Source organism: Meriones unguiculatus, chromosome 21 (assembly GCF_030254825.1).
Source record: "Meriones unguiculatus strain TT.TT164.6M chromosome 21, Bangor_MerUng_6.1, whole genome shotgun sequence".
Lineage (NCBI taxonomy): Eukaryota > Metazoa > Chordata > Mammalia > Rodentia > Muridae > Meriones > Meriones unguiculatus.
In genome coordinates, this window is record NC_083368.1 from 12,497,225 (window position 1) to 12,785,582 (window position 288,358).

Below are 288,358 nucleotides of genomic sequence, written 5' to 3' on the forward strand. Positions count from 1 at the left end.
TGTGTCTTGTGTACCACCTGGATGCAAGGTGTCCTGAGAGCTCAGAAGAGGGCCTTGGATCCCCTGGAACTGGAGTTACAGAAGGCTGTGAGCTGCCAGGTGGGTGTTGGGACCCAGACCTCAGGTCCTCAGCAAGAGCAGCCAGTGCACTTGACAGGTGAGCCTTCTCCTGACCCTCTTCCAGCCTTCTGCAAAAGAGCACTACCTGACTCAGTGGATGCGCAGTCAGTCCCCGAGTCGGCCTCTGATTCGGCCTCTGATTCGGCCTGAATGCACTTTTCCTCTGCACTTTAGAAGAGGCTGTGACTGACCAATGGGACACTGGCCCATACAATCCAACCAGAGTCATGACTGTCGCTCTGCTTACTGCTCGTGGTAGCCAGTCAGCATGGGGAGAGGCTGGCTAGAGACAATCCTCCCAAGATGTCAGCAAATGATAGCAGTCATAATCGTTAGTCTAGATAAACAATTATGGAAAGAGTTTAAGCCCCTCCTTGGGCTGCAGTACCCAGAAGCTCCTTGATAGAGTGAGGACCTTTTTGGCACTGCTTGTATTTGCTAGCCAAGCCTTCATGATGTGTCACTGAGTTCCGGCCTGACTACAGTTCCCTAGACTTATTATCAAGCAGTATCTATCCAGTAACAGTATTTATCCAGACAGAATACATACACTCTGAGTCCAGCAGGCTGGAATCTCCTAAGAAGCAGGGTGGGCTTCAGCCCCTAAGGAAGAGGTCTGCAAAGCCGTCCTCCTTGGTGTAAAGGCACTGTCTGGCACTGTTACTTGGCTGCGTGAGTTAAAAGACCCTGTCTGAGACATGTCAGTATTAGGTTGGCCCAAATGACAGGGATGCCGGGTAACTGGTAACAGACAGAAGCTTCTCTCTAGCCCATGTGAACAGGCTGTCCAGGACCGCACTCACTGATGTACACAGGGAGTATGGCCTCATACTGGTGACCAGACTCTTTCACCTGGTGACATTCCCTCCCTGGCCCCATAGCCCAGCTAGTAAGGCAGTGTGGATATGTTTAGTTACTTTTCAAATGGCTGGGACCAAATACCTGACAAAAAGTAACTTACAGGAGGAAGGACTTATTTGGGTTTACGGTTTGAGAGGGTGTTATCCAGGTGGGCCTAGTGGCACATGCCTTTAATCCTAGCACTTGGGAAGCAGAGGCAGGCGGATCTCTGGGTTCTAAGTTCTGGTCTACAGAGTGAGTTCCAGGACAGCCAGGGCTACACAGAGCAACCTTGTTTCAAAAAAGAAAAGGGCGTGTGTGTGTGTGTGTGGGGGGGGGGGTGTTTATCCATCCTGGTAGGAAGGCATGGTGGGGCTTGGTGGCTTGTAGTTAGAAAGCAGAGCAACGAATGCTGATGTTCAGTGACCAGAACATCAAAAGGGGAGCCTTTTCGTTCAGTCTGGGCCCTGTGGGATGTTGTCTCTCACTGTCAGGGTGTCCTTCTTCTTAGCTACACCTGTTTGGAAATGACTGCACAGACATATCCGAGGGGTACGTCCCAGGTAATTTTAAATGTAATCTAGTTGACAGCGACAATTAACCATCACAGGAGATAAGAACCGATGAGTGGCTCCTCAGGACCTCAGTGATGAATCTTCTCCCCATCCTACTGGCTGAAATTCAACACACGCCCACTCAGAACCTTGGTGGGTGGGGGGAGACAAGAAAGGAGTTTCCACTGTTGGTTCACCACGGACCTGGCTGAACTGTGCAGCTTGTACGGTAGGATAAGAAGACATTGAGAAACAATAAATTCTGTCACAGATAATTGATCCAAATCTTTTGTTATTGTTGTAAAATTTACATATATTTGCCTTTTCCTGTACATAGTACTGTATGGCATCCCTACTCTCTGTACTTCAACTTTCCAAACATCCCTGGGATCTGCAACTCATGCTCTGAGCAGCCAGGTGCCCTCTGCCCTACTCCTGCACTACTGCCTGTTTCAGGAGCTTAGTTCTTAAAAAAAAAAAAAAAAATTTTTTTTAATTTGTAAAATTTTCTGGCTTTTTGAGACACAGGTTTTCGTGTGTAGCTCTGGCTGTTCTGAAACTTTCACCCCTGGCGGAGCTTGGGTTTTTGTTTGCTTGTTTCTTGGCTCTTCAAGACAGGGTCTTTCTGTGTAGTCCTGGCTGCCTTGCAATTCACTCTGCAGAGCAGGCTGACCTCAAACTACAGACATCCGCCTGCTTCTACCTTCTCAGTGCTGGGATTAAAGGCGTGCACCATCACTACCTGGCTTTTGTTTTTTTGTTTTTTAATATCTCAGTTTGAGTGTGTGTGTGTGCATGTGTGTGTGTGTGTGTAAGTATTCATGCCATAGCACACGTGTGGAGGTTGGAGAACAGATTTGTGGAGTCAGTTTTCTCTTTCCACTTTTTGTTTTGTTTTGATACAGGGTCTTACTATGTAGCCCTGATTGACCTGGAACTCCTTATGTAGACCTCAAACTCACAAGGGGGTGCTGCCTCTGTCTCCTGAGTGCAAGGATTAAAGGTATGTCCACCACACCTGGCTGTCCTTCAGCTTCATGTGGGTGGGTTCTGCGGACTGAACAGAGGCCATCAGCCTTGCACAAAAAAGTGTCTTTAAACTCTGCTGACCCATCTCATTGGCCCTCTGCTTCTTTCTGTTAAAACTACTCTGAGGACCAGAAAAGTAGGCCTCCGAAACTCTCCTCTTTGTTCCTGCAGGTATAGAAAACATCACATCCTCAAGCAGCATACTTTTGATGTTTTTGATCTTTCTGAAAAAGCTTGAGATACTGGGGGTCTCAGAAATCCCAGGGGAAACTCTCCTGACCCCCGGCTGCAGGTGGCTGTGTCATTGCCAAGTCCTAGCTCAGCACCCAGTGCCCCAGTTGCCGCTCTTCCCTTCTATGGTTTCCCCACAGTCCACATCTAGAGTTTCAGACGCCTTCTCCTCTCTATCTTCATAAAACAAGGTAATTTGCTTTTAATGACTGCTGGTGTTTTCTTTCTCAGTTCTATTGGAGCAGATAATGTCTGTAGCCTTCCCTGCAGGTTAAACCACCATGACCTTCATAATCAGAGAACAAAAATAAATTATACTGCTCATATAAGTTACTCTGTCTCAGGGCCTGGCTGCCTTCTAATCGCAGAGGGTGTGATAGTGTTTTGCTTTTATCAGGCCTCTCCCTCGCAGGTAACAAAGCATTTTATTATGCCATTAAGAGGGAGGGGGAAGTGCTCAGCCAATGGTTCCCACTATGACTACAGTGACATTTGGACTTGCTACGCTGGGACTCTCTCACGGTAATGCCAGGAGAGGGTCAGCAGAGCTTACAAAGTATCCAGGTCATGAGAGACATAAAGCCTTCAGAACTGGGTGACATGGACTTGGACTTGAAAGGAACAGGAGTTAATGGGGAAGTCTGCCTCCTGGACTCCAAGCTGAACCGTGGTGCTAGGACCAACTCCAGCTATGTCCCAGATGCCCTTTGGCTGAGCTGCATTTCTGCTTGGGAGCAGGAAGCTGTTCATGAGCCTACACTTGTTAGGTTCTGTTCCTTACCCGCCTCAGGGGCGATAGGCCATGAAGGGTGTGGAGGGCAGGGTCCTGGGAGGCCACTGGACCCTTCGTTTCTGGGTAAAACAGTTCCTAGCAGGCCTGAGGGTGCTGTGTAGCTCTGTTGAGATGTTCCAAATGGTGCCAAATGGCACCATAACTCCAGGACTCTCTAAGGATGTGTCCGGGTCCTAAGGCAGCCTTCTAGAACCTTCTGGATGAACACTTCTGCCATCCTGGCAGACTATTTTTGCACCTTTTTGAGGGAGCAGAGGGGACCTCAAATGTTCATACACAAGTGACACCTGTGGTGCAGCATGTCCCAGTTTGTGGCACGTGAACCATGGTGCCACATGCCCCAGGTTAGGCAGGGGGAGGCAGATCTCTGCACCTTTCCCCAGGCCCGGCTTCCTGCTCTACTGTGATGCCGGCACCTATCCACAGATTAGTTTACCAGCAAGTTCTGCTGCTGCTGCTTAAGTGGAAATGTAGGCCTGTCCCTTGCTAGGCATCACCAGAAGACAGAGGGTGACCCCTGACCACAATGGAGTGTCATTCACTAGCGACAGATCAACTGATCAGAAGGCGGTGGGCAAGGACAAAATAAACTACAAATAACCACACTGTGTTTTTGATGAGTTGATTGAGTGTTTTCAGACCCAAGCATAAGCCATTTGCTTTTCTATAGCTTCAGGCTCTGGATAAGTACTTGCAGAAAGTCTGATTTGCCTTTGCTGGCTTCTATATCCTGTTTGATAATTATGCCTTTGGGCACAGCTGCTTGGGTTGGTTGTTTCTAGGAAATGGGTGTTTTGGCCAACACTATGCAAAATTAAACAATAATAGTATTAATGGTTTTGGTACCAGCTTTGTAATGTGCCGTGTCAGAGCCTGTTCACTGAGATGCTGGATGCCAGGCTCACATGGGTTCTTTGGGTCTTACCACAAATGTTTGAGAGCATATCCAGCTTTGCCTTGCTCTTCCCCCGAGACAGGGTTTCTCTGAAGAAATTCTGCAGACCAGGCTGGCCCAGAACTCAGAGATGTGTCTGCCTCTGCGTCCAGAGCACTGGAATTAAAGGCATGCACCACTACCACCCAGTTTGCCTTACTCTTATTGGGAATTATTTTCCTGGGGTGAGGAACAAGTGTCCTGTGCTGCCCTTCAGCTTTTAAGGATTATAAAATAGATGCTAGCTTTATGACAGTAGCTTGTTTGCAGTGCTCACATTTGATACTGGGTTTAATTCTCAGCACTGCATAAAGCTGGCATGGTGGTATATGCCCAGAACCCAGCACTTGGGACGTGGAGGCAGGAGGGTCAGAAGTTCAAGATTATCCTCATTTACCCATCTAAAATAAGAAGAGGAGGAAGAGGAAGAAAGAAAAAAAAAAAAGAAAAGAAAAATACAAACAGATACTAACAGACTCTTAAAATCACAGTCATGACAAATCAGGTAGAGGAGCCGGGGTGGCTTAGCAGATAACATAGCAAGCATGAGGGCTTGTTCAATCCCCCCATCAGCCACATAAAAAGCCAGGAGTGACTGTATAGTCATATACAATCAATCCTAGGACTAAGGAGGCAGAAACAGAAGGATCTGGGGCTTGCTGGCCAGCTAGCTTAACTGATTCAGTGAGTGATCCTGTCTCAAAAACTAAGTAGGGCAGTGACACAAAGAGGAACCACTGAGGACAGAGGCCACACGGCCACAGCGGCGGTGCGCACAGCGCGGCACGGTTTGCTCCTGTTCTGCTGTGGTTCCCATCTCGCACCTTCTCCACCCAGACGTCACTAGCTCTCCCTCTGTGCCAAGATGACCAATCACCTGGTTGGTGGAACTTTCTCATATTCGGAGACAACCTCCCCTAGCCACGGACAAACCAGGACTGGTGGTCACCTTCCCAGCACCGCTGTGACAGGAACTGTGATGGTGAAGACCAGCAGAAAGAACCAAGAACAGCACCTTGGCTAATCTTACAGTGGAGGGCAATATCCCTGGGGACCTCAGCCTGCTGAATGGTAGGGAGCATGAGAGATGAAGGGCCAAACAGGCCAGTCAATTCAGGGACTCTGTGGCCTTGAACTGGGCCTTTGATCAGTACAGCCTGGGTATGATGTCTTTGGTCCCTCCCAGCCTTACCAATCTCCTGTGGTCCACAGATTGTCATCACCTGACTGCAGGGGCACCACACAAGTGCGAGGCTTCTCTTTGTAGTTACTTTTTAAATAGCTCCTGGATAACGGAAGGCCGTTTTACTAATAGCGTGCAAGATTGCACGCTCCAAACATGGGCCTTGGGCTGCAGAAGGTAGTGTTAGGGCTTCAAGGTGGTGATGGTGGTTGTGAGAGGAAGGCAAACTCCATGTAGCCTTTCCCCCACATGGCCTTAAACTCTGCATGCAAGAGACCAAGCCACATTGGAAGGGAAGCCAGGAGGTCAGTTCCCGTCCAGGTCTCTTCTGGTTATGTCCTCATCCCTTGTGTGATTGCATTATTTGAGCTTGGTCCTTGCTGGGAGACAGCGGGCGTATCTTTGTGTGTGCTATCTTTGTGTGCTATCTTTGTGTGTGCACACATGTATTTGTATGAATGAGGGTGGACATACGTGTAGAGGTTTGAGGACAACCTTGGGAGTTAGTCTGTATCCTCTACCACATTTGAAACAGGCTCTTTTGTTGTTTAGCTTATTCCAGACTAGCCGGCCTATGAGCTTCCGGGATTCTCCTGTCTTTTCCTGCCTCCCATCCTGCTACAGAGAACTACAACTTCAGACGTGAGCCACCACACCCAGCTTTACTGGGTTCCGGGGATTCCAGCTCAGGTCCTAACATTTCACTGCACCATCTCCCCGACCCATGACTTACAGTTCAAGCTAATAGGGGAGGAGGAATGACAGATGAAAGACAGCTGTTCTAAGACCCTGGTAACAGTAGACACTGATGCGGTATCTACAGAACCGGGCAAGCTGGAAGGCAACTGGATGGTTACATGTTCTCCCACAGGGTTTTCCTTGCCTCTTGCAAATGAATTCCCTTCGGCCGCACTCCAGGTGAGAATTGACCTTAACTGCCCTGTCGGCTTAGGTTTACTTTGAGGGGCTGCAGGAGCCCAGAATGTGAAGCACTTAGAATTTCTCGGTAGCAGCCTTTCTCAACATGTTTAGTTCAAAACCAGCCAGACACCCAGGAGGAAGGGCATTTGAATCACAGGTGGTCAGGGAGAAACTCCCAGGAATCTATGAGGGTGACCCTGGCAAAGACTCCTAGCAATAGAAGGATATGAAACCTGAAATGGCCATGTCCAGTAACCAAACAAGACTTCCAATGGAGGGATGGTGAAAACAACCCACCCACAAATCCTTCAATCCAAAATTTGTCCTTCCTATAAGAGGCACAGGAATAAAGATGGAGCAGAAATTGAAGGAGCGACCAAGCAATGACAGGACCAGCTTGAGACCCATCTCATGAGAGAGACCAGCCTCTGACACTATTAATGATGGAGCATGCGTGGGATGGACTTAGGCCCCCTACACGTATGTCACAGATGTGCAGCTTGTTCTTCATGTGTTTCTCCTAACAACTGAAGCAGGGGCTGTCTCTGACTCTGCTGCCTGCCTAACTAGGCTGCCTTGTACAGCCTCAATAGAAGATGTGCTTAGGACTACTGCAACTTGCTATACCAAAGTGGATTGATATCCACGAGAGGCCTCCCCTTCTCTGAGGAGAAAGGGAGGGGTGAATGGGGAGAGGGAGGGGGAGGGCAGAGGGAGGAACTAAGAAGAAAGGAGGGGAAGTTGCAATTAAGATGTAAAGCAAAAAAAAAAAAATTAAAAAAAGATGTAAAGCAAATAAATAATGAAATGAAAAAAGGTCACATGTATCTATGTCATTAATATGAAATTTAAAAAAAAACAAACAATAATAATGGAAAAAAAGATTCCCAGTGTGGGGGCTGGAGAGATGATGGCTCAGTGCCTGAGCACTTGTTCCTTTTGCATAGGACCTGGATTTGATTCAGCACCCACTGGTTGGAGCCTGCAGCTCCATTTCCAGGGGATCCAACGCCTTCTTCTGACCTCTGCATGGTCTCATACATATATACACACAGGCAAAACACTGATACATATAAAATAAATGTATCTTCTTTAAAAAGATTCCCAGGATCATAGGAGAATTTAAAATGTGGGGAGGGGTGTTCTATATCAAAGAGAAATAAGAAGTAAACATGACATTCACAACCCATTTGCTCTTTTTTAGGGAAAGCAGCTATAGAAACAGGCCGGCCAAGAACAGCATGCCTGGCAGTCCATTCGACACGTAGTGCTCCAGCGCATTGCCTCAGGGGCTGTGGCAGTGCTGAGGTATAGAAATCTTCATCCACGGAAGGGGCAGGCAGAAGTTTGGGAGTGAAGATCGGTGACATCTGCTCATTCAGGAAATAGCATCACAATAAATAAAAGCCTGCATATGTAACTGTGTATGTAACTTGCAGATGTACCTGGATCCAATGTCCCCTCTCATCGTCTCATGCAAACCAGTTTTCATTGTTATCCTGCTCTACTCCAGATAACTGCCCCCTTCCCATGAGTTCTACCTCGAAACAGCCCTCCTACCACTGTACCTCTTCTCAGGACAGCCCACGACACAAGACATAAAGGTGAGGAAAGGCAAAGTGGCCCTGTCCTGTCAAGGCTGCCTTCCCGTGGTCACATGAACCACGCCCAAGCATTCCAACAGACAGGGGTTTTTCCTGGGCAGGGTGTGGACGAGGCTCTGGTGAGTACCTAGCAGAGTCCTCTCATTCTAGAACCTGTACGTGCACCTTGTGTCTGACTTGACCGGACAACTTTGGGTGTATGTCCAGAGGTCCATTTACTCTTCCCTCCCAACTTTACTCTCCTCCAGGGATCCTAGATGCTGGAGGGCATCTAGGATCCCTGGAAAGGTGAGTAGTGCTTGGCCCTGAGTGCCACAGATTCCTCAGGTATCAGAAAACACAGTGTGACTCATATCTAAATAGCCTTTCTCCACACCCCTCCCCTTCTCAGCCTCCAAATTCTGAGCAGTATCCATTACTGCAGTAGCGTGGTTTGTTTCCAAAGGTTTGTGTGCTGGGAGCTGGGCCCCGCGGTGGCAGTGGCGCATTTAAAAGAGAGGCTCATGGGAAGTGATCAAGTCACAGGGTGCTGCCCTGGGAAGGAAATGGCACTGCTCTCCTGCATTGGCCTCTTTGTGAACGGGGTGCTAGGAGACTATGTTCTCATCCCCTTTTCTAATCCTCTGCCCTGTTGTGATGCAGCCATGGACGCAGAGCAGAGATCCTTCCATCAGCACTGGGAGTCCGAATGTTAAGCAGAGCCACTCACCCCAAACCCTAATCTTGCCTTCTGTCCCTTTGGGAGCTCTGTGACTTCAGCCTAGCCATCCAGCTGGAGAGCACGCTGCAGCAGAGGAGGCTGGAGGCATCTTCATCAGCGTCATCATATCTTCAGGGCTGACCTGCAGAATGACTCTGGATGGTTCCAATGGCCAGGCTGTTGTGTTGAGAAGGAACTACCAACCTCAGAAGAGATGCAAGGGTGTGCGAGAGCAGCAGGCAGCCCACGCTCCCATATCTGCCTTCACAGGTTTGAGCCAGACACAGGACCTATCACAGAACTCTGGTGTGTCTGATCTTGATGCCAGGTGGGGCAATGATGAGCAAGCATGTCTACTCCACCTCCTAGCTGTGCTCACGCAGGTGTCCAGGCTTGCAGCTCTCATTGCACCTGGAGCCGTTAGAGACAGGAGAACCTGGAGGGTGAGATGGAGCTGGCATACCCAGGCACCCACAACTCGCAGACTGACTTACCAGCTACCACCAGCAGATGAGTTCTGCATTGTCTTGGCATCCTGTTCCACAGTCACTACCTTGTTCAATGTCTCTTTGCATAGTTCCTGCCATGCAGCCTTCCTTTCAACCCATCCTCTAGAACACTTGACTGGCTCTATGAGACATGGCCTCATTAGATGCCCTGGCTGGTGGAATTCTGGAAGCCTGAAGTTGGGTGCCTTGGGATCCATTCTGACCCAGCCCAGTTAGCTGTGACAGGCCAGAGAATGGAAGCAAGCTGCCCATATAATGACTGTAGATAGTCAAGGTTGTGGGAGTATCAGGAGTGTCAGGAGATGCTTGCACAGAGTGTAGAATGGTGGTATCAGAAGAAGGGGAAACTGGAAGACTGGGGTCCTGCATCTCAGCCAAGCCAGGCAAAGTCTTAATGTGGTTTCTCATGATAAACCAAGAGAACAATGAGGAAAAACAGGAAGACTCCAGAGCATACACACCTCACACCATCTTTGCTACTGAGATAGCAAAGAGGCAGGCCTGCATGCAAGGTGAGGTGAGGGCTCCTCTGAGAGCCACAGCCAGCTGGCTTGAACCCACAACTCCTGGCACATGTTATCTTCATGTAATCAGAACCACAAAAAGCCACACGGCTGCTGCCACTGGCAATAAGCCATACGTTCACAGCTGTGGCACACCAGAGCCCCACATCTGGTTTACTGATAAACAGGAAGATCTGGAATTTCAAAGGTTTCTTGTTCTGGAATATGTCAGAAGGACACAGCACACAGTAAAACTTCATGAATATAATGGTTTGTTAAAAGCAGTTTACAATCCATAAATCAAAAGGATGGAGAGCAGGCTCAAGTGAAATACAAACAGAAACAGTGGTGTTGTATCTACATTTCAGACCATGGAAATGAGAACCAATCCTCCCAACATCAGGTGCTTTGGCTCTGCTCCCTCAGCGCTAAGCTCAGAGGACTCAGAACCACATCTTGAACTAATCAAAAGCTCTCTACAGTCTTTCGGTTGGCCAACCTAAGGCCACTTTGTGCACTACGAGACTGAGCAAGTAAGTCCATGTTTGTCACAGAACGCTGTAGATATGGAGTGTGTAGACTGCTGAAGGGTTGGGTGGGCACTTGCGTCATCTCTGTGAATCATACAGAAATGTTATGTGTATAACATAACGGTTTACATACGATATTCACAGGATTCCCTCCCTGTTCAGTAAAAGGGATAGGAAAGAACCCTGCTATCTCAGAAGTGAGTGGCACACTCTGCCTCTAAAAGATGGTGCTGTAGCCGGCCTGCCTCTTTGCCTTCCAAAGCTGTAAGGAAACCTACAATCAAATGTTTTCTTTCTTTAAGTTGCCTTGGTCACGTCTCTTCCCAGCAATAGAAAAATAACTAGGCCAAGCTACTCTTCTGCTTTGAGACAGAGTCTCACTGCGCAGCCATGGCTGGTCTGGGATTCACTGTGTTGATTGTGCTGGCCTGCAACACACAGAGATCCACCTGCCTCTGCCTTGTGAGTGCTGGGACTGAAGGCATGTGCACCATGACCTGTTTTTTTACTCTTGATGTCATTACCTTCTCTCACACCAATTCTAAAGACTTAGTTACTATATTTTATGTGTATATGTGTGTTCTTGAGTGTATGCATATGTACCATGTATGCACAAGTGCCTGTGGAAGCCAGAAGAGGGCACTGAATTTCCTGGAAGCAGAGTTACAGGTTAGCTGTACAATGTGGATGCTGGGAATTGAGGGGTAGCAAGTACTCTTAACTGCTCATTTCTGCAGAACTTATTTCTTGGTTTATAAACATCATTTCCACTCCAAGTGGACAAGGCTCAGAGATGACGAGGCTCACAGAAAAAAATGGCAGACAAAGTGTGGAAATCTATAAAATTTCCTGTCAGAAAATAGGCAAATGCTAAACAGCATTGCACATACATGGAAAAAGCTGACTGAAGGGTTTCCCTCCGACCAAAGCCAGACAACATAAGCACAGAAGTATTCATTGGGAGGGCTAAGATGGCAGAATAGGGGGTTCCAGCCCTAACCCCCAACAGGATACTGATTTTTGTAGCTACCCACTGACAAGAGCACTTTGTGGAAAGTCCCAGGACTGGGCAGAAGAAAACATCCAGAAACACACATACAAGAGGGTAAGGACAACATTTTACAAGTGTCATGCCTCCTCAAAGAGCCCCGAGTTGTGATTTCACTCAAAGGGAGGTAGGTTCCCCAATATTGCAGGGCTTTGCAAGGGGCGCATTCTGCCTCACCCTAGAACTCAGAGAGACTAGTTAGAGGAGAGGAATGTGCAGTATGAATGCCAGATCTCAGTAGCTGTGTGCTGCAATGACCAGCATGGACAGAGCCTCCAGGACAGCTCACTTGCAGATCAGAACCCCCTCAGGGGAAGTACATCCCAGTGTGCTGTGATGGTGACCATCTCAATAGCAGGTATGTATCATAGCTGAAGTTCCACTCTGCTGGGCTAGCAGAAGGTAGAAGAGTGCGGGCACCACCCCAGGGAAAAGAAATAGGAAGCTCATTAAAGCAAACCTGCTTCGCAGGACGGAAACTAGGCTTACAGTTCCAAGAGTTCCTCCAAAAAGAAACAGGTGTGTCCAGAGGTCTGGGAGTCTCTCTGGGGCCTGGCTGCGATGGCTAAAGCCTTTCCAAGTCAGGTTAGTAAAGTCAGAAGGCAACCGCTTCTTAGGATACAAGGCTTGAGAGAACACTTGACAAAGGCACAAGGTTGAGCTCCAGAGGCTGAGCTCAGAGACATAACCCAAGGAATGGAGAGCTACAGATAGCCAGACAAGGCATTAAAAGAATCTTAAAGGAGCTCAGTGAGCTGCAAGAGAACACAGCAGACAACTGACCAGCCCATCCCAACACCTCCCTCAGCAACGAACTGCTGGCACTCAAGAAGGGGTTGGTCTTACAGATCCAAAGCTGCAGGATCTCCATGACAAAGGGCAACAACAGGGTATCTGAGAGAAGTCCCGGTGAGGGTTCAGTATTGACAATACAGGAGAAGCCAGACCTCAAACCAGACCAATGACTCACGGCAATAAACATTTGCAAGAAAAGCTGTTTGGGCAAAAAGGTATACTGTGTAACACCCTGAAGCTTCCAGGTCAAGATTTTTGTTTTGTGGGGGAGGTTCTAAGGGTGGAGGGTGGCTAAGGAGGGGTGCGGAAATGAGTGTGATTGGAGTGTATGATGTGAAATTCACAAAGAATCAGTAAGTTAAAAACAAAATAAAAACTGACAAAAAACAAAAACCCAAAACAGCAACAGAGAAGAAAGGACCAGGGTCCCTAAAGCAGAAGACAACCAACAAGACAGCAGGAGCCTTACACAGGAAATATTAACTTATTTTTCATTATTTTTGCAGTGCTGGTAACTGAAACCTGAGCTGAATGCAAGTGATTTGTTATCTAGAAAATCCTGCACATCCCGTATCCCTAGCCCCAATAATATGAAAAGCTTAACTTCTCTACCAAAAAAAAAAAAAAAAAAAACAAAAAAACCCATGTGGGTGGATAAGAACAATCCTTCTTCCCAGCTTCCCCATGATCTGACAATCGCTGCACCCAGGACTCACTTTAAAGTTAAGGACAAAAGTGGAAAGAGAAAGAATGGGAAAGTCAGTCCACATAAATGGTAATAGAAAAGAAATTAGGTGAACACACATCAAAATAAAAGGCTCAGGCTGGAGAGATGGCTCAGTGGTTAAAAGCACTGTCTGCTCTTCCAGAAGTCCTGAGTTCAATTCCCAGCAACCACATGGTGGCTCACAACCATCTATAATGAGATGTGATACCTTCTTCTGGCATGTAGGGATACATGGAGACAGAGCACTCATATACATAAAATAAATAAATAAATCTTAAAAAAAAAGATAAAAGGCTTTGTCCTAAACTATCTCAAGCACCACATTCCCACCACCCCTCAGTGCAATCTCTATCAAAATCCAATGCCATTTTCTTCCCACAGAAATAAAAAAAGCAAAAACCCAAAAAATTCATTTATAGCACAAAAGACCATAAAGAGCCAAGTGATCTTGAAAAAAACAAAGCAAGGGTTTTACCTTCCTGATTTCAGACTTGTCACAATGACAGTCATCAGAGCAGAACGGTCCTAACACAACAAACACACAAGAGGATCAAAGCAGGACCAATTCATACTTACACAGGGTGTAAAGAACAGACTAAGGGGAAAGCATTGAGTCTTCAACAAGCAGTACTGGGAAAACTGGGTATCTACATGCTAAGACACTAAAATTAGACTCTAAGCCACACATAAAAACCAACTCCCAGTGGATCAAAGACTTAAAGTAATCCTGACACTGTGCGTTTGGAAAACACAAGGAAAGGCTGTTTGACTCCGGTCTTGGCAATAGCTTTGGAATGAACCCCAAAGCACAGATAACAAATGAAAAAGTAAGTGGGATAACATGGAGCTAATAAGATTCCACAAGGAAACAATAACATAGTAAAACAGCCTTCAGGGGCTGGCAAGATAGCTTAATGCTTGCTGCCAAGGTCAGCTGAGTTCAATCCCCAGTACCTACCTACATGGCAGAAGGGGGAACTGACTCCTTTGAGTTGTCCTCCGACCACCACTGCTATGGCACATGTATACCTCAAATAATAAAATGTAATAAGGGAGCTTTCAGGATGGGTTAAGGCATTTGCAAATCCTGTATCGTATAAGGGGTTATTATCCAAAATACTGAACTCATACAACTAAACAAAGAACAAACATCAACCCCCCAAACTTTGTAAAAAGTGAGCAAAGGATCTAAATAAGCACAAGTATGCAAAGGTTCCACAAAGCTACTCATGAGGGGCATGCAAATCCAAATCATAATGAGGTATCACCTCACACTTGTCTACACAGCTACTGCTAAAACAGCAGAACATCACAAGTGATAGAGGGTGTGAACAAAAGGGAGCCCTTGTACTGTGTGGGTGGGATGAAAATTGATACAGCCATCATGCAAAACAGTGGGGAAGTTCCTCAAAAAGCTAACAATAGGAATGCCAAGTACAATAAGCCCACTGCTGGAACTGAGGCTGGAGTGCCAGAGACGTGGCACTGTCATGTTCACTGCAGAGCACCCACAAAGGCCTGAGTGCCCACAGATGGGCAAAATGGATACAGAACATGATCCAAATGCATGCTGAGCCTTCTCAAACAGTCTTGCCATTTGTGACCACACGGATGAGATGGCACCATATTGAGAGAAGCCAGATACAGACACAGTAGACCTCACCTTTCCATGAGCTCAAAACCAAACTCAACAGCAGAGTAGGATGGTGCTTGTCAAGGGCTGGGGACGTTGAGGTTCACAGCTAACAGCGTGCCATTTACTTAAACACACCTGACATTAAGTGACGAGTAATAAGAGGTGGGAATGGACTTTGGAATATAGAAAATATGTACATGATCTTGATGGTGGCTGCATACTTTTCCCCAAACTCATCAAACCGTACATACTGAAACTCTATAGCTGTCTCAAGGTCAATCAGTGTTAAAATAAGATGGAAAGATGGCTAAGCAGTTCAAGAACACAGCTGCTCTTCCAGATGACCCAGGTTTATGGCAGCAGCTCACAACATATACACAAGCAAAACACTATATGCATAAATAAAACAGGCCATAGTTCCTAGGCCTATACTATGGTAGAATGGGGATCTAGGAGTTCATAGTGATATCAAGTGGAGAAAAGGGTGCTGCCTCTTAATGTAGGTAAGGCTAAACACAAAATAGAAAATTTTCCTCTGTCCAATCTAGAGTCATCACAGAAGGCTAACCTATGTAGCTATTTCCTTCATTTGGACATAACATTTGGCCTTCTTGTATTCAACATGCTTTGTTATTTCAGGAAAGTTCACATGATAAAGGGAAGAGTCTGGTGATGAACCAACCAATTATGAACAATCTCATACAGCCCTGTGCCAGCAGCTTCAATGATAGACCCAAGCCAACTCCCCACAGAGAGACTCAGGTCAGCCTCAGAACTCAGTGGTGGTGACATACTACAGAAAATAGCTTAAAAGATGTTTATTTTTAAATAAAATTTACATCTTTATTTTACAGATGAAATTCACCATATGATTGTTGTTGTTTGAGACAGGGTTTCTTTATGTAGCCCTGGCTGTTGTGCAACTCCTTATGAGGACCAGGCTGGCTGAGAACTCAGCCTCTACATCCAGAATGCTGGAATAAAAGGTGTGTGCCACCATGCCTAATCTATACTTAACTTGCTCTGTAGACAGGCTGTCCTCAAACTAGTGATCTGCCTGCCTCTGCCTCGAGTACTGGAATCAAAGGCGTGAGCAACCTCTGCCCCGCATACATACATACATACCATACACACATTCAGACACAGACAGATAGAGACACACACTTAGAATTGCTTGTCTGAGTCCCTTGCAGTACTTTTCAAATGGAGGTATAACACATTTTTTAAAGCACTTATTTTGTGGGGCCTGGCATGGTGATAGATACCTTTAATTCCACTGGGGGAGGGTGCACAGGTGGAGCTCTTGAGTTAGAGGTTAGCCTAATCTACATATTGAATCCCAGGACAGCTAGGGTCACATACACATAGAGATACTTTGTCCTGGGAGGGTGGGGGGTGAGGTAGGAATGGGGTGAGGGGAGTACAAAAAGACATACCAGGGGCTGGAGATCTAGCTTAGTGGTTGAGAGTGCTTGCTGTTCTTCTAAGAGGACCTCAGTTTGGTTCCCAGCACCCAAATTCGGCAGCTCACAACCACCTGGAACTCCAGCTCCAGGGCAGACCTCTTCTGGCCTCCAAAGGCATTCACACATGTCCATACACTCACACATACAATTTAGAAAATGTAAGTAAAAAAATAAACTTTTTTTTATAGTTTATAAAAAATAGATAGTCCTTTGAATTCATAAATTTTGTGTGTGTGTGAAACTGAGGAGCCCAGGGTTCAAGCAGTGTTCTACTACAACTTAGGATCCAGAATCATCTAGAAGGCAAACCTCTGGGAGGCACCATCCCATGGGCTGCTCTTGGACTTAAAAAGGAGGAAGTGGGCTGAGCACCTGCTCCATCTCTCTGTCTCCTGACTGCAGATGCCTCAAGCTCTTGCTGTAGGATAGCCCACTCTGATGTGCCAACACAGTATGAGCCCCAGGAAACCCTTCCTTATGCTCCTCTTGTCAGCTATCTGTCATAGCACAAAAATAGTAGCAGGCACTGCTGGCCCACCTCAGGCTCAGTCCTCAGGGACCTGCATGGAGACCTGACCGATCTGTTCATCTGAACACACCATACAGTGACATGCTGTTCAAAGCTAAAACAGAAGGAACAATTCACGCAGAACATCCCTCATATGTGCCTATCTGCCTGAAATGAGCACTCTGCACGGACACTGTTGGGCATAAAAGCTCTGATTTAAAACCTTTCTACTTCTGTTTAGTTGCTTTTTCAATAACAGAAGGTCAGGGTTAATCAAGTCTAGCATTTGAGAGAGAGAGAGAGAGAGAGAGAGCAAACATATTTAAGGCTGTAAAATAAGGAAGACTCCAAGGAAGCATGCCTCCAAGGCTATTTCTTTTCTTCCAGACTTCTGCGGGCACTAATCCTTACTAAACACAATCATTTTATCTCTGTTCTTATCTCTCCCTTCTTCCTAACAAGTACTCAATACCTATCTGAAATTAGTGGGACTGCTGAGCAGAAGACATCAGAGTCTAAGCACCAGTTAGTTTTTTTTTTTTTTGAAGACAGGGTCTCTATTTGCTGTCTATCCTAGAACTCACTATGGAGACCAGGCTGGACTCAAACTCAGAGACTGACTGCCTCTGTCTTCCAAGTGCTGAGATTAAAGGTATGTAGAACCATTCCTCACCCAGCTTTTGATCTTTTAACCAAAATTTAGAACATAAAAAAGCCATTAATTTATGATCTTGACCTTCCCCTCATGCCTTAATACCCCATTTTCTCTCCCCCTTTCCTTTGATCTGCTGTATATATACATATACATTTAAAATACACAATATAACCTTGCTCCAAAAACACTGGAAAATTATAGTATTTAAATCACAACAGAGCATGGCACAATTCCTCCTGCTCTTAGAGGCAGGATAGTCCTTTGAATTCATAAATTACATCTCTTGGTCAAATGTTCCCTATCCTTTGGCTACATTCTCAGGATGGCTTTGCCCTGTAAAGACTTGGATGCAAGGCCTGCCCTTTCTCTCAGCAGACTGGCTTCCTCAGCACTCTGGTGAGCCTGGGTGTGCTTCAGTAAAAAGTGGCTAATGAAGAGCTTCAGGCCTTCTCGCAACATTCCAAGCTTTGGGTTGTCAGACACTCTGAAAGAGAATTGGAGACACAGTCAGGGAGGGGCTTGTCTTCCAGATCTCAGTGCCTGGTACCTCAAGAAGCAAACATCTACTTGTAGGCATTCGGTTTTAGATGATGGGAAAAAGCTCAAGGTCTTGCATACGATAGGGTAAGTGCTCTGCTACTGAGACACCCCACCAGTGCCCTTTAGTTAAGAAAATCTCTGTATTTTTAGGCAGAGACTTGCGATTCTGTCTAAGCACCAAACTCCTAGACTCCAAGAATCTTCCTTGGCTCAACCTCGAGAAAAGCTGTCACCTCAGGAATGTGTTACACCTAGCTTCTTTTTTTAAGGGGAGCCCAGAGTGGCCTCAAATTTGCAACCCTATTGCCTTGGTTTCTGAGGTGCTAGGATTACTGGCACATGTTGCCATAAATGGTCACAGCCAGCCTATTTATCTAATTTATCTATCTCTCTACCCATTTACTTATTTATCTACCTATCTATTTATTTATTTGTGGGATTGGTTTGTTTTGTTTTTCCAACCTTGAGATAGGGTTTCTCTGAGTCCTAGCTGTTTTGGAACTTGCTCTGTGGACCAGGCTGGCCTCAAACTCAAGAGAATCACTTGCTTATGCCTCTCAAGGGCTAGGATTAAAGGTGTGTGCCACCACAGTTTAGAAAATTGAACTACAACGCCCAGCTTCCACCTAAGAACTTCCTGAAGACCAGGGAGGAGGCTTATTGGTAGAAGAAGCACACACTTAGCTTGGGCTCAAGTCCCAGCACTTCATTCGAAGAAAATGAAATGGCCCAAGAAACGACTCAATATGTCTACTTATTGTAAATCATTGTTCTGTATTAGGTAAGTCTTAACAGTTCTTCAATCTAGTACATGGATACTATAACTTAGATTAGGACTAAAACTGTATACTAGGCATAAACCTGGCTTTCTGAACTAACAGCAGTGAGATGGGAGTAACCCCCAGGCTGGCTCCCATGGCAATCTCTGCCTTTTCCAATGTCTACTCAGGGAACACCGGCACATACCTTGAAAAAATCAAACCCAGGTCTTCTTCTTCTGTTTCCATCAGCAGTGCAGTCAACACTCTCCGTAGAAAGAGGACTCTGGGTTTATCCAGCTCACTGAATTCAACTACCTAAGGGTCAGGAGATAGGAAAACATCATCATGATGATATTTTACCATGATTTATGACCCTTCCTGCTCTCTGCAACATTGGCTGTCAGGAGCCTACTGCTGGCTGGCTCCCAGACTGTGAACTACATGGTGATGGGGACCATAGCTACAGGGGATACACACTTCTAGTCTGTAGAGGAGAAACACTTTGGGCTTTTCTTCCAAAATTTTGGGCATCTTTCTCTAAAACCTCCATCTGTTTTGACTTGTGTCTGACCTCCATGACCTCTTAAATGGCATGATCACTTTTCCTTCTCTCCTATAGGCACCTGCTGAGTTTTTACAAAATGCTAATAAAATTGCTCTTGATCTAAAAAAAAAAGCTTTCAGAAGACAGGGTATGGTAACAAGGTACTGTCCAGATAAGCTTGAGCTATGCCCACAGTCTGCTTGCAGATACAGGCAAAGGATATAAAAAAAAGCCTGGGAACAAGGATAAACACCACATTAAAGAGTGGCTCACAACAACCATCTGTAATGGGATCTGATGCCCCCTTCTGGCATGCAGACAGACACACATGAAAATACAGTACTCATAATACATAAAATATGTAAGTAAATAAGTCTCAAAAAAAAAAAAGTGGCTCAGGGCTGGAGATGTTCCTCCAGTGGTTCTGAGTTCAATTCCCAGCAACCACACGGTGGTTCACAACCATCTAAAATCTGATGCCCTCTTCTGGCATGCAGGCGTACATGCAGACAGAGCACTCATATATAAAATAAATAAAATCTTAAATGAAAAAGAATGGCTCCTCCTCCCTGGCTTGGTGTCACATGCCTGTAAACCCAGCACATGGGAAGGCAGAAGTAGGTGAATCTCTGCAAGCTGAAGGCCAGCCTGGTCTTCAAAGTGAGTCCAGCACAGCCAAGGCTACATCTAGAATTAACTAAAATTCTGAAATGGAGGGCACACCTGTGAGGGATTTTTTTTTTTTGCATAATTTGAAGTAGAAAGATGTACTTCTCATCAGGATGCTGACTATACATTTTTTGGAAGCCTATATAGAACAAGGAAGAAGGAAGCTTTTGCTCTTTGCCCATTTACCCTACCTTGCTGGCAAGCCCATTCCTTCACTGGCACTGGAATCTACTTCTTCCATATTCAGTGTATATGAAAGACCAGCTGAGACATCCAGTCTCACGGACTGAGTAACTACTGGTTTCTTGAACTTTCTATTCAGCTAGTCAGTCTTAGATTAGCAAGGCTACAACTTAGACTCCTTCCTCCTCCTCATATATATGTATATATATGTATGTATATATGTATATATATATGCATATTTTTCATTCTGTAAGTTATTACTCTAGAGAACCCTGACTAATACAAGCCCTATCTCCCACAACTGGCTCCTGCCCCACTTCTTATACTCATAAGGAAGTTGTGAGCAGATACTTTGATGAAAAGCATGAAGGACAAATACACACAGGACATATGAGGCTGCACTGAAGACCAGCAATGTCACAGAAGGACTCTGAACTTAGCATCCTGACTCTCTGCTGTTTACCTCTTTTAGTCTAGTCAAAACCTCAGGATCTCTTAGGATACTGGCACACCCACCTTGAATCCTACCTACTGTGCCTAGACTTCACTGTCTTCTAAAGGCTTTGAAGGCTCCAAGTACAATGGTGGGGAACTACAATCCTATGGTATTTTGCAATGAAGATCTACAATTGCATCTTTACAAGGAGGAAAGTTTGTCCTAGCTAGTTTTATGTCAACATGACAAAACCTAGAGTCATCAGAGAGAAGGGAACCTCAATTAAGAAAATGTCTCCATAAAATGGGCTGCAGTGATTGCTGTAGCTCAGCTCATGGTGGGTGGGGCCATCTCTGGGCTGGTTGTCTTGGGTTCTATAAGAACACAGACTATGTTCCTCTAAGGCCTCTGTACCATCTCTCGCCTCCAGCTTCCTGCCCTGACTTCCCCTGGTAGACAGACTTACCTAGAAGTGTAAGTGAAACAAACCCTTCATCCCCAAGTTGCTTTTCGCCATTCTGTTTTCACTACAGCAAGAGTAACCCTGAAGCCAGAGTCCGACTTTGCTCTATGTTCCCAGTGAGCTATGAGCAGTTCAGCACTGTATAACCAGGACCAGGACATTAACCCCACTTAATTATCAAAGACCTGTAACTGGGGCTGATGAGATGGCTTAGTAGGTAAAGGCACTTGCCTCCAAACCTGATGGCCTGAGTTGCTCCTCAGAACCCATGTGGTGGAGACAGACAACCAATCCCTGCTAGCTGTCTTGATGTTGGCACATGCAAGTCTACACACGTAACACAAACATATACATACACACACACAAAAATAAATTTAAAGCAGAAAAAAAAATCCAAACTCTGTAACTGGACACTAACTCTCCAAGTAAATTTACATCATGTGTTGACTGATATTTTCTGTGATGGCTATGATAATAAAAACACTTCATAGATTGCGATGGATGGGTGTGTGTATGGGTGTGTGTGTGTGTACGCACATTTTTAATCCCAGCACTCAGAAGGCAGAGGATGGTGGGGCTCTGTGCTCAAGGTCACTCTGGTCTACAGAGTTCTAGGACAGCCAGGGCTACACAGAGAAACCCAGTCTTGAAAACCAAAAACAAACAAACACTTCAGAAAATGCACTTAAAAAAATACACCAAATGAAAAGAATTATACTTTTGGGGCTAGGGAGCTGGCTCAGTGGTTAAGAGTACTGGATGCTCTTTCACAGGATCAAAGTTCAATTTCCAGCACTGACATAGCAGCTCACAACTATCTGTAGCTCTAGTTCCAGGGGACCTGACACCCTTACACAAGACAAATGCAGGCAAAACACCAATGCAAATAAAATTAAAAAAAAAAAAAGAAGTTTTTACTAATTTCTTGTATTACACAAACCTTTAGGACAGAAAGTGGAAGTGATTTTGTCTTCAACAAGTGTGCCAGCAGATGAACCAGGTTTGAGAACTTAGTGCCTGGCAAATTTTCTAAGTCCCGAAATTTGTCCCAGATGCTGAACTGGAAAGTCATCTAGATAACATTAAAGAAGAAAAAAGTTAAAATTCAAGAAACCACTGGAGAGCTCATCTGGATGGTATTTTAAAGGTTCTCTAATTCTTAGTCACCTGTTGTCGATAAAGCAAACCAGGACTAAGAACAACTTCACTGTCCCTTCCCGACACCACCACAGTAGTCCCTTTTGGTTGTAGTTTTGTCCCACATGTCAACAAATGGCTTTGAAGAACGGCTGTTAGCAACCTACAGAAAAGACCAGTGCCCTGAAACACTGCAGAGGCACCCAGCCAGCTTGGCCAGTCTTTCCAGCTGTGACAGACAGGATGCCTTGGGCTGGACCCTTGTCACCTTGTCCCACTAGTGCATCTTTTCTCCAATGTAGGCAGACACACTGGCGGTCTTTTAAATTACCTGGAATCTTCTTTCATAGCTGCAGAACTTGCTAGCCAGGAAAGCGTAGAAAGGGTTGTAGGTTTTCTCTTGCAGGCAGCAATCCATGAGGATATGGACGATCTCTCTCTCCTGCTGGTCCTTCAGCCCAAGCCTGTAGACAGCAAGCTAGAATAAGAACATATTCTTCCAATTGCTTTTTTTTAACTTTTTGTTTATTCTTTGTGAATTTCACATCATGAACCCCAATCCCACTCATCTCCCCATCCCTTTGTACCTGCCCTCCACCCTTGCAACCTCTCCCGCAAAAGAAAATAAAGAGAATTAAAAAAAAAAAAAGTGGTAGAAGCTGTAGTGTGTCACAGTGTGTCCTAGAGTATACCCTTTTGTCTACATATCTTTACCTACAAATGTTCATTGCAATGAGTCACTGGTCTGGTTCAAGGCCTCTGGCTTTTGCCACACTGTCAATATTGAATCCTCATGAGGACTCCTCTTAGCTATCCTGCTGTTGCCCTGTGTCATGGAGATCCTACAGCTTTGGATCGGCCCTTTCACACGCTCCAGCAGATCATAGATGGGGTGGGCCAACTCAAAAGCCTGGGCCTGGGAGGTAGCTGAGTTGGTCAGCCTGCCAGGTCTCCCGTGTCCATACCACCTAGGTGAGCTTTCCAGTACTGCCCTGGCTAGCTCATCCAATGCAGCAGCTGGCAAGGTTCAGCAGGGCCAATTCTTCTGCCCTCATGTCCTCAGGGTGGGCTCACTTGTGCCTTAGCCACCAGGGTCAGGTCTACTATGCTGAGTCTGGTGAAGGACAGGAGCAGCTCTCCCACCTGCCACAGGAGTGTGGCGTGAAGGAGGTCTGCTTCAATTTTTATGGCAAAATCAATTCTTCCCTGCTGAGGAGTCTAGTGGAAAGGACTGAGTCCCCAAGCAGCACTGACTAGGGGACTCAGTGCTATCTACATTCAGCAAATGGTAAAGCCTCAGAAACATATGAAAGTTCAAGGCTTCCCTATCAACAAGGTCCAGTTCAGAAAAACCCAATCATCAGACTCGTGTTTGTTTCTAAGTTTGAACCAGATAAAGGAAGGAGTTAACATTCAATTGTTTAGAAACACTTTGTAAAATTTATAGCTAATTACAGAAACTATATTGTAAGATTTATATTAAGAGTCAGGAAAAGGGGGCTTGGGAGATGGCTCAGAGGTTAAGAATACTCGCTGTTCTTCCGAAGGTCCTGAGTTCAATTCCCAGTCAACCACATGGTGGCTCAGAACCATCTATAGTAAGATCTGATGTGCAGACAGAATGTTGTATAAATAATAAATAAATCTTTAAAAAAAAAAAAAAGAGTCAGGAAAAAAAAAAAGTCAGAAAGACAGATAACAATTCCTGATGACCAACAGCCCTGACAGACTGTCAGGTGGCTGGCTGCCTAACACTGCCAGCCAAGGTCTCAAATCTTGGCACTACACAGTGCTATTTACCAATGACACACTAGTATGGATCAATGTTGTATGAGGGTCACATGGGACTCAGAAGCCCAGGTCAGAGGACAATAACAGGACTCAGTTACTCAAATTATCCGAAAGCTAAAACCTAAATCAGCTTACTTCTGTTATGTCTATTACATAAAAGATCAAAGTTTTCACACCAATGCTTACTTCAACAGCTTTTCAAAAGCATCCAAGAAGTCCTCACTCGTCATTATAGTGCAGAATATGTTCCTCCTGACATCAGTGTTCATTCTCTGCTTTCTAGCAAGCTCCAGCATCTTGGAGCTAACCTGAAAAGAGAGAGATCAGTGCCCAGACCCTCCATGTCTTGATGGAAGCAGTCTCCTCAGAAACAGGACCTTGTTCTTTAGCATAGCTTGTTTCTAAACTTGAGTTTCCGAAGAGTACCACACACATTTGAGCACAATGTGATTGTAAGTCATATATACATGTATGCACGTAAATGGCATATCTGTATTCTTAGGCAATTCCTGCAAAGGGAGAAAAGCTCAGGGGGAGCCTTCTTGGGAGGTGGATCAGATCTATGCATCAGATGAAGACCAAGTTCATACAAGCTGATGCCAGAGCCTGGGAGCCACAACTACAAAGTGAGATGAGTCCCTCCCTGGACAAGAAGGAAATTGGAGTCACACTTTGAATCCACACTAGGGACTAGAACCTCTACCTCCTGGGAACAGCAGGTAGAGTTCCAACAACAGCTCTTCTCAAACAAGTTTCATTTTCACACCTCTGTCATTCCATTCAATTTCTAGGTTTTGTCTAAACTAAGTTTGGAACTTTAAAAAATTCTTAAGAAGTAGAGTAACAGAATTAATCACAGGCTGACATGAGCTACTTCTATGAAGCCTCATGCTAAGAATTAACAGGGAGCAACTTCAGCAGAACTTCAGCAGAACAGACTTCTGACACAGTAGGTGCCCATGGCCAGGCAGCCAACAGGGATCTTCATACCGTTCCTGCAAGTGGCTTCTGTAGGTGTGTGTGATGACTGTTGTCAATCATTGGGGTTCCACTCCATGCAGACCCCACAATCCACCAGCGACCAGTCTGTTCTGCATTCAAGATGCCATCCCAGGAGATTCGAAGCTGAGTCTCAGAACCGGAGCCAGCACTGCGTACCTGATTTAAAAAAAAAAAAAGGGCGTTGTGAGGTGCTTTAGCTGGCTCACACTTCCCACTTCTGTCATGCTTTGTTGGACAATGGCAGGTTTGGTATATGACTACAGCAATGAATCATGGACAACTGGGACAGTGAGCTTGTTTGGAAAAGTGTCAGAAAGAGCCACAACTCTCAGTGTTCTGTGTGTTAAGTCTGTCAGCCCACAGTCCAAATGTGTGTGACTTGGGCTCTGCATCAATGACTATGTGACTACAGATTCAGAATGATTATGGTGAGCATCTCATGCTGACTGGCAAGACAACAGGTTGGACATCTGAGGAGAGCCACCTGTTTCCAGGTGGGACCTCCTGGCTTTCTGAGTACCCACAGAAGAAGCTATCACATAGCCTGAGTTCAGTACCTTGGGAGACTCATACTGAACAGTCAACCAACCTGATGATTCCTACGCATGAAGGTTCCACAATCTCACTACAAATATACAGGTTTTTTGTTTTTTTTTTTTCTCCTCTCTCTCTCTCAATTTCTCTCTCTTCAAGTCAGGGTTTCTCTGTGTAGCACTGGCTGTCCTGGAACTCACTCTGTAGACCAGGCTGTCCTTGAACTCAGAGATCTGCCTGCCTCTGCCTTCTGAGTACTGGCTTAGAGGTATGCTTCACTGCTTGGCCAATTGTACAGTTTCTAAGATTTATGCTGAATGTAGCCTCATTGTCACAATGAGTGCCTAATGGCAGGGAGGCTCAGGACAAACCAGAATACGATATCACTCACCAGAGCTCTCTGTAACTTCCTTAGTTTCTCCACAGGCTCAGGATCGTAGCCAGGGATTTTACGCATGTCATTGTTCTTTAGAGCCAGCATCGTCTCCAACATAAACCGTACCTTAAGGGAAAAGAAAAACCACCCAAACTCATCATCAGTAGTCACTGATGATTCAACTTGGCAAGAAATACCTCACAGCTGAAGCAGAGGGCCACTACTGAAGAGAACACTCACAGCCTGGAGGCAGTCTGTCCCACCTTCAATACTTCATTCAGTGATGCAGTATTATAAAAACCATCCAGAGGCCTTCCCTCCTCCACCCCACAACCCCAGCCCTGGTATGAGGGTAGCCCAGAACCCTTCCTGGAAAAACCCTTCTTCAAGACTTATCTTGATGCCAACTTGACTATTCAGAAGCAGGCATCCTCCCTTCCAGCCTCAGATCTCCTGCACGTCTCGTAGGGTGATCCTAAACTCCCATCCAAAAGTTGCTCACTTCTGACTGCCAAGGCTACACCACTGCCACCACATTCATACACGCTACTTTTTTTTTTTTCCCCCTCAAGATTCCTGGAGCCTTTTCCCCTGCTCTGGCCACCTTCCATCATTCTACACTGGGGTCAAAGTGGCCACGTAAGTAGAACATCTGCCAATGCACTATCTACTATGATCTCCCTCTATCCCACCCCCCAAAACCCAAACCAAAAAACCCTGTCTCTCTGGGCCCATGTGAGGCTTCAGACCTGTCCTAGCTTCTTTCTGGCCAAGGCCCCAGGCTCCCACACTAGAGCTCTTCAATAGCTCACACTTTGCTTTCTCCCTAAATGAGCTCTCCTAACACCTCAGGTGAGGTGGGACCTGCGAGTCCATTTTACAGATGGAAAATCAGCTGGTTAGACCAAGCCTCTGCTGCTCAGAAGCAGTGCCACACATCTGACCCAGGCTGACACCCAAGCCTGTACACAGCCTCTTGGGAAACAGGTTCTGAAAGGGCAAACAAATTCATTACAATCATAAAATATGAAACAAATTCAAGCAGGAGATGGTGGTAAATATCCATAACTCCAGCACTTGAATGGGATCATGAGGTCAGCCTGGGCTATATAGTGGGATTCCATCTCAAAAATCCAAGGAAACAAAAACAAACCCCTCAAAACCAATGTCAGTTTGAGACTAAAGACAAAGCCACTGTATGTTTTCAGCATATAAGGCAAGAAGAGTACAAAGAGCACTGGGGCTTGGAGGCTACATTGTTCAGCTAGATACTCATTTGTGTTCTGTCACTCTGTGCTTCAGCAGGTCAAGTGGCACTCCTACCCTGTTCTGGTCCTGAAACTTGCTGCCTGCCCCACTGGCCTTGGCCTGGGCTTCTGTGATCAGCTCCTTAAGCGACAAAGCATCATCTTTTCTCAATGAAAAGCCCACATTTTTCAGCATCAACAGGATCAGCTCAATGTCTTTTTCCGTAAAAGTTCCAACAAGCTTCTTCAAAATGTCAAAGATGAGGAGAGACTGTACCACGTGGAAGTTGTACAAATGGGCAATCATGGTAAAGAGGTTGTCCAGTTCTTTCCCCTCACCTCCATCTCTATAGACATCATCAAACTTCTTTACCACAGCCTCAAGGAAGCAAGCACCAACCTGAAGGAGATGGAAAAAATGTCATCACGTCACTCTGGGATCCTGCCTGTCAACCCGCATGAATACCTGCAAAGCGCAACGCGAAGACAGGTGGGGTAAGAATTCCAACAGGGGAGGTGGGGACTAAGAATGCAGGCTTCAGGAGATCGGGCTTCCATATGGATGAGAAGAGTCTAAATAACAAACAGTGCTGAGTGCTAGCCTTGGCATACAAATCTCTCTAAAGATACTCTCATTACTTTAGAATCAACAACAAAGTGTTTTTCAGCCAGATGTTGGGGCTCCCTGGAAAATTTTCTTTTAAAAAATGTGCCAGTGCCTGCTTCCCACCTGGTGATCTAAGTTTGATGCCAGAATCCACATAAAGATGATAGTACCAGGCCAAGAACGAGCAGAAGCCTGAAGAAGCTGGGCAAGATGACTATGACACTGTCCCCTTGCTGTTTTGAAACATTCTATTTACAATCCCTAAGTGTGTTTTGGGGAGGAGGAAGGGCAGGACCTGAACCTACGGTGGTTCTGAACAACAGCAATGAAACCCGAAGGCAGAAATAATAGTGGCTGAGCCTCCTGCTGGTGCCACTATCCTGTGACTATTTCTCTTGCAGGACATCCAGCTGGGAGATGAGTAAGGTAACTGTGATAGATGGAAAGAAAGGGCAGGGGTCACTAGGTGTGACTCCCCGCATATGGTCTAGGTCTCCACGAACTAGGCAAGGGTAAGCAGGTGTGGCAGCCAGTCAAAATCTGGGTCAATGTCAGTGGATTTAAGCTAAAATTCATATTAGGTTTGACATACAGACACAGGAGGACTGATGAAATCCAAAGACAGCTCAGAGTATAATGAGCAAGTACACATGATTGCTACATTGCAAAATGAAGCTGAAGAATCCAGAAAGACACAACAGACTGGCAATAGTAATTTCTGGAAGCCAAAACTAAAGGCCTGAGGCTGAGTCCCAGTTTAAGTTTTCTCACTTTAGAGATACCTAATATCACCCTCTGCTCGGAGGACATCATCTTATGCTCATGTACAATGTTAACACAGTCAGGATGCTTCAGAGCAAGAAACACTAAGATGCCAACTCAGGTATGTTTTCAGCACATAGACAGGTCCAAAGATGAAACAGGCCAAAGTTTAAATTCTATTACATCTTTAAAATTAAACATACTAGTATAACTTAGAGATATAAGTAAAAATCATGTTATTAACACGGATTTCAGTACAAATCTGCAAAGGCCTGAATGTTAAGTGACTGACAAAAGGCACACAGTAGCTTAGAACACCTTTAACATTTTTTTCTTCCGTGAGTTCCTGGGAGGGTTTCTCAGCAGAGTTTAATGGAAACCAGCATCCTGAGAGCGTAGTGTTTCTGGCACAAGCTTTAGTGGATGCCATTAGCTAAAGTACTATAATGACTTCCCCTTGAACAAGTCATTTCACTGTCCTTCATGCTATTAGCAAAGGTTTAAATGGGAAGTAGGACCAATAATTTCAGGTTTTCAAATCAAGTAAATTCCTGATATGCTGTGGTGGTCACATCTATGACTTTTAAAATAACTCACTGAAATGCTGTTTGCACTAAAATCACTTTGATTAAGTCTGCTGAACTGTCTCAGTGTGCTCTAGGATGGGGGAGGCGCCACAGCAGCCACAGAACAGTGTCAATTACTGTGATTATGGGGCACCAGGAAAGCTGTCTAGGGCACCCATTACGCTTTGTAATGGCAAGAAAATGAACTCAAGACATTCACATGTGAAAATAAGCATAGTCCTTGTGTGGATGGGGAACACCAAAGAAACACAAGTCCTAAGAAAGCAAGGGCAGACCTTGCACAGCAGGGCTTCTGAGGTAGTTAGGTCACTCTCTCCTCTGTCCTTAGCTTCCCAAGGCCTTTCACTTCTCAACCTCACTGACTCCATGATGGAGTATCATTCCAGATGACAAAGTTAGGGTGAAAAAAGGCACAGATGTACCTCTATTCCAACTGTGTGGTGAAGGATGCTGACTAAGAGGACATGCTCCATCATCAGCCTGCTGGGCATGGCTGAGGAAGTGACACAGGCATCCATGAGGGTAGTTGTCAGGGTGTCATTCATGTGCTTCCTGCTGTGGGCCATGTATAGCTCCTCTAGCTGTCCACTTATAGAAGCCATGTTTGGCTCACTCAACCTGCAATAGAGGATGAGCAGAGTGTTACTGATAAATTCTATTTCATGTAGATTTCTGACCCAGAAACCATCCTGACTTTGCCACAAAAACCTGCTCATAACACACTCTAGAATCCTGAAGTAATATAACTGTCTTTTAGCTGAGCCCAGCCACTGAAACATACCCTGGGATCCTCTCTAAGTGTGTGCATATGCCCATAGGTAGCCTGATTGAATATCCCCACCCCCACCCCACCCCCGAGACAGCGATCATTCCCAGGTGGTTAAGTTAAGAAAAAAAAATGAAGCTAGGCCCGGTGGCCCACGCCTGTAGGTCCAGTACTTTGGGGAGGCAGAGGCAGGCAGATCTCTGTGTGATTAAGGTCAGCCTGGTCTACAAATCGTATCCAGGACAGCCAAGGCTACACAAAGAAAACTCGTCTTCAAACAAACAAACAAACAAACAAACAAACAAAAAACCCAACAAAACAAATAAGCAAACAAAAGAAAAAACATGAAATTATTCATCTCTTAGATGACACAAACACATTCAGTTCCTATGTACCTGTGCTTAATACTGAATCTGCTGTAAAACAACAGGTAAAAGTCAAATTACAGGATGTTATGGGCTTTAATAAAAAAAATTAAAAATCACAGCAGAGGAAAGAGGAGGTGTGACAGGGCTGGCCTGAGAGCTTGTATGACAGAACAGCCATGCTCCTTTGATAGTGGTAGCAGTCACCCAAATCTTCATGCAACAAAACTGCATAGAATCAGTCTCAATCTCTATTGTAAAAATGATGAGACCTGAAAAAATTGTGGGCACTATGTGCCAGTTTCCTTTGAGAAACAGTATAATGTATCCAAAACTGGTCTCAAACTCTCTATGTAGGAAAGGATGATCTTGAACTTCTGATCCTTCTACATCTACCTTCTGGGAACTTGGATTACAGGGATTATAGGCAAGTATCACCGTTCCTGGTTTATGTAGTCTGGTAAGATAGGGAGGACTTCAGGCTTTGTGTATGTTAGATTAGTACTCTACCAACTTAGCCACATCTGCAGCTCTCTCTCTGTTTTGTTTTTTAACTGTAGTCTAGCCTGGGAATGATCCCTTTAAGGACCTCCCCACATTGTCTTTATAACAATAAATGATCTATAATAACAAGTTAAGCAATGAAAGAACAACACATATTTGAAATATGACAAAATCAGATGAGGTGCAGGACAGTGGCATCTTAATAGGGCTTGGAAGAGAGATCTAAATGAGGGACATGAAAGAAGTGGAGAGGGCTTTAGATAAGTGATTCCAACTTATTCGTTAAGACTAAAGTGCCTGGGCTGGAGATAGGTCAGCAGTTAAGAGCAGAGTTTTCAAACATGGTAAGGGCAGTATCAAACAGCTGAACACCCTACCTCTTCAAGGTCAGGTCCAGTTATCTCACATTAAGAACAAGGATCCCAAACCTGGTCTAGCCCTAGCACCCATCGTTTGCTCTTCAGATAGTTTCTATAGTTAAGTGATAGTGTGCATAATTCTGCAAGGTTACCTGTTAATTAGGCCTTTAACATGTTTCTTCAGTCGTTCGAGCTCTTCCTTCTTGTGGACATCCACTGTCTCCTCACCCCTCAACCGAGGTGGGATGTACTTTTCATCACTTTCAACACAGTGCCTCTCCTTGAAGACAGGAAAAAAATTGCAAAACAAAAACTACAGTGGCAAAAAAAACAGTATTTTTCTTCATTATTTACTCCAAATACAAACCTCATGCAAACTTGAGACAGCAATCTTTTTTTTTTTTTTTTTTTTTTGGCGAGGCAGCCCTCACAGAGTGCTGGGATTACAGTTGTGCGCCACTGTGCCCGGCTTGGGGTGGCTATCATTACGGGAGATTGCTATTTAACGAAGTGAAGCTCTATGAATGCCTAGAATGGCCTCGGTTGGCCTGTCGCTCAGCAGGCTGTGGCTGCCAATGTGTGTCAGTGCTAATACTGTTCTGTGCCCTGCCTCCTCAACCCATTCGGAATGACAACCCAGGGACCCTACAAATTATTTCATACCTGATGTTCTGCGTCATCTTCCGAAGAACTTTCGCTCTTCTCCACGACTTCTGCAAAGCGTACTCTCTTCTTCTCTTTACTTTCTCTTGTCCCACCTTCTGCTTCTTCTTCCCTTTCTGAGTTTACATCCTCCTGATCCTCCCGCTGCGCTTGCGAGTCCGAGTCCTCTTCATTTTCCTCGGAACTGCTCTCTAGGTCACTCTCCAAGAGTGTCTGTCCAGTTTCTACCTTCTCTTCCTCCTCTTCCTCGCTGCTTTCGTACAGGCCGCCGCTTTTCCCACATTCCAGAGCCCCCAGGATGTAGTCCAGCCCGTCGCGAGCGAAGCTGAGCGGCACAGAGCTACCATCGCCCTTCTTCTTGCGCTTGTTCAGGCCGAGACATCGCTCCAGCTTTCGGATCTCTCGGTCCTCCTCCTCGTTGGCCGCTAGGAGGGCCCGCTTCCGGGAGGCGGCGGTAGCAGGACCGGGCTTTCCGGGAGCACCTTTTGCTTTGGCTTGAGTTGAAGTCGCCGTGGCCTTGGAAGAGGAAGACTTGGCCTCAGCCTGGGTCGCCGAGGCTTCGATGTTAGAGGAGGAAGCCTTGGCTTTGGCGGGGGTCGCGGTGGCCTTGGCGGAGGTCGGTCGCTTCTCAGTGGGCAGCGGACGGCCACCGTTAACGGCACTTCCCTCTTGGCCCCCTGACCCAGAGCCCACGGTCCTCTGGAGGCGCCGCGCTTTCCTCAGGTGTCGCTTCTCTTTACGAAGCTCTTTGCGGCTCTTTCGCCCACCTGGCCGGGAGCGCGCCACAGCGCCGCGGCCTTCACCGGCATCGCTCTCGGAGGTAGTCCGCACGAAGTCCTCCACCGCAAGCCGCAACCGTTTCAGCGGCCCCTGCCCGCCGCCCGGACCGCGGTGGCTGTTGGCACGCTTCGTGTGAGCCATGCGCCGGAGCGATCCGCCGCGGCCGGCAGCCCCCATGCTTGCAGATGCCGCTAACTTCCGGGATGTTCTCTGCATCACTTCCGTCAGGGGCGGGACTTCCGGACGAGTGTTTAGGAGGAGATGCCCTCTGCTGGTCGGAGGGCCGAAGTCACAGACGCTTTGAAAGCTGAGTCCTTTGAAAGCTGAAGCCTTGTACTTTGTGTTGGGGTGCGCTGCGGAAGTCACCTAGGTATGGCTGTAACATAACTGCCCTTTGCACACATCCTTTCCGTGCATGCATGTGTACCAAAGGAAGGGAGTAAATGCTGTTTCTCAGTGTATCTTTTTTTCTTTCCCCCTTCGAGGCAGTTTCTCAGTCTGTAGCTCAGGCTGAACTTGAACTGTTGGGTTCTAGGACTCCCAAGCTGAGTCTCTCGAGTAGCTAGGACTCCAGGCCCACAGCATTGCACCTGACTAGTTATTTCCAACATTTTTCTATTAGAAATGATACTGTAATAAATATCTTTGAATATATAGTATTTTATATTTTGAGGAGCAGAACCTGAGGGCCACATTCTAAGAAGAGTGATTTCTCAGGTAAAGAGTATGTCTTTTTTTTGTAGCCTGCTGTTTGAGACAAAGTTGCAGCCATCTTTGTATTCAGCTTCCACCTTATTTCTAAGGTGAAATTAAGTTCAGAAATTTAAACTTTTCAACGTTGCTTCCTGAAAGCAGTTGTTCATAGCTGAATTTATAATCCAATAGTGTCATAACTCATAGTTTGTTATCTATTCACTTGGCTACACTCTGGTTTCACCCTTCTTATTTACACACGTGGCTATACTTTGGATGTACTCTAGAAGACCCTGAGCCCTGCCTCCCTTACCTCACTTAGGACCAATCAGTTTAAAGGATAGCTTATAATACTTTGTTTAGTTAGCCAAAAAACTCAATATTGCTTAGTACAGTTAGCCAAAATGTGTTACTGCCCCCCCCATTTCCTTTGCATTTGGTTCTTTCTATAGAAACCCTGCTATGAGAACTTGTAGATGCCACAGTTATGCTCCCAATTCCTTGCTGTGGCCATGATTGATCAGCTTGGAAAAAGCATTCCAATAAACCATCCATCTCTAACTGAGGCTGGAGTCTGAGCGGTTTGTGTGGCTATTTTTACACTACAACACTTTTGTAAGATGATTGTGATGGCACTGCTAACCTTAAAAGGGTGAATGAAGATTAGATGAGATAATAGGTGCAGAGAGCTTAGAACAATGCTTGGCCCATGCTGCATACATGTCTATAGAGCCGTGAGCAGACTAGGTCATTACTGTTAGCAGTGGTGCAGCTCCGGTTTGAGTTGCACAGTTGGTGAATATAGAGACGATGCAGCCTCAGTGTCTTCACCAGTGTTGTCAAGGAAGGAAGGAAGTCCTGTAGAATTCCATGGGATCCCAAGAGAATGTCTTGAAGGGAGATGGGGAAAGGGTGCTGACTAGAGCAGGAGGATAGCACCCCTCTGGGAAAGGATGCAGTGCCTGTGTGATGGTTGCTACACTGGTTGACTTTTTGTAAACTTGACACAAGCCAGGGTCATCTGGGTAGAGGGAACCTCAGTTGAGAACGTCTTCATCAGACTGGCCTGTAGACAAAGCTTTGAGGCATTTTCTTGGTTAATTATTGGTGTAGGAAGGTTCAGCCCACTGTGAGTGGTGCCACTCCAGCCCAAGTAACCAGAGGGAGGTATAGAAAGTACAGGTGTTGTGGAGTTTGTGACTCCTGGATTCAATCAAATATATATAATTAAAAGATTTCTTGATTAGCTGCTAGCAGGATGACCAATCGCTGAGCCAAATTTGAGGTTGCCATGAAGAAGGAGTGTGGGGAGAGTTTTTTTAAAGTTGAAAGCCACAAGAAGACCCTCAGTATCTATGTAAGTAAGCAAAAAACAAAACAACAACAACAAAAAAAAACCTGGTCTGTTCTGTCAAGTTAAGTGGTTAAGGCAACTCAAAATTGTCTTTGTGTATCTGTGTAAGCAAATTACAGAAGTAAAAAAACAAAAACAAAAACAAAACAAAAAAAAACCCAAAAAAACAAAACCAGTCATATCATAACAAATAGATGGTCATAGCTATACATTTTTTTGGGTGGGTGTATGTGAGGGGGTTACTGAGTCAGTTACTGAAAACTTATCTTCCAGGGACTGGAGTCAGAGACAAATAGCTAGTGTATGCCAAGATGGATGCCTGGAATAAAATGGAGTTTCTTTAGCCATCACATAGAAATGGTAATTGAACAAAGCCTGGGCGAGATCTAACAAACATTGTTCCTCTACTGTTTCTGCTTCAGTTCCTACCTTCAGGTTCCTGATTTGAGTTCTTGCCCTGATTTTCCTCAAAGATGGACTTGATGTGAAAGTGTAAGCCAAATAAGCCCTTTCCTCCCCAACTGCTTTTTGGTCATGGTGTTCATCACAGTTACAGAAAGCAAACTATGATGGTTACTCTTCAGTGTCAACCTGACTCGGTTTACAATCACCTGAGGCACTGAGGCTCCTTTTTTGTTTGTCTTTTGGGGAATATCCAGAGGCTTAAGAGAGGAAAATACCCATCCCAGATGTGGTTTACATTATCTCATGGGCAGGGTCCAGATGTAAGGAAAAGGAAAAGGAGAAAACCAGGGAACACTGGAATTGTCCTCTCTGCTGCCCGGGCAGCTGCCATGTGAACACTCTACAATGCATGTTCATATTGACATCATCTGAGCCAACCTTTCAGGGCTTTCCTGCCACGATGGACAGAGACCCTCTGGATGATCCAAAATAAGTGTGTTCTCTACAACTTCCTTCTGTCAGGCATTCTGCCATAGAGACACAACAACCGTGAATAAAGCCCGTTGAGAGACAGATGGAGGGTCTGTCTAAAAGAGATGTCCTGGCTAGTTTTCTGTCAACTTGATTGATACAAGCCAGAGTCATCTGAAAGGAGGGAACCTTAACTAAAAAACTGCCTCCATAAGATCCAGCTGTGGGGTTTTTGCTTTTCCCTTCCTTCCTTCCTTCCTTCCTTCCTTCCTTCCTTCCTTCCTTCCTTTCTTCCTTCCTTCCTTCCTTCCTTGGACACAGGGTTTCTCTGTGTAGCCTTGGCTGTCCTGAACTCACTTTATAGACAAGGCTGGCCTCGAACTCACAGTCATCCATCTGCCTATACCTCACGGATTATGGGTTTACATGTATGTGCCAATGTGCCCAGCTGGGTATTTTCTTAATTAGTGGTTGATGGGTCCAGTCCATTGTGGGTGGTGGTATTCCTGGGCTGGTTCTGTAAGAAAGCAGGTTAAGCAAGCCAGGAAGAGTGTGCCAGGAAGCAGCCTTTCCCCATGGCCTCTGCATCAGCTCCTGCCTCCAAGTTCCAGCCCTGCTTGAATTCTGTCCTGACTTTCTTCAGTGGTGGACTATTAGGATGTGGAAAGTGGACTCCTGTGGTTATGAGTCTCCCAGGAGGCCTGGATGCTGCCAGGTTGGAAATGCTCACTTCTCCCTCAGGGAAGTTCAAGGGCCATTGGCTTCCAGTCGGGAAAAGGGTAAAGTGCAGGGTCAAAGGTTCTACCTCTCCCAGGAATCCTAGACTCTGGGCTGAGAAGGATGGGACACAGACCCGAGATCCATGCCAGAAGATCTCTGGTTCAGCCTGAAATGCATGAGAAAAGATTTTTCTTCAGTAAGTGTTACTGCTCTTTTTACCGGCTGCCGGCACCAGGCCAGGTGGCAGAGGGGAGTTCAGGACTCAGAAGTCCAAGCAGGCAGCAATGAGGGCCCAGCCTGACTCTAGCGAGTCTGTGGCTGCTTTGGGAACAGCTGGCCACTTGCTCCAGCACATGGGCACTGTAGGTAGTAGGTAGAGCATCTCGAAAAAAATAGTGGCCTGCTCACAGCTCTAGCAGTGACCAAGACATTCTTTGTTGAAGAGGGGAGCCCTTTTTTTCCCCAGAATAAATGACAAGTGGATGGTACTAGCTGGTTTATTTCATATGAAACAGGGGCTTATAAGCTTTGAGCAGTGGGAAGGGTTTTGAGGATGAATGTGTGTGATTGGGACTAGGATGCTGCAATGCTGTATTTGCGTGGGGAAAGAACACGAGACAAGCTCGTGACAAGACCTGTAACGCCAAGTGGCCACCTGTAACCATGGGGGCCGTATCATATGATCCTGAGGCAGGCACAGAAAACAGTGAGAGAGCTTTGTCCCGCACCATTTGTTCTCAGGATAAGATTTTAAGTCTGAAATGTGAGACTTCTGGTGTTTGAACATGCTCCAATCTTGCCAGTCCCATGCCAATTCCTCTGTAGGCATGGTGCATGAGCCCACCAGATTCCAAATAATTCTTTTTCTTCCCAACTTGCTTTTGGTCATGGTATTTCATCACAGCAATAGTAACCCTAACTAAGACAAGGGGCATGGGGCCCCCATCTGAAGAAATTACATGAGGGCATGTTCAGAGGAGTTAGATGGAAGTTCTGTATAAAGGATAGTGGCTCTGCTTGGAGAAGTGAGATGGAGGACTTTCCTGTGATGAGGACCACAGTTGTGGTGAGGCCCATAGGGAATGGAGAGTGAAGTCTTAGCGACTCCAAAGGCTCCTGACACACTGCACAGCGTTGAGTCTTAGCACACTAGTGAAGTCTCAAAATCTAAGGCTAGCATTGTGACTGTCTCCCCCTTCTTTACAGGTGTCTTCTAAGATGACCTTGCCCCCCACCCCCCACATTTCCCTATAGTTGTACCAACTTGATTGATTATTATTGGTGCTTGAAGCTAGCATGGATGGTTTGATTGGCCTTTCAGTCGTTTAAAGGCTTTTACATTGGACAATAAAGTTAGCTCTGCACCTTGAGTCCGTTCTCTGGAGTCTGATTCCCGGGATTCTGCATGGCTCTGTTGCCCCTCACCCCCTCTTCCCAGTCCCTGATCCCCACACAGTGATGGGCATTCTGGTTCCAGTGTCTTTGCATCATGGGGTATCACTTTAAACATTGCTCTTCCTTATGGGGTCGAGCTAGCTATGTGGTGCCGCACTGGCTTCTTGGAGGAGGAGGATGGAAGGTTCATCTGGAGAAGGGTGTAGAGAATAACGGAGAAGGCTGGAACATTCTTCTGCAAAGGACAGATATAGGCCAGTTCTGGAAGAGGTTTTCCCGACACCTTAAGGTGTTGAGAGGATTTCCATGGACAATGTGTTGGGTTAGCTTTGTGTCAGGGGACAGTGAGAATCACTTGGCTGCAGTGGAGAGAGGCGGGCACTGGGCAGGAGGAGTACACGACTGGGGCCAGAGCGCCTGTCTCCCTTGGCCACCCCTCTGCTTCAGATCTTTAAGCGCTTAGTCTCTAATCTATAGTATCATGTATAAAGTAGGATTGGCACGAAAGATGAATCCCTTTGAGTCTTGGAGCCCCAGCCTGTGTTGGGCAGGTATGACCAACCTCCGCTTTGCCCATCCTTAGTCCTCCAGGTGCTCCAGGTGGGTGCCTCACTCCATGCCTCCACATGTGTGAAAGATGCTCTACCAGCAGTCCTGATGCTATTCTTTGTGTTGGCTGTCTCCATGCCAGTCTTCAAAGAGGAAAGCTCAGATTCGGTTTTGCTCTACTTCTGCAGTGCAGCCCTCCGACTCCTGGAGCATAAGGGCCGTTCCAATGTTTACTGAGCAAATGAATAATGGAAGGAGAAAGAAAGAAGGAAGGAAGGAAAAGGTAGTGTACTGACTAGTTTTATGTCAACTTGACAAGCTAGAATCATCTTTAAGAGAACTTTAATTGAGAAAATGCCTCCATGAGATGTGGCTGAAAGGCAGTTTCTTAGTAGTGATTGATGCAGAAAGGCCTAGCTCAGGACTCCTAAGCTGGTGGTCCCAAAGTGTTGAGGAGCAAGCCAGTAAGCAGCACATCTCATGGCCTCTGCATCAGCAACTTCCTCCAAGTCCTGCCCTGTGTGTGTTCCTTCTCTCACAGCTTTTGATAATATGAAACTGTGAGAGAAATAAACTCTTTCCCCCTGGTTTTGCTTTGAATGAAAATGTCCGCCATATACTCATAGGAAGTGGCATTATTGAAGGTGTGGTCTGATTGGAGTAGGTGTGGCCCTGTTGGAAGAAGTGTGGGGGATGGGGGGAGTGGGCTTTAAGGTTTCAGAAGCACAAATCAGGCACAGTGTCTTTCTTCCTGCTGCCGATGATCAGGATGTAGAACTCTCAGATACTTCCCCAGCACCGTGTCTGCCTGCTTGTCATAATGCTTCTCGCCATGATGATAAAGGATTAAATCTCCTTTAATCCTTTAAGCCAGCCCCAGTTAAATGTTTTCTTTATAAGAGTTACCATGGTCATGGTGTTTCACCATAGCAATAGTAACCACAACTAAGATAGGAAGGGACGGAGGCAAGGAAGGAAGGAGGAAGGACAGATGAAAGAAAGGTCTTTCTATATTCTTTGGTGCTTTAAGGCAGTGGGGGTGGAGATGAGGTCTCTGAGGCTCCTGACTCTATTTTCTCCTCTTGGAATTAATTATGTAATGGCTCAACTGAAAGTCTAGGGATCCAGTTTCCCTCCCTGAGCCTTGGGCAGCACTTGGAGACACAGTGTGGTCACATTGGCCTTAAAGAGGGACACTGCTGGCCCTGTGGTAGAACTTTGGTGTTCTCACCAAGTTTGTATACAGGGGAATGACCTGTTGTTTATTAAGAGTTAGCTGTAGGCTACTCATCCTTTGACACACTCATCCATTCATCAGATGAGTAAGGAGTTATCCTGGACCAGTGGCCTGGCTGACATCTCTCACATAGTGCAACAGGAAAAACAGCTGAAGTTATATGTATTAGTTTTCAGTATCTTTAGTTTACAAGCCAACTGTTTATCACATTAGGACATGGATCCATAAATAAATTTGAAAGCAGTAAAGTTGAGGTCGCAGACCTCAACTTGAGTCAGTGACTTGTAAATATATTTGTCTGTGTCATTGGTCCCTCTATTATTAATGTCATGGCTTTCACTGTAGTTATCAATCTCACCCAATTACCAAGGTCCTTGAGAAGCCTTTGTTCGCACTGGTCCCCACGGACTAGTCCTTGCCTATCTGCGAAATGGAAGGCTGTATCTGATTCTGACAGGATTTCAGATGCATCATCCCTTTCTGTTAGTGCTTGAATTTTTCCTTTACTTTCCCCCTATTCTCTCTGTGTTTTTCTATTATCAAGCACGCGGGTCCTAAACTGTGGGGCACAAGTCTAAACTGGATTATATAACTGAACGTGGGTGGTATGAAACATTTGGCAATTGTAAAAGGTTTCTGAATGTGCAACAATCAAAACCTAATTTAAAATGAAATACTCCACAAGGGCAGGTGTTTCTGGCCATGCTTACTTGTGCAGTATCCTGTGACCTCACCGCAGTCCTGGTCTGCTGCCCAGTTCTGCTTTGTTTTGTGAGGCAGGGTCTCACTCTGTAATTCCGGCTGGTCTGGAAGGTGCTACCTAGACCAAGATAGACTTTAACTCACAGGTATCTCCTGCGTGTCAGGATTGATTATAGGGATGAGCTACCACACCGCTTGTAGCTCTGGTTCTGAACTCATAACAGAGACACTTTGTATTACACATGCCATCATGCCACACAATACCAACAGACACTGAAACACATGTTATGAATTACAGGGATTTTACTGTACAGTACATGCAAAGTTTTCTGCTCTTACAGAATCTGCAGTTTAATTACAGAACACACTATTCTTCAACATCCAAGAAGCAAATGTGTATATCTTTGAATTATATTATGTTAAAATGCTTAGTTTTAAGAATTTCTGTCTGATGAGGCTGAAGAAGATGGCTCAGTTTTTAAGAGCACTTTCTGCTTGTGTAGAGAACTCAAGTTTGCAAAGATTAGAGTTCATCTTCCAGCACCCATGGTGTGTGGCTCACAAGCATCTGTAACCCCAGCTCCAGGGGAGCGGATAACAGCTTCTTCTCTCTGTTGACACCAGCATGCACAGCACACACAGCACACACAGCACACACACATACATGTAGGTAAAGATAAAATTAAAATATAAAAAGAAAGACATACTCTATACAGCTGCAAAGTCAGAAAAAGGTGTTTTTGTTGTTTCGTTTTAAAGGCGCTCTGGTAAAGTTTTATTGAACTTTCCTGGTTTACTTTTCACCAGTCTGTTCCGGCATGCTTCTAATAATATCAGAATCACCTGGATCAATGTCAGCCAGTGTACACACTCTGCAGTATTTTCCACATGCTCTGCCCAAGTCAATATTATTGCCGCTGTAGCGATGGACACCAGTTTTAGCCAACATGGCATCGTATTCAGATTTCCTCAGAGCTGGGCAGCTGTTGGCCAGAATAACCAATTTCACTTTGCCTTGTCTGATCATCTTCAGAGTCTGTTTGTATCCCAGAACATACTTTCCACTTTTCATACAAGTTGAAGCCTAGAGTTGATGGACTCCAGAGATTTTTTTTGTTTTTGTTTTCTTCGCGGCCACCATCTTCCTGTCTCAGGTGCGGGACAATCTGCAACCAAGATCAGCCGCCCAGAAAAAAGTTTTAATTGCCATTTGAGTTGCTGCAGTAATTATCTGTCTTATTGCTGAGGTAAAATACCCTGACAAAAGCAACTGGAAAGAAAGGGTTTCTTTGTTTTCTTTTTCTTTTTTAATTATTATCATTTATTACAATTTATTCAATTTGTATCCCACTGTGGGCCCCTCCCTCATCTCCTCCCAATCCCACCCTCCTTCCCTCTTCTCCCCCTATGCCCCTCCCCTAGTCCACTGATAGGGGAGGTCCTTCTCCCCTTCTATTTGATCCTAGCCTATCAGGTCTCATCAGGACTGGCTGCATTGTCTTCCTCTGTGAACTGGTAAGGCTGCATCCCTCAGGGGGACCAGAGAGCCAGCCACTGAGTTCATGTCAGAGAGAGTCCCTGCTCCCCTTACTAGGAAACTGAGGTGCCATGGACTACATCTGAGCAGGGGGTTTTAGGTCCTCTCCATGCATTGTCTTTGATTGGGGTATCATTCTCTTTAGGGCCCCCAGGGCTCAGTTTCTATGGCTCTGTTGGTCTTGAAAGGGTTTGTTTTGACTTAACAGGTCAAGGAGACATCTGTTGTGGCTTGGAAGGCATGGCTGCAGGAGTTGGAGGCTGGTCACATTGCATCCATAGAAAGCAGAGAGAAACGTTGGTGCTCAGTTTACTGTGTCCCCCCCCTTTTTTTTTTTTCAGTCCAGGACCATAGCCCTGGAGAATGCTGCTACTCACGTTTAGGGTGGGTCTTCCCACTTCATTTAAGTCTACTTAGTCTCCTACAGACCTGCTCAGAGATTTGTGCCCAAGGTGATTCTAGATTCTGTTATGTTGACAATATAGACCATCAGACTTGATAATTTGAGTTTTATAATATCAAATGATAAGGCTGAAAGATGACTCAGTGGTTAAGAGCACTTGTTAAGAGACCTAGGTTCCCAGCACCCACATAGTGACTCATAAATGTCTGTAACTCTAGTTCCAGGGGATCTAAAGCCCTCTTCTAACTTTTGAGGGCATCAGGCATGTACATGGCATACATACATACATACATGCATATAAGTTGCTCATACAAAACAAATCTAAATTTAAAAGATCATGCAATAAATTTTAGCTTGGGATTAGGACAGAATTTCCAACAATTTCTGAAATATAACTTGGCATACTTTTACCATTTTGTATAGGTAAAAATCAGAATATATACAAAGTATTTTGATCACATTTACCCTCACTTACCCTCCCTTGTCCCTCTCAGCTCCCACTGGCCTCTTCTTTCCTGTGGCTCCTCTTCCACTTTCATGTCTTGTGCTTGTGTACCATCTTGTACCAACATTTAGCATATATTACCAATATTTAGCATTATAAAGAACTTGGATAGAGTTTAACTTCTCTGTGTCAGTCCTAAAAATATCCAATACTGGGGCTGGGGAGATGGTTTACTCGGTAAAGTGCTTGCCACACCGACATGGGTACCTGAATGTGATCCTCAGTGCCCACACAGAAAAGTTGGCTACAGCAGTGTACACTGTAATCACAGCACTGGGGAGGTGGAGACAGGAGGATCCCCTGGGCTCAAGATGAGTTTCAGGTTCAGTGATAATTTGTTCAAAATTTAAGTCAGACAAAACTCAATGGGAAGAAAAAGAAGAAGAAGAAGAAGAAGAAGAAGAAGAAGAAGAAGAAGAAGAAGAAGAAGAAGAAGAAGCAGCAGCAATAATGAGCTAGTGACGGGGGTCTGGGAGGAACTGGAGGAGAGGAGTAGGGCTGGATAAAGCAAAATACATTGTATGAATGCATTAAATTCTCAAAGAATAAATACAAATATTTAAAAAAAAAGCATTAAAACAACAACAAAAATAAGAAGCTGTTCAGCAGGTAAAGCCCTTGTTGCTATGTCTGACCACCTGAGTTTTCTGTGTCCAAGACTCACAGCTAGACAGTTCTTCAAGTTGTCCTCTGACCTCCACATGAACACCACAGCACATGCATGCCTCACCTCCCCCAGTGAACAAATGGCAAGAAAGTTGTAACAAATAATTAGGTGGGGGCTAGAGAGCCGGCCTCAGCAGTTAAGAGCACAGGCTACTCTTCCAGAGGACCCTGTTCAATTCCAGTACCACATGGTGGCCCACAACTGACTGTAACTCCAGTCCCAGGGGTTCAGTGCCCTTTTTGGCCTCCACGGGCACTGCACAAACATAATGGAGCCAAAACACACACATCAAATACAAATAAAGGAAAAATATATATAATAAAATAAAATAGAGAGCAATTGAGAAATGTGGTGTTGACCTCTGTCCTACACAGGCACACACACACACTTTACACACATGTAAACACAGACACACAAGAATAGTCAATGCTTTCTTTTTTATTGTGTGTTTACTATGAGCCAACCATAATCCCAATGTGTGTGTGTGTGTGTGTGTGTGTGTGTGTGTAAAAATTTGACTCAAGCAAAGTCATCTGAGAAGAAAAACTCTCAACTAAGGATTTGCCTCCATCACACTGGTCTGTGGGCAGGTCTATGGGGACATTTTCTTGATTGGTATGAGAATGTCCAGCCCACTGCGAGCAGTGCCATCTCTAGGCCAGACAGTCGTGAGTTCTATATGGAACAAGCTGAGCAAGCCATGAGGAGCAAACCAGTAAGCAGGGTTCCTCCATGGCTTCTGCTGGACTTCTTGTCCTGAATTCCCTTCATGGTGGACCGTGAACTATAAAGTGAAGTAAACACTTTCACTCCCAAATTACTTTTGGCTAGTGTTTATCACAGCAATAAAAAAGCTGACCAGGGCACAAACTCTGGGGTCAGATTTTAACCCTTACAGGCCTGGGGCAGAAGTCTTCAGCGTCTTCAGTCCCGGAGGACTGCCCACTGGTGGCCTTCAGAATTCCATCCTGGAAAACAAGGTGAGTCACTACGCCACTTCTCAATGAATAGTCTCCCCCAATGGTACTTCCGGCAGACCATGCCTTTCACAGCGGGAGTATGGATATGCACCTGTGATTGACAAGTGCTCACCGGAGCGTCACAGAGCAAATGGTATTCCGCCCCAGAACTTTGCAGCCCATTTATTGGCCTATGTCTGGCATGTGAAGCCTCACACAGAAACTATCTATGGGTGGAGATTTACTATTTCTATACAGATTCAAAGCTTAGCACATTTTTTTTTTTTGCTTTTATCATAATGTCAGCAAGAAAGGCAGAGTGAGTGGGAATAGCCTTCTAACATCAAATTATATGCTTAAATGCCTCCACAAGACTCCTTTTACACATCCCAGGCACCTGAAAGTTTCACAATAGTTTTTAGCCAATCTGGTCATATGACCTTCAAAATGAAACAAACAGGAGGCTCCCTCAGCTGGGGACAGAACTATCCCAGAAACCTAGGAAGCCTTGAAGCCTTTGGTCAACTAGCATCAGGAGCCTCAGCAAAGTATCAGCTTGGCTAACAGAAGAAAGTTGCTCTTGTCAGGCTGATTGTGGCATCTGACTGAGACACAGGTATCCCCCTGCCTCTGCAGTGAGTGAGTAGCTGTCAGGACCCCCAGGAATTCCAGCATGTACAATGCCCAAGTCTCTTGGCCACTGTGATGTAGAATGTGCATTTACCTGCGTATTATCTCTCATGTGCTTTAGAGTGCTGCTAGATTGCTGAGCATACCTTAGTGCGCAGTGGAAATCAGTGTTGGATTGTACTGACAGGAGAGCTTTGGTGGTCTCACACACACATGTGTTAAACTAACAAGGTGTTATTCTGATGACAAGTATCTGCAATCCTAGAACTTGGGAGACAGATGCAGGAGCATAACCATGAGTTCAAGTCTGGCCTGGGTTACATAGTGAGACTTTATCTCAAAAACCTTAACATTTCATACAACTGTTTTTAAAAATGTTGAGACTGGAGAGATGGCTCAGTGGTTAAGAGTGCTTGCCACTTTTGCAGAGGATCCTGGTTGGATTCCCAGTACCCACATGGTGGCTTGAAACTCTGTAATCCAGTTCCAGTGGATCTGGTGTCCTCTTCTAACTTCCACAGTCATTCATACACAAAATAAAAATACATAAATCTTTTAAAAATGTCATTTTGATTAAATGATACTTAATTTTTTCAAAGGTACAGCTAGAGTTGCCAAAATGATAAAAACTTTAAAAAGCAGATATGATCAATAATTAAAATTTTTGCCTATATTGGCATATGCCTTTAATCTCAGCACTCTGGAGGCAGCTCTCTTGAGTCTGAGGCTAGTTTGGTCAATCTAGAGAGTTCCAAGCCAATCAGGGCTACATAGTAAGATCCTGTCTAAAAACAAAACAAAACAAAAACATGCCTAGGTATAAATTCTTCAGAATGAAAGAAATTTTAATGATAAGTGTGGGGTTGTGTATTTATTTTTGCAGGGCTGGGGATTCATAAGACCTGACTATTGCAGGTCTTAAGAGGCTACAGCAACCATGAACAAAGCTGCATGAAGAAATTGACACAAAATATCATGGAAAGCTCATGAGGGAATTTTCTATTTTTAACCTACTGCATTGACTGATTGATTGATTGATTGATTGGTTGGTTGGTTCATTGATTGGGGCCATCCCAGGAAGGCAATGAAAAAACCCAGATACAGAGAGCACAAACAAAATAAAAAAATTAAATGGCAGGTGTGAACTGATAGTTTGAACTGATTTTGTGTACTGATAGTTACACAAAATGTGAACAGCTGAAATACACTGTCAAGGACAGAGACCAACAGAGGAGAGTCAAAGAGCATGAGCCAGCCACATGCAGTCAAAGGAACTCACTTCAGCTATCAAAAATGGGTAGCGTGAAAGAAAAAGTCTGCAAAGATGTCTGATGTAACGTTAAAAGAAAGCATTTATGGTTAATATTCGATAAAGTAGACTTAAGAGAGAAGAAAATTATCAGAGACAGAGAGGAACATTATATGGTAACATTATGAAACAGGAAACCCAGCAATCCTAATTATGTACCCTGTTGTACAGCTATTACACAGTGAAACATTTCCTCCTGGAGAGAGGAGTTGACTCATTAGACTAAGAAAGCTCAAAAAGTTTTAAAGCTCCTCCCAAAGTGTGGTAGTGCGCTGGTTCATTTTATGTCAACTCGACACAAGCCATGGCCATCTGAAAGAAGAGAAGCTCAGTTGAGAAAATGCCTCCATCCAGCCAGGCTGTCGGCAGGCCTGTAGGGCATTTTCTTTTCTCTTTTTTCAAAAAAGAGTTATTTATTTATTATGTATACAGTATTCTGCCTGCATGCCAGAAGAGGGTACCAGATCTCATTAGAGTTGCTTATGAACCATCATGTGGCTTCTGGGAATTGAACTCAGGACCTTTGGAAGAGCAGCTGGTGCTCTTAACCTCTTAGTTTCTCCTCAGCCCTGGGCATTTCTTATTTAGTGATTGAGGTGGGAGGGCCCAGCCCATTGTAGGTGGCTCCATCCCTGGTTCGGGTTCTATAAGAAGGCAGGCTGAGCAGGCCGTAATGAGCAAGCCAGTAAGCAGCACATCTCTATGGCCTCTGTATCAGCTCCCCCCTCCAGTTTCCTGCCCTGTTTGAGGTCCTGTCCCAAATTTCTTTGACGATGAACAGTCATGTGGAAACATAAGCCTAATAAACCCTTTCCTCCCCAAGTCGTTTTTGGTCATGGAGTTTGTCACTGCAAAGGTAATTCTAACTAAGAGAAGTCCTTAGGAATACCTCTATCAGATTGGCCTGTGGGCAAGTCTATGGGGCACCTTCTTGATTAATGATTGGTGTGGGAGGGCCCAGCACACTGTGGGTCCTAGGTTGTATAATAAAGTGGGCAGAGCCAAGCCATAAGGAATAAGCACCCCTCTATGATTTTTATTTCAGTTCTCGCCTCCCAGTTCTTGCCTTCATCCTGTCCTGATTTTCCTTCATGAAGGACTGTAAGATGTAAAATGAAATAAACCTTTGCCTCCCCAAGTTGCTTTTGGTTGTAATGTTTACCACAGCAACAGAAAACAAACTAGGACAATGTAAAAACAGAACACACAACAATCCTGTTTATGCAGGCAGTTGTGTTCTGTATGGAAACATTCCCTCTTCAGAATCAGGAAGCTCAGGGCTGGAGAGATGGCTCAGCGGTTAAGAGCACTGGCTGTTCTTTCAGAGGTCCTAAGTTCAATTCCCAGCAACCACATCATGGTGGCTCATAACCATGGAATCTGATTTCCTCTTCTGGTGTGCATGAAAACAGAGCACTCATATGCATACTAAATATAAATCTCAAAAAAAAAAAAAAAAAAAAAAAGAATCCGAGAACTCAAAGCCTCCTCTAAGAGTAACTCAAAGCCTCCTCTAAGAGTCACACAGATTGCTGGGGAGGAAGTGACTTCCACTGGAACTGTCTGTAAGTTGAGCCAGGAGCTCTATGGATCTAGCTCCTGTCTGAAGGCAAAGAAATTAGGGCTCTTAGCAGGGAGAGCCAGGAGTATTGGAGGGCAGACCTCTTACAGCCCCTTGCATCTTGCTTAGTGTTTCAGAACAGAATGCACTCCTGGGATTCAGCCGAACGTATCTTCCATGGTGCAGTATGAATTAACTGGCTGGAGATGGCTCATGGGTGGAGGTGAGACCTGTGTCTTAGGAAGTAGTCTGGCTGGAAGCAAAATCTTCAGCAGGTTGAACTCTGAGCAAGAGGGACTCCCCAGAGAGAGCATCACAGGCAGATGGCCAGACTGCCAGTGCCCCGAGGTTCTGGGAGCCGCAGATGAAGGATGGGGAGCCTGTCCTGGGCAGCCATCCTCATTTCCCTCTGAGACAGTGACACATATGAGGACAAATGTGGCAGCTATTTATTGAAACTTTTCCATGTAGCCAGCAATGGAGAGTTCTCATGTGCTCTTGACAACACCCATGTGAGGAGCATTGGTGCGCTTCTAGACAGATGCGCTACCCTGCACTGTCCCCACGCAGGAGTGGAGCTATCAGCACAGGACCAGGGCCAGGCCGGGCTCCAGTCCTCTCATTCCTGTGCCCAGGTTGGGTGCTCAATTATTCTGGTGAGTACCGGGTTGGAGTACCCAGTTAGGCTGTTATTGATGGCTGGGGTCTGGGCCAGATGTTTTCAGGCCTTTTGTCTCTTATCCAATGAAAGACAAATTGAAATAAAGGCTTACACAGGTTTGCAAAAGTAGCAAAGAAACCTTTCCAAAGCAAAGTGGTAAAAAGATTATACTGCAAGAGAGTAATGGGCCGTGATAGTGAGGTTACTCAAGGATCTTGTTTACTGTTTGAGGCTTTCTTTTATGGGGTTCAAGCTTTTGGCTACTAAGGGTGTAATGAGGATGGTTCTGTTTTAATTGATAGATTAGATCACTTAATCTTATTTCTACTGCTTGTCGCTCTTCCCATAATTTTTCTGATTTTAATCATACTCGTAAGAATAAGAGCATAAATAGGGAATTCTCCTTAAAACTTAACTTGAGTACACATGTAGCTAAAAGCAGTTCAGACTAGATTGGCCTGTATATATTGAGTATGTGTGGTGGTTTGGATAGGTATGGCCCCCATTAATTCATGTGTTTGAATGCTTGGCTCCTTAGGGAGTGGCCCTTTTAGAAGGTATAGAATTGTTGGAGCAGGTGTGACCTTATTAGGGGAAGTGTGTCACTGTGGGGGCTGGTTTTGAGGTCTCCTATGCTCAAGCTATGCCCAGTGTGGTACACAGTCTCCTTCTCCTTGTCTGCAGATCAACATGTAGAATTCTGGGCTCCTCCAGCACCATGTCTGCCTGCATGCTGCCATGTGCCCTGCCATGATAATAGAGGAACAAATCTCTGAAAGGGTAAGCTAGCCTCAATTAACTGTTTTTCTTCATAGAGTTGTCATGGTCATGGTGTCTCTTCACAGCAACAAAACCCTAACTAAGACAGTGTACATTTAAATAGAAAGTGTCCAGGATTGATGGTTGTCAGGGTAGGAGAAACTTATCCCATTGTTCAGAGAGGGATGTATACGTAGCTAACGCAGGTGGGAGTCTGAAGAGCTTAACAGGTACGTAGGTGAGAGAGAGGTATAAGTACACAGCACATTTAGGTAAAAAAGCTAGGCTTCCAGATGTATTTTCAGAAGAAGCTCAATCCAAGCGGAATCCCACTTGCTAAGCTATTCTTCATGTTCTCCTGCCTCACAGCCGTCCTAAAAAATAAGAGCAAAGCCTGATTGTGATGCATGTGGCTTCAGCACAACACTGTGTGAAGCCAGAGCTCAGGTATTTCTATCCGCACACATTGACAAGGTCAACCTGAGTGACTGACCTGGGCTGAATCTGCGAACACTGCCATGAGTGAAGCCTACTGAAACATCTGAGGAAGAGCGTTCTTTCAAGAGTGTAGGGTTACCAGCTGGTGGTGGTGCATGCCTTTAATTTCAGCACTCAGGAGGCAGAGGCAGGTGAATCCCTGAGTTCGAGGTCAGCCTGGTCTACAGAATGAGTTCCAGAACAGCCAGGGCTACACAAAAACACTCTGTCTATAAAAAAAAAAAAAAAAAAAAAAAAAAAAAAAGAGTCTAGGGTCTTATGTACAACAGCTGGGGAGCCAGGCTTCTTGGCCACCACAGTGTGCCTACTTGGGGCCCTTTCTGGGCACTGCTTTGTGTACAGGGTTGCAGAATCTGCTTTGTTGTAGAGGATCGAACCCAGTGGCCTTCCATGGTTGGTTTCCTTCTAAGGCTAGTGATGTGAGGGGCCTGGTACTGTGAGTTATTTGGAAAGAGAGAAGCAGAATCTGGGCGGGATGATATAGTTGTGTTGCTAGGGTGCTTTCCCAGCTTGCCTGAAGTCCAGCATTCACCTCTAGCATACACTGGCCATAGTGGTGAATACCCATAATCCCAGCACTGTTTCCCCAGAATAGAAAGAAAAAAGGGAAAGGAAGCAGAGTCCACAGACATGCTCTGCACACTGGAAGCCCATCTGTTTGTATGACTTTAATATGATACAGCTGGGGACGTTAAGAAGCTACCTTAGGTCTGGTGAGATGGCTCAGTGGTTAGTGGAATCTACGGCAACCCTGACAACCAAGTGTAAGCCCCAGGTCCCAAATGGAGGAAGCAGAGAACCAGCTCACATATATTGTCCTCTGACCACCACACATGAACTGTGGCAGACACACATGTGCACGCACACGCACACACACACACACACACACACACACACACACACAACGTTTTATGATTTTCTTTTAAAGAAGTTCTGAGGAAGCTTTGATGTGTGGTACTTTGGGATGATCAGGCCAGGAGTTGGCCTGGGGAGACCTTGATTCCTGAGTGCTTGACAAATGAGCTTATTATATACATTTTCCTTTTCCCATATAATAATACCTACTAGCCCCTGGTCTTTGGCTTTACAGACCTGCAATGTTTAAAGATGCAAAGATCCTACTACAAGATTCTTTGTTTCTCTGAGACAAGGCTTCACATAGCCTAGGATGGTCTTGACCTTGATATGTAACCCAAACTGGTCTTGAACTCCTGATCCTTTCGTCACCATTTTCCAAGCGCTGGGAGTGTAGGCATGTTCCACCATATGCATGCTTAGGCTCCTGGAGGCCAGAAGAAGGAGCTGAATCCCCTAGAACTGGAGTTAGAGACATTGTCAGTCATTGCGTGGGTGCAGGGATCAAACCAGGGTCTCCAGTAGGAGTAGCCAGAACTCTAAGCTGATGACCTGTCCCTCCAGCCCCACATTAGGAACCTTTTAAACTTGTTCTTCTGGAATAGACCTGAACTTATTATTGTGAGCTGGGATGCAGGGATCTCTCTCTCTGCTGGCTAGCCCTCTTTCTTGGAGTCCGAACACTGGACTTCTCCCTGGAGGCCATCGTTTCAGATGCCTAACGTCTCTGAGCCCTGTGACGTAAACCCGTCAGGAGGAGCTGTCAGTTAGTTTACTGCAAGGGCCTCTTTGAGCCATAGGTTAATATATTAATGAAGACGGTGGCTTCCACCCGCCATTAAATAATGACTATGAGTGACTGGAAGGAAAACATCCCTGTGTCCCTCGGCAGTATGTGAGATTGATGGGAATGGATTGTCCTGCCAGGAGAGAGCAGAAATATGACAACCTTTTATTCCTCTGCAGCCTGGGTGAGGGTGTCTTCATTTCTATGTTATTATTTTACAAAACCTTTTATGATGATTCTGAGCTAAAAACACATTAAATCATATATTTAATTATATTGAAACAGGACCCTGAGATTCTGTCAGTAATCTAGCTTAATCTTGACATCTCCTCTTCCAATATTTTATTTCTGTTCAGGTCATATTAGTCAACTGGGCATAGGCAGCAGTATTTATTTATCTGACTAGTTTATTTTGGTAAAGTAGTAAATTATGGTAAATTATAATAATTCCCCAGTTAATATGCATCTCACAATCACACGCAGATGACATTCTGAAATACGATCTAACTCTGATATTGGCAGCAACACTGCCTTTTCCACCCTTTCAGGACAGCCTAAGTGGTTTGGAATGTTCTAGATTTTTCCCAAACCACTTCTGTTTAGAGATCCCCTGTGGTATTAATTTCATGTGCAAATACAAACAGAGCCATCTATTATGTGACAACAAGTTTTCAAGCTAGAGGAGCAGGTGGGGGTAGGGCTGGGGGTGGTCCTTGAAGGGCAAGGCCCTGGGCTAATCAGAAGTGGTGTCCTGTACCTGGAATTACCCATGGGGGCAAGTGAGGAGTCTCCCTTTATTCTGGCTTCCTCCCAGTCTACCTCTGTGGTTGAGATGTCCTGGAGTCCAATGCTTCCCCCGAGGGCTGCCTGTTCAGAGCCTGGTAGAGCCAACCCCCCCAACACACACACACACACACACACACACGTTGGTTCCATATAAGGCTAGGTTTATCACCCTCTCAGCTTTTTCAAGGTCTGGGCCTGTCCTTAGCTTCACTGATTCGGAATCCAATGCAGTGGAAGCTCCAAAGGTGGTCTCCAGGCTTTCGTACTCATGACCATGAAGGCATCAGGGGGTGGGGTCACAGTCTGCAATGGTTAAAACCAGTGCCCTTGGGTCCCTGTCGCAACCAGCTTCCAGCAGCCTCTGTGTAGGTACAGACAGTAAATGTAAACACCCTGAAGACAACTAGGCCTAAGGCTACAACACCAAAGACCTAGAGGGAAGGAATTCTGGGAAACGAGGAGTTGGCTGTTTGGTGTGCTGGGTGACGCCATGCGAGAGGATGCAGGCTCAGGGCACACAGGTCTTGGCAGGGTGCCACAGAGTCCAAATTGACAGGCGGCAGCAGCTGCCTTGGACTGCAATCTCTCACTTTCCTGATGTTTAAGAAACTTCTTTTAACTGTTCTTTAATGGTAGTTCTGAGACAAATTCTCTCTCTTTTCTTATCTTTAATCATTAATTCATTAATTTTTGATACAGGCCTTACTATGTAAGCCAGACTGGCTTGGAATTTGTCATACTGTCTCTGGAGTGTTGGGGCTACATGTGTGCACCAAGTTTATTTCACTCTTTTTTTTTTTTTTTGAAGGTTCAGAGATTGTTTTAATTTTTTCATGAGGGGCTTATCCTCTAGCCCAGGCTAGCCTAAAACTTGACGCAGTCCTCCTGCCTCAGTCTTCTGACCATTAGGATGGCTTGCATGGGCCATCACATGCACTTTGGGACGTGTGTGTGTGTGTGTGTGTGTGTGTGTGTGTGAGAGAGAGAGAGAGAGAGAGAGAGAGTGCTAATTATTTGAGAATTTCATATAAGCTTGTAATGTATTTTGATCATACTTACCTCCCACTCCCTCCTTTAATTCCTCCCCAAAGCCCCTTCCCAACTTCATGTCCTCTTTTCTATTTTTATTTTCCTATAACCCACGGAGTCCAATTAGTGCTGTTCATATACCCCTGGGTGCGAGGTCCTCCACTGGAGTGTTGTTGAACATCCAGAGACCACACCGTAAAGCTAAGTAACTCTCCTCCCCTACAAATCTGGGAACTGAAGAGCTGCTCCTCCTCCACGCTGGCTTGACCTCAGCACAGGCAACCATAGTTCTCTTCTGTCACATCAAGAAGATACTGTTTCACTTAGGTCCTCCCCCACCTCTGGCTTTTACAGTCTTTCTGCATCCTCTATTGAGATGCTGCTGCGCCTTGGGGAGGAAGCTTCTTCCACTGTGTGATGCCACATGGAAACAGGCTTCTTTTTCACCATGTCTTCCCCACAGGAAAGGTGCTGTGTCTACTCTGAGCTTGAGATGCCCCAGCCTTCCATTTCTGGAGTCGAGTTGCACAGTGTCTTGGTGTGGAATTCTTTGGATTTGTTCTGTTGGGAGGTGCTTTGTGTGTTGAATCTCAAGGTTTATCTTTTTTTACCAAACTAGCACATCTCCTGACATAATTTCCTTGAATATATGTATGTTGTTCTTGGCTGGGACTCTAATGATCTAATGCTGGTTCTTTTGTTACTATCTTGAGCCTCTTGCTCCAAATCTCTCCTCTGTCACAGACACCAAGCCTGGCTAGTAAGTTTTCTGTGCTGGTATTGTATTTTCAGCTTTTTAAATGTTCATTTCTCTTCTTCTTCTTCTTTTTTTAACAACAATCTCATTTTTTTTTTTTTTTACTGGAGTTTCTAGTTTTCACTGTTTCCAGGGAACTTAAAATAAGTCACTGAAACTTGGTTTATTAATTTAGTTTTTAGTTCTATGGGTCAAATTCAGGGCCTCAGATACACTAAGCACATGCTTTACCATGGAACCACACCTCTAGTCTCTAAAACATTTTAATTCATGGCCACTTCAGTTTTTTGTCCAGTAAATCTGAGTCTTGATGGGTCTTGACATTGACACTGTCTGATCCACATTCCCTCTTCAGGCTGTGATTTTACTGGCTCTTGACACAACAGGTCATATTTTTACTTCAACCTGGTCATTTTGACTAAAATATTAGGAAATTGGGAGACTGGGAGGGTTTTGGTGCCTTTGAGGGTCATTTTCTGTCTCTGTCTAAAAACATAGGAATGAGTGAACTGGGCCAGGAGCCCAGACTCACAGCTACATCTACACACCTCCTGGGCCCTCCCAACATGTCAGGCATGCAGCAGGGAACTCCTTGTCTAGACCTGATAGCCCTGAATTGCTTCCTGGTTCAGGCCCTCCACAAAGACTCCACAGTAACTGCTAAATCTCATCACTTTTTCTCCCTTGCCTTTTGAGGGGTGGAAGGTAAAGTGGAAGCAGTTTAAGCTTTCCTCCTTTGCTCTGTAATGAGTGGCCCTGGACCTTCCACAGGGCTAGTGTGTGAGCCGAACACTATTTTAACAAGACAGAAATGAAGACTGAAATTTTACAGCATTATGGTTTCTAAGCCAGCTCAGTTATTGTCTAGGACCAACGCTGCTCCCTGCACCAGTCTAATTTTTAATATTAACAAATACCTAGAAGAAAATATTTGCATTTGAATTTCATTAGAACAGAACACTTATGCTTTCAGAATAAACCTTAGCTCATCTAATACGGAAAATTAACCTGACTTATTCCTATGAGAACTACAGTGCTGTGGAACAAATCTCTCAGAAAAGGAAGGCTGGCTGGTTTTTTTTTAAAGTTTTATTATTTTATGATCCAACTATAAAAACAGATTCGGTGGCTTAGAAGACAACACCCCCACTTGATGTTATGTATTTATTTGCCTGCTTTTAGCAACTCAAATTTCTAATTAAATTTTATTACACTCTTCACCAGGACTCCTATGAGGATAAGTCCATTTGTTAGAATGCATGTTGAAGAGGAGTGGTGTCAGGGAGGACAGCTCAGGTAGTGCAAACGCTAACACCTTTGCCAAGGCTGGCTGTGGAATCTCTTTGGAGGTCCTCAAGAACCCACATATGTGCACACACACTCTAATCTGAAAGCTGAAGGTGGGACAGGTTTTGAGGTCTCAATCTTTAACTCCTTTTCTGTTTGTTTGTTTTGTTTTTAAGACAGGATTTTCTACATAGTCCTGGCTGTCTTGGAACAGGCTGGCCTTGAACTTAACTGCCTGCCTGTGTGGGATTAAAGGTGTTCAATACCACACCCAGCCCTAAATCTTTTACTCCTTAAAACTAGCAAAGAGTCACTGTGGCTCAGATGGTAGAGTGATTGCTTAGCATACGAAAGCTCTGGGTTTAAGGTATGAGATACTTTCACTCAAGCTGTTGGTGAGGGAGTCCCCGAAGACCCCAAACAAGACAGCCTATTGCCATTGTTCTTGATTGTCCACCAGAACTTGATGGTAAGTCTCTACCAATGTGCTGGACACTAGTGTGACTCACCTTGATCCTAGCACTTGGGAGGCAGAGGCAGGCAAATCTCTATGAGTTCAAGGCCAGTCTGCTCTATAGAGCAAGTTCTGGGACATCCAATGTTACACAGAAACCAAAACCAAAAACAAAGACTGTACTTATAAAGATATCACAAACTTTGGTCACAGGCTATGGAAAAATCAAGTTGGTACAACCAAGAAGATTCTATTCTTCTGGACAGCTTTCATAGTGCTGAGGGTGCTATGCAGGCTGCAGGGAAGAAAAAGTCATCAACACTCTTATCCACCTGTGAACGCTATGAGCCACAATATGCTCATAGATGCATTAGTGACACAAATATTATGGAGGTAACCGATTGTCTTCTGATTGGATTTAGGGCCTACTCCACAGGAGAAAATACATGCCTGATACCATAAATCTGGTGAAGAACCTGTGGTCAGGGAGTTCACAGGTCCCAGTGGTGAACTTACTGCCATTATTCTGCTAAACTGACACAGTATCAAACTCCCTCTAGATTCATATCTCTCTACCCATAGATTACTGCAGCTCTCAGACTTGATAAGAGAACTTTCTTTGTGTAGTTGATGGTGGCTGATGCAGAAACTCACAACTGGTCAAATTACAGAGAATAAGAGTCTATAGAGTGCTTAGCCAGAAACGGGACATCTACATCACACCTCCTCCCCAAGGTAGGGGACCATCTTGGTAGAGGGAGCAGAAAGGTTGTAAGTACCAGAGGTCAGGAGGACCTGAGCTAACAGCATCTTGTGGACATGACAGGACTAGTGCACACATGAGTTGGCAGCAGGTAGAGTTGCCTGCACATGATCTGCATATAAGATCTAGCCAGCCAACATTCCAGCATGGGGGTATGGAGAAGCTCATGAACTTCCATCCCTAGCCTAGGAGCCATGAACAGACGACAGCTTCTGGAGAAGGAAGAGTCAGTTTACCTTGAGAGTATGGCCCTAGGTAGGTTGCTCATAGTTCAGTGGATGGGCAGCACAAATTGAATTTGGAGGGTTAAAAAAAAGATGACATAATGCTGGTGTTGTAGTCCAAGAATAGCCACACAAACCACTCAGACAACAATCTCAGTCAGATATTTTATTTTATTGATCACTGATCCTAAGACTGGTCATGACCAGAAACACAATGGACTCGGCCAAACTGTGACATTGACCTGTTCTTAGAGCAGTCTTTTTATAGGGAAACCAAGCATAGAAGATGGGGGAGGGTGCAGTAATACATTGTAACACATTTTGGCCAACTAAGCAAAGTATTATCAGCTAACCTTTGAGCTGATTGGTCCCAAGTGAGGTAAGTGAGGTGGTGGTTAGGGTCTTCCAGAGTACAGACAAGTGCAGAGATAACAAAGAGTGGGACCAGAGAGTAGCCAAGTGTGGAGATAACAGAGCATGAATTATGACACCATCGAGTCATAGTAAAATATAAGGTTAACTTGACCCTCTGGCAGGGTCTGTTAGTGTCAGCTATGGATAACTACTTCTAAGAAGTAAGTTAAAAAGTTTGAACTTCATTTCACCTTGTAAACAAAATGGAAGCTGAGTACAAAAATGGCTGCAAATGTGTCAACTGCCACAAAGAGCAGACCTCAACATCGGGAGATCTGGAGGGTGGATCTAGGAGACTTAGGGGTAAACATGATCGAAATACATTGTATGCATGTATGAAGTTTACAAAGATTTGATCAAAATAATTATATAGCAAATGCTTTTTAGATTTATTTATTTTGTTTTTATGCATATGAGTGTTTTGCTTGAATGTATGTCTGTGCACCATGTGTATGCTTGATGTCTACTGAGGTCAGAAGAAGGTGCTGGATCTCCTGGGGCTGGAGTAACAGATGGTTGTGAGCTGCCATGTGGATGCTGGGAATTGAGCACAGGTTCTCTGAAAAAAAGAAGAAAGAAAAAACAAAAAAACAAATGTTCTTACTAAAAGGCTCTGGGTTTGGTCCTCCACATTGCTTAAAGATGTGGTTAATGTCTGCAATTACAGCACTCAGGAGGGAGAGGCAGAAAGATTAGGGATTCAATGCTATATATAGAGTTCTTGGCCAGCCTTGGTCTTCTGCTGTCTCAAACAAATGAAAAACAGCAAACTCCATACTTAATGATAAAGTATGATATGATAAAGGACAGAAAATGAAGTTATCGCCTGAATTCATACAGTGCAACCAATGTGTATATTGTAACCCCAAATCCACCCTTCATTCTCTATAGCATCTTTCAGAAGAAATTGTTACTTGTCTGTATTGTAACTACACTGCCAGATGACATGGTAAAATACCAATTGTAAGGTAGCAATATAACAGAGCAATTATAATTATGTTGGAAGGGCTCACACCCTCTCTCTCTCTCTCTCTCTCTCACACACACACACACACACACATTCTTTTCTAGCTGTCTAAACAAATGGAGCCAGGTTTCAGCAAGGGAAAGCAGTTGGTACAAATACAGGCTTAGGTCAAGTCTGAGGTTACCATGGATACCAGAACAAAGTTTTTTACATAAGAAACCAAACACAGAACACCTTTGCCTGGGTGACAGAGCCAAACACTTTGAAGATGTTATTAACAAGCATTGTAGGTAAACCAAAATCATGATTACATAAGAGGTTTTCAAATCAGCAGTTTCAGTGCTCAATAAACATCTATCCAGGCTGTCAGCTCAGTGAACACACCTACCTCTATCTTCAGCATACCAAAGCAGGTCCTGGTAGCATTCAAAATTCATAAATTGTGGGGTGGATGTTTTCTCACATGCTGGCTTGATATAATTCATGCAGGGATTACTTCTTGTCCTCAGAGCCCTCCTCTGCCCTGCATATTAGAGGAATGTCAGGCTGAATTTATCTGAGAGGGTCTCGGAGAAGGGGTTATTAATGGCAAGTGTATCTCCAGATTGAGGAAATCATAAGTACTTCTGAAAAAAAAAAGAGAAAGAAAGAAAATCCTTTTTATTTGAAAGGGCTATAAATCTGCAAATAATCTTAATTCACAAGCAAACCTTTAATGCAATAAGTTGATAGCAGATACATTACTGAAGAGACAAATACATAATTATCTTAAAATCTGTCATGGCTGGAAGTGTAGTGTTGCTCTAAATTAGAATTCATTTTATAATAGTAAAAATATACAATAACATTTTTTGCTTTTTTTGAGTTTTAACTTTTATCCTCATATATAGAAAGACAAATACAGACTGTTTATAAATTAGTATCCCAGACTATCCAGGAAATCCTTACATTGTCTAATCATAGAAAAAGCAAACTTTGATGACAAGAAAAAGGAACGTTTGAATCTCCCTTTTAAAATGTTGGCTTGGGCTGGGCATAGTGGCACACACCTGTACTTCCAACACTCAGGAAGGCAGAGGCAGGCAGATCTCTGTGAGTTTGAGGCCAGCCTGATCTACAAAGTGAGACCAGGACATCCAAGGCTATGCAGAGAAACCCTGTCTTGAAAAACAAAACAAACAAACAAAAAACCAAACAAAATGTTGGCTTGGCTAGTCATTGTGGCTTTAATTATGCACCATGTGTGGTAGGGGCAGAGTAAGATAGATGTCTCTGAGTTCAAGGCCAGCCTGGTCTACATAAGGAGGGCCAGGCTACATTGTGAGCCCCTGTCTCAAAATAAACAAACAAAATAAAAACAAATTAAAAAAAAACAAAACAAAAAACATGGGCCCAGCAATCAGCACTCAACTTCACAGATATAATTTCTCCGTTAGGCTATGTATTATATCTCCTAAGCTGAAACTTCCATGGGCTATGTGCACAGGTGTGATCCAGCTATGGATTAGAGTGTTTAGTATGGCTAGCATAAAGGAATATTTGTATCTGTGTCCTTCTTTGTATCAACACCTCAATACAGAACCGTATCTACACCTAAAATAGTAACTATATGTCTGTATAGGTAGTATCTATATCCATAATTATAATTGTGCCTTTTTGCTTCTATCTACACAAATAGCCATGTTTAAGACTGTCTCTATATGTATGTCAATATTATTAACTCTTTCTCTTCTCTCACAGTTTTGTTTTGAAGCTAGTATTTTAAAATTTATTTTATGTATGTAAGTGTCTATCTGTCTGTTCACCAAATGTACTCAGTTTCTGAGGAAGCCAAAAGAAGCAGGCAGATCTGGAAATGGAGTTACAGGTGATTGTAACAAATGGATGCTGGGAACTGAACCCTGGGTCCTTTACAAGTGCTGTAAACCATTGAGACATCTTTCCAGTCCTTCTCACATACAATTTTGTGTTCAGGGTTGTTCTGGTGTTATTTGGCCTGTCTGTCCATCTGCATGGTGGAGCCAGGAGGATAGATGAGAGAGTTACAGGCTCAGCCTGCGATGTACAATGTAGGGAGAATTTTGATTTCTTTAAAAAAACACAGCAATATTTTAAGAATAGCTTTTGTTTTAATAAGAGATATGGGATATGGGATTGCTTCACAGCAGATGACTATGATTTGCCTCGTGCCCTAGCAGAGGTGTGATTTTGCCAGATGCAGATAGTTTCCGTATTGTGTAACATTTGGAACTCTGGGGACCTTTCAGAGGGTGTATAAATGTTAGGGCACTGAACGGTGGGTTATTGGTTGCTGTTTGTTAAGTAGTTGTGTGCAAAGAAGAAACAACAACAAGAAGAAATAGATATCCTGACATCGAACAATCAAACTTGCCTCCAAGGAGCTCAATGTCTCTAATGATAATGTCATCCTCCTCATTACCCCTGACTTTATTCAGGGTTTTCTTTCCTTTCCTCTCTGTTCTTCTTTTCTAAATTATTTAGTGTTAGGGGGTTGAAAGGGTGGAAGAAAAGTGGGGAGAAGGGTGGAAGAAAGAAGAAAAGCAGCAAATGCAGGCTGACAGTGCAGTTTAGAATTGACTCTGTTATTTGTAGCTGTGCATTCTGGGCATCATATTTAACGTCATTGTTTTTTGGTTTCCTCATCCTCATCACAGTCCTTGTTTGCTTGTTGGGTTATTGAGAAATTAAATAATATAGTTGTGGAAATCTGTAAGATACTGTATCTGTATCTGTAAGATACAGAAGCTAAATATGATAACTCACTGAAATTTCTGGATCTAGTTTGGGAGGTAAAATAAGAGGGTGAGGTTTTGTTTTAAAGCACCTTCTGCATAGAACCAGGGGTCCATTATACTGGATCCACACAGGGAGCACCCTTGGCCCAGGAGCAGGAAACTCTAGCCACTGCCCTTGTTGTCCTGCCACTGATTGCACTGAAGACCATCCGCCCACCCCCAAGTTGATTTCAGCTCTAAGGCTGTTTAGGAAGAATTAATTGCAAAGATAAGTATGATAAGTAACATCAACTTTGGTTGAAATTATCCTAATAATCCTTTTTAAATTTATTCATTATTTATTACAATTTATTCACTCTGTGTCCCAGCTGTAGCCCCCTCCCTCGTCTCCTCCCACCATCTCTCCCTCTTCTTCTCCCATGCTCCTTCCCCAGTCCACTGTTAGAGGAGGTCCTTCGCCCCTTCCATCTGACCCTAGCCTATCAGGTCTCATCAGGACTATTTGCATTGTCTCCCTCTGTAGCCTGCCAAGGCTGCACACACACCCCCACCAACGGGGAGGTGATCAAAGAGCAGGCCACTGAGTTCATGTCAGGGACAGTCCTTGCTTCCCTTGCTAGGGAACCCACATGGAGACTGAGCTGCCTATGGGCTACATCTGAGCAGGGGGTCTAGGTCCTTTCCATGCATGGTCCTTGTTTGGAGAGTAGTATCTGTTCTCATCAGTTTAATATCTGATACATCCTCTATCTTAATAATCTCCATTCACGATGGCCGCTTGCTTTGCAAACTTGGAACAGGTTCAGGAAAAGACAGCATGGGTCTCCAAGGATCCCCAGCACTACGTGTGGAGCTCGCGCCTCCTAGTGGCGCTCATGGCCTATAGCACGCTGTCACTGCCCTTAAGCAGCACAAAAGTTGCGCAAAAAGGCTAGACCCTCTCAATTAAGGAATGGAATAGTGGTAAGAAAATTCAGCCAGGTCTTGTTCAGGAGTGAAAGCCACCTTCTGTTACAGCTTCCTAATGTTGCATGTGTGGCTTCACAGACACAGGTTACCAAATCAATCTTTACAAAGGACTTGTTTGGCTAGCTTTTGTATAGATTTTTTTCTTTTATCTTTTAGTTAGGATTTTATGTAGTTCACGTGGGTTTGAACTTGGAAGGTGTAGCCAGGTTTTTTGTCTGCTTATTGGGTTCTTTTATCTACACTTCCCCCATCCCTTCCAAACTCCCAACACTAGGTAGGAGAGAAAGAAGGTTAGAGGGGAAAGGGGGCATTGATATCATTAGATTACTTCCTGTGATTTGGGATGTTGAGTTCCTTGGGGTGAGTTTGATCTTTGGGATATCTCTAACCAGCAACCAGCCAGCAACCAGAAAACAACAAAGAGTAAAGGAAACAGCAACAGCAGCAGGTGGTACAGCAGCTGCAGCCTGTCGGGGCTCTGGCATCTATATACCCCATGAAGAGTCCTCAGAATTACAAATGTAAACTACCTTTAACTGGCAAAATCATGCTCCTACTAGAGCACAAGGCAAATAGTCAGCTGCTGTGGACAATTTGAAGCAGCCCCATATCACACACCTACAGTTAAAACAAAAACATATTCACATACATTTCTATGTTAAAACAAATTCAAGGCTGGCCTTGAATTCCTTTCCTCCTGTTGCCACCTTCTGCTCACACTGTGTTGAATTTTTAAGTGTAGAGTATATGAAGTATTTTGCTTCTTTCAAAGACTTGTTACAGCAATGTACAAATGAACCACTTATTGCTGAGTCCAGTAGAGGTTTTAAATCATGTACCTACTAATGTCAGGCATTTCCTAGGGGCCTCTGTGAGAACTCTGCTGGGCACTGCAAAGAAATTACAGGTTGTGGTCCTTGCCTTGCAAGATTTGAAACTGTCTGTGCAAAACAGAACTCTCATTTCGAAGGAAAAGAGAAAGAACTTTTACTCTAGAGCCAAATATTAGTGGCCATGGCCTGGGTACACAGAAAGACAAGCTCCATTGACTAAGTGGGTACATGAGCTTCTATTAGTTACAGAAAAAGGAAGTTACAATCAAGACATTTACCAAATAACTTGGTGGAGACTGCAGGTAGATGGGTTACAGCAAAGCAGGGGAGATTCTGCTGTAGGTTCAGGTGCTATCTGAAGGCAATCTTAGCTTTTGGGTTGCTGGAAGATAGTGTGGTGTGCTAAAAATGCATTTTAAAGGTTTTGATCATCACAAAGATATTAGGTCAGATATGGGGGTGGCCAATGAATTTAAGGGGCTATTAAAGGGGCTAGAAATAACCCAAGATAAATTTGATCTGCAACATTCTGATTCTCGACAGTCATGAAGCTCTAATCAGTGGGTCTTCAACAGAGGCGTGGCCTTTTCTCTCCCTTTGGAAACTTTGGTTTTTAAAACTATACTAGGAAGATATATTAGTCAGAGTTCTCTAGAGGAACAGAACTTATAGAATGTGTGTGTGTGTGTGTGTGTGTGTGTGTGTATTAGAATGGCTTACAGGCTGTGGTCCAGCTAGTTCAACAATGGTTGTCTACCAAAGGAAGGTCCAAGAATCCAGTAGTTGCTTGTTTAGTTCATGAAGCTGGATGTCTCAGCTGGTCTTCAGTATATTCCAGAATTAAAAAAAAAAAAAGTTGGCTTTAACATTGGTGAAGAAATAGGCTTACCAGCAAGAGTAAGAGCAAGCAGGTGAAGAAACAGCTTTTTTCTTTCATGTCTTTTATATAGATTGTGTCTTTAAAAACTTTTTATTGACTCTTTGTGGATTTCACATCATGCATCCCAATCCCACTCATCTCCTCGCCCCTTTGTATCCACCTTCTACCCTTGCAACCTTCCCCCAAAGGAAAAGAAAAAAATCCAAAAAACAAAACCAAAAGACTCAAGCCTCCCCCCAAAAGAATCCCCCCCAAACAAAACAATACAGCGACAAAACCCTTCTTGTCATGGAAGCTGTGGTGTTCACACATCTTTACTTGCACAATGTTCATTGCAATGAATCTTTAGTCTGGTTCAAGGCCTCTGGCTTCTAATACACTATCAATACAGGATCCTCACCAGGACTTCTCTCAGAGAGCCTGTTGTTGCCCTATGTCATGGAGATCCTGCAGTTTTGGTTCCTTAGAACCAGCCCCTTCACTAACTCTAGCAGTCCATAGATGGGGTAGATGTGGGTGGGCCAATTTAAAGCCCTGAATCTGGACCTGGGTGGTAGCTAAGTTGGTCAGCCTACCAGCGCTCCTGCATTCACACCACCAGGGCCAGCTCTCCAGCACTGCCTTGGCTAGCTCACCCAATACCACAGCCAGCAAGAGGCAGGGCCAGCTCTCTTGTTCTCATGCTCTCAGAGTGGCTTACCTGCATCCATGCCACCAGGTTTAGCTCTACTGTGCTTTCCAGGTGAGGTACACTCTCTCCTGAGTGTTTCAGCTGGTAAGGGGGCAGGGCTGGCTCTCCTGCTCTCATGACCCTGGAGCCAACTCTCTTGGCAATGGAAGGGGACAAGAGGCCTGGGCCAGGGTATCTCGTTAGGGTCCACACCACCTCAGGGCAGATGGGCCAGCCCTCCCAATCTCAAGCCTTCAGGGCTGGCTCACCTGAGGCCCCATCACCAGGGCCAGCTCTACTGTGCTACTGAGGCTTGGTGCAGGGACCAGTCTCTGGAGTGCTGCAATCAGCAAGGGGTGGGGCCAGCTCTCCCAACTGCCCCAGCTAATGAGGGTTGGGGCCAGCTCTGCAAAGCCCTTGGGCATCAACAGTTTCCCAGGTGGCAGCTCAGACCAAGCATGTCCCCATGGTCTTTGGTGGTAATATGAGCTGTGGACATTAACACAGATCCTCTGCTACTACATGGCCACAAACCCAGACATGACCCTCAGTAGCAGCAGGAGGACTTCACCATGGCCTCAAATGGCAGGGCAGAACCAAGTACCATGCATGGAGATAACCTAGAACCCCTGCATGGATGTAGCCCATGGCAGTTCAGTGTCCAAGTGGGTTCCATAGTAATGGGAACAGGGTCTGCCTCTGACATGAACTGATTGGCCTGCTCTTTGATCACCTCCCCCTGAGGGGGGAGCAGCCCTACCAGGACACAGAGGAGGACAATGCAGCCACTTCTGATGAGAACTGATAGACTAGGATCAGAAGGAAGGAAAGGAAGACCTCCTCTATCAGTGGACTTGGAGAGGGGCATGTGTGGAGAAAAGGGAGGAAAGGTGGGATTTGGAGGAGGGAGGGGTTTATGGGGGGATACAAAGTGAATAAAGTATAATTAATAAAAATTAAAATAAAAATATTAAAAAAATAAATAAAACAAAAAAATGGCAGGGAAGGCTACTCACATCAGGCTATTTCTCTCCACTTTCTTGTTTCTGGTTCTACTTCTCTTCACAGTGCTCAAACCATCCTACTTCTCTTCCTCTCCCATCTCTCCATCACATCATACTGGCTTCCACTGATACACACCTGTACCTCAAGACAGGCAGCAGGATGGGTGTCTTCTCTACAGATGTGTCCTAGGGTTTCTATTGTTGTGAAGAGACACTATGACCACCATGAAAATATTTCAGTGAAGCTGGCTTACAGTTTCAGAGGTTTAGTCCATTATCATCATGGCAGGAAACATGGAGGCATTCAGGTAGACATAGTGCTAGAAAAAAAGCTCATAAGTCTACATCTGGATCAGCAGGCATCAGGAAGAGACTGTTATCCTGGGCCTGGCTTGAGCAGTTCAGACCTCAAAGCCCACCCCCAGTGACATACTTCTTCCAACAAGGCCACACCTCCAGTTCCTGTGAGCCTGTGGGGCCATTTCATTCAAACTAACAGGCTGTCAGCAGAATGTAGCTCAGATCAAAGGTGGGTCTTCCCACCTCAGAAGATCTGGATTAAAAGTGGGTCTTACCCCTTCAACTAACTTAATTAAGAAAAAAAGAAAAATCTTCACAGGTGTACCCGCCTCTTGGATTTTCGTTAGTTCCAGATGTAGTCAGACTGACAACCAAGAAGAGCCACCTCGGAAGACAAACCACTTACACTCGGATACAAGCAGGGCCAACAGTCACTCCAGACTGTGCCATCTGTCACAATAAACTGCAAAAAGCCACGGAAGGTTCCCACCCACTGTTCTGCCTGGTTTCACGTGTTTGTTTTCATGTCTTTAAACGGTGTCCAAGAAAGTAAACCCAGTTCTGTCCAGAGTGAATGGTTTTTCTCTATTTTTCTAGTCATAAAAATCTTACCCTGCAGCCTGGAAGTAGTCCTTTATGTCTGCTCCCTGGTGACATTGTGTCCCCGAAACCCCGTGATCTGTAGTCTATTTGCAAATGATGTGTGTGTGAAGCATGTAGGGCTAGTCCAGCAACATCTGACATCTTCCTTTAAAGTCTGTGGCACAGTCCGAGGCTGCCTGAACACAAGGTTGCAGCCCACTTCTTGGAGAAACACATTGGTTTACAGATAGATGCAGGGATGGAGGGCCCAGAGTGGCGGGCTGTGTTGGAATGCCATAGCCTGTGGGCACAAAGGCGACGTGGATCTTTCCATTAAAGTTTGCACGCTGCCTCAGTGAGACTCCCCACCATGCTCTGCAAAGGTGCCTGTGTGGTGCGCAGCTGGGAACTGGCTCTCGGCAATGAACCAGGACTGCGGAGGGAGGGAGGCTGCTGTGCTCTGTGCCCTGACCCTGTGGTAGAGATGACTTCAGAGTGGGGAGAAGCTCCTTCTCAGAGATTTCATCACATGTTTTTGTCTGATGGTTTGGCTAGTAACCTCAGAGCCAAGCGCTGACAAAAAGATATTGGCTCGTTTAAAGACGTCCACCTCTTTGGCTAAAGAAGGCTCAGATGTTGCAACCATGCTATTTTACAGCTCAGTTCCAGTCATGTGTCATCAGGCTTTGGAGACTGGGGCTAAGGGAGAGACAAATGACATCAAGTTGGCCTGGAAAGTAAACAATGAGAACATTCAGGAAACCCCAAGTCTGAAACAGGGAAAGTTTCAGCGATTTGTCCCCCCTTCCTGCTCCCTCCTCCACCTCCCTCAGCTCACTCCTGGGCTAGGTAGGGCTCAGGTCTAGAAGCTCTGGGCAGGCCAACTCCAGACCTGAAACCTCCGGGGTTCAATTTATGTTTTTCTATGTCCTGGGGCATGAGCCTTCTCCTCTCCCTTAGATCAAGGGCCAACTCCAGCTGATTCTGGCCCGCCCAGGTCTCTGACTTCATGCTCATCGGATTCCCCTGGGCTAGGCTCTGAGCTGGCTGTCTTAGCGGAACTGCATGAGGCATGTGTAGTTCTGGGAAAATTCTCTGAGGTTTCTATAGGAAGTGCTTCAATCCACCTCGCCAGTAGCCAGTGAGACTGAAAAAACAAAACAAAACAAAACAAAACAAAACAAAAAAAACACTCATGTCCTACCTGGCTGGTCTGGGGAGGAACCCAGGGGATGCTTCCCTGGTAAGCATTTTCAGAAGCCACCGGGCTATCCAGCCTCATCCCCAGAGACCCTCCAAAGTTTACACAAGTGTATGAAGAGCAGAGTGAAGTATGCTTACAGGCATTGTTTAGTGGGATCAAAGCTGGTAAGAACCAAGAGTAACCCGAGATAAATGCAGCTGCACTAGCCAGAGAACTAGTGATCAATAGTGCGGAAGAATCAGATCTAGGCACTATACATGGGAAAGTTACCAAGGTGTATCATTGAGCAAGCTTGCAATCACAACGGCAAGCTGCAAAATGCTTACGGATGTGCAGGGAATTCCAGACTCTGCACAAAAGTGGCAGACCCAAGGAAGAGGCGGGACAGGCCCAGCACTCACACTCACCTTCCTCGCTGCTTCCAGCCTTCTTCTCAGGAAGTACACTTCAAAAGCTATTGTGAATTGAGACTTCCCTGCCAATCTCACAGCTGTGGCTCTCCTTCCTAGAGCCTTTATGAGCCAACTGTCCAGTTGAAGTGTTTTCCAGCCAGAGAGTTTCAGAATTTGGCTTTGAAGTGCTCATTCCCAAAGCATATGTGAGAACTCTGTGGATGGGTATGCCTGGACTAGCTTTATCCTGTGGGTTCCAGACGGAGGTGGGTTAATCAGACCCTATAGCTCTTCTAATTAAGCCAGCCTGGGTCTGAAGGCCACAGGAAAACATCTGTCCTCTGCTGGACTCTGCCCCTCTGGCCTTGAAGCATCCTGTTTGTCTCCTAGATCATGCACCGAGTTGCCCAGGTTTTTCCTCATCCTGTTAGCTGACTTCCTACCATTCAGTGTGCGCCCCAGGAGCCCAGTCAGCCCTCCCGGTGGTTGGGCTAGATCTCACTGGGTCAGACATTTGGATGTTTGTGCTGTCCAGAGCTGAGAGCTGGATCACTGATGTCTGAACAAGTCTCTTCCCTTAAGTCCAGTGAGGTTTTGCTTTTCCGGAGACCCTGTAATGCACAAGGATCTGAATCATACAGAGGATAATCAGGCAAGGACAGAAAACAGCATAGTAAGATAGTTAGGAATTGATAGATTTAAAAATGTTTATTTTCATTTGAATACATAATTTAAGCATGTAAGTTTATGCAATTTAATTTTTGGGTAATAATTGTGTTTAATAACCAGCTTGTAAAATTCCTAGAAATTAACCACTAGCCCTTAGGAGCCAGTGCCAGAGCCGCTTGAGGTCCTACTGCCTGCTTACCACCTACTGAGTTCAAAAGTCCATTTCTTTGCAGTTTAGTTTTTATACTTGAGCTATGATGTGTCTATTGTTTCTGGCTGAACAGTGTCTGAAGCTTCCCTTCTCATTACGAGATCTCCATCTGGTGTAGTGAGGATTCCCTCCCAGGATGGCAGCTCACAATAAAAGACACTTTCTTTATAGTAGAGGATCCAGGCTCTGCTGAGCAGACACGCTCACCCAAGCCCATCGTGGTAGGCAACAGCTATATTCTGGGTCCAGAAAAATGCAATGGTGACCAATGTCAGAGAAGGTGGCAGAGTTGCGTGGTTTATAGTGGCACTCCTTATTCTTACTGATCTGTAGAGGAATTTTAATTCAGATTATAGCTGCTCTAGCAAGAGATCACATCCAAAGACCTTCTAGGTCTTGATGAGCTGGCTGGAATACAGATATATCTTTAATCCAGGACGCAGAGGCAAGCAGATCTCTAAATTCAAGGCCAGCATGGTATGAAGCAAGTTTCAGGTAAAGAAGAGCTTAGGTCCAGGTGTGGTGGTACACGCTTTTAATCCCAAGTAATGAAGGTAAAGTTAGTTTGTAAAAGGGAGCACCCATGTTTGAAGGTGATGTCTAACTGAGTGGCAGAAAAGGTGACAAATCAGAGAAGATTTGACGGAATAGGATACGTCCAACTCTCACAAGAAGAGAGAGGAGAGGGAAGCTACTTAAGGGACAATGACAGAGAGAGAGGAGGCAGCTTTACTGGGTAGTAATAGAGAAAGAGAGAGAACTCAGGTAAAGACCAAATGAGCCAGAGAATGAGAAGGATCCAGAAGATTATAGCAGATTGCTGGAGTTACTTGGAGGCCAAGCAAAGCAATTCAGGAGCTGAGAAAGAAACCAGACTAAAGAAGTCAGCTGGGAGAGAAGTTTGAGCCAGAACAGGAGTTGAACCAGCCAGCTATGAGCTCAGAAAGAACAAAGAAGGGTGAGTTTATTAAGCAGTAAGTCTCAGAGCCTGAAAACATTCTAGGCCTAGGTTAGATTATAGGGAGGTTGGAAGCTTCTAGGACTAGGTCTAGGCCAGCAGACAGAGGCAATAGGCCTCCCAGACAACAATTGAAGCGGGAGAATAAAAATTCCTTTTAAACTCTGCTTCCCAGAGTCCTGCTGCCCAGGCAGTATTCTAAGCCCCATTTAAAAGATAAACATAACTTTTAGAGTGGTTTCAGATTTATATAATGATTGCAAAGATAGAACAAAAGTGTCCACTTCTGTCACATCCAGTTCCCCTGCTGTTGACATCTGACTACAGTATACATGTCACAGCTAATAACCAATTTAGATACTCTGTTAATCTGAGCCATCTCTGCTCTGGGATAGTTTCTCAGACTTCTCTTTTCAATGACCTTGGCAACGCTGGGAGTCCTGTTCTGCTATCTTGTAGAAGATGCTTTCGTGTATACAGTGTCTGTCTCTTTTCCTGCCTCCGCCTTTTACTCAAACTCTACCCAGCGCTGCATGCAGAAATGTTGGTCATCTGAGAAACATGCTATCCAATACGGCAACACAGGGCACTTGATCTGCTTCCTTGGGCTTTCTCAGCAGCTCAGATACCAACAGTCCTGTCACATGGCCAGGAAATTAATGCAAGATATAAGGCAGATGTATTGCTACAATTCCAGAATGACACTGACTACCCATTAGCCCACCAAGTACCAGTCAGCATTTGTGCCAAATGAAACAAACAAACAAAACATGATTAATGAACTTGAGCCTACTTGTGGTGGTTTGAATAAAAATGACCAAGGGAGTGGCACTATTCGGAGGTGTGGCCTTGTTGGAGGAAGTGTGTCACTGGGGTGGGCATTGAGGTCTCAGAATCTCAAGCCAGGCCCAGTGGCTTACTCTCTTTTCCTACTGCCTGCTGACCTGGGCTGTAGATGTAGAACTCTGGGCTCCTTCTCCAGCATCATGTGTGTCTGCACACTGCCATACTTGCATTGAGGATAATGGACTAAACCTCTGAACCTGTAAGCCAGCCCTAATTAAATGTTTTCCTTATTAAGAGTAGCCATGATCATGGTGTCTCTTCGCAGCAATAGAAACCCTAACAAAGATACTACACCAGAAAAGTCAAGGAAGTCTGCTGTTTCCTTTGCTCAAGTGAGCAGTTGGTCAGCTCTCATCAGTGCTGATTCTCTTTGACTTGAGTCAGCTGGCTCAAGCTGTGGCCCAATAAAAAACCCTTGCCTGTGTACGCTTGCTGCTTGACTGTGTGGCTAGGCCCCATTTCTACTATTTCTATGCCATGGACTCCTGGTGCCTGTTATCAGTGTTAGAAACAAAGATTTGGCTGCTGAGCTTGCTCATTGTTACTGGGAGTCATTGCTTCTGGGCCCTTCTTAGCTGACAGGCAGAGAAGCATGGATACCAGTCCAGATGTACATTCACACATGTGTGAATCTATAGTTGTTTGTAGAGCAACGCAGTTACATCTGTATCAAGAGGAATGTAAGTTCTTATTGAACCCTCTCTGTTGACTGTCTTTTCCTGTCAGTGAGCCAGTGTTTGGTTTGGGGGAAGCTTGACTCATCTTTTGTTGTTTGTTGTTTGTGTGTTAGTTAGTATTTTGGAATTCATCACCTAAACCAGGGTAGTGAAAACATACACAGGATTTCCATCTCCCACAAAGCTTGCTCTTCACACCGAATTTCAGCTTCTTTTCTTGGATACACGCTCTCCAGACTGCTGTGAACCTTTGGATGATTTCCAGTGTGTTGACAATATTGATTCTGACAATGTTTGTCTGTGTTCTAGTTGCTTCAACAGAAGAAGGAAGTTTTGGAAGTCCTTATTTTGCAGACACCATTTTAAGTTAATTGTGAGGAAAAGAAGCGAGAGAACATGCTTTTTTTTTTTTTTTTTTTTTTTTTTTTTCAAGACAGGGTTTCTTCATGTAGCATTGAATGTCCTGAAATTAGCTCTGTGAGTCAGACTGGCCTTGAATTCACAGAGATCTGACTGCCTCTACCTACTGAATGTTGGGGTTAAAGGTGTGTCCCACAATCACTCATTGAGGGAACACTCTTTTAAAAAAGAGATTTATGGGCCCAACAGTGGTAACGCACACCTTTGACCACAACACTCGGAAGGCAGAGGCAGGAAGTTTTAACTAATTAATGAATTAATTAATCAGTCCATTCATTCGTGTATTTATTTAATGTGTGTGTGTCCACAGTGGTCAGGGGCGGGTAGCAGATCTCCGGGAGCTGTAGTTCCAGGCCTCCAGATGTGAGTGCTGATGGAACCTGGGCCCTCTGAGAGAGTGGTGAGCACTTGTCACCACCGGGCTATCGCTCCAGCATCATGTTCTTTTAACAAGTCTCTTTTTTGTTTCAGTTGGTACAAGTCTACTTTTTTTTTTTTTTTTTTTTTTTTTTTTTTTTTTTGCTTGTAATAAAAAACTTCTGATCGAGAAACTCTTGAAGAGTTTCTTTTTCAATGTTTTGTTAGGAGAATTATCTCGACTTTTAAAAAAATTTGTGTGTGTGTGTGTGTGTGTGCGTGCCTGTACATGTATGTGGAAGTCAGGAGGGCATCAGATAGCCTTTCCTATCACTCTCTGCTTCTTTCTTTTGAGGTGGGATCTCCTCCTGAATCTGAAGCTTGTGCTTTTTGTTGTTACAAAAGGCTCGCCACCAGCCAGCCCCAGAAATCCCTGGGGATGTCTCCACCCTCCCTCAGTTCTGGGGTTACAGGCATTAGAGAACTACTCTCAGGGGGTTATATGGGTGCTGGGATCCAAATTATAGTTTTCATGACTTGGGATTTTCCAGCTCACTGTAGGTGGTATGACCCCTGAGTAGGTGGTCCTAGGTTTATAAATAAGCAAGTGCCCTAGACCGCCTTTGCCTTCTTATGGCAAACTGAGCAAGTCATAGGCCCAAGCCAGGAAGCAGCACACTTCCATGGCTTTTGCTTCAGCTCCTGCCTCCAGGTTCCTGCTCTAGTTTCTGTGGGTGATGGACAACAAGCTGTAAGATGAAATAAACCCTTCCCTCCCCAAGATGCTTCTGCTTACGGTGTTTGTCACAGCAATAGAAAGCAACCAGGACATCTGTCATCTATCATGTACGTGTCTTTTATCTTATGCCCACTTAGCTATCATTTATCATCCATCACCTATTACTTTTTACTATTTATAGTTTTATTTATAGCTTACCTCAAATACATGGTTAAAATGAGATAATTAGAGGCTGAGAACTCATAGCCCAGTGGTAGGGTATTAGCCTATCATGTGCAAGACCCTGGGTTTAATCCCTGATACTGCCAAAAAATGAGGTTATATTTTCAGTCTCCGCCAAGAAAGTAAGCAACTGAAACAGCTCATGATCTCAGTGGACTAGATCTCCTTTGCTCCATGGACACTGGGTGGAAGAGGCCTTATGTTTTACTGATAGGAAGTATTGGAACAAGCAAGGTGGGCTTTAGTTATCGTTTCTGTATCTAGTCACTGAGTGTCCTTTTTCTCTGTGCTCAATCTCTACACTTCAGAGAGAGCACAGGTATCCAGGCATGGCTGCATGCCACAGCAACCTGGATGACAGAGCATAGATTCAGGACAGCACCTGGTGAACTGTGAGTGCCCCAGCATATTAGCTGTTTTTGCTAGAGGTGAAAGAAAATCAGGGAGGCCTTAAAGATGGAGGCAGAATGCAAGCAAGGCGTGGCTGAAGCATCGGAGAAACAGAAGCAGGCATGACTGGAGACCGGGTGGGGCATCTGCAGCTCAGGCCACTTCCTTATGAAGGGAATCACTGCTACTCTATGAGGACATGGTCAACAGGGTCAGTTTAGATAAGCTTCCAGTGGAGAGTGAAGCCTGGGTGTTGAAGTGATCCACTGGGGAGAGTGGGCTATGCGTGGGGAGGTGCGAATCTCTACGGAAAAGGCACGCGGCAGGAAGAATGGTGCTGAGTATCTGTGTCATCGCGGTGAGCACTGTTAGAGATAAATTAAATAATGACGACTAGGCATACAACAGATCTTATATGAAAGAGGTTTATTAGATGGAGATGAAGAGAGAGAGAAAGAAGGGAGAGCAGAACACGATGGGGGGGGGAAGTGGGAGGAGGAGCCCTAATAGAGAAAGGGGAGAGGGCAAGAGGGAACAAGAGGCAAGAGACCAAGAGAGGGAGGGACCATACGGCAGGCTGGTCCCTTTAAGGGGGAAGGTAACCATGCATTCCAGGTGTGACCACCTGGCCAGCACACATGATGACATCATAGGTTGCTAGGCAACCCAGGAGCAGGTTTCTAAATACTAACAACCAGCACGAGTCCATTTGAAAGACTGCACTTTTCTCTGAATCTTGGCTGCAGCAAGACTTGGAGGTCTTGTTGGCTTTATACTTTTACCATTCCTCTGGTAGCCCATGGACATTCATATTCTTCTGTTGCATAGATGGCTCATTTAACTGATTATTTCAAATCTCCATCTATTACTCTTTTCCTTCCCATCTTGTTTATTATGAAGTTGGAGAAAAATAGAATTAAGATAAGGAAAGAATATATGAGTTAGCTCATTATGAGTTAATAAAAAAAGAATTCAGGTAACCCACAGCAGACTGCTTAATGCAGGTCTCTCTCTCTCTCTCTCTGTATGTGTATGTGTGTTTTGAGATGATGTCTCATCATGTAGCTCTGGCTGTCCTGGGACTCTATGTAGACTAGGCTGAGACAGAACAAACATTTCTTCTATAGATCACCCAGTGCCAGGCATTGTAGAGTATTAGTGTTGGGCACCATTCATTTAACTGAGGCTCAGATCAACAGCTGATTCTCTGTAGTGCTGGAACCAGACAGTCCTTGGGATAGAGGTGCAAGAGCCCCCAGTGTGGTGCTCTGTTCCACCATGCAGAGCTTCCTGCCTGAATCAGGGCTCTCTGACAGGTGGATGGGAAACTCAAGCCCTGAGGGCAAGGGGGCTTTGGGCGTGGGGTGAGTGGGGGGAGACAAGGACTCTGATTTCACTTGAAAGCTGCACCCTCCCCGCTTTTGACAGCCATAGTCTAACAGCCTACCTAGACAAGGTCTGGAAAGCTGCAGGTAGTGGCCTGTGGAGACTGCTATAGCAACCAGAACTGACAGAAACGTTGTCACCTCATCCCTAATTAGTCTTATTTCTCTGAAAATCTTCTGTAAGGCAAAATAGACCATTTTTCGGACAAAGCAGCAACCTACAGAATGGGAAAGTGGACACATGCCCCCATCCCTAAACCAGAGGCTATCTACTATTGATAGCCACTTGCAAATGAAAATTTAGTTTCCTCCAATGCAGTCTCACTGGGTGAACAAACTACCTTTTTGTTTTCTTTTTTAAAATTATTATCATTTATTACAATTTATTCAATTTGTATCCTGGCTGTGGCTCCCTCACTTGTCTCCTCCCCATCCCACCCTCCCTCCCTCTTTTCCTCCTATGCCTCTCCCCTAGTCCACTGATAGGGGAGGTCCTCCTCCCCTTCTATTTGACCCTAGTCTATCAGGTCTCATCAGGACTGGCTGCATTGTCTTCCTTTGTAGCCTGGCAAGGCTGCATCCCCCCTAGGTGGAGGTGATCAGAGAGCCTGCCATGAATTTTATGCAGAGGAAGTCCCTGCTTTTCTTACTAGGGACCACACTTAGATACTGAGTCTATGGGCTACATCTGAGCCAGGGTTTTAGATGCTCTCCATGCATTGTCCTAGGTTGGGGTATCATTCCCTTCGGGGCCTGCAGTGCTCAGTTTTTTTGTTTTTGTTTTTGTTTTCTTTTTTGGCTCTGTTGGAGCTCCTGTCCCCTTCAGGTCTTTCTATCCCCCCTTCTTTCATAAGATTCCTTGCACTCTGCCCAAAATTTGGCTATGAGTCTCAGCATCTGCTTCGATACCTTGGTCAATAGAGTCTTTCAGAGGCCCTCTCTGGTAGGCTCCTGTCCTGTTCCCTGTTTTCTCCCTCTTCTAATGTCCGTCCCATTTGCCTTTCTGAATGAGGATTGAGCATCTTATCCAGAGTCCTCCTTCTTGCTTAGCTTCTTTAGGTGTACAGATTTTAGTATGTTTATCCTACAATATATGTCTAATATCCACTTATAAGTAAGTATATACCATGTGTGTCTTTCTGCTTCTGAGTTACCTCACTCAAGATGATCTTTTCTAGTTCCCACCATTTGCCTGCAAATTTCATTATTTTCTTGCTTTTAATAGCTGAGTAATATTCCACTGGGTAAATGTACCACAATTTCTGTATCCATGTCTCCGTTGAGGGACAGCTAGGTAGGAAACAAAGTACTCTTAAGGGTAGGCTGCATGCTCAGAAGATGACCAACAGAACGAAAATGAACTCAACACGTCTTTGGAGGTCTCATAATGTGGCAGAACTTTAAACAAATTTATCTTATTTTTATTATATCATATATATATTTTATCTCCCTTTTATGATATGGTATTCTGCATATATATATATGCTTCCAGTTTAATGTTTTTATGGGATTCCTAAGTGTATGAACAAGTGGGTCTCTGTTTCTTGTGCCTTTTTTTGGGCTTCTTTTTCTTTTTGTCTTGAACAATTTTGATGTGATAATTTTTGTCTTATTATATTTTATTATTATTACTTAGAGGTCAGTTTGTTGTCTTTTTAAAAAAACTTTATTTTTAATTATTTAACTTTCTTTTATGTGCATTGGTGTGAAAGTGTCAAATCCTTTGGAACTGGAGTTACAGACAGTTGTGAGCAGCCATGTGGGTGCTGGAAATTGAACCCAGGTCATTTGGAAGAGCAGCCAGTGCTCTTAACCACTGAGCCATCTCTCCAGCCTGTTTATTTTCTTTTCCTCCCTTGCTTTTCTTTCTTTCTTTCTTTCTTTCTTTCTTTCTTTTTTTTTTTTTTTTGAGACAGGGTTTCTCTGTGTAACCACGTTGGTTGTCCTGGATCTCTCTTTGTAGACCAGACTGGTATGAAACCCACTGATCCACCTGCCTCTCTCTACCTCCTGAATGCTGGGATCAAAGGCATGTGCCACCACACCCTGCTGTGAGTGTGTTTTCTAATGAAAGAGAATGGATCTGAATGAGAGGGAATGTGAGGAGGAACAGGGAGGAGTAGAGGGAGGGGACACCATAATCAAGATATATGTGTGAGGGAAAAGTTTTTTTTAATAAAAGGAAAAAAAGAAATTGCTTTGTTAAATATTTAGAAGATACATTCTGTGCTTTATGAATAATGTATATGGTACGAAGAGTAACAATACAACAGAGTAGTAAAAACCCAATGCCAGTTTAAAATATGCAGCATTACCATGAAATCTTTGTAACCATAAAAACCCATCACAGTCTGCTCTGACCCCCATTTCCGAGTTTATCATTCCCTTATTTTCTTCTGGTTCTATTGCACATTTGCCTAATCAAATGATATATTCTTGTTTTGCATTGTTCTGATCTATATAAATGGAGTCATACCTATTTTCCTGTGGCTTTCTTTTGCTCAACACTTTCTTTTAGAGATGAATCTGCATTGTCACTTGTGGCCCTTTGTGATGGCTATTCTTGGTTGTCAACTTGACTATAACTGGATTGATTCAGAAATAGAGGGCACGCCTGTGATCCATATCTTGAGTCTGGAAGACACAGGCTTTTTTTGATCTGGATCTTGAGTGGGGAAGACACACACCTTTAATCCATATTGTGAGGGTGGGAAGACACATCTTTAATCTGGGCCACATTTTTCTTCTGGAAACCTACATAAGGGCAATGGAAGAAGGAAGGTTTTGTTCTTTGTCTGCTTGCTTATTACCACTGGCATTGGAGCCTACTTCTTCGGGATTCCAGCATATACAGAAGACGAGCTGAGACTCCCAAGCCTTGTGGGACTGAGCAGTTAGTAGATTTGTGAATGTTCCATTCACAGCTAGCCATTATTGGATTAGTTGGCCTGCAGCCTGTACATCATTCCAATACATTTCTCTCTCTCTCTCTATATATATATACATATATATATGTATCTGTGTGTGTGTGCATACATATCCATCCTTGAACGTATATATTCATTCCATACATTCTGTGACTCTAGAGAACACTGACTAATACACCCTTGTTCATGGATTTTTGCCCCAGCACATTATAGCTCCATGCACATGTCATTTTTCTACTCCACCGTCGGTGGGCAGCTGGGTTGTGAGAGAACTGTACTCATTCAAGAATTGCAGGTGTAGCTTCTTGTCCATCCCTCCTGGCTCACAGGGACAGGAGCTTCTCTTCATTGGTGGACAGGAGCGCAGTTGCTCACTGATTATTTCCAGCTTTACAAGCAAGGCTACATTATGTTCTGAAGACGCTGTATTGGTTCACGTGGTGCACAGGAGAATTTCTTGAATCCATACATTTTTTACAATATTCCACACTGTCAGACATTTTTATATTTTTTTCACCAGGCATGATGATTTGTATCATTTAGGTTTCAGTGTCTTCCAAGAATTAAGGAAATGGAACATCTTTTACAATAATTGCTGGTCATGCCCTTTTCACAGAAAGCTTAATATACAGTACACACTGGTAGCCAGGAGTATCATTCCCTCATTTTACATAGATTGGTTCACACCTCATCTCCCTTGCTTTACCAAAGTCCTCTCTCCGTAGGTAATACAACTTTATCCCTCTAGGTGTTAGTCTCTCGAGACTGCTTTCTACTCCCAGCCTGTGTGTGGTGGTCTGAGTGAAAATGGCCCCCACAGACTCATAGGGAGTGGCATTATTGGATTTGTAGCCTTGTTGGAGTAGGTGTGGCCTTGTTGAAAGAAGTGTGCTACTGGGGGTGAGCTTTGAGGTTTCAGAAGCTCAAGCCAGGCCCAGTGTCACTCTTCCTTCTTCCTGATCCAGCTGTGGAATTCTCAACTCCTTCTCCAACACTGTGTTTTCCTACATGTTGCCATTCTTCCCATTGTGATAATGGACTAAAACTCTGAACTGTACGCCAGCCTCAATTAAATGTTTTCCTTTATAAGAGCGGTCATGGTGTTCTCCTCACAGCAATAGAAACCCTAACTAAGACACTGTGTGTTAGAGATTCTTGCTACAGACTCTCAACACAAATCTCCCCCACACCTCTGATCACTTGCACTGCTTCTACCTGGATCCAATACATAGGCTCTGAATTATCGCAGTGAGTCTCATGTCTTGATCCTTACTTGCTGTCTAGTCTCCAAATACAGTATGGTCATATGACACCTCCCAGAGAAAAATTTAAAGCCTTTATCCAAATAGACTTATAGTTAGAAATATTATGTTTTTATAATTTTAAAAACTGACATGAACTCAGTGGCTGGCTCTTTGAGCACCTCTCCCTGATGGGGGAGCAACCTTGCCAGGCCACAGAGGAAGACAATGCAGTCAGTCCTGATAGGCTAGGGTAAGATGTAAGGAGGACCTCCCCTAACAGTGGACTGGGGGAGGGGCATGGGAAGAGAAGGGAGGGGCCGAGGGAGGGGGTTATAGCCGGGATACAAAATAAATAAATTATAATGAATAAAAAATAAAAATAAAACCTGGAAAAAAAGGAGCATATTTAGTATCTAAAAGGGCTGTCAGTATGGACAATATGGATGCTTATTCAATCCTCACTTACTTAATGAATTAAATACATTGTTTCATTTGTTTATATAAAGAATTACATTTTTAAAATTGTGTGTGTGTGTGTGTGTACAATCATGTGCCACAAGGCACATGACTGTGAACTGGTTCTCTCCTTTACCACATGATTTCTGGGGATGCAATTCAGGGCATTAGGCTTAGCAACAAATGCCTTTACCTGCTGAACCATCCACTGGCCTAATTAATCATCTTTAATTGGTGTTTATTCATTGTACATCATTATGGGTATCATAAAGGCATTTTTTATACTTTTATTATGTGTACTTCCATGCACTCTTCCTTTCTCCTTCTCTCTGACTAGTTCCCTTTTCCCCCAGATACTCTTGCTTCTATTTACATGTCATATATGTATATGCATATGTGTATATAGTATGTAGGTATCACTATAAAACCCACAGTCCACAAATGAATTAAAAACATGCCAATTATGTCTGTCTCTGACTTATTTTAGCTGAGATTAATCTTGAAGAGGAATATGGGAAAAGGGTGTTGGTTAGAGTAGCAGAAGTCACAGGATGCCTAACTCCAGCTTGCCTGGGGCTTCATTTTACTGGTTCCTGGAGTCACTAGAGACCACAGAAAAGACAAGCTCTAAAGCACAGGCCTTTTCCTAATAGTGTCATAATTTTGACTTTCCTATTGGCTAGAGCAAGTCACGCAATTAGGGCAAGAGTCAAGGGTGACTGCTTCTCACTGGAAGAGAGGAAAAGCCAGAGGGCAGAGGCATGAGCAAGGTGCCTGGCAGGACAGTGATGTCCATTTTTTAATTTGGCCATCCTGGGTTAAGTTTCAAAAGTTCCAAAGACAATGAAACAACTGAATAAAAGGGGTAAGCATCCATGAACATCTCTGTAACAGAAATGTAAAGGTTTAAATGGTTACAGTATCCAATTGGAAAGATGTGAAATACTGTATGCTTTTACTTTCTGGAATACGTGCCCAAGTGCCACGCACCTCAAAAGTGGGTGTGTTTATCCTCTTATTTGGACAGCTTAAACCTAGGGACCATCTAGATCGGTTCAGGTGTGTATTTAACCTAGCTCTCCGAATGTAGCTGTCCAGAAAAAGACACCAGGATACTAGTCTTTTCCTTGTTCTTTAGGGCTGAGACATTTAAAGACATATCAAAGGTGAACTTGTTTGAATCCAACCAGCTGTAAGTTGTCACTGGTTGATCAGCAGGCACACTGGAGCAAGCCTCAGGTACTCCAAGTGTTAGGTTCTGGAATATGTTGAAAGAATAAGCCCAGACTCGAGCAGCATACAAATAACAAGGGCGTTTATATTGCAGAAGTCCATCATGCTGGGGCCACAACCTTTACAACATGGTAGCAACCCTGAGGGGACCTTGAAGGTCCCCTTTTAAAACCAAAAAGGGAATTCCTACGGTGGCTATGTGATCTGGATTGGGATTGGCTGGTGCCCATGGAGGCTATGTGACTCTGGTCAGGATTTAGGTGCTTTTCAAACTGGTAGTTAAGCAACCTTATCTTCCCCAGGCCAGATGTCTTGGCTGTTTCTGATTGGTTACCCCTTTCAATTTTTCCTGTAACTCTTAGGCCTGTTCTGTCTAGCAAGAAAATGAAACCTGTCATGGAGTTGGTCAGGCTTATTTAGCCAGGCTCTCTTAAAAGCTCTCCTACCAAATGAACCCAGAAGGAAATTTGCAAATACTCCTTTAAGGCCAGGGTCTTGGTGGAGGAGACAGAGGCAGGCGGATCTCAGAGTTCGAGGCAGCCTGGTCTACAGAGTGAGTTCCAGGGCAGCCAGGACTACACGGAGAAATCCTGTCTTGAAAACCAAACCAACCAACCAAATACTCCTTTAACTTTCAATTTTAAAACAAAAGTCCATTTGCAGGACTGGGGTCCCCAGAGGCTATCTCTGTCCTCTAAGAAGGGCAGCGGCCCTTATCTCCACAGAGAGGCGGGAACTCGGGCTTGTGCCCATAGTGTTATCCTGCAACTGCTTTCCGTCTTTGTACTCGATTGGGAGAGAAAATTTCTGCAAGTAGACCTAGCTCGCCTCTACCCAGGTCTTCGGGCTGGGCGAGCCTAATGCTGGGCTCAGATTCCAAGAGCAAGGGAGGAGCAAGGTCAATGAACCTGCGGGTCAGCCAAGAGCTTCAGCTAGAAAGGCCCGGGTGCACCTGCGCCTGGATCTCATCTCGTCTCCGAATCCCGCCCCCACCAGGGGTTCCGACCTTTCCCCGGCCTGGAGCCGCCTTTATTCCCAGCCCTGGGCAAATGGATCCGAACACTTCAGACCCAGCTCCTCCACGCTTCAGAGGCCCCTTTCAGTCCTGGACTCTAGAAACTCCGCCCCCACTCCTCCCGCCACTCCCTGTGGCGCCTAGCGACCCTCGCCCAGCGCCCCAGGCGCCGACGCGCGGCGCGTCTCTGACGTAGGGCGCCCTTCGAGTGACGCACAAGCCCCGCCCTAACCTCAAGCCCCGCCCATGCTGTGGCCGTTCTCCGCCTCTCGCGTCCTGAATTGCTTCTTCCCGAACTGAGGCGGCATTTTCCGAGCTCGCTGCGGTCTAGGTGGCGTTCCTGTCCGGCCACGAGAGGCTGTGCAGCCCCGGCGCCCGCGGGCAATGGTGCGGCGGAGCGCGCGGACGCGGGCGGCCCTTCGGCGGGCATGAAGGAGGATGGAAGGGCAGGACGAGGTATCGGCGCGGGAGCAGCACTTCCACAGCCAAGTGCGAGAGTCCACGGTGCGTGGCCGGGCGGTTCCCCTGGTCCTGCGCGGTGCGCTGGACCCGGGAGCCGCAGCGCAGACCTGCACGGTCCCATAGCACGGTCCCGGACCCCCCGCCCACGCCGGCCTTCCAGCGCCCCACCGGGTCTGCTGCAGACCGACTCCGACGCCCCGCGTCGCTGACGTCCTCTGTCACCTGCGACTCGGTCATCTGCTCCCCATCTCCTCACCTATGTCCCTCGCCTGTCACCCCACTACCCTCTCTATTCGTAGGTCTGTCTTCCTTGCTCCACCAGTGCCTCCTCCTCTCTGTCCCCTCTTCACCTATGTCTCCTCCCTTCACCTTCACTTCCTGTCTTCCTCCCGTTACCCCGTCACCCTTATCCCCCTCCCTGTTACATCGGTTTCCTTCTCCCAGTGAGCCCCTCCGGTCACCTCCCCTGTGCTTTCTCCTATCATCTCTGTCCACCTCCAGTCACCTGTGCCCACCTCTTGTCAACTGCGCTCCTCTCCTCTCTCTCATTACTTGCAGCCCTTCCCACCTGTGCCTCTCACCTGTCTCCCCATCACCTACACTTAACCCGTGCCTATTTCTCCTGTGCCCTTCCCACGTGTTCACGCAACTCATCTGCTCCTTTGTCACCTGCTTTACCATCTTCACTTTCTCCTTTACCCGAGTTTATCCCGCATCTCCTTCTGACTCTCAGGGAGTAGGGTGATGGGTAGATGCCTCTTTTCTTGTAGACTGGCGTGGTACCTGGGCTGAGCTAGCTGTGGCTCAGGTGTTGGCAGTGCAGACAGTGCCTGGCGTCCCAAGCTTCTAGCCCTGCAGTGGCTCTGCCCTTCCACCCACATCCCTCCCCTTCTGACCCCTACCCAGGACAGGATTAAAAACTTCCAGAGGAGGGAACACAGGTCTTTCTCCTGGGAAGGGTGAGAGCAGAAGGCAACAGTGCTGTAAAGCAGCAGCTTGGGAAGCCAGGTAGATCTTCATCCTCCTGCTTCTAGCAGGTTAGGAAGTCATCTTGGCTCACTAACGTCTCCTTTGATGAGCACCTTTCAGGATACCCTACAGTATTATAAATGGATTTGTTTGAGTCCTCATAACTCTGTAAAGTATGTCCAAGTTACATGTTTGCATCCACCTCTCTTCTAGCTCACTTTGCCAGTTAGTCACACCCTTGAGGCAAACAAATTCTGGTTCAGAGCAGTCCAGTTTGTGCAGTTGCTGATTCTGAAAATTGAGAATTGGCTTGCCAAATCTTACTGGAGGAAAAAGAAGTGCATAAATCTGAGCTAATAGAGTTTGGCACAGTACATTTGGTTTAATTTTTATTTTTATTACTTTGTTGAGTATTTCATACACTGTATTTTGAGCATATTCACCCTCCCCAACTCCTCCCAGGCTGCTCCCCACCTACTCAACTGTGTGACATTAAAACACACACACACACACACACACACACACACACACACGAATCAAATTTGTGCTGTGCTCTTGGGTGTGTGGGCATTCATTGGAGCATGGCTGACCTATCAGGTAGCACACCCTTAAAGAAAAGCGACTCTCCCTCTTTTAGCAGCTATTATTTGTCAATAAGATAGGGGTGGGACTTTATGCCTACCTTCCCTCTCCATGCTGAGGTTTTTGTCTGTGTTGAGCTTGCCCAGGTTTGTGTGTGTTGTCACAACCTCCCCCAGTTCATTTGTACAACTGCTTCCTTATGGTCATCCACTGCTTCTGGTTCTTATAGTCAATCTTTCTGCCCCGTTTTCCACAATTATTTTAAGCCTTAGGAAGAGGGGAATGATACAGAAGCCCTATTTAGGGGTGAGCATTCATTTTGTAGTTTCTTATTCTCTGCTCCTTGACCAGTTGTGGTTCTCTGTTAACTACCATCTACACAGAGCATCACTGAAGAAGGATGAACAATATAACAATACGTCATTAGAAGTTAGTTTAATATATCCATTTATCAGTACAATAGTAGCAGGTTCTCTCCTAGGACCTGTGAGCTGTCCACCCTCAGGTTCTTGTCTCTAATAACAGTGCCAGATATGGGGTTCTTTTTGTGGAGTGGACCTTAAAGCTAATCAGAAAGTAGTTGATTAGTCTCACAACATTGTGCCATTAGGAAGGAATCTATAATTGTAAGTATGCCCTAGATGCATTCTTTACAAAACATACTTAACTAATCATGATTTCAGATGCAGAAATAGAATTTTGCTACCATGCCAGAGGCCCCACCTTTCCCCCAACAGCTGTAACTTTTATCTCCTCCGAGAGTAACTGCTGCTCTGGCATCTAAGGCCATAGGTTAATTTTTGCTTTATTTAAAAAAAATACTTGTTTATCTTATTTTATATGTATGAATGTGTTGTTTGTATACCATGTATGTGTCTGATGCCCAGGGAGGCCAGAAGAGGGCAATCATCTTTAGAACTGGAGTTACAACTAGTTACAAGTTGTTATGTGGCTATTGGGAGCTGAATTTGGGTCCTCTGCCATTGAAGGGCATTGTCGGCCCAGAGAAATGGCAGGTTCACTCATCCCTCTGTGCCTGGTGCACCTGGTGGTGGACATCGGTTAGTTCCTGAAAGTTCTGTCAGGGTGGATCTGCTCTGGCACAGTCTGAGGCATAGCTGGTACATCAGCACAAGTGTGCCCCTTAAGTTCTGAGAGCTGTTTTTGGGAAATCCTAGTGAGCACAGGATTCCTGGTAATATGCTGGAGTGCCTGTTTTGTGAAACTTATAAATATTGCTTCTTGTTTTGAACGTGGTTAGATGTCTAGTTGGTTCAATAACATACATTATTTTCCTCATTGTATTGTCTTTATGCTTTGTGAAAGATCTGTATTATATGGTTCTGTTTTTTAGCATTCCTATTCTGTTTCATTGGCCAATACTTCATTCATACTATATAGTCTCGACTCTGTAAGCTTTATTTCTACCAAAGTTCTTTGTATTCTTTCTCTCCAGATTGTGTTGCTTATTTTGGGTTTTGTCTCTCCACATAAGCTTTAGAATCAGATTGTTTGTATCTACAGTTACTTGCTTAGGTTTTGATTAGGATTACATTCAGTTTGTAGATCAAATAGGAAGAACATACAGTTTTCTGCTCATGAACATGGGCTATCTCCCATTAAAAGTTATTTTAGATGTCTTTCATTAGAGTTTTATGGTTTTCTTATATATCGTTTAAATATATTTTGTTAGATTCCTAGCTATTCTGTTAACATTAATTCTTTTTTTTCTTTCTTTTTTTTTCTTTCTGTTAACATTAATTCTTTTTTTTTTTTTTTCTAAAAGGTGTGTAGTTTTACTTTCAAATTTCACTTTTTCCTGGGCTGGCTGCACACCATTTTAATCCCAGCATTTCCACAGGTAGAGACAGGCAGATTTGTGTCATTTTAAGGCTACCCTGGTCTATGTGGTGAGGCCAGTCAGGACTATATAGTGAGACCCTGTCTCAAAACAAAAAGCAAACAACACCAACAAAACGGAGACCAAAACAAAAATGTCAGTTGTCCTTTGTTGGCATATAGAAAAGTGATTGGCTTCAGTGATGTGACCTTCACTTTTGCTAGAATTATGTTTTAAGACCTAGGTTTTTCTGTGTGTTCATTCAGGTTTTTTCATATAGACAATACAGGCATCTTTGTACAAAGGCAGTTTTACTTAATAATTTAAATTCTTTTTCTTGTTTTCTTCAATAGGTAGGGTTCCCTAGCAATGTGTTGAAGAATGAGAAAGGGTGCCCTTTCTGGTAATATGCTGGAGTGCCTGATGCCCATGGAGGCCTTGCTGTAGATCTTAAAAAAGCTTTGCATTTCTTATTATTAAGTATGTTAGTTTTTGGTACTTTGTATATAGGTATTTTTTAGCAGTTGAGGAAGAACCTCTAAACTTAGGATGTTTTAAAATTCACATTTTTCTTATTTATTTGGTTTAAGTTTACTTTCTATTTCATGATAAATTAATGTTTCCTAGCTAAAGTTGTGTTTTATTTATCTTTTTAAAAAAGTTAATACATTTAAAAATGATTTATTTATCTTTATTTTTGTGCATTGATATGTTGCCTGCATGTATGTCTGTGTGAAGAAGTCAGATCCCCTGCAATTAGAGTTATAGACAATTGTGAGCTGCCAAGTGGGTGCTGGGAACTAAACCCGGGTCCTCTGAAAGAGCATCCAGTGCTTGTAATCTCTGAGCCGTTTCTCCAGTCCCAAGTTAATACATTTTTATTTAAGGGATTTCACATGTGACCCCTTCATTGTTCATCAAGGTCAGTGAAGTTCAAGATTTCTGAAGATAGCTCTTTTTCAAAGAATAAATGCTTAATTCAGTTGTGCTATCAGCCCATGATTCTTTTTTCTCCCCAAGCATTGAAGACAAATATATTCATGAAAAATTTAAACTTGTCACTGGAGAATCTTTGATATCCATTTCTTCAGACAGTTTACTTTAGGAACCATTTTAGTGTAGGTCTGCCTCTCCCTTGCTGATACCCATGTCTCTTAATGAGTTTAAATCATATTAATTTCTGTCAAATTCATAATACTGTGTATCTGTGTGCAGCATATGCCAGTGTTACATTAAAACAAATATCTATTCATAGGTATCTTCAACTCTAACCTCACTCATATTCAGGAAGAGCCTTCTTTGATATTCACTTGTTCATCTCCTTTCTAGGGCTTTCTATCCTCTGCCCAGTATTTTTGGCCTTAGAAGCTTTTTTAAAGAGAATATAGCCGCTTTCTTGCTCTTTTCTTCTTTTATACTGACATTTCTATTCTTTGGGAATTTCAAATGTATCATGAAATATCGTCTACTAATTTGATAACACATTTATCAGAATCAGGATGTATTCTCTTGTCATCTTTGGTTAATGAACCGTCAGTAGGAGAAACAGGGCCATCATCATACGAGTACTTGTATCTCTGTCGAGATCTTTCTTTACTACGTCTTCACAAGCATGCATTTGCTTCAAGGATTCCTTAAGGCGGTGCCCATGCTTTAGTATTTCAGTGTGGTTAAAAACTGATCTTGCAATCGCCTGCACACACCAGAGCCATGTGCACCACCCTCCTCCTTTACCACTCGAAAAAACTGTCTTACTTCTCTCTACCTATCCAATTAACAGAGTATCTCGGCACTACACTTTTTTGGTACATAATATTTTTTCAGTTATTTCTTCCTTTTGGGTTATATAATTTTAAATAAAGTGCTTTTGTGGCTCTTTTTCATTGTGTGAGAGAGACAGGGTCTCATATAGTCTAGGTTAGCCTTGAACTCTGAAGATGAACTCCTGTTTCTCCTACTTCTATTTTTCAAGTGCTGAGAATATTATAGGTGAATGTCATCATTCATGTTTTAAAATCACAAATATTTAATGATATTAATTATACCAATGATTGGATTTTACTGAGAAATTTCTATGTACTCATATGCCATGATTTGATTGTGTCTTTTCCCTTCTGCTTTTTTTCCCTTCCTGTTTTTTTTTTTTTTTTACTTTTTCTTAATATCCCCTTTTCTACTTTTAGATCTTTAATAAAATCAGTTTTTATCTATAGAAGAAAACATGTAATACTTCTCTTTCTTGTCTATCTTCACTTAATCAATTTCTGTCCACTTCCATGCCAATAACATAGCTTCATCCTCCTTTACAGCTGAATAATTCTACATTGTATACATACGGTGTTTTCTTGGTTCAGGAACCTGTAAATAGACATTTAGGCTATTGTGAATGATAACAATTGTAATAAACACAGGAATGCAGATTTCACTTTCTTTGAGGCTATATCCAGGAGTGCCATAACTGGGTCATACATAGGTTTGTTATTAGTTTTTTTTTTTTTGTTTTTTTTTTTAAAGAAATCTCCATTTCCATAGTGGCTGTCCTGATTCACATGCCTTCCAATGTGTGTAAAAGTTTTTTTTGGTCTACATTTTCATCAGCATTTTGGATACCAACCATTTTGGCTAAGATGAAATGGAGCCTCAGTGGAATCCTGATTTGCATTCCTTAATAGCTAAGGATGTTGAACATTTAAAAAATACATTGAAATATGCAAAATGAATATTGGCCATTTGTATTTATTCTTTTAAAATGAGAAGTATGTTTAGATCATGTATCATTTATTGATTGGATTATTCTTTCTCTGTTAAAGTTTGAGGTAAAATATTCTGGCTATTAACTTTCTTACAGCTGAGTAGCTGACAAAGATTGATTCAACTCTGTGGGTTGACACTTCACACTGTTGTTTCCTTTGCTCCTTAGAAGCCTTTTAGTTTGGTGTAATTTCATTAGTCAGTTCTTGCTTTTATTTCTGCCAGGCAGTGGTTCATCTGTACTTCCCTCTAGTAGTCTAAAGTCTTACATTAAGATCTTTGATCTATTTTTTCAGTTGATTTTTGTGTAGGGTGAGAGATAGGGATCTAGTTTCAACTTTTTACATGTGGATATTCAGTTTTTTGATGCCATTTGTATAAGAGGATGCCTTTTCTTCACTGTCTATTTTTGGAACATTTTTTTAAGAACCATACTGCCGTAGATGCATAGTTTGTTTCTTGGTTCATTATTCCATTTGTTTATATGTTTGTTTTTCTTCTGCATAAGTGCTGATTTTGTTAGTATGGTGCAATAGTGTATTTTGAAGCAAAAAATTGGTACCTCCATATTCTTTTTTTTACTCAGGATTGTTTTGGATATTTGGGGTTTTATGACTCCAACTAATGTTTTGGTTGCTTTTTATAGTTCTGTGGAAAATGTCAGTATTTTGACTGGATGCATTGGATTTATAGATTGCTTCTGGCACATCACTTACCCCTTACCTTTTCTCCCTTCAAGCCTTCCAGTTTATGCTTCCTTGCTCTCTTTCAAATTTATGGCCTCTTTTTTCATTATTTCTTGGGGTGGTTTAAGTGACAGTTGCCCTATAGGCTCACGTATTTGAATGCTTGGTACCTATTTTGGTGGAACTGCTTGGGAAGGATTAGGAGGTGTGCCCTTATTGGGGCAGGTGTGTCCCTAGGGAGTACTTTGAGGTTTCAGAAGCCCATGCTTGTCCCAATTAGCTCTCTCTCTGCCTTGTGTTTGTGGAACAGGATGTAAGTTTTCAGATGCTGTAGTACTATGCCTGAATGCTGCCATGCTTTCTGCCACAATGATTATAGACTCACCCTCTGAAATTATAAGCCCCAATAAACTGTTTCTTCTATAAGCAGCCTTATTGAATTCATGGTTTCTCTTCACAGTAGAAAACTAAGACAAAAGTTGGTACCAGGCAGTGGACTAATGCTGTGACAATGCTCATCATGATATTTTTGAGAGAAATATGTAAGACTTTGGAACTTTGAACTAGGAAAGTAGTTGAATGCTGTAAGTGGGGTATTAATGAACTATCATAGTAGGAGCTTAGAAGATATTATTGCTGAGAGTTATTTGGAAAATTGAATCTCAGCTCCCGAGGTTCATGGGGCACAATACTAGCATCTGAGCTAGAGACCACTTGTGATATTTTGGCAGAGAATGTCACTGCTCTTTTTGCCCTTTTCCTAAATTCTGCCTGAGGCTTAAAATGAAAAGCTTTGGACTAATTTCAATGGCAGAGATTTCAAGGCAGCCTAATTTGACTCAGCTACATGGTTACTAGGGATCACTCCTATATAGGCCTGCAGTGAAAAAGAGCAAGCATTGCAAAAAGAAACACAAAACATAGGTTTTTTTTTCTTTATTTAAACATTTTTATTATTAGTTACATTTTATTAACTTTGTATCCCAGCTGTATCCCGCTCCCTCATTCCCTCCCAATCCCTCCCTCCCAATCCCTCCCTCCCAATCCCTCCCTCCCAATCCCTCCCTCCCAATCCCTCCCTCCCTCCCTCATCTCCTCCCTGCCCCTTTCTAAGTCCACTGATTGGGGAGGACCTCCTCTCCTTTCATCTGACCCTGTTTTATCAGGTATATTCAGGACTGGTTACAAAGACCTCCTCTGTGGCCTACCAGGACTGTTCCTCTCTTGGGGGGTGGGGAGGTCAAAGAGCCTGACATTGAGTTCCTGTCAGAAATAGTGCCTGTTCCCCTTACTAGGGAAAAACCAATTGGTTACTGAGCTACCACGGGCTACATCCGAGCAGAAGTTCTAGGTTATATCCATACATGGTTCTTGGTGGAGTATCAGTCTCAGAAAAGACCCCTGTGCCCAGATATATTTGGTCCTTGTGGAGAAAAAGAGTGCCAGAAATTTAATGTTGGAGTCAAGATTTGTACTGAGATAAGGAGAAATGGAATAAACAGATGGGTGCCCTTATTGTTATAATTCTGCAATTTGTAAAAGGAAAAAGCCTATGAAATTATCTGTTCCTAGAAAGAAGCAACAAAGGAAAGTATATGCAAATATAATTCAAAGAGGGACCTGCTCCATCATAAGCAGACAACAGAACTTGGCAGCACTGGCCATGTATGTGGTTCTGGTCTTAGCGTCATGAAGAATACAGGAGTAAAGTAGTTTCACAATAAGGGCACTGCTCTTCGTTGGAAGTCTCTCTTTCTTTTCTATTTTATGAAATAATTTAAGGGTCTGCTTTGTTTCATTTCTACCTTTTAATTTACTCCATATCTTTTAACTTCAGTTTCATTTGGGAATAAAAATTGAAACTTAATCCCAGCAGTCAGTAGGCAGAGGCAGGTGGCTCTCTGAGTTCAAGGCCAGCCTGGTCTACAGTGAGTTCCAGGACAGCCAGGGCTACAGTGGAGAAACCTTTGTATATTTATTCATCTTTCCATTCATCTGTCCATTCATGTATACGTATGTGGTGCATTAAAACCAGGAGCTCACTGTTTTCGTTAGACTCTTTGGCCAGTCAGCCCCCGCGATCCACTTGTCTAAACTCCGTGTGTAGTTATGGATGTATGCTGCTGAGCCTTGCTTTTATGTGTATTCTGGGGATCTGAACTCATGTTCTCGTGTTTGTATAGCTAGCATTTTACTCACTGAGCTATCTCCCCAGCCCCTGTTTCATCTTTCTGATATATTTTAAAAAATAACTATTTAATTCTTTGTGTCTTTTATTAACCTGGATTTTAAGTTTTCCTTGCCATTGGGGTAATTTCAAAGAAGTACAATTTAATATTGCTTTAACTGGTGGTTGGTTTGTAGCCTTTCAGAATACTTATGTCTATGTTTTGGATTAATGATATTAACATAAATCTGGTTCTTGGTTCTCAGGGTAGATATGTTTCTGGTCCTGCTTGGCATCTTTCACTTTTAGATCTTAAATAAAAACCTCAATAGTAAAATTCTGTTGTAATGCACCAGCTTGAATCTAAGTTCAATGTTATGCCTGGAATTTAAATTATAACTTTTAACAATACATATTAAACTTAACTCACTGAGGACTAGGTCCCTCAGTTCAAAAGAGGAGCAAAAGCATGTGGCTCCCAAGGGCTTGGATTGCCTTCTCCACAGGCTGGATGCCACTGAGAAGTGCTGTGTGTTTTCCTGGGAGGGATGGTAGCATGACTGCTCGTTTCTGGCTACCATGGATAAGCTCATTGTTTTAGAGCTCACGCACCTACTCCTGTCAGCTGTATCTCAGTTTTAGTGGTGAGTTGCTGGAATACATTACTACTTTTTGCTTAGGGATTTGCTGTTGTTTTTCCTGGAGTGCAGGGAGATTAGAGGGTGTCATCGAAGCTTGCTTTGAGTTCAGTTATCCTTAAGAATGTCACTCAAAAGATGTGTTCACTTAGAGGAGAACCTGTGTGCAATCCTTGGGATATTTTCCATCACACAGATTTTCCATCAGTTCTTTGGTTTCTGTCCCAGTCTCACAGATATTTTTTATTTTTATTTTTAAAAAATTTATTAATTATACTTTATTCACTTTGTATCTGCCATAAACCCTTCCCTCCTCCCCTACTAATCCCACCTTCCCTCCCCCTTCTTCACACATGCTCCTCCCCAAGTCCACTGATAGAGGAGGTCCTCCTCTCCTTCCTTCTGATCCTAGTCTATCAGATGTCATCAGGAGTGGCTGCATTCTCATCTTCTGTAGCCCGGTAAGGCTGCTCCCGCCTCAATGGGAGCTGATCAAAGAGTAGGCCAATCAGTTTATGTCAGAGGCAGTCCCTGTTCCTATTACTATGGAACCCATGTGTAGAAAAAAGCAAATAGATCCGTACTTATCACCCTGCACAAAACTAAAGTCCATGTGGATCAAAGACCTCAACATAAAACCAGATGCATTAAATCAGTTAGAAGAAAAAGTGGGGAAGAGCCTTGAACTCATTGGTACAGGAGACAACTTCCTGAACAGAACACCAGCAGCACAGGCTCTAAGAGCAACAATCAATAAATGGGACCACATGAAACTGAAAAACTTCTGTAAAGCAAAAGACACCATCATCAAAACAAAACGACTGCCTACAGATTGGGAAAGAATCTTCACCAACCCTCTATCTGACAGAGGGCTAATATCCAGTATATATAAAGAACTAAAGAAGCTGAGAAGCAATAAATCAAGCAATCCACTTAAAAAATGGGGAATAGAGCTAAACAGAGAATTCTCAATAGAGAATATGAATGGCAGAGAAACACTTAAAGAAATGCTCAACATCATTAGCCATCAGGGAAATGCAAATCAAAACGACAGATGTATTTTTATATTTACACCCAGTAGCTTTTATTCCATGTGAGGAGCATTTATGTTTTTATAATCTGTACCTTTACCTGTACTCCTACATGTATTGTTTCCCCTTGCTTTCCTTCTCTGCATTATGGCTCCTAGGGCCTTTTGTTCATTAACTTTCATTGTTTATCATCTACTTCTGCATGAACTCCTGGAATTTCTTGAATTTTCATATTTTACTTTTAAAAATATCCTAAACATCTTTGGTGAAAACTTCTTAGTTTGGGGGAGTATTGGAGATCTATTTTAGTTTGAATTTTTATTTATTTAATTTTTATTTTTTTATATTAATCACAGGTTATTTACTTTGTATCCCAGCCGTAGCCCCCTTCCATTATTACCTCCCAATCCCACCCTCCCTCCCTTGTTTCCTCCCTGCCCCTTTCCAAGTCCACTGATAGGGGAGGGCCTCCTCCCCTTCCATTTGACCCTAGCTTATCAGGTATCTTCAGGCCTGGCTGCAATGTCCTCTTCTGTGGCCTAGCAAGGCTGCTCCTCCCTTGGTGGGGAGGGGGCTTGAAGAGCTAGCCATTGAGTTCATGTCAGAAATAGTCCCTGTTCCCCTTACTAGGGTACCCACTTGGATACTGAGCTACCATGGACTATAGCCAAGCAGGGGTTCTAGGTTATATCCATACATAGTTCTTGGTTGGAGAAACAGTCTCATGAAAGACCCCTGTGCCCTGATATATTTGGTCTTTGTGGAGCTCCTGTCCTCTCTAGGTCTTACTAACTCCCCCCTTCTTTCATATGATTCCCTGTACTCTGCCGATGGTTTGGTTATGAGTCTTAATGTCTGCTTTGATACACTGCTAGGTAGAGTCTTTCAGAGGCCCTTTGTGGTATGATCCTGTCCTGTTACTTGTTTTCTCCTACATCCAACGTCCATGCCATTTGTCTTTCTAAATGAGGATTAATCATCTTATCCTGGGTCCTCTTTCTTTATCTTCTTTAGGTGTATAGATTTCAGTATATTTATCCTATCTTATAGGTCTATATAAGCGAGTATATACCATGTGTATCTTTCTGCTTTTGGGATACCTCACTCAGGATAATCGTTTCTAGGTCCCACCATTTGCCTGCAAATTTCCTGATTTCCTCATTTTTAATTGCTGAGTAGTATTCCATTGTGTAAAAGTACAACAATTTCTGTATTGAATTTTTTTTTTATTTGAGAATTTTATACATGATACAATGTATTTTGACCCTATTCATCCTCCTGTCATCCCCCTAACTTCTTCCAGATCCACTCCTGGCCAGCTTCCAAGTTTGTCTCCCCTCCTTCCCTTCTTTCTATTTTATTCTTTTCTTTCTTCTCTGTCAAGCCCACAGTTTGTGCTGCCCATGTACTTCTGAATATGGGGCCATTTACTGGAGTGTGGGTGGCCTACCCTCTACCAGTGACATACCCTTAAGGAAAATTGCCTGTCTCTCTCTCAGAAAACTTCAGCTGTCAGTAGCTCCTTAGCTCAGCGTAGATAGAGGCTTGTGAGACTCTCCTCACTTCATGCTGGAATCAGTTTGACTGGCTTGTTCTTATGCAGCTATTGTTCAGACAACCAAAACTGCTATGAGTTCGTGAGTGCAATGATCCTGTCATGTTCAGGAGACACTGTTTTGCTGTGATCCTCCTAAGCCTTTGGCTTTTGCAGTATTTCAGTTTTTTTCCTCAACAAAAATATTTATTTTTCTACTCTCCTTGGTTCTTTCACTGCAGCCAAGTGTCTGCCCTGGCTGTTAGTCCAACCAGGTTCTTCAGCCTTTTTTTAGCTTCTCTGTCTTCCAGTCTTCATGGGTCTCATTTTGTCTTGTATTTTCACAGCTTCTCTAGCTGTGGTCAGAGGCTTCCTGGGGCTGGAGGTTAAACCTGGGGAAATGACAGAGCCATGAAGAACTTGTAGAATGAGACTGCAAGGATGCTCAGCTCAGGAGTCAGAGGAGCACAGCTGGTAAAGCCTGAGGAAAAGGGAAGCCACCTGAGAAGGAAGGACTTTGCTGATAGAGGTTGATGCATAGAGGTCAAGGAACGTTAGGACCTGCAGTTTGGCTGTTGGGTCATCACCTCCACTGCCTGGGTCCAGTCAGATTAGTGAATGAGTGGTGAAAAGGAGAAGCCTGTGGAAGTACAAGCTATAATGTTTGAGAGTTTGACTGTGGAGAATGAGAAAGAGTGTGGCAGATTGGAGGGGTGCAGGAAGAGAAGGGGAGAAGCAGATTAGGGAGAAGGGAGAGAAACTGAAGGTATCTGGGCTGTTAGGGTCATCAAGTTTCTTGGGGACTTGAGCTGCTTCATCTCAGTACTGTAGAATCAAGCATCATGTCTTACGTCATTGTCAGGCCTCAGGTGTTGGGAGTTCTAGCCAGGGTTTGCCTGGAAATTTAAAAACCTTTAATCTCATTTTGTCCCTTTCTTTTGTTATATTTCTCTATTTTTTTATTTGTCCTCTCCTTCCATTTTGCATATAGAATTCTGATTTGATAAATTGCTAACAATTTCAAGGGCATGAGATGCAACCAAAGAGGTAATTTATGTTTTTAGACAAACCTCTTACCCAGCAACTGAATTCAAATATCTGTGCTCAACTTCCCCCTTTTCCTATAAGACTGAGGACATAGACAATAACTAAATTACATGTGTCTAGTGATGCTTGGTGCTTGTTTAGCAAGCATCAACAGCAGAGCCAGCCAGGCAAACACACCTTGTCAAGATGTCATATAAGGACGACTTGTGGATTTGAGTAGGATAGCTCTGGTGTGCTCAAGTGACGGAGCATAGGAGATGAGAGCAGAGATGAGCGGAGCTGCCCTCTTCCTCATCCTTCCCCTCCTTTAGGCCTACTCCTTTCTCTTTCCAGCTCGTCCCAGAATCTACTTCAGCCAGGATTTTGTCTCTCCTTCTTCAGAAAACAAGTCTTATCAAAGTTGCAGTGAGTTCCATGGTGCCTAACCCAATTGTCAGCTGCACCCCATCATCCTTCTGGTCCTTCTCTCCTCATTTTCCCTATCCTCTCACTCCCCACCTCTCAATTCAGAAAGATTTCTGTCAGGCCCTCAGCTTTGCAGTTATTTAAGCATTACTCCGTTTCCCTCTTCTGTTTTTATGATTGCTAGATTATTTATTCTACCTTCTGTAACTTTTCTTACCTTTTAAAAAAGCCTCCTGGCTTTGAATTCCTCTTCATAATTCCTTTGTTCTGTTGTAGCACTAGGAAGGAATCTGCTTGCATTTCTCTTTCCAGCTCTTCCTGGAATCCACTTCAGTCAGGCTTTTGTCTCCTTTACTTCAGAAAAACAACTCTTGTTAAGGTTGCAGTGATTTCCGTGGTACCAAATCCAGTTGTCAGTACTGTGTCTTCATCTTGCTTGGCCTGTCAGCAGTATTTGACACTGTTGCAAATTCCCTTTTCCTCCACGTGGGTCAGGAAATGTACAGGCCTTTGGTGCCCTGCCCTTGGTAACTGCTTGTCTGGCAGCCTCTGCCCTGATACGGAACATCTGAGAGCTGTGCTTTGTTTTTAGACGTACCTTCTCTGCCTGCCTTTGCACTTAGCCTCAGGACACTGTGTGTCATCTGCTGATTGTTCTGGATTTCTCAACTTGTAGTCCAGCCTTTCCCTCTGAACAGTATAGATTTATATACAGACCAACTCACTCAGCTTCTGCCTTTGTAGTGTATACCTCAAATTCAGCAGAGCCCGTTCCTCCGCCAAACCATTCCTTTTGTAATTTTCCCCGACTCAGGACTTGGCAACTTGGTCTTTCCAGTTTCTCAGGACTAGAACTTTGTGTTTATTTTTGCGAGTCCTAGCAGGCCTGCTTTCAAAACACCCACAGCTCAATCATTTCTTACTGCCTCACTCTACAGGTCTGAGTGTTGTCTCTTTTGCCTTGTTTTGTATTTAGTTATCTTCTGGTCTTTTCTTACCTGATATCCCCCTAACTGCCACCTCCCCACTATACACACATACACACACACACACACACACACACACACACACACATGCATATGGATATGTATATATATACACACACAAATATATGGATACATACACATGATACATATGTGTATATACACACATATATATGGGATACACACCACATACACACACACACCACACACACACTCATTCCTAGCAATTGTGGTTCACTGAATCCGATCACGTCATATCTCTGTTCAGAATCTTACATGGATTCCTATCTCCCTCAAGGTCAGAGCCAACTTATTATTTACCATGTGTAAATACCGGCACCTGGAGTAAAGTCCTATGCCCTGGACTCCTATTGATCCCTGTTTCATCTTTTATATTTCTCTTTTGCTTGAATACTCCAGAGCCATCTTGCCTCAGGCTCTTGACATTACTATTATCTCTGCATCACATACTTGCTGGTCTTGTTCCTCTTGTCCTACCATTCTTCCTCAGATGATATTCTGGTGAGATGAGCCCATTGCTGCACTCCCTCTATTCTTAGGCCCATACTAGCATCTTCAAACACACTGCAATTTAGTTATCTGTTATCTATTTGTATTTATTGTTACTTCTCTCTCTGGAATGTGAATGTCAGAAGGGTACACCTTTGCTCATGAGTGTCCCCAGTGTTAGAGTGGGTTCCTGGATGTAGTAAGCCCTGCAGTAAATAACTACTAAAGGAATCAACTCAGGAAGCCTCTGTTAGCCACCTGACATTCTACTTTAGCCCTGTGCTTCATTGCTTGGCGGCCACGGTATGCTTTCCTTGTTCATGGAGCCCAACATTCATTGCATTGTGGACTACTTTTTCTGCATGCTTCTTTACCAACATTTAATTTTCCTTTTGACCTGTGTATCACTGGCACCAAAATAGCGTGGTATGCCTTTCAAAATGCAAAGCAGACTTTTTTCTTCTGTTGGTCTCCTTGTGGAGGTTTTCTGTGCTCCAGAGGATTTCAGGAGGAGGTTGTAACTCTACTAAGATCCTCTTGTTAGCCAGTGTTCCTAGCAGTCTTCAGGCCTCCAGAACAGGTGTTAGGATTATCTCCCATCACTCTCCCACATGTATTATGAGGATGTTGATACTCAGTTTGTAGTGTTCCTTTCCATTTTCAGTATTGTTTTCTATGTGGTATCATTACAGGGGTGACTACCACCCAGGTCCAAAGCCTTTGTTATCATATGTTCACCAACTCATCCTGAGAGGTCCATACTCAGGGTGCTCCCTAGATTTCAGCACTTTGAAAGTCTTCAAGTTTTTTTTTCCACATGCTCCATAAGCTTGAGGGAAGCTTTATTTTTAGCATTTGGTCTTTGATGGATATCCTGTTTCTTGACCTTTTCTGTTTATCCATTTGTTGCCCCATCTCTGACAAAAATAAAGTGCATTGTAAGCATGCGACCTCAGTAAAAATGAGCAAAGGACCTGAGTGGACATTTCCCAAAAGAAGATATACAAATGGTCAGCAGGTGTTTGGAAATGTACTTAGCCTCCTTTGTAATAGAGAAATGGAAAGGATCACCTCATACCTCTTGGAATAGCTGCTTCAAAAGACAAGAGAGAAGTTCTGTTGAGGAGGTAGGGAAAAGGAAGCCTTGTGTATCACTGGCACCAAAATAGCGTGGTGTGCCTTTCAAAATGCAAAGCAGACTTTTTTCTTCTGTTGGTCTCCTTGTGGAGGTCCTGTCCCCTCCAGGTCTTTCTATCTCTACCTTCTTTCATAAGATTCCCTGCACTTTGCCCAAAGTTTGGCTATGAGTTTCAGCATCTGCTTTGATACCCTGCTGGGTAGAGTCTTTCAGAAGCCCTCTGTGGTAGGCTCCTGTCCTGTTCCCTGTTTTCTCCCTCTTCCTATATCTGTCCCATTTGCTTTCTGTGTGAGGATTGAGCAACTTCCCTAGGGTCCTCCTTCTTGTTTAGCTTCTTTAGGAGTATAGATTTTAGTATGTTTTTTATATGACTAATATCCACTTATAAGTGAGTATATACCATGTGTGTCTTTCTGCTTCTGGGATACCTCACTCAGGATCATCTTTTCTAGTTCCTACCATTTGCCAGTAAATTTCATGATTTCCTTGTTTTTAATTGCTGTATAGTATTCCATTGTGTAAATGTTGCACAATTTCTATATCCATTCCTCTGTTGAGGGACATATAGGTCGTTTCTAGATTCTGGTCATTACAAATAAAGCTGCAATGAATAGGGTTGAGCAAATGTCCTTGTTGTATACTTACACATATTTTGGATGTATGCCTAGGAGTGGCATAGCTTTGCAAAGACCGATACTTGTACCAAGGACCATACATGGAGATAACCTAAATCCCTTGCTCAGATCCCTGGCTCAGATCCCTAGCCCATGGCAGCTCAGCCTCCAGGTGGGTACCCTAGTAAGAGGAAGAGGGGCTGACTCTGACATAAACCCAGTGGCTGGCTCTTTGATCATCTCCCCCTGGGGGTGATGGTGAAGCTGTACCAGGCCACAGAGGAAGACAATGCAACCAGTTGTAATGAGACCTGATAGGCTATGATTCAATGGAAGGGGAGGAGGACTTTCGCTATCAATGGGCATGGGAAGAGAAGAGAGAGAAAGGATAGGATTGGGAGGGCATGAGGGAGGGTCCTACAGCTGGTATACAAAGTGAATACACTGTAATAATAATAAAAAAAATAAAACCACAAGGAGAGCAACAGACCAGAAAATTTGAACACAGGGGTCTTCCCACAGACTCATACTCCAACCGAGTACTATGCATGGAGATAACCTAAAACCCCTGCACAGATGTAGCGCATGGCAGTTCAGTGTCCAAGTGGTTTCCATAGTAATGGGAAGAGGGACTGTGCAGTCTCTGACATAAACTGATTGGTCTGCTCTTTGATCACCTCCCCCTGAGGCGGGAGCAGCATTACCAGGCCACAGAAGATGACAATGCAGCCACTCCTGATGAGATCTGATAGACTACGATCAGAAAGAAGGAGAGGGGGGCCTCCCCTATCAGTGGACTTGGGGAGGGGCATGAATGAAGAAAGGGGAGGGAAGGTGGGATTAGTAGGGGAGGAGGAAGGGGTTTATGGGGCGATACAAAGTGAATAAAGTGTAATCAATAAAAGTTAAAAAAGTATAAAAAAATTAAAAAAACCAAAATGCAAAGCAGATATGCCAAGTGGTCCACCAGTTCCATTTGGATCCACATTCAAAGGAAATGAATTAGTTCATGAGAGACACTGTGCTCAGGGTTCACCATGTCAGGTTACAGAGACAATTGACATGTGTGACAGTAGATGAATGAATGGGTAAAGAAAATGTGGTAATCCTGACGTGTACATTCAGCCTTAAGGAAATTGTGCCATCTGGGACAACAAGGGATAACCTGGGGATATTCTGCCAAGTGAAGTCTACATATATAGGAAAACAAGTACTGAATAATCTCATTTGTACATGGGATCTAAACAGTTTAGCTCATAGAAGAAGATAGTAGAATAACCGTTCTGGGACCAGAAAGGGGGCTGCAGGTTGATGTGTGGCCAGTGGATGCCAGAGTTCAGAAGAGTGAATTTAGTAGGCCTGCTTCATGACCCAGTGACTTGGTGAAGAAGAGTACACTGTATGTTAAAATCCTTGAGGGTATATTGTAAGTTGTACTCAGGAATGATGCTAATCTAACGAACTCCTTCCTCCATTAATTAGCACAATGGGGAGAGCACTGCCACGTGTGAGGAGCAGAACCTCAGGTCATATATAGTGATCATGACTTATATATAGTGATCAAGACTTATATCACAGTTGAGTAAAAATTTTAATTTTGATATATGGTATATTTTTTGAACAGTTTTTTTTTTAATCCATAGTGGTCTGTGATGTTTCTTGTAAATCTTCCTGTGATTGAATCTGTCAGGTCGTGGTTCCAGTACACCCTCTACATTATTGAAGCTTTTACCATGCTATGCTTTTCAGGAGGGCAATGTGTACTCATTGACTTCAGTTTTCAGAATTGTCGATGATGGTTTGGCTCTTTACACTTTCACATAACTTTGGAAAACATTTTATCAAGTTATGAAAAGAGAAACTCTTCAGTGGATTTTCTCACCAAAACAGTGTTAAGCTAGAATAAATGACCAGTTCACACATTAATATTTTTTAGCAAAATGGTACATTTGTGAAATGTCCAGAAGTTTTACTTTTCAATAGTTTAGATCTTTCATTTCCTTTAGATACCAAAGATGTAGCTTTTACTGTTTATAAAAGTGACAGGCAAAATGTAAATGACCTGCTAAATTTCTTCATTTCAGATATGTTTTCTTCTTTTTGCCGTTCTCTACATTGTTTCCTACTTCATCATTACAAGATACAAGAGAAAATCAGGCAAGTAAAAACAGTTTTATCGTAGCTTTCATCAGAGCTGGGTGTCTGGGGTAGTATATGGGCTCCAGTAACACACTGTGGTACAGCCATGCCGAATATGCTGATGGCTGAAGTAAACAGTTGTCTGTTACACTAAAAATAACCCCTCGGGAACCTGACTATGCTCAGGGTCACCCTCTTAGGCCAGAGTGTATGCTTATCACAATTCTCATGTCCAACTAAGAATAGTGTTGGCTGTTTAGCACCTGGGAAATTCCAGAGTTTATGAGGGTATTTGGTTCCTTGTGGCTGGTTCTAGCTGAGTGGCCCATTCATCCCAGCCCCCTTCATTTTCTCACTACAGAATTGTCTGTCCTTACTTTCTTCTTTCTCTTTTTTCTTTTTTAAAAGAAAGATGTATTTATTTATTTATTTTTGTTTTGTGTGCATTGTTTTATGGGTGTGACTGCATGTGTCTTTGTGTACTTGTATGCATGCCTCATGTCTGTAGAGGCCAGAAGAAGGTGTTGGATCCCCAGGAACTGGAGTTATAAATGGCTGTTAGCCTCCATTAGTTGCTTGGACTCAAACCTGAGACCTCTGCAAGAGCAGCAAGTGTTTTAAAATGCTGAGCCATCTCTCCAGCCTGTTTTCTTTCTCTAAAGCAATGTAGAATTTAGAATATTTATAATTGTACTGGTATTCAATTATATAGTATCCTTGAATTATTTCATTTTGTCCTGAGTTAATCAGAGGGTTTTTTTCATAGCTTTATTATATTTTTAATGGACTGTATTATTTTTTTTAATGGACTGATCAATTCATACATTTTTTGGGTTAGTGTTTTTTATATATACTCTAGCAGATGCCTAATGCCTTCTGTTAATTCTCAGCTATTGATTTTGAAATCATAGTGTTTTCTATCTGTGATGCTGGGCTGATGATTGACGCTGTATGATACTTAAGGGTTCCATGTATTAAAGATTCTTTGATATAAGATCATCAGTTTAAAACTCTTCAAACTAAAAGAACAGCTTTTGTTGCAGTCTGCTGCTTTAGAGCCGTAACCTGGCTCTGTGACTGTCTGGAAGTGTCCTTGGATCCTGTAATCTGCCAAAGATGTGAAGATCTGCAGGTTTAAGGCAGTACCTCAGCTGTTTTAAAGATGCTTGGTCACATGGCTTCACAGGTTACATACATAGAAGAAAGGAGAGGGTGTGACTGAAAACATAAATGTATTGTTTAAAGAGAAGTAAGGGTGATGCACAGGAAAATGTAGACTTAGATGATCTTTAGGTTAATCCAGTAGTTGTAGGGAATGAGAAAGACTGTGGCCTTGTTGGTGGAATAGAATGGACATTGATAAGGAGATAGGGAACCTTTTCTCCAGACTTGGTGATGGATTAGGTGTGAGGGTAGCAGGATGAAAATTAACCGTGAATGTGATTTTGTGGTGCCTTTGATGGTAAACTTATTTTGGGAAGTCTGCAATTCAGGATAGATATTGCAAAGAATTACCCAAACACCCCATTGACAGTGGGGCAATTAAGCTCCCAGAGGTCCAGAGACTAAAGGAGAACCTCTCAGGACATGAGACAGATGAACTGGAGGGACCGGGAGGTTTTTGAAATCTTTGTGTACTTACAAAGTCTTTTTGGCTGGTAAGTTTATGAGCAAGTATAAAAGAGGTGGTGTCTAGGAAGCCTGAGAGAGGAGAGGGGTTGAGGAAAGGATCCAAATGAGGTCTGCCTGCTACTTAAGAAGATACAGAAAATGACATTTTTCTGTGTGTAACTTGGACAGTGCTTTTGAATTGTTGAGGAGCTGCTATCCAAGGTAGTTTTGGATGGTTTAAGAAAATATTATCATTTCCTTTGCTAAAGAAAATTCAAATTAAAGGAAAGCAGGTAAGTTCTGTTTTATAATAGAAATGTCTGTTGGCCATTAACAACAGAACATTTTATTCATGAGCAGCTTTTCCTGACATTGTCTACCTGCATTTCACAATGTCCTGTGTTTCTAAGTTTTGTTTTCTTGAGACTAGGTGCTTGTAAAATTTTGACTTACATGCATCAGTTAATCATCAATTTTCAAAAAAAAAAATCAACTCACTTTTTATTTATACTCACTCTACATGTTATAATGAGATTTGCATTTGGTCTTTGTTGAAGTCAACAAAATGCTCTTTGAAAGTTTTGGCCATTCAGTAATTGAGTTTTTAAAACTTTATTTTTTTGTATATTTTTAGATAAATTCATTAAACATTTTGTTGGAGATAAAATAGTAATACTATAAACATTTTTTTTTTTACAGATGAACAAGAAGATGAGGATGCTATAGTCAATAGGATATCGTATGTATTCTAAAGTTTAATTGTTTCATTTGTAGTTTTGAAATTAAATTTTGGAGAAATAATTGCTTAAAGTAATAATCCTTATTAATCATATTCTTAAAAAGCACATGTAAGCAAGTACACACAATTAATTTAGAACTGATTGTCTCTTGATAAAATGGGTTTATTCAAGCACATGCCTATAGTGGTAAGGGGTGGTGGTGGGATGATCAGGCGTTCAAGGCTAGCCTCAGCTACATAGTATGGAAGGCCAGCTTAGACTACATGAGACCATATTCCCTTCTCCTGCTAAGTGCTTATTTAAAGAAATATTTTATCTTCAGGAGACTTAATGAGGAAAAGAGCTTAATGGTAGAACAATTGTTAAGACCTTTTTTGGCAGAGTTGGCACAGGCTTGTATTCTTGGCACTATCAAGGTAGAGGCAGGAGGATTAAGAGTTTGAGGATAGCCTGGCTATACAGCAAGACCCTGGGAAAAAGGGACAACAGTCAAGCCGTCAGTTGTCTGTGTCCCGAGCACATAGACTTTCTGGTCAGAGTGACATTTGCCTGCTGAGTGCGCCCAGGGAACTGGTTGCCTTATGTTCCTTATGTGTGAGATATAACATAAATGGACTTTAATTTTTCAAGTATCAAACTGAATGGCAAACAATTAAGTTCTTTCTATTAGATTTTTCCTATTAAAATGTGAAATCTAGGGCTGGAGAGAGAACTCAGTAGTTAAGAGCATAGGCTGTCTTGCAGAGGACCTGGGTTTGGTTCCCATTACCCATATTAACCACCCCTAACTCCAGTTTCAGGATATCTAACAGGGTGGCATGGTGATACACTCTATGAGAGTGTTGATGTCACCATAGGCTGTAGAGGGTGTCCATGTCAAAGGGAGTCTGCCAATGGGCAAAGAGGGTGTCCATGACAATGGGAGCCTACCAAGAGTATTGGGAGCTGAGTTGGGAAGGAACATGTCTGAGTGTCAGGACAGTTTAGTCCAGACAGGAAGATAGGTATCTGTATAGAATTGAATCAGTATGCTAGGAAATTGGTTCCTTGTAATGGTGGAAAGGCTTGATCAAAGTCAATAGGAACCAAAAACTAAGTAAAAAAGAGCAAACAAAAGCGACTATTGAGTTGTTGGTTTGGAGTTGGGGCTGTGTCATTGTGAACACAAGATTTTCAACACCTGCGGGTAGTAGAACTGCAGTATAAAAGCCAGTGTGGCCACGTGTTTGTGCATGCAGAGCGCGCACTATATTCGTCAGCTTTACTGTCTCCTGAGGACGTCTCCAAGTAGCAGGGAATTGATATAATGCCCAGGTAGTGTTTAAATAGAATTTATACTAGGTAGAACCTGGACTCTTTAAAGGCTAATAGGAGGGCTGGATAGGGAAAGGCCCAGGTTAATTTTGTGTTTTACTTGTACAGAATGTAAAGATTATTGGGATATTTTTAAGGAAACAGTCCTCACACAAGTCCTCAAATTAGGACCAAATTAGGACAATTTAAACATCAAAGAATAATTATTGTAATGGATTTGAAGCCACTGCATATAGTAGGGTGATCTTGAGCCCATCCTGATAAACACCAGTAGATGAAGAGTTTGGAAGTGTGACAAGAACAGGTTTCTCTTGTAGTTGCAAACTTATCTTCCCATAAAATACTAACTGAAAGGAAGAGTATCTTAAGAGCAGAACATCCTGGTGGTCACTTCCTTGACCTGGGACACAGCAGACAGGGTCACTAGAGAGACAGCAACCGTAAGTCACTCATGGCCTGCAGAGAAAACCACAGAGAAGCAGCAGCTTGTGACAGTCCTGCTTTGTGGACATCAAACTACACCAGCTTAAGGCTGAAGTCCTTGTTTCCCCATTCAGCTTGCCTTCTGCACATTATGAGAATCTAAGCTTCCACTTTATGCTCCCAGCCTCTCAGCTGCCTTTGACTCCTTTCTCTAGCATCTTGTTGGGAATTGTATTGGTTCTGTCTGTGTTCAGAGCCTGACATTGTCTTTTCAGTTTTCTTTGCTTTTTTTTATTTTCTGTAGTGCCTATCACCTTTAATATATTATGCAGTTACCTAATTAATGTTTTATTGTTTATTGTCTGATGCTCTTGTAGCACTAAGTGGTGCTTTCACTTAGAAGCCCCGTGAAGGCAGAAATGGATGTCTTGTTTGCTGTTCTAACATGCCAGGTACAGTGCTGGCTCAGAATCAGTGTTTGTAAATATCTGGTCAGTGAGTGAGCAGCACCAAGGTCCCTGGATCAGTCTATGCTATGTACATTAGTGGCCCCTTCAGGTAGTCGCTTGTGGGTGATCCTGATGGTAATACATTCTGATGCTCCCACTGGTTAAGAACCACTGATCTGAGTGAGCACTTGGGGCTGAATTCACAAGGCATGCTTTTATTGATTAACCAGATAAAGACTGTGACAGTTACTTTTGTCATCACTGTGACAAAATACCAGTCAGAAGCTAATAAAGGGGGAAAGATTTGTTTTTTGCACAGTTCACAGACCACATTGTTGGCAGTATATGTCAGTGTTTTGTTACTGGCCCACGGATCAGAAAACAGAGCAAGCATACAGGCTGGAACCAGAGGTGGGTGAAACCTAATGACCTATTTTTGCCAGCCAGTCCCCACTTTATGGAAGCATATCAGTTTTCAAATGGTACCACAATGTCTCCTCAAAACATAAGCCTATGGGGACATTTCAGATTCAGACCAAAACACTTAGGATGACATATTGGCACATTTCACAGTTAGAAAGGAGGGAATGCTGAAGTTGTAGAAGAATTTCATGAAGGAAGTGCTTATCCACTTGAAATATCCAAGGTCCAGCATTCGAAGTCCTGACACTTGTTTGCTTCCTGGAAGTGTGTGGCAGGTTTGTTGAAGTAACTTAAAGTGGTTTCACTGCCTTTGTCATCACTTCGTGAAGCTGCTTTACACTATTACCTGTAGATGATGGCTTTCTGAGTTATTGGTAACATTTAGCATCCAAGTGAGCTTTGAACATCCTCCTGCTAAGGAGATAGTCACAAATGGCAGATATTCAAGAAAATATTTTGTTGTGCTGCTGCCATAATCACAAAAGGTCCAATATTCTGCATATATATTTTTACTACCCTATTTTGGAAGGTGACATTTCTGAAAGGGTGTATTTTGTGATTGTACAAGCAATGTCTCTTCTATACTTTTCAGCTCAGGGCCTTATTTTAAGGGCTGTTGTTAGTATTAGCTCTACCACATGAGTGGTGCTGTGTGCACAGCAGAAGTGGCTTTCTGTTCTCTGGGTAGGTCTATCACAGTAACAAAGTCTGGAGTGGAAGCCAGGCATGGTGGTGCACGTCTTTAATTCCAGTACTCAGGGAGGCAGAGGCAGGCGGATCTCTATGAGTTCAAGGCCAGCCTGGTCTACAAAGCCAGTCCAGGATAGCCCAGACTATATAGAGAAACCCTGTTGTGAAACACTAATCCAAACCAGACCAAACCAAACCAACCAACCAACCAAAGAACAAAACTAAAACCCCCACAAAACATAAAACAAACAAACAAACAAACAAACAAACAAACAAAAAACAAACTCAAAACACAGAGTGTGGAATAGAGGCTTCATATCTATTGAAAAACAGAAATATAGTAATACTGACCAAATACAATGGGTTTTCGGGGCCACTCGTGACTTCCTGATTTATCTCTTTGTTTCAAGTGAATTCCTTTTGTCAGGGCATGGGTTCCAGTATTGGATTTGGAAGTTATGTTGCTCTGGTGTGTGGTCAAAGTATTATGGGAGCTAAGAGGAAAGAGAAGCTGATTTTACTGAGAGGAACAAGGTAGGAGTTGAGGGACACATGACAGGCAAATGCCATTTGAGGTCTGTCTTGCCTCATATAGGCACATTTGTCATGTGGAGTGTTGTAGGGACACCCTAGAGTGTGAGAGCAAGCAGCCGTTAGGCAGAGGCCTGGAACCCGTAACATCCATTTGAGGGTTAGGAAGAGGTGGGGGATGAGTGCAGGATGAAATGTGCCTTGCGGAGGTAGTGTTGGGAAAGCTGTGCAGGTCCAGGATGGTGAGTATTTGGATTTGGCCTTGGCTTTGATGTTGACAAGGGTGATGCTGTGGTACTCTGTGGGTTGAGCTGGCCACCCAGCTGTGCAACCTTTCCAGGACATGTGCTCTTCATTCTGCTGGATCAATTTATGATGCTTCTGTGTCTGAGCTGGATTTTGTTTGGAGTGTCCGGTTGATCTATGTTAAATAGTTGGCTGTAGCTTGGGTTTCCAGGGTACTTGTGCCTGTGTAGGCATGCACTTCTGTTTGTCACAGGGTGGCGTTGAGTGCAAGGTTACTTGATTAATGCATTGTAGGGCATTTCCTGCATTTATTTTCACATTCTTTCAACAGTAACTTCAGCGTGATGGATATTCAGGCTTAATCTTTAATGCTAATTAAGTTTTCTTTGCCACTACTGCTGCTCTGTCTTCTGCTTGCCTACTTTCTTCCCCTCTTTCCATCTCTTTTCTCCTGGTTTTCTTTGTTTTCTGAAACAGGATCTCATTATGTTGACCTGGCTGGCCTGGTGCTCTCAATGTAGACCAGGCTGGCCTTGAACTCACAGAAATATACTTCTCTCTGTTTTGCCATTTATTTATTTATTTATTTTTTTTTTTCAAAATTAGGTGTTCATTATAAAAAAACTGAAAACTTTTCAGAAATGTGTACCTGAGAGATGAAAGTCCCTACTGATTGCACTTTGTCCTGTGAGTTGTTATAAATGATGATAGATTTTGAAATAACACATTTTCTTGGTGCCAATTGAGAGCCCACTTTGTATTTATTGTCAGCATTTTTTATTCAGTTTGCTTTGTTGACTTAATTTATTTTAGATTCTTTTTTACATATTGAAGCTGTATTACTTAAGAAGTATTGTAGTTTTTGCAATATTGATTAGCATTATAGTATTTACTACTGCTCTGCTATTTACTACTATAATTTAACCTTGTTTAATGAGTTATCAGGGGCTGGTTCAGTGTGTCAAGGTATTTGCTGTGTGAGCTTAGAGACCCGAGTTCAATATTGGAATCTGTGTAAAAATAGGAGAAAACAGATTGTACATAACTGGCCTCTGAGCTTACATGTATGCCATAGCACCCCTTTCTTCCCTGGCATCATACACACACACACACACACACACACGCATACACATGCACATGCATGAACGCTTGCACACACACACACATGCATGCACACACGCACAAATAGTAATGGTAATTTCTTAAAAAGTGTGCAGCACACTTTAAGAGTATATACATCTTTTAGGGATACTTTTTAGGGATTTTTGCCTGGTTGCACTTTCTGGATCTTAAGCATGCTGTTTGTCCCTCAAGTTGCATATCTGTAATGGGATTCTTACATAATACTCTGGCTGTTGCTTGCATGCTCATTACCTTCCAGACCCCCAGTGATGATGCCTCTTCTCTCTTGCAGGTTGTTTCTGAGCACCTTCACTCTAGCAGTTTCAGCTGGTGCTGTTTTGCTTTTACCCTTCTCAATCATCAGCAATGAAATCCTGCTTGCTTTTCCTCAGAACTACTATATTCAGTGGCTAAATGGCTCCTTGATCCATGGTTAGTATATATTACTTAATAGAATCATGGCTAATGCATCAGGTTTTCTTTTAAAGTACACTGTAAGTTATAGTTTTTTTTTTTTTTTTTTAGTTTCCTTCACAATTTGTAACATCTTCCAGTAAACTATTGTCTTTTTAGGGTTTCTATTGCTGTGATAAAATACTATGGCCAAAAGCAACTTGGGGAGGAAAGGGTTTATTTCAGCTTATACTTTTATATCATAGTTTATCACTGAGGGAAGTTGGGGCAGAAACTTGGAGGCAGGAGTTAATATAGAGACCGTGGAGGGGTGCTGCTTACTGGCTTGCTTCTCAAAGCTTGCCTATCCCGCTTTCTTATATACTCCAGACCACCAGCTTAGTGGTGTCAGAAATACCCCCAGCTGACCTGGAATTAACTATGTAGGCCTTGAACTCATGGTAGTTCTTGTGTTTCAGACTTTGGAGTGTGGAATTATAGACGTGAGCTACTAGCCTGGGTATTTCCTGTGATTTTGATTCATTTAAATATTTTAGGAAAAGACTTTTTGGTTCATCTGGTTAGGTCAGAGGACCCTACTCTCTACAGAAGACTGGATGGAGCAGAGGCTACACTTGCTATTTTGTTTTCTTGGCCATTTTAAAACACAATAGAATAAAAACACGGTCAGGTTAACATCTTCATGTAATTTAAAGAGTACTGATGGTAGCTGGGTATGGTGGCACACACTTTTAATCCCAGCACTGGAGGACAGAGGCATGCACATCTTCGCGAGTTCCGGGATATGCATGGATAGCTTTCTTACTGCTCTTCCTGCTCATACCACTAATAGCTTCTTAGTGTTGGTTTTTGTGGCCGGTGTTGTTAAGTATATCATTACTTCCTGATGTCAAGCTAATTTTATTATGTTTATATAATTTGATAGTTATATGGGAAGTTAGATCACTGTTCATAAACACCAAAGGCAGGTGCAATTCGGATACCTCACTATGAGATATTTTTCTATAGACACAAATAATTTCTCTTATTCCAGTGCAGATTTTATAATAGTGAAGACAGTTTGTGCAACAATATCTTGAACAGTAGTCAGCAACAAGTATTTACTGTTTTTTAAGCTAAAGAATTTTAGATTTTTTTTATGAGCCTTCTTTTGAGTTAATGGTAAAATATCTTCCTTTAACAAAAATTATCTGACTTGCCATTTTACTTAGAAAAACTTGTATCCATTGGGTGGTGGTGGCATATGCCTTTAAGCCCAGCACTCGAGAGGTAAAGGCAGGCAGATCTCTGAGTTTGAGGCCAGCCTTATCTGCAGAGTGAGTTCCAAGACAGTCAAGGCTACACAGAGAAACTCAGTCTTGAAAAACCAAAAGGACAAAAAGGAAAAAAAATAAGGAAAAGTAGCAGCAGCAGCAGCAGCAGCAGTAGTTGTACCTACAGCACCTTGTTTGTATTATAGAATTTGTAGTTCCTCTAATTGGCGACTGAGAGGGGGAGTCCCTTCTCTGTCCAGCATGGCCTTTCCTGATGCTGGCTGCTGGGAAGTCTGGAGAGCTTTGAGATAGAGCTGCCTTTTCAGTTGCTGGTGATGTTTGTGCCGAAGCCGCTAGAGAGTGACGTGAGTCTGAAGTGATCATCAGTGTCATGTAACTGTGAACCAGCAAGGAAGGTATTGTCCAGAAGGACTGTTCTGTGTGACACAGGAGTTAGCTTTACGTCTTTTCTTCTTGTAAAAGTACAGGAGGTGCTATTGCAGAAATGACTCTGAGTGGCAGCTTTAACTCTAGAATGAACAGGAATACTAAAATGAACAAAGCAGAATATGGCATCGCTCTTTTTGTAGTACATGTATTCATCATGGCTTATAGCACATGTAACTTGAATCTTTTCAAGCACTGAATCTGTGTTGACTATCTGTCTACCCATCATATTCTCTGAAAACATTTTTTAGTGCCTGGTCTTCAGAGGTTCCCTTGTTGCTCTCAGGAATGAGACCACTTATTCTGTAGTGACTTCTACTGATATGAGATGGGGGCTGAGTATCCCCAGGCACCAAGCAGCTTTCTGTCCTCTGTGGATGCTTACTTAACTGTTTCCTATTGGGTATCCAGGGGATTTTCACAATGACTTTTGACTTTTTCATAAATTACATAGATAATTTTAATGGAAATTATTAGGCTAATAAATATTGCCAAACTGTTTTCTGAAGTAGGTGCTTCTGACAGGTGGTTCAGGTACCTTAATTTCTAACACAATCCCACCAACATCACACACTTACATCTTTGATATGACTAAGAACTAGTTTTCATGATTATCCTTGGAAAGATTAGTGATCTCTCAATTTTAGTTCATCCATAATATCTAGTACATAAATAATTTGTCATGTTCTTTTCACTCTGTTTTTTTAATATTGAACTACATGGTCTCTTTATATGTAAAACCAGGCCTCTATGTAGTGTTTATTTATAGTTGCTATTTTGTATGCCTTTTGGGGTCTAGAATTTTTGTGTTTTTGCATTGACTGCTCTTTTTCTCTCTTTGGTTTCTCTAATTGTTTTTCTGTGTGGAAGAGTCTCTTCTGCCATGACTGTAACAAGCACTGACTTCTTGTCAGCACTTTGGTTTGTGCTTGATGGTTTTTGTAACCCTCTGGAGTTTACAGAGTGCTCTTTTCCCTCCCCCTCCACAGTTCATGCTTCCAGTGCCACCAGTTTACTAGCTTTCTCTAGTATCTTTAATATGCTGCCTTTTGATTTTCCAAGTTATCCCATGAGGGTGTGTTTCTTGGCTTTGGAGTCGGCTAGACTCAGCTTTGAATTTCAGCTCTATGTAAACTGTTTAAAAAAAATTTTTTTTTTTTGAGACAGGGTTTCTGTGTGTAGCTCTGACTGTCTTATAATCACTTTGTAGACCAGACTGGCCTCAAACTCAACAGAGATCCGCCTCCCTAGTGCTGGGATTGATGGGGTGCACCACTGCCTAACAAACTGTTTAAAATGTTTATGTCTTAGTGTTTTATCTGAAGAATGAGCACAACAAGAACTTTTTGGTTGCCTTTTTATGTGTGGAGAGTGGTGTGTATATAGAATATAAATTATCTGACAAGGCAGATAATTTATATTCTATATAAATTATTATATATATTAATGCCAATATTAATGCCTGTGCCAGAATAAGAGGAAATAAACAGCATGTTTTTATGAGCCCACTGGATGATGACTGGAGCAAGAGGCCCACTGTTAATTTACAGCTACCCCTTTCTTTTTGGGTTATCCTGTCTTCTTTATCCTCTTGACTGTTAATACCTCTTCTGCCAAGGTACCCTTTGATGAGTATTTCCAAATAGATACAGGCATCTTTTTTAAATTTTTGTCCAGAGATGGCTGTAGAGCTGGAGCCTCCCACATACCTATAGAGACCACAAGTGCTATAGACTAAACCAGACCTGGGCCCTTCCCTCAGCCAAGAACAATATACAGAAGGGAGCCTTGAGTATTTAGGCCACGTCTTCATGAAATCACTTTGTTCTTTTTGGGCCTGCTTATGCTGGATCACACATAAATAATTTCTATTTGATGCTACAGTACTTTTGTCCATACCTAGCTTTTTAGATTAGGAACATAAGACATTGCTTTATGATAGGCAGCTCAGTCCTATTATACCTCAATGTCAAACACTTAGTCTTGGTGAAAGTCCGGTATCAGGCCAAAAACTGTTTCTCAAAAGGCAAATAGTTATCCAAAGAGGCCTCCATTGTGATTCTTTGATTCAGCATGCCATACATTTTAAGCTGGAGCAGAGGAGGCAGAAGTGTCAAAGTGGCATAATTGGTATAACTAATATAGGAATAAAACGATAAAGGGTGGATGGAAAAGTTCATTTGCAGTGTTTACTTTTGTGTCTGTTAACAAGTTAGTAGAAAGACGTGGAACTTAGCTTTGCATGTGGATAAGCAGTGGTACAGAATAAAATGTGTTCTGGAGCTAGAGAGAGGCAGTGGTTGTGCAGCATTGTGCCACACACCACTGAAGATCTACTTTTCTGCCGTATTCTTAAAATTAAAGCCAATAATGGCAAATTTTTGAAAGAGGAGAGTGATAGAATTAAATTATATTCTAAAAGTCTGGAAATACTTCTCCAGTTTTGGAGTTCTTTTTCTCTGGTGGTCTGTCCAGTGTTTGCTTCATTTTTATTTGCTGGTGTAGAGGTATACATTGACAACTGAGTATCCAGCTCAGGTTCAGTTGTTAAAATGAACCTCAGTGATCTGGCTGGTCTCTGTGAGGACTGCACTTTATTTTGATTTATCAGGAACAGTGAAAGACCCATCTTTTCTTGCAAAATATTTTTTAAGCTCTAGAGAAGGCCAAACAAGCTTTCAGAGTATCAGCAGTCAAATTTATAAGGAAGAGATATTTACTAATGAATAGTAATTAAAAAATAAACCTTAAATTTTTTTGTTCCACAGTATTATATGCTACTAATAGTTTACGAGAATTGATACTGATAGTTCAGTTTGTTGTCACAGTTTGCATCAGCACAGCGGCTAGACATCGAAATACTGTTTATCATATGAAAAAACAGTCTTGCTGTTCAGAGTAGGAAAATGACTTCGGTTTCCTTAGTTTCCTGGATCCAAACTGTGGATGGTTTGTTGTTCATTATGGATGAGGGTGCCAGGAAATATATCTTGTTAGATAAAGAGGTAGGGGAAAGGATACTTACAGTTCATGGTACCCCTACCCCAGTCTCTTTACTTTGTGTAGTACAAAGGCTCAAATCCAGGGCCTTTGCTCTATCAGATCAGTAGACTCTAACCCTGTCTGAGGTTCTGTCAACATGAGCTGAATTTTGTATTTTGGACTATTTTGTGACACCAGCAGGTGGCAGTAGAAGATAAAGAACCTTATGGAGAGCTGGCAATTCGGTCTTGTATTTGAACCTGCAGCTGAAATGCCTTCTGGAGCTGGGCATTGGCCACTTAACCTTCAGTAGCTTGTTGTGGATACTGACTTTGACAAACCACCGTTCTAGTTTTGTATTCTATTATATTGAAGTGTGTAATTTTAGCCTTTGGAAGCAGAGATTTGATATTTTTTATTTTATAAATTAGTATAAATATATACAATAAAATATGTGTAATGTCGGTAAGCTAATTTTCAATTGTATCAAAACTATAGAATGTGTTTAAGGGAAAGACTATAAATTTATTGAGCTCTGAGAAGTTGACCAGCCACTTTGCAGTGCATGTTGGACACACACACACACACACACACACACACACACACACACACACACTTATTTTCTCCAGAAAGGACTAGCCTTGTACTCATGCCCTTTTGCCTCCACCTCCAAAGTGCTGTAATTACAGGTGAGCCACCACACCTGTCTTTAAACACACTTGTTATGTTTGTATATTAGACAGACTTTTATTGCTGAGTTCAGACTTTCTTATATGTATGACATTTAATAATTAGAGCACTCTAATTCAGTTCATTTTTCTTTCTTCTGATTAATAAATATAATTAAAAATGCATGGCAAAGACATCTAATTTCATCACATGATAGGTTTATCAGTGTGATAGTCTCCTGTGACTTTTTTTTTAACGTGTCCAGAAGATACTGTTTTCTTTTTGTGAGATGGGCTCTTACCACATAGGCCTGTCTTGCTTGCCTGGAACTTGCTGTATCGCCCATGCTGGCTTCAAACTTCGATGGACCTCCTGTTTCTACCTACCTGGCCTTGGGATTACAAGCATGTGCCACTACTCCTGACTCTTCTACATTGTTTTTGGGGATTCAGTTTGGGTCCTAATATTCATGCAGCAAGCACTTCATTGACGAGCTAGCACCATTGCCCTATCTTAGTTTTAAATGAGTGACTTGTTAGAATCATTATCATTATTATTTTTGACCTGTGAGTTTTTGCCTAAGGCAGATTTTACTTTTTTTTTTTTTTTTTTTAATCGAGACACGGTTTTTCTGTATAGCCTTAGCTATCCTGAACTTGCTTTGTAGACCAGCTGGCCTCAAACTCACAGATTTGCTTGCCTCTGCTTCCCCAAGGGCTGGGATTAAAGGCCTGCACTTCCATGCCTTGCTCGAGTTTTACTTTTTTGACTTTTGGCCTGCAGAGAAGAATTTAGATCTCTTTTTCTGGAAATATATGTCTATATAGATCAATAATAAGAATAAAAAGTCTTTTTTTGTGTGCTACAAATGACAGCTTTTTTCTGTTTATGAAAATACAGCAGACATTAGTATTCATATATTTGTATTTGGTAGTTTTTTGGCGGCTGATGCTTGAGTGGTGTGGACAGTGTAGCTAGAAACCGAGAGCCTGGCTTGTGTCTCCAGCTCAGTTTATCCTTGTTGTTTTCTACCTTTTTAATGCATTTTACGGGGGAAACTTAGTCGATACAGAGATATGAGAGTTAAGCATGTCACAAAGGTGTTCAAATATACCCGTCATGATTGTTAGAGTACTTCTGTGCCTTTTATAGAAGATTTAGACTGTGTAGAAAGGTAGAAAGAAAGAGTCCACCAGCCTGCTACATTTATGTTGTCAATAAGTTATATCTCTTTTGGCAATTTTATGCTTAAAGAATACTTGCTTCTTTTTGTATATGTGTGTTATGTGTGTGTTGTGTTGTGCATGTGCCTGGTCACACACATGTGAGATCAGAGCAGGACACAGGATGTCCTCCTTTGTCATCTATCCTCTGTTTTTCTCGAGAAAGGATTTTCCACTGACCTGGGAGTGCGAATTTTGCGTTAGCTGGGCGGGAAGCTCTTGGGGTGAACTGCCTCTGTTCCCCGTGTGGGCTTACAGGCAGGCGCAGCGATGCCTGGCGTCCTGCGTGGGTACTTAGATTCAAACTCAGGTCATGAAGGTGTTCGCCGAGGAAGTGTGCCTACATAGTGAGCTAGTTCCCCAGTCCTGCTTAGTTTTTGTCATCGGCAATCTTGTGTATTTTTAATGTTACGTAACATTTTTTTGGTAGTGTAAGCTTTTTTGAATAAAATTAAGGAAAAGTAATGGCAAGGAATGAAGTGAGCTAATTTTAGCTATAATTTATACCATTTTCTTGTTCCTGCTTTGTCTGAGTGCTGGTGCATTAGAATTTTTCTTTTCTTAACCTTTGTTTAAAAACTGGGTGTTGTTTCTCTTCTGTTCTTGCTAAGAGTAGGGTTGTAACCCATTTAACAGGAGAAAGCCCAGTGGCAGAGCTGAAGTCCTTTCAAGGCCATGACAGTTGAGTGGTCTAAAGTTTGACTGTCAGATGTAAAGTGCTTTTTACTCAGATGACTCCTGTAAAGGCTGTTAAGCCCCTTTAACTCACAGATAGGATGGATACCTACTTTTGACCAGGACAGTATAGTGCACTAGATATATAGGATATATCTAATACGTTGGGTTATTAAAATAGAGTTGGAAAAGCTTTTTACTGTTGTGAGTGCTTGTGTATATTTGTAGGGGGCCGTGTGTGCACATGCATACATGTGGAGGCTAGAGATCAACCTCAGGTGTTACTACTTATGAGACACCCACTTGCTTTTTAAAAACTGGCCAGTAAGCCTGGGAGATCCAGCAAATTCCACCTCCGCAGCTCTGGGATTATAAGCATATCTTACCGTACCTTGATTTTGACATTGGTACTGGGGGCTGAACTCAGCTTCCCATGCTTTTATGAGTGTTCTTTTTCCATGCACACCAGAAGAAGGCATCAGAGATTCCATTACAGATGGTTGTGAGCCACTGTGTGGTTGCTGGGAATTGAACTTAGGATCTCTGGAAGAGCAGTCAGTGCTCTTAACCACTGAGCCATCTCCCCATGCTTGCAAAGTAAGCACTTTACCAAGGGGGTTGTCTTCCCAGCTCCTTGAAATTGAATTTTTAGATTTTTTCCTGTAGTTTGAAGGTGTTTTAAGGAGGCTTTGTGTATGTGTGTGTGCCTGTCATTATACAACTGAAAAGATAACTGAAGTATTGCTTTGTCCTGTTTAATTGGCTTAAACATGGCCTTAGTTACGCACTTCACTTTATGCCAGTAGACACAATTAATGAGCTAATATATTCTGAAAAAAATGTTACAAAGCTGATGTGTTCTTTTGGCAGATAACATAATTCATTTTATGAGGTAGTAAGTTTGAGATGGCATGGGTACTAGAAAGAAACCTGGAGGCAAGTTCCAGGTGTGTCATTGTGAGTTACGGAGTTTGTGTGTGAGAAGAATTTATTGAAACTCTTAAAAAAATAGTTTGCTTTGGACTGAGATACATTTCTACAAAATTCTGTTTTTATGTTATTTTTGGAGTTACTGTGAATATTTTACTTTTTGATTCTTACAAGTAGTTTTTCTATTTTGCATAAGGATTTTATTGAAACAATATCTTTGATTAGTCCATTAGAATCAGGAGAGCTGTTCTTTTAGTTTACAGCATTTCTTTTGTCTTGAGAAGATAGAAAACATGATTCTTTTCTAAGTATTCTTCTTTCTCAAGCATGAATATCAGTAGCAGGCACTGGATGGTCATAGAACTCTGGACCTTTGCAGCCATTGGTTGCTAATGTCTAAAATATTCTTCCTCCTGTTTTCTCTAAAACTCTGCCTCCAGTTGTCATTACACTGGAGAGTAGGGTTCTAGTTTGTGAGTTTATGTTTTAGTTCATGATAATGTTACAAGGCTAGTCCTCCCTCTCATGAATCTATAGATTTAACACAATGCCAGTCAAAATCCCAGTAGGCATTTTTGATGGAAATTGATAAACTTATTTAAAATTCAGTTTAGAATTCAATGAATTTTCAGTGGCCTGGGCAACTTTGAAGAGAATGAGCTTGGAGGACTTTTTACTTCAAAATGGTTTTCTTTTTCTTTTTTTCTTCTTTTTTTTCTTTTTTTCTTTATATTTTTATTTATTACAGTTTATTCACTTTGTTTCCTACCTGTGGCTCCCTCCCTCTTCCCTTCTCAGTTCCATCCTCCCTCCCTCTTCTCCCCATGCCCTCCTCCAGTCCACTGATAGGGGAGGTCTTCCTCCCCTTCCTCCTGATCCTAGTCTATCAGGTCTCATCAGGAATGGCTGCATTGTCTTCCTCTGTGGCCTGGTAAGGCTGCTTCCACCTCAGGGGGAGGTAATCAAAGAGCAGGCCAATCAGTTCATGTCAGAGACAGTCCCTGTTCCATTACTATGGAACCTACTTGGACACTGAACTGCCATGGGCTACATCTTTGCAGGGGTTCTAGGTTATCTCCATGAATGGTCCTTGGTTGGAATATCAGTCTCAGAAAAGACCCCGTGCCCAGGTTTTTTAGTTCTGTTGCTCTTCTTGTGGAGTTCCTGTCCCCTCCAGGTCTTACCCACTTCTTTCATAAGATTCCCTGCACTCTGCCCGAAGTTTGGCTATTAAGTCTCAGCATCTGCTTTGATACCCTGCAGGGTAGAGTCTTTCAGAGGCTCTCTGTAGTAGGCTCCTGTCCTGTTCTCTGTTTTCTCCCTCTTCTGATGTCTATCCTTTTTGCCTTTCTGAATGAGGATTGAGCATCTTACCCAGAGTCCTCCTTCTTGATTAGTTTCTTTAGGTGTACAGATTTTAGTATGTTTGTCCTATATTATATGTCTGATATCCACTTATAAGTGAGTATATACCATGTGTGTCTTTCTGCTTCTGGGATACCTCACTCAGGATGATCTTTTTTAGTTCCCACCATTTGCCTGCAAATTTCATGATTTCCTTGTTTTTAATTGCTGAGTAATATTACATTGTATAAATGTACCACAATTTCTGTATCCATTATTTAACTGAGGGGCATGTGGATTGTTTCCAGCTTCTGGCTATTACAAATAAAGCTGCTACAAATATGGTTCAGCAAATGTCCTTGTTGCATACTTGAGCATCTATTAGATATATGCCTAGGTGTGATATAGCTGGATCTTGAGGTAGCACTATTCCTAATTGTCTGAGAAAGTGCCATATTGATTTCCAAAGTGGTTGTACCAGTTTACATTCCCACCAGTAATGGAGGAGGGTTCCTCTTTCTCCACATCCTCTCCAGTATGTGTTGTCACTTGAGTTTTTGGTCTTAGCCATTCTGATGGGTGTAAGGTGAAATCTCAGGGTCATTTTGATTTGCATTCTCCTGATGAGTAAGGATGTTGAGCATTTTTTGAAGTGTTTCTCTGCCATTCTGTATTCCTCTATTGAGAATTCTCTTTTTAGCTCTGTATCCAATTTTTAAATTGGATTACTTGATTTGTTGCTGTTTAACTTCTTGAGTTCTTATATATTCTGGATATTAGCCCTCTGTCAGATATAGTGTTGTTCCTTTACCAGTGTGTAGACTGTTGTTTTGTTCTGACAACAGTGTCCTTTGCTTTACAGAAGTTTTTCAGTTTCATGAGGTCCCGTTTGTTGATTATTGATCTTAGAGCCTGTGCTGTTGGTGTTTTGTTCAGGAAGTTGTCTCCTGTACCAGTGAGTTCAAGGCTCTTCCCCACTTTTTCTTCTAACAGGTTTAGTGTGTCTGATTTTATATTGAGGTCTTTGATCTACTTGGACTGTAGTTTTGTGCAGGGTGATAAGTGTGATAAATCTATTTGCATTTTTCTACATGTAGACATCCCGTTAGACCAGCACCATTTGTTAAAAATGCTGTCTTTTTTCCATTGAATGGGTTTGGCATCTTTTTAAAAAAAATCAGGTGTACATAAGTGTGTAGGTTTATTTCAGGGTCTTTTATTCGATTCTATTGATCCACCAGTCTGTTTCTATGCCAGTACCATGCAGTTTTTATAATTGCTGTATAGTATAGCTTGAGATCAGGGATGGAGATACCTCCAGAAGATTATTGTAGAGGACTGTTTTAGCAATTCTGAGTTTCTTGTTATTCCATATGAAGTTGAGAATTTTTTTCAAGGTCTGTAAAGAATTGTGTTGGTAATTTGATGGGAATTGCATTGAATCTGTAGATTCCTTTTGGTAAGATGGCCATTTTTACTATGTTAATCCTGCCAACCCATGAGCATGGGAGATCTTTCCATTTGCTGATATCTTCTTCTAATTCTTTCTTAAGAGACTGGAATTTTTTTTTCATACAAGTCTTTGACTTGCTTGGTTAGGGTCACACCAAGGTACTTTATGTCCTTTGTGGCTATTGTGAAGGGTGTTGTTTCCCTAATTTCTTTCTCAGCCCTTTTGTGTTTTGTATACAGGAGGGCTACTGATTTTTTTGAGTTAATTTTGTATCCGGCCACTTTGCTGAAGGTGTTTATCAGCTGTAGGAGTTTCCTGGTAGAGTTTTTGGGGTCACTCAGGTATACTATAATATCATCTGCAAATAGTGATACTTTGACTTTTTCCTTTCCAATTTGTATCCCCTTGATCTCCTTTAGTTGTCTTATTGCTCTAGCAAGGACTTCCAGAACTATGTTGAAGAGATATGGAGAGAGTAGGAAGCCTTGCCTTGTCCCTGATTTCAGTGGGATTGATTTAAGTTTCTCTCCATTTAGTTTGATGTTAGCTATAGGCTTGTTGTATATTGTCTTTACTATGTTTAGGTATGTGCCTTGTATTCCTGATCTCTCCTCAAGATAGTTTTTAGTCTGTAATGATCAAGATAGTGTGGTGGTAGCATAAAGACAGAGCAGTATTCAGTCTATCAGGGTACTGAGTCCAAGGACACATACATATGTCTTGCTGATTGACCTTTGACAAAGGTATAAAGATAACATTTAGCTAGTGAAGGATAACTTTAACAAATAGAATAGAAACAGTTGGATAGTCACAGAAAAAAATCGATCTTTAGTCTGTACCTGGCACCACCTAAAAAAAAGTAGCTTGAATGATCACAGACTCAAATGTAAGTTGTAAAAACACAGAGTGTATAGAGCCAAACAGGACTGTCTCTGTGACATTGGTCCATGCCATCATTCTCAGATAGTATTAAGTTCAGGATCCATGAAATAAAAAGTTTGTGAATTTGGTTTTGTTAAATATGGTGAATTGTTCTTTGATTAGACAAAAAAATCCATGGACTGGGAAAGAGATCTCGTACCTGTTAAGGAGTTGTTTTTAGGGCATGTGAAGAACTTCCCTTTTCTGCTGTGAATAGAAAATACAACCAATTTGGAGATTATCTTTTCAGTTTCTAAAATGTCAACCACACACCTCCCATTCTCTACCATCCTGTGCTGCACACTTACTCAAACTGACCCCCGCGCCCATAGCAGAGCGTGAACATGTGTGCTTAATGACAGCTCAATTTGTAACAGCCCCAAGGTGGGAACAATTCATATGCCATCTCCAGATGAGGCAATTCAGTAAGGCAATCTATGCTGTGGACACAGATCACAGTGACAGAAGCCAGACCAAAACCAACCCAAACTAACCCAAACCAAACAAACTGAACAAAAAAACCGAACTACATGATCCAGTTACACAGAAATTGTAGAGAATCTGTTTTCCTTTCTTTCTTACATTCTTTTTTTTTTTGGGGGGGGGGGTATAGAGTTGCCCTGGACTTGCTTTGTAGTCCAGATCCTCCTGCCTCTGCCTCCCAAGTGCTGGGATTAAAGACGTGCACCATCGCGCCCACCTGCCTGGAAATCTGATTCTTTTGAAGTACAGAATCAGTGGTTGCTTGGGGTGGGTGAGGGTGCAGAGAGAGCAGGAGGCATAGATTCCATTAGTTTGCGGAGATGTCTGGGGCACAGACGTGCCCGTTGTCTGTGGGTGTAGAGCACACTTGCCAGGCTGCGCACCTGTGTTTTAGTGGGCGTCTGTTGCCATGATACCTGAGGCTGGCGCTTCAGAGTGAAATGCTTGTCCTAGAGTTCTGACAGCTCAGGGGTATGGGGCTCCTCATGACCGTCCTGTTCCTGATCCCTGCTCAGGAGAGGAAAAGCTTGCTATGTGCTGAGCAAATGGAGATCATAGAGTGGCTGCTTCTTATACTGACTTTTTCGTCTTTGTTTTTTGACATAGGGTTTCTTTGTATAGCACTCGCTCGCTGTCCTGAAACTCACTCTGAAGACTAGGCTGGCCTCCAACTCAGAGATACACCTGCCTCTGCCTCCCGAGTGCTGGGATTAAAGTTGGGACCACCGTCACTTGGCTTCAATGACTTTCTGTAAGAATGAGGATGTAGTCTCATGAGAAAAGTAGTAATCTTTTTACATTGCTCTCTAGAATCTAATCATATTTCGTGAGGTCCTGCCCCTAAAAGATTCCACCCCTTCAACATTGCTACACTGGACAACAGGCTTCTCTGACTTGGGCATGTGGGGAGGAACATTCAAACTATATCTGAATACAGTAAATTATACAGCACTGTGTATAATTTACTGCTCGGTGGAACTAGTTAGATGAACATGTTTTATATTTTGTACACATTGTGATTTTCTTCATTTTACATTGACAATTAAAATTTAATCCTAAATCTGGAGTTGGGAACTCAAATGAATAATAATAATATGATGCATTGGATGTGGAAAGTTCTTATTATAAAATTGCAGATATATGGAATTACTACTGGAAGTTTAGGAAGTTGAATTTATTTTGCCCAAAGGTACCTCAACAAATTAGGAAGTGCAGTATAGTTTTTTTGTTTTTTGTTTTTTGTTTTTTGGTTTTGTTTTGTTTTGTTTTTTAAATCTGGCTGTAGATCTGACATTTTTCTTTTTTCTTTTGGTTTTGCATTAAAAAATGAACCATTTTATTAATTTTAAACTTTAAACATTAAAGATTATGTATAATTGTTTCATCTTAATGTTTGTACACTATGTTTGTTGTGTCCCTGGTGCCCCTGGAAGCCAGAGAAGGATCTTGGATGTCCTGCAACTGGAGTTACAGTTAGTAGTGAGCTGCCAAGTAGGTGCTGGAAATTGAATTTGGGTTTTCTGGAAGAGCAAGTGCTCTTAAGTGTTGAACCATCTTTCCAGCCCTGATCTGGCATTTTGGAACCTGAGGTTGATTGTAGAGCAAGGCCCTTGTCAGAAGGATCGGATGTCACCCTCTGTTGCTACAGGGGCTCTTAACAGATACAGAGAATTTCTTTTTTTAAACAATGGTTTTCTGAAGGGCTGTGTGCCATCTAATTTCATAAAAACTGTTTCTTCTAAGTTGAGTATGACCCTTGACACAGTGATATCTTCTATATCACCGGTTATTTAAAATTGCTGTTTTCCACCATACCCAAACAAAGCTACATATCAACACTTGATGAAGTGTCTCCAGGATGTAATAATTTACATAATAGGAATTATTGCCTTACTTCATGTATCTGGAAATCCTTAAAGAAAATAATGTTGCACAGTCAAAAGAGGGATGGAAGACCACACAGAAAAGTTTGTGTATTGGACCTAACAGCACAGCTTTGATCCAGGCCCATTTATTTTTTCTTGAGTGTATTTTTTTTCTTTAGTGTATCAGGAACTATATGTTCCTGAAAAGTTGTGTCTTGGACCCTTCACTCAGAGCCATCACTTAGGGATGGGTAGACTGTGGGTGGACACATGAAGATTGCTAGCAAAGAAAACCAGGAGCTTATTCACGTGGTTCGGGGGAGTGGAAAAGAAACAGGAAAGGAAAAGGCAGAAAGTGGTGAGCCTAGCATGCAAGGAGCTTGCAGTCCTGCAAGTTTCCCAGTTGCCGCTGGGGAAGTGATGGTTAACAAAAGCAGAAAAGGATATCATGAAATTTGCAGGTAAATGGTGGGAACTGGAAAAGATCATCCTGAGTGGGCTATCCCAGAAGCAGAAAGACACACATGGTATATACTCACTCATATAGACATATAATATAGGATAAACCTACTAAAATCTGTACATCTAAAGAAACTAATCAAGAGGGAGGACTCTTGCTAAAATGCTCAATTCAGAAAGGCAAAGAGGATAGACATCAGAAGAAGGAGAAAACAGGGAACAAGTCAGGAGCCTGACATAGAGGGCCTCTGAAAGGCTCTGCCCAGCAGACTATCAGAGCAAATGCTGAGACTTATGGCCAAAACTTGGGCAGAGTTCAGGGAATCTTATGAAAGAAGTGGGAAATAGTAGGATCTGGAGAGGACAGGAACTCCACAAGGAGAGCAACAGAACCAAAAAAATCTGAGCACAGGGGTCTTTCCTGAAACTCATGGTCTTTCCTGAGACTCATACTCCAACCAAGGGCCATTCATGGAGATAACCTAGGACCCCTGCACAAGTGTAGCCCATGGCAGTTCAGTGTCCAAGTGGGTTCCATAGTAATGGGAACAGGGACTGTCTCTGACATGAACTGATTGGCCTGTTCTTTGATCACCTCCCCCTGAGGGGGGAGCAGCCTTACCAGGCCACAGAGGAAGACAATGCAGCCACTCCTGATGAGACCTGATAGACTAGGATCAGAAGGAAGGAAAAGAAGACCTCCCCTATCAGTGGACTTGGGGAGGGGCACACATGCAGAAGGGGGAGGAAGGGAGGGAGTTGGGAGGGGAGGAGGTAGGGAACTACAGGGGGGATACAAAGTGAATAAAGTGCAATTAATAAAGAATTAAAAAAATTAAAAAACTAAAAGCAGAAAAGCATAAAGTGCTTGTTCTGTGGAGGCATTGGTCTGGTTGTTGTAAATCAGATGTGGTGGTACAAACTTGGGGTGGAGGCAGGAGGATCAAGAATTCAAGGTTGTCTTGTGCTACATAGAAGAGTTTAAGGTCAGTCTGGGATATATGTGATATAGTCTCAAAAAAGGAAAGAAAAAGATATTAAGACATTGATTTGAGTGTGCGTTACATGCATTAAATGTAGATTTCTAGATAGGAAGCTATGAATTGATGTTATTAATGTTGATATGATCCACTAAATTAAGTGAATGTCTTTAGATAAGTGATACAAGTGTTCAGGAGTTTAGTTCCAGTCTTCCATGTTGTTTTAGGAGCAGGATGTTTGCACACAGGTTAACTCATACCATAGCACACTGCTTGTTGCAAGAGCAGCGTGCTGTGTGTGTCTGACCCCATGTCTTTAAACGCTGTAGGCATGACCTCAAAGGAAGGGTGTGGAAAGAACGGTACTGGTTTTTAAATTTCATGCAGTGCTCGGAATGCATTGTTATAACTTTTAACTTTGACTCCATTTTTAAAGATTACAGCCACCATTTTGAAGTGCAATTTTGAATTTTAGTGTTTTTTTCTACTAAAAAAAGGTGTTGGGCCAAAGGCTCTGCTAATGACACACCTGAAAGTCACTTTCTGAATGTACCTTTATATTCATTACCACTTATTGTGGCATAACTTGGTCAAAAGAAGGAAAGGGGTCTGTGAGCTTGCCCACCTGGGTCACATTTTCTTTCCCACTTGGAATTGTTTGTTAGAACTCCTGTGATGTGGTTTTCAGGATGTTCTGAGCTTGGCAAGCGACAGCCTTCACTGTGGGGTTAGCAGCTCTGCCTCCTCAGGGACTCCTGTGCCTAGAAATGAGTCTCTAGAATGTCTGTCAGGCACGTAGAGCAGTGCTGGGCTTGGGATTCAGGCGGCGTTAGTTTTCTCAGGCTGTCTTCTGAGGCTTAAATGGGCTGTGTGAACGAAATGCTTAGTTTGGACCTGCTATTTACTAACTGATAAGCAGATGCTAGTGGCTCTAATTAGAATATTTCATTGATGATATGTCTAAAGAGCAGTGTTGTTGGATTTCTGCATATATGATAGCTTTAGTTAACTTATGTGGGGGAGTGAGAAAAAGTGGTTTCTTTTTTTTTAAATTTTATTTTATTTTATTAGTTACACTTTATTCACTTTGTATCCCTCCATAAGCCCCTCCCTCGTCCCCTCCTGGTCCCATCCTCCCTCCCCCTTCTTTATACATGCCCCTTCCCAAGTCCACTGATAGGAGAGGTCTTCCTCTCCTTCCTTCTGATCTTAGTCTATCAGATCACATCAGGAGGGGCTGCATTATCATCTTCTGTGGCCTGGTAAAGGCTGCTCCCCCCTCAGGGGGAGGTGATCAAAGAGCAGGCCAATCAGTTCATGTCAGAGGCAGTCCCTCTTCCCATTACTATGTAACCCACTTGGACACTAAACTGCCATGGGCTACATCTGTGCAGGGGTTCTAGGTTATCTCCATGCCTGGTACTTGGTTGCAGTATGAATCTCTGGGAAGACCCTTGTGTTCAAATTTTCTGGTTCTGTTGCTCTCCTTGTGGGGTTCCTGTCCTCTCCAGATCTTACTATTTCCCACTTCTTACATAAGATTCCATGCACTCTGCCCAACAGTTGGCCATGAGTCTCAGCATCTGCTTTGATACCCTGCAGGGCAGAGCCTTTCAGAGGCCTTCTGTGGCAGGTTCCTAAGTTGTTTCCTGTTTTCTTCTTCTTCTGATGTCCATCTTCTTTGCCTTTTGGGATAGGGATTGAGTGTTTTAGTTAGGGTCCTCTCGCTTGATTAGTTTCATTAGGTGTACAGATTTTAGTAGGTTTATCCTATGTTATATGTCTATATGAGTGAGTATATACCGTGTGTATCTTTCTGCTTCTGGGACAGCTCACTCAGGATGATCCTTTCCAGGTCCCACTATTTACCTGAAAATTTCATGATTTCCTTATTTTTCATTGCAGAGTAATACTCCATTTTGTAGATGTACCACAGTTTCTGCATCCATTCTTCAGTTGAGGGGCATCTGGGCTGTTTCCAGCTTCTGGCTATTACAAATAACGCTGCTACAAACATGGTTGAGCAAATGTCCTTATTGTGTACTTGAGCCTCTTTTGGATATATGCCTAGGAGGGGTATGGCTGGATCATGAGGAAACTCTATTCCTAGTTGTCTGAGAAAGCGCCAGATTTGATTTCCTGAGTGGTTGTACAAGTTTACATTCCCACCAGCAGGAGAGGAGGGTTCCCCTTTCTCCACAACCTCTCCAGCATGTGTTGTCACTTGAGTTTTTCATCTTGGCCATTCTGATGGGTGTAAGGTAAAATCTCAGGGTCATTTTGATTTGCATTTCTCTAATTGCTAATGACGTTGAGCATTTCTTTAAGTGTTTCTCTGCCATTCGATATTCCTCTACAGAGAGTTCTCTGTTTAGCTCTGTTCCCCATTTTTTAATTGGATTACTTGGTTTACTGTTTTCAGCTTCTTTAGTTCTTTATATATACTAGATATTAGCCCTCTGTCAGAAAAAGGGTTGGTGAAGATTCTTTCCCAATTTGTAGGCAGTCATTTTGTTTTGATGACGGTGTCCTTTGCTTTACAGAAGCTTTTCAGTTTCATGAGGTCCCATTTATTGATTGTTGCTCTTAGAGTCTGTGCTGTTGGTGTTCTGTTCAGCAAGTTGTGTCCTGTGCCAATGAGTTCAAGGCTCTTCCACACTTTTTCTTCTAACCGATTTAATGTGTCTGGTTTTATGTTGAGGTCTTTGATCCACTTGGACTTTAGTTTTGTGGAGGGTGATAAGTGTGGATCTATTTGCATTTTTCTACATGTAGATATCCAGTTAGACCAGCACCATTTGTTGAAGATGCTATCTTTTTTCCATTGTATGGTTTTGGCATCTTTGTCAAAGATCAGGTGTCCATAAGTGTGTGGGTTTATTTCAGGGTCTTCTGTTCGGTTCCATTGATCCACCATTCTGTTTCTATGCCAGTACCGTGCAGTTTTTAGAACTGTTTCTCTATAGTACAGCTTAAGATCAGGGATGGAGATACCTCCAGAAGATCTTTTATTGTAGAGGATTGTTTTAGCAATTCTGGGTTTCTTGTTATTCCATATGAAGTTGAGAATTTTTCTTTCCAGGTCTGTAAAGAATTGTGTTGGTAATTTGATGGGAATTGCATTGAATCTGTAGATTCCTTTTGGTAAGATGGCCATTTTTACTATGTTAATCCTGCCAACCCATGAGCATGGGAGATCTTTCCATCTTCTGATATCTTCTTTTAATTCTTTCTTAAGAGACTGGAAATTTTTTTCATACAAGTCTTTGACTTGCTTGGTTAGGGTCACACCAAGGTACTTTATGTCTTTTGTGGCTATTGTGAAGGGTGTTGTTTCCCTAATTTCTTTCTCAGCCCTTTTGTGTTTTGTATACAGGAGGGCTACTGATTTTTTTGAGTTAATTTTGTATCCAGCCACTTTGCTGAAGGTGTTTATCAGCTGTAGGAGTTTCCTGGTAGAGTTTTTGGGGTCACTCAGGTATACTATAATATCATCTGCAAATAGTGATACTTTGACTTTTTCCTTTCCAATTTGTATCCCCTTGATCTCCTTTAGTTGTCCTATTGCTCTAGCAAGGACTTCCAGAACTATGTTGAAGAGATATGGAGAGAGTAGGAAGCCTTGCCTTGTCCCTGATTTCAGTGGGATTGATTTAAGTTTCTCTCCATTTAGTTTGATGTTAGCTATAGGCTTGTTGTATATTGTCTTTACTATGTTTAAGTATGTGCCTTGTATCCCTGATCTCTCTAATACTTTAAACATGAATGGATGTTGAATTTTGTCAAATGTTTTTCCAGCATCTAGGGAGATTATCATATGGTTTTTTTTCTTTCAGTTTGTAAATATGGTGGATCATATTGATGGATTTCCATATATTGAACCACCCCTGTACCTGGGATGAAACCTAGTCATCATAGTGGATTATATCTTTGATGTGTTTTTGTGTTCAGTTTGCAAATATTTTGTTGAGTATTTTTGCATCAATATTCATAAGGGAGATTGGCCTGAAATTCTCTTTCTTTGTTGGGTCTTTGTGAGGTTTAGGCACCAAGGTGACTGTGGCTTCATAGAATGAGGTTGGTAATGTTCCTTCTGTTTCTATTTTGTGGAATAGTTTGAAGAGAATTGGAGTTGGCTCTTCTTTGAAGGTCTGGTAGAATTTTGTGCTGAAACCATCTGCTACTGGGCTTTTTTTGGATGGGAGACTTTCAATGATCGCTTCTGTTTCCTTGGGGGATATAGGACTGTTTAATTGATTTACCTGGTCCTGATTCAGCTTTGGTAAGTCGAATCGATCAAGAAAATGGTCCATTTCATTTAGATTCTCAAATTTTGTGGCATATAGACTTTTGAAGTAAGTCCTAATGATTGTTTGGATTTCCTCAGTGTCTGTAGTTATGTCCCCCTTTTCATTTCTGATTTTGCTGATTTGGATGGTGTCTTTCTGCCTTTTTTTTTTTTTGTTTTTTAGCTTGGCTAAGGGTTTGTCTGTCTTGTTGATCTTCTCAAAGAACCAGCTCTTGGTTTCATTGATTCTTTTAATTGTTTTATTTGTTTCTATTTGATTGATTTCAGCCCTGAGTTTTGATTATTTCCAACTGTGTACTCCTTTTTGGTGTGTCTGCTTCTTCTTTTTCTAGGGTTTTTAAGTGAGCCATTAAGTTGCTTGAATGAGCTGTCTCGAATTTCTTCTTGAAGGCACTTAGTGCTATGAACTTTTCTCTTAGCACTGCTTTCATTGTGTCCCACAAGTTTGGGTATGTTGTGTCTTCATTTTCATTGAGTTCTAGGAAGACTTTAATTTCTTCCCTGACCCAGCTGTCATTTAGTAGCAAGTTGTTCAGTTTCCATGTGTGTGTAGGCTTTTTGCTATTTCTGTTGTTGAGGTCCTGCTTTATTCTATAGTGATCAGACAGGATACAAGGGATTATTTCAATCTTCTTGTATCTGTTGAGGCTTGCTTTGTGACCAACTATATGGTCTATTTTGGAGAAGGTGCCATGAGGTGCTGAGAAGAAGGTAAATTCTTTTGTGTTTGGCTATAAGGTTCTATAAATGTCTGTTAGGTCCATTTGATTCATGACCTTTGTCAGAGATATTGTTTCTTTGTTTAATTTCTGTTTTGTTGACCTGTCCTTTGGGTTGAGAGTGGAATGTTGAATTCTCCTACTATTAATGTGTGGGGATCTATATGTGGTTTAAGTTTTATCAATGATCGTTTTACAAATGTGGGTGCCCTTTTATTTGGGGCATAGATGTTAAGGATTGTGATGTCTTTCTGGTGGAATTTTCCCTTGATGAGTATGAAGTGTCCTTCCCCATCTCTTTTGATTAATTTTGGTTGAAAGTCTATTTTATTGGATATTAGAATGGCTACTCCTGCTTGCTTCTTGCATCCATTTGCTTGGAAAGCCATCTTCTAACTCTTTACCCTCAGGTAATGTCTATCTTTGTGCCTTAGGTGTGTTTCTTGTATGCAACAGATTGCTGGGTTTTGTTTACGTATCCATTCTGTAAATCTGTGTCTTTTTATTGGAGAGTTGAGTCCATTGATGTTGAGAGAGATTAATGACCAGTGGCTGTTAGATCCCTTGATTTTGATGTTGGCTGTGGTTATAAGGTTGTATGCTTGGTTGCTTTTTGTTTTACTGTAGTAAGGTTAATTATTTCCTGTGTTTTCTTGAAAGAAGCTAATTTTTTTTGGGTTGTATTTTTCCTTCCAGTAATGCTTCTGTAATGCTGGATTTGTGTGTAGGTATTGTTGAAATTTGTTTTTGTCATTGAATATCTTGTTTTCTCCGTCATGAGGACTGAGAGTTTTGCTGGGTATAGTAGCCTGGGCTGAGATCTGTGTTCTCTTAGGGTCTGCATGATATCCGTCCAGGCCCTCTGGCTTTCATAGTCTCTGTTGAAAAGTCAGGTGTGATTCTAATGGGTTTGCCATTATATGTTACTTGGCCGTTTTCCCTTGAAGCTCTTAGTATTTTTTCTTTGTTCAGTATATTTACTGTTTTTATTATTATGTGGCGGGAGCATTTTCTTTTCTGGTCTAATTTATTGGGTGTTCTATAGGCCTCTTGTATTCTTATTGGCCTCTTCTTTAAGTTGGGGAAATTTTCTTCAGTGATTTTGTTGAAAATATTTTCTGGGCCTTGGAGCAGGGAATCTTCTTTTTCCTCTATTCCTATTATTCTTAGGTTTTGTCTTTTTATGTTGTCTTGAATTTCTTGGATGGTTTGTGTCAGGAATTTTTTGGATTTAACATTTTCTTTGACAGATACATCTATTTCTTCCATTGTATCTTCCACACCTGAGATTCTTTCTTCCATCTCTTATAGTCTATTGGTTATGCTAACCTCTGTAGTTCCTGTTTTCTTCCCTAAGTTCCTTCTCTCCACAATTTCCTCCATTTGTGTTTTCTTTAATTTTTCTAATTCTATCTTCAGATCTTGAGCTGTTTTGTTGATTTCCTTCACCTCTCTGACTGTATTTTCCTGTTTTTCCTTCAATTCCTTCAGCTGTTTGTTTGAAAAATCCTCTTTTTCTTTTATTTCTTTCAGTGATTTAAGCATTTCCTCTCTAAAGGCCATAAACTGTTTGGTTGCAACTTCCTGTATTTCTTTACAGATGGCCATAATTTGTTTCTTTATATCTTCCTCTATTTCTTTATGGATGGCCATAATCTATTTGTTTTTATCTTCCTCTATTTCTTTACGGATGGCCATAATCTGTTTGAGTTTATCTTCCTCTAGGTCTTTACTTATTTTATTTGTTTTCTCTGTTATCCTCTTCATGAGCATAGATGTTAGGTCATCTTCTTGAATTTTAATTATGCTGGGGTGTCCAGTGATACTTGCCCTTGGATAACTGGATTCTGAAGATGCCATATTGCTCTGTGATTTGTTGGTTGAGCTTTTATGCTGGCCTCTACTCATTGGACTATCTTAGGTGTTTGGAGTTAGTTTCTGGTGGTTCCTGGAATCCTTTGGTGGAGAGAATCCCCTTGGCAGGAAGATGGTTTTTCCTGAAGGAAGCCTTCTCAGCTTTTTGGGTATAATCACTGGATGGCTGGTGTTTTTCAGGAGTTGCCGCTGCTCACCTCAGGTGTAGAGATCTGAGTGGTAACTGTGGTCCTTGTTAGTTGTCCTGAAGACAGCTGACCTGCTTCTGGGTTTCTTGCTGAAAAATTTAGTGATCTGCTGCTGTAACCTGTGTGTCCTGTGGTTTGGTCAGTTTTATTAGGGATAACTGGTTGCCCCTTGGAGCAGTATCTGAGGGTTGATCTTGGGGATTCTGGGCTTTTGTAGGTCTGAGGTTGGAGCTCTGTGCCCAAGTACCCAAGTGGTAATCTGTGGCAGGTGGGTACTGCTTTCCTGATAACAGCAGGCTATCTGGTGCACAGCAGGTCCCTGGATTGGGCCCGTCTGCAGGACCTTTTCCAAGGATATACCGGGTGGTCTAAGTCTGTCCCCTTTGCTTCGTTCCCTGTGAGGATTTCTCCCGACAGTGACTCCCAGTCTCTGGTGCCCTGGGGTGCACAGCTCTGTCTGTGCTGGAGAGCTGGGCACACAGCAACTGTCTGTGCTTGCGGTTGCAGCCCAGTTCAAGGATGGCATCTTGTACCCGCTGGTCTTCGAGACTTTTTCCAGGGAAAGACTGGGTGACCCCAGTCAGTGCCATTTCCTTCCTTCCCTGTGGGGTTTTCTCGCAACAGGGACTCCCGGTCTCTGGTGTTTTTGTGCCCACCAATCAGCCTGGGAAGGTGATCAGGACACGTAGGTCTGTGGCTCTGGTCTCGTGACCTAGTGCCTCTGCGACCCGGGATCTCTTCCTGGTTCTGGCTGAGTGACCTGAGAGTGGACCGGACTGATTCCCACGCCTTGGGGGTTTCCTCTCACCTGGGAAACATGATTGCTGTTGTTTTAGGGCCCAGAGTTTAGTCTCTTGATTGCTGTACAATAAATGTTTGAAAATGTTGTCCTGCTCCTCAGACGCAGTATTCTGGCGCCACCATGTTTTCCCCCTACAAGCCAGTAATTGGTTTCTATATCGACTTTCTGTAATGGATACAAATTACAGATAAGAATGTTTAAAGTATGTATGTAATTATTTTCTAATAGCCAAGTTTAGTCATTTCAAATTGTTTTTTATTATTAAAAATATAGATCCTGACAAACATCACAATTTATTGAAATTTGAAATGATATGCCAATATCTAACCTGATTTTCTTATTTTTTCTTATTGTCATCTTTATAGGTCTGTGGAATCTTGCTTCTTTATTTTCCAACCTTTGTTTATTCGTGTTGATGCCCTTTGCCTTTTTCTTTCTGGAATCGGAAGGTTTTGCAGGTCTTAAAAAGGTAAGTAAATTGAGTTTGGATTAAATTTATTAAGTGATGAAGTAAATATCACTCACATTAAACTAGAAGTTGATATAAACAAGTGGCTGAAGTACTAAATAATGATGTTGACACATTATTGATATTAATAATATTGCGCAGTAAGTTATCTTGTAGTGTTTCTTGTGGAACTGACAAGCTGACATCACAACTGTTAGGCCTTTCTAGGAGGCCTCCTTTATTTCAGAGCCCAGTAGGACACACTTACATCTTGATGTAAAAGCTATTCCACATCTAATATTTTCAGGGTGGTAACACATTATGAAATCACATACTCTGGAGTAGATAGGCCCTCACGGTTCTGAGAATGGCTCATCTTGTATGGATGTGGGAGACTTGGGAGGGAGCACGCTGGGAAGCTTTTTGAGAACATCTGAAGACATGCCATGACTGTATAGCAGGGGATGACTGACTCTGACTTTGAATACAGAGTGTCCAGCCATAAACTTTTGGGATATAATGAAAAGACTTAAGTAGTTAATACTTGACAGAGCGAGCTAGTGTTACAATTGAAGCATCTTACACTTTTCTGTTTTGTTTTTGTTTTTACTTGTATTCCTATTGCAATATATGGAGTGAATTAGGCTTATTTATTTAATAAATCTGACATGGGAAGTTGTAAATGTGTGGATTACTGGTTTTTATTTCACATAACTTGTCTTCTTTTTTGTATGTGGCATATGAGCCTTTTGGTGTGTGTGTTTACTTATGTCCTTTCAGGTCCGTGGAAAGGACAGAGATCAAAATCAGGTGTCTTTCTCAGTTCCCTTTCACTGTGTTTTTTTGAGACAGGGTCCTCGATGAATCTAGATCTCATCAGCGTAGCTCAGCTGGCTGACAAGTGAGCTCCAAGGATCTGGTTGTCTCTGCCTCTGTAGCTCTGGAGTTACAGATACACACCCCTGTGCCAGCTTTTACATGAGTGCTAGGGGTTTGAACTCAAGTCCTCATGTTTACATGGCAAAAACTTTACTAACTGAGCCATCACCAGTTCCCTCACATAGCTTTACAAAGTATAGAACGCCTTGTGAATTTGTGTGTCTTCCTTGCCCAGGAATATGCTGGTAACTGTGCTGTTTCAGTTTTAGTTATGATGCCAAAGGAATGCTGTTTATGTGGGGTCGTAGGAGTGAGATTGTTTAATACTTGACAGTCTAAGCATCACAGGGGAAGGGCCACTGAGAGTCAGCTATTTTTGTGGACTGATCTTGTTACTTCAGATATGAACACTGCTGCTGAAAGCTGTCAGCTAACTTCTTACTTAATAAATGAACTGAGATGAGAATGGATTGTATTTTGCTTTCAAGCATTGAAAAACATTGAGAAAACTGGCTTTTGTATGTTTGAATTATTTTCTGTTCTTATATATTAAGAGTGACAATTAAAATTATATAATAGAAAAGAATTACTTTGTTTTAATTTAGAAACCTGCTATAGGTTGGCATGGTAGTGTATACCCTTAGTTCCATCACTTGGAAGGCAAGAGGCAGGTGTGTCTCTGAGGTTGGAGCCAGCCTGGTTTAGTTTCAGGACAGGCAGGGATACACAGAGAAATCATGTCTTGGAAAAAACAAATCAAGACCTATAAGATAGGATAAACATACTGAAATCTGTACACCTAAAGAAGATAAACAAGAAAGAGGACCCTAGGTAAGAAGATCAACCCTCACTTAGAAAGACAAATGGGATGGACATTGGATGTAGGAGAAAACAGGTAACAGGACAAGAGCCTATCGCAGAGGGCCTCTGAAAGTCTCTACCTAGCAGTGTATCAAAGCAGATACTGAGACTCATTATCAAACCTTTGGCAGAGTATAGGGAATCATATGAAAGAAGGGGGAATTAGTAAGACCTGGAGAGGACAGGAGCTCCACAAGGACCAAATATATCTGGACACAGGGGTCTTTTGTGAGACTCTGTCTCCAACCAAGGACCATGTATAGATATAACCTAGAACCCTTGCTCGGATGTAGCCCAAGGTAGCTCAGTAGCCAAGTGGGTACCCTAGTAAGGGGAACAGGGACTATTTCTGACATGAAATCAATGGCTGGCCATTTGACTCCCCCTCTCCCCCCAAAAGTAGGAGCAGCCCTGCTAGGCCACAGAGTATCACTTTGCAGCCAGGCCTGAAGATACCTGATAAGCTATGGTCAGATGAAAGGGGAGGAGGTCCTCCCCTATTAGTGGACTTAGAAAGGGGTAGGGAGAAGATGAGGGAGGTAGGATGAGATTGGGAGGGAATGAGGGAGCGGGATACAGCTGGGATACAAAGTTAATAAACTGTAACTAATATTAAAAACTAAAACATTAATTTAAAAAAGAAAAATCAAGCAGCCAACTAGACAAACAAAAACAGAAGCAAAAGCTGCTATACAAGGTCTTATTACTGATTTAGCTCAATTTTTTTTTTTTTTGTACTGGGTGCAGTGGTGCATGCCTGTAACCCCAGCACTCAGGGAGGCAGAGGCAGGCAGATCTCTGTGAGTGCAAGGCCAGCCTGGTATACAAAGCCAGTCAGAAAAACACTTTCTCAAAAAACCAAAACCAAAAGAAAAAAATACAAAGAAAGAGGAGAGGTGGTCAAGGGCAGGTTGTGGGAGGGGAAGACAGGCTCAAGAAATGCTGAGAGCAGAGGAGCTGTACTGGTAGAGTGTAAAGGGGAGGCATCACCTGAAGCCTGCATCCAGGGGCTTCTAGAGTAAGTAAAAAATACACAACCTTACAGAGAATGCTGCAGAGAATGAACAGCCTGAGGGGGAGGCCACTAGAGATGCTTCAGATGTTGGTTTCTGATGAGGTTTGGAGCTAGAGTTTTTCATAGATACCTGTTTGTTCTTAGGAACTTAGTAAGCAGCTCTAAGTATAAGTTACTGTACCACCTAAAAGAGCTTGCTAGGACTGCTCATGAAGAGTTCAGACTTTGCACTCAAGGGACAAACAGTGGGGTAATCAGCGGTGCACACATAGCTTGCCATGTGCTGAGAAACTTTGGGAGTCACTGACAGAAGTGGTGTCTTGATCTTGGGGCAGGTACACAGGAGGGCCAGCTAGGATGAGCCTTGAGGGTGAGCAGGGCTTCCAAGAGTAACTTTAAAATTTTTTTATTTTTATTTTTTCTTCACAATTTATTCATTATATAACCTGATTGAAGCTCCTTCCCTCAACTTCCCCCAGTCCAACTCTCCCTCCCTCTTCCCACCATCCCCTTCCCCTAGTCCACTGAAAGGGGGAGCTCTCCACTATTGCCACATCAGGACTGCCTGGATCCTCTGTCTCTGGGGCCTGGGAAGGCTGAATCATCAGGGGTGAGTGATCAAAGAGCAGACAACTGAGTTCACGATAGAGGCAGCCCCTGCTCCCCTCACTCAGGGATCCACATGGAGACTGAGCTGCCAGTTGGCTACATCTGAAAAGGGATGATCTTCATGCATGGTCCTCCGTTGGTGTATCAGTCACAAGAGTAACTTTTAAGGCTTGCCCTGTGGTCTTGAGTTCTGCCTGAATTGCTGAGTACTAGAGGATGTGAGCAGTTAGGGGCACAAGTAGTCTCAGGTTAAGGTCCTTGAGGCTTCAGCTCTGTCTGGCAGGTAGTTTAGATTTTACGCTGAGGACAATAGGGGGCTGGAAAGATTTTTTCTGGAGTGTTTTTGCACCTACCATTTCATTTAAGTGTAGTGATAAGTGCATTTCAGTGTTTCTTATCTGTTACTGAGGAAAGGAGTGCTCTGGAGCACATGTTCCACCTACTGCCAAGCACAGAAGGGGTGAGGGGTTGCAGAGGGGTCATGCAGGCCGCAGTGCACAGATGTGTAGGTGAGGTTGAGACTCGCTAAAACCACTTGCTGGTGTCTACTTTTTGCACAGTTCCGTCTCTTTCTCATGCTGTCTGTGTGCTGTTGCTTCCCTCTCACGCTGTGTGGTGTTCCAGGAATATCTGCTCAGTTCACACTCCTAGCGAAGATAGAGTTGTTAGCTAGACCAATCATGACTTAAGGCAGCCTGTGAGTTTTGGACAGTCCTTGCCTCTGCCCTGTCTGCCCTGACCACCCAGGAAAGGGACTCAAGTATAGCTGTGAGGCAGAATTAATACCAGCCTCTGGAATTACGACTCATTGGCAAACCCCAGGAACATCACCTCTTGTGCTCCTCCTCTTAGACCGGTGGTTCTTGACCTTCCTAACGCTGTGACCCTTTACTTCAGTTCCTCATGTTGTGGTGACCCCCAACCAGAAAGTTATTTTCATTGCTACTTCAAATAACTGTAATTTTGCTACTGTTATGAATTGTGTCTGTGTTTTCAGATGGTCTTGGGGGACTGAGTGAATGGGTCGTTCAACTTCTGAAGGGGTTTTGACCCACAGGCTGAGAACCACTGTCTTCGACCTCACATCAGCAGGGAGAACTAGCTGAGCAGGAACCCAAGAGACAAGCACGATATCTCACATCCACATTTGCACAGCTCTTGCTGTTATTTATTTTACTTCTAATTTTTCTACATATGACTAAAGAAATACTTATATTTAATCACGTTTGTCTCTCAAAGCCCTTCAAGGGCTACCATGCCTTTCTTCATTTTTGATGGCACTGAAGTCTTGACTGTTTGAACAGTGCAGTCAGCATCATCAAATAAGCTGATTCCCAGCCACAAGGGATTTAAAAAGAGGCTAGTAGGTAGAGGCCAGGAGGTATAGAGGCCAGGAGCTAGAGGCCAGGCAGTATAGAGACCAGGAGGTGTAGAGGCCAGGGTGACTACCATCAATCTGACTTGCAAGCTGGAGGAGGGATAGGTGTTATAGAAACAATATAAATTGTTGGAAAGAGATGGCTGTGGCTTGGATATGGAGTGGGTAGAATTAACGGTGTTCAGGAAGCCTGGCTACACTTTCATTCCAAGGAGAAGGGACCAAGGAAGGGAGATCTGCGGGTGCATTGGGTATTAACATCGGATGAAAGGCATATGTCACCACATCTGGCTCTCTACTGTATTATTTTGATGACTAAATGAGGTAATTTATGTAAAGGCACACAGATTAGGACTTATTACATTTTTTCTTTCGTACTTCCTCAAAACCATTTGTAATTTTTTTAGACCTGCAATTTATAAAAATAGTGAGAAGGTGGCGCTAAGAAAATAGCAACTTACACCATAGCAGAAGAGAGACGGGAGCTGGCAAGTGGTTCAGCAAGTGCCTTCTGCCAAGACTGATGGCCTAAGTTCAGTTCCCAGGACTCTAGGGTAGAAGGAAGAACTGACCCCTAAATGTGCACCATGGCACAGGTGCCCCCAACCAGCAAGCAAATAGATCAATTCAATGCAAAATAAAAGATGAAAGGCCTGAAAGGACATGGCCAGCCCTGAAGACTTTAAATGTGCTGTTTTACATAGCACAGTGATCTAATTAAGACGTATGTAGTCTGTAAATGCACTGGGCTAATGAGTGTGCTTATTGAAAGCAATGTGCAGCCCTGAGTAATGATGCATTATCAGGTGGTCTAACGGTCCAAATTATTTTGTGCAGTTTGAGGTAGTCAAAGTAGCAAGTCAGTTTTAGCATCAGTTGTGTCCTTTGACAAAAAGCTGAAGGGAAGGTGTACTACAGAGCCTAGTAGGAATGTTTGGAATGTTTTAAATTAAGTGACCAATGTTAAAGTGTTTATGGTTTTTCTTTTTTCAGTTTTAAAATCAGTGACAGAAAAGCTACAAAGTCTGTTAGCATTGTACAATAAATACCTCTTTAGTGTCTTGAAATCTAGTATGACATTTGACTCCTGGGGGCCATCTGTACAGGTTGTCAGTGTTTCTCAAGCAGCAGCCATCTATATAGCTTCTAAGGCTAGATCAGAACAGTGAACTTGACTATGAGGCTGCTGTTTACACTGTCATTTGTCACAGTCATCAAAGCTGGCTGACTAGTATATGTAGTGATGTCTGCTTCTGCACAACTGTTTGCTGATTGGCTTCATTGGGCATATCTGTTTCTGCTACTGGACAGAGGATAGAAACTTTCTTAGCGTGAATGTACCCAGGGGCAAACTTCTAGTCTGGTTAGTTCCGTTTCCCTTTCCCCGTGGCCACCCTCCTGGGCTGTTTTACTGAGTCTGCATCTGGTGTATTCTCTAAGTGGCACATGGCCCCCATGCACCCATGGATTCCCCTGGGCAATCGATTTTAAAACAGCCCCTTGCATATTGTGCAGAGATGCGGAAATTGGCTGCTGACTACAGGATGGATACAGAGCTTGAACTGAAAATCCAATGAAGCAGAATTCTTTACTTAGTTTTTAATTAAACAGCTATGCTAATTCAAACAGGACATTTTAGGCCTGGGGAGCTGGTCATATCCTCTAACGGCTGTAAGTAGCCTTTCTTCTATCTTTTTACACTGTGGTGAGTTGCTGTTTTATTAGGGCCATCTCCTCACTGTTTTATTTTATGAATTCTCAAGTCTAAAAGAACATAGTTTTGAAAAGTGATTTTTTTTTTAAGAGTAAGAAGCCTGTTTTTGTATTTGGAATTTAACTTCCTCCTGCAGTGAGATTTCTTAGGTATAGACTATTTTGTCATCACTCACTTATACTGCCATAGGCATTGGGTTGTGTGTTTGAACCTGAGTCTGTGCTTGGATCTTAATTCAACTCTGATAGGAAATGGCCATGTTGAGTTTGTTTTGACCTCAGTCATTCATTGGTATGAGGGAGTCAGTGGGTCGTAGGGATTGGAATTGTCTTGGGGCAGACCACAATGCTGTGACTGTCGCCTTTGGTCAGTGGTACAGTGTTTTCTTCCTTCCTGTTCATAAATGATCTCTTGGTTATTGACAGTAACTCCATGTGATGTTTTCTGATTTCATAGTGAACTCTAGAGGTTAACCCACTGGCCAGTGTTTAAGTGAGAGGAATATATCTTATTCATTTTTTATGTTACCATTGTATTTTGAATTAAAACTTTATAAAGACAGAATTAACATAATGAAAATGGGGAAAATTGTTTTGTAAATATAATGTAAATATAATGACAGATTAATTCATAAGCCCAGGACTTTTCTGGTAGATTTATATTGTCCTTTACTTTAATGCCTATCTTTGATTTGAAGTCCTGGCATAAAACTTAACATAACGACAGCAACATCCTGACCAATTACCCAAACCATCCAGCCATCCTAGAGCGTTCAGAGCCTCGCACATGATCTGTAGGATTAAGAGGTTAGCTCCTGTAACTTCAAACAAAGTGCTTTCATAATAAAAGTAAAACGCACAAAATCTGAGGTCACTTCCTCTCTTAATTAGTTGCACTGGCCAGGTGGAGGCGAAGCGCTCTGTGCTGGGCTCAGGCTGTCCATAAAGCCAAGCAACATGACAGCACAATAGAGGAGGAACAAAGATCGTTTTAATATGTTTCTATCCTGTGTCACAGTTTGAGGTTGCCCTGGTTTATGTCGCTTTTGGCAAACTTACATAAAAGTGACCTTGTACTGTATTTTATGACCAGATGACTTTTCCCCTCAGTGGCTAATTTGTCTCAGGCCTCCATCTTAAAGAGAAGTGAGTAGGAAGTCCAGCCTGGGACTTCATGAGCTTTCATTGCATTCTTTCATTATTTTTGCTTGTTTTTTTTGCCACTGATGATCCATAAATTGTTGGAAGTGAGCGATTAAGGAAGTGCTGCTTAGTGTTAGTGGCAAATGCGCATACTCAGTCTGGTTCTGCTGGGTGAGAGGAAATCATAGACAAGAGGAAGGCTCCTGCTGGGAACCTTGCAAGGAAATTTGACTTGGGCATGTTTTGATCTTGGTGTTTATTACAGAAAATGAAGTCATATCTCACTAACTGTTGCTATGTGTTAATTTGATTCTCCCAACACCTGCAAGAAAAAGATGTAGTCATGTATTAATCAGAACTTGCCCTCCCCCACTTGAGAACACTGGTTTGTTCCCAGAAACAGTAAGGATAGGACCGGCTGTTTTCAAACCACAGAACACTGTTCTTCTGTGAAGGGAGGCAGCGTGGGTCTCTTGAGCTTTCCATGTGAAGGTGCATGCAGGAACTCAGAGGAAGTTGTCATGAGGAAAAGAACATATGACATTTCATTTAGTGATTGTTCAAATTTATAGACTTTGACTTAAAATTTATTTTGCTCCTAAGTGAATAAATAAAATAAATGAGATAAGTAAATGAGTAAATGAAGACGTTTGTGTTGCCAGTCTTAGTACCTTTGCATATGTGAGGAAACTAATATAGCTCTACTTACAGTGTTTGCTTCAGTTGATGGCAATCTTTTTCCTAACACTCAGCTTTCAGGTAACACAGTGCTTTGATTTGATCTAAGTATTTAATTTTCTCTGCATCTATAAAAAAAATGAGGGGTTTTTACTTATAAGGCTAGATTGTCTATTTACATAACGATGAGCTTTAGACTTGTCAAATCCACAACTTGGACTTGTCAAATCCAAAACTTGACTACTATCTGCAAAACTTTCCTTAACTACTGTGCCTCAGAATAATTTCCGAGTCTCTCTTTGAAGCTTGCTGCACTCACCTGTGTTGGCAGCATGCCTAAGGTGTGCTGGGAGCATAGTTTTGCTCAGTGCTCACATGTGTCTAGTACGTGGAGTTGCTAATGAGACATCAGGAGTGCTGTGTATGTGTGGGTTACTTTTTTACATCCTAGCACAGCAGGAGGATTGCAGGTACTAGGCTAGCCTGGCCTACAAGGTATGAAGCCAGGTCTCAGAGAAAGTTACCTTGTATTGTCATGGGCACTTTTGCTAGCTATCTCTTTAATTATAAAGTCCTTCTTACTTATAAAAGTACAGCTTGTAAAGATGGGCTGTGCTGCTTTCCTAGGGAACCAAACCTCAAACTTTATTTTATAGGATGATTAAATTAGCTAACATCTTAGAATGTCTCATAGTTTAGCCCTTTGTTAGATGAAAAGAGCTTCGTGAGGGAAGAAATAAAAAGCCACCAGTTTCACATTTGAAAGTAATATGCTTTTAATTACCATGGTCCCAATGCTTTCATTCAGAAAGCAAATTTATAGAAATAATCATTGCCAATTAGAAACTTTCCCCTATTTTGGGGAAAGGGGACTTGAAAACCATCTACTTTTGGGTTGAAATGAATTTTATTTGAGAGTGAAGTTAGATATCAGATTTAATGCTTTTGGAGACTTCTTAGTTGCGGCATCCCAGGCCTACCAGACAGTGCTCACCATGCACCATGCAGTGTAAGTTGTAGATTTCGTGTCTATTTACTTGCCTATAAAATCATTTTTCAGCATGTTGCCCTGGCACAATTTGCAGTGTCTATGAAATGTTTGCCAGTGTCTCTGTCTGGCTCAAACTTGGTGCAGGGTATTAACTGACGGCCCATTTTTATAGTTTGTATACCAGGAATAGACGTGACAGTTGGGACTGCTTAGCAGCTTAGTTTAAGCGGTGTTTCAAGCTGTGGTGAACTGCTCTAGTCACTGACAGTGATACTGCCTCAGACAGATTGCTGTGCACACCTTGAATTAGAAAAAGTTCTAGTCTTAGATGAATACTGGAGGGATGAAGTTTTTTGTTTTTAAATGGTGATACTTTTTTTAATTTTTAATTTTTATAATTACAGTTTATTCACTTTGTATCCCCCCCGTATCTCCCTTTCTCCTTCCCTCTCAATTTCACCCTCCCTCCCCCTTTTCCACCCATGCCCCTCCCCCAGTCCACTGATAGGGAAAGTCTTCCCCCCCCTTCCTTCTGATCCTATGCTATCAGGTCTCATGAGGAGTGGCTGCATTGTCTTCCTCTGTGTCCTGGTAAGTCTGCTGCCCCTACAGGGGGAGGTGATCAAAGAGCAGGCCAACCAGTTCATGTCAGATACAAGCTGGAGAGGATGTGGAGAAAGAGGAACCCTCCTCCACTGCTGGTGGGAATGTAAACTTGTACAACCACTCTGGAAATCTATCTGGTGCTTTCTGAGACAACTAGGAATAGCGCTTCCTCAAGATCCAGCTATACCACTCCTAGGCATGTATCTAACAGATGTTCAAGTACACAACAAGGACATTTGCTTAACCATGTTTAGGGCAGCTTTATGTGTAATAGCCAGAAGCTGGAAACAACCCAGATGCCCCTCAACTGAGAAATGGATGGGTACAGAAATTGTGTACACATTGGAATAAAATAAAATAAAATCTACACAATGGAATATTACTCACCTTAAAAAAAAAGATTTATTTATTTATTATGTGTCCAGTGTTTTGCCTGAATGTATGTCTGTGTGCCAGAAGAGGGTACCAGATATCATTATAAATGGTTGTGAGCCACCATGGTTGCTGGGAATTGAACTCAAGACCTTTGGAAGAGTAGCCAGTACTCTTTACCTCTGAGCCATCTCTTCAGCCCTAGAGTGATGAATTTTAAACAGCAGACATGTTAAATAAACTACACATGTAAATTTATCTTTTAATGGGTAAAATAAGATCAGCAGGCAAAAACTGAAAAAAAAAGAGGGGTATGTTTATAACCAAAACATTAAAATGATCATTTTTTTGTGAAAAGAGTTCCTATTTTTTTCTTGGAATACAGCGAAAGAAGAAATTTTATATTATTTTAAAATAGTAGGTTTAAATATTTATACTTTTTTATTCTAACAGGGATTACCTATTAATATTTTCATTATATAATAAGACTTAAATTCTATAAGCAGCCAGTTTCAGCGTGGCTTACATTTTCAAAAGATTTATCCTATTTTATTTGTGTGAATGTTTTGCCTACATATTTGCATGGGTGCCACATGTGTGTCTGGTGCTCGAGGGAGAGGGTGTCAGTCCCCCTGAAACTGGTGTTATGGGTGATTGTGAGCAACCCTGTGGGTGCTGGGAACCAAGTCAGGGCCCTCTGCAAGAAAAACCGCAATTGCTCCTAAGAGATGCGCTGCCTCTCCAGCCTCTAAGGTTTACATTTTTTAAACTTTATTTTTGAGGGATCAGAATTATTAGCTGAATAATTTTTTATTCTTTTTAAAACACATGTAGTTTATGTCATATTTCTGTTTGTTTTGTTGAGACAGGGTTTCTCTAGATAATCCTTGCTTCTTGCTGGCCTGGAACTCACTGTGCATACCAAGTTGGCTTGAACTCACAGAGCTCTGCCAGCCTCTACCTCCTATGTGCTGGGATTAATGACATGTGCCACCAATCCTGGACTATGTTTATTTATTTATTTATTTTTGTTAGGAAAAATTTAATGAAAGACTACCTTATGTTCTAAGAATGTAGTGCATCAGATGACTTACAATACCTTGATTTCAGAGAATTTTTTTTTTCTCCTTCTGCCACTGTGTTTGTTCACTTTCCTGATTCCTCACTTAGAGATTCTAACTACTGTCTGTTTTTTTGGTTTTTTTGTTTTTTCCTGGATCTAGTCTTCCTTAACATACAAAGTGCTTTCTAGTTTTGTTTTCTTAAAGGTACAGTTGCTTGTATAACTAACTTGATAAAATTTTTGATGGCCTCTAACAGCTAAGAAACTTGTCTAAACTTACATTGCATGCCTTGCAGAGTGCTCTGAAAGCTTGATTCTGTTTTTAAAAATTATTAGATTTATTTATATTTCATTTCATATGTATGTGTGCATGCTTGATGCTCACAGAGGACAGAAGATGACATTAGATCCTTTTTGCACTAAAGGCACAGGAGATTGTGAGCTGTTATATAGGAGTGGGAACCAAACCCAGGTCCTCAGCAAGGACGACCAGTGCTTTTAACTGCTGAGTCATCTTCCAGCCCCACCATCTGTCTTTTAAGCCACTGTTTTCATTAGGCACACCTGTTCATCCCATGTTGTTCTTGCTGAACCTGCCCTCAACTGGAAATGCTACTCTTTCCTTTCCCAGCTTGCCTCTGCATGGAAATAGTCCCTGTCTGATCTGCCAGCATCTGTGCTTGACTGAGCCCTCAAGGGTTTTCTAATGTTCTCTAGTGGCTTTCTTTACTTGTAACTGCTAGGCTCTCCCACAGTAGGGTTACATTATGATTGTTTGTTGATTTGCTTTGGACACAACCGCGTGGACACTATGGACAGAGTACTTGTGCAGGAAAACAAGCCATGAAAACTGAGTATTCTCATGTTAGTATGAATTTATGAGAAAACTCAGGAGTGCTCCATGCATCTCCATGTATGGTTTGTCTTTCATGGTTGGTTTAAAGGAGGTAAGGTAGCCAATGCCATAATTAAATATGGCTAAGTAAAACTGTGTATTATTAAGTGTATAGTTTTCAAGAAGGCAAGAAAAAACGCTGGGAATTTGTAGAACAGTAGCAACAACAACAAACAAAAAAACAACAACAAAGGAAGAACAAAACCCAGATAGTAAATGAGCATGTGATCTCACAACCCCCTTTTTCCCTTTTCAGGGGAAGGAGGTGATTGGGACCATCAGCTTTGATAGGAGTCCATCGTGCATGGAGAGAGTGGCAGAATGCCTTCCTTTGGAAAGTTCCGTGTCACGTAGCAAAATAATTTAAAGTGCAGGTGTGTCCTGCCACTGATGCAGGAAGGCTTGCAGACAACAGATCATCTTCTCTGGGAGTTTATTGACCCACTTTTATTGCACAAGAAGTTGGGGTTCATTATTATATTATACCTGTGTTAGTAGAAAACCCTAAGTCAAGAAACTAGCATAAAAATTACTGAAAAGTATTAAATATTATTTCATCATTTAATCTATTGTATAATACTAACTGAACATAAAATACTTTTACGTATGTGTTGGTCAACAGTGGCTTATATAATGCATACTTAAGGCAAGTTTGGGACATTTATTGATATAATTAAAATCCATTCTACACAATGCATTTAATTTGGTCCTTCTTATGACATGTGGTGTCTTCTGTCCTTTAAATTAATTGTGAGACTTGACAATAAACAACACATAATCACTCCAAACAACATTTTATCTGGCTTTTCTGCATCTTTATTCTTAGCTTCTTTCTTGGTAAAAAGATAGTTGATTTCGCTGTTAAAGTGCTGTCATATTTTTAAAGCAGGTATGTATTTTATTTCAGTTACTTACCTTTCCATAAGTTTTTTTAGGATCTAATATTTATATCTATTTTAGCTAATTTTCTAGAGTAATTAAAAAAAGCAATTTGTTCTTTTATACAACAATATCACCCTTACCTTTTATTTTTTATTGTTAAATTCTTATTCACGTTTAGACTTCCTGTGGGGCTTTTATATCATAAACTTAGAGCATCAGGAATCATCAGTAAGTATTCTTACTTTTGTTTTTCCACAAGTTTGTTCCCACCTACTCTCCAGGCTCTTGGTAATATATATTTTTTTCAGGCATAGTGAGATGCAGCTCAGATTGCTCACAGATACTGTGGTCAGGGCTGACAAAGGGCAGAGTGATTGGTTATTTGCTGTATGTTTCCTCCCCTCACCCCTGGGTGTGTGTGTTTTGTCATCCTGAATCTGCATCTCTTATTTCTTTTTATTTCTCGTTGGAGTACTATTGGATAAAGATCTGGGATGTGGTAGTCATATAATTCCATACTAACTTTTGTGTTCTGTCTTTGTTTTTGGCTCAGAAAAGATTCATGTCTCCTACTGAATCTGCTCAGATTTCTTCTTCAAAGATGGGCACAGGGTTTTCTCCATCTCTTTACCTTTTTTATACCCTTGGACTCTCTTGACCTTACTACCTTCTTGTCACATGCCTTTAATCCTAACACTTGGGAGGCAGAGGCTGTCTCTGTGAGTTCAAGGTCAGCCTGGTCTACAAAATGAGTCTAAGACAGCCAATGCTACACAGAGAAACCCTGTCTCAAAAAAACAACAAAAAAGTATTTTTAATCCACTCATAACTGCTGAGACTCCAAAGTGGCACTATAGTTCAAGTCCTTCCTGAGTGCACCTGGGCTTTAGAATCTTCATGTTTACTTTCCCTTGTTGTTGGGCTTGCTTGGACACCCTCACAAGGCACTTGGTTTTGATTAATTCTTCTGTGCATATTGACAACTGTCTGTTTTCATTAATATTTTATTTTATCAGACAGTGTTCTCAAATGCATAATTCTCTTGCTTCAGCCTCTTAAGTGCCAGGATTACAAGCCTGAGCCACTACACCTGACAGTATTTTAATTTAAATGTTTTAAAGAAAGCCAGCTCACCCTAAATTGGGTTTCATCACATTCTTTGTATTTGTGTTACTATATATTGGTTATTAGTGTGAGAATATATTGTCTTTCCCATTTTGGACATTTGAATAAGAATTACTCCTATATATTTGCATGCTTAGCCACCAGGGAGTGGCAGTGCTTGAGAAGGAACAGGAGGTGTGGCCTTGTTGGAGGGTGTGTGTCACTGGGGGTGGCTTTCAGGTTTCAAAAACTCAAGCCAGATCCATTGTGTCTCTCTTGACCTCTTGAGTTTCCAGATATAAAACTCTTAGCTGCTTCTCTAGCAACATGTCTTCCTGCTTGTTGCCATGCTCTCTGCCATGAAGATAATGGACTAAGCCTCTGAAACTGTAAGCAAGCCCCAATTATGTGCTTTCTCTTTTAAGAGTTGCCTTGGTCTCTTCACAGCAATAGAACACTGACTAAGACACCCACTTTAATAATTTATTTTGTATACACAAATTTTCTGGTGCCAGAAAAAAAAATTGCTCAAGACTGGGAAATGGGCAAGAGAGACTGAACAAGGACATGAGTAAGGCGAGTTAAGAATAGCGCACATGGCTTGTGTGGTGGAGACAAAGTTGATGCCTGTCGGGTGTGAAAAACATTTCATTTTGTTGTCCTCTGGGAATTTTTTCCAACTTCTATCTGTTACCACATTGTAGATTTCTGATGAATGTCTGTGTGTGTGTGTGCTGCAAATTTTCCATTGACCTTGTTTTAGTGATAAGTAAACTCATATGGCTATGTGGATGAAGGATCTGAGGACTGCTTCCATATATTCCTGGGCATGGAGCCATCTATCAGAGCATGGCTAACCCACCTGGGGCCATACCCTTAAAGAAAAGGGACTCTTTCACCCACAAGCCATCAACTGTCTATAGCCCTTCAGGAAGTTGGGGGTGGGGACTTGTGAGCCTCTCTAACTTCTCTGCTGAAATACTAACTTGCTTGATCTTGTGCAGGTAACCTTAGCCACTGTGAATTCTTGAAGTACAGTGGTTCTGCCATGTCCAGAAGACACTGTTTTACTCCATATCACATATGTTCTACTGTTCTCACTCCTTTATGATCTTTCTTTCCACTCCCCACCAGTGGTCCCTTTCTCTTCCTGGATTCTATAAGTACTACAGATTAAACACAAAAATCTAATGATTCTAAACTAAAATTTACATAGGAGAGAGAACATATGATATTTATCTTTCTGGATCTGAGTTCCTTCACTCAGTATGTTTTCTGTCTCTACCCATTTACCTGAAATTTTCATAATTTCGTTTTTCTTTGTAGCTAATAAAATTCCACTGTATATAGGTACCACATTTTCATTATATATTTATCAGTTGATGGGCATTTAGACAGTTTTCCATGTCCTGGATATTGTCAGTGGAGTAGCTATGAACTTAGCTGAATATGTGTCTCTGAGATAGGAAATAGAGTCCTTTGAGTATATGCCTATCATGTTACTGTGACATTGCTGTGAGGAGGCACCATGACCAAAATGATTTTTAAAAGATAGCATTTAATTGTGGCCTTGCTAACAGTTTCAGAGAGTTAATCCATGATTATCATGGTGAGGCTGTAGTGGCAGGCAGATTGGCATTGCCCCATCTGCTTACTACTTGTCTGGAGCTGGAGCTGAGAACTCACATTTGATCTGCAAATTGCAAATGTGGGTTGTGGAGGGAGGGGAGAGAGAGAGAAAATGACTAACAGACTGAGACTGACTGGGTCTGGTAGTGGGCCTTTGACACTTTAATTTGCATTCTTAGTGATATAGCTTCTCCAACAAGACCACACTCCTAATCCTTCCCAAACAGTTCCTTAACTAATGGGTCCAATAAGCCTTTGGAGGCCATTCTCATTCAAGCCACCACAGTGCCAAACAATACCATTGTAGATTTCTGATGAATGTCTGTGTGTGTGTGCTGCAAATTTTCCATTGACCTTGTTTTAGTGATAAGTAAACTCATATGGCTAAACTCATATGGTAAATCTGTTTCCTACTTTTTGAGGATTTTCATTCTGATTTCCATAGTGGTTACAGTTTGCACTCCTAAGAACAGGGCTTGAGGACTCCCTGTTTTCCACATCCTTTTTGACTTTCACTTCTTTTTTGTTTTTTTGAAGATTTGATCATTACTTTATAAATCTGTCACTTTACAATATTGACACCACCAGAAATAGGGGCACTTCATTCAGACTCAAATTTTAGTAGCAGGAAATAAATATCAAAACATTATCACTGTCCCTTAATACAAAACCTCCACCCCACCTAAAACTCCCTCCCTGCCCCACCCACAAATAGTCATCCTTACCACGCCTGGGAGGTCAATTCAGTGTTGCCATCTCCTGTATATACATACCAGGCTGGCTCTGCAGGCTTAACCAACTGAAGAGCGACACATGCCAAGGATCCTGCATATCTGTCCCCGATTTCCTTTTCTACCACAAACCTCTTCAAGAATCTGGTCTTTCAACAGGAGCGATAGCTTTTCTGAAAAATAATCCTCACAAAAGAGAGGGATCAGTTCTCCCTGATCTGATGACTCCAATCAGGTCATCTTGTCAAAGCACAGCATTTCACTGATTCACAAAGTCTACCAAACACAGGTGATGGGGGCTGGGAGGAGAGCCTAGCAGGGCAGACATCCTCCAGACACATGTTCTGAAGGAGCTGGTGGGATGGGCAGGACACTGTACTGAGAGGTCTGGCCGGCTGTCCTCTACAGAAAGAGTTGCCAAATTAGGGTGTTTGGTTTAAAATTTCTGCTGGGGACAGGAACCCCTGAAGGGAATACATTTAAAAATAGTGGACACAGGGAAGGAAATGAGAGCTATTGTGCAAGAGTTTCTATGCAAAAATTACAATAAAAAGAAAAGGAAAATAAACAGTCTTTTCAATGGTTTTGACTGTTCTAACGATGAACTGAAAGGAGGCTGAGATGATGGAGACGACAGTTTTATTGCTGGCCTGCCCCGCATGGCTTCGCTGCCCTCTATCTGGAGTTTCTTCCTGCTCTGGGTGCTCTTCAGGCTCAGTCTCTGAGCTGGAGTCTGAACCCCCATGGAAGGCAGAGATGGTACCACCCTTGTCATTGGTGTAGAGGCTGTTGTCTGAGGAAGGGTAGTTGGTCTGCAGTTGGGCACTTGACCTTGCCTTCTACAAGACACAGACTAAAAGGCAACCACGGGAGCATGTTACTACCTTCCAGAGATTGGAGCAACCAAGGCTTAGACTCAGGGTCTAGCCTGTTCTTCTTAAGGGTTTGCTTGCTGGTCCCCAAGGCACAGGGTGGCTCAGAAGTCATTCCATTCAGGTGGCTGTTCCACCTGCACATTTCCATTTCTTCCTTTTCTTTTCTCAGCTGGGCTTGGGGCCCGAGGAAACATGGCCAGTCACTGCTATACCACCCTGAAGAGAAGTGATGAGCCACTGTCCTGCATGGACCCAGCATAGAGATCAGAGCAAGAGTTCCCTGTTGGATTGAGCAGTGCAGTGACAGAGGAGAAAGCTAGCCTAGCAATGTTAGGTTCCCTGAAGGCATGAGGGCCCAATGTAGCAGGAAAAGATGACAATGTACATTGGGTCAAAGAAAACTTTTTGTTTGGCTCTCACGACCAAAATCCACCTGGAATGACAAGCTGGACACTTGGAAACGAGTCACCAATACACACAAAATACCTGGACCTTTCCACAGACACCCCTACACACAGGCTGCTTGGTCCATTATCCAACCCAATGCTGCTGCCCACTGCCCATCCCTTGAGCTCAGTTTGAACCTGGAGGGTCAATCCTTCATGTTATTTATTTTATGTGAGATGGTCTAACCCAAGTGGTTACTTGCATTTCCTTTTACTTGCACCTTCCGTGAGGGAGGAAGAGAAGTGAATTCCCCAGGAACAAAGAATTTGATCAGCTCTTGCTTTCCCCCTGTTGCTCCAGAAAAGCATTCTGCCACTTGAGGTCCTCAATGTCTTGCTCAGGCATATGGTTTTTCCTTAGCATATACTGGATATATACTGTTGCTTGTCTAGGATTTGGGCCCAGCATGCTTTCTCTCCTTGGAGTGATGGGACTGTCTTTGATGTGGTCCCTACGTTTTCATTCCAGTGCTTTATGATGAGTCTGTTTCTTGGCATCAGTCTGTACCTCTATGTCATCATTATTGCTCATTTCCTAGGGCCCAGGGAGCAGCCACTGCAGCCGGGGAAGAGAAGGGGTGGAGGGAACGGGGAGGTCACCAACCACAATAAACCAAGTGCCCCACATACACACTCACACACAGACAACAAAAGCCTGACTACCACCTCCGAATTTCATTTTCCTAATCTTAGCCTGTCTTTCTAGGATAAGATCAAATCTCAAAGTAGTTTTAATTTACATTTCCCTGATGGCTGAGAATGGTGAACACTTTAAAAATATTTCTTTTCTTTTTTTTAACATTAAAATATTTTATTATGTTAATTGTGATGCAAACCATAGAACACTCTTATAAATAAAATGTCTCATTCTAGGGTTAATTCACTTATTATGTGGGACCTAGTCTCTCTCTCTTTTTTTTTATTAATTACACTTTATTCATTTTGTATCCCCCCATAGGCCCCTCCCTCCTCCCCTCCCGATCCCACTCTCCCTCCTTTTTCTGTATGCATGCCACTCCCCAAGTCCACTGATAGGGGAGGTTCTCCTCTCCTTTCTGATCTTAGTCTATCAGTTCACATCAAAAGTGGCTGCATTGTCCTCTACTGTGGCCTGGTAAGGCTGCTCCCCCCCAGGGGGAGGTGATCTAAAAATATTTCTTAGCCTCTTGTTTTCCTTCTGAAAACTCTCTGTTCACCTCAATAGCACCCTTTTTAATTGTTTTTTTCTTGATGTTTAGTTTTTTTATTTAAATAGTTCCTTATACATTCTAGACAGCAGTCCTCTGTTAGATGTATAGATGGCAAAGATGTTTTCTTATTCTGTAGGCTACTTTTTCAACTAATTATTTCCTTTGTAGTACAGAAGCTTTTAATTTCACTAAATTCCACTTGTTGATTATTCTTATTTCCTGGGTAACTGAAGTCTAAAGTCCTTATATGAACCAATATTCTGATGCGTACTCCATACTCTTCTTGAAGCTTCAAATCTAACATTTGACCCCTTGGGAATTGATTTGTGTGCAGGATGAAAAAGAAATATCTGGTTTCATTCTGTTTTAGATAGATACCCAGTTTCCCCAACACTGTTTGTTAAAGATGCAATCTTTTTTTTTTTCACTGTATGTTTTTTAGTATCTTTATCAAAAATCAGGTGCCTATAGGTACATGGCTTTATAGTAGTGTTTTTCAGTTCTATTCCATTGATCAATGTTTCTGCTTTTGTGCCAGTATCATGCTTTTTTTTTTCTTGTTTCTTTCCATGGTTTTATTAGCATCTATAAATTTTATATAATAGTTTCATTATTGCATCTTTGTACATACATCTATTCCATTTTTTATCATATTACTGTCTCATTTCCTCCCACCACTATCCACCTCCTCCTCTTCCCAGCTAGCCCCATGTACTTTCATGTCCTTTTATGCTTGTTGCTCTATACCTGGAGTGTGCTATAGACTGAGTTTGAATCTGTACACCATCCAACTAATTTTGCCTATGTTGATTGTGTAATCTAATTAGATAGAAGATCTAACACTGGGCTTGCCAGGCAAAACTGACTGTATGGTATAGACACATACAGATGATTCCATGGGTAGATATTTTTGTATGCTTGGTAAAATACACAGGAAGAACACTAATGAACTAGATTGTTCCTTAAGTGTTTTTTTTTCCCCACATATCCTTCCATTTTGTTTTATTCTTGATAAGTTTATATTCTGCCTTAATGTCAAACCCAAGGAGCTCAATAAAAAGAGCTAACATGACCAAAGAAATAAAATGCTGAGAAGTATTAACTCACTGTCTGTCAACCCACTTCTCCCCATGCATTGTCGAGCTCCATGGAGATAATAGCTTTGACCTCTTCATCTCAGAGACCATTTTGGAACTACTTAGCTCATACTATTCTTTAATATGCCCATTTTGGGACATTATTTCTTAATGTTTTGTGCGAGAGAAATTGGGTTTCATTTTATACCAAATCTAGATTGTTTTTTCCCCCTCTTAGATTTTCTGTGGTTCTGTTTCTATTTTAGCTTCCATTGCATCTGTTTTTTTTTAAATTTATTTTTTAAAATTTGTTATAGTTTATTCACTTTGTATAGCTGTAGCCTCCTCCCTCATCTCCTTCCTTGTCCCCTCCCAATCCCACCCTCCCTCCCTCCCTCTACTTCTCCCATGCCCCTCCCACAGTCCACTGATAGGAGAGGTCCTCCTCTCCTTCCATCTGACCCTAGCCTATCAGGACTGACTGCATTGTCTTCCTCTGTGGCCTGGTAAGGCTGCCCCCACCCCCATCCTCTCAGGGGGAGGTGCTCAAAGAGCCAGCCACTGAGTTCATGTCAGAGACAGCCCCTGTATGCCTTATTAGTGTACCCACTTGGACACTGAGCTGCCATGGACTACATCTGTGCAGGGGTTCTAGGTTATCTCCATGCATGGTCCTTGGTTGGAGTATCAGTCTCAGAAAAATCTGTACCCAGATTTTTTTAAATTCTGTTGCTCTCCTTGTGGAGCTCCTGTTCCCTCTAGGTCTTTCTATCTCTTCCTTCTTTCATAAGATTCCCTGAACTTTGTCCAAAGTTTGGCTATAAGTCTCAGCATCTGCTTTGATACCCTGCAGGGTGCAGTCTTTCAGAGGCCCTCTGTGGTAGGCTCCTGTCCTGTTCCCTGTTTTCTCCCTCTTACGACGTCTATCCCATTTGCCTTTCTGAATGAGGATTGATCATCTTATCCAGGGTCAACTTTCTTGCTTAGCTTCTTTAGGTGTACAGATTTTAGTATGATTATCCTATATTATATATCTAATATCTGCTTATAAGTGAGCATATATCATGTGTGTCTTTCTGCTTCTGGGATATCTCACACAGGAGGATCTTTTCTAGTTCTCACCATTGGCCTGAAAATTTCATGATTTCCTTGTTTTTAATTGCTGCATAGTATTCCATTGTGTAAACATACCACAATTTCTGTATCCATTCCTCAATTTAGGAACATCTGGGTTGTTGCCAGGTTCTGGCCCTTACAAATAAAGCTGCTATGAACATGGCTGAGTAAATGTCCTTGTATACTTGAGCATCTTTTGGATATATGCTTAGGAGTGGTATAGCTGGATCTTGAGGTAGCACTCTTCCTAATTGTCTGAGAAAGTGCCATATTGATTTCCAAAGTGGTTGTACAAGTTTACATTGTGGTGGCTCTACAGTATAACTTGAGATCAGCCAGCATTGTTTTTATTATTCAAGATTGTTTTGGCTATTGTTTCTGTATGAATTTTAAGGTCGGTTTTTCAATGTCTATGAAGAATTGCATTGGAAATATGATTGGGATTGCATTGAATCTGTAGATGTCTTTGGTAGGATGGCTATTTTCATAACATTCTACCAGGTTCAGGGAATTAAAAAAAAAATCTTCTGGTGTCTTAGTTTCTTTCTTCAGTGTTTTAAAATTTTCACTGTATAGGTCTTTGAATTCCTTGGTTAGGTGAATTTTTTGATGCTATTGTGAATGGGATTGTCTTTTTGGTTTCTTTCTCAGTCTGTCATTGGTGTATAGGAAAGCTATTGATGTGGCTTTATGTTAATTTTGTACCATGGCACTTTGCTAAAAGTGTTTACTAGCTCTAGGAGTTTTCTGATGGAGACTTTGGGGTTTCTTTGGTTAGAATCATGTCACTTGTTTGTGGCTGGAGGACCTGGTAGGAAAGGCTGTGACATTGATATTTCCAGGTATTGACATAAACAGCAAATAGATAATGATGCCATTTATTGAAGTCCATGCTACTGAAAAAAGACCTGATAAAGCAAATGAAACTATGATTTCAGAATAAAGCTTAGGGCACCTTTGTGATGACACCCAAGGGTTTATGGATCTTGGCCATAGTAGGATTATCTAGCTTACAGTGTTCCTTTTAGTGTTGTTGGTTAGTGACAAGGTCTGGTAGATTTAAAGAGAACTGAGTATTTTGCTAGCTGAGCCGCTGTCCTCAGGTTGCGGGGAGCAGCCACTTTGGGGATGATGCTGGCACCTGTGGCCCCTTGGTAATCTTGATGTGTATTTACATTTCAGAGGCTCTCACAGAGACTGTGAGAAGATTGGCAGTGTCAAATTGAGCTGTGGGATTTAAAGGAATAAAAATGGAGAGAAATTGAGGTGTAGAAGAGCAGCTGAGGGAGTCAGAGACCACGCAAGTCAGTTGTAGCTGTGAGGAGGAAGAGGATGAAACGTTTATCAGACCCCGTGGGATAACTGTATAGGTAGTCAGCGCTCAGTGTACAGATTGTCTAGGCACAATGCAGGCCCAGCTCAGGGTGCAGCAGAGTTTTCCCGTGTTTCTGAACACTTCCTTAGGATGAGCAGGCAAGGCTAACCCCCTGATGGGGAGTATTTAAGCAGTCTGATGGAAGTCAAGGACAAGGACTTCACACAGTCCTGGGCTACCATATCATACTGTGGGTCTCCTCAGAGTCTAGGTAAGAACAGATTTCTGGAAGGATTGGAGAGGACAGGAAATGAAGATTATCTGTCAGAATGTGAAACATTTGTTCATAAGGCTCTTCGTAGTTTATTTTTTGAAATAAAGCTAGCATGGAGTGTCTGTTTATTTGGAAGTTTAAAAATACTTACCCTACCTCTGTGGTGAGTGATTGTCCAGCATGTGTGAGGCCCTATGCATGAGGCCATTAGTTCACCCTTTTAGCATTGAAATAAATAAATAATAAATAAGTAAGTAAGTAAGTAAATAAATAAATAAATATTTTATTTCTCTATTATGGAAAAATTATACAATATATTTTGATATTTTCTTGCTTCACCAGTTCCACCCAGATCCTTTCTACATCTCTACCTATACTGCTTTATGTTTGTTTTCCCTATCTTTCAAACAAAACAACCAACAAAAACCCCACAAGAAACAAAATCCAGAAAAACCAAGAAACAAAATTGTCCACGAAAACACAAAAATGAAAGTCAAAACAAACAAGCAAAGCCAAAAATGCCCAAACAAATCAAAATGAAACCAAAAACCCATAAAAATACTATTGAGTCTGTTTTGTGTTAGCCAACTACTCCTAGGCATGGGGCCTTCCCTGAAGTATGGTCGATATATCTGGTGAGACTTCATTGGAGAAAACGAATTTCCTCTTTGCCAGAGCGTATCAATTGCAAGCAGTATTTTGGTTGTAGGTGGGGCCGATGTTATAATCAATTTTCTTGATACAGAATCTCATTATGTAACTCAGGCTGGCCTTGAACTTACCATATCTCCTTTGAGTGAACTGACACATCTTAGCAAGTATTTAAAGCCTGCATAGGACTGTGGCACTTTTGAAGGGTAGGTAGGAAAAAAACCACTTTACCCCTGATATCAGCACACTGAGCTGAGGCATTACTTCTGTGTCATGTGTTCAGAATTGTGGAGATGTGATGTCAGCCAAAGATCAGCCAAATTGAGATGTGTTTGGGTCTTTGAAACTTAGATCTTTAAACCATTCTCAGTATGAAATAGACAAATACACGATTACTGAGAAATCAGGCATACTTAAAGTTTGCTGCTAGAAGTTAGAGGCATAAAACAGGGATGTGTAAATCTTTGAACTTATTTGTAGAAACAATCATTTGGTGACTTTAGGAGTAAGAGGTTTTCTAGCGTTGTCTAGCAGTTTCCAAGTTGACAAGTCTGGTCTTTCAGTCTGAATTTTAAAACTAAAACGGTTTTACCTTTAAAATATGCATAATTCTTCCTTATTGTAGTCAAGCCTCATAAACTAGAAGAATTTCCATTTTATATGAAAAACGAATGCAATACATGTGGTGTACTGTCTGTGTTCTTGGTGTTGCTGTCCACAGGCAGTTCTCCAGTTGGCCACTAGAGGACTCCAGAGGCTGCTAGGTGCCCTTCCTGATCTGGTGGAGGATGTCAGTGCTCTAGCTGTGTCCCCAGTGTGTGTCAGTCTGGCAGTCCTTGATTAGAAGCACAGATGTAAATCCACAAACGTACTGGGAAGTACTAGAAAATAATAAAAATGTTGATGCAAAATGCTGGAGTGATTAATTTTGTTGTGTTTTATTCCAAGTTTAATATTTTTTAAAAATATAACTTTGAGGGGCTGGAGAGATGGCTCAGTGAAAAAAAGCACTGGCTGTTCCAGAGGACCCTGGTTCAATTCCAGCACCCACATGGCTGCTCACACCTGACTGTAATTTCAGTACCAGGGCTTCTGAAAACCTCACACAGACATACATGCAGGCAAAACACAAATGAACATAAATAAATATAAATTTAAAAATACTAAAAAATATAATTTTGAAAAGTCACTCTAAACATAAACCATAAACATTTAGGGCTTTCTCTATTTATTTAAAAACATAATATAAACTTATTCAGTTTATACCCTCCCAAAGGATGGTTTTATGTTTTTATTACTCATGAGATGCTATAAAAGTATTAAAATGCTTTGCCTTTGTGTTTTAAGGGAATCCGAGCCCGAGTTTTGGAAACTCTGGTCATGCTGCTGCTGCTTGCATTGCTGATTCTTGGGATAGTGTGGGTGGCATCCGCCCTGATTGACAGTGATGCTGCCAGTATGGAGTCTCTATATGGTACCTGATTGTTGTTTTAGCTAGTTTCTATCATGGCCCTTATTTGGGATACAATTATATACCTTGTTTGTTTGTTTGTTTTTTGAGATAAAATTTCTCTGTGTAACAGCCTTGTCTGTCATGGAACTTGTTTTATAAACAAGGCTGGTCTCAAACTCGCAAGAAATCTGCCTGCCTCTTCATCCAGAGTACTAGGATTGAGGCATGTGCCACCATACCTGGCAGAATTTAAAAACTTAAGTATTTATTTTTGTGCTTAACTCTGTTAATTTGCATAATTTAGATATCTTTATAGATACTTAAGCAAAGCAATGAATATTCATTTTTTCAGAAGATTAAGAAGTTTTCTATATATTTTTTATTAATTGGTTTCTGTTCTTAAAATTCCATGAATCATTATCTCCTTTTGAAACAGATTTTTCAAAAGAATTTAAAAATTTTTTTTTTACTTTAGATCTTTTTATTCTGTCATTTAGAAATTAGACTGTTTAATATAGTCAAATAGGCAGTTAAATGTTTATCATATTACTGCTTATTAAGTAGAATGTAGACTGTTTTAGCGTGCTTCACTTACACTTACTGAAGTGCTTTGATGTCCTCACAGATCTCTGGGAGTTCTACTTGCCCTATTTATACTCCTGCATTTCACTGATGGGGTGTTTGCTGCTTCTCTGTAAGTATCCTTCAATATGATGCGGACAGTGAAGTTGTCTTGTACCCTGAACATTTTCTGATGAAATTCCTTAATAATGGAGACTGTTTTTGAGTTGACGCTAACTTTTAAAAAAATTATTATCCCAGCTAAATTTTAACAAGCAGAACTTGAAACGATTGGGTGCTTTTGCTCACTGAGGAAAGCCTTCTGCACTGGGTTAAAGACACGTGTGCACGCACACATCACGTACCACAAAACTAACTTTTTTCTTCTTCGAGACAGAGCTTCTCTGTGTAGCCATGGCTCTCCTGACTCACTTTGTAATACAGGCTGGCCTTGAACTCACAGAGATCTTCCTGCCTCTTGCCTCCCTGAGTGCTGGGATTAAAGGTGCGGCCAGCACAGCCTCGCTCACAAAACTTTTAACATGTACCCCAGGCACTTCCACCCCATGTACATACTCTTTCCAGATACCGCTAGCCCAGGTATAACACTGGGAAAGAAGAAAATTCTGTTTGATGAATTTATAGTTTTTATTTCAGAATTGTTAGGTTTTCCTGAAGATATCACGCTGTATCTCAGGGATAGTGTAAGTTGTCAAACATAGTTCAAAGGGCTTCTAACTAGTTGTCACTTTTAGATACTCTTTTGTAGCTCATCGTTCCAATGAATGAAATGTTGTGTGTCCTTTTCCAGGGTCTATTTGTTTTAAACAAGAGTGTTTATCCTTTAGGATCTTGACTGTTGTAGCCTTCTTTCATTTTCCCATTTCATGTGGTGTGCCTGGCCTCCTCACAATGCCTTTGTCTTCCCTGGGGAGGTGGAGGACCCTCTGAGCAGCTGGAGAAGCAAAGCTGGGGTGCAACTCTACTATCTTGAGCTTGGGTTGATTTCGCTGCTCACTGGTAGCCTGTCTCTGAGTGGTGAGGACCTCTTTTCTCACCAGTGATTTTCTTTCTGCAGTGTGTACGCCAGTTGGCCTTTCGCGTATGTTCACAGTGGTGGGTCAGTTGCTGGTGAAGCCAGCGGTAAGTATTTTATTTGTGTTTGCTAAATACTTGTATTTTCATATTTGATTATGTAATGAAGACTTAAAAATTAAGGACAGTATTTTTGTTGGTTTATAATTCATGTTTTTAATTTTTAAACAGTCTTTTAATCTTTGGAAACAAAATCTGTTTTTTTCTTTTTAGAGTACTAACTATATGCATTTAAGTAAAAGTTTGTATAGAAAATTTCAAGGCAAACTTCACAGGTATCTATAAGTATTTTGTGTGCTCATTGCCCTGCATCCAACAGTAATTTTATCTGTTTCAAAATCGATTACATAGCTGTCAGAGTGTGGATGCCTTCGACTCTAGGGTGTGAGAGGCCTAGGGATTGTGAGCCCAAGTCTATTTGGGCCACAGAGTTGAGAGTTGTGTATAGCTAAAACAAATAAACCAAACAAAGCCCTCAAACAAACATAACACAAAGACAACACCAATACTGATAATTTCGGTGCTTTGATTTACAATCCAGTTTCTGAAAATATATACATTGTATCTTGAATTATATTTTACCCCTCAGAAATATCATATATTTATCTTAAAATGACTTTTAGTGGGTAGTGATATCATGATCTGTTCCCCTTTTCTGGTCTTTGTCAATTTTTAAAGATAATAACTTCTTAGGTCTTCCTAGGAAACCTGTCATTTAAGCTACTTCCCTGGATTCTCACTTCCTGCGAACCTGAGTCTTAGCTATCTACATGTTCAGGGTTTTCCCCGTGTCATATACTGCTCCCCTCTGCTTCTTCACAGACTGCCATAGCAGTTTGATGCTGCCTTGCTGCGGGCCACAGGGCTCTGTGCTGTCTGTCTCTGGCTTGCTCTGTCTGCAGTACTTCATGCCTGCAACAGTGCCCAGCACTCTCCCGGAAGGAAGTTCACACATCACTGTGGTCACCGTTGCACTGCATTCTTCCTCCATATTTACTGGTGTTAGTGACCTGTACCTGACCAGGGTTACCTGCTGAGCCAGGTGGTCATGTGTCTGTCCTCCCTTTGTGGTGATTTCATTAAGGGAACATGCTGAGGCAATATTAAGATACATGATCTTTCAGTAAACTCTTGTTTTTGAAATTATATTCTCTCAGTTCTCATTCAGTTACATGCTCTCATTCAGATAAGAAAGCTTATAGTCTGCTGAGCACTGTTGACTAAAGCTTATAGTCTGCTGAGCACTGCCAGCTCCCCCTCTTCACTTACAAAACCAAAGTACTTCAGGGTCACCTTTCCCCATGCTGTCTTACTAACAACACCTCCACACCTCTAGTTGTTTTTACTCTCTTTGTTTTTCCTAATATCCAGCAGCCGTGCTAGTTACTGAGTAATTTTGCATCTGTCCTGTGCTGGTTCTAAGTGCTGTCTGTAATACGCAGCTTTCTGTCATCTTATGACAGGCCATGAGTTGGGTGATGGTAGTCTCATTTTGTAGGTAAACTGGTTTCAGTCTAGGGAGGCTGAGTAGCTGGTCACAGAGGTGTATAAATGCAAGTTTGAACCTGGAGCCCAGGCTCCAGACCATAATCTGTTAGTCCTCTCTAAGTTCCTCCTCATGAACTTGCTGCCTCTCTACCTCTGCCTTTGCACATGGCTTCCCCTGCCTGAAGGGCCTGTTCCTCTTGTAGTTTAGGCTGTCAGTTAGGTCTGGTGTTCTAGTCATCAAAAATATTGGCTGAGTGTTCTTTCTCTTCAACTGGAAGTAATTTTTCCCACTGACCTTTGCTAACATTTTATTTAAGCCTCAGTTTTGCCATTTCTTTTACTGTGTGGAATTCTAACCTGGTTGCAGTCCTCATGGGATGCCCATGTCAGAGCTCCTTGTTAGTCCACAGTAGTGATGAACCAAGGCCCTGAAGGCACTTGGAGTTTCCTTGTGAAGTGGAGCCTTGGCTTCTTAGCATATGAAGTAGTAAAGATGCTGGGATACTTAGAGGCACATGACACACATGTCTGTGATTCTCCTGTTACCATTTAGCTGTGGTTAGAATTATCAATAGTTTACACTGTAAGAGGAAAATCCTTAAAGTGTTAGATCTTAGGACAAAAAAGAAAAGAAAGAGAGAGAACATGCAAAAAAAGACCATACCCGGTGGTGCACTCCTATAATCCCAGCACTCAGGGAGGCAGAGGCAGGCGGATCTCCCTGAGATCCAGTCTGGTCTACAGATTGAGTCTGGGATAGTCAAGGCTTCACAGAGAAACCCTGTCTTGATGGAGTAAGAGGAGAAGAAGAACAGGGAAACGTGATCAACTTAAATTCAAACAGCAGAAAGTGATGAGAAATGGGACAGAGAGGGGAGTTCTTGTCTCTGTCACCTCACTGAGTAAGAGTCTTGGGTTACTCTCTCATTGGTCATCCAGTTGACCTCATTATAGACCACTCCTGCTTAGGACCACATGCTTTCTAGTATCTCAGTCTTGGTAAGGTTTCTGGAGAGGTCTCCTTCCCCTTCCTTTCCTTATGTGATGGTCATTCTGTGTCATTGTTTATTATACAGTTTTCTTATTTATTTTGTTTTTATTATTTTATTAGTCCCAGTGTGGATCTGGTGGCACATCTATTCAGTGGCAGCTTAGTGCCAGGCGGAAGGGGACTACAGATACTTGTAAAAGGACTGAAAAGCAGTGGATTGCTTTATGGATGTTTTCACATGATTGTAGAGCACCTTGTCAGGTGCAACGAAACAGTTATCCCCATCCTTAACTTTACTTTCACAACTCCTCCCTTTGGATTGCTTTGCTGGAATCAGAAGCTTGGGTGGCAGAGAGCACTTCTGTCAGCTTTGCTGCGTCCACACTTCTTCAGAGCCAGGAAGACAGAATCTTCTCATAGGACAGTTATGTCAACAAAACCAGAATTGAAGTTTTAGGTTTTACTAGTTTTGAAGACAGTGAAGACACTATCTCATCCGTTGGTGATTGATGAGTGCTTTACCCCTACTGTTATATGGCATGCTGTTGAATGTGTGTATGTGAACACATTACTTCTCTAGGGCTTTGTCTCGGATGGATTTTATGATTCAGCTTCCAATATTCATGGAAGTGCTTACTGTATCAAATTAAAAATTGGGATGTCCTATGTGTCTCTTATATAGTTTATAGGGCTTTTGTTTTGTTTTATTTTTTTAGATTTTGAGACAGGATCTCATTGTGTAATTCTGGCTAGCCTGGAACTTACCATGTAGATGAAGCTAGTCCACATCTGGTTGTGGGTTGACTTTTGCCTGGTGGGAATCCACATTGGCTGGAAGAGCAGCCAATGTGCTTAACCACTGAGCTTTCTCGCCAGTCTCCAGCTTAGAGACAAACATTGTACTGAATGATCTTTTCCGCTTAGCTCTGAAGTAATAGCTTGTGCATAAAGATGTATTTGCTGTTTAAAATTCATGTACTTGTCAGCCCTTGAAAATGCTACAAAGTGTAATCCTTTAAGCCTTTAAACACCCAATTTAGATGCTCATAGATATTTTGTTATATCGAGTTTTGAAGTGTTTGGTTAGTACTAAACTAGAAAAACATAAATGTATTAAAAATAAAGTATATAAAATATACTAAAATTTCCATAAATTAAATAGTTTGGCCATTTTAATTTTGGAGTCTTAGTTATTTGAGTCACTACAATGCATGGTCTAAAAACAATAGGCCGCAGAGCCTGAGGTGTCATGTACATTATTGAGTACATTATTGAGTAGTTTATCTTTCAATTTAGATTCTTGAAGACCTGGATGAACAAATTTATATGATTACCCTAGAAGAAGAAGCACTGCAGAGAAGACTCCATGGTATGTGTGTCTGTGTTACATAGTTAGACCAGGAAGAAAACTTGTTTAATTCAACAAAGACAGACTGTTAGGCTGTCTCTAACTAATAGGCCGAATTGTTTATTATATAAACAATTAAAGAGTAGAAATATTGCCCTCTCAGAGGCTTACAAGTAACAAAGGACATTCCTGATGAGGGAGGTTGTGAGAATTAGAGAGAGAGATGGGTGAGGGCCATAGGGCTAGCACCCTTGGAGCCAGTGGCCACGGGGTTCAGCAGACTTCCACATAGCCCCTTGGACACCTGCAGTTACAAGGCCTGCACACTGTACTGCCTCAGAGACTGGCCCACCTGTGTCCTTCCTGTTGAGAGTTGAAGGTAAGAATGGGCTTTCGTAGGAGATCCTCAGGAGCACCGTTGGCTCAGGTGATTTTCATTCCAGCCTTACGTTAGTCCTGCACCATTGCAGCTGTTCAGGCTGCCAAGCTGCCTTGAAAGTGATTTTAAGGAAACTGCTTAATAATGTGTTTCTGGGATTGGCCACTGTGGGCTATTTCAGATGGAAAACTAATAGGCCGAATTGTTTATTATATATGTGATTCTAGGGCCAAGTTGACATTTGACCGTATTAAGGATTGTAAGCTTCTATAGTTTATTGGTTAATGTCTGTAAAGGGGAAAAAGCAAGAAGAAAAGAACATTTTATGATTTGCTCTTTTAAGTTTAAGAAATACTTACGTATATGGGTATTTTGGTTGCGTGTATGTCTGGGCACCATGTACATGCAGTGCCTATGGATGACAGAAAGCATAGGATCCCTTGGAACTAGAGTTACAGGTGGTGTGAACTGTCATTTGGGTACTGAGAATCAAACCCAGGTCTTCTGAAAGAGCAAGCAGTGCTCTTAACCACTGAGCAATCTCTCCAGCTCCAATGATTTGCTATTTTTAGGAAAGAGTAGAAATAGGCCTATTGTATGGCAAGCCTTCCTCATGGATTTAATTAAATATGGTGTAATGTTAAATGCATTTTGTTGTAGTAATTAGTTTATATTTTAAATTATAAAGCAAAAATATGTTTTACTCTTGTTCTGGGAAGAATTATAGAATAGCAAGAACATAAGACTCTAAAAATGCACTAAAGATGCTGCTTTGGGAATTGATGGTGGCATATTACTATTGGTACGTTAGTGTGTGGGCTGTGGGGCATTATTACAGGAAGCTTTGGGATATGTGTTTTCTTCAGAGCAGTCTTATAGTACCCTGGAGAGACTCTTCACTTGACTGGTGGTAAGAAGGAATTTGCTGTAAGGCTAACACTTGTTTCACCTTGAAGGTGGCATGGCGTGTTGTGGCCAGCACTCTGTACTGGCATGAAGTTCCCATGTCTCTTTAAATGTATTAGTGTGGCTGAAACATGGAATTCCCGACTGTGGCTTCTCCAGTGTCCTCTGACACTTGACAGTGCTTTTCGTATAAACTTTTGAGTGGTTTTGTTCTTTTTGTATAAGCCATTTTAATGAAGTAGCAAAGCTGTGCTTGGTACATTGTCAATGCCCCAAGGAAGCTGTGCTGTCCTCAGCCTGTTCTTCATCTTCTCCCTGTTTTGCATCAGATGTGGTGCAAATGAATTAGAACTGTCTGAAGATGATAAGCTAGTTGATTGATGGAGAATAAAAATAAATAGATAAAGCATAAAAGTAAATAAGGCTTTAGTATCCAAACATATAAGCGAGTAGGAGTGATCGCAGAGTTCTACACAGAGTTCTGAATTCCCTGTGATCCTGGCAGAACTCTGTCCCTCCTGTTCCTCACATAACCTCCTTCCCATGCTGCCTGGAGACTCAAGGCAAAGGGTGTACTTAGATGAGTTCACAGTGTCTGGACTTCTGACCCTATATTTCCAAGGGTCTTATTCTGGCTGGGTTTCTGTGTTCCTTAGCTTCTGTAACTTATTTTTTAATTTTTTTTATTAATTACACTTTGTTCACTTTGTATCCCTCCTGTAGCTCCCTCCTTCCTCTCATCCCAATCCTTCCTTCCTCCCCATTCTCCACACATGCCCCTCCCCAAGTTCACTGATAGGGGAGGTCTTCTTTTCCTTCCTTTTGATCCTAGTCTATTAGGTCTCTTCAGGAGTGGCTGCATTGTCTTCCTCTGTGGCCTGGTAAGGCTGCTCTACCCTCAGGGGGAGGTGATCAAAGAGCAGGCCAATCAGTTCATGTCAGAAATGGTCCCTGCAGGGTCCAAGTTAGGAGACTGCCACAGAGGGCCTCTGAAAGGCTCTGCCCTGCAGACTATCAAAGCAGATGCTGAGACTTATGGCCAATCTTTGGGCAGAGTGCAGGGAATCTTATGAAAGAAGTGGGAAATAGTAAGATCTGGAGATGACAGGAACTCCACAAGGAGAGCAATAGAACCAAAAAATCTGGGCACAGGGGTCTTTCCTGAGACTGATACTCCAAACAACTACCATGCATGGAGATAACCTAGAACCCCTCCACAGATGTAACCCATCGCAGTTCAGTTTCCAGGTAGGTTCCATAGTAATGGGAGCAGGGACTGTCTCTGACATGAACTGACTGGCTTCTGTAACTTTTGCATGTGCTGCTTATCTGAAAATTAATTTATTTGTGATTCTCACATCCTCACTTCTCTTTCTGCTCTCTCCAGCACCATTATGTCCCCACCACCTTTGTGTGGTGGCTGTCTTCTCATAGCTTGTCTTTACTTTGAGGGTGGGTGGTACATTGTTTAGCACTGTTGTGTTCTTCCCTACATGCTATCCTTTCCTCCTCGGGGTTTGCTAGGTATCCTGCTCTCTCCTCCTCTCCAACACTGTGACCTCTTGTGGTCCTGCCATTTCTACTACCAGGCCATTCCTGCTGCTTCTGTCATAGTAGCTCCTTGTTCCTTAGAACTGTCTTTTCTGATGGCACTCTTAGATCTGTGGTTCTTTATGCTTGTTACGGTCTTTTCAGCCCTCTGTTCTGGTGCTCTTTCTGTCTGTAACATCTTGGCCTTGCTCTCTACTGTGATCCAATGCCTGCACATTTCACACTCAAGGATCTCCACTGCAAGCCAACCCTCCTATTTCTCCAGCTCTTTTCCTGTGATATGTTTCCATAGTCCTTCAATGGAGACCTACCATGCCACTCTCTTAGTAGCCTCCACTTTATGCCCCTTGTACCCAACCTTTCTTGTCCAAGCTGTATTGCCTGGCCAGGGTTAGAAATGGAGCCTGCCTGAGTGCTATCTCAGGCTGTTGCCTGTGTTCCAGGGTTGTGCTGTGTCTGGTGAAGCCCAAGGCTTGCCTGCTCTTTCTAATGTTTGTGCTTACTCCTGATGCTGCTACCTGCACTTCCTTCCAATATGTGACCATTCTTTAAGTTTTCTTTAGAGTCTCTGGATGACTTTTCTTTTATTATTATTATTTTTTTGATATTGTAATATAATCACGTCTTTTCCCTCTTCCTTTTCCTCACTCCAAATCTTTCAGTATACCCTCCTTGCTCCCTTTCAAATTCATGGATTTTTTTCCCATTAATTGCTGTTACATACATGTATGTAGATGTATACACACATATATTTATAAGTACAACCTACTCAGTATATGTTACTTATGTGAATGTTTTCAGGGCTAACCATTTGAGTTTGGATAACCAGTTAGTGTGTTCTTTTCTAGGGAAGACTTATTTCTCCCACTCTCAAGCATTACTTAGTTGCCTATAGTTCTTTGTGTAGTGTTGAGGCCTACTGAGCAGTAAGTAAAGAGAAGGAAATTAAAGGCACATCCTGTTATGTAGGCAGGGGTAGGGGAAGAGCAGGCATGCAAGAGCTTTTGGGCGTGGTATGGACTTTTGAAACCTCAACCTTCCTCCAACAGTGCTACACCTAATTCTTTTAAATAGTTCCATTCTGTAGTGACCGATTTCAAGTATAGAAGCCTATAGGGGCCATTCTTATTCAAACCACACTCCTATTTACAGTAGCCTCAAAGAAGATAAAATAGGCGTGAATGAACCTCACCTAGGAAGTGAAGGATATCTACAATTAAAAATTTAAACCTCTGAAGAAAGAGATAGAGAAAAACGCTAGAAAATTGAACAAACATCCCATGCTCATGGATTGGTAGAATTAATATTGTGAAAATAACTATTTTTACTAAAAGCTACTTAAAGATTCAATGAAATCCCAACCAAAATTTCCATCTCATTTTTCAAAGAAATAGAAATAACTATTTTATAGTTCATACAGAATCAAAAAAGACCTGGGATAGCCCAAACAATCCTGATCAAAAAGAACAATGCTGGAGGGATCACCATTCCAGGTTTTAAGATCAATTGCAGAGCCATAGTAATACAAACAATACGGTATTGATACAGAAATAGACAAAATCCAAGATCCAAACATGAGCACATATAATTTCAGCCATTTAATATTTGACAAAGATGTCAAAAAGGTAAGCTGGAGAAAAGAAAGCATCTTCAATAAGTGGTGCTGGGGAAACTAGATGTCCACCTGCAAGAAAACCTGTATCCATAACCCTGCACAAAAATTATCTCCAAATACAGCAAAGGACTATAGGTGATACCTGAATTAGGGCAACTGCTGAAGGAAAACAGGAAATACTATACATGGTGTAGGTGGAGGAAAGGACTTTCTGAATAGGACTCTATTTGCTAAAGAATTAAGGCCAATGACTGACAAGTGGGACCTCATAAAACTGAAAAGCTTCTGCACACCTAAAGAAACAATCAACCAGGTTACAGAGGAAACCCATGGAAGAAAAAAGAAGCTTTGCCATCTCTACATCTGACAGATTATATTCAGATTATATTGTATTGTATTATATTCAGATTATATAAAAAAAATCTTAAAAACAGAGTAAAAAACCAAACTACCTATTCAAAAAAGATGAAGGCCTTGGTCTGGGAAACAGGCCTCATTGCTTTGATTTCTGCCTCCACATGGCCTAACAGACTGCCCTAAGTCAGGCCTGTGCTGCTCCTAGAAACTACAGGCCTGGGATAGGAACAGAGGGTTCTCAGAAGAAGAAAAACTGGCTTTCACCATATCTTTAAAAAATGTTCATAGTTCCTAGCAATTGGGGAATTGCAAATCTTATTAACTTTGAGACTTTAACTTACCCCAATCAGAATGGCAAAGATCAACAGCACAACTGACAACAGATGCTGGACATAGTGTGGTGGAAAAGGAGCCCATTCACAGTTGGTAGGATGGCAAACCACTAAGCCATTATGGAAACCAATGGAGAGATTCTCGAAAAGCTAAAAATAAATTTACCATATGACCCAGCTCTACCACTCATTGACATAAACTCAAAAGACTCAACATCCTACTCCACAGTTACTTGCTCAGCCATGTTCATTGCTGCCCTATTCATAATAGCTGGGTGACCTTTTCTCAGATATTCCTCACTACCTCAGTTGCTGACCTTGTTTCCTTTTTCTTGAGGAAACAGAAGCACCTGAAGAAATTTACCTGCTGCTTCCTTCTTCCAAACTTGTCACTGTTTGGAAGTGACAACCTCATCTCTTGGCCCTGTGGCTAGCGTGGCTGTGCTCTGGCTCTGTTCCACCTTGCTCAGATGCCAGCACTTGTCCCTGTTCATTGACCCACTGACTTAGCTGCAGCCATGATGCTCATCCCTCTGAGGTGGCTCATTTCCATTTGCATGAGACTACTGTACATTTTTTAAAAAATTTTGTTTTTACATTATCCATACAAAAGTGCTCACTCCTATAGGAGGACACAACCAGCCCTGAAATGTCCAGTGAAATGAGGACAGAGGTCATGTGTATCAGAATCTGTGATACCAACCCTTCCCTGGTCCTGCATCTGGTCTCCTTAGGGATCACTGTGCATGAAGGCCCTGGTCTGGGAAACAGGTCTCATTGCTTTGATTTCTGCCTCCACATGGCCTAACAGACAGCCCCATGTCAGGCCTGTGCTGCTCCTAAGAACAACAGTCTTTTACCGTGACTCTGATATAATATGAGACTCAGATTGCAGGATGGCTGCTGATGCTTCAGTGGGGGTACCAGAAGCAGGGAAAGGAGGAGTAGGAAAAAGAAGAGTTGATGCTCAGAGGTACAAAGTCTTAGAAGAGTAAGTGCTATGAGCTAGAGTACTGCACAAGAACATAGTTAATAATGAAGACAAGTGCTGGCAAAGATTCAGGGAGAGAGAAACACTTGTTCAATGATGGGCCAATGCAAACTGGTGCAGCCATTATATAAATCAGTGTGGATGTTCCTTAAAAAGGTGGAAGTCGACCTGGTACATGGTCCAGATATACCAATCTTTGACATATATCCAGAGGACCCTGTATCCTACTCTAGAGATACTTGCTCATCAGTGTTCACTCCTTCTCTATTCACAATAGCCAGGAAATAGAAACTGCCTAGATGTACATCAATTGATGAATGGCTAATGAAAATGTGATACATTTACACAAGGGAATGTTGTTTAGTTGTTAAATGTAATTATGACGTTCACCAATAAATAGATGGATCTGAAAACTGTCATTTTGAATGTGGTAACCTAGATTCAGAAAGATGAATATCACATTTTCTCTCATTTATGGATGTTAAAGATTCAAAGCTAATATCCACAAATGCGAGAAAATATGTGACACATACATACCCATATATAAAATGTTTAAATGGGGCTACTAAGTTCCAGAGGCTAACAACCCAGTGGTAGGTTGGCTTATCTCCTTGTGAGTTGTTGGCTGGTGAAGTCCCATAGACTCCTAAACATTACAATTTATTGCCAGTGCTTTTGATTACCCTCCCTAAACTTGACGCTGAGACCCAGTTGCTGAAGATTCTCCATGCATGCAGGAAGCCAGCTGGTTCAAATCTGGAAGCTTCATTCCTATTAGCTAGCTTTCATAGCACAGGAAGGTGCTACGCAAGCTACTAGAGATCAAAGTAATTATCAGTCATATCCAGCTTTGAACCCTGGCCTAACAAGACGTAATTATGATAGGGAAGTAGCTTTTCTTCCATGTTCTTGACTTTATGTTCTAGGTCTTGACTAAAGTTCCTCTTGTAGGACTTGCTATATTTGTGAGCTCAGCAAATATCAGTAATACACCCTCAACTCCACCTCTACTGCACACTGCCTCCCCTTACCTGCTTTATTTCTCTACAGTCTACTGTGACATGCCTGTCTCTCCACAGTGGACCTGACTTCTAAGGGCAGGGAGCTTCGGAAGTGTTCTTCTCTGCTGTGCAAAGTACAGGCTGGGTATGTAGAATATATGTACACTATTCATGTTCCTTGAATCAGTTGGTAGTTAAAACACAGACAGAGCTAGGTGTGGTGGCACATGCCTTGGCATAAGCCTGTAATCCCAGTACTTGGGAGGCAGAAGCAGGCAGATCTCTGTGAGTTCTTGGCCAGCCTGATCTACAAAGTGAGTTCCAGGACAGCCATGGCTACACAGAGAAACCGTGTCTCAAAAGTCAAAACAACAACAACAACAACAACAACAAACAACAAAAAGACAGAGAGAGAGAGAGAGAGAGATGGAGAAGAAGAAAAAGGAAGACGAAGAAGAAGAAGAAGAAGAAGAAGAAGAAGAAGAAGAAGAAGAAGAAGAAGAAGAAGAAGAAGCAGCAGCAGCAGCAGCAGCAGCAGCAACAGCACCACCACCCCACCACCGCCACCGCCACCGCCACCGCCACTGCCACCACCACCACCAAGGCAAAGCATTAAGAAGGCAGGCAGGGAAAATGAAATTTAGTGGGAAAATAGAATCTCAGTGACCATGTTTAGGAAGTTGTGACACTGAGCCACAGTAAAAGGCTGAAGGAAGGTGGAAATGAGGTGGTTTCCCTGCTGTTGTGCCTACAATCAGAGGTAATCAGAACTGTTTACCTCCAGGACCCCTGCAGAAAAGGACCCCATTACAGTAATTGGGTAGAAAATCTTTTATAATTTCTTCCCAGTGTGAAGAGGATACATAGATCATTAACATACTTAAATGTTGAAGTAATGCAGCAGCATTAATTGAAATAATTAGCTTTTTTGTGTGTATAGCCCATGGGTGTACTGGATAACTTTAGAAGTTCTGTAATGAATAGAAATTATTTTTTGTTGTTTGAGTTCAAAACCTTCACAGGTTTTTTTTAAAGGTAATTTATTTTAAAATATTATAGTCTTTGAACTATAATTCAATTATGTTAGGTACTATTTTCATCTCCATGATAAAAATTTGTATATCATTTTTGGAAGGGGGCAGCAATCTCTTCCTTGCTTTATTCTGATTTTTTTCCTTAGTGCTGGAGCTTGAACACTTTGCTTTCCTTGTGCATGCCAGGCGAGCACTCTGCCACTAAGCTGTCTCCAGCCTATGGAATCTAATCTTCTCATTGAAGCTTAGACTGACTCCTTATTCTTAGAGCACAGAAAAGGTAGCAGGTTTTACTAGGATTTAATACTTTTAGACACTGAAAAGTAAAGGGACTGAAAATAAGACATGTGTGTTTTTGTAGGGTCTTCGGGGATTGTGGTGACCTCTCAACCAGCCTGTGTATCACTGTCAGTATTTGGTTCTTGTTACTTCAAAGTTGAGGTTCAGGGTTCTGTGATGATATTGAAGCTCATGATGAATCTGTGGTTGTTTTGCCATGGTGCCTTCTCTCAGGCATGATCCTGTGTTATTTGCAGGGCCATGTCCAGTTAGGTTGTTGCTTATCTGATATCATTCATATGGCCAACACAAAAGCTTTCCTTTTGGCTTTCTCCTAGGGAATTTCTTCTAAGTTCTGGCAGTGATCATTTAAAGAACTGTGTGTGGTGGGAGTGAGGTGTTTTCCCAGCTGTTGTGGCCACAGAATCTGAACAATCAGAACCATTCCACATACTAAGAACACTTGATTCATATTTATGTAGAATACTGTTGTGTGTGTGTGGTGGGTGTATACACACATGCAAACATGCACACATACCTACACACAGTCTCTGAATAAAGAATACCTCTTTGAATAGGGATATAAACACCAATTGTAGAGTACCACAGTAGGCTATGTGTATAGATTACTGTCTCTGTTTGCTTATGCATACACATTAACACACACACATATGCCACTGTAGGGAAATATCTTGGACTTCAACTCTAGGCTTCTATGCAAAGTGTCTGGGCACAGACAGTTAGCCTAGACCTGATTATGTATCTGCAAAAAGCATTTGTATATATAGGAAACAGTGACAGAAGCTGTAATTTATTTGGCTTCTTGGACCCTTTAGTTACTTTCATGACAAGAAAATATAGTCCAAAAATTATTTGCTGCAAGATGAAATGAGTGACTGTGGGAAATATAAAGTAAAATGTCAGTAAGGAGAGCAGCATGGGAAACAAAGCAGAATATTGTGGCTCATGTGTCATAGTCAATAGAATTTATAAGAGAAGTTGTATTATAAAATTCACATTTCATTTTTAGAAATGTGAATTCAGTATATGTCAGCTTCCTTTCAACCATTGTCTGTGTGAATGATAGTGTTACCATCAGATATGAAGGGTAAAGTGTGGTCTTAACATCTTTTCTAGTTTAAGATCTAAAGTACTTGTATCTGAAAGAGAAAAGGGCCAAGCCATTATTTTGATTGTACTTAACATAATATAATATTCCTAAAGCTGGTTGTTTTTGATATTTTTGCCCTTGCATACAGTTATTGGTATTAAAAATGAAAGTATTTTTGCATACCCACAGTTGTATTGGGTAACAGAAGTCTTATAAAACCATGTTCATAGTCATAGTCAGGTGACACTAGAAGCCAAAAGAGGCTGTGATATTAATAACATAGAAATGTAGTGTGTGTGCATGTTCCTGTGCCTGCCTCTCCATCTTCTCTGCAGACAGCCTCAGTGTTCATACACAAACAGATCCGCTGGAGATTTGGACATGAGGCTTCCTTCAGCTTTCAGGTGCCTCATTCATTACGTCTGTGGAGCACGGTGTTGTGTCTCTGGGGACAGTTCTTTTGCTCTGCGAACCAAAAGGAGCCTTGGACTTGAATAATCACTTTTCTGTTACTTGAAATAATTATCAGAACTTGAAAAACCTTTCATTCTTAGAGGTGGGATTGCTGGTCAAATTTAAAGTTGTAAGCACTTAAAATTTAGTACTTACTTGGATCAAACTTTCTAATCTACCCCTTTTTGTTTATATGCTAAATTAAAAAATAAATATAAAGAGAATCTGTTTATACTGGAGATGGCTACTTCTGAATAATATTCACAGAATACTAATTTTAGTATTCTAAGTTATTTAAGGTACAGAATTGTTTGTGGAAATAATTTTATTGCATGAAGCTATTTGAATTGTGTACATGCTTACGTTGAAATTTGTATTTAATATTTAATACACTGTATATGTTAAATAATATCTGCCTTTGAACAATTGATGCTATCATGTATTGAGACTATCTTATCCTTTGGAAAAAGTGTAAGGTTAGCTCAGTTATTGAAGAAGAATTGCTGGAGTTTGGGAAATTCTGTTATCTTGGGAGCAAAATATTTTCAGTACCACACTAGTTTTTCAGCTTAAGAATAAAGCTGGGAAGAATGCCTTCAGCTATTAGTTTTCCTGAATCCAAAGACATGGGTGGGACAGGATCAAAAATACTCATTTGATCAAAGTTATTGGCTCTGAAGGTATTCTTACCTGTGTAAGGAAGATGAAAGGTGTTGTTTTTATTGCATGCTAGTAACAGTGTAATTTTGAACTAATTGGTGTTGAACTGCCAATCACCTGGGGGGAATGCAAATAGATACTCTTACAATTTCCTTTGAGGTAGTGAAATCTTATGTCAGGGCTGGAAGAAAAACAGAATAATACCGTTAAATTGACCTTAAATGAGCTGCTTTGTGGTTTTCTTGGAGAATCCCTTTTTATTTTGTAGACTTGTCCTAACAGGTTTTTGTCTACAGTTTGACTTATTGACTAGACAATGCTGAAACTGAACATTTTAGGTTTGTTTTGAAATAAAATAATGATAATATAGTTCCTAGGATATTTTCATTTTTGGTACAACTTAATTTATGTAATAGTCCAGTGTTTGTTTGCCATGTGTCTTAACTACCTTATACTAGCTATTGTTGCCTTTTGGTCATTTATCATGAAAGATTCTGTCTCCCAAAGATTCTTGCTTTTTGCTTGGATATTAATATATTAGCATGTAATGAAGGAAGGAAATGTCCTGGAAAACTGTCATTTCAGGTGACTTTTCTGAGATCAGTAGTAATGTATTCTTGATTTTTATGTGATAGGTAGTACTTACCAATCATCTCTTGTGTATCTGGAGTTGGGGCACCTAAATTAAAAGCATATTTCAGAAATGTGACTTAATGGTATTGGAGAAATGGCTCACTGGGTTGCTCTACTAGAGGACCTGGGTTTAATTCCCAGTACCCACACAACAGCTTACAACCACTATACCTCCACTTACAGGGAGTCTGATACCCTCTTCTGGCCTCTGCGGGTACTACATGCATGTGGTACATAGACATCCATGCAGGGAAAATGCCCATAGACATAAAATAGAATTTAAAAATATCACTTCAGCTATTTTTCCTTGAAGAAGCATGCATTCAGTGTTCTAGATATTTGTATTGATACTTGTAGATACACCACACATTAGGCTGCAAAACGTTGCTCTGGTAGCCATTCTCTTTCAAAGTTCAGAATATTTATCAAGTATTCTCCAAGCTTCCAGTTGATTACTGGAAGTAAAATATCACTGTTAGATATTTTGTACTTTGATTTAATGATGCTTGACATATTTACAGTGTTGTGCTATCCTCTGCAAGTCTTTTCTTCTTTCCTTTGCAGATGCCCACTAACTTTGAAACCTAGTTGCTTCCTTTTTGCTTTGGTTGCCAGAACCCCCAAACTAAATTTCTAGTCAAACTGTAGTAGTTTGGGGTTACAGTGCCTGAGTATCTCTGTGCTATATCTAGGTCTACTCTTGTAAAACTGTAAGTTGAATATTAATGAATAAATTAATGAAGTCAGGGCACCCTGGAGACAGCATAGAACTTTTAGCCAACAGGTGACACTGGATTTCTGTTTCTAGTGATGGTGGAAATGAGAGAGGGACAGTGGGAGACTTACGATCTGTGACTTTCCTAGGGCCTTAGAAAAGAAGGCCTTTGAATTTCCACAGTGAAGTGTGGTCCAATACTCCTTTGCATCTTTGCTTGAGAATGATTGCTGTTTGTCTCTACTAGTCAGGTTAGCCGCCTTTCTTCTGATTCAGTTCTTTTGGCTATTTGCTCTTTAGTCCCCAAGACCAAGAGTTGGTGAACTTCCAGCTATTTGAGGATCATTCGACCTAAGTAGATGTAAAGGAAACAACAGTGAAGACAGAAAACAGAAGCAGGGGTACTTGTTTAGGGCCAGTGAAGAAGAGGATTTCCTAGCAAGTGAGACTTACTTAATAGTTAATTGGAGAAACAAGAATTAGTACTTAACCTCCAAAAGTAACAAGATGGGCCAAGGAGATGTACTAAACTGAAAACAAAACCATCTAAAACAAATCTGTTTTTTTTTTTTAAAAAGCAAATAAAAATAATGCTTACCCAGAGATGCCCAATCCTAATCCTCAGAACACTTGAATGTGTCAGATATGATTTACAGATATGATCAGATTAAAGGTCTTCATATTACATAGTCATACAGGATATCTGGTGGGCTCAGTGTAAAACTGAAGGAGAATGGCCAAAGAACAGAAAAGACAATGGAAGCACAAGTGGGAATGATTTGAGGAAGGGAGGCAGAGGCAGATGGATCTCTATGAGTTTGAGGCCAGTCTGATCTACAAAGTGAGTCCAGGATAGCCATGGCTACACAGAGGAAACCCTGTCTCAAACAAAACAAAAACAAGAACAAACAAAAATTCTGATTTCCAGAAATGATGTGAAAAATTGTTTACAAAAGATAGTTCAACAGAGAAGTTGAACAGGTGTCTAAATAGAGTCTTATTCCTACGGACTAGTGTCCATGGTGCTAGAAGGTACTCTGCATGTTACCAGAAAGGTAACCACCAGCCCAGCTATAAGCTGTGTGATTGGCAGCAGTGTAACCTGTCTGCACCATATGCTGGTGCAAGAGCGGCACAAACATTGGGGGAGTAACCAACTACTCTCTGACTGGATTTAAAGCCACTCCAGGAGCTGGAACCTACCTATGCATGGCAATGCTGGGGTAGCCAAGAGCCTGAGAGTAGATAGGCCTTGGGCCTAGGGGAAAACCAAATACTATTGTCCTGCCAAAGGAACATAGCAATAAAATATGTGTATATATATATATATATATATATACATCCATCTATCTATCTATCTATCTATCTATCTATCTATCTATCTATCTATCTATGTCTATTTTTGCTGTACCCAATATCTTGCTCAGAAACCCACAACTAAACAGTGTGCAGAGAGTGAGAGATTTCAGAATATTCAGTTCTAAATGGGACATCTTTATTAAACCCTTCCTGCTTTCTACTTTCATTTTCTCTCTTTAGAACACAAACAGGCAAACAAAAACAATCCAGAATATTTTAAAAGAATAAATACAAGAAACACACATACAAACCAAAACCATAAAACAACAACAACAACAAAAATTGGAAACCATAATATACAAGCAAAAGACCAGGGAACTATGCAGAAGAGGAGGTGGAAAGATTGTAAGAGCCAGAGGAGATGGATGACTCCAAGGAAACAGTGCCTTCTAGACACAACAGGACTGATGCACATACGAACTCACAGAGACTTTACAGCGTGCACAGGGCCTGCACAGGTTCAAGCCAGACGAGGTTCCAGCACCGAGAGGACAGAAGTAGACTTGAGCTTCCATCCCTGACCAAGAAGCTATCTCCAATTGACGAACTACTTGCAAAAAAAAAAATTGGTTTTCTCCAGTGGAGTCTCATTGGATATATTACCCATACTTAAGCGTAGGTAGTCCCCATACTCAGCAGTAGATGGCCAACAAACAAAACAGAATAACTCAATGGTATTTTTTGTCTCATATTGCTTTGGGCATTTTTGTCTTACTGTTTTTTTGCTTGTATATTATGGTTTCCAATATTTTGTTTTATGTGTTGGTATGTGTTTCTTCTTTAGAAAAAATTCTGTTTTTTTGTTTGCCTGTTTGTTTTTTAAAGAGAAAGAAGAAGAAAGGAAAGAAAGTGTAGAGTTGGGAGGATGAGGGAGTTGGGGAGGATCTGGGAGGGACAAAGGAAATTATGATCAGAATATATTATATGAAAAATTATTTTTAATAAGATATATTTTGTAGAAAGAGTTCAGTCTCAAACTTATCAGCTGCAACTTGTTACAAGTCACTAAATATCGTATGCAGTTGTGAAGAGTTACACACACATTCCCTAAGATTCACGTATTCATTTCTCATCTCTTCATTAAGAACTGAATTTATAGCAGACAGTATTGTAACTTCTATACTGAAGGGAAAATGTAGCTTTAGTCTTAAAATAATATTTTGGCAAGATGAGGATTTGGAGGAAAGGGGTGAGAAGCAGTGAGGAAATGGTTAGCTGACATGGTTGTAAGAGTTTCATCTTGACACAGAATGCTATACAGAAAAGCAGGCTATAGACTAAGGCTGTTTATACAGTGAAAAATCTGTCTCAGTAGGAGAATTACAAATGAGAAGGTAAGCACTGAAGTACCCAGTGAATCTGGGGGAAGAATCAACAAAAGTCTATGTAGCTGGGAAAAAAGAAGGAAAAGAAGAAATAAAGGAAAGGTATAGTAACAGCCCACATAGTTGCCCTCCTTAGAGGGAAAAGCCCCAGTCCTCACACAGCCTAGCATGTGGGAGGCACAGTTTAGTCCCTTGATGTCACTGTTGAGCTGCTGGAAAACCACATGGAAGCTTGCTCTGTCTCCTGACTTCTAATTATGTGAAACTATTTCCTTATTTTTAAGTTACTTTGACTTTTGTGACTTGTGGAAAACATCCTGATAGGTACATGCCATTCCTTGGGATAGAAAAGTGAGGTTCAAAGAATCATAAACCTAAGAGGTCAGAAAGTTCCAAGGAGAAAACCACAGTAAGAATTTGTAATTTAGCCGATAGGAAAATGTTGGAATTAGCCAGTTTAGCAGAATAAAAGGAGCCCATTCCTAAATTATCTATGCTTGATTCATACTTTAGAGTTTCCCAAGGACATAAAGTGGCACCACCAGATGAGGCAGCATGAACTAAGAAAGGGAAGCCCTGTTGAAAACAGTCCCGAAGTGGCTTAATCTCCACATTCATTGCTTCCATCCAAGGTACCAGGCACTTGCCTCTCGTCCATCTTCATAGAAGAGTAAAGACTACTTTCTGAATGAACAGAGGGCCTCTGGCCTGGCAAGATGGGAGTGCTTACAGACAAAATACATAGGCCCCGTCCTTCTTCACTTGCATAGTTGAACTTTATTTTGATAAGGAGATGAGGAAGATTTTTGGTAGGAACCTGCCCAGCCTTGGCAGAAGGCTCTGCAGCTCTAGCAACAGAGAATCATTGGAATATTATGAGCAAAATTCTTGTCAAGACCCTCTGGAGGTTTGGGATCAAATCAGCATGTATTTCTAATGGCTTTATTTTTAAAACACAAGTAAACAAATCAAGACTCCGGTGACTGAGGAAAGCCTCCCATGTGAACACAAGCAGATATGTGTATGCAGATGTGGGGTACATGGAGGAAGAATGGCTCAAGGTGAACCCCCTCATACCCTCAAATGGACAAGAGGGCCACTTTCATGAGAAAGGCCAAAGCTCCATCACCTGGGACATTCAGTTTGACAGAAAGGGCTCATGAAACTTAGAAACAAGAAAATAAGCCAGAATGATGAGAGTAAAGTAAAGCATAAGAAGAAGAAACATTGATGACCTTTCCAGTAGAGCTAGCCTCTAGCTAACACACTTTGCAGACATGGCTAAGAGAGAAGATATGGTGAAAGAAAATGACAGGATAAAGAAATCGCTGTGATACGACGTGTGAATTCTGGTTTTGAAAATACTTGCCTGTGCCTGACTGCGCAGACGTGTATTCACAGCTGGAACACTGGCAACAAGGATCCTGCACAGACTACAGCGGCACTGACAAGCAGACATTCCCGGGAAGACAGAATTGCCGCAGCCTTCTCAAGAGCAGTGCTGCAGCTGCAGGCTTAACGCTTACAGTGCTTTTTTGCACACTGGTTCTCAACCTTCCTAACGCTGCCGCCCTTTAGTACAGTCCCTGATGTTGGGGTGACCCCCACAACCCTAACATTATTAGTTACTTCGTAACTAATTTTGCTACTGTTATCAATTACAATGTAAATATGTTTTGTGATGGAGTTAGGTTACTGTTGTAACGACGCCAAAAAAGAGTCACAGCCCACAGGTTGAGAACCACTGTATTAGAAGGTGAATCTTAGCTGCAAGAAGCTGGAAGCTTGTCCTTGAAGGACATCCTGTCTGTGGTTCCTCCTTCTTCCTGGCTACCATGAAGTGTGAAGAGTCAGTAAAATACCTCGTGATGAGGTGACCTTAGGAAGAAGCAGGCATTGAGGCCAGTCCAAGTAAATGTTTGACACTGAGCTTTGTGCACACTTCATTCTGATAAGGATAAGACTTAAAATTCCCTGAAAAGCAATAGTGTGGAAAAGCTGATGCACTGTGTTATTCTGAATGCAGGTACTGTGTTTCACTGAATGTAATTAGGGTAAATTGGTGGCAGAAGACAGAATGAATAAGGGAGGGCTACTTAGGATATCATCTTGTTCCAGGCTGTACTTGCCATTTCTATGATAAAGCCAAAGCGTTGCAATTTTCCTTTTTTCTCTCCCCTTTCCTAACTCAAACAGGAAGTACTCCCAAGCTTTTACTCTGTAGTCATGATATAAAGGCCCAGGTGATTGGGTTGACTTCTTCCTGCTGTTCTGGGTTCATCAGGGCTCCAGGGATAGACCTGACTGCTGAAGGGGTCTCTAACATTATTACCTTTTTTACTTTACTTGTTATTCTGGCCTTTTTTTTTTTTTTTTAATTTCTAAGTTTCAATGAAGAAAAGACAGACACCACAGAAAGAAGTTGGATTTGGCTGGACTGGCCTCTCTGATGGGGAAACCAATGTAAACCAAAACCCCCGTATGTTTATTACATTGAGTTGAGTAGGGAGGTGAAGTTATTGTGTATAGTTGAACAAGGAGGCAGGTTTAGTTAATCTGAGTAGGAGCTGTCTCTGCAGTGGAGCAGTCTTCAGGTTGTAAATAATCCTGGGAGAGAAAGCTATGGTGGACAGTTTCTGCACTCACAATAAACTTTTGCACTTGGACCAGGAAGATTGGCCTTGCCATTTGTTTTCCCATGGGTCTGAAGCTTTGCTGTCCTTGACATGGCTCTGCCTATCTGAGCAACACACAGTCACTCAAGACTTCATTCATTCAGGGCCTTCTCTGTTCCCCAAACTTCTGTGACAGAATTATTTATTTTTGAGAATTACATACATGAGCATTTCATCTACTGGCCCTTTATATCTCCAATTCCTCCATCCTCCCAAGCTCATGATCTTTTAAATTATTATTGTTACATGTAAATAGACATTCACAAATGTATATATAACCTACTGGGTGCGCGTTGTTTCCTTGTATATACATGCATCCAGGGCTAACCTTTACTGGAAGGGTTCCTGTTGGCCTATCCTGTGAATTGCTTTGCTTTTTAAACTAGGGCGTCAAGTTCATTTGTTTATCACCAATGAATTCTTTTTTTTTAAATGTATAATATTTTATTTTTATTAATGACAGTTTATTCCCTTTGTATCCCAATGAATTCTTAACTGATAGAGATTAAACCTCAAATACGATTTAGCTAGGTAATGATTACAGTGAAACACACACATATTCGTGGCAAATAAAAACCAAAAGGAAGCAAAACTTAAAACTTCTCAAAACATACTTTAAATTGCAGAACATTTAAGAAAGTGGTCATAATGAAATGATAAAATATATGTTGTATAAGAAAAAAAATAACAATCTTGGAGATATAATAAGGGAGACCCTCAGCAGCTAAATACACATTCACAATGAAAATAATCCCTTAATAATGGAGGAAGCCTAATCTGGGACTTTTCTATCTGGGGATTTCAACTTATCTGTTTCAGAATTTAAATATATCAAGCAGAAAGAATAGGAAGATACTATACACAGACCATTGGAGAAAAAGCAGAAAGTAGAAATAGAGGAAAGCCACACGAGAAACATGAGGCGTGTTGCATGCAGGAAAATGTGCGTTTAAGTAGCCCATTACTTTGGCAAAAACTCAATATTTGGCCACATCCAGTGCTAATGATATATAAATGGGAATTTTCAAGAGCTATTGATAGCACTTAAAACCATTACAATAATTTGAATTATTATAGTACATAAAAACATTTGGGCAATGGAAACTTTACAAAGCTCTTAAATCTGTAATGGGCCACCATTCTGAGGTTTGGAAGTCTGTCTCACAGAAATAATAGAAGCAAATGAACTGCCTACATTAATATTTGCTAGAATATTGACAAATGCAGTACTGCTGAGGGGAGTTGAGGTACATCCAGATTGTGGTATGTACACTCCACTGTTAGGAAATAGCTATTGACAGGCAACAGCAAACAGTCAACTAATATTTTGGGTTTGATATTTGTATAAGAATTTACATGAGTGAGAAAACTCATATGTAAGAAAGAGTTAGATATGAAAGTGAAGAAAGCTGTGGAAGCAGCAGTCACACTGGTGATACTTGTCATCTAAGGGAGGCACATTGGAGATTAGAGTATCTTCACTGATTGTACTTGCTCTGGTAAGCACATGAGAAAAGATTAATGTGTAGAGAAGGAAGGACATTTTCCTAAGAAATGTCTTCGGTCATCAAGAGCTTGGGTCCTCTCAACCAGTGGTTCTCAACTTTCCTAATACTGTGACCCTTTAATACAGTTCCTCATGTTGTGACCTCCAGCCAGAAAATAATTTTCATTCCTACTTCATAACTAATTTCGCTAGTTGTGAATCATAATGTAAATATCTGATACATGAGATATCTGATATGCAACCCATATGAAAAAGCCGTTTAAACCCTCTGAGGGTTTGTGACCCACAGGTTGAGAATCACCGTTCTAAGTAGTGTGCTATTACACGACTCCAAGCAGTGTTCGTTCTTCCCAGCTACCAGTGAGTTCAGAATGATTTGTATTTTAACCTGTGGTCTGCCTGTTCTCTATCATTAAGGCTTCCATTGCTACACTTAAAAATACTTTTGCTTTGATAGGGCTGTCTTCATCAGTGGAATACAACATAATGGAACTGGAGAAAGAACTTGAGAAAGTAAAGACCCTTAAGACAAAATTAGGTATTGTACTTTTTTTTTCTTGATTTATTTGTTGATCTTGGTTAATTATTAAGACTGTAAAATAGTCTTAAAATATTTGAAAATTTGTGAAAACTTAGTTTATGTTAAAAACTTCCTGTGTTTAGAGTCAGTGACTAGTCTTTCTTTTGGGAGAGGGTAAGTATATATTTTCTGAAATTTTTAAGAAAATATCAACTCTTTTAATATGTATGAATGTTTTGTCTGCATGTCTTTCTATGTATCTTCTAGAACTGGAGTTAACTATGGTTGTGAACCATCTTGTGTGTTGGCGGGGGAGGGGGATAGGGAATAAACCTGGGTCCTTTGGAAGAGCAAAAAATGCTCTAAGCCACTGAGCCATCTCCCCAGTCCCTGGTGTTACTTTTCAAATATACTAATATTCAAAGATTTGAGGGTTTTGTGGAGTTGATTTTTCCTGGATGTGGGTGCACACATGCCTCTCAGCTTGTGGGAAAGTCGGAGACCAACCTGCGGGAATATGTTCTTTCCTTCCACCATATGGCCTTTGTCAGGTGGTAGCAGATACCCTTCGTCACTGTGTCATCTTGTTAGTCCCACTTGCATTGTTTTTGCCTTGAATTACTCTCCTGATTTCTCTTTATGACAATGGACTACAACTGAAATGAACCCCCTTTTCCCCAGGTTACTTTGGTCATAATGTTGTATACCATAGCAATTGGAAGCCCTAAGTAAGACAAGAGCACTTCTAATATCTTTGTCTGTGAATTCTGACATCTTGGTTAGCTCTTAAAAAACAAACAAACAAAAAAAAAGATTTATTATTTATACAGTATTCTGCCTGCACACCAGCAGAGGGCACCAGATCTCATTATAGATGTTTATGAGCCACCATGTGGTTGCTGGGAATTGAACTCAGGATCTTTGGAAGAACAGCCAGTGCTCTAAACTTGTCTTGAGCCATGACTGTTTCATATCTGAGCTGAATTCCCGAGTTAAATACCTTTGCAGACTTTTAGTGTTCTTTCTTTGCCCTGAAGTCTTGTCTCTGAAGACTTACTAGTTAGTCTTCTCAGACTCACATTTCATGTTTTCATGGTAGAACGAAAAAAAAAAAAGTTCATGGCTGAACTTTTCTTGGTTCCCTCTCCCAGCAGTATGATCTGAAAATTTCCAAGGTGCTAAGCTGGGTTATTTAGGTTCTTATTGTTCTGTTTCCCAAGGCCATTGTACTTCCCATGATCAGAAGTCCAGGGTCCTACACATTGTGTGTATGTTTATGTGTATGTGTGTGTGTTTGCATGCGCACACACATGTGCATGGCTGCCTACTTGCCTACCTTTTCTTCTTTGTTCGCTTTCTTTTGTGGCTCTGGTCTGATGATTTCATCATTTGGAAAATTGTTGGTCATTATCTTCTAAGATGTTTTTATGTGTCCCATTTTTTCTTCTTCTTTGGATTCTGGTTAAACACACACTAGATTTCCCCCATTCTTTTATCATTCTTTTCTGTGCACTTGCACCTCATGCTGTCTTCTAGTCTGTCCCTCACTTTAGTGTCTGAGCAATAACTGTTGTTTATACTTTTTATTGAAGTTTTATTTTCATTACAGTACTTTTTAGCTCTATGATTTTTATTTGGTTATTTTTATTGGTTCAGATTTATTTTTGAGTTTTGTTGTTTTGTCACTTAATGAACTATCAATTAAAGCTTCTTTCTATTAAGCAGTATGTGGACCAAGTGAGGTTCTGTTTCTGTTGTCTCTCTCTCTCTTTCTTTTTTCTTTGCCTCCTGGCAATGTCTGACTGACTTCTGGATATTTATTACACAAAATTGTAGAAATTGTAGGACATTTACATCTTTTGAGTAGGCTGTTAGAGTGGCTATATACTGTCTGACTGTCTGTATTCTTAGGGTATTGCTTTTTATTGGTCCTGAGGGAATTGGTCCTATGGGTGTTTTGATTCTGCCTCCTAGTGAACTGTAGGTTGGGCCTGGCAGCTTTGATCTAGGCCTCTCAGGCACATCTCTCCATTCCTTCCTGTAGCTTTTCTATTACTGAGGTCTTGAGGGGGAAGGAATCAACATGGCAGGCTTACTTCTTTGTTTCTTTTTTTCTGGGATTTTGCCCTCTCAGGTTTCTAGCTGCTTTGGTAGCTCCAGCCTCCTTCTTTTGGTCTCTTTGGCTTTGTTGGTTTCCTGAGAGTTTTGCCTTAGTATTGCTGCTTTTGCCTCTTTTGGAAAAATAAAGGGAAAAAAAATCCTGTGTTTGTGTATGTATGTATGTATGTATGTATGTACACCTACTTGACTGTATGTGTGCCACATGTGTGCAGGTACTCATAGAACCCCTGGAGCTTGAGTTTCAGGTAGTTGTGAGCCACACAATGTGGGTGCTAGGACTAACCCCAGGTCCTCTGGATGAGGAACAGGTGCTCTTAACTGCTGAGCCACTCCAGGCCCTTGCTATTGTCTCTTTCACTTGATTTCTTAGACTCGTGGGCCCATGCCAACCCCATATTGAAAAATCCCTTGCTGGGAGAGGATGCCCACAGGAAGGACTCACCTCCATCACCTCACAGTGTTACGCTCTTGCTTTCCTTAACTTGTTGCTCTAATACATCTAAAAACGGTTTTGAAGTTTAATTCTTCCCCAGTGTTCATAGCCCAGGGAACGTATGATATAAAGTAGTTTGTGTCATCTAGAAAGGGAAGTATACACACACACACACACACACACACACACACACACACTTAGGAAAACAAAGTATTCAGCCCTGGACTTGAGATTAGAAGGAATTATTATTATTCACACACTTTTATCCACTCAAGTATCTGCCTGTATCAGTATATTCATGTGTATCAAGTACATATTGTCACCCTAAAAGTGATCTATTTATTAACAATAGATTTCCTTGAAAGCAAAATTGTCTTTACCAAACTGAAATTTAAGCCTCATAGGATTGAGCTTTTAATTTAGTAAGCTGATTTTACATGGATTTTTTTGTAGTTTGTAGAAGATAATTATAAACAGTTTATCTAAAATTATGTTTTCTAGAAATCAAAAAATAATGTATACTGTTTGCATTATAATGAGATGTGATGAAAATATGAACCTAGAGGGAACTTTTGGGAATTGCTGAAAATTTTATTTTGTTTTTCTTTCTAATAGAGAGGCGAAAAAAGGCTTCAGCATGGGAGAGAAATTTGGTGTATCCTGCTGTTATGGTTCTACTTCTTATTGAAACAGTAAGAAGTTATTTGCTGGCTTGAATAAAGTTTATTGTCTTTAGTGTTTTCTTTTGCCCAGCCATTCTCAGTAAATTGGGTTTCTATTAACAGAATCATAGTGTGTCTGTGTCTCAATTTGTAAAAATTCAGCAGAGCAAAAATGGAAATGAATGGCAATTAGATAAGTCCTCAAGGTTGTACTTTCTCATGCAGCAGCAACTACAGGTTTTACTTGAGGAGAATTAAGAAAACAAAGTATGGTTGCTGCTCAAAAAGCTGAAGGGGTCAGATTCCTTTCTAAGATGAGCTCTGGTAAAGTTCACCTTAGTAGAGTCTGAGAAGTCTGCATAGTAAATCCATCTGTATTGTTACCTTCTGTCTTAAGCCTTGAAATTAAAAATTTACGGAATGTTTGGAATTTGTCTTGGAGTTCTTGTATATAGTGCTGAGTATATACCCATCACAATACTGTCCCCAATCTGAAAGACACGTGTGACATGTCTTGGAACTGAAATCTGACAAACTCCCTTTCTGTTGCAGTCCATTTCAGTCCTCTTGGTGGCGTGTAACATTCTTTGTCTGCTGGTTGATGAGACTGCAATGCCAAAGGGAACAAGGGTAAAGTTAAATGCATTCAAAAGTCTTTCTAGATGTGTGTCTTAAAATGTTGTGTAAGTACATGGAAGTGCCTTCTTGGATGTAAACATTTCAAGCCCTGTAAATTTCTCTGAATAAAGGGCTTTCCACAGACATGTTCATAAACATCTATCTATCTATCTATCTATCTATCTATCTATCTATCTATCTATCATATACACACACACATACATACACACATATGTACATGTTTTGGTTTCTAGAGTATTTTTTCAAGTATCTGAGTTATTTATAGACTTCAATATCAGACTTGATGTGGATTTTCAATTTTTTATTTGTAATTCTTAAAAGAAAAATGCATGTCCTAAAATAGTGATGTATAAAGACTAGATCAGCTAAACTTAGGAAATTTGTCATATGTTAGAAAAAGTGGAGGGAATTGTGTGTCAGTATATCACACATCTTTTGAAACTCGATTAAAATGTAGGTTAATGGAGGATAGTCCAGTTGTACTTTTCTCATGAGCTAATTTTTATCTGATCTAAAGATTGATGATTCCAGTGGTCGTGGTGGCACATGCATAGAATCCTAGCATCTATGAGGCTGAATATTGTGAGTTGGAGTTCAAGCCTGCCTGAGCCACACATTAAGACTGTCTCAAAAATAATCCCAAATAAAAAAAAAAGTTGATGATTTTATTAGACTCTAGCAGTTATACTATTTTAAGTATATATTCTATCAGGAAGATATCTATTATTAAATATTTAGAGTTGACATACTGTCTTTTGTCATTCTTTTGCTCAGCCTCCTGAGTGCTGAGCTTACACATTTGTGTTACTATATTTACCTTGTAACACTTTTTCTAGCTGTCCATAAAGTTTGGAAACAGCCCATTTCTGCTGCTGCTGGTGTGTGTGTGTGTGTGTGTGTGTGTGTGTGTGTGTGTGTGTACACGTGCACGCGTGCGCGAGAAGGTGTGCCTATGGACATACACACATGTACACACACATGTGCATGTGTGTTTATGCTTTGGGACAGGATCTCATGTAGCTTGGCCTGGGCTCAAACTCCTTATGAAGCCAAAGAAGGTCTTGAACATCTGATCCTCCTGCTTCTACCTCCTGAGTCCTGGGATTATAAGTGTGGACCACCAGACCTGCAGCTTTTGAATATATAAAGTGGTATTGATTTACATTTTGAAGTTAATTTTGTTTTCCTAAGTCAGCAGCTTTTCCAGTCCTCATAGTGGTGACTTTAAAACCCTCCTGAGTTACTATGTCACTTTTCATTCTACGCCAGATGTTGCCATTTTTTTCTCTTACAAAAAAAGTCAGTCCCTGTCTTAATGCCTTTCCTTTCCTCTGAGATGAAAATATAGCCTTCAGCCATTTTCTTGACATTCCTAACCATTATCATGGCTGGGGCCTCCTACCACCTTTTATCACACTTGTTTTACTGGGCAGCTCTCAGTGGGGTGCCTTCTGCACTGAGCACTCCTCTTTGTGTAGCCTTGGCTTTGTCTGTTTCTTATGTCACAATCCCCAAGCAGGAAGTTGCTTTTGTAACTTCCGTTGACTCTCACTCCATTTTAATGTAGCAGAGGAGCAGGGTAATTTTGTGCCACCCCCTCACTGCACTGTACAGAGACTTAGATGAAATAAGTATATATGATGTACATAGTATCTGTTGTTTTTTAGTTTATTAGGCTGATTATGTTTTGCTTTATCTCTGCTGTTGTAATTTAAGATGACCAGGGGATTAGTGATGTGTATTCAGAGATTATCTTTTAATCTCTAGCTGGAAGATATCAATATTGTTACTACTTTAGTGGGGAGTGATGTTTGCTATCAATAATTAGTACCTTAACATTGTTTTCTGTTTTGTCTAAGTTCTTGGTAAAGGTAGGTCTTGAGATTGGGATAATATGTATGAAAATTTATGTACTCTTTTCTATTTTGTTAAAATTAATTTTTTAAAAAAAGGTATTACCAGTCACACTTTTTGGTTTTTCAAGACAAGGTTTTTCTGTGTAGCCTTGGCTTCCCTAGACTTGCTTTGTAGACCAGGCTGGACTTGAATTCACAGCAGTCACCTTCCTCTGCTTCCCTGAGTGCTAGGATTAAAGGCATGCACCACCACACCCAGCTCCAGTCACACTTTTGTAATTGAATTATCAAGGAAAATTTGGGAAAAGAAAATTTGATATACATTGCTTCATTTGTAAGTATATCTTAAATTTGGCAGGCTTTATAACTTAATTTTTGTATGTTTCTTCTGCCTTGATTATTTATTACTCTAGTGAAGAAACAAAAATAAGACCAAAAAATATCTCCCCAGAGTAGAACTGGCCCTCAGTCCTGGGCCCCAGGATGTGAGCTTGGGAGAGCTGGTCCTTCCCCTAGCCTGAGCAGTGTGGGAGAGCTGGTATTGAGGGCTTGAGAGCATGAGAACAGGTGGGCTGGTACCACCCTTTGACAGCTGCAGAACTCATGAGAGTGGGTCCTGCACCTTGCCTGGGCAGCACAATAGAGCTGGTCCTGGTGGGATAGGTATGGGAGAGTGGTGAGCTGGCCTCGCTCCTTGCCTAGGCACTGCAGGAGAGCTGTTAGGCTGACTTACTCAGCTACTACCCAGGTCCAGATCCAGAGCTTTGAGTTGGCCCACCCCAACATCTACCCCAGCTATGATCCACTGGAGCACGGGAAGGGTTTGGTCCTGCAGATCCAAAGCTGCAGGATCTCCTTGACACAGGGCAAAAACAGGATATCCTAGAGGAGTCCCGGTGAGGAGTGACAGTGTAGCAGAAGCCAGAAGCCTAGGGACTCATTGCAGTGAACATTTGCAAGTAAAGATCTGTGGACAAAAGGTTATATACTGTGGAGCATACTGTGACATACTATGGCTTCCATAGTGACATTTTTGGGAGGGGGGTAGATTTGGGGAGTAGGATTGGGGGGCATGTTGTGAAATTCACAAAGAATCAGTAAAAAGTTTTTTTATAGTAAAGAATTAAAAAATAAAATAAAAGTTAAAAAATAAAGAAAACCGCCCAGAACATTCAAGATGTTTTTCTCAGAGAGCAGATTGTTCTATTTTATAGCAGTAATCATAATGGTATCATTTTGACAAATGACTTAAAAGTACATCTGAGGCAAACCAAGTTATTTTTGAACCTGTTAAAATTATTAACATGCGGGTGAGTTTCTGATGAAGTCTTTGGGGGATTCTTCTTATCTTAAGGTGTTAAATGTTACTAATTCAGTTGTCTTGTGTAATGGTAACTTTGGATTCTGAGGAGTGTCTTCCCTGCAGGGGCCTGGGATAGGAAGCGCCTCTCTCTCCACTTTTGGCTTTGTGGGAGCTGCACTTGAAATCATTCTGATTTTGTATCCTTTCTTCAGCTGAAAGTTATGTCTGTTAACAATTTTTTGTCTAGTCCTGGTAATTTACTAAGTAATTACATTGGTAATTTACTAAGAAACTTACCTAGAAAAAAAAACCAACAAAAAAAAACCAAAAAAAACCCAAAAAAACAAAACAAACAACAACAACAAAAAACAAACAAACAAACAAACAAAAAAACCCAAAAACAAGCCAGACCTCTTCAAGCCTCTGGCTTTTTATTTTGTTTTGATTTTTCTGTGGGCTTTAGACTTTAGACTTTGGGAAATGTGTCTTCTCTTGGAGAATTTTTCCTTCATTCACAAAGCTATCTCATGGTGTCTTCTGTTGTTGGTTTCTATAGCCTCAGATTTTTTGGAAACTTTACACCCAAGAAGGATGACACAACTATGACAAAGGTAAGGTAAAGTCTTAGGTGCTGGTGGCTTTTCTTTTGCTTCCAAGACAAACAAGTGTTTTAGTTAGTAATCACCCAGAATGGCTCATTTAGGCTGATAGGTATTTGTAAGTAGCAGACAAACAAAGATTTTCAGAATGCTGAGTGAGTGGGAAAGGATATGCTCTGTATAATTTGGACTGCGTCCATTCACTTGTAAATGCATAGAACTATAGAACTTGGTAACTAGCTGTGGAAGTCTCCTGAAAGGACCTTTTTCCTCTTAAAGAAAATGTGTTGCTAATGAGTAACTTAGACTGTGCTAACTGTACTTCAGGAGCTTGTTTGAAATCTGAAGAGCTTAGTTGCTACAAGTAGTAGAGACAAAGTATTTCAACTCTTAATAATTAAAGTGAGAAGGAAGAGCTCTGTCCAGGAAGAGAGAGTGTGTCTTTGAGGCTAATTTGACTTTATAGAGTGTGTCACTGGCTCCAGAAAACAAAGGTTGTTATCTTACATAATAAATGGATCTTTGTAAAATATTCTTACAGGCTGCCTAAGAAGAATGGCTAAAAGCTTTTGGCCTGCTTCTCCTTTTATTATGTAGTCTACATTTATAGCCTCTTTAAGTTTGTGTGTATGTGTATGTGTGTGTGTGTAAGTGTGCCAAAAAAAACCCTTTATAATATATATTACATATATGGGATATCTATCCATCCTTCCACCCAGTATCTAGTTTAGATGATTATAACTACTAATCAGTATTTTCAGTGCCTGTTATTAAGGTGAAAGAGAAAGTAGATGATATTTTGAAAATGAATTACTGGAGTTTACATATTTTTGTTTCTAGTGTTTTCAGATCTAAGAATTGACTCTTACAGTGGTTAAACCAGTCAGAGTAGATATAAGAACTTGGCATCACTCAGCCTTTAAGATTTAGTCAGAAGTCAAAGGCATTCTTTTTTTTTTTTATTATTTCATAGGCAAAACTTTCAAATCAACAACCACATCAATAATATAAAATGTGTATGATTTATATGACTACGACTTTATGCTAAAGACTATGACTTTAAAGACATCTATGACTTTATGCTTATACCTATAAGTATTTTGTAGAATTTATAGATATAACTTTAAATGGAAAGGCTCATTATGTCTGAATTTTGCTCTAATGGTTGTGTCATTAAGAAGTTGCCAAGTGCTCTGGGTATCTGTCCTGCACTGTAGCTTCCCAGAGTGCTGTGAGTGGGCTCTTTGCCACTTGTTGTTTCAATGTACAGCGTCCTTTCTTTTTTTCCACAGATCATTGGAAATTGTGTGTCAATCTTAGTCTTAAGCTCTGCTTTGCCTGTGATGTCAAGAACACTGGGTAAGTTTGACTGAGAAATGCTCATTAAAAATCCATGTCTTTATAGATAGCTTTATTAAATTTCTTTAACTTTTGCTTTGTGAATTCTTTTTTTTAAATATAATACTTCTTCTATACTGCATTTGTGTATAGGGCCATACCAAAGCAAGTGCTTTTTTTTTTTTTAAACAAAGGCCATTTATTTTTTAAGCACTTAAAACATTCCTTTCCTAAACAATAGACTTTTTTTTTTTTTTTTACCACATTCACAACTTGGACTTTTGAATCTTCTAGTGAGAAAACTGTGACTTTTAAAAAACACTTTAATGCCTAGAAAATATTAAAAGTTTTTCATATATGAAATATATTTCCAAGAATATAGCTTAATGTGTGCTTTTTAAAAGTAGAAATTTGTAAACTAGTTTTAAGCTGCTCTGTGTTCATGAACATAGAGCTTAGCATGATGGTGACATCATGCTGTCCCTGGGAGCACATAGCAATTCAGAGGACACTTTTAGTCGTGTGGTCTCCACTTGCCTGGCAATCATAGTATTTCCTTAAATTGTCAGTGTATAGACAGGTTTTTTTGTTTGTTTGTTTGTTTGTTTTTATCTTTTAAAAGTGAAAGAAAGAATTCTACTTTGTTACTAAAGTTGTTGGTCATAAGTCATTTGGCCTTCTTTATAAAGCACAATTCTAGACTGTGTTTGTAGCTAAATATTATTTTAGGCAGAAGTTTCTTTTAGGCAATTATATATAATTCTCTAGACTTAGGTGTTAAGTTTGTAAATTAATGATTAGAAAATGACCAGACAGATTCCATCTGTGAACTTCGTCCTTGGCTTCAGTGGAAGCTGTAGGCCTGGGGCTTGCTCTACTCCAGACACCACCCCCATTATTGATTTAAGGTTCCTGCCATCAGTGTTGCAGCTGTATCAGAAAGTGGGCGCTTTGTAGTTTTCTTCGTAATTTGTATAGTCTTCTATCTTTTAATAAAGCATAGAATTAAAGTATGAGAGAGACCTCTATTCCACAGGCCATTATTTAGTGAGTATGTCTCTTTATTTGATTGGTAGGATGCATTTGCTTATGGTATGTGAATATTGAAACATGAATCATGCACATTAGTGACACCATTTGAAGCTAAATGTTTCATCTGTTAGGACGGTCCAGCAGATAATGGTAGTTATCAGCCACCTTTCCATTTTAAACCTTTGCAAATCTTATTTATTGTGCTTTGTTATTTAAGAGTAACTGATAAACCATTAATGTATTTCAATTTTGTGGGAGAAAATCACCTGCTGATTATAGGCTTAATACAAAGAAAACAAATTAATGGCAAAATTTACTTTTTGAAGCCTGACAAATTAAATTCCTGAGTAGTTTGCCATAGAGATAAATAAAAAGAAAAAAAAAAAAGATGGAACAATTAAAATGCAGCTGAGAAGCTCTTGGACCCAGCTGTCCAAACAGGATTAGTGGAATGCGCTGCGGTACAGTGAATCATGTGGCGCCGTGTAAGACAGCGGCACGCACTGCAATGCGTGTTATGCCCAGTGGCACTGAATAGATGAAAAGAGTAAATACGTTAAACAGATTCATGGAGGCTTTCTGTAGTATTAAAAAAGCAAAGTTCTAGACTAGAGATAAAGCCTTATTTTAGTATTATGGGAAATGCAAACTAGAGTGTTACTTTGTAATGCTTGTGTTAACGCTTTAGGATTGAGGCTTTGATTTTTAAGAAGGTGAGACACAGATGAGTGTGCCCCTGCTGAAGAGCAGAGTTGTGATGCACCAGCTGAAAAAAAAGTCCGAGACCAGAGTAGAGGATGCATTAAGCACATCCCTAGCTGTGAACATTTCTCTCTGGTCTCGCCTCTCACAAGAAGCTCTGACCTCAACTTGGTCTCCTTTGCTCCTGTGAGATGAGTCCACAGCATCTGTCATTAGGAGAATTGGGGATGCAGCAGAGCAGAATATAGAACCTAACATATAGCTTTTCTCTGTCTTAATGATGGTTTAGTGAAGAGGATGATTTTAATTATGAATTGAAAGTATACTGAATCCAGAGTACCATGGTTAATTTGATGATACAGTTGCTTAAAAAAAAAAGAAAATGTCCTGTAGCTGTTTTCTTTCAAAAATCTTCAGCTGCTATTGTTGATGCAGTCTGTAGTTCACTATTTCATGATGTGACATAACATGCTCATTGAAGCATTACTCTCAGATAGCTTACTACATTTGAATGGGGGAATGTATTCATTGAACAATGTCCACTAAATAACTTAATAAGCTTATCACTTGCTACAAAGAAGCTGTGAGGGTTATTTTGAGCAGGCATTTTAAGACATGAACTAATGTAGCTTATTGTATGTAGCAATCATAAGATTTTTGCATTCAGCCCTTTAAAACCTGTAAGAGCATTGCTGTGCTTCCATGATCAGATGCATTGTTCTGCTGTGTGGTCAGACTTTGGTTAAAAAGAAACCCTATTTTGGCATTGTGGATGCTCTTATTTTAAGTAATAGATTACTGCTTAATTTAAAACACTCTGAGTGTGGCTAGAGGAGATGGTTGCAAAGGGTGAAATCAGAGCAGTAAACCTAGCCGCTGTAGATGCCCAGCCTTCCCTGTTTTGAAGAGCGTATCTCATATAATCACCAGCATGCTCTTTTTTGTGCTTGGTTGAGAAGATAAGTGAAGGTTGTTTCTCATTACTCTTTACACGAAGTCCCAAAGAAGTTTTCCTTAAAATGCAAGCAACTGACTTTGAAATACGTTTGCTAATTATGTTTTAAAATTACTTTTATTTTTACCTTGGAAACCATTATACTTTATAACTTACTAGTTTTGCAAGGTCCAAATGCTGACTTACAAAAAGTATTTATGCTACCGAAACAAAAATAGCCTTTCAGATGAGCTTGTATATAATTTAGGTATCTGTAGCTATTCCTCATCTGAGTCCAGTAATCTGTCATGTGGCAGGAAATAAGGTAGATTATTCTTTTTTGTTGCATCTTGATGCATGGACTTTGTTAGAAATAGGTGTTTCTTGAAGAGACTTGTATTTGAGTAAACATATTTTTTTACTATGGGCTTTGCCGGTTTTGTGTTTCTTGCTGTTAGATGGAAGTAAATGATGTTTTCACAGATATTCATCAGTGGCAGATGTAAAGCAGAAGTCTAATATATAAATCCTAATTATGATATCTAATTATAGTAAAAGTTGTTTCAAAATCCACACTGAAAATTTCTCAGGAAAAATGGTATACAATGTCATTATGTCCAGTTTTATTAAATATGATAACAAATAAGCAGTTTTAATTAACTTGTGTTTGATTACTAGTGTTCCTTATATATTTGAATACTGAATTTGTAGATGTGGTTAGGATTTCCGCAAGTAAGGAATTGCTGTAACTATCCTGCATTACATGTCACAGCCAGGAGAGCAGCTGATGATAGTCTTTAGCTCATGCCTCCCTGTCTGGGCCTTCTTTTCTGGAACAGGCAGTTAAAATGTAGCCTGCTGATTTAGTTCCTAACCTTTGGTTTGTATGAAAGTAACTCCTGCTTGGGATCCTGGTGAGAAGGAGCCTAAGGGTTCACTTTAAAATGTGAACTGAAGATGCTGTTGTCAGAACTCTACAGTTACTGTAATGGTCTCATTATAATAGAGAGTCTTCACCTAGCTGAACACGTTATCTCCAATGGAACACATGTAGTCAGCTCTAAGACAGGGCAACTGAGACAGCTGTTTTATTGTAGAACATTTTAAAAAATCAAGTAGATAAGTAAATGCATGAATAGATTACATTTATGAAGAACATTAAGAGTTAGATTGGGCTGAAGAGGCTTCTGACCATGATTTTTTTTAAAAAAATTATCTAAAGCAGTATTTCTATTAATTTGTGAGATTATCATGCATACATACAATGTATTTTGATTATATTCATTATACTCCTTTCTTTAACTCCTCCCAGATCCATGCCCTACCCCCATACCCTCTCTCAACTTTGTATCTTTTTATTCAATTTAATTACTTTACAGCCTGGTCGCAGTCCCCTCCCTCCTCTTCTCTTACTTCCTCCCTTAAGTTCCCTTTTCCCACTCCTTTCTTCTCAGAGAAGGGGAGACTACCCTGAGGGTACATCAAGCCACAGCAGGACTAAGAGCATCCTTTCCCACTGAGGCCAGCCAAGGCAACCCAGCTAGGGGGAAGGGATCCAGTAGGAGGCAACAGAGTTAGAGGCAGCCCCTGCTCCCATTGTTAGGGGACTCACATGATGACCAAGCTGCACATCTGTTAGATATGTGTGAGGGTCTAGGTCCAGCCCATGTCTGCTCTTTGGTTGGTGGTTCAGACTCTGTGAGCCCCCATGGGCCCAGGTTAGTTGACTCTGTAGGTCTTCTTATTGTGTCCTTGACCCCTCTGGCTCCCTTGGTCATTTTTCCAACTCTTCCATAGGACTCCCTGAGCTCTGCCTATTGTTTGGCTGTGGGTATTTGCATCTGTTTCCATCAACTGCTGGATGAAACCTCTTAAAAGATAGTTATGCTAAGCACCTGTCTGCAAGCATAGCAGAGTATCATTAATAGTGAGTGGAGTCAGCTCTCTCCCACGGGGTGGGTCTCAAGTTGAGCTAGTCATTGGTTTGCCATTCCCAGTGCTAATTTGTGTTGCCCATAAGGATATTAATGTTGGGCTACTGGAGCAAGGCCACCCTACCTGAGGGTCACATGCTTAAAGAAAACTGACTCTCCCTCCCCAGAAGTCATCAGCTGTCAATAGCTCCCAGCCAAGGTGAGTGGGGCTCATGAGTTCCTCCCCACTTTATGCTGGAATGCTGCCTTACTCAGTATTGTACAGGTCGTGTAGAGGCAACTACAACTGCTGTGAGGTCATGGGTTCAGAAAACACTGTTTAACTCAAGTGTTCCCTAACCCTCTGGCTTGTGTACTCTTTCTGCCTCCTCTTCCTTAATGAGATCTTAGCATTGGTTGGGAGCTGTGAAACAGATTTCCCCTTTGTGTTTGAGCATTCCACAGATATTTTTTGTTGTTGTTGTTGTTTTGTGGCCAATTTTGAGTTTCTGTGTTAACTGCTGTCTACTGCACAGAGAAACTTCTTTGAGGTCGGAGAGTGACACTAATCTACAGGTATTAGAGATAATGAATTTAGGGGGCAGATTGCTACTATATCCATTTAGGAAAATAATAGTATGTTCACCCTTGGGACCTATAAGGCTCTCCAACCATGGGTTAAGATAAAGGAATAGTTTTAAACTCCTAAGATAAAGGAGTTTGGTGGCGATGGTTGTAAACAATGTGATTATTATTAATAGAACCAAGCTGTGCATTAAAATGGCTATATTAGTACATTTTATGTTACATGTCTTTTTACCACAATCAAAAACAAAGGCAAAGGAAGTCTTGTGTTATATGGCATACGGTGGATGGAACTTGGAAACAAGTCATGTGACACAGCCTGTCCACTAACGGCCAAATGGTGTATGATTCCGTTGATACAGGGAAGGGTAAGGAGAGGATCTGAGGGGAAACTGCCTTGTGGATGTGGACTTTCCCTTTGGAGAGGTGCACTTGTGTTGGAACTGGAGAAAAGGTAGCTAATGCCCTTGAATTGTTTGTCTAAGTGGTGGTGTGTGATGTGACTTTTGTATCAGTTATTTGAAAGGAAAGCCCATTGCTTAATATGGGCACAGTAAGTATTGTCCTGTCTCCTGTCATAGCACTGTCATGAATGTGGAGACCTGTTTGGCCAAACAGTCCTCTTTGAGTGTCTCAGCTGCTTTCCAATAACATGATCCTGGTGGGGTTGGAGGGAACAGGTGAGAAGGACACAGCTGGTGGCCAAGGTGGTGCAGGTAGTGTCCACCCTGGGGCACCAACTCCACCCTTCTCTGTTCATCTCCCTTCTCCCTTCCTTCCCTGGCCCTCCTCCTCTTGGCAGTACTGGGGATTGGACGTAAGCGCTGCATTCATGTAAGGCAAGTGCTCTTCCACTGACTGAACTAAAGCCCCAGCAGTCTTCTGATGAGCATGCATACACTAGCATGGAGGGTTTGAGCTACTGTCCATTTGTTGATGTATTTATTGTCCTTGTCTTCTGCCATGTTCAGTATGTCCCTTTCTTTCCCTGATTCGCTGGAATGCTTACTTGGATGCATGGTACATTTTGCTAAATGCCTTTTATGTCTCTAATGAGACAAGTACACACTTTTTAAAACTCTCTACATAGGTTACATTAATTCTCAGATATTAATTAGCCTGTTGTTTCTTGGATGAGCTCCATGTGTCCTGATATGTTTGGGTTGAATATGATGAAAACTGTCTGAGGACTTTTTCTTCAGTGATTTTGATGACGTTGTTCTATGGTTTTCCCTTTTTGAAGCTTCTTTCTGATTTTAATATATGTGTAATGCTTTCCTCACTACAAGTGTTCAGAAACAGACTCTTCAGTTTCCCTGGGTAGTTTTCATAGACTTGTTTCTCCTTCATTGCCCCATTGCTTACTGATGATATGTATTATCTGGTTTGGAATTTACTTTTTGGAAAGGGTTTGTCAGCAGTTCAGTTTCTTTTATGGAAAGAGCCCTCCTCATAGCTTGAACAATCTTTGTTAATGTCAGCACTAGTGTCAGGTCTGTGGGCAGCTCCCTCAGCCACCAGTAGAAATCGAGACTTGACACAGATCTTTTGTGTTTTCTTGCTCTTTCCTGAGCAGTGTGCTTACATATGTATCGATTTATTGATCCTCTCAGAGACGCATCTTAAATTTCATTTTTTTCTGTTTTTACTTTCTAGTTCAGTGATTTGCCCTTTGAAGTACATTTTCTAATTTTCTGCAACTGAAGCTGAGTTCTGTAGTGGAAAGCCACCTGTAGTGGACTTTTTAAAAACTTAACTTTATTTGGGGTGTTTAGGCCTCTACCTCCCTTCCACCAACACCCTAACCTTAAGTAAGAGAGAGAAAAGGTTAGTGGGTAGAGGGGCCCCAGACCACTTTGCTTCCAGTTATTTAGGGTCAAGGGGTTCTTTTAGAGCTCTATGCGAGTCTCGTCAACTGCATATGCAGCTAGCAGTCTCCTCCATGCCGCTGTACCCTGAAGCATTTCTCTTTGTCCCTCTGCTCCAAAACCGCCCCTTCATCTCTGGTTTCTGTTCTCTGCAAACTGCTATATGCCACATGCCAACACAGAACACCACCACATGCACAGTTCACTGGTTTTTGAGGTATTTTTCCTTTTCTGATCTGAGTACTTGGCTGCACCCCCCCCATTGCAGCCACCCTCCTCTTCTGTGATTCCCCTCCTCACTCCCCTGTACACCGTGCTCCAGCTGCTAAATGCCTGTGCTGCCCCCTGTAGAGTGCTACCTTGTGCATTACCCTTCCAACCCTGTCCCTTGTTGCACCTCCATGCTTCTGCTGCTCCTGTCCCCTACCACACAGGCATATTACCCTTCACCCTTGCTATGTACCCCCAAATCTTTCATGTAGAACATTTTACTTTTCATTTTTTAAAATTCTTTATTAATTACACTTTATTCACTTTGTATCCCCCTGTGGTTCCCTCCCTCCTCCCGTCCCAGTCCATCCCTTCCTCCACCCTCTGCATGCATGCCCCTCCCCAAGTCCACTGATAGGGGAGGTCTTCTTTTCCTTCCTTCTGATCCTAGTCAATTAGGTCTCATCAGGAGTGGCTGCATTGTCTTCCTCTGTGGCCTGGTAATGCTGCTTCCCCCTCAGGGGAGGTGATCAAAGAACAGGCCAATCAGATTATGTCAGAGACAATCCCTGTTCTCATTACTATGGAACCCACTTGGACACTGAACTGCCATGGGCTCTATCTGTGCAGGGGTCTTAGGTTATCACCATGCATAGTCTTTGGTTGGAGTATCAGTCTCAGGAAAGACCCCAGATTTTCTGGTTCTGTTGCTCTCCTTGTGGAGTTCCCATTCTCTCCAGATTTTACTGTTTCCTACTTCTTTTATAAGATTCCCTGCACTCTGCCCAAAGGTTGCCCATAAGTCTCAGCATCTGCATTGATAGTCTGCAGGGCAGAGCCTTTCAGAGGTCCTCTGTGTCAGGCTCCTGACTTGTTCCCTCTTTTCTCCTTCTTCTGATGTCCATCCTCTTTGCCTTTCTGGATAGGAATTGAGCATTTTAGCAAGAGTCCTCCCTCTTGATTAGTTTCTTTAGGTGTACAGATTTTAGTAGGTTTATCCTGTATTATATGTCTGTGTGAGTGAGTATATACCTTGTGCATCTTTCTGCTTCTGGGATAGCTCACTCAGGATGATCTTTTCCAGATCCTACCATTTACCTGCAAATCTCATGATTTCCTTGTTTTTTATTGCTGAGTAATACTCCATTGTGTAGATGTACCACAATTTATGCATCCATTCCTCCACTGAGGGGCATCTGGGCTGTTTCCAGCTTCTGGCTATTACAATAAGGCTGCTACAAATATGGTTGAGCAAATGTCCTTACTGTGTACTTGAGACTCTTTTGGGTATATGCCTAGGAGTGGTATAGCTGGATCTTGAGGAAGCACTATTCCTAGTTGTCTGAGAAAGCGCCAGATTGCTTTCCAGAGTGGTTGTACAAGTTTACATTCCCACCAGCAGGGGAGGAGGGTTTCCCTTTCTCCACAACCTCTCCAGCATGTGTTGTCTCTTGAGTTTTTGATCTTAACCATTCTGATGGGTGAAATCTTAGGGTCATTTTGATTTACATTTCCCTGATGGCTAATGAAGTTGAGCATTTAAGTGTTTCTCTGCCATTCGATATTCCTCCATTGAGAATTCTCTGTTTAGCTCTGTACTCCATTTTTTTAATTGCCTTACTTGATTTTTTGCTGTTTAGTTCTTTAGTTCTTTATATATACTGGAAATTAGTCCTCTGATATAGGGTTGGTGAAGATCCTTTCCCAATCTGTAGGCTGTCGTTTTGTTCTGATGACAGTGTCCTTTGCTTTACAGAAGCTTTTCAGTTTCATGAGGTCCCATTTATTGGTTGTTTCTCTTAGAGCCTGTGCTGTTGGTGTTCTGTTCACGAAGTTGTCTCCTGTACCAATGAGTTCTAGGGTCTTCCCCACTTTTTCTTCTAAGCAGTTTAGTGTGTTTGGTTTTATGTTGAGGTCTTTGATCCACTTGGACTTTAGTTTTGTGCAGGGTCGTAAGTATGGATCTATTTGCATTTTAGACATCCAGTTAGACCAGCACCATTTGTTGAAGATGCTGTCTTTTTTTCCATTGAATGGTTTTGGCATCTTTGTCAAAAATCAGGTGCCCATAAGTGTGTGGATTTATGTCAGGGTCTTCTATTCGATTCCATTGATCCACCAGTCTATTTCTATGCCAGTACCATGCAGTTTTTAGTATTGTTGCTCTATAGTACAACTTGAGATCAGGGATGGAGATACCTCTTGAAGATCTTTTACTGTAGAGAATTGTTTTAGCAATTCTGAATTTCTTACTTTTCATTTTATGAAAATACTTTTTCTTTTTTCTCTAACGATATATTTTGAAGTATGGTATTTTGTTCCCAAAGATTTGGGGATATTTGAGATATTTGCTTGGTAATAATTTTTATTTTGGTTTCTCTGTTGATTTCAATGTTAAGGAATGCACTTTGTGTGTGTTAAGGAATGCACTTTCATTCTGTTTCTTCATTTTAATTTGTTGAGCAGGCTTTACAGCCTGAGTGCAAGGCACAGGAGAAAGGAAAGGACATTTGCTTCATCTGTGTACTATGTTTTCCAGTGTCAGCTCCACTGGAGGGCAGGTGTCCTCCTGCCCTCTAGAGTCTTCTTCTTCAGAGTGCTTCAGTTGAGAGAAGGGCTATAAAGCACTGCTTAGGATTGTGAACCTCTCTCACCTGTACTTCTGTCAGATTGTATCACATGCTTTAAAGCACTGGTACCAGGTGCTTAAACATGGGTCCCAGTGAATTGGCCCTTTGTAGTTATGGTATGTAACTGTGACTCTTCTCTGCGTCTCCTTTGAGTCATATTAAAATAGTCACTTCACTTTCCTTCTGATGCGTTTCTATTTTTATACGTTAAACCTGTGTCTGTATGTTAAATAGCTGAGTAAGCCTGTCTGGATTTGGATATTTAGAGATTCATATCAAATTTGAGTCCTGGTGTGATTCCATCTGTTGCCAGTTTCTCTCCATACCATTTCTCCCTTGTTCTCTTGTCTCCATTTGCAGTCTTACAGATAAATGTCTCTCTCTCTCTCTCTCTTTTGATCTATTGACAAACTCTGAGAAGTTATTTGAGCAGTTACTTTAAGGCTTATACAGTACTACAGTTTTGTGAATGGAGCAGTAATGTTCATATAGTATCAGTTGTAAGCTGCCTTGATTCCCTTGAATACTGATTCCCATAGTGGCTACAACAGTTTACTTTTTAACCAGCAGTGACTAAGTTTCCTTCCACCTCCGCACTCCCCATCTTCACCAGCATTTGTTGCTTTTGGTTTTTGGTTGTTAGATAAAAAGCATTCTGACTGGGGAATGATAGAATTCTATCATTCTGACTGGGGAATGATAAGATCTTAGTGGCATTTTGTTGGATAAACATGTTAGATTTTGTGTTTATGTGTGTTTATTAGTTATTTAAAAAATCTGAGAACTGTTGGTTCAGTTCACTTGTTGAATTTGCTCATGTGGTGTTTGTTTTTTTGAGTTTTAAAAAATATGTTCTGTCTGTTAATATTCTGCTAGATGAATTGATGCCAAAGATTTCTCTCCCTTTCTGTAGGTTCTTTTCATTCTGTTTCTTCATCATGCAGGTTTCTAGTCAGATGCAGTCCCATTTGCCTCCTCATGCTTTGTTTACAGAGCTGTTGGGGTCCTGTCCTGTGCCTGTATCTTGTTATATTTCTTCTTCTTTTTAGTCATTTCAGAGTTTTAGGTTACACTGCAGTTTTTAATCTAGTCTTAGTTCATTTTTGTGCAGGGGAGGCAGGATCTAGTTTTGGTTCTTAGTGTAGACACACAGGCTTCCTGTCACCACTTATTAAAGATAGGCTGTCTTGCTCCAGTGCTTTTGGTTCCTTTGTCAAGAATCAGATGGCTGTGGCTTACTTACTTCTATGTCTTCTGTCCCACTTCATTGGTGTACGTGTTTTTTTTGTGTCGGTACCATGCTGTTTTTGTTACTATAGCTCTGTGGTCTAATTTGAGACTTTATGTAACATTTCTTGTAATGCAGGTCTGCTGGTAATAAATTCCACAGTTTGGATGTGCAATATGTCTTTATTTTACCTTATTTTGGATGATATTTTTGGACATGAGATTTTAGATAATTTTCTTTCATAGAGTTTTCTTTTAAGAATATTCTTGCGTTGTTTTCCCCTGTGCGTTGCTTTGACAAGAACTTTTCTCTGCCATTATTTCTGTTCTTTTTTTTCTTTTGGAAGGTTTAATGGTTTGATCACTGTGTGCTTAGTCAGGATCCTTCTCATGTTTTTTCTCTTTGAGTTCATTATACATATGTGTTGTCAATTTTGAAATATTTGCAGTTGGTCATTGCCAAGCCAATATTTTTCAAGGAATTTGTTTTTCAAGGAATTCATTCGTGTGTGTGTGTGTGTGTGTGTGTGTATGTCATATGTAGTGTGTGTGCATTTATGTATGGTAAGTGTGTGTCCTCATGTAGGTGTTCATGCACGTATGTGTGTGAATATAGTCTAGAGGTCAATCTCATGTTTCATTCCTCAGGCCCTGTCCACCTTGATTTTTAAGAGGGTTTCATACCCTCTTTGAGCTCACCTAAGTGGAATAGTCAGGCTGGCCAGCCAGCAACACCTAGAGATTGAATCTATGTTTTCATAGATTCTGAGAATTGAATTTGGGTCCTCATGCTTACATAGAACTTCACTGGCTGAGCATCTCGGCAACTCCTTTCAGGAACTCTGGATAGTAAGTACCTCATCAGCCACTGGAATCAGTTCAGTTCATTGACACTGTTCATTTCTTTGTTGTGTTTTGTGTTCTTTTGCTGTCTTTAAGTTTTCTAATTACTGCAGTTATTAACCAGGCCTTAATCTTATCAAGTATGCTTTTCCAGTTTACATTGTGCATTTCCTTTATAGGCAAAATTCAAGCTTTTAAAATTCTTTTGTGTACTTATTTAGTAAGTTAAGTCTTCCTCTAGCTCCTGAATTATAGGAAAGGCCACTGGGAACAGTAATTTCTGCTCAGTTTTCTGCTGCGCTCTTCTCCAAGCAGCTCTGCTCACTAAGCTGCTTCATGCTGAGTGCCAAGTCCCTTCTTCGTGGAGAGGGTTCTGGCCTTGTTTGTTCCTGGAAGGCCTCTTTAGGTAGGACGCAGCACCACTCAGGGGCCACCTTGCTTGCTTCTCATCAGTCAGCAGTTACTGTCCATTACTTAATGTCTAGGGTCTCATGAACCATCATTTGGATATTACATCCAGTTTTAAAATTTATTCAGGTAGGTGGGAAAATCTTATCCCTTTTATTCCCTTCTGGCTAGCATAAGCCCACAGCCATATTTCTAATTGTTATAATTCAACAAAAACATACTTTTCACAGCAAGACTGATTGTAAGAATACTCTGGTATAGGCAACACACCAACAATCAAATATATTTTTTAAGTGGGGCTGACAAGGTAGCTCAATGGGTAAAGGAACTTGCTGCCAAATCTGATAACCTGAGTTTAGTTCCCAGAAACCACACATGGTAGAAGAAGAGAAAAGACTTCAACAAGCTGTCTTCTGACCTCTGTACAATTGCTGTGGCACATACATATGTGTTCACAAACATACATACATACATATAGGATAAATGCTTAAAATTTTTAATGAATTAAAAATTTTAAAAAGAGCAGGCCAGTCAGTTCATGTCAGAGACAGTCCCTGTTCCCACTACTATGGAACCCACTTAGATACTGAACTGCCATGGGCTACATCTATGCAGGGGTTCTAGGTTATCTCCATGCATGGTACTTGGTTGGAGTATGAGTCTCAGGAAAGACCCCTGTGCTCAGATTTTTTGGTTCTGTTGCTCTCCTTGTGGAGCTCCTGTCCTCTCCAGATCTATTTCCCACTTCTTTCATAAGATTCCCTGCACTCTGCCCAACAGTTGGCCATAAGATCTGATAGACTAGGAAGGAGAGGAAGACCGCCCCTACCAGTAGACTTGGGGAGGGGCATGCAATGACAAGGGGGAGGGAAGGTGGGATTGGGAGGGGAGGAGAGAGGGGTTTATGGGGGATACAAAGTGAATAAAGTGTAATTAATAAATATTAAAATAAAAAAATTTTAAAAAGACATCAGTTAGTCTTTGATTTTGAATTGTAATCTTCCATTCTAGCTCCAGAGCAGAAGCTTAGTTTTGTAGTGACGTTGTTCTTAATAAACAGGACAGTTAGCACATTGTTCCTGCTTATACCAGTTGTAAAAGCAAGGATATTTAGAATGATTACAGATTTTATTGCTTGTCTGTCTCTAGGTCATGCTTATTTTAGACACTATCTTAGCTGATTTTTTAGAAGTCTGGTTAGGGGGAGGGAATCTGAAAATATGGCCAGGGTGGTGTTGAAACTAATCATTTAAATTTAGAGATTAGTTTTAAATATAAATTAATTTGATAGGAACACGTGTTGTTTTTGGCACCTTTAAATTAAAGTCATGGGTGTTTTAGATCAGATGTTTGTGTATTAGGCCAGCTTGTGTAATTTACTGATCACATCACTTTCAGGCCCTTTGTGTCCCACACTTTACAAAATGCTCTGAATGGCCTAACGCAGCTTTGCCAACATGAACATGCTTGCTCACAGTAGAAGTTGACTCAGGTGGGCTAAAGAACACGCGTTCTATTGACTTGTACTGCGGGTGGGGCAACCTGCTTCTTATTAAAGTTGGTTGTATTTTGTGCACCAGTTCTTTTAAAAATGTGAATAGAAAAAAGATTGTTTTGGAAGGAATTACTCATGAAACATTCTCAATTGAGTCCTTGTGGGGAAGGCAGTACATTGCTTGTCATGAAATGGTGTACCCAGGTCACATGACCCTGTGCCTCACTGCTGTCTAATGAAGCTACTTTGAGTGTGTGTGTGTTTCTTGTCTTTCAACAATGATGGGATGGGTGAAGCTCTTCAGATATTTGACCACAGGTATTTAATAGTTTAACCTTGTTGTATTTTAAAATACTATTTTAATACCATGTTATTTTTGTCCAGAAGTATATGTTTGGAAACATTGTACATTTATATAATAAGCTTTATTTCAGTATTGTTACTTTTTCTTAAGTATTAATAATTTTAATTTGAAAAAGACATTTTTATTATTTAATTGTTGCTGGGACAAAAGCTACACAGCCAGAATTTCAGAAAAATGATTGGTTTTGCTTCTAAGTAAAGAGTTATATATAATCCCCAGAATAATCTTTTGGTTGGTCAAGATCAGTCAAGTTTTTTATAAAGTACATCTGGAACAATAATGTCTTCAGACCCAAACCTGTGAACTAGCGTTTTTGTTCCTCTTAGGTTTCTATGTATGTCTGCCTGAAAGAAAGCTTTTTAGCAAGAGACTGTTCTTTGCCTAGAGATCCTGTTAGGTCTAGACTCTGACTTTCCAAGTGCAAGTGGGCTCTATTTCTAGGGTCTGACCACTCCCTCACTGTTCTAGGACTTCTGTGCTCAATGTGACTGATTTCACCTCTCAACTCTGCTCTTCCTGGATGGTGCAAAGCTATCTACAGGACATAGCAGGGTTCCACAGTGGAATTTGCCTAACCACACAGGTTCATTAATGAGAAGAAAAATTAGACTTTGTGTTTATATCACAATTATGACTGCTGCAGTGTTTTATCCATGTGGAATGTCAGTGGCACATATAGTAATAGATAACCAAATGCACACATTAAATATTATACTTGTGTTAAATCCACATCAGTCCTCTCTTTCTGTTTTTACCTGTAGCTGTAGACATCATCCAGAGCACACTTAGCCTCTCCTTTGGAAGCCTTAGAGATGCAGAAGTTTGAGTGTGTTTGTCTTGTGCAGTGACTATGGCTTTTACTAGACTCTCAAGGAGCTCTTTTGTTCTTGTAATTAATTCAGTTGCCAGTATGGGGTAGTGAGGCTGAGGCTAGTATTGGTAGGACTATTAACTGTTGATATAGCTACTAACATCAGTTAAATGCTTTGGTTTGAAAAGTAAGGTATCTGATTAGGCATCCATTCCTTTAAACAAAGTGCTTTCTTTTAGGCTTAGCACTGAGAGACTAAAGTCAGAGTTGTCATCGTCTTACAGCAATACAGGAGAGGCACTGAAGGCTTTTCTGGTGTCTGGATTTTAAACTTTTTAAAAAGGTATTATCTAATGTCTTCATTAATCTTCACCTATTTTTAAAATACTTTGGCAATGTCTTTCAAACTTACATGCATTGGTTCAGGGTGGGAGTGACTATGGAGCTATTTTTGAAATGCTCTGTTCTTACTGCACTGTTTGCATAGGGCGATTTCTGCTGTCCATAAGCTTTTCTGTGAAGCTCTCTGTAGTGTTTGATGGAATTGTGTTGGATCAGGGCTGAAAGCCAAATTCAAAATTCATTTGATGATGTGAGATTGAGTCAAAGGTATTTTTGAAATCACCCATAAAATCCTTAAATGGCCTATAGCATATGCATGACATAACGGTGTTTGTACAGTCCTACAGGAAGTATCTATGGATTCTTGTAACTCTTTCTTATAGATCCATATAGCCCCATCTTGTCCTTCAGTGTCTTCCTCAAGACTCTATACCATGCCCTCCTCATGCCACTCAACTATTCACCTATCCATAGTCAGCAAATAAATCCTCTTTTTGATAAGTATTGGACCTGGGACAAATACTCATAGAACAAAATTATTTAGTATTCTTTCAGGTAAAAGACTTCAAATGCATATGTGAGTTAATATAAGTAACTTAAATCCATGTATGATGTAATCCTCACACATTACCACCTTCCCTCTCTTATTTTGTAAATTTGTAGTGTTAAATTCTGCCAATGGTGTGTTGGAAGGAAATGGTCCTGTTTATCAGTTACATGATGAGCATTAAGAATGTGTAAGGTATTGCCACTGGAATTGAAGTTGTAGGGGTGGAAGAGACATCATTTGTATGTAACTAGTGGGGAGAACAGGATCTAGTGAATGGCTTCTGATTTTGCTAAAGTGCAGGCATGAACCCTAAACAGTGATGGGCACTCATACCAGTCTCCTGTGGATCACATGCAAGTGACTGGCACAGACATGAAGATCAGGGCTGGTGTGGATTGCCCTGCTAGGAAAAATCCCAGAGCATCCCACAAACAACTGAGAAAGTTTGGGGGGTCTTACCTGATTTTAACCGTATTTTGTTACAGATCTGAACATAACTCACTTTAAGTACTCTTATTTATTTTTTAACAGGAATCACTAGATTTGATCTACTTGGAGACTTTGGAAGATTTAATTGGCTGGGAAATTTCTATATTGTATTATCCTACAATTTACTTTTTGCCATTGTGACAACATTGTGTTTGGTCAGAAAATTCACGTCAGCTGTACGAGAAGAACTTTTGAAGGCCCTAGGTAATCTTGAGTTTATGAACTTTTTTTCAATTAATATTGACTTTAACATTTGAGTCTTTATTTAATTTCTAAGTGAGCATAGCAGTTGGTCACATTCTTAACCCATGTGTTGGTTGTGACTGGATCAGAATCATGTCCTTGTACTTCCGGCCCTTATCTGTAAGATGTGTGAGTAAGAACAGTGGTGGTTCTTATGGGGCCTCAGTACAGGGCCTAAGACATCCTAAAGACTCGGGAATGGCAGTTAGCCCCTTTGTTCCTGTCATGATAGTGATGAGAATGACTTGGTGTTGAAGGTATGGTTTTTGTAATGATGAACTTTTACTATTATTTAGTTGCAGCTTTTTGAGGGGAGGAACTTGCATTTCCCAAGTATATATTCAAGCTGTAATTCTCTTCAGTAAGCTAAATAACTGAAAAACAATGTTAGTATTCTTGGTACAGACAGGACAGGGGTTTTATTGTCCTGTACTCTGTCATTTGTATTGTAGTGGCAACAAAGCTTGCTCCAAGTGCTGCATACTCTTACACTCTTGCTGAACATTGTCCAGGGCCTGTGCTTTATGGTATGCAGCACTCTAGAAACTTCCCAGGCTCGCAGCATCTACCTCCATAGCAGTAAAGAATGGTTTCCTACAGGAAACTATAGGAAACCCCAGCATTAATTTGCCTGACACCACTTGAATGCTTATGTTTCATATAGGTTGTGGTTTTAGCTATTTTAAGAGACAACATCTTGATAAATTCATTAAGGTCCCAATTTCAGAAAGCTTAAACTATAGGAGCAGCAATAAAGCTTCTCATAGCACCAACTTTATGACCTTGATGTTTAAAAGGATGACCTTTGAAGAAAGAATACCAGGTTACTGCGCCATGTGTATTTTATTTGTAACATGCAGTGTGAGGGGATAGATGATTGAAATATTGCCCTGAAATGAAAAAGCTACATCTCATCTCATCTGAAACACCAGTTAATTTATAAATTTCAGTGCCTGGGTTTCACAGTACCGGCCACATTAAAAACAGGCAGATGCCTAGGAATCAAGAAACCGTCATCACTGTCTAGTTGAAACATTTTTAGCGGGGAGTTCAAATCAGTTACAACTTGGCTACGACCGAGAAGGCTGCAGTGTATCAGTGTTGCACCCTGCTGTGGTGCTACGGTACTAAGTCAACCTGCCAGAGGCCAGAGGCCGTCTGTGGCATGTCAGCAATCTGACCATAAGACACAGTGGAGTTTGCAAGAGCTGTGTGACGCTTTCAAGAGATAATGTTTGTTTTCTTTTTCAAATGTTTTCTATTACCTTTTTGTATGTTATTTAGGGGGCAATTCCCTGTGTAGAAAAGAATCCTCTTTAAATATAAGTTCAAATGGCCCAAGATGTTAAGTCTGACTTTATTAACCCATTCCTAACAGGTCTTTTTAGAGAATATCTGCTGCAAGTAGCCACAGTGATGATGTTGACCCAGGGACTGTCTCGGGAGAGGTGTGCAGATGACTGTGTTGCAGTTTTATGAGTCCTGTGTCATACCCAAGAAGTGAACCTGCTTAAGTCTTCTATCTTATATTTATGGTTGTGAGCCTAGCCTTTAACGGCTGAGCCATCTCTCCAGCCCAGTCTTCTATCTTAAAAGTGTAGTTCCTGGGGCAGGAATGTGGCTAGTGGTAGAGTGCTTGCCTAACATAGATAAGGTCCTAGGTTTGATCTCCAGCAATGCAACCTATACAGGAAAGCTTTCCTGTTGCTCAACAGGTCTTCTTGGGCCACCTACTCCCTTAGCATGCTCTTTTCTCACCCTTACCCTATTTTTTCTGCAGGACTTCACAAACTCCACTTGTCAGATACCTCAAGGGATTCAGAAACTACAAAGCCTTCTGCCAACGGGCATCAGAAAGCACTGTGAGACCTGGCTGCCTCAGTAGCATTCTGCAGCAAGTCCTGACAACTCCTGATTCATGACATTCCCACAAACACAGATCAGCTTGTGGTGGGGTCTGGGCCTGCCTGTCAGTGCCACCTTCTCATAATCACTGAGAACTTGGCATTGCTGATCTGTTTCTCATTTGAATTGTCTCACTGACCTTATAGATTTTGATTAAAGCCCGAGTCTTAGAGACTGAGGAAAAGCTGGACGTCACAGCAGGGAACCATCTGGATAAGAGGTGAAGATGTGCAAAGAAGAAACTTGGACTTTCTTATACTTTGCTTTACATCGTGAGAAGTTTGGTTCTGTAGACAGTAGCTTACCTGAAAGTCACTTGGTATCCCATAACATCTTTAGAAAGTCCTAGAAACTGCCGTACTAGTAACAAACTCCATTTTCTATTTTCTTAAAACCCAAAAAAGTTTGTGATTTATGTTACAGAATCTTCATTAGACTTTGAGCCAGTGGAAAACACTATATTCTTTTCAAACCACAGCCTTGGTGGGCAGCCCCAGGACTATCCTTTGTGGTAAGCTGCAGTAGGAAGCATATGTGATTGTATATTTGGACAGTTTGGGTGTATACACCTGATAATACTCGTCATAGTGCAGTGCCAGTGTAAGACACACTTGTAATTTAGACTTTGCCTTATAGGCCATATGTACATTCACTTTTTAACCCTCCCCCCCCTTTTTTAAACTGCTGCACTCCCTGTGCTTGTTTGCCTGTGGAACCCATAGACAGAATTTGCTTCTTCTTCATGTCCCTCAGGCTTTGGTGACATTCGTATACGCCACCGTAAGTCTCCACCTCAGGAAAGTTACCAGTGTGATACCCAGAACTCAAAGGTCAAGTTTTCCACGGAAGGGCAGGTACAGTGTAATAGGAGTTCATAATTATTCAGTTGTTTAGTTGTAATTGTTGGGATGCTTCCTCAACTCTTGAGTCTACTGATTAAATAAAAAAACATGAGCGCATGCTGTTGTTGTCCCTAGGTAGCACACAATTTACAGAAGTATAGTGATGCTCATATTCACTTGTATGGATGACAAAGCAGGGTTTGTTTTCAGAAAAAAAGTAAAGTATTTTTTCTCAAATTGTTGAATTTAGTTTGTTTTAGAGAAATATAGGAAAGCCTGTATCTGACTGTTTTTGCTTTTACTTAGAAAACCAAGAAAATTTAGCTGTATGTTTAAAGCCACTGAGTACAGTTTTTCCTTACACCATGGCATTCCCTGATACCCCAGGTTAGCTTTAAGGAAAAGGAACATTGGTGCTGTGGCTCTGAGTAATTCAGTACATGCCGCCAGTGAGTACTAGTAGATTCCTGAGTGTGATGTCATGCACTAGTACAATGAAAGTTGACCACTTTCAAATTTCCCTGATCATTATGCCTACATTAGCCAGGCTCTACTTTTTACTGAAACTTGAAATCCATCCTTTGAGCAGACCAAGTGAAGAAAAGATCAGAGAGCAGTTTCCCACTGCAAGCACTTATAGCGACACCATTGCCAACACAACCGAACAGAGCTCCTGGCTAATCTGTAAGGTGTCTGAAATTTTCATAAAATATTAAACTTTTCAATGTCTGTATCAACTTTAATTTTGTGTGTGTGTGTGTGTGTGTGTATGTGTGTGTGTGTGTGAGAGAGAGAGAGTGTGTGTGTGAGAGAGAAAGAGACCATGAGTGAAGATCTGAGAACAACTTTTAGGAGTCAGTTCTTTATTTTCACCAGGTGTATGCTGGTGATTAAGATACCTGCTGAGCCATCTCATTGGCCAGTCCTAAACTTTTCTTTAACTAATTTTTATTTTTTATATTAATCACAGGTTATTTACTTTGTATCCCAGCTGTAGCCCCCTCACTCTTTCCCTCTCAATACCCCCCTCCCTCCCTCATCTCCTCCCTGCCCCTTTCCAAGTCCACTGCTAGGGGAGGTCCTCCTCCCCTTGCATCTGACCCTAGCTTATCAGGTATCTTCAGGACTGGCTGCCATGTCCTCCTCTGTGGCCTAGCAAGACTGTTCCTCCCTCGGGAGATTAGGGGGCCAGGTAAAGGAGCCAGTCGTTGAGTTCATGTCAGAAATAGTTCCTATTCCACTTACTAGGGAAACCCACTTGGTTACTGAGCTACCATGTGCTATATCCCAGCAGGGGTTCAAAAGCCTACGGCAGAGGGCCTCTGAAAGACTCTACCTAGCAGCGTATCAAAGCAGATGTGGAGATTCATAACCAAACCTTCAGCAGAGTGCAGTGCAGGGAATCATATGAAAGAAGGGGGAGTTAGTATGACCTAGAGAGGACAGGAGCTCCACAAGGACAAAATATATCAGGGCATGGGGGCCCTCTATGAGACTGTTTCTCCAACCAAGGACCATATAAGGATATAACCTAACATTCTTAATCATTGGAAGTTTTGAAGATGGGAGCCAGGCTTGGGTAACTAAGCCTAGTCAGATATATGATGAATTTTAAAACACTGACTAGAGGTATTTGCTGATGAGATGAAAAGTGGGCTTTAAGGAATATTGTCTCACCTTGGATCTCAGGTCCTCTATGGTTGATCTACTGCATGGTTGCGACCCTTTAATGGTCACTGGTCATTCACCTGAGAGTCTCACCTGGAGAGAGGGACTGAGTCCAGGTGCAATCACTGCACTGGGCATGTGCTGAAGGTTGACTGATGCAGAACTTCACAAGTGGACAGCAGCACTCTGAGGCTTCCCATTCTAAATTCATGAAGACAAGTACACACAGGATTCTTGCATTGTAGAGGTATTTTACAGAAAATGCAGAAAGTTCTGCAAACAAGTGTTCTCATACACACTAATCACATGGTGCTTTTTTTTTTTTTTTTTTTTTTAACTAGAGGAGACTGCATCAGTGACTGATAATTTGTCCTGCTGTTCTTTCACCTTGAATTTCCTCTTTAAAAGGGCACGAAGCTGGGCATGGTAGTGTTTGCCTTAATCCTAGCATGCAAGAGGCAGAAGCAGGAGGATACTATGAATTTGAAGCCAGTCTGGTTTACATAGTGTGTTCCAGGCAAGTCAGAGTTACATAGTGAAACTGTCTCAAAAAACAAAACAAAATAAGGGCATGCGGATTGGGGTGGAGTGGCTAGAGATGTCTCAGCAGTTCAGAGAACTGGGTGTTCTATTAGAGGACTCAAATTTGGTTCCTAGCATCCACACGGTGGCTTACAGCCATCAGTAACTAGTCACAGGGATCTGAAACCTTTTTCAGGCCTCCATGGGCACTGCAGGCACATGGTGCAGGAAAACCATCCCTACACATAAAAATAATACAATTTAAACTAAAAGGGTACCAGGTACTTACAGATCTTAATGAGGAGATATAACAAATATTATGGATTCAAACATTGCTTATCTATATTCGTCTGGCTATCTATCTATCTATCTATCTATCTATCTATCTATCTATCTAATCTATCCATCTTTTTATAATTTTTAAAAATTATTTATTTCTATATAAATTATACTTTACTTTATATCCCAGCTATAGTCCCCCTCTTGTCCCCTCCCAATCACACCCTCCCTCCCTCATTTCCTCTCATGCCTCTCCCCAAGTCCACAGATATGGGAGGTCCTCCTCCCCTTCCCTTTGACCCTAGCCTATCAGGTCTCATCAGGACTGGCTTCTTTGTCTTCCTTTGTGGCCTGGTAAGGCTGCTCCCCCCTCAGGAGGGTGATCAAAGAGCCAGCCACTGAGTTCATGTCGGAGATAGTTCCTATTTCCATTACTAGGGAACCCACGTAGAGACTGAAATGCCATGGGCTATATCTGTGCAGGGGTTCTAGGTTATCTCTATGCATTGTCCTTGCTTGGTGTTTCAGTCTCAGAAAAGACCCCTGTGCCCTGTTTTTTGGTTCTGTTGCTCTCTTTGTAGAGCTCCTATTCCCTCTAGGTCTTTCTATCTCCCTCTTCTTTCATAAGATTCCCTGCACTCTGCCCAAAGTTTGGCTATGAATCTCAGCATATGTTTTGATACCCTGCTGTGTAGAATCATTCAAAGGCCCTCTGTGATAGGCTCCTGTCCTATTCCCTGTTTTCTCCCTCTTCTGATGTCCATCCTTTTTGCCTTTCTGAATGAGGATTGAACATCTTACCCAGAGTCCTTCTTGATTAGATTCTTTAGGTGTACAGATTTTAGTATGTTTGTCCTATATTATATGTCTAATATCCACTTATGAGTGAGTATATACCCTGTGTGTCTTTCTGCTTCTGGGATACCTCACTCGGGATGATCTTCTTTAGTTCCCACCGTTTGCCTGAAAATTTCATGATTTCCTTGTTTTTCATTGCTGAGTAATATTCCATTGTGTAAATGGAATATTTACACAATTTCTGTATTCATTCCTCAACTGAGGGGCATCTGGGTTGTTTCCAGCTTCTGGCTATTACAAATAAAGCTGTACAGATATGGTTGAGCAAACGTCTTTGTTGTATACTTGAGCATCTTTTAGATATATGCCTAGGTGTGGTATAGCTGGATCTTGAGGTAGCACTATTCCTAATTGTCTGAGAAAGTGCCATATTGATTTCCAAAGTGGTTGTACAAGTTTACATTCCCACCAGCAATGGAGGAGGGTTCCCCTTTCTCCACATCCTTTCCAGTATGCATTGTCACTTGAGTTTTTCGTCTTAGCCATTCTGACGGGTATAAAGTAAAATCTCAGGGTCGTTTTGATTTGCATTTCCCTGATTTCCCTGAGCATTTCTTTAAGTGTTTCTCTGCCATTCTGTATTTCTCTACAGAGAATTCTCTGTTTACCTCTGCACCCCATTTTTTAATTGGATTACTTGATTTCTTGCTTTTTAACTTCTTTAGTTTATATATTCTGGATTTTAGACACTGTCAGATATAGTGTTGTGAAGTTCCCTTCCCAGTCTATAGGCTGTTGTTTTGTTATGACGACAGTCTCCTTTGCTTTACAGAAGCTTTTCAATTTCATGAGGTCCCATTTATTGATTATTGACCTTGCAGCCAAGTGTTGGTGTTCTGTTTAGGAAGTTGTCTCCTGTGCCAATGAGTTCTAGGCTCTTCCCTACTTTTTCTTCTAACCGATTTAGTGTGTCTGGTTTTATGTTGAGGTCTTTGATCCACTTGGACTTTAGTTTTGTGCAGGGTGATAAATAGGGATCTATTTGCATTTTTCTACATGTAAACATCCTGTTAGACCAGCACCATTTGTTGAAGATTCTATCTTTTTTCCATTATATGGTTTTGGCTTCTTTGTCAAAAATAAAGTATCTGTCACTGTGTGAGTTTATTTTTGGTTCTTCTATTTGATTCCATTGATCCACCATTCTGTTTCTATGCCAGTACCATGGAGTTTTTATTACTATTGCTCTGTGATACAGCTTGAGATCAGGGATGGAGATACCTCCAGATATGTTGTTGTGCAGGATTGTTTTGGCAAATTCTAGGTTTTTTGCTTTTCCTTATGAAATTGAGAATTGTTCTTTCAAGATCTGTAAAGAATTGTGTTGGTAATTTGATGGGAATTGCACTGAATCTATAGACTGCTTTTGGCAGGATGGCCATTTTCACTATGTTAATCCTACCGATCCATGAGCACGGGAGATCTTTCCATCTTCTAATATCTTCAAATTTTTTTTTTTTTCTTCAGAGACTTGAAGTTTTTTTTTTTTTTTTTTTTTTTGAACAGATCTTTTACTTGCTTGGCTAGAGTCACACCAAGGTACTTTATGTTATTAGTAGCTATTGTGAAGGGTGTTGTTTCCCTAATTTCTTTCTTGGCCCTTTTGTCTTTGGTATATAGGAGGGCTACTGATTTTTTTGAGTTGATTTTGTATCCAGCCAGTTTGCTGAAGGAGTTTATCAGCTGAAGGAGTTCTCTGGTTGGATTTTTGGGGTCACTCATGTATACTATCATATTATCTACAAATAGTGATAATTTGACTTCTTCCTTTCTGATTTGTATCCCCTTGGTCTCCTTTAATTGTCTTATTGCTCTAGCTATAGACTTCAAGTACTATGTTGAAGAGATATGGAGAGAGTAGGCAGCCTTGTCTTGTCCCTGATTTCAGTGGGATTGATTTGAGTTTCTCTCTGTTTAGCTTGATGTTGGCTATGGGCTTGCTGTATATTGCCTTTACTATATTTAGGTAAGTCTTGTATCACTGATCTCTCCAAGACTTTAAACATGAAAGGGTATTGGATTTTGTTAAATGCTTTTTTGGCATCTAAGGAGATAATCATGTGGTTTTTTTCTCCTTCAGTTTGTTTATATGGTGGATTACATTGATGGATTTCCATATATTGAATCACCCCTGCATGCCTGGGATTAAGCCTACTTGGTCATAGTGGATGATATCTTTGATGTGTTCTTGGATTTGGTTTGTGAGTATTTTGTTGAGTATTTTTGCATCAATGTTCATAAGAGAGATAGGTCTGAAGTTCTCTTTTTTAGTTGGGTTTTTGTGTGGTTCAAGGTGACTGTGGCTTTATAGAATGAGTTTGGTAATGTTCCTTTTGTTTCTATTTTGTGGAATAGTTTGAAGAGAATGGGAGTTAGCTCTTCTTTGAAGGTCTGGTAGAATTCTGCGCTAAAACCATCTGGTCCTGGGCTTTTTTTTTTTTAAGGGAGACTTTTGGTGACTGCTTCTATTTTCTTTGGGGGACATAGGTCTATTCAATCTTTTTACCTGATTCTCATTTAATTTTGGTAAGTGGAATCTATCAAGAAAATTGTCCATTTCCTTTAGATTTTCAAATTGTGTATAGGCTTTTGTAGTAAGACCTAATGATTGATTGTTTGGATTTCCTCAATGTCTGTCATTATGTTCCCTTTTCATTTCTGATTTTGTTGATTTGGATAGTTTCTCTCTGCCTTTTGGTTAGTTTGGCTAAGGGTTTATCCATCTTGTTGAGTTTCTCAAAGAACCAGCTCTTGGTCTCACTGATTCTTTGAATTGTTTTCTTTGTTTCTAATTTATTGATTTCTGACCTGAGTTTGATTATTTCCAGCCATCTACTCCTCTTCGGTGTGCCTACTTCTTTTTTTTTCTAGGGCTTTCGGTGGAGCCATTAAGTTGCTTGTATGAGATGTTTCAAATTTCTTCTTGAGGGCACTTAGTGCTATGAACTTTGCTCTTAGCACTGCTTTCATTGTGTCCCATACGTTTGGGTAAGTTGTGCCTTCATTTCCATTGAAATTTTTGGAAGTCTTTCTTTTTTCATTTCTTCCTTGACCATGCTGTTATTGAGCAGAGAGTTAATTCCATGTGTATGTAGGCTTTTTGTTATTTCTGTTGTTGCTGAGGCCTAATTTTAGGCCATTGTGGTCTGATAGGATACAAGGGATTATTTTGATCTTCTTGCATCTGTTGAGGCTTGCTTTGTACCCGACTATATGGTTAATTTTTGAGACAGGTACATTAGGTGCTGAAAAGAAGGTATACTCTTTTGAGTTTGGGTGAAAAGTTCTGTAGACATCTATTAGGTTCATTTGATTTAGGACCTCTGTAAGTGTCATTATTTCTGTATTTAGCTTCTGTCTAGATGATCTGTCCCTTGGTGAGAGTAGAGTGTTGAAGTCTCCCACTATTAAGGTATTGGGATTGATGTGTGATTTTGGGTTTAATAATGTTTCATTTACAAATGCAGGTGCTCTTGTTTTAGGGGCATAGATGTTCAGGATTGTGATGTCCTCCAGGTTGATTTTTCTTTTGATGAAAATAAAGTGCCCCTTCTCATCTTTTTTGATTAATTTTGGTTGAAAGTCTATTTTATTAGATATTAGGATAGCTACCCCAGCTTGTATTCTGGGTCCATTTGCTTGAAAAATATTTTTCCAGCCCTTTACTCTGAGGTAATATTTATCTTTATTGCAGAAGTGTGTTTCTTGGATACACCAGAATGTTGGATCCTGTTTCTGATAGTCCATTCTGTTAGTCTGTGTCTTTTTATTGGAGAGTGGAGTCAATTGATATCTTAGATAATAGTGACTAATGAATGTTAGTTCTTTTTATTGTAGAGTTGGAGGTGTTACTGTGATTCATTGCTTGTTTTCTTTAAATTCTTTGTTGTGAAGTTATCTATATCCTGTGTTTTTTTGTGTGTAGTTGATTTCATTGGATTGGAGTTTTCCTTCTAGTATCTTCTGTAGGGCTGGGTTGCTGTGTAGATATTAAGTTTAGTTTTGTCATGTAATATTTTGTTTTCTCCATCTATGTTGATTGAAAGCTTTGCTGGGTATAGTAGTCTGGGTTGGTATCTGTGGTCTCTTTAGAGTCTGCATGACATCTGCCTAGGCCCTTCAGGCTTTCATAGTTTCTGTGAGTCTGGTGTGATTCTGATAAGTCTACATTTATCTGTTACTTGGCCTTTTTCCATTGCTGCTTTTAATATTTTTCTTTTGTTATGTAGATAGAGTGTTTTGACTGTGATGTGACGTGAGGAGTTTCTTTTCTGGTCTAGTCTATTTGATGTTCTGTAGGCCTCTTGTATGTTAATGGACATTTCTTTCTTTAAGTTGGGAATTTTTTTTTTCTATGATTTCTTGAAAATATTTTCTGGACCTTGGAGCCTGGAATCTTCATTTTCGTCTATTCCTATTTCTTGGATGTTTTATGTTTGGAACTTTTCCGATTTTACTTTTTCTTTGAGGGAAGTATCAATTTCTGCAACTGTATGTTCAGCACCCGAGATTCTCTTTTCCATCTCCTGTATTCATTGATGATGTTTACCTTTGGGCTTCCTGATCTTTTCTCTAAGTTCTCCAGCTCCAGGGTTTTCTCTGTTTGTGTTTTCTTTATTGATTCTGTTTTCATGTCTTGCCCCATTTCCTTCATCTGTTTGAATGTGGATTCCTGTCTTTCCATGGTGGCCTCTATTTTTTTTGTTCATTTCCTCTCTATATGCTACTACTTGTGCCTCTACCTGTGCCTCTGTTTGTATTTGCCTGTATTTTGTTGTAGAACTTTGTTTCCTCTTTATATGCCTCTAATAACTGGAAGATCATAGGTTCAAAATAATTTTCCTGTGTTTCCATTGATTTGGGGGGTTGCTGGTGTTGCCGTGATGTCCTGATTTTTATTGGATGTGTTCTTATGCCAACTTTCAGCTACCTGCTTATCTATAACCTTTGCTGTTTGTTCCTGGAGTCTGTACTTCAGACTGGGTCCTTCTGTCTCTGGTGTCTGAGATATTCTTCAGGAAGATGAGAGAGGTCTACCAGCTTGTGAGTGGATATTGGTGTTTCAGCTGTAGCTAAGGGCAGGAGGTCACAGACACATATGGGAAAGTGTGAGCGAGTGGCAGTGTGCCTTGAGGGAGAGGGTGCTAGAGCATGTAGATGCCTAGAAGGATGGAGCTTAAGCATGGAGGGGGTGGGGGTGCTGGTGCTGTTCAAAGGTGCAATGTGCTTGCGCAGGTGCCCTGAATACTTCAGTGTCTTACAGGCCTGTTGTACTATCCTCCTGGCATTCAGATCTGTCTGTCTCCAGGAATTGTTTGCCTGGATTCCACTGGTAGATCCACAGAACAGGGGCTTCAATGTTGAGAATGCTGTTCCAAGGACCCCTATGTTTCCCATGGTGGGGTGTGGGTAGGAGGGATCCATTGTCTGGCTGCTAGTATAGAGGGAGCCTGGATTTCAGGCTCTGCAAGCACTCACAGGCACATTCACTTGCTCACAGGCCTAATCAGAAAACGTAGGGGTTCCCCCTGTTCTCTGATCTCAGATTTGGGCCTGCATGGGCAAATGAGAGTGTAGGAGATCCATCAGTTCAGTGGTGTCCACTGTTTGGCTGCTGGGCAGGGAGGCCTGTCCTTGGGTCAGCCGCCTCTGCTGTCTCAGTCACTGAGCATGGAGGTTCTTACTTGGACAAGCCACAGCCCTGCCACAGCTGCAGCCCTGGGAGACCTGCCAGTGCCGTTTCAGTCTCTGAGTGGGGAAGCTTGTGCTTGTGGCAACCACTGAGGTCTCAGCTGACCAGGGAGGTCCATGCATGGGGCAGAGGCCACTACCTGCTGTCATTGCCGAGCAAGGAGACCTGTGCTTGGGGAAAGGGGAAGTGTAGGGGGGGTTGAATATTCGCCACTCTCAGTCCTTGGAAACATCCACGGATGACCTGGATCCAAACTGTCTCAGCTCACAGGTTGTTCCCCTCTCAACCAGGAAACCTCAATGTGGATGTTCTGGCTTCAGCTGCCCCTCCACTCACAAATTTCAGAGTTTCGGACCCTGTGTCCCTCAGAAAAGGTGCATGCTGGTCACCGCCATCTTGGACCACCTATTTATAGGGTCATGTCATATAGTTGACACTGGTCTTGACCTCAAGATCCTATATCTTAGTTCCAGCTTTTATGATTACAAGCAAGTGTCATTGTGCTGGTATTCCGTAGTTGTTAGGTCCAAAGGAAACGCCAATTCTTCAAATCCAAAAAGCAGCACAAATATCCATAAATGGGCTCAAAGTTTAAGATTTCTGGCAGTTAGATAAAATCCAGCATTCCTCTGGAGCTTGTGAAGCTAGTTTTTCTCTACAACACTATCTATCTTTTGTAAAATAAGGTCTGACCGAAATATGAGACCCTGTAAAGACCCTGTGTCCATATGCACACTCTTAGCTCCTTCAGTCATACCTCTTGGGGCTGGCTAGGGAATCAGAATCAAGCCTGTTTGGGTCGACTTCTCAGAGTGCATGGGGATGAGTGTTGGCACTCACAGTGGCAGCAGTAGTTGTTGCCACCTCTGCGTTGGCCAGGTGAGCAGGTGATCCCTGTACTAAGCAATACAGATTCCCATTGGTTCCAGTCAATGTGTTTGCTAATGATTAATACAGTAGTTAATACATATTGGCACAACTGTTACAGGATCTTTAAATATGTGAACATATGCAGCACTGATTTTAAACTTGAATATATTGGCATGATACTTTTCAAATGTCTAGACACATGGGAGAATTTTTATTACATATTTTAAAATTTTCTGTTAGTCTTGTTTTTGTGATTTCTTTTATTGTGCCTTATAATTCTTAGAAATTAAAGTTCTGCAAAATCTCCTATACTTGGTTTTAAGTCCCTGCACATATAACCATATATTTAGTCTTCAATTCTATCATAATGACATTCAGAAGTATTGATAGGCTGCTTCTGGCTCAGTGTAAGAGCACAGTGATTATCCTGAAGGATGTTGGAGGAAGAGTTAGATGTTTTTACTTACTTCCTATTGTGGATTTATGATACATTTCTTTGTCACCCAAAAATAGTATTAATAATTGAAAAGACACATCTTACATTATTTAATGATTCAGGCTCATCAGGCTTGTTCCTGATTTCTTCCATAGAGGAAATGAACTTTATCCAGAGTTCTACAGAATATAAGTACTATTCACACTAGCTCATTTGCTGGAAGTGTGCATAGCCTGTGAATACCAGTGGCTTCACAATTTAATCCAAAATAGGAAATGAATGTCCTCTGTAACTGAGTTTACATGCACACCCAAACACATATAAGAATTTAACAAAACTGGCATTTTTTTCTTATGATCCATGCTGGCTTTTTCTAGCATATATATATATATATATATATGCATGTGTGTATATATATATATTATATAACATTTATATATATAACATGTTATATATGTTAAATATATAAATATGTTATATATAAATATATTAATATATATAATATATATGTATATATAAATGTATATATATGTATTAAATATATACATACATATGTGTATATATTTAATATATATATATATATATATATGTATGTATGTATATATTTAAATACCAGGCACAAACTAAGCTTGTTCCTGGCCTATTAGTACAAAATGGGAGGCATATTTCCATTTGAAAAAAATCTGGTTTGAAAGAACTAATAGACTCTTTGTTAGTTGGCTTAAATATTATTTGGGCAAGTTTGTTGGCTCTAAGGTTTTCGGAATGTTGTCTTTTCCTCTCAAGAGCTGTTGTTAAAGTCCTGCTGCAAACATGACATCTTAGCACCAAGGACATACGTTCCTACAGCCGTTTTTTTTTTGTTGTTGTTGTTGTTTTGTTGTTTGTGGTGTGTTGGGTGATTTGTGATTACGTAGGGACCCAACAGTATAGCTCGAAACTTAAAGGACACAAGCCACATTGTTGAGACCTCTGTCTCCACTGCTTACTGTTTGCTGAGTCTGACCTTTCCTCTTTCACAGGTCTGCACTGGGTCAGGCTACAGGGTAGGTTACTTTGTCTTATACTTTTTTGTGAACTCACATCAGAGACTTTGAAGTGGGGAGGGTGTGCAGGAACATGGGAACAGGAAATGAAATGTTCCCTCCTAATACACGGGCAGCTCTGAACACTGTGAAACAGGAAACGCACACCTCCATTTCATGTCTTTTCAACACTGCCAATAAAACTAAAGGTGCTTGAGGTTGCCCCATTCCTGAGTAAAGAAGTAGGTCAGTCCAAGCCCAGCCAGATTCCAGTGACTCCCATTGGCTTGTTCAAAGTTCTCAGACAGCAGACAAATCTTGGAGGCATCATTTGTGTGTGTTGATGAAGCTTGAGAGTATGAGCCACCTTAACTTACCTGTCCGTGGACCTTGTACATGGTAAACCTCCTTCTCTGCAGCCAATCCAATACTTAATGCAGATCAGTAATCAGATGTAAGATGATGTGATTCTAAAAGGAGACCAGCTTTATGGTTGTAACTTACAGGACTTAGAGCCTGAAAATAACAATAGCAGCAGCTATGCTAGACTGCTACCCTTGCCACACACTGTTTGAAGCCTTTATTCTCTTTTTCTACTCAAACCTATAGTCTTATTTAGGACTCAGGAATAAGTCCAGTAAGATCTCGAACTAAGTCCAACTCTGGCTACCGTGCAGAGGATGAAACTCAGTAGGGACAGCCTAAGAAGTGGGGATGAGCCCTGGCCCAGGATCTCCAGGGCCAGACACTGAACCTTGTGTAGGAACTGAAGGTAGTAAAACCTGTAACCTGTTTTCAAATCATTACATCTGTTCTGAGTGGTAAGGATAGCGAATAGTTAGAGGGTAGGTGTAATATTGCAGTTTTATGATTATTTGGCTATGTTATGTATGTTGAAAGGAAGAAAAGAATCCTACAAAGCATAATAAGATTGGAATCTACACCAGTCTATTAGAGGCTTCTAGAGCTCTCACTACTCTGTGAGAGCAAAAGCCTGGCAATGCCTCAGAGTACCTGTGGTTGGCTCACACAAGTCCCTTCTGCACCAAAGTGCCCTGAGAATGTGCTTCTTTGGCAGTGTCTTAGTCGAGTTAGTGAGGATGGGGAGTTAGTGAGGAGTGTCTGGGGATGGGTCAGGTCCTATGAAGGTCCCATAAAAATTTGGAAGTATGGAAGAACTCATGTCTGTCTACCATGTGGGGAAAAAGGAAGACTTTATAATTGCCTACAACACAGAGCATGCAAGCCTCCTAAGTAAAAATGGGAGTGGGCAGTAAAAAGAAGGCTTTGTCTTGTAAGAATGCTGAGATATCTGCTAAGCTACAGGAGAGGTCAGTTCATTACAGTAAAGACTGCTCTGAGGAAGAGGCCACAGTGGGAGGGATATTGCCTTCAATGGCCTCTGAGCCTTCTTACTTCATGAAATGTCCTAATCAGTACACTAACTTCCATGCTAACTAAAGACATGATGGAGTGGTAAAAGTTTGCACTGTCCTCTCAAAAGCCCACTTTTCCATAAGAAATATACATGTATTGTCATTGACTGTTGGAATATGGCTGAGGCCCTGCCCTCAACACTAGAGTTTTCACTACCCTCAGAATCCTCAGAAGGTCTCTGAGCCTTCTTACTTCATGAGATGTCCTAATCAGTACACTAACTTCCATGCTGACTAAAGACATGATGGAGTGGTAAAAGTTTGCACTGTCCTCTCAAAAGCCCATTTTTCCACAAGAAATATACATGTATTGTCATTGACTGTTGGAATATGGCTGAGGCCCTGCCCTCAACACTAGAATTTTCACTACCCTCAGAACCCCTTTGAAGTTGTTATTTGATGTGTACTTCAATTTAAGGACCTGTTGCCAGTAGCTGGCATCTGTTCCTGCGTCAGGAGAAATGAACTCTGCTACTTCAGCAGAAGAGATTACTGTGGATGCTGCTGTTCCAGCTAATGGCAGTCCCTTCGCAGCATGTGCATGGCCTCCCGCCAGTGTCAGAGCAGTCAGACTGTGGGAACCCTGGGCATTCCCATTAGATGCGGAGACACCTCTGCAGCTGAGTCTTCTGAATGGAAATGTGGCTCTCTGAGATGCAGCTTGTCTTTGTCACTTGTTCAAAGTATTCCCCAAATTAGTCTCCAAATATTATAATAGCATGTCTAATTATTAAGAAATTTTTGAGCATAACCCAACATACACATGGTAATTTATAAATTCTATATCTATGCACATTTTATAAGCCAACAAAAGAGAACCATTTTAAAAGGATAAAAATAGAAAATAATTTTAAACACTTTTCACATTGGGTAGGGGGTAGTTCTGAACCCTGGCATGTTCCTTTGCTTGCTCCCTGCTTCTCTGCTGCACTCATGTCCAGGATGGGATACTGTATCACATGGCCACTGCCTCCCAGCACAGTCTTCAACATGTCCTTTCCCCAAAGAGAGCAGATTCCCTGGTGTAGGCTGAGGCAAAGGAGACTCCACTCACTGAGAAGACAGAAAGCCAGGGAGCTTGAAGGGTCTGTAGGATAGATAGCCCAGCCTTGATTACCTAATACTGTTGAATGGGTTTTTATCTGATGCAGTGGCCAGGACCATCTGAGCAGTGCTGCTTATTGGCTACTATGGACACCAATCTTAGCAACATTATCACTCTCTGTATCCAACCTGGGGTTCAACATGTTACAAAAACAACAACAAAAACAAAAACCTACTTTACCTGTGCTGACACACATACAGCACACACATTTTTCTCTTTCATGTTCTTAGTTTTTAAGTAATATAGTGCAGCAGCTGTTCACATAGCACTTATAGTATCCTAGGTAGTACTATTCAGAGATGATTTCAAAGTATACAGAGAGCTTTAGTTGGTTATAAGCAAATACTACACCATTTCATATCAGGGACATGAGCATTTGGTCGGGTCTGTTGTTAGAGTGTGGCACTGAGAGCAAAAAAATATTCTGTGGGCTCCAGGGATTTTCAGTTGTCTCATATATGGACAATGGGAATCTGCAACACCATCATTAACATTTGATTTAACGAGTTCCTGTGAGTTTCTTCCTGCTGTGGCCCTCTAGCTTCAGGCCACCTCCCTCGTGGCATGGTTCTGAAACAGCAGTCTGCAAGCCTTCCTCAGTCCCAAGAAATCCAGACTGGCTCCTGCCCCAAAGGTGGAGAACATGTCAGCCTAGCCTAGCCTGCCGAAAGGAAAGAACAGCAAGAAGCAACTGAACATACTGATGAAATAAAACAAAAAATGAAAAAGACAGACAATGAACAAACCAGTGAAGAAATTTTGAAAGTAGAACAAAAATATAACAAACTCTGCCAACCAATTTTTCAGGTCAGAATTGATTGCCAAAATCCCACATTTTTATGTAACAACATTTGTCAACCATCCGCAAGTGTCCGCACCGCTGGAGGAGGACGAGGAAGAGGCTCGGCATTATTTGACCAGAGTTGAAGTGACAGAACTTGAAGACATTAAATCAGGTTACAGAACGCATGTATATTTTGATAAAAATCCTTACTTTGAAAATAAAGTTCTCTTCAAAGAACTTCATCTGAATGAGAGTGGTGACCCATCTTCAAAGTGCACTGAAATTAAATGGAAATCAGGAAAGGATATGACAAAGCGATCAAGTCAAATGCAGAATAAGGCCAGCAGGAAGCAGCAGCGCGAAGAGCCAAAGGGCTTCTTTACCTGGTTCACCAACCATTCTGATGCAGGTGCAGATGAGTTAGGAGAGGTCATCAAAGATGATATTTGGCCAAATCCCTTGTAGTGCTATTTGGTTCCTGATATGGATGATGATGAAGGGGAAGAAGGAGAGGAAGATGAAAGCAAAATGACTAGCACAGAAGACTGATGGATTCCAACTTTCTTTTTCCTTTATTTTCTCCAGTCCCTGGGAGCAAGTTGCAGTCATTTTCCTCCCCCTAACCCTTGTGCTCAGTCACCCTGTTTTGAGGTTTCTCTTAACACCATGGTTTTCAACTTATTTGGGGGGAAATAACCTTGAGCAAAATACAACAGGAAAAGAATCTCCACTTTTCTGTTTTAAATTCATTTTTATCCTTTCTTGTCTAAAAAACTGAATTCAATACCAACACTGTTCTCTGTGGGGGAAAAAAGAAGCCTCCTTCTCACCCCCAGCTCCCTTGGCTCTGCTGGAGGCTGGAGGGTGCTAGGGCCCTGTGGAGTAGGGCATAGAATTCTAGCTTTTTTTCCTTTCTTGGTGTATTGGGCTCAGAGTCTCTATGTGAATTCAGACAGTTAGCATCGACGAACATGTGTCTGTCTACTTTCTCTTGTTTAATAAAAAGAAAACAAAAAAAAGCGGGGTATAGAAGGTCAGCAAAGGGTGGGCGTGTAAGCAGGCATTTTGATACCATGGCGTCTTTTTTGGCATGTTTAATTTTGATGTTTAACAGACATCCTTGCAGTTTAAGGTGATACTTTTAAAATAAAATTCTCTCCTAATAAAAAAAAAACATTTGATTTACCTTGTTTTGATGTTGACTACTACTGTTTTTTTTCCAGTTTACATGTTAAAAGTACTTAACCATAATACTCATCTATTACATAAAAATAAAAGGAAGATTCTTATGCATTTGGACAAGTGTGTCAGTTTCCTGGATGTTTGTCAGACAAAGCTACATTTTAAGTAACACTATTTCTCATTTATTTCAAGTGAATAAACTCACAAATGCACAAACTCCTTTTTATGTAACAAAGACTACAGTTAGATAGGTCCTTATATTTCCTTTATATAATCCAAAGAATAGAAAGCAATGTAATACTCAACCCCAAATTCACACAGCTCATCCAAAAACTAGGTAGACTTTTTACCCCTTTCTTGTTCTAGTCTTAGCTTTAACTTCCTGAACATGAATTCAGCATTCAAGAATTTTCTTTTGGTAGCAGGAGCGGCAGAGAGGACAGACATGGAAAGGACCATTGTCTCCCATAGAAAACTCCTCCAAGGCCAGAAGGCAGGCATGGTGGAACACATGTGCACAGGACAGAAGGACTGTCGTTCGGGGATGCTGACTGCTAGTCTCTACAGATGCTTGCTGGCAGTCACCATGGAGGGACAGTGGAGTCAGACAGATGGAACATTCAGAGATCTCACGGTGAGCAGCCTGTAGCATGAAACATATACAGCTTTGTTATAGGAGTGACCCTTCTGTTACACTGCACAGTTACTCAGACCTACAGTAAGAACTATGTCTCAAGACATGGGTCCTCTGAAAATGGGCAGTACACTGAAAATCTTAAATGTTTAAGATGTAAGATATAGAGATTGTAATAAGCAATTTTTAAGCAAAAATACTTTAGAATTGCTGAGCATTAATAACATATATAGTGCTTTTTAATTGAAAGTAGAAAATTACAGGGAGCATGGTGGCAAATGCCTTTAATCCCGGCACTATGGAGGCAGAGGCAGGCAGATTTCTCTAAAGAGTGAGTTCCAGGACAGCTGGGTAGAGAGAAACCTTGTCTCAAAAAACAAAACAAAACCAACAAAAAACAAAAAAACAAAACAGAGTGGAAAATTGCTAAGTACTTGGCTGTTACTGTTAAAGTTTTAAAATGTTCCCAATTTTATGTTTTCAGCCTTTTTTTTTTTAACTCCCAATTTAATATTTTAAGTTTTCCCTTCATCTTGGCTTCTAGTTACTGCGAAGCCCTGCTTTCCTTCCTTGGGCTACTGCAGATGCCGGAGGAGGGCAGGAAAGCATTAGGCTTGGCCCTTAGGGTTTCCATTATTTGTAACGCCCACCACCTAGAACTAGTGCTTTAACATTTCAAAATCAAGAATCCCAGTGGTCATCACTGAGCTCATGGCAAAGGCCACGCTGTCCCCATCCAAGCAGACCTCACCAAGGCTTCCACTCCTTACAGACCCATGCCTTCAGTCCGTTTTACAGAGGGAAGCAGGAAGCTGGTCTGAAGCCTACCTGCTCTTGGATTTTCTCCCATTTCTCCTCAGTGATCTCACAGCCACATCTTTCATCTAGCTGTTGAAGAATGCTGCGATTTACAGCCATGCAGAGGTCAATTTCTGAGAAGAGTTCATCTATGTTGGTGTTATATGAACACAGGATTCGGTGGCTGATTTCTGTGAACTGAGAACAGAGGCATAGATTGGCTTCCTGAAGGAAGAATTTGGCTTCTCTTCTCTCCAGAAGCTGTCCTGAAGTCCTACTGCAGTGTAACAGGATTGCCCTCATCTCTGAGGACACGGGGTCCTGATAGGAATGGGCCAGGCCAAGATGCTGGTTTCACTGTCCTCAGCTGTCTCCTTTTGTCACCTTTTTGGGGACTATTCCACTCTTCATCAGTGAGTGCCCAGTTCATTGCTGCTTAGACACTGGTTTTTATTTCTGTAAGAAGATACCCGTGTCACAGGAGACATGTTTATACTTTTCTCTTGCTAATTTTCCTCTTGTTGGTCTAATTCACAGGATTCTAGCTCAAGAGTTTAGGGAAGTGTAGAAAAGAAAAGGTACTTTTTCCCCTGTTGCAGTTAGCAAGGAATGCCTCTGGGACTAAAGCTGACCAGAGAGAGGAACTGGAATATTACAGAGGACTTACATGGCACAGTGTATAACTTCTTGGCACTGCTCCCAGGCATGTGGGAATTAGAGCTAGCTCTTAAGCCTTGGTCACCAGCCATCTTCCCTGAAACTGTGCCTCCATATTGTAGATGATCTTAGTGCAAGCAGAGAAGGAAACCCAAGCAAAGAAGGGTCATCTTCAAGCTCTAAGGTCACAATCTGAAACACTCCTTGTCTAATGATTTTAAAAATCTTTCTCCAAACACAGATAATCAAGATGGCTCACTAAGATGCCTCACTACAGAATAGACCCTTGGTACTTAGGTTAAAATTTTATACTGGTAGTGTCAGTACAGAGGCTTGAGATGGCAGCATATGCATGCCCTCTCAGGTATTAACTTTAAAATGTCTTCAGTGTTCCTTTAAACAGTTCTTTTATAAAGCTACTACACACACACACACACACACACACACACACACACACACCAGATTTAGGAAAGGAACTGGTCTTAGGACAAATGGTTTGGGCATTAGGTGCTGGCTGGCTGCGGCACGGCCTGCAGTCATCTTCTATTGGCATGGACAGGAACTGCTGGATCCATAGGACTCCAACACTTTGAACACACACTGAACTAGTGTACACACAGGAAGGTGGGGCATGCTTATGTGATGCAGCAGTCATGTATGTTCCTGGGCAAGTTCTCCACCAGCTTTACCAACTGCCCTTAAATATACACCAGCCTGCCTGACTCATCTGAACATGTCTGCTGTAACACTCTGATTTCTGAGTTATACCCTCCCCAGTTACAAAGGCCTCACACTGTGTCTGCCCTTCCCTCAAGATGCTGCCACCAGATTTTAAAACTCTTGTGAGTACAATACTACTTAGTAGATATATAACATGCTTTAAACATTACTGGGGTTTGTGTGATGATAGTAAGGAGGCATGTTGGTGCACACTTTGAATCCCAGCATTCAGGGGACTTGAGGCAAGTGATCAAAGTTTGAGGCTAGCCTGAGCTACATGAGACCTTGTCTCAAAGTGATTTTTTTTTTTTGTTAGTTTTTTGCTTACAAAGCTGTATAGGTTTTAAGTGTTCTGCCCTGGCTCATTTTTCTGTGAGTTTTCATGATATTTTAAATTAGAACATTTATTTAAAATATATATTATTGGTCCGGTGCATAAATGTCATTGTAGTTGTAGTTTTCATTACTTAAAACTTAATTATAGGGAATTCTTCACAATTATCTCTGGATGAAAGTTTAAATGTAAACAAATGACTGACAAGATGGTACCACGTCACACAGCATCTCAGTCTTACTAATATGCTTAGAAAATGAAATTTCACAGTATTTTCTATTATACAGCTCTCATGGAGGCTGGGCATGACAGGCACAAGAGCACTCACTGATCACACATGAGTTATATTTCACAGATACTTTTATAATTTGCTAGATCAGCAAACCTAGCCCTCTTTGTTCTTAACAAGTAGAATACTTATGTCTGTTCAACCAGTGTTACCTTCCTGGGACCATCTGCTCCAGATAGGGAGAGAAACTGTGAGCAGGTTCTTCAGACCAGGTGCTCACGTGGGACACCTAATCTTCATACGCAGCCCAGTTTGAGATAAACAGTGACTCCCACTATCCATAGAGAAGAGGTCACATTTTCATGCTGGGTGTCCAGTTTAGGTGTGAGGGCTTAGATTCTGGACACCATGGCTCTGCATTGCCAGCTTCTAGCACTGTGCTCTGCCTAAGTCCCACCTTGAGGTTTTAGGAACAATTACACCGGCAGAAATGCTAGAGTGGGTAGCAGCAGCACAGTCACAGGTGGTCTGCAGAGTCCAGAAGACACTCTCTTTCAGATGGGAAACAGAATCATTTCCTGGATTTCAATTAGACTATAAAGCTTTGGTTTCTCTGAGCAAGAGGAAAAACATTTGCTGTTAGGGGAATCTTATGAGAAAACTAGGGGAAAACGTATCTAGTCATTGAAAAGCAGCACATGACATAAAATGACAAGCCTTTTGCCATAATATAGTTGCTTTGAGGACCTTCTGAGAGATCCTGGAGTTAGTTATTCTATGCCACTGTGTGGCAGAAATGCAGTTGGAGCTACATGTGCAATGCTAAAATTTCTCGTAATCACTTTGAAAATGCTTCTAAATTTAATTTTTTCCCCCATCAAATATGTCCAAAATACTATTTGACCATTTTCATTTGAATGACTATTAATGAGGTATTTTGAATGCTTTTCTTCATCTCAGGTCACATCTGTCTTGTTCTTACAACTCAAAATCAAGTGACATGAGTGTGGAGATTACGGGACAACTATTGGGAGTCAGTTCTGTTCTCCCATGTAGGCCCTGGGGGCTGAACTCCAACCATCAAGCTCCCCAGCAAGTGCCATTACCTGCTGAGCCATCTCACCATCCTTACATTAAAAACAAAACAAATAAATCTCTGTTCTCCAATAAAATGTTTAACTTTTCTGTCATCTCAAATGTGAAAACTCTTTTATTCTTTTAGCTCTCACCCTATAGATGCATGCTCAAATTCTCAGTCCAGAGTTAACTAGGATCTTCTTCCTCTGAGCCAATATGAAGAATTTTGCATGCCTTCACTCAGCTGTCCTCATCTGGCCCAGTTTTACAAACACTAGTGTTCTCTGTCTTAACTTGTTGCGGACACACTATTATTCTTGTTTGGCAGATTCGATGGCTATGAGACAACCTTCTATCCTTTATTTACCACTTATACCATAGACTTCCCATCTAGGGCCATTTTTTTTTCTTCAGGAAATGCAATCTTCAGTGCTCCTCTCAAGAAGGCATTTTAGAGTCATACAACATTGTCCATTGGAATTCATATCTCTCTTGGCCTCTGTTCTTACACATAGCTTTCATATAGAATCATGGGCTGTTTCCCCCCAACTCCTATGATGCCCAGTCTTCTAGCTTATATTGAACCTCTATGTGTATGGTGCAGGTGCTGTTCCTTTGAACACCTTGTCTGTCAGGTTTCTCTGCTCCTGGGGTCTTCCACAGCATTATTATGTGGAACACTGACTGCCCCCTCCTTTAAACCATATTGAGAGACCTTTGATGACTTGTTTGTTCTGGATTTGCTTCAGATCTGGAAAATCCTTTTCCTTTGCTGCTTCAAGTTGTTCCCTTTGTCCTTTGTATTTATTCATTTTTCCTTCTGAGTTCTAATAATGAGATAGAGTCTATCAAAACCCTCTCCCCTTGTGATTTTTCCTTCCTTCCTTCCTTCCTTCCTTCCTTCCTTCCTTCCTTCCTTCCTTCCCTTTCCTTTCCTTCCTTCCTTTCTTTCCTTTCCTTCCCTTCCTTCCTTTCCTTCCTTCCATTCTTTCCTTCCTTCCTTTCCTTCCCTTCCTTCCTTCCCTCCCTCCCTCCCTCCCTTCCTTCCTTCCTCCCTCCCTCTCTTCTTCCTTCCCTCCCTCCCTTCCTTCTTTTCCCTCCTTTCCTTCCTTCTTTTCTTCCTTTCTTCCTTTTCTGAGATAAGGTTTCTTTGTGTAGCCTTGGCTGTCCTGGGCTCACTTTGTAGACCTGGCTGGCCTTGAACTCACAGCGATCCACCTAGCTCTGCCTCCCTGTCCCCTTGTGATTTTTGTGAGACACTTCCACTGAAAGGAGAAAGAAAAAGGTACTCACCACTGACCCCAGTGCTGTGTGTACAAATTCCATCAAGGAGAGAAGTCTGAAGAAGTAAACAACTCACAGTTTCTGGAAGTCCCTGAAATTGAGCACTAACAAAGGCCCCTTCCTGCAAAGCTTATATAAACAGTAAGGGCTGCTCAGGAGAAGAGTCTCTGACTTGTCCAACTACCTGCATGTTGTGTAGAGGACATATCCATGTTGTAGTGGACTTTCTGTGTTGTATCTGCATCTGAGGCATCCATCCTCTTCTAAGTAACCTCAATAAACTCATTGGTTCACCAAGTTGGCCGCTGGTGGCACTGTAACTTTCCTGTTGTTGGTTCCCTTTCTGGGGTGATGAGACACTTTTTCCACATCTTCCCACGAACAGTGTCACACAATACTCAACATAATGTGCCATTAAGGAGCAAGATTTGAGGTACAGAATACTGGAATTGCAGCTGTTTTTCAGAGCCCAGCAGGCAGCTCCTATAGCACTGCAGCTCTTCTGCTGAGAAATGATGGGCATGTGTGTAAGGCAGGAAACTCTTAACTCTGAGCTTCTACATGTGAATTTGGTCCTCAAATCTGTACTTAAACAGACAGCATACAGTTTGAAGCTAAGTGACAAGTTCATGCTATTAACTTAGAATATTACTTCACACATTAAATCACAAGAATTTAAAAGGCCAGCAAAAAGAGAAAAATTGTATTTAAAAAATTTCTGTGTTTTCTCTTAATAGCTTGGTTCTGTCATCTGGAATATACTGTTCATATCTCTCACATAACTGTCATTAGCTTCAGCTGTCCCCACTTTGTAGCTCCAGATCTTGCAATGATCAGCACACTACCCTCTCCTCTGGGAGGCTCTCTTGACAAGACCACGCTAGGGAGCAAGGGGCTCCCACACCCACACCTGGTCACTCTCTTCAGTGGACTTCCAGACATGGTGTTCTCTTACCTCTCCGCTGGCTGTCAGCTGAGTCCCACTCTGTCCTTTCCCTACTGTACCTTCCAGCTCACTGCAGTACTAAATACTATTTGTCCTTGAGTTCAGGCCTGCTTATTTGCTGCCAGGAAACACTTCATGTTTAGATCTCATAGGCACCCCAAGAAGTAAGCCTAAGAGGTCCTTCCCAACTCCAAATACAGCTAAGTTTGGATATGTGAGCCCAAGTCACAAGACCACACTTGTTGGCCTCTTTTCCTCAAGATCCTACATCGATTCATGAGCAAATCCTGTGGTCTTCCCTGCTGGGAACTGCCTATGCTCTATGGCTGTTATTCTCTAATAGCCTCTTTAGGCTAGCTCCCACCTACCATGTAATAAAGCTGCTTCCGACTCAGTGACACACTGGATCCTGCCATCCTGGAGGTGGCCAAAGTAGCTTGCATGCCAGGCCTCTCAAGACATACTTCCAGGGAGTGGCAGGGAGGGTGCCATTAGCTTTGGTTCTGTGCACATTCATCTTTCCATATCCCTTGTTCAGAATAATTCCTTCTCTGCTCCTTCTCTCCTTGTCTGTCTTCATGGTACTTACTGTTCCTTAAAATTTAATATTTTTTTTTGTTTTGTTTTATTGAGTCAGAGTCTCAACTTGTAGCTCTGGCTGGCTTGGAACTCGAGAGGGATTCACTGCCAAACAGTAACATCATCTCTACACTTACAACTCACATTTCCTTAATTTTTAAAAATTTTGTAAACATTGTTATTTTAAATTGGACACTATTAGTTTTAAAGAAATTGTTTTTAAACAAAAATATTTTTCATATGTAATGATGGTTAAAGGCTAAAATGTATTTTATTCAATCTAAACTTTAAATTCCACTTTATCACTTACAAGCATTACCTGATGAAGTAGAAAAAGGTTTACACCATTTCTATTGGGCTGGTTAGTAAAACAGCTTGGGAAGGGAGCTGGTATTTAACAGGCAGTGTACAGCCTTGAGGATCAAAGACCACAAACACTGTTCTTCAAATGAAGAGTTCCTAAAGCAGTAGGAACACCAGTGACAGTGCTGGTGTCCTGGGACTTGCAGGCTCCTGGGGATGAGGAGAGGGCAAACTGTACTGTATTTTAGAACAGGTGGCCAGAGCTGGGGCGGCACCAGCTTTTCCCATGTCTGTGTCATTTGTCACCACTGACTTTGGCAAAAGCTGTCTTGAAGGAATCTTATGGTCTGGCCCATGTCTTTACTCAGTTCTGTGAATAATTACTGCTTTTTTCTCTTTCTGCATTTCATGTGCTTCGGTGACATGAGCTGAAAGTGATCTGTCCTCTGCTCTCCTTGTGGACTTCTGGCTCTTGAGGGCCAGTGTTATCTATTTTGTGTACATTTCTTATCTCCTCAGATGAGTACCACAGATCTAGGGAAGCACCTGATTTGTCTAGGTAAGGTACTTAGCACTGAAAAAAGTTGACTTTAGGTTTGCAAAAGATTAGGAATGAGAACAAATATATGCCCTAAATGTACATATTTGGAAGTAGCACAATACAAATCCCTTCTTAGAGGAGGGAAAAGGTGAACAAGAACAATTTTGTCTAGATTTTGAAGTGACTTTTGGTGGCAAAAATTCAGTAAAATACCAGTGTTTAGCTAAAAAAAAAAAACCACAACCTTGATGTGAAGTTGTTAACACACTGAGGGCCTGTCAGGGTATGTTTCTAAAGGGAGCAGAAAGGACTGCTCTTGCTCCTTAGAGCATGAGTGCTCAGCTCAGCAACAGTCATCAGCACTATGCTCAGGAGCACAGTGCATGCTAGCAAATGTGAAACTCCAGGTTAATACTTGAAAAAGTCAACATACATTTACTGAGTGCTCACTGTAATCAATGCAAAGCAACTTCTAAATATTTCTGAAATGTCAAATTTTTGCTTCCAGAAATTCTTATTTCCTCACTTCTTATGTGAATAACCTTCATAATTCAAAGGGCAAGAATGACAAGAAAAACATGTCAACTTAGTTCTAGTTTTTAAATATTAATACTTAATATTATGACTTTCACATAAAGATAAAATATATAAAAATCAATTTAGGAATATGAGTATCTTAACATCTTTTTAAAGTCTCCTATTTTGGATATTTGATAAATTTAATAACCAAGAGTCCAGGTCATTGATATGTATAGCAGTTGCTGGTCATCTGCAAGTAGTGCATGGGCTAAACATTAAAAAAAAAAAAGGCTAACAAAAGCATTTAGGTGGACTCTGTCTGCTCAGGAGAGTCTTAAGTGATCCGTCTCATGTCAGCAAATTGCTTACTAATGTGTTGACTTAGGGCCACCCTCAAAAGCAGAATGAAAAGCCTGGAATTTACAGCATATCAATGCATCAGTTGATAAGCTTTTACTGGTTTAATATCCTTCCAGGCTTGCAGCTTGGAGCCACTTCAAGCTAGCAACAGAATGTTTGCCATCTCTATGTGATAAAGGAAGTCAAAGGAATGAACAAACTTCAGGACCATTATGCTGTTTGGTGAGATGGAAATGAAAAAGCTAGAGAAGTCACAGTTTGGGGGTGTATGAGAGCTGGGCCCTCAGGTCCACCGTCTGACAGATCATTAGCCTCACCTTTCAAACAATAGTCTGGACTTTAGCTGGGGCAGAGATAACACAGTGCATTTGGAAACTTTTAATTGCAGCAATAAAAGACCATGCCTCAATTATATGACAGATGCTAGCAGAGTTTCCAGATAAGGATCAAAGGCATCTAAGGAGTGGCCACTGCACTTTGGGCCACACTAGGCTTTCTGTACACACTGCTGGGGAATTAGCACATCAGCTTTCCCGACCTTTCCAGGCCCTTTGATCTGAGTTCCCAAGCGAGTAAGTGTACCAGGACTACTGTATCAGCCAGACAGGTCCAACACTCTGTCACTAAATTTTAATCCTGACACTCAACAGTACAAAACGCAACACCTGACCTTTGTAGTTCTTACCACAAAAGTTCAGTATGCTTGAAAGAGCCTGCCTTGTCACACTACACCACTTTGCCATGCTTCTGTTTTGCTAGCAGCATGCCAATGATACTTTCAAGCCAGGCCACCATAAGAGAACTTCTTTGTATATGGGAACATTTTGCTTATAGAATTTAGATGGATAAAAAAACCAAAGAAAAGGGTTTCATTAACTCTCCCAGGAAGAGAAGGAGGAAATGCAGAACCATAGTTTGTGTATAAGCAAGATAAATTATAAAATCAGAATAACCTGAGCTAACCTGATTCAGAGTACTAAAAAAAAAAAAAAAAAGATTCCTCTTAGCACATGAAGCATTCAAGGACAAAGCTCCCAAGTGGATTATTACTCCTTTCTTTTCTATTCATCAGACTTCTCTCTCTCTGGTGGGACTTTCTGTTGGATTTAGGCCGCTGGTTCCCCAGCAGAACAGACGCTTTACCTCTGTGCATCTGATGAGGTCAGCTTTGTAAAACAACGCTGTAACCCAGCTGTCATTTTCCTGGTGCTGCAAGTCTTTTGTTTTTAATTGCTATTATACGATACCAAAATAAATGGTGTTTTTTAAAAAGTCTCTAATTGTGGTTTCCACTGAGGCACAGGTCTCAGTGGCTACTGACTCATGGAAGCAGTATTTACCCGTCTTGGATAACAATGAGCCAGAGTTATTTCTCCTAGTAACTTGTAATTTTTCTTTGACTAAAATGTACAAGTGAATTTGTATTACTCTTTGTTAATGGTTAAAAGAGAGCTATATCTTAAATATGTGGTAATTTCCAGATTAAAAGAATTGTTTGCCACCTCCATATTGTTATTCACTATGGTCTATTTACTAAACTCTCTAGTTTCTAACTCAAACCTTCAATCTGATCTCAAAACTTCAATTACTGATCTGAAGTGTTGTGCAGTTAAGATGGGCCAGTCAGCATGTGAAAAAACACAGGGCCTCCTAGCTCCCTAGAATAACTAGGTATTTCTGGAATGCTGCTAACTATCACAAAGCTAGTCTCTCACCCAAATGCTAAAGCCATTGTTCATTGTGACTGTGGAATTTGTTCTTAATGTAGTTACTACTATGAAATCTCAAGGCACACTGGTTCACTTCAAACTAGACTTTTAGTAAGCATTTTTGTTTTTGAAGAGCTTCATGGGTTCAAGCTGTAGAGTGAGTTAAAAAAAAACTTTTAGAAGTATAAAGTAAGGTTGAATGTAATTATGGGACCAGAATAAACTTGGGTTAACATAAAGAAAGTGAAAATAAATTTAGAAAGGCAATTTCTTTTGTGAAAAAGGGTACCCTGGAACTCCAACCAGGTCAGGAAGTGATTCATTAACACAGAAATAGACACACAGGAAGTGACTACTTCTCATCCCATAGGTGGGAGCTAGACATCATAATCTGCTGTGACTGGTTAATCAGCTTGAGAGGGAAAAGAGGGAAGGGGAGTAAGGGACTCTTATTGAGTCCTTGTTGGGCTAACTTCAGTTGATGGAAAAAGAAGTCTCTCTCATAGCGAGGAGAAAGGGCCAGCAGTTCCATTTTTATTTTACATATACTAATGTCTAATTCTTAAAGTATCCTTATTTATACCCTTTATGTTAAAACATTTTGGGGCTCAGGGGGTAAAGAGCACTTGGAGCTCCAGCATGAGGGCCTGAGTTAATCACCAGAATAAAATGCTGGTGTGGATGCCTATGCTTGGAACCCCACCAGACAGGTTCCTAGGCCTTGCTGACCACTCAGTCCAGCGGAAACAGTGAGCCTCTGCTTCAGTGAGGTCTCAAGGAAAGACCGTGGAGACCGTGCAACACAGTGCCACCCACACACAGCCACCCGCCCATTCTGTACTTGCACACGAACACACCACTTACACTCACACCTGCATGTGCACTTTTTAACAGCTCTTCTAAATGGGAAACATCAAACTTACTTTTTTTTTTTTTTTTACTGAAACCATTTTTCTTGTTAAAAATAAAAGTTTCTATTATTATAAAACCATACTGAACTTAGCATGCATGCAGTGGCACAGGCTGCGCAAGCCTTCCACATACACTGCTGGACCACAGCACTAACTTTCTGTGATACTTGGTACTCAGTTGTCCTATTCCCACTGTGAAATATTAGTAACAATTCTGTGATGAAAACTTTAAAAAAAGCACACAAAAAAATGGTTGGAACTCCTAAACATATTTCTGTCAGCTAGTATTCTCTCACTAAACTTTATTTCTTATGGTTTTATTAGAAATAAAGATGGCTGCTTTGCTGTGCCCTGGAAAAGTTGCTGCCCAGGGTTCTCCATCAGGTTTCCTTGCTGCTGGTCTTGGGAGGCACCCAAAGATGCAGGGCCTCAGATCCTGGCGGCCTCTGATGCATTGTCTCATCCACTAGTTCATGTCTTCCACCTAACAAGGTGTGGTGGCCAGGAAGTAGTCTTTAATCCTAGTTTCAGTCACTTTTTAGATACTGATAACCCAAATAGCTCTGGTGGATTATGGAATGAAGTAATGTTCTCTTGCCCTCTGCATGTGAATGAGCTAAAGTTCTCAGTTTAGATGATTTTATTTGCTGGTACATGTAGCTTTCTATTGTTTGCCAGTTGTCCATTACTTAATGGGGACATTAGCTACCAAATATGTTTTGTATTCAAAAGGTCTGCCTTTTAAAACGTATGATGGCGCTCCCTACCCTGCTAGATGAAGTACTAGGTGACTTGTACAGTTTGAGATCAGAGGCAGCTTATGTTTGTTTGTTTGTTTCTGCTAAAAGTCACATTATACCCATCTGGAGAAATGGATGTTTATAAATCCACCATAAAATTAATCACTTTATTTAAGACTTTGACTTCATTTGAAGTCCTTCTGTGGTTTGACTACATCAAGCTTAAGGTGTGCACACTATGAAGGGACAGTTTCCTGCATTTACATCTGATTATTGTGGTCGTATAGCAGATAGTTACCACATATTGACTTTGACTTTGAACGCCGAAGTGGTCTAGTTTGGGTAATTTTATGTGATTTTTATGCATTTTATCATTGTACAATAGCATTTGCAATATACACGTGCTATACTTTTCTCCTTACCCTACTACTAGGCAGAGACCGGCCAGGGTGCCCTGGTGCTGAGTTATCTAAGATTACACTGTCATGGTTTGAGAGGGTTTTTGTTTTGTTTTAAAGACAGGGTCTTCAAGTTCAGTGTTTGTGGCAACGGGGGCCCACACCCCTGGGCAGGTCCTGGCACAGCCTCCTGTTGCCTTCCTGGGAATATGGGCTGTTGAACCTCTCTGAAAGCTGTGGTCCTATCTAGGTGGAGCCTCCCATACCTGCTGCTTACTGCTGGTCCTCAGCCCTCCCTGAGAGTGCGTGCAGGCTAGAGGGCTCCACCCAAAGTCACTGGTCACGTTTAACACACTGCTAATTTTCCTGACTCTGCACTATGAAACAATACTGGGAGTTTCAGAAGTGCTCACTGTTGCACAAGTGTCTGCAGACACGTGTTAAATAAACATTAAACCAGGCTTCTCAAAAATAAATAAAAAAAATAAACAAAGACTGGGTCTTCTGTATCCCAGGCAGGACTCGAACTTCCAAGGATGTAGGTGAGGATATCCTTGAAAATTGAATCTTCTTGCCTACTTAAGTGCTAGGATTATAGGGATACACAGTCATACCTGTTTGATGTGGTGTTGAAAATTGAACTCAGTGCTGTCTGCATGCCAAACAAGCAGCCTAACAAATGAGTTGCATCCCTGGTCCCAATAAACAGCCTGTATTGTAACAAACTCCATTGTCAGGACTAGAAATGGCTGTTACATTTAGGTATCTTTTTAGTGAAATTAAAATGCTCATGTGAGTTTCTGTTATTTAATAGTTTAAATTTCTTCCCATTTTTGTGGAGACTAATTTCCGCTACATTTTGTTCTTTAATGCAGTAGACTGTATATATGAGCCTTTTACATTTCTGTGTATGTGGAGGCTATCCTTCTCAGTGTTTTAACTGTGGTGATACTTTACCTTCTGATGTTTACTTTTAAATTACTTTTCATATCAGCTGATAGTCTCATTAGCCAGCTTTGTTCTTTTCTCCTATCTGTCTGTCTCTGACAGTCTCTTTGTGGTCTCAAACTCATTCTTCAATTTCTGTTTCTTGGAGCTGGAACACAGGGGTGAAAGACTACCTTCTGGGGATCTGTATTTGGGTCTTCAGGCCTGGCTGGCATCAAGCACCGTATCTACTGAACAACCTCCCAGCCTCATTTGACCTTTTTATTTTTTTCTAAGGCAAGGTCCTGCTATATAGGCTTAGGCTGGCTTCTGAACTGAATATCCTTTTATGTTAGCTTCCAGTTGTAGGCCACCATTTCTGCTCTCATTTTTAAAAAAATATTAATTGACTTTGAGCATTTCTATTTTAAATGTCTTATAGCAATGCAATCTAAGAGTTTGTTACATAAAAGTTTACTACAGTTGTATTTGATTTCTTATTATGCTTTAATCCCTTATCACCTTTTCTATGAATTATCCTCTTATTGCTGCACATCCCCTTTTCTAACTTCTGTGGGAATATTTGTTTGTGTGTGTGAATTATGTAATGGTTAGAGGCTGCCCTTGGGTGTCAGTCCTGCTAGTCACTGGCTTTTACATTGGTTCTGGGGATTTGAATTCCTTACCTCATCTGTTGGAAACAGTGGTGCAACCAACATGGCCATGCAGCTATGTCTGTTCTCAGATTTAGGATACTTAGGTATGTACCTAAGAGTGGCATAGCTAGAGTGCATGATGGTTCAACTTTTATTTATTTATTTGAGGAACTTCCATGCTGACTTTCATAATGGGTACACCAGTAAATATTCCCAGCATCAATAGTAAGAGTTCCTCTTTTCCCATATTCTTACTAGCATGCTATGGTTGTTTTCTTGATACTAGCTATTATGAACAGGGTGAGATGGCTGGGACTATCAGTAGTAGTTCCCTAATTTTGGCTGAGAATGGTGGCTTTTTAAAATGTTTATTAGTCTTTGGAATTTATATTGGGAATTGTCTGTGCAGTTCATTTGGTCACTTTTTCTTTTCTTTTTTTTTTTTTTTTTTTTTTTTTGAGACAAGGCTTCTCTGTGTAGCCTAGGTTGTCTTGGAACTCATTCTGTAGAACAGGCTGGCCTTGACTTTACAGAGATCCACCTGCCTCTACCTGGGATTAAGGTGTGTGTCACCATGCCCAGCTGTTCTTCCTTTCTTACTATGATAAACTTCTACTTCAGGCACTTTGAACCAAAATAACCTCTGAAACTGGGAGCCAAAATAAATTTCTCTTTCATTTTCATTGGTATTTTCTCATAGCATTCAGCAGCTGTGCTGGCTAGTTTTATGTCAAGTTGACAAAAGCTAGAGTCATTAGAGAGGAGGAAGCCTCAATTGAGAAAATGTTTCTATAAGATCAGAATGTAGGTAAATCTGTAGGGCATTTTCTTAACTAGTGATTGATATGGGAGATGCCAGCCCATTGTGGATGGTGCCATTTCTGTGCTGGTGGTCTTGGATGACATAAGAAGCAGATGGAGCAAGCCATGGGGAGCAAGGCAGTAAGCAACACCCCTCCTTGGCCTCTGCATCAGTTCCTGTCTTATGTTCTTGCCCTGACTTTCCTTTGATGATTAACAAACCATAGCCATATAAACCCTTTCCTCCCCATGCTTTGGTCACAGTGTTTCATTACAGCAATAGTAACCATAACTAGCACAAAACTGTAACACAATGGTGCGTGACCTTTTTAGTGTGTTATAGAATTCAGTTGGCCTAGTAGTTTATTAGGAATTGGTCTGCAATTTTTTTTGTTGTATCCTTATTTTTTTTAAATGTTAAAAAATAAGAGCAATACTGGATTCAAACAGGGGTTTAGTAACACTTTTCTATTTTATTTGAGGATCATTGCTTTTATTCCCCTACAGCACTGCCCTTGCTGCAGAGCCAAGATTCTGATAAGCTGCTTTCCTTTTCATTCTCCCGTAGGAGCTTTATAATTTCCTTCCCAGTGTCTTCACAATCATTTAGGAGCATATTTGCTTGATCTCTGTACATGTGTACAGTTTCTAAACTTTTTGATACTAGTTTTTTGTTTCATGCCACTGTGATCTGATGCATTATTTTGATTTCTTCGTATTTATTGACTCTTGCATTAAGACCTAAAATGTAATCTACTTTGGAGAAAGTTCCCATAGGCTCCTGAGAAGAATCTGTGTTCCACAGGTGTTGGATAGAATAATTCCTAGATGTCAATTTGAGTTATGGTGCAGTTTAACAATCCAGTTTCTCTGTTGAGTTTTTGGTCTGTAGTATCTGTTGGGTTAAAGTGAGGCTAACTATCTCTCCTATTACTGTATCTAGACCTTTCTGACCCTTAATATCCAAAAGCATATGATTTACAGAGCAGGGTGTACTAATGTCCAGGTTTATATACTACATTCACTGCACATTCTTGATGATGTTTTATCCTTTATAAAGTTGTAATAACCTTATTTATCTCGTCTAATTTCAGATTGAAGTCTTTTTTTATGAGTGTATGTGTTCAGGTGGGTATGGGCGTGCAGGTTCAAGTATATGCCAGAGAGGGATGTATGGTATCTTCTGTAATTGTTCTCTTTGTTTTTCTGTAGCAGAGTCTCTCTCTTAACTAGGCTGGTTGGCCATTGGGCCCCCGGGATCCTCCCTTACCCACCTAGGATTACAGGTGTATGCTGCTTTTATCTGGGTGTTGAGCATCAGGTGTTTATGCTGGGGCAGCATTTTAACAGCTAACCTACCTCTCCAGCCCTTTCGGCTATCAGCACAGCTACTTGTGCTTGTTCCCAGCTTCTACTTAGTACACTGACCTCCATCTTTTCACGTTCAATCTGTTTTCTTCCTATGGATAACAAAGAGTTTGTTCTTGGTTGTTAGTCAAGAACCTCAGAGCACAGAGGATACAAGTGCCAATGTGCTGTTCTTCTCAGAGAAGTGGTGTTGATGGTATAATGGACTCATAAAGCCAGAGGGGCCCTTGAGGACCTGTAAGGATTCGTAAGCCTTCCCTGCAGGATGGAAGGTTGTGGTGAGCAGAGTTATCTGCCTTCATTTCATGGCTGGTCCTGGTTTTCCTTGCCATTCTTATAAAAACTGAAAAATGTGTTTTCTTACATGGAGGGAATTATCTGGAGACTCTAAAAAGCTCTAAGAAAAATGACAGTGGAGCTAATTTGTAGCAACTGAAGCTATAACAAATGTTTTCAGTGTCTGAAAAACATTTTGAGATGGCCCTGGAGCAGAGCCATCAGGGCTGGGCCTTATGATGGAGCTTCCTTTGCTTGTCACTACAGCCTCATGAACTTCCATAACATCCTTAGGCTCTGAAAACAACTGCCAACACTGGGTCTTTCACATTTTCTCAGACCATGTGAGTTAATCTGCTGAATCACAGTATCACAGATAAATATTAGTGCAGTGAGGACCATCCCCCGATTGTCATGACTGCTTTTTGTGACAGCAAAGTATAACCTAGACTTTCCAAAATTATAACATGTACACATGAACATATATCCATATACAGAAGGTAAACAATTATCAAGTCTTGCTTAAAATTTTGCAAGAGCAAACAAGGTCACAGACACTCCATTTCTTCTCTGAGATAAATGAGTCTCTTATGGGACCAGGAAGTGAGAGGTTATGGTCCCTCAGTCTTGTGACTAAAGAAGGCAACATTAGAAAAATAGTTAGAAAATGGGTAACCATCTTTTTCTTTAAAGGCTGTTATCATTCACCATCCTAAACGGGAAGAACAAAGAGCTAAACTAAACGTGTCAATGATACTTTTATAGGAAATGATGACAGCATAGTGTGATTATGAAAAGTTGATCCTTTTCTTTCTTGAGATAGGGTCTTGCTATGGTGTCCAGGCTGCCCTAAAACTCCACATTCAAGCAATTTTTCTACCTCAGTTTCTTAAGTGTTGGGACTATAGACATGCACCACCATGCCTGTCTGAGGAGTTTATCTTAGTGAGCTGAGGCTGGCATGTTGGGATCCCAGTGTTACCATAAATAAACACAGAATATTAATAAACCTAAAAATAATGAAAATTAAGTTGGAAAAGATATTGTTTGCAACAAATATAAAATTTCCAGTGCCTACTATGTGTGTGTTTTTTTTTTAAATAATTTCTTTAATTCTTAAGCCAGCAGTAACATCCATATCCCACATAAGGAAAAGCATCCCAAAGCACCTACTCATGGTAGCTAGACCTGCCATGCTAAAGCAGGCATAAGAAAGGGTCCCCATTCAGGGCTGGCTACTTCTAACACCTGCTAGTCCTTTTTGTACAATTGGAGACATAGCAAACTGTTCAATGGGTACTCCCACCCCAACCCCGCCAAGTAACCATAAAAAATTGAGAGTGATGTTCAACAAGCACAGACAGGTGCTGTCTATTTCTCTAATGTGATGATCTCACAAGGCCCAGCCAGTGACTGGAAGATGTCAGTGCCATCTCCATTTTCACTGACTATTGCAGGTATAACTGGGGGCCTTTTAGAGTTGTAAAACTCAAGTTTGTCTTATTTTACCAGAAGATGGTACCTGACTTAAACAAATAGCAACACAATGGTCAAACCAAAGCTGACTTGAATGTCAGAATTTCATGCAACGAGTTTACAGGCTACTGACTTGAGCAAACAGCTCTAAAAGCGAAGTATGCTGCAGTTGCACGACCTGTAGCTTTACTAGTCTGGAATGCTCACTCACACAGACCATGTGTGCGTGGAGAGCTAGTGATACACACCCACCTTTTCCTCAAAGAACTTTCTTCTTAAATTGGCATCCGTAGGAGGGATTATTTTTCTCAGATTTTTGTACCACTTTCTAACGATGTACCCTCTCCAAAAGGCTTGGATTCTAAAACATAGATACAGAAATAATGACCACCTAATAGCCTTCTTTTTAAAATTAAAAATATTTTATTATGAATACGAATGTCTTGCTTGCATGTATCTCTATACCACTTGTGTGTCTGGTGCCCATGGAGATCACAGAGGGCATCCAATTCCCTGGAAATAGAGTTACAGATAGTTATAAGCCACATCATGTATGTGCTCAGACTTGAACCTGGGTCTTCTAGAAGAACATTTGGTGCTCTTAACCACTGGGCTATCTCTCCATAGTGGCCTCTCTGACTCTTTCTTGTTCTCCCTCAGCCTCTCTCTCTCTGACTTTTTCTCTCCTGCCCCCCACCCCATTTCTCTCTGTCTCTAATAAACCTCTTTCTGTCAGACCTGTTGCACAGTATATAATTTATGTATTATCTTGGTGCTGAGACTTGGTGGGCTCTTCCGGCAGTGTCTGTCTGGGCGTACTGGAGTCCCTTCTGCCTGCCACTCTCACAGGTTTCCTTTCTCTCCTGGTGACACAGACTGGGGCTGCCTCTGTGCTCCACCGCTCACTCCAGCTTGGCCCCGCCCAGTGGAGTGGCCCTGCCTCAGGCACCACCTCAGGTGCACAGAGGGTTTTTAAATTGCACCACTGCTGCACAGCTGTGTCAGTTTTAAACTGCCACCACTGAATGCACTGTGGCCACTGTCAGGCACAACAGGTGGCTAGCCACCATGTTGATTTTGGGATAAAGTGGGTGGAGCCACAGCTTTACTGCTGTCTTGACTAAGGGCAGTCAATGGCTTCACCACCATGTGAATAACAATAGCTTCACAGCTAAAAAACAGACAATTAGCTGCTTATTGCAAGCTAATATACTATGTTGGTTCATTAGTCAATTCATTAGCTAGTTAAAACTACCAACTACTAGGTCTCTTATTTAGAGAGGCAAACAGGTTTGCCCTACCCACAGACTTCATGTTAAAATATAAACAGGTCTCAGATATAACTTTTACCCTTCCTTTAGCTAAAGGACGGTGACTGCTCACAACAATTTCACCCATTTCTCATGGTAAATAATTGGATAGACGGCCTAAAGATACAGAAGTTTAAGTTATGAGGACCTAAGAAAATGTTTGAGGCTCTAAAAAGATGTTTCAAGGTTGGTAAATGCAAGTTATAAATGTTGGAGGGTCTAAAAAGATGATTTAAGGTATCTAAAATAGAAAAATAGATAAAAATGCTTTAGATTTCTTCCTGCTGCTATGTTACTGTTGTATTAAGACTGTTTAGAGTTTTGACATTAATCATTGAAATTTATTAATCTAACTCTGATAAAAACATTCCACTATACAATCTATATATTCATTCTTCCAAGTTCAAGATTTTAAATTTCCTTTGGTTTGTCTTTTAAGTATAAACTTAGAAGTTGTTCCTCATTGTGTTAGATTTATATACATCCAGTCTTCTGAATAGAGGGAATGAGCCTCTCTTTCATGATGTATAATCATACTAGAAATCAAGATCAAATGAACTTTTGCCCTCTTTACTTCAGGAAGGATTCTGCCTTCCCTGAGCTCACCTCAAAGAATGTTCATGATTTTAACTCAATGTTATTTTCTAAGCTCTGGCTAGTCTATGACACAAAAATGTATGTCTGCCTTTTTCTACAATGTGTATCTCACTACAGATTACAATGATAATGCTAACATGTCTAAAATACTAACATGTCTGAACTTTGTCTCCCTTTGTAAACTTAAAAAGGATTCTTATAAGCTACAGGAAATCCACCTGAATCTACGTCTTTGGTCAAATGAACTCCAGTTGCCAGTATCCTGCCAGGCCCAAGTATTTCCTACATCAACAATAGTGCCAAAACAACTACCTAGAGGTGCTCCAGTCTAAGCTCACAGACTGCATCAAGCTAGACCTGCATTTTCTTACCTAGCCACAGATGATCTCACAGATCCTGAACTGCAAATAAGACAAACTGCTCTTGGGGCTTCACCAATATTCCAGCCTTTGCTCCCAAATCAATGTCCCAATGTCAGCCAGGAGCAGCCAAAGACTGACTGATCTCTTTGATGCTTTGTCCATTTCTTTTCAACAAAACGCTGGTATGCTAGGTCTCTGCCTGCTGCTGGGCATGGTCGGCAAACCTCACCTTCTCCCGTGCACTTTCCAGAGCAGAGGCTTCCCCTTCTCACCATGTGACCTGGACATTTTTATTCTTTTGCTTTTTTCTCTCTCTTTCTCTACCCTTCTCTAAATTTGCTATTTTTAAATTTAATTTTTACTTTTTTAATTAATTACAGTTTATTCACTTTGTATCCCAGCTGTAGCCCCCTTTCTCATTCCCTCTCAATCCCACCCTTCCTTCCTCCCTCATCTCCTCCCATGCCCCTCTCCAAGTCCACTGATAGGGGAGTCCTCCTCCCCTTCTATCTGACCTTAGCCTATCAGGTCTCATCAGAACTGGCTAAATTTGCAATTTTTAATTAAACAAAAAGGGAGGACTGTTATGTTGGTGTGCAGGCAATTCAACTGGCCTTCCCTCAGGGGCCTTTGGGGTCCTGACAATGTCCTATGTCATCACCTGCATCAGGGGCAAGGGATATAACCTGCCTGCTCCCCCGTCTTGTGCTCCCATGAACAGCCCCCCTCTGACTTTCTTTACTGGGACCTCCACCCATTCCCCCTTTCCTATGCTCTCCCACTGTCTCTCTCTGTCTCTGATAAACCTCTTTGTATCAGAAAAAAAAGTATTTCAGTATTCCTCCTAGCCTGGGCTATTCTGGTCACCCTTTGGGTTAGTAATCACAGCCTGGGCTGCGAGCATCTGTCTTCCCTCTGCATGGCGCTGAGGCCCCTCTTACCTGATGGCACACTTTACTCTGAACAGGCGGGCCCCATCATGTATCACTCTGGTTTGATACTGGTTCTTTCTACAGAGGGGACAGGTTTTTTTATTTGTGAACTTTTCAAAAGCCTGAAGGCATGCCTGAAGAAAAGGATTTCACTTAAAACTTTACAAGTAATTACTTATAAACAACACTTTTACTTCTAATGTAATTACAGTGTTCTTCTTATAATTGAGACTCAGTCCAATTTAGATCATGAAGTGCAGTTTCATCAGATGTTAACATCTTCCTCATGAAACCTGTTAAAAAGTGATTTTCCACAAGAACATACATGCAGAGACTTCTGAAACCTCTGAAAGTCAAGTGGTGTAAAGGCAAAATGTGTAAGACTGCCATGCAAATGCCAGTAGGAAGGAAGCTATCGGCAGCTCTGATAGGCGGCAGTAACACAGAAGCCTGTGGTTCTGTCACACAAACTCATCATTTTCACAACAGGATGAGCTGCAATCACCATAAAGCCACGTTTCTAACTACATGAGGCTCATGGATCAACACATGGCTCTTTAAATGGGTGAGGGAAGGAGGCCAGGCCTGGGGTGGGATTACTTACCTTGTGGAATACGTGTGAGCAGGAAAGCAGCACCTGTCCACCAGGAGAGAGCAGGAGCCCTAGGTTAGTAATGCAGCCTCTAGAAGAGCAAGCTGCATACCTGCAGGTAACACTCACACAGCCGACCATGTCCTTACTTCCACAGCTTTAAGTTTAATATAGCATAAGCATATCACCTAAACAAAGCCAGTGATCCCAATACCACAAAGCACATCATGCTTGATATTGATAATAAGCTCAAGAAAGGAGTGCCAAGAGAGACATTGCTAGGTGGATGGGGTGGGACAGGGAGGAACCTGTCCGTGTGGTATAGACGTGGTAAAAGACAGAGCAGAGACATGATAAGCAAACATCTTTTATAGGACTTTGCTTAGCTAAATTACATGCTAAACTTAAGATCACAGCTTACTGTGACATAATTCTGAGAATCTTACATTTAAATAGCAAGACATTATGAAGACAAATTACATTTTCCTTTTGAAATGAAGAGCAGGTGTGTTCCTAAGAAAACTTAGCCCTTCTGACTTAAAATTTCCCAACCAACAGTAATGTTTTGGCATGGAAAAACAAAACGAAACAAAAACAACCAAAAAAAAAAAAAAAAAAAAAAACAAAACAAGGTGGCTGGAGAGATGGCTCAGTGGTTAAGAGCACTGTCTGCTCTTCCAAAGGACCCGGGTTCAATTCCCAGCACCCACATGACAGCTCACAACTGTCTATAACTCCAGTTCCAAGGGATCTGACACCTTCATACTAATGCACGTAAAATTAAATAAGTTATAAACAACAACAACAACAACAACAAAAAAAAAAAACCCGAAACAAAACCTAGCTTCCATCCAATAAGGAAGAAGGATTTTTGGTCATTGGCCACTGGCAGGTACAATGGGCTATCGAGAAGGTGAGTGGGCAGAGGCATGTCCTCCCCTATTTTTAGTGACTATCCCGTTGCTTTGCTCTTTCTGCAATTTTAAGTGGGACTGTGAGAAGAAATTTTAAAATAGAGCTATAAACTCTTAAAACCTCTCCTTTAAAAGAATATTTATGTGTATGGGTATTTTGCTTGCATGTTTGTTGGTATATTGCATCCATATAATGCCCACAAGGGCAAGAAAGGGCATCTTATCCCCTGAACTGCAGTTACAGGTGGTTGTAAGCACCATGTGGGTGCTAGGAACTGAACCCTAGTCCCCTGGAAGAGGAGCCAGTGCTCTTAATTTCTTAGCCATGTCTTTAGCCTCCTAAAACCTTTTCTGGACCCTGCCAACTGAAAGCTTAAACTCAATAAACTAGTGTAGTAAAATCATCTGTGGACTCGTTATTAATTTTTAATATAATTTTCAAACTATTTTATCAACAGATATAGTTTTCTCTGAATAACATAATTATTATATAATTCTAACATATAATGTAGTTTGAAATGTCTATTTATATTCATTTCAGGTCTATTTATATTCATGGTGATAGTTACACAAGTGAAGGACTAAACTCCTTTTATATTTTGCCATAACTTCGGAGTTGGCATATTGTGAATCACTTGAGTTCTGTTCTCACTTTATATTGCAGAGATATGAGATTACTTGAAAGTGTCTTGAAGTTATTCTATGTTTGAATTTTTTTTTTTTTTTACTTTTGTGTTTGAGTATTTTGCCTGCATGTATGTTATGTACCATTTGTATGCCTAGTGAGTATGGAGGTCTGAAGAGGGCATAGGATCGCCTCCTCGAACTAGAGTCGTAAGCCACCATGTGTAAGTACTCTTAACCACTGAGTGATCTCCCTTTCTCAGGAAAACTGTTTTTAACTAATCTAATGTGGCAATACTAAACGCAAGATTAACACAACCATTCTAGCAACCTTTCTTTTTTCTTTTTTTTCTTTTTTGAGACACAGTTTCTCTGTGTAGCCCTGGCTGTCCTAGAACTTGCTCTATAGAGCAGGCTGGCCTTGAACTCACTGAGATCTGCCTACTTCTGCCTGCTAAGTGCTTGGATTAAAGGCATGTGCCACCATTGCTAATGCTAGTATCTTTAACCAAACACAATGACAAAGTCTACTGAAATGTTATATAAACACTGAGATAGCTAAGTTTTCATTCTTCATACAACTAGGTTAAATGAATGTACATTATAATGAATGAGGTTGCTGAGGATGAAAGATTCCCTGAAGCTTTAATGATCCTTCTACACTCCAGTACTAAAAAATTACAAACTCTCCTATATAGGACAGTTCTGTGGTTCAAGGGCTGACTGAAATCTTTCCAATATCCACCTCCTACATAAGATTTGGTCCTACTGAAGAACAAGAATGAAAGTATACTTCAAACATCTTCATAATTCACATTACTGAAGAGCAAAAGTGTAATGACCGTGAGCTTCCTTGCTAATAATGAAGCATCTTCAAGTCTGAGAGGTCAGGATAGCCCATGAAGCTTGGATCCTCCACTGGGACCCAAACCTGGCTGTATCTTATCAGCTGCTATCTCAGTGCACACCATGGAGAAGCTAAGGATATACGCTCTGCAAAAGCCTTTGGGGGGAAACCATCAATTTCTCCCAAATTTTGAGAGCATGAATAACCTTGGCTCCCTGGAACTGACAGTTTTAGTCAGGCAGAGCAATAGGACTGTGCAGCAGGTTATAAGCTTTGTACAAACAAGGATGACCACCCGTCTTATTTTAATAGGTGTGTGAACAAAGATTTTATTTTACACTAGGATTCTCCCACAAATTCTTTGAAGATATTCAAATATCCTTTCATGCAAATGGCATCCTTGAACTTGTGTTGCACTAGTAAGCGGACACTGTCAAGTGATGGTGTTCAGACAGACAGGCAGACACTTTAGTGGGTGGCGGAGAAAATGTAAGTATTTGAAAGTCGCAGGGAGGGTGGAACTGGGTGACTCATTGGCTAGCACTAGGGAAGTAGTGCCTCGCTGATATTATGTACCTGGGGATGGAGCTCAAACTCTTCTTTACATATTGGGCATGGCTGCGTGGAGTCCCCTTGCAGGAGGGATCTCTGCTTCACTTTCTCCCATTCATCAGATGACAGTGGCAATGGGGGAGGTGCCAAGAGGCCTAGTTTCTGAGCTACAGGATAGACAAGAAACAATGTAAGCTCATGTATTTTATCATATGAAGTCACTTTTTAGGAGACAATCTGCATGCAGATATTCTATGGAGGCATTATGGCCTTATCTTTCATAACAACTACAAGGTGCTTTTCTATGAAAGGATGAAGGCAGTGATGACACCCGAGGTCCTCAGTAATGATTTATGTTTTTATTATACAGACTTTGTCATCATTCTGAATACTAAGAGATTTTCAAGCAATTGTTACAGAAGTTGAAGAGTGTAATTTTTTTTGCCACTTTCCTTCTTGTTTCTCACCTAATTTGTCAGTTTGCAGCACTGTCTTCTTCTACTTGCCTTGCTCCCCTACCAATGACCCTTACAATGTGTACATCAATCACGTGATTCACAAGGATACATTCCTCAATTAAGTTTATGAGTACCCATTACATGAGCTTATATCACATAGGGAGACTCACTTTAAAAAAAGTGTCTGCAACATTTCTGGGCATAGGGCTGCTAGAACTGTGAGTGTAAACCATTATCTGCAAACTGCTAACCAGAGAGAAGAATACATCAAAACAAGTCAATCTAGCACAAGATCTTCAATGATACACAATATATGTTACAGGAATGGGAAGCTATAAAAGGGACCATCAGAAAGCACTCTTGGTTATAGAAACATCCATGGTAGAAGTATGAATGTATTCTTAAAAGGGTAAAAGATAAAGGTAAATCTCACAGGTAATATTTTTTAGGTAAATACAGTTTTGTGGCTATCTTCCCAGAAAAAGTAACAGAACAGATGCCCAACCCATGGGATGCAATAATTTGGGATATAGAGAAAATAAAAAAAGACAACAAGGAAGCATACTACTAAGAGCTGAGTAGTACAAGAGCACTTATGCCAACATAGGAGGTAAACAGTCGTTCTCAGTGATGTGTATATCTGCATGCAGTTTCCGGGAAACAAAGTTTGTAAGTAGATGTTTTACTTAAGATGCTAGGAAAATACAACAAAGTGAAACAAACAAACAAACAAAAAAGAAATAACAAGGATAACAATAAAAAATCCAAGAAAACAGGAGCCAAAATGAAAACAGAACCAAGAGTAGGTATGAATCCAAAATGTATTCTTCTCAAGAGACATTTCTAATGATATTGGTTTAGAAAAATAAAATGAAAAAATACAGAATAAGAAAAGGAAATAATCATAAATGCATGTCCAAAGACAAGGGGATGGCTCAGGCAGTAAAGTGCTACTCACATAAGTGTAGTGGGTTCTACTACCAGCATCCATGTAAAAGACTGGTGTGGTAGCATGCACCTATAATCCTAGTGCTGGCAAGGCGAAGACAGGAGATCCTTAGAGCTTACTGGCCAGCCAGTCTGGGTGCACTGGTAAATTCTAATTTAGTGACAGACCCTGTCTCAAAAAGCAAGGTAGAGAGTGACTGAAGAAGATGCTAATACCAGCCTCTAGCCTCCACATGCATGTGCCTACCCATGTGAAGACATACACAAATGAGCAAAAATTAATGTTAAGAACACTTGTATTCCAAACTCATCTCATGATACAGGTGAGCTTAACTCACTTCACTAGATTTACTTCTGATAAAACATAGCAACACTAAGACTGTCAGGAGAAGAAACAAAAAGCTGAGCTGAGCCCAGAGCCATCAGAACCAGGACCTCTCCTGTTTTGGTTTAGTACCTACCACACTGGGCAATGAGTTCAGCCTTTGTTTCTTCTTAGACTAATGATGGGCCTATGACTTACTGTAGGTGAAGTGACTCCTACAGACTCTGAATTACAGAAACCTGTATCTGCAATAAGCACACCTACCCCCGGCCCAGAGCATCAGAGCTGAGAATAGGCTTTCTTGGTGAACACCAGTGACGAGGCTTTTCTCAAGGTGCTTATCACTCTTGGCTATCTGTTCTTGTCACTCTTGGCTGTCTATTCTGCACTTGTAAACAAATATGGAAACTTTCTGCTCCTCACCCCAGCAGCTAAAGGAACAAGGGGAGTGCAACCCACGTAACTGTCCAATGAACTGTCTGTTCTAGGCTGTGCAGGCCTCCTACTACCGCCTGTCTCTGTCACCTACACTACAACTCAACAGCCCTAACAAAGCCTATTCTCCATGTCTGATAACTTAGAAAATCTCTCATTTCTAGCTTTCTAGTATACAATAATTTCATACTTACAAAGATTTTAAGAATGGTATAAAGATGTAAACCAGGGAATAAATGCTGAGCATTAATTATTGACTGCAGTCACAATCCTTTATCTATGGTTGTATTTTCTGAGGTTTCAATGATTCACAATCAACTACCATCTGAAAATATCCAATGGGAAATTCCAAAAATAATTCATAAGTTTTTTGTTTGTTTGTTTGGGTTTTTCTTTTTTTTTGGTCAATGAAATCTCACACTACCCTGTGCTCCATTCCTGTCTAGTGTATTCAGGCTGTTTATGTGATGTGCCCTTTGTCCCTCTGTAGTTCTCTTGGTGACCTGATAGACTGTGGCCGCACTACAGCCTTACAGTTTGTTGTCACTCCAGAGCAGCACATCAGAGTTGCTCGTCACTCAGATGTGCCCAGGAGAGGAAGTAAAGGGCTTCCTTCAATTGAGAAAGCATTGATTTCACAGAAACTGCATGCTGAGTTTGGCAAGGTAAGACCAAATCTTCTATCTGCCAAACTATAAATACTGAAAAACAGATTTACAAGAATTTAACAATTAGACTTCTGCAATAGCATGTAGGGCTATCGTGGGAGTAGCCGCAGGAAGATTGAGTTTAACGCAGCTTAAAACAGTGAGACTTTCTCTCAAAGAAAAAAAAGTTATACTTACAGAGCATAGCAGGAATCCAGTTGTGGATGGACAATTTGTGGATGTTATTCAAACTGAGTGTTTTACTAGAAAGCACCAAGCCTGTGAAAATTTTGGCAAGGAGTCCCTTGAAATGAGGAATGTCAAGACAGTTGAAGTGAGGGATCAGTACACAGATTCAAGGAAAAGTTTGAGCTGAAGAGTATACATATCACTGCTGGCGCTATGCACAAATGGAAACACTGCTGCCTCACCTGGAGGTGGGGAAGCTTATTAAGGAGGAGGGATGCCAACCAAAGTGAGTCTTCATTTTAATTTAACCAGGGTCTAGTAGAAGATGCCAGGTGAAAAGTACATTCACATGACACAAAGGCGCAGACACATGCCTGTAATCCAAACACTCAGGAGGTTGAGGCAGGGAGATTGAGAGTAGAAGGACATCTTGGGCTATACAAGGAAACTCCCAAAGCCAACAAAAATATGCAAAGGAAGGCAGCAGGGCTTACTATACAAAACACAATCCAACTCTGGCATTATGTGGAGTGCCACAGTGCACATGATAAAGCCAGTTTACACTCACAAAAGCAAGTCACCTGCCCCTGTTGCTGCAACTTAATCAAAGAGTATTTCTGGTAGCCATCTTGTTTATGGGACAGTTCCACCAATACTTCATCTCAGAAGTGAAAAAAACAAAAACAAAAAATAAAAAACAAAAACCTTGGCAGATGAAGAGTTGGCATTAAAGCCTTATTAACAACACACTTGGCTGCCAGTACCTGCCAACAAAATGAAAATGTCAAGGTTGTATTTTTACACTATTGCTTCAGCACTGTAAAGAGGGTATCATTCAGCTTGATAAGGCTACACTGAGTTAATTAGCACTAAGCTAAAGGATGAGAGGCCAGGTTAGCTTACCTAAACTTAACGATGGTGGTGTGGGGTCTAGAACATATTCCCTTTCTGGATCTTCCACTTTGGGGCTCTCTGTAGTTTTTCTAAGCCCAGTATCTATTATGGCCTTTGCATTTCTTTTCAGAGATTTTGACTTGTTCTCATTCTTTTGCACTTTTGTCTTCCAAGGATCTGCTACTGAGAGATGTCCAAGTTGAAGATCATGTAAAATGTGGTCCTGTAAGGCAACTGCAGTGACTGCTAAGTTACCTTTTTTAGATGGATGATCCTAAAAAGGGGAAGGGGAGAATCTTATTTACCAGAGGGTATGGAGCATCATTTAGAAGAAAACTGAGGCTTGGTGTTCCACTGATGTTAGATTTCCAAATCAATGAGAAGGAATACCAGAGCAATACCTAAGTCAGAGACCCCGGCCTAATACCTATGTTAGAAATACAGGGAAGTCTTTTCACTTAATTATTGGAGCCTTAATCATAAACCAATACATTCCCACCTTTGTGCGTGTAAATGAGTCTCTGCAGTTTGGCTACAAGCAAATCGGACCCCAGGCAAACTCTAAAAGGAAGCTTGCTCTTAAGCACAAGCTCCTTGGTGAAAAGTTACACCATCCCCTGCAGACCCAGGTTCTTGAGCCAGGAGAGGCCTGCAGGCAGCACGTGGAGACTTACTCTCTGTTATCCACACCACACACACCTCTCACTCCCAGCTTCTCATGGACACAAGGTTTATAAACTATTTTTATACCCGAAAAAGGTCCGGTTAGACTACATCCCATGAGTGAAACCCTGGATGGGATTTGAGGAGGATGGAATACCTTATTTTTCAACATGCTCTACCAGGAAACACAGTTGTGTGGCTTCAGCAAACTCTAGCACCACATTACAAAACCTTCTCTTCTTCTTCTGTGGACAGAAAGCGAGAGGGTATGTAAACATGCAGGTTTACTAGGGCTACGAAGATATGACAACAGGAATGCCAGCTACAGGGTAGCCTGAGCTATACCTTCCATCCATAGGGCTTACCACAGTGCTGAAAAGAATGTGAATATACAGGACAGTCTAGCAGTGACAACAGTCTTAGGACAAAGTCTTGGACCAAAATCAGACACTAAGTAAATGAACAACCCTTAAAAACATTTAAACCAAATCTTGAAGAAAGAAATGCCTATGTTAGATAACAGGAGCAAGAGCAAAGATGCCCAGGAAACTAGCATGGTCTGTTTGTTTTTCAGGGAGGAAGGAAACAATGAAAAAGTGGGTGTAAGCAGCCTGGGGGGCTACCTTTAGACAGAACATGGGGGCGAAATACACTGAGTCTCAACTTGCTTTCTACTTTTTGGGGCAAGCTACTTAAACATCTCCAGCTCATATAAAACACACAAAAATTATGACATTGCAGGATTATTACACAAAAGAAGAAAACATCCAGAGAGCTTGCAAGGAACTGTTCTGCACAAGAGACCCATAAATGGTTACTGTTGCTCCAAGTCCCATAAAAGCTAGGGGAAGTATTTGGTACTGACCCTTTTAGTTTTAGGACCACGCATTATTTTTATCAAGGCAAGAGTCCACACTATTCTACAGTGGAGAGAAACAGCACCTCATAAAAATCAACCCAGGAATAGTATTGAAGGATTAACTTTCAGAGAAGTACTGCCAGAGCAGCTGTCACACACATGCAGAGCAAAGCAACGATTTAAAAGATTTGGAAACTAACGTGTGAGACACCCGATTTAGGAATAAAAAAAGACCAGTTCAGATCCTGCAGAAGCCTACGGCAGTTTTCAGTGTGCCCACCTCCTCGCTCCTTCTCAGTCCTGGCATGAAGACCTATGGAAGAAGTTTGTACTCCATGTTCCTTACCATGGCACAGACCAGGGAAAGGTATGTAAAATACTGAAAGATCACTACCATTATCTTCCAAGTTCAAAATGCTGATAACCTAGCAAAGATCAAGTATACATCATACCAAAATTTGTTTAATTTTTTCAACAAGATTCATACCATCACTAACCACAGGCAGCTATTTAGGCTGCAAGTTCGTCTGGTCTTTACTGTACTGTTGTTACTAATATCATGCTAAGAGCGTCTAAAAAAATGCCTCATCAAAGTTCCACGGTATCAGCAAATTGTATAATTTAAAAATACAGAAGCGTGCCAGCTCCAGTCCAACTGTATGAGAAAGAGGTGACCCGTTAGTCTGCGACAGAAGAGAGGTGGACAACCTCTGCCGGCACTAACAGCCCCAACAGAAAACTTCCCATCTGTAAATCTCAGCTTGCACAGGGTTAGGAGGCTGTGCCGGGTGGGAAAACACAGCACGTGGTGAGAAGGCTTTTTAGTCGCCAGCTGCTCTCAGTGGTCAATACACCCATCAATAAAAATGCACACGAAACGCGGCATAAAAGCTTAGACTACTCTCGCCGTTGGACAGCCAGCCCAAGAGGGCACTCATCGCATCACACGCCGTGGGCAGCGCAGGCAGGACCCGCGAGCCGCCCACAGCGACCCCGACCTCCCGCTCCAACACTACCCAGCGTGTGGGCCTCGCTGCCTCCCTCAGCACCAAAGCTTCTGTACGCCTCGGCCGGCACTGCCTGACAAACGCACGCCGGCCCTTCCCACCTCCCGACTCCACGGGCTCAGACTTGCTCCTCGTTGCCACAGCAACCAGCCGGCTCCGCGCTTCGAGGGCGCATGCTCACCGGCTCCGCCTGGCCTTCAGTGCGCATGCTCACCGGTTCCCCCTGGCCCAACAGACCCCGTCTTGGCCTCACCCGCAGCGAGCGGCTTGATATGCCGACGCTTTGCGTCATGGCTCCGCCCCTCGCGTGTCGTCAGCGTCCGGACGCCGGTGGCGTCACGTGGTCGCGAGGCACGCGCGGCAGCCGTGGGTAGTGAAGCGAGCGCGGCTCCTCCCACCTCCTCGCGGGCTGTTTCGTGCTCGCCAGCTGCGCTCCGGTGCAGCTGCGCTGCGCGCCCCGAGGGTGCGCTGACCCTGCGGCTTTTCGTAGAGGGTTATCTGCCGCCCTCCGTAGGGAGGATGGTTGGCGGTCTCTCGATTGTTTCGCGGGCGCTGTGCCTTCCTAGTGTTCCTCTCTCGATGGCTGCGTTATCCAGCCTTGGCTCCCGGTAATCGCCCCAATAATCCCGGCCTGTTGGGTGTAGCCGGATGCTGGCCTTTTCATGTTCGCCCGCTTTAGGGGCTTCCTCCTAGGGTCTTATGGCTGCTCTGGAGGCTAAGGTGAGGGTGGAGAGAGCTCTCCCTGCGGTTACTGACCTTCGGGGTACCCAGTCCCCAGCACTCGGTGCCATCTCCTCTTACCCCTTTAAATCTGCACCCCGACGCTTTCCTCTGAACCAGACTTGAACCCCTGGGGTCCTTTAAAGGTTTTTCACTTCTTGGTGCCAAGCAGAAATCTGTATGGATTTTCTCCTGCCTCGAATGACAGTGACTTTGTTGTGCATTAATTGGAATACAATTCACCTGAAAGTGCGGAGAAAACACAAGAATGCAAGGTCCTCCACTAAGTAAAGTCTACGGAAGTCACTGAGCCGGAAAATTGCTCTCTGTCACCAACGCCCGAAAAGTTGAACTAAATCTGGTATACACGATAAATCTCTGAAACAATATAACTTTAAACTCTACTTAAAAGTTAGAGTTTTTTTTTTTTTTCCCCTTGGCAATGAACTTTCTGAATTGGCTCTTAGTATTTGAAGTTTGTAGAAGCAGACTAAAAGCAGCTCAACTGTTTTAAAAGTCAAATTCACAGTGAGTTAGTTTGAAATTGTGAATTTTCACATGGTGGTGGTTCAGGTGTTTTCAAGAAATAGTATAATCTTAGCTTATGTTTCAGTGAGTGATGGATTTAGAAGAGCAAAAAGCCCAACTTCTCCCAGTCTTTGTTGAAGCCTAAAAGAGAGTGAAGCTTTTGGATATAGTTAGCTAAGCCAGAGTTCAAACTTACACTTACTTTCAAGATGTCTGGTTTTGGCAAGTTGCTTTATTATCCTAAACTATAGGTCTCCTTGTTTACAAAGAGGGCCTTGCTTCATCTTGTCATTGGACAGCTATCAATTATTCCCAACAGTAGCCCTGGACATTATTCTGTGAGTGAACATGCGGCCAATCTAAACTAGCTGGAAACGCTGGTACCTCAGCGTTGGTGACATCATCAGCGGGGTCACCTGGCCTAGCTAGCTGGGCCAGTTACAGGAACTCAAGTGGGTTTTTTTTTGGGGGGGGGGATTGGAAAATTCCTTTAATTCTTCCTACTGAATGTGGGAACAAGAAAAGACACGAAACTGCAGCCGCATCTGTCCCATTAGCATCATGGGGTAAGAGCCTGAAGGTGTGAGGCAACCAGGTGAACCTTAGAAGGAGGATTATACAGGAAATGGCAGAATTGGGATTTGGACACAGTCCAAGATGGGTGATGTAGTTTGAGCCCCGGAGCTAGCCTGTCTCTTGGTCTTTTCACCTGCTTCATCTCTCATGGGTCTGGTTTTCTGTTACTTGGAGCAGGAAGAACTTCAATGAAAATGGGGTTCTTTTTACCACCTTAGGGCTGTGATGAAGTTAAAACTTGATATTGTTGTTTGAATTGCTTTGGACAGTGCCTACTAATAATCATTCTGTCTTGAGGTATTCCTCTCCAACTTTATAAAGTTCTAAAAAAAAAAATCCCATTTTAAAATTCCCCTCCTTCTTCAAATGATTAATTCATGATCTTTTGCTATCCAGAATAGTTGGCCATTCTTTATTTAGTCATAAAGATTTTTCTTTAGTCTTTTCCCTTAAAAATTTAACCTTTAATTACTACTTTGCTATAGGTTTTCTCCTCTGTTCCCCTTTGTAGGGGTCTCTTACGTTGGCCACTGTGATTCAGGCCTCAGGACCTAGGACTTAGCTCCTTCTCTGGACAGGTTTTGAAAGTCAGGTCTTCTGGTGGCAGCTTCTTTAACTTTTAATTTGTTAAGAAAACAAAACACTGTTTTTAGACAGGGCCTCACTGTATCTCTGGGTGGCCTGTGACTGGTCCTGTAGCCTAGGCTGGCCTAATATGGACAGCAGTCCTCCTGTCTCCTTCCTGAGTGCAAGGAATTAAGGTGTCTGCTATCATGCCCAATATTTTACATCAATTTAAAAAAGAAATTCCTTTTTTAAAATCCACATAGAACAACACTGATCCTCATAGAGTGAATAGCTCAGCGCTGTTTGATGTGTCCACAGTGTTGTATAACCACCTTTCTTTAGTTCCAAGACATTCCTGGAGTGCACAGGCAGACAGATGCCACACCCCTGCAACAGTGCCTTCCCCAGCCCAGCCCCTAGCAGCTGCCAATTTGTATTTTGTGTCCATAGACGTAGGTTTACCTATACAACAGGCAACCTTTGGTATCTGCCTCCTTTTATGTGGCATTTCTGAGGTTCCTCATGCACCAGTGCATTTTTCCTTGGACCGAATGCTGCTACACATTTATATCACATTTGATTATATGATTGTTTGTTGGCAGATGGGCACTGCTTTTGTGTCTGTGAAATGACTAGTCAGTATATATGACTACCAGACTGCTTTTCACAGCAGCTGCCCCTCATTTTGTTCTCACAAGCAAGGTCTGAGGCTTCAGTGCTTCCACATTGTTTCTAACACTTGTTTTCTACTTTTGTCTTGACATTGAAACGGGCTTTCAGTATTACCCTAGGCTTACATTGAACTCACGATCTTTCTGCTTCAGCCTCCCGTGTGGAGGAATTCAGATGTGAGCTACTATCCTGTCTTCCCCTTTAAAAAATCCTGTTAGTTAGGAGATTGTACTATGTTTTTTGGATCTTCCTAGTTACTGGTGATATGGTGGATCTTCATGTACTAGCCCTTTAGTGGGAAGTGTCCTGCTGACAGATCTTTGACCCACAGGTTCTGGTTGGGCATGCTTCTTCTGATGGGCCATCCAAGGTAATTCTCATTTCTGCTATAGTGTTTTCAACTTATATTACATTTTGATTCTGTCTTGTTTCCTTCTCTATGCTCATATTTCTCATCTGCCCTTGCATACATGTTTCACCAGAGCAGGGCAGGTTACTTTATAAAGGAAAAAAAAAAAAAGATTGTTCAGCTTGATGTTCAACTTTTATAGACGTGATGCTAGCTTGACTCTGGAGAAAGCCTCATACTGGATGCTGTGCAATGGTTTCTGAGGAATGAGGAGTTTCTGAGGGATGAGGAGTCTGTGTGGCTGGATCAGAAGCCTTAGTGCATCAGAGCCTATTTCAGGATTTTTACAACAAAAGAACTAACTGAGCTCTTTTACTTTGACCATAATTCTAACTTGACCTTCACTCTTCCCAAGAAGATGCTCCAGTGTCGTGAGAACCTCCCACTATGTCATCGCTGCCACAATGAAGACCATAACCACTGGAGAACAGACAACATCCTAACCATAATAGTCATCTCATTACTCACAGATTAAATACCCTCTTTGTTAACGTCAGACTCTACTGCTGCCTTCTGGCTTCAGAAAGTGCATTTCTTGCCTCTCTGAATGCATTGTCTTTTCCTGGTGAAAACTGGACATGTGCATTGAGTGATATGACTGAGAGCCAGTAGGTTAGTAGTATGAGATCTGAGGCTTTTTAGGTTAGGGTTGTTAACTGTTGGAGCAGGAAGGAAAGCAAGGCTTTCAGTATCCTCTAGTCTTGTTTTCGCCCCCCACACTCGCTCCACACAGTGTCTTTGAGTTTTCTTTGGGACTTTTAGATGAATTCTGTGGCCTTTGGTGCCTCAGCTATAGTTCAGAGACAGACATGCTTTCTCTGTTTGATCCTATTGGGAAGTAGGGTAGAATGCACAGAAGCACACAATACTAACTGTATCATGGTGTGTGTGACACTATTCTTGGCGAGACATGATCATATATCTGTTCACCTCAGATAGGGAACTGACACCAGACCAAAGAAAGTATACTACTAAAGTCCAGTGTCGGTGAACTGATGAGTTTTATTGGGATTTCTTACAGGAGTATGTGCGAGGATTTACAGGGGCAGTAATGACTCAGATGGCTGCATCACCAAAAGCCCACTCTAGGATGGTTGACAGCTATTGGGAAGCTCACTGCACTTCCTGCAGGCAGTTCAACACGCTGGAGACTGTTTCAGGCAGCCCAGGTGGTCTGAGCCTCTTTTAGACTGCTCAGCTTGTCTGAGAGTTGTAGGTAACTTGGCTGGTTTCTTTTCCTTTAAGGTGGCTTAGCTATTCTGATAGTCTTTTTCTCTTTAGTCCTTACTGCATTTGGTCAATTTTAGGGATTTATTAAAGCATTTGAGTTGTGTACTTCCTTAGCTTAGCCAACTTCAATTTAGGATGGAATGTTTGACCTCCTTTTAGAATATCCTCTGTCTTAAGAAGACTGTGCCACCACCTCTCTGTACTGCCAACCAGGAGTATCAAGAAGCAAGACTTACTTGTCTGATGAGTCACTCTATAGGTTGGTGGTAATGGTCAGGGTAAGGAGGAGGTTGTATTGGTCTCAGCTGGGATGAAAGACAATTTTCTAAAAACAAACAAAAATAAACTAAAAGTAGGTAATATTCAGATGGCACCAGTGAGCTGTTGGATCACCTAAGCCATGTCTGGGGATGGTGAGACAATCTAGCAACAGCCCATAAGGCTTTTGTGCTTGTACTGTTCATGTGCATAGACAGGAGACATATGGCAAGAGAGCCAGGTTTAGAGTCCCACCACGTGCTTGCTAGTGAGTCTGCATTTTGCCTCTCCCCTATTTCTAATGTGGCCATGTTATTTGCTTTGTCCAGGTAAGTGAAAATGGTTGCACATAAGCACATAAGGAGAAGACAGCTTGATGACAGCTCAAGCATCATCCCATATGAAATGTGACATTATTTAACCTTTCAAGTAAGACATCAGTCCATGAACTCACATATATATGAATTCACAATAAATACTGAAAATGAGAACAGTAAACTGCAATTCCATAGTTTACATACTTGGCCCTTTCCATACTGAAGACTTTTGAAGTAAATACTTTTCATGAGAAATTTAAAATTGTGAATGGCTCTTTAAATCATACAGTACTACTTTGAATCCTCAAGGACTTTCCACAGAGAAAATTTCATTTCTTCTGTCTGGACAGTTTCTTAGTAACTGGTCTTGCTGATAGGTTATATTTCTACACATATTAAATCATTTTATTATTCTTAAAATGAGTCATGAAAAAATTGGGTTGATCCTTAAGTACAGCAGCTATAGGCTTAAGGACAACATCTGTATTTAAGTGCAACTGGGTCCAGGGAGTTGTGGCAGCTCCCTCTTGTAATTGCCCCAAAATGTTTTCTTATTTGAAATCCTCTGTCTGGATTTGGAGGCCAGGCTTTAGAATCAGAAGATTTGGAGGAATAATGGCCATAGGAATCAATAAAGATAAAGACATGGAAAAGTAAGGTAGTGGGGGAAGCATCTTGAAAGAGTAACAAGGTATGCAGGTTGGAGAAGCTGAGCCCTAAGACTTCAGAGGACTTGGTCAAACAGGAGAGGGGAAGGCCCTAAAAAGCAGTTAGGGCCATTCCTAAGAGTGAGAAGTGCACAAGGACTCCAAATGTATGTGCCCCAGGTATATAGACTCCAGGATTATGGGTACCTGGAATGTAGGCCTTAGGTAGGAAGACTCCAGATGTATAGACCCCACGTGTGTGGACTTCAGGTGTGTAGGCTCCAGGTATATAGACCACAGAGGTGTGGATACCAGGAGTGTGTCCTTGAGGTATTTGGGTCACAGATGTGTAGGGCCTAGGCCTAGGTGTATAGACCCTCAGATGTGTGGAGTCCTGGTGTGAGGACCTGTTGTGTGTAACTTCCAGATATATGAAGTCTGCTTATGTAGACCTTGGAGTATGTGGGCCCCAACTCTATATACCCCAGATATGTAGACCTCAAGGTACGTGGTCCTCAGCTGTGTGCCTGTAAATGTGTGGGCTACAGTTGTATAGGTCCCAGATGTGTGGGCTATAAATGTACATCCTATTGGATGTAGGGACTTCAGGGCGAGGCCTGGGAATTGAGTATATGAAGTTAGAAGGAAGAGATGTGTTCTGCTATATTGGGCCAGAGTTTTCCTTAGTTTCCTCCAACAGAAAAAAGTATTTAGAACTAGCAGGGTGGGTCAGTGGGTGAAGTGCTTGCTGAGTTCAATCCCTAGAATTCATGTAAGGGTGGGAGGAGAGAACCATCTCCTCCTGAAGGTTGTCCTCTGACCTCTACGTGCGAGTCACGTACATCACACACTAATGATAAGTTTTTTTTAAATTGGAGGGGGAAGAATTTTAGATTCCGAATAGAAATTCAACAATAACCTTTGAAATGTGTCTCCTAGCCAGGCAGTGGTGGAGCACATGCAAACCTTTAGTCCCAGCACTTAGGAAACAGGTGGATGTCTAGAGTTCAAGGCCAGCTACAGAGTGAGTGGACTACGGAGTGAGGTACAGGACAGGGCTGTCTCAAAAACAAACAAACCAATCATAAATGTGTCTACCACTTTAAACCATATCTCTTGAGTATGCAAAACCAGGTTACCATACTTCGCTTTTGCACAGGTCAGAACCATTCTTTGTCACTTCTATGGTTTCCATTTGCAAACAGCTTCTTTATATTTTTTCTCCTTTGTTATTCATTAGCACAATAAAAAAAGGTGGGCCAGTGACTCTGGTAGTACGGTTTGTTATTTGCCTATTTTGGGTCTATGGTTATAAATGCATAGATTAGAGTAAGGTGCTGTCATGATATAATAGAGTTTGGGTTGTAAAAGAAAAAAGACCAGAGGTAGTGGTGTAGCTTAGTGGTAAAATGTTTGTCTAGCATGTGCAAGGCCCCAGGTTCCATCTTTCCGTAGAAGAAAGGAGGGAGGGAAGGACAGAGACACACAGAGAGACAGAGAGAGGGAGAGGTGTTCAAATCCAGACTGGATCACTTACTTGATGTATGCAGTTTTAGGGAAGTTGGTTAGCTTTTATGTCTCAATTCCTTCACTTAAAAAATGAAGGAATAATTCCCATCTTGCAGAATTTTGTAGGGATTGAGTTAGATCATATGTAATGCACTCAGCTTGCACCTAGGGATGGAGGCTCAGAGCAAGAGGTAGTGATGCCATTCTTGATAGAGTGTGACAGCCCAGGTGAAGTTACTTCCATCCCTGCTCTGTCTGATGCTGTTCCTTGTGGAGAGCACCTATAGTTGAAGCTCACAGGGAAAGCCACTGGTGGTAGCAGCATTGTTGAACACTGCCAAGGCTGGTGATGCAGTCTGGTCTGGCATAGATACACCACAAACTGTTTCCAACCAAGAAAATGGTGCTTTAGCATGTTTGATTTGAATGTGTACTATTCAACTTAAACCTTACAGCGAGCTTTGTACAATAGCAGGTTGAAACCGCAGTTCTTTGAACAGTAGGGATTTCAGAACTTGTGGTATGTGGGCTCTATTTATGTCTTTTTCTTCGGATTTGAAACTCCTTGTTTGAGAATGTAGAAAGTTCTATCATTTCAGACATCAGAATTAGCATTGAAAACACGGGATTCTTAATCAGGTTGATGAAAGTAATTTATTGTTTGCTGTGTCAAACATGGCATGCTATTTGTCACATTGTGGTCTGCATGTCTTTCTAGGCGCTTTTGACTTTGATCTAAGTCAAAGTACAATCAGTAGCACAGATGACAGCACAAAACCCCCCATAAAGCAGTGATGTGCATTGTCACTCAGAGACTCTAAACCAACAAGTACAGAGGTGCAGAGTAAAGAGCTACCTGACTTTAAAGAGGCTTGTGCGTTCTTGTGAGAGCAGACCTCTGTGCCTCTCTGCAGAGACAAAGGTGTGGAACAATTTATTGGTTAAAGATTGGGTTCACTGTGTGCAGTCAAAGGCGCCTCTTCAAGGCCAGATTCTGGTCCTTGCCTGCATTTTTAGGTAAACACTGGCATTTAAAAGACCTTGCAGGGCCAGGCTCCCAGCACATAAAAGCGGCTTTCTTAAACTGTCATCAGAGTGGATTTTAGACTATGCTTTTAATACTTACAAGGTTGATGTTTGCCTTTTAAAAATGGTATTTGAGATAGCTTCTTATTTAACTTTCACCTCGGCATGCTTTTTACCTGGTTTGTAGCAGCATTAAGGAAACTTACCTTGTTGTGAGACTAGACAAAGATTTAGAAAAATGTTGCACAGTGTGACCTTTTAAAAGTCAGGGCTTAAAAAAATCCTTGTTTAAACAGTGTACAAACTGGATGAAAAACAAAGGCATTTAATCTCAATCTGAACATTGGGTCTCAGATTTTTATTGAGTGGAGTTGATTATTCTGCAAGATTAATTGTTTATCAGCATAGGGCCTCTACTTCTGTCTTTTTTTCTAGTTCTAAACAAAATGATTGCTGAAATCAAGAAGATTAAAGTTAAAGAGACTGGACTCCTGGATGCTAAGCCTCGGGTGCTGCTTCGTGTTCGTCTGCACTTGCAGAGGTAGCAGGAACTTACGTGCAGGGCTTACACACTGCGACATTACCAGTAGTAGTGGGCAGGGCCTGCAAGGTAATCAGCCGAAGTCCTCACTACCAGTCCTTAGTGTCATGCTCTACCGTTAGATCTGTCCTGTTAACTTGTATTGACGTCTGTGTTTTAAAACAAAGTCAAATATAGTGAGGTAAACATAATACCCCTTTTACATTTCCCAGCTCTGTGCCAAATGCAGTCACCTGACCACCAGCACACTCAAATTTTACAACATAATCACATAATCACAGCCCCAGAGATGCTCTCTTAAGGTTACTCGTGGTGGTTCCTCCCCTCAGCGGCAGTGGCAGCATCTCACCTGTCTGCACTTCCTGTAGTTTTGCCTGTTCCACAGCGTTACGTTCAGGAAGACTTACAATATGTAACTTTTGAAATCCGGCTTTTCTCCTTTGGCATAATGCATTAGAGATCCGTGCCTGCTGCTACATGCGTGCACGCTTTTTGTTGCTAAGATTTATTCTGTCAGTGACAGCACCTCACTTGGTTTATTCCTTTGCTGGCTGATAGACATCTGGGTGCTTTCCAGTTTTTGGAAACTACAAACAATTCACTATGAGCATTCCTGTAGTAATTTCTCTGTGAGCATGTGTTTGTATTTATGTTGGATAAATATAAAAGTTGTTGGGTCCTATGGTCAGTTGCCGAATTTGTAAGGTATTGCCAGTTTCCTGGAGCTTAATAGATGGGTTCTAGGCACCTCGCACCATCATCAGCATGCAGTACTGTTATTTTCCCCCTCTTTCCTCCTACTTTCTAATAAAGTAAAATGTGCACACTCATCCTGGTCTGAATTTCCAAGTGCAGAGTGCTGCTGAGGCTTTTTTTTGTTAGCCACACACTCTTTGATAATATATTTGTTCAATCCTTGTGCCCATTTTTTTTTTTTTTTTTTTGAAAAATAAAGTTGTTGCAATTCATTGTATTTTCTGGGTACAACTAATTTGCAGGAAAGAGAATTTATGATATTTTTCTTCCAGTCTATGGTGTATCTTTTTGTTTTCTTAACAGTGTCTTTTGTTGGATAAACATAAGTTGGTGAAGTCCAGTTAATCAGTTTTTGTTTTCATGAATTGTTTTGGTATCAGGGTTTCTCCTGTGACTTCTGAAAGTTTCGCAGAGTAACATTTTATATTTATAGTTACAATACATTTGAGTTATTTTTTCCATTGGGTTTTAGTTTTTTTTTTTTTTTTTTTTATCTCTAACCCACACGTTATTTATTATAGACACAAACATGGAACCTCAATATGAGACGTCTACCTAAGCAAGCACTTCCCAGACCAAGGCAGCGGCTCTTCTTCTAAGGCTTGCGCTTGGCCCAGAATTCTTGATACATGGAATAGGCCATACCGAGAGTCATGGCCCCCACGACAAAGCCCTGGGCAGCCACGCGCATGTGAATCAAGTGAATGGACATCTTCGTATTTCCCCTGCTCTTCAGTTTGTATAACCCAAATGCAACAATTGCTGCAAATCCTGCCATTCCAATGGGGACAAATGGTGTCTCTTTAGCTTTCCGAATAAACTTGGACCCCTGGCCTTCATCGTATGAAGAAAGTGAAAGGTCTGTGTTGGTCGACATTGTGATTTCTTGAAGGGTCTTCCGAGAGTCACTGCCCCGTCCAGTCCCGCCGGCTTCTGGCCGCTGCCTCTGAGTCGGGGTTTTAGTTTTGATTGAACTAAGTTTCTGTGAACATTCAGTTGTATCTAACAGCACCAGTTGAAACCAGCCTTTCCCTTGGATTGCCCTGCATCTTTGATCAAATGGCCATGCCTGTGAGGGACTGGTTTTGAATCTGTTCTGCTCCACTGACAGGTTTTTCTTCGGCCCTGTTTGCTGCTGGCATCTTACTTGCTGCAACAAGGGAGTGATTATCCAGTCTGTGTTGTGGGTGTCTTCCAGCTCATTCTACTTTCCACAGTTACTTGACAGTCTTGTTTGTCTTTCCATTGTCATTTTGGGATCAGCTTGAATGTCTACACAAAAGTTTTTGAGGGATGGGATTTTTGTTGAATTGAATTCATGGGCTGATTTGGGAACGAACAAATGAGAGGGACCCACCTCTCTCTGGGAGGCACTGGGCAGGTATTAGATAATGTTGGAAACACTGTTAAGATATGTTGATTCAGTATTTGTATTAATGATATTTCTTTAAAAATTTCTTTTACGTCTATTTATTTGCTTTGTGTGTATCATTGTGTGCATGTGGAGGCAGAGGACAAGTAGCAGGCATTCATTCTTTCCTTCTTCCACATGCGATCTGGAGATAAAGAGTTCAGGTGCTCAGGCTTGGCAGAAAGTGCCTTTACGCACTGAGCAATGTGAGTAGCACTACTGGTAAGTTCTTTACGTACTTAATATAAGCATTTGTCTTGATGTTTCTATTCCTGTAAAAAAGCAATGATGGGGTGAGGTTGGACACTTCTGCTACCCGTTTGGAAGCTATTGTATCCTTTGTCCTGACTCTCTTGAACAAAAGAACTGTCAGTCAAAAACTATCTGGATTACTCTTATGGTCATTTTATACATGTCTTGAAAAACTGAACTGTGATGATAGCTGGTTGTATTGGCTCCTGAAGGTGAAGTACTAGCCAGCAAGACTGTTTCAGTTTGCTTTCACAGCCATGGTGCACTCTAGATCAACCTACAAGGACTTTTACCTAGACCAGTGGTTCTCAAACTTCCTAATGCTGTGACCCTTTAATACAGTTCCTCATATTGTGGTGACCCCAAACCATAAAATTATTTTTATTGCTAATTCATAACTAATTTCGCTATTGTTATGAATTGTAATATAAATCTCTGTGTTTTTCCTTGGTTGTAAGTGACACCCGTGAAAAGGTCATTCAACCCCCAAAGGGCTCATGACCCACAGATTGAGAAACACTGTCCTAGACAAAAGTGAGAGTACTTCCTCTGGTGGCTTGGCAGAGGGGCACAGAAGAGACATTGTCAATGATTGGTATAATCCCAGACCTTTATTTACAAACACATCTTCTCTGACTACTTAAGCAGGCAGCCAGCTTATTTTGAGATATTCCTGGAAGATACTCTTTTGTTCTTCCTCTCCAGTGTTGCACCACTAGGCTCAATAAATGGATTCTCTTCATAGTATTTTCTTGCCTACTTTTAGTAGAGCAGACTGAGCTGGTAGCAAGAAGAAAGAAGTATCAGAGATAGCAGAGCAATGTCAATGGATGAGGCAGCAAAGAAGCAACAGCAATGACATCCAACCACTAGGCAGGATGAACTGCAAAAGCAGTAAGACAGTCAGCTGTTTGGAAGCTGAAGAAGAATCAGAATTGAATGATTAGCAGATAGATCTGCAAAAGTAGCAAGTGGTTGCTGCACTGACAGCTGCAAAAGGGGTAGAACCATAGTGCTTGAGGCTGATGTCGATAGAAGTAGCAGCAACAATAAAGAGCATCCATGGCTGCCTCCCAAAAGGCATCATCTACGAAAGCAGCCAAGGCAACAACAGGCAGCTGAACAGTCTGAAGGAGCAGCAAGAGAAATTTAAGAAACAGAGAAAGGTTAGGAGCTGAAGCTGAAGAATGGTAGAAGGCTGTGAAGAGCCAAGGAAGAGAAATTAAAGCCTTGGCCCCTAGAAGAGTTTTAGAGAGCTGGGAGGTCTTTAGGCCAAAGGTCTCAGGTCCCAGGCCCTGAAGCTACAATGCCAACTACTGTCTAGGACTAAGAAAATCCTGACTTCCTAGGACTACAGATGTGCAGAATACTTGCAGAGCCAAAGGTCCCGGTATTGGCAGCCTGTTTGAGAACTGTAATAAAGCTGCTGTTGAATGCTGAGATATACAGTGACTACCTGTTGTAGATCAGCTGTTGAAACAGTGCCTGCTGTTTCATCTAGGCAGAGAAAAAGAATCCCACCAAGCTGATTGGTAACATAACTGACAACCAAAAAGAAATATCTGTTTGGGGTCCTAGGCAAGAGGGTGAACAATGGTGATGATCAGTGCTTACATCCTTGTAGGTGACAATCGGTAGCCTGAAACTTTGCTTTAGTTATCAACCACTATTGATAAACCTAAGCCCCAGCCTCCTTTGGCTGGATAAACCTCCACTTGAGAGATATCAACGCTTCGTCTCTTGTTATTTGGAATAATATTCACTATGGTCATTTTATTTTGCAAATTGATTGCACATTTGTAGCTTGCAGTATCTCAGGTCTCATATTTGGCTTGACTGCATGGTCTGCATCAGATCTGCAGTTTTTACAGACTTTTATGCACAGACTTTGATTTGGTAAGAACTAAATACCTTAAGAACTCTTTTAAAATTGTTGGTTATGTCATAGTAGTGGCTTTTATATTGGTTTCTGAGGTATCTTTGGTTTTAGAACTTTGAGATGCCTAACATATCACAGTAGTCTTTATGAGAATGTCTGAGATTTAGGCTTTGTGAGAGCTTGGTACCTGGAGTAAACTTTTTGTTTGTTTGTTTTGAGGTCTTATGTAGCCTGGGATGGCCTGTAACTCCTGATACTCCTGCCTCTACCACCAATTTCTGAGATTACAGGTATGTATAACTTAGATTGTAGAGGGAACATTTGTACAATGAAAAGTCCTAGAAGAAAATAACATGGCTGACTGTGTGCTTTGTCTCCTGAAAGACTGTCTCTGAATAGAAAGGGCCAACAAAGGGAACACATCTAGTTCCCCAAAGAGCCACCCCTTGCATGTCTGATAATGAAGTGGGGGCAGTGTAAGTCAGAGAGCAACAAGAAAAAATGACCAGTCTTCCTTGGTATTAATGCCTGGCCTTAGTACAAACTAGGAGGCCAAAAACATTGTCTAGAGAATGGCCTCTGAGTTGTATCACCATCCACCATCTAGAATTGTTTTGTAAAATGGAGAAGTAGGAAGAAATGCTATATTCTTGGCTTCTATGAAATTGTACCAGGACCATAGACTGAGAAATTATTGTTGGATTTGCATAGCTGCCACCTCTAAGTCTCCAGTGACTCAGTGGAAATCTTTCCTTTTTTAAATTGAAAATAAACTCTTTTTTTCATACATTAAAAATTTTACTTATTTATCATGTGCATATGTGCGTGTGTGTTTTTGCACACAAGTGCCACAATATATGAGGGAGATCAGAGGACAACTTGTAGGAGTTAGTTCTCTCCTTTCACATATAGTGCCTGGGAATTGAACTCAGGTCATAAGCCTTGGCAGCAAGTGTCTTTAGCCACTGAGCCATCTCACTAGCCTTTGTCTGTGTTCTCTTGCAGCAATGATTTTCAGTATGCAGTGTATAAGTCTTTTCCTCCTTGGCTAAATGTGTTCCTGAGGGTTCACTTACTTATTTTTATTTGTTTATGGAGTCTTACTTTTTTCTTCTGCCTCCCAAATGCTGATATTATAGGCAAACATGATTACACTCAGATATAAGTGTTTAATTTTTGGTGTTCTTGTACATGGAATTGTTTGATTAATATCTCCTTTGGACAGTTAATTAGAGCAAAGTTATTTTTTATGTTCCATTTATACTTTACTAATTGTTGTATGTTTTACTTATCAGTATAGTTTAAAGGAAAATGTAATCTTCTTGGCAAAGTTAGTGGAAAAGTCCTCCTGAATGTGATCATTCATTCACTGTCTGTGAATGCCAGCCATGTGCCTTAGTGCATTCATTCATTACCATCTGTCTGATTGCCAGCACTGTGCATAGCTAAGTTCATTCATTCACTGATTGCCAGTAGTGTGTATGAGTGTGTTCATTCAATGTCAGCCAGCAGTGTGCTGAGTGTGTTTGTTCACTGTCTGCCAGCAGTGTGCCTGAGTGTGTTCATTCATACTGTCTGATTGCCAGCTGTGTGCTAAGCATAGTGAGAATAGGGTGAAGTTCATGTTTGGAGGAATTCACAGGTTAGTCATCAAGAAAAAAAAACAATTGGGTTAAAGTAGTTACCCAAAGTGAATTAAATTATGTACTCAAAAGACAAAACACTTAAATAGACAAATACTTGGGAAATTAGGGAAGGTGGTAGCCTTTTAGAACCATCACAGGCTTATAATGAAGGTTGACTGTGCAAGAAAGGAGATGTTGACAAGCCACACCTCAGGGGACCAAGTCCATGGAGCATAGAAAGAAACTTTATGATCTTCTTAAGTCATATAAAGGATAGAAGGAGTATCAAGGATCATGCATGGAGATAACCTAGAACCCTTGCACAGATGTAGCCCATGGCAGCTCAGTATCCAAGTGGGTTTTCTAGTAAGGGGAACAGGGGCTGTCTCTGACATGAACTCAGTGGCTGGCTCTTTGATCACCTCCCCCTGAGGGAAGAGCTGCCTTACTAGGCCACAGAGGAAGACAATGCAGCCAGTCCTGATGAGATCTGATAGGCTAAGGTCAGAGGACCCTAGGGAAGAGGACCTCCTCTATCAGTGGACTGGGGGAGGAGCATGGGAGGAGAACAGGGAGGAAGTGTGGGAGGAGGAGAGGATGAGGGAAGGGGTACAGCTGTGACACAAAGTGAATAAATTGTAATTAATAAAAAATTAAATTAAAAAAAAAAAGAAAGTGATAGAAGGGAGAGGGAGGTCTTGGAAGTCACACACTCTCCAGAGAACCTATTCTGTTTTTGAGTTGGTGCAGGAATACAGCTTCTTCAAACGGGTCAGTGTGGCCAGATTGTGTTTAAACAGACAACCCTGGGCTGAAAACAGAGAGATTCCTCTTCTGGCTAGCTGCCTTCATAGGTAACACAAAACCTTAGACAGGCAGAATGATCTAGCCCAAATTATCCCCATTTTGTGGAGACTGTAGAAGTGACAGAGCATCATTGTGAGTAGTGTAGAGGAGCAGAGAGATGGAGAGGGAAGGCATTGGATTCTGAGATGGAAGAGAGCATAGCTCTTTCAAAGGTGTTGATATTTTCACCTACATGTATGGGCTGGATTTTAGACTTCAGGAGATTACATGAGAAGGATAAGTAGATGAGGGAGAATACAGCCTTGCCAGGGAGGAGGTTGATAGCTGTGAAACAAGGCAGGAACATGCAGATGCTATCTATGTCTTTGTGTTGGTGGCATATTGAAGAAGTTGGGCTTCTTTCATTAATGATCTTAAAGATTTACATGCACAGAAGCCTCTTTCAGAAATATAAAGTACCAACAGTTGAGTCTTTCCATAGGTGGCTTTAAGATGTAGCAATGGAAAAAAAAACAAAAAACAAAAAACAACTGAGTATCATATTTATAAAATCCTAGTTTCAACCCCTGCACAGATGTAGCCCATGGCAGTTCAGTGTCCAAGTGGGTTCCATAGTAATGGGAACAGGGACTGCCTCTGACATGAACTGATTGGCCTGCTCTTTGATCACCTCCCCCTGAGAGGGGAGCAACCTTACCAGGCCACAGAGAAAGACAATGCAGCCACTCCTGATGAGACCTAACAGACTAAGATTAGAAGGAAGGAAAAGAAGCCCTCCCCTACCAGTGGACTTGGGAAGGGGCATGCATGGAGAAGGGGGAGGGAAGGTGAGATCGGGAGGGGAGGAGGGAAGGTTTTATGGGGGGATACAAAGAGAATAAAGTGTAATTAATAAAAATTAAAAAAATAATAATGTAAAAAAATCCTAGGTTCAAACATCAGCAGTAACAGTGCATTATGCTAGGAAATATTACTTTCTCCTCTTGGGTCACAGTAGTTATTACTCCTCCATCTTAACTGTAGCATGATAATTCCCTAACGTTCCTAGTTTAATGCTGTCATTTTTTGGTGGTACTGGGTTCAGCTGCTTAGCCCTGGAAAGCCTCTCCCAGCAGGCTGCCCCAAGCAAGGCCTAGATGTATCTCAGAGCCCTGCCTTCTAATCGTAGACATAGCTATCCAGGTAGCAGAGACTGGCTGTACAGCTTCTATTTTATGGTGCTATTAACTCAGAGACACCATTACTGAAATGTAATTTTTACTATTACAATTAAAGACTGATTTGATTTTATGAGATCATGTATTTTTATTTTATGGAAATTTTATAGGTAAATTTAAAATATCTTACCTTTAAAATATATAAACAAGTAGAGCATTACAGTTATAGTGGTCTTCTCTTGTAATCTATTGTTAAAATTTTCCTAAAACCCGTACTTTGTGCCTTGCAGTAATCACAGAATGACTGACCAGAAGCCTCAGGCTGTGAGGTTGCAAATCATTGTTGGCCTATTATATATATCACATTTACGGACCAGCCTGGGAAGAGTAGCTCAATGGTAAAGCATTTGCCATGCACTGTGTACTAGGTTCTGACCCTACCACTGCTTCTACCTCTGTCTGTCTATCTATCTGTCTTATCTATCTATTTATCTATCCATCCATCCATCTATCTATATCTATACCTATGGGCACCCCCCCCCCCCCGCACACACAAAGGCCTATATCAACTTTAATTAAATGCATTGCTCATTTTCCCCAGCATTTTTGAGTTGATTTCCTTTCAGCTGATTCTACTGGAAAGGCTTCTTTGGCTCAAGGCAAACTTCTATTATTATTTGTCTGAGTATCACAGAGTAGTAAAAATTGAAACTAGCTATTAAACATGCCAGCTTCTATTCCTGACATTTTAGGAGTAGAGGAAGTTTAACAGTGACTGTTGATCCTGTGTACTTGTGAGTACTAGACACACAGCTGCATAGGGATCCAGCAAGAGGAGCTTTCAAAGTTTCTGTGTGGTATTTTCAGGTTGTATGTTAATTTCTTTTCTTTTTGGAAAAGAACGTGAAAGCGTATTTGCACTAAATAGATTAAGCTGTTAGTAAACATGTCCTCTTTAAATTGGCTGATGGTGAGGGCAAAGAAAGTGCTTTGTTAGTGTTACTGGCACAAACAAGGGGAGAGCAGAGCCTGCCTAGATCACTAATGGACAGAGGGTAAATCTCAAAGGGTCTCTGCAGTGAGTCACATGGAATTAGATTCTTCCTCTTATTTATTTTGACTAAAGCTTGCCCTCCTTTTCTCACATGTCTTTCTTGAAAGGGAAACCTGTTTTGTTTTCACAATCAAATTAGAATAAGAACAAATACCACTACTCAGGAATGTGTACTTTCAAGGGTCTGGTCACTTGTGGTGACTAAGTCCCTGCTTAGTGAGTGACTACAGATACTTCCATGTATAGGCTTTATCTTGGTGGCTAGCCTGGAGAAAAATCACTTTATTGTCAGCAATTCCAACAGGAGAACTTGTTCAGTTGTTGTGTACTGGGCTGTAAGGCCTTCATGGAACAGGGCACTTTTTTCCTGTGACTAATTATAAAAAGGAAGGAGAAAGAAAGAATGATGTGTGTTCAGGGGATATTTGCTGGGATTGTTTTGGCACTGGGAAGAGAGTAAAAATCCCTAGGGAATGCTAAATAAAGAGAAACAGCTTGGACATCCAAGGGAAATGGTTTTCAGTAGTTGCAGTTTTCAAATAGGAGACCTTGGGATTCAACTGACACATGCCAAAGAAATGCAGTAGATCCAGGACTGAAATGAAAGGCTTGACACCATTCAGTAGGGTTTTTGTAAAGTTTTTCCTTGGAGTCACTAAGGTGAGTTAGGTTTACACTGCTTTTTAGAATTATCTCTTCAACGCACAAATGTTGAAAAGGATGATGAAAGATGGTCCAACATGCCACTTCCACATGCAGTGCTAACACTTCTTTTAGGAGTTCAACATGAATACTGTCCTTGTTAGTCCTTAAATTGAAAACTCCTGATTGGAGACTCACAGGAGACTTCTTAGTCCTGTACACAGAAAGGGACTAACTGCCTAAGACATGGCTGTGAGGGCAGAGGTCCTAGAATCCTGCAGGGCATCTCTTTGTCTGATCTCTTGCTAATCACTCTGGTAGTGGGGTGCAGGTGGCAAGGATAGGCCCCAGGGGTAGAGACCCAGACCCGGTCAGCTGGCCTTTCTAGTCATGCTCAGTTCATGTGGGTCAGTGTATTTCCTAATCATGAGAACAAGAGATAGAAACCTGCCAGGCATTGTAGGGTTAGGACCTTGGGAAGGAGCAGTTCTGCTTCATGGCTCTGCTTCACTGACAACCAGTTATATCTTGGCCAGATGCCAGAACTGTCCTTGAGTCTATCGCTAATTATATCTTGGTCAGAGAAATACTCTGAAAATGTTTAGAGACTTTTTAAAAAAATCTTCCTTCAACATTCACATAGTAACTTATGAGCACAGCTGCCTAGAAGCACTGCCTAACACCAGATGTTGGTTGGGTCCTGAAGGAGGTGTGGCTGAAGCTCCTTCTAGATCCTTGAATAGAAAAGTGTATGAGATGTGTGTGAGTGGACTGACCACCTTACCCCATGCCTGTACCCAGCAAAGCTGGAGTAACTCCTAGATAAAGACCCTATAAGGGACCTTTTCTTGGGACCTGCTTTTATGTAGGACTCTGCTTGTTTCCTTCTTCTTAAGCTCTTACCCATAATAAAAATCCTTTATAAAACTAACCCTTACATTATATGTGAAATTCATGTTTTGAGTTTATGAGACCTAGAAGCCTTGGGACGACTGATTGACCTAGTTCCAAAATGTATCTGATTCTAAAAAGGTTCCATAGACACCAAGTGCCTCTGTCTCCTTTTTATTTCACCAGAGGACAAGAACTTAGAAAGTGGGAAAAATGTTTTGTTTTTAGTTTGTAGATTCTGGGATTTTTTTTTAATTTTAATTTTTTTATATTAGTTACAGTTTATTCACTTAGTATCCCAGCTGTAGCCTCTTCCCTCACACCCTCCCAATTCTACCCTTCCTCCCTCATCTCCTCCCACGACCCTCTCCAAGTCCATTGATAGGGGAGGTCCTCCTCCCCTTCCATCTGATCCTAGCCTATCAGGTCTCTTTAGGACTGGCTGCATTGTCTACCTGTATGGCCTGGTAAGGCTGCTCCTTGAGGGAGGTGATCAAAGAGCAGGCCAATCAGTTCATGTCAGAGATAGTCCCTGTTCCCATTACTATGGAACCCACTTGGACACTGAACTGCCATGGGCTACATCTGTGCAGGGGTTCTAGGTTATCTCCATGAATGGTCCTTGTTTGGAGTATCATTCTCAGAAAAGACCCCTGTGCCCAAATTTTTTGGTTCTCTTACTCTCCTTTGGAGCTCCTGTCCCCTCCAGGTCTTACTAACTCTCCGGTTTTTCATAAGATTCCCTGCACTCTGTCCAAAGTTTGGTTATGAGTCTCAGTATCTGCTTTGATACATTGCTGGGTAGAGTCTTTCAAAGGCCCTCTGTGGTAGGCTCCTGTCCTGTTTCCTGTTTTCTCCTTCTTCCAATGTCAGTTCCATTTGTCTTTCTGAGGATTGATCATCTTACCCAGGGTCCTTCTTTTTGCTTAGCTTCTTTAGGTGTACAGATTTTAGTATGTTTATCCTATATTATATGTATAATGTCTATTTATAAGTGAGCATTTACCGTGTGTGTCTTTCTGCTTCTGGGATACCTGACACAGGAGGATCTTTTCTAGTTCCCACCATTTGCCTGCAAATTTCATGGTTTCTTTGTTTTTAATTGCTGAGTAGTATTCCATTGTGTAAATGTACCACAGTTTCTGTATCCATTCCTCAGTTGAGGGGCATCTGGGTTGTTTCTAGATTCTGGCTATTACAAATAAAGCTGCTATGAACATGGTTGAGCAAATGTCCTTGTTGTATACTGGAGCATCTTTTGGATATATGCCTAGGAGTGGTATAGCTGGATCTTGAGGAAGCACTTTTCCTAATTGAGAAATGCCAGATTGACTTGTAAAGTGGTTGTACAAGTTTACATTCCCACCACCAATGGAATAGGGTTCCTCCTTCTCCACATTCTCCCAAGCATGTATTGTCACTTGAGTTTTTGATCTTAGCCATTCTGATGAGTGTAAGGTGAAATCTCAGGATCATTTTAATTTGCATTTCTCTGATGACTAAGGATGTTGAACATTTCTTTAAGTGTTTCTGCCACTTGGTATTCCTCAATTGAGAATTCTCTTTTTAGCTCTGTACCCCATTTTTTAATTGGATTACTTGATTTGTTGCTTTTTAAAATTTTTATTTAAAATTTCAATTTATTTAAAAATTTAATTTTATTTTTAGTAATTACCATTTATTCACTTTGTAGCCTCCTCCTCCATCCCCTCCCAAGCCCATACTCCCTCTCTCTTCTTCTACTATGCCCCTCCCCCAGTCTAATGATAGGTGAGGTCCTCCTCCCCTTCCATCTGACCCTAATCTATCAGGTCTCATCAGGACTGGCTTCTTTGTCTTCCTCTGTGTACTGGTAAGGCTGCTCCCCACTCAGGTGGAGGTGATCAAAGAGTCAGCCAATACGAGTTCATGTCAGAGACAGCCCCTGTTCCTTTTATTGGGGAACCCTCTTGGACACTGAGCTGCCATGGGCTACTTCTGTGCAGGGGTTCTAGGTTATCTCCATGCATTATCCTTGCTTGGAGTATCAGTCTCAGAAAAGACCCCCAGTTTTTTTGGTTCTGTTGCTCTCCTTGTGGAGCTCCTATTCCCTCCAGGTCTTTCTATCTCCCCCTTCTTTCATAAGATCTCCTGCACTCTGCCCAAAGTTTGGCTATGAATCTCAGCATATGTTTTCATACCCTGCTGGGTAGAGTCTTTCAGAGGCCCTCTGTGATAGGCTTCTGTCCTGCTCCCTATTTTCTCCCTCTTCTGATGTCCATTTCGTTTGCCTTTCTGAATGAAGATTGAGCATCTTACCAGGTCCTCCTTCTTGTTTAGCTTCCTTAGGTGTACAGGTTTTAGTATGATTTTCCTATGTTATATGTCTAATATCCAAATCAAAATGACCCTGAGATTTCACCTTACACCCATCAGAATGGCTAAGATCAAAAACTCAAGTGACAACACATGCTGGAGAGGTTGTGAAGAATTGGGAATCCTCCTCCATTGGTGGGAATGTAAACTGGTACAACCACTTTGGAAATCAATTTGGCGCTTTCTCAGACAATTAGGAATAGGGCTTCCTCAAGAAACAGCTGTACCATTCCTAGGCATATATCCAAAAGAATCTCAAGTATACAATAAGGACATTTGCTCAACCATGTTCGTAGCAGCTTTATTTGTAATAGCCAGAACCTGGAAACAACCCAGATGACCATCAATGGAGGAATGGATACAGAAATTGTGGTACTTCTACACAATGGAATACTACTTGGCAACCAAAAACAAGGAAATCGTGAACTTTGCAGGCAAATGGTGTGATCTAGAAAAGATCACCCTGAGTGAGGTATCCCAGAAGCAGAAAGACACACATGCTATATACTCACTTATAAGTGATTTGTTGCTTTTTAACTTCTTGAGTTCTTTATATATTCTGTATATTAGCCCTCTGTGAGATACAGGGTTGGTAAAGATCTTTTTCCAGTCTGTAAGCTGTTGTTTTGTTATGATGACAGTGTCCTTTGCTTTACAGAAGCTTTTCAGTTTCATGAGGTCCCATTTATTGATTGTTGCTCTTAGAGCCTGTGCTATTGGTGTTCTGTTCTGGAAGTTGTCTCCTGTTCCAATGAATTCTAGGCTCTTCCCCACTTTTTCTTTTAAGTGATTTAGTGTGTCTGGTTTTATGTTGAGGTCTTTGATCCACTTGGACTTTAGTTTTGTACAGGGTGATAAATAGGGATCTATTTGCATTTTTCTACATGTAGACATCCAGTTAGACCAGCACCATTTGTTAAACACGCTGTCTTTTTTCCATTGTATGGTGTTGGCTTTTGTAAAAAATCAATTATCCGTAAGTGTGTGAGTTTATTTCTGGGTCTTCTTTTTGATTCCATTGATCCACCATTGTGTTTCTATGCCAGTACCATACAGTTTTTATTACTAGTGCTCTGTAGTACAGCTTGAGATCAGGGATGGACATACCTCCAGATGATCTGTTGTTGTACAGGGTCGTTTTGGCAATTCTAGTTTTTTTTTTCCCATATGAAGTTGAGAAATTTTTTCAAGGTCTGTAAAGAATTGTGTTGATATTTTGATGGGAATTGCATTGAATCTGTAGATTGCTTTTGGCAGAATGGCCATTTTCAATATGTTAATACTACTGATCTATGAACACAGGAGATCTTTCCATCCTCTGATATCTTTTTCAGTTTATTTCTTCAGAGACTTGAAGTTTTTTTTTTTTTCAAACAGGTAGGTTCTGGGATTTTTATAACTCTTATATTTCTTAGTCCTAATGTTTGCAATCCAAATTTGGATTGTACATATGTTTCATAGGGTTATTTTAGACAACCATACACTAAGCATAGCGCAGAAAGCCTGGTACTTTATCATATAGAATCAGTCGGTTCCTTTTTACTGTTAGTGCCACTTGTTGTAAACCTAAGAGCTATCTATGCCGTTTTCCCTGACTAGTAATTCCTAGAAGCTGTGAGATACAATTAGAAGTTAAGCTGAGAAGGGAAAATCACTCTGAATGTCCACCAGGAAGTAGTCCATAGGGAGAAAGAAGTTTTGATGTCATTGCCCTGGACCACCCCAGACCAAGATCCTCAACCCTGGGGTTGGATGTACAGTGTCCACTTCATTGCCATCTTGAACTTCGGTCTCCTGTAGCATGCTGTTGGTTATGTCTGTCCTTACTATTGCGAACATTTTCATGAAAATTGAGTTAGACCACACCACGAGCCCTAGGGCTATTATTGAGCCCTGATAACTTGGTTTAATTTCAGTTCTACATCTGTTCACTTAGTACTTCCTGGCTTTCAGGAAGCACCACACTGTGCAGATGAAGACAGCGTTAGCCTTTGAGAGGGGGAGATGCATCAGGAAGGTCTCATGCACAGAGTCTTGCAGGAAGGTAGGTGGTGGCACACTGTACCCTGTGAGCTTGAGGAGTGACATGCTGCAGTCTGGCTAGTTACTAGAATCACAATTTCTGTATATTCCTTTAAAAGCAGTCTGAGATACAAACAGAAAATAGTTGACATAGTAGATTGAATTAAAATATCTCCACGGGGGAAAAAAAACTCTACAGAAATTAACCTATTGGAATTAGTAGAAAAAATTTCAAGGTTGTAGATTACAGTTATTAATAATTATATTTCTACTGAGTATCATTATGCAATTATAATTTAATAATTTACCAGTAGCATAGCGATACCCAGTCATAAGAAAGTGAGTGATGAGATTACTGAACTAAAAATTACATGGAAATAAATGAAGAGTGACTTTCTAATGTCATGCATGGTCCTGGACCTGTCCCAGACCAGATGTATTCCTGAACTGGAAGGCACATTATTGTGAAAATAGGCTTGGTACAATTCCAATAAAAATGTTCCCAGCAATATTTTATAGAGACTGATAGCTATAAAATTTCCATGAAAATGAGAAAGATCCAAAAGTAGTGAAGGGAACTGGAAGAAAAGTAGTTGAAGAATGATTCCTTTTATTGTCACTTAACATTAGTCATAGACTGAACTGGCCAAGATGCACATGCACATAGAGCTGTCTCTGTCTCTCTGTTTCTGTTTCTGTCTCTTTCACTGTCTCTCTCTTCTCTCTTCTCTCTCTGTCTGTGAGAGATGTCAGTTAACCAGAATTCACTTCTCATTCCAGGCTGTGCCACTAAACACTTCACATTGTAGTTTAAATGCTGTAAGATAATTGTTCTCAGAGTTCTGGAGCTAAAATCCAAGATCAAGAGGCAGCGTGATCAGGCAGTTAGTCCTCTTACCACATAGGCTCTGGGTGCATGTCAGGGTGAGTGACCTGGACTCTCTTCCCATAGGGTCAGCAGTTCTGTCATATGTGAGCCCTACTCTTATGTTTAATTTAATTATTCTTTAAAGAACCAGTATTCAGATGTGACCATTCTGGGGACAGTGCTTAACACATGAATAAAGGGTTATTCAAACATATAGCCCATATATTTTTTTTTCTGTTCTTAGAAATCACAAGACTATGCTTGTTCACTATTTTAATTTTTTCTTCATGTATGCACATAAAGGTAAATATTTTCATTATGTTGCCATAAAAGCCATTTCTCATAGTTTGTTACATACACATTTATTCTTTGATTCTAGAGTTAAAATTTTTCTGTGAAATAATTATGGTCAGCAGGATCCCATCTTTTTTGTCTGTGTGGGTCAACAGTACAGCTTATTAAATACTGTATTTAAGCACCATGCTTCATGAACTAGACTATATAGCTATACTGCCTGGATTCAAATATGTGCTGTGGTACTTATGTGCATATTTGATGGTAGATAAGTTATCTACTTAGTTTTTTTCAACTCAAAAATAGGAAAAATAAAGTTAGTAGGTGAGTGTGTGTCTGTGTATTTGAGAACACATATATGGTATATGAATGCATATGTGTGTGTGCCAGTACCCACATAGCATTTCTATCTGTGATGGTTATTCTTGGTAGTCAACTTGGTTGATTACATTTGGAATAAACTAAAATACAAAAATGGAAAGCACACTTGGGAGAGTTGTTTTTTTTTTTTTTTTTTTGCTTAGCTTGAAGTAGATCCACTTCTAATATGGACCTTTGTGGTGGGAAGACAGGCACCTTTAATGTGATTTTGAGGAGGAAAGACACCTTTAATCTGAGCAACACCTTTTGCTGGAAGCCTATATAAGGACACGTAAGATGGAAGCTTTTGCTCTTCGCTTGCTTGCTTGCTTGCTTGCTTGCTTGCTTGCTCTTTATCTTGCTGGCAAGTCCATTCTTTCACTGGCATTGGAGTCTACTTTGGGATTCCAGTGTGTACTGAAGACCAGCTGAGATATCTAGCTCTACTGACTTGACATGAGTATGTACTGTGTTCTTGGATGTTCCTTTTATAGCCAGCCATTGTTGGATTAGTTGGCCTGAAGACCAGAAGTCATTCTAATAAATTCCATTTATAAAGTTATAGAGAGATTCATTCTATAAGTTGTTACTCTAGAAAACCCTGACTAATATGCTATCCTTTCTGTCCCTTGAATTCCCCGTTCAGAGTACTGAATTTTTTTATGGTTGGGTTCATGTGAGTTTCACAGGACATTTCACAGTACACAGAGTCTCTCTTGTACTGAAAACTCTGTGCCTACCAAATCCTGAATGGCAGCAAGCATCTTTGCCTTGCCCACACATGGAGCAGCCCTCATGATTCTGCATTTTATCTTCAGTGCTTACATTTATCTGCTACAGAAAAAAGTCATGCATTAAGACCCTTGCATGGACACAGAGGAGTCCTAGCCCAAAGGAGTTGGATCACCAGAATATCTGCTGTAACACTTAACTTTTGTGCTTCTCTTATTATTCTTGGCCTCTGGAGTTTTCTTTTTGTTTAAGCTCAGCTATATATTTTGAATAGATTAGATTTTAAATGAGATTTTTCTATGTGACAATAATTGGAAAGCCAATGATTATATCAGTTTATTCCTGGAAATAGGCTTCAATCTGCAACAACAAGGGCATATGTTGAAGTACAATTTTTGTTTTATTAGGTAAATGACTCCTTTAACTGGCTTGGAGTCTGGACCTTAAAAAACAAATCAATGAATACAATTCATTCAATCATAAAATTAATCTCAATTCAAACAATCTATATGGTACCTTTCCCAATGAAATGCTGAACTATAGAAGAAGAGTAGGCCTGAGCAATATTATAATATTTCTGAGTATAAGTCTAATAAGTATAAGTGGTTGTGCAGGAGCAAGCCATTACATACACAGTGGTGGTTCTCTAAAGAGGGTAAGGCTGATAAGCAGGCTGCACAGTCTTTCCTAGTCTATTCATGGCTTTGTCCACTAGTGGTGTATATAATTTTTCTAAGAATTTGGTATTCCCCATCTTCATTTCCAAGTACCATTTAAAGGCTGGGACTCTTTCCTAAAGTCCTCCTGCTTACTTTAATAAATGATAAAACTGAAACTCACCAAGATAGGCAATTTGGGTTGGCATATTTTGAAGACATCTCAGGAATTCTTTGGGAAGAGGAAGAAGTGGATAACTGCATGAAATGCACCTCTGGGCATACTGAACAGTCTTAAGAAGAGTGTTCTTAGAGACTTACAATTATTTGAAATGTCTTCCTTTTTGTTTTGTTGGAATTCATTAAAGTTTAAATTATAAAAAAGAAGCAACTTTTTTGCACTTTGGCTGACTGCCTAGATCTGTGTTAAATTGGGTCTTATAAATATTCTATAAAGTTCTGTGTAATGGACTTGCTTTCTCCTGGCAGCAAGCCTGTGTAGATGGCATTTTAAATATTTATGCTATTTTTTGCAAAACTTGATGAAAACATTTCAGGCATTAAAAGTTTTGTTAATAAATTACTCAGCACCAAAACAATACATTATTTAAGAAAATCTTGAAACCAATCAGTCTGCTGTTTTGTTTTGATGCTTGGTAAAGGTAGACTGTAGACCAGCAGTTCTTAACCTGTAAGTCATGACTCCTTTGGAGGTTGCATATCAGATATCCTGCATATCAGATACTTACAGAACAATTCATAACAGTAGCAAAATTACAGTTATGAAGTAGTGATGAAGTAAATTTGTGGTTGGAGGTCACCACAACTTGAAGAACTATATTAAAAAGTAACAGCATTAGGAAGGTTGAGAACCACTGCTGTAGATCATCAGTTTAATATAATACCCATAATGGGAAGACTTAGAAATGCTTAGAGTAAAGGCAGTTGAATTAGTCCCCAGGAAGGAGGGACAACCACAAATTAATATCATTGGCCTCATTTGAAGAACTAAGTTCACTCTCACAGTCCTATTGGGCATTGTGTCTTAGATAATTCTCTACATATCCAGTTAGAACCAATCATGGTATGTGCATGACCACTGATAAAAGTATTCTGATTGATCACTGTAATTTAGTGTATGTACATGACTACTGATCAAAGCATTCTGATCAAATTGCCCAAAAGTCTGTATCTTAGCACATGGAGACCATCCAAACATGAAGTCATTCATTTGTACTTCCAGAATAGTTTCTTTCTTTTTTTTTTCAGAATAGTTTCTTTGGGAAAAATTCTAAGATCAAGATGATCCCACCATTGGGAGGGAGTACATATTTAATTTCTTATAACCCTTAACTATATTATAATCGTATAATTTATAATCCTATAACTATATTAAGGTTTTCTAGAGTAATAAAACTTAGAGAATGAATCTCCTTCTATATATAGAAAGGGGATTTATTAGAATGACTTATAGTCTGCAGTTCAGCTAATATAACAATGGCTGGCTGTGAATGGAAAATCCAAGAATCCAATAGTTGCTTAGTCAAAAGGGCTAGATATATCAGCTCATCTTCAGTATACACTGGAATCTAAAAGTAGGTCCTAATGCCAGTGAAGCAATGAACTTCCTAGTAAGGCAAGAGCAAGCTTGCCTTACTTCCAAAGCTTCCTTCTTCCATATTTTTATGTAGGCTTCCAGCAGAAAGTGTGGCCCAGATTAGAGGTTGGTGTTCCCAGCTCAAATATCTATATTAGAGATTTATCATCCTACCTCATAGATCCGGATTACTTTAATCAAAATCACAGGTGTAACCTCCCTTTTGGGGTTTTAGTTGATTTAGATGCAGTCAAGATGACAACCAAGAATAACCATCACAATAACTAATTCTAAAAACTTTAGACTTAAATTACTGTTTTGAAACTAGCCTGGTGATTCTCACTCACATTAGATTCTGTGAAAGTGCATGTGTATGCATAAATATAGAATTGTATACATTTGTCCTGTTGGCTGCCCTGTCAAAAGTAAGGCAGATTTGACTGAAGGATTACTTGAGACTATAAGGTGAGAGGTGAAAAAGTCACATTGCTTTCCATTCTTTAGAGTAATGTACAACCAAAATAAACAGCCCACCCAACCAGTAAATCAAATAAAAAAAATCAACCCTCCAAATCTAAATGTTACTTAAAAAAAAACACAACTTTTTGTTGATTCTTCGAATTTCACTTAATCACCCCAGTCCCACTTCCTAGTTCCTCTATATCCACCCTTCTCCTTTGCAACCTCCCCCTAAAAGAAACACAAACAAATAAACAATGAAAAGCATCTTGCTTTGGAAGCTTTGGTGTGCCATACAGTGTAACCAAACAGCTTCCCTTGCAAGTGGTCACTGCAGTGACTCTCATTGGTCTTATTTGAGGCCTCTGGCTTCTGCTACACTATCAATACTGGATGCTCACTGGGACTCCTCTCAGGTATCCTGTTATTGTCTTGTTTCATGAAGGTCCTGCAGCCCTACAGTTTAGGTAAGGGGCAGGGCCAGCTCTTCTGCCTTTAGCAGCCTCCAAGGAGCAAGGCCAGCTCTCCCATGCTCATGCCATCAGGGCCAGTTCTCCCAGGCTGTCCAGGTGAGGGCCAAGGTAGCTCTTCAGCCTGCAGCAGGCAATGACAAGCTTAGGTACTTTTCTATTGCTATAAAGAAACACTGTGATCAAGGCAACTTATATAAGAAAGCATCTAGTTGAAGGTTTGTTTGCAGTTCTAGAGGGTGAGTTCATTACCATCATGGAGAGGGACATGGCAGCAGGTGTGCTGACGTGGCACTGGAATAGTAGCAGAGTGCTTACATTTGGTCCACAACTCAGAGGCACACATTCTCCAACAAGGCTGCACCTCCTAATCCTTCCTAAATAGTCTTACCAGTTGTGAACCAAACATTAAATATATGAATCTGCCTTAGGGTTTTGTTGCTGTGAAGAGACATCATGACCACAGCAACTCTTAAGGAAAACATTCATTTGGGGCTAGCTTTTGAGAGGTTTTGTCCATTATCATCATGGCGGCTTGCAGTAGACACGGTGCTGGAGAAGGAGCGGAGAGTTCTACATCCGGATCAGCAGGCAACCGGAAGTGGCAGCCGTACTGGATGTGGCTTGAGCATCTGAGACCTCAAAGCCTGCCCTCAGTGACCAGTTCCTCCAATAAGGCTACATCTACAACAAGGCCATACTCTATGGGCCTATTTCTCTATGGGGCCATTTTCTTTCAAACCACTACAGAATCTACAGAAGCCATTTTTGTCCAAACCACTGGACCCAGTAAAGTATTTTCATTGTAGATGGATGTAGGGACTCCTAATTGAAAGTGTTCATCAGAACACATTATTTTAATATTAGTGTTTTTTTTATAATGAGGTATTACTACATTTATCCATTATCTGCTTCTATTGTAACACTTTTGAATACTAGGGCTCTTTGTGTACTTTCTTTTACCTTTTAAAGGGGCTCTCCTGCTGGAACCAGAATCTCAGGCTCTCCACTTTACCAACAAAAAGGCAAACAAACAAAACGAAGACAGTGCTCATAAAAGGCAACAGGTATATACATATGCATTAAAAAATATGTATTTTAATGTATAATTCTTTGGT

General features: G+C 41.6%; 4 protein-coding genes, 1 long non-coding RNA gene and 3 pseudogenes across 18 annotated transcripts; 2 read left to right on the forward strand and 6 right to left on the reverse strand.

Moving 5' to 3' along the window:
* Nucleotides 1-15,460: 15,460 nt before the first annotated feature.
* On the reverse strand, nt 15,461-32,559 carry Nom1 (nucleolar protein with MIF4G domain 1). Of its 2 annotated transcripts, XM_021660534.2 has the most exons (11): nt 31,583-32,559; nt 31,072-31,199; nt 29,348-29,543; nt 27,046-27,369; nt 25,738-25,848; nt 24,801-24,968; nt 23,997-24,118; nt 22,351-22,483; nt 21,823-21,954; nt 18,793-18,902; nt 15,461-17,770 (listed from the first exon to the last, which is right to left on the reverse strand). In XM_021660534.2, the coding sequence occupies exons 1-11, from the start codon at nt 32,537-32,539 to the stop codon at nt 17,596-17,598; spliced, it is 2,556 nt and encodes an 851-aa protein (XP_021516209.1). In that variant the 5' UTR covers nt 32,540-32,559; the 3' UTR covers nt 15,461-17,595. The 2 variants fall into 2 exon arrangements, with proteins under 2 accessions (XP_021516209.1, XP_060230177.1); XM_060374194.1 differs by lacking the exon at nt 27,046-27,369.
* An 8,122-nt stretch (nt 32,560-40,681) lies between these two features.
* LOC110563453 (large ribosomal subunit protein eL30-like) lies at nt 40,682-41,029 on the reverse strand (annotated as a pseudogene).
* A 15,506-nt stretch (nt 41,030-56,535) lies between these two features.
* LOC132649729 (uncharacterized) lies at nt 56,536-66,019 on the reverse strand. Of its 2 annotated transcripts, none has more exons than XR_009588233.1 (3): nt 64,825-66,019; nt 58,089-58,326; nt 56,536-57,292 (listed from the first exon to the last, which is right to left on the reverse strand). It is a non-coding gene; the product is annotated as an uncharacterized LOC132649729 (long non-coding RNA). The 2 variants fall into 2 exon arrangements; XR_009588234.1 differs by lacking the exon at nt 64,825-66,019 and adding an exon at nt 62,979-63,080.
* A 15,246-nt stretch (nt 66,020-81,265) lies between these two features.
* Lmbr1 (limb development membrane protein 1) lies at nt 81,266-211,423 on the forward strand. Of its 3 annotated transcripts, XM_060374160.1 has the most exons (17): nt 81,266-81,543; nt 100,481-100,553; nt 102,846-102,885; nt 108,377-108,516; nt 132,441-132,544; nt 157,363-157,489; nt 158,094-158,162; nt 159,108-159,172; nt 162,900-162,972; nt 182,292-182,372; nt 185,524-185,600; nt 186,123-186,200; nt 189,492-189,565; nt 189,889-189,979; nt 191,260-191,326; nt 207,751-207,912; nt 209,732-211,423. In XM_060374160.1, the coding sequence occupies exons 1-17, from the start codon at nt 81,478-81,480 to the stop codon at nt 209,815-209,817; spliced, it is 1,473 nt and encodes a 490-aa protein (XP_060230143.1). In that variant the 5' UTR covers nt 81,266-81,477; the 3' UTR covers nt 209,818-211,423. The 3 variants fall into 3 exon arrangements, with proteins under 3 accessions (XP_060230143.1, XP_060230144.1, XP_060230145.1); XM_060374161.1 differs by lacking the exons at nt 81,266-81,543; nt 108,377-108,516 and having other exon boundaries at nt 100,495-100,553; XM_060374162.1 differs by lacking the exons at nt 81,266-81,543; nt 100,481-100,553; nt 102,846-102,885; nt 108,377-108,516 and adding an exon at nt 142,288-142,381.
* Nucleotides 150,665-150,925, reverse strand: LOC110539319 (protein max-like; annotated as a pseudogene).
* A 10,225-nt stretch (nt 211,424-221,648) lies between the features above and the next one.
* On the forward strand, nt 221,649-226,100 carry LOC132649781 (protein SET-like; annotated as a pseudogene).
* Nucleotides 226,101-226,949: 849 nt separating this feature from the next.
* Rnf32 (ring finger protein 32) lies at nt 226,950-258,334 on the reverse strand. Of its 10 annotated transcripts, none has more exons than XM_060374253.1 (11): nt 257,963-258,115; nt 257,227-257,259; nt 256,245-256,332; nt 255,434-255,698; nt 254,540-254,620; nt 251,553-251,695; nt 248,604-248,636; nt 248,009-248,133; nt 245,051-245,159; nt 228,018-228,185; nt 226,950-227,198 (listed from the first exon to the last, which is right to left on the reverse strand). In XM_060374253.1, exons 3-11 carry the CDS (start codon nt 256,257-256,259, stop codon nt 226,950-226,952), a joined length of 1,188 nt encoding a protein of 395 aa, XP_060230236.1. In that variant the 5' UTR covers nt 256,260-256,332; nt 257,227-257,259; nt 257,963-258,115. The 10 variants fall into 10 exon arrangements, with proteins under 10 accessions (XP_060230236.1, XP_060230235.1, XP_060230231.1 ...); XM_060374252.1 differs by having other exon boundaries at nt 257,147-257,259; XM_060374248.1 differs by lacking the exons at nt 257,227-257,259; nt 257,963-258,115 and adding an exon at nt 258,207-258,334.
* A 9,850-nt stretch (nt 258,335-268,184) lies between these two features.
* On the reverse strand, nt 268,185-268,655 carry Higd1a (HIG1 hypoxia inducible domain family member 1A). The gene has a single exon (XM_021627301.2). The coding sequence runs from the start codon at nt 268,584-268,586 to the stop codon at nt 268,305-268,307; it is 282 nt and encodes a 93-aa protein (XP_021482976.1). The 5' UTR covers nt 268,587-268,655; the 3' UTR covers nt 268,185-268,304.
* Between the last annotated feature and the right edge of the window lie 19,703 nt (nt 268,656-288,358).

Bases quoted from the DNA above. Each gene is read 5' to 3' on its own strand.
- Nom1 (XM_021660534.2), bottom strand. From the start codon at position 32,539: ATGGGGGCTGCCGGCCGCGGCGGATCGCTCCGGCGCATGGCTCACACG. The intron at 31,200-31,582 runs GTATGAAATAAT...CCTGTCTTCAAG, and splicing joins AAGATGACGCAGAACATCAG to GAGAGGCACTGTGTTGAAAG. The intron at 24,969-25,737 runs GTGAGTGATATC...TTTTTAAATCAG, and splicing joins GGAAGTTACAGAGAGCTCTG to GTACGCAGTGCTGGCTCCGG.
- Higd1a (XM_021627301.2), bottom strand. From the start codon at position 268,586: ATGTCGACCAACACAGACCTTTCACTTTCTTCATACGATGAAGGCCAG.
- Lmbr1 (XM_060374160.1), top strand. From the start codon at position 81,478: ATGGAAGGGCAGGACGAGGTATCGGCGCGGGAGCAGCACTTCCACAGC. The intron at 157,490-158,093 runs GTACCTGATTGT...ATGTCCTCACAG, and splicing joins CAGTATGGAGTCTCTATATG to ATCTCTGGGAGTTCTACTTG. The intron at 191,327-207,750 runs GTAAGTTTGACT...ATTTTTTAACAG, and splicing joins TGTGATGTCAAGAACACTGG to GAATCACTAGATTTGATCTA.
- Rnf32 (XM_060374248.1), bottom strand. The intron at 251,696-254,539 runs GTAAGTATAACT...TCTATCCTGTAG, and splicing joins CTGGATTCCTGCTATGCTCT to CTCAGAAACTAGGCCTCTTG. The intron at 248,637-251,552 runs GTACATAATATC...CCTGGTGGACAG, and splicing joins AGTTTGAGCTCCATCCCCAG to GTGCTGCTTTCCTGCTCACA.